The following is a 288358-nucleotide window of genomic DNA, read 5'->3' on the forward strand; positions in this document are numbered from 1 at the left end:
AGCATCTACTTCGGCTCACTCCCCCGTATGTGTGAGTTTCCTCTAGATGCTCTGGTTTCCTCCCAAAAGATGGGCCTTTTAGGTGGAATTAGACATTCTGAATTCTCCCTCAGCGTACCCAAACAGGTGGTAACTAGGGGATTTTCACAGTAACTTCATTGCAGTGTTAATGTAAGCCTACTTGTGACACTCATAAAGATATTATTATCCCCGTAACCTTTTCCAAGGGCCAGTGCAGACTTGATAGGCCTCCTTCTGCACTATAAATTCTTAATTGCACGAAGGGGTAATTTTAGCATGCCAATCCACATAACCCACACATCTTTAGACTGTGGGAGGAAACCGGAACACCTGGAGAAAACCCACACAGCACGGGGAGAACATGCAAACTCCACCCAGGCATCCAAGGCTGGAATTGAACCCTGTCAGGCAGCAGTGCTAACCACTGTGTCACTGGGGGGACAGGAGGATTTGGGAATAGGGACAGGAGAAATTGGCAATGGCAATTTGAGAAGCGGGACAGTGATTTGGGAAGAGATGCGGTGGCGATTGGGTGTTGGGGATTTGGGGTCAGGTTTTGGGGATTTGGGGTCAGGTTTTGGGGATTTGGGGTCAGGTTCTGGGGGTTTGGGGTCAGGTTTTGGGGCTGGTTCTGGGGGTCAGGGTTGGGGTAAGGTTTTGGGGGTTTAGGGCTGGGTTTGGGGGGTTTAGGGTCAGGTCTTGAGGTTGGTCCTGGGGGTTTGTGGCTGGTTTTGGGGGGTTTTGGGTCGTGGGATTAGGGAAGCGGGTCCAGGTTCCGCGACTTTCACCAAACTCAACATTTCACCGAAACTCAATCCCGTTTTTGAAAAAGAAATGAACCTGAGAACCAAATCTCACCCACTGCCGGCTCAGCGACACCCGGACTCACCCGCTTCAAAGTGCTTTTTATATATCTCGCCACCGTAAAAGGAGCAAAACGCCATCGTCCAGCTTCCTGACCGTTCAACTGAGCGCATGTGCCGGAGGCGGGCGCAGGGGACGGCGCGGGGAACGGCGCATCCGGGTACCTGGGTGAATTGCAGTTACAGGGGGAGACCTGATGAGGGCGGCATTGAGTAAGGAGCAGGCGGAGCGGATGATCAACTGCAAAACTGCAAAATCATTTTTGAAAGTTTTCCTTCCTCTTTCAAAACGTTTGTTTTTAAGACTTTGGCATTTGTTGCCCAGTCATCAACTTGCGTTAAAAATGTTCTGATGGAATCTGGAACCACAGATGGGCCTTTCTGCACTGTAGGAATTCTATGACAGTTTTTTTTTCATATTTTTATTCAGTGCTTTTTACAAAATATCAGGAACAACACATCAACCCAACAAACAACTACAGGTCTGCAAACACCCCCTGATACCAACACAACCCACCATCATTTTAACCCTCTTACCCTGCAAACCATCTCTCCCCCTTGCTAAACCCTCAATTCTCCTTGAAGAAACCTGCCAGGTCACGCACCCGTACACCTGCCCTCTGCGGCTCCAAGACCCACCAACACGTCAAAGTTCATCTGTGGACTATTATGGAGACAAAGGCCAATACATCGGCCTCTCTGCACCACTTAAAACTGAATGAGGCTTCACCTCGCACACGATGAGGGTGTGTTCACCCTCCGCAAAACCTCAGGCCACATCCCGTCCCTCACCTCCCCTCCCAGCTTCGCCTCCCACTTTGTGTTTCATCTTTGCCACCAGAGTGCCCTCCCTCTCCATCAATTCCATATAAAGGTACAACATCCTCCCCAATCCTATTTCATCCTCTGACAACAGCTTATCCTGCAGCCCGGGAAGGACAGCACCTCTCCTCACAAAATCCCAAACCTGCAGGTACCTAAAGTCATTCCCCTTGGGCAACTCACACAATTCCTCCAGCCCTGAGGATTTGCCCCCTGGAAACAAGTCCCTAAAATACCCAATCCCCACCTGCCTCCACGCCCAGAACCTAGCGTCAAGCCCCGCCGGCATATACCTATGGTTGTTGCAAATCGGCACCCACAGTGACATGCCCTCCAGCCCAAAATGTTGTCTGCACTGTCCCACAACAACAGAGCCCTCAAACCCATTCCCCTACACGACGCTGCCTCCAGCAGTTACCAGACCGACCTCTCCTCCACAGCCCGTTCCCTCACCACCCGTATTATTCGGCGCTCAATAATAATTCAGCAAATTCGGCAATGCCAACCTCCCCTACCGCACCCCTGTTCCAAAATACCCATCTCACCTGCGGGGCCATCTGCACCCTCACAAATCCCAAAATTATCCCAGTGACCTTCCTACAAAAAAACTTCAGGACAAAGATAGGGAGGTTCTGGAAGACGAACAGAAACCGTCATTTTCACTGTCTGCACCGTAGTGCCCAGCCAGCGAGGCGGCAACACATCCCACCTCTTAAAATCCGCCTTCATCCCTTCCAGCATATTGAGCTAAATTAAATCTATGTACCTGGGCCCAGCTCCACGCCACCTGGATGCCTAAGTATCCCACCTTAAACAGCAACTCCCCTAATCTCCTTTCTTGCCCTCTGGCACTGATTGGGAACCCCTCACTCTATGTTCAATTTATATCCCGAAAACCAGCCAAATTCCTCCCAAATCTCCATAATACCTCCAATGCTGTCCACCATGAGGGCTCTCTTTCCATCCCTTCCTCTCGCCCCCTTCCCCCTTACCCCCTATCCTGCACCCTGTTCCACTCTCCCAGGGTCTGTGTAACATCATTCCAGAGCAGTGGAACTATGGCAGCGGGTCACTGTCGAGGGCAGGGGTGCAGGGGGGTTGATAACCCACAGGCACTGGTGCTCCTCCATCTATGCCACAGTCTGACACCTGCCTGTCTGATCAGTGCTCGCTCACACCCATTATGGAGTGCCTGGGTAGGGGTGGGGAGGGGGGAGACATCCAGTGTAATGATATATATATAGTCAGGTTAGTGAAGGTTTAATTATTACATCCCTGTGTAATTCAAACACTAGAGGGCACCACCACTTCTCTGTATATAAATCAGACCCTAAGGGAATTCTGGGCATTAGTGTAAGGAGAAAGCACAGTGACAGCAATTCGGAGAAGATTAGATTAGACAGAGTTAACATGAGGTTAGATCATAGTGCAGTGACTATTTAGATTATTGAGCACTCCTAGTGTTATGGGCCAGGGTTTAGAGAACCCCAAAGTGTTTCATAGAGTTCACCTGACCCATAACTTTTACTAGATTGTGGTATGGAGAGCCCACGGCCCACTCTACAGGTGTGGTACAGCAAAAATGGAAACGTTTTTTTAAAAGCAAAACAATGTTTATTCTATGAACTCAAATTAACCGCTTTAAAACATACAGTAAACATCTTAGCAACCATTAATTCAAATTCAACCCCCAAAGACTACAACACTAAGTAATCCTTTAAGCTTTCCTTTTAACATCCATACAACTTAAAACACCTTTTACCAGAAGCACGTCAGGTTAAAGTCGCTACTGTAAACATTTATAATTCTGAATTCACCAAATAATCAAGAGATAGTCTTTTGATGGCAGAGAGAACAGCAGTACGCCTGCTTGGTCTGGCCTCAGCTCCAACACTGAAAACAAAACTAAAACACACCCTGCAGCCTGCTCAAAAACAAAAGAAAAAAGCTGGCAGACAGCCCAGCCCCACCCACTCTCTGACATCACTGCAGTAGTGAACACCAATTTCTTAAAGGTACTCTCACTACAGATATTTATATACACACCCATTTATAAACACCCATTTCTTAAAGGTACTCTCACATGACACTAGACAGATTCAATATTACTTAATTATTAACTGTAGCTCAGTAGAGTGTGTGAACTTCATTTAATCAATAGTTTTATAATAAATCAGTTTTCTTTAAATCTTTTGATTGGTGGATTCTTTGTCAACAACACATCGGATCATTCTGGAAGAGAAGATAAAGAACACAACATATTACCACAAAGGGTAATATAACATCCAGGACCTCCATCCCCAGGGGCTGGGGCAGGGGATTGGTGCTCAGCTTGCATTGCAGTGGAAAGTGTCAAAGGCATCCGGTTTCTCAAGTGCCGCTTTTTTTAATGTCCTACATATGTGACCCCAGCTGCCCCAATTCCTCCATGGTCCCACCCCACCTCCCCGACCCTTCCCACACCTCCCCCTTCGCACCACCCCCCCCCCCCCACACCATTTGAGCCCACCCCCTACCCGCCTCCCCTTTGTGCCTTGGGTGACTGTCTGTGTGGAGTTTGTACGTTCTCCCCGTGTCTGGGTGGGTTTCCTCCGGGTGCTCCGGTTTCCTCCCACCATCCAAAGATGTGCAGGTTAGGTGGATTGGCCGTGATAAATTGCGCCTTAGTGTCCAGGAATGTCTGGGTTAGGTGGGATTGCAGGGGATACGATGGGAGCCTTTGTAGGGTGCTCTATCAGAGGTAGACAGAGTGGATGTTGAACAAATGCATCCTCTTGTGAGGCAATCTAGAACGAGAGGTCATAGTTTTAGGATAAGGGGTAGCAGATTTAAAACATAAATGAGGAGAACTTACTTCTCTCAAAGGGTTGTGAATCTGTGTAATTCACTTCCCCAGGGTGAAGTGGATTCTGGGACATTGGATAAATTTAAATACAGATTTTTAATTAGTACTGGGTTGAGGGGTTATGGAGAACGGGCAGGAGGCCGAGAGCACAATTGTTCGAACAAAGAACAAAGGAAGTTACAGCACAGGAACAGGCCCTTCGGCCGTCCAAGCCCGTGCTGACCATGCTGCCCGTCTAAACTAAAATCTTCTACACTTCCTCCGTCCGTATCCATCTATTCCCATCCTATTCATGGATTTGTCAAGATGCCCCTTAAATGTCACTATCGTCCCTGCTTTCACCATCTCCTCCGGCAGAGAGTTTCAGGCACCCTCGACCGGCTGTGTAAAAAAACTTGCCTCGTACATCTCCTCTAAACCTTGCCCTTCGCACCTTAAATCTATGCCCCCTTGTCATTGACCCCTCTACCCTGGGAAAAAGCCTCTGACTATCTCTATATTTTTGTAGACCTCTATCAGGTCACCCCTCAACCTCTGTTATTCCAGTGAGAACAAACCGAGTTTCTTCAACCACTCCTCATAGCTAATGCCCTCCATACCAGGCAACATCCTGGTAAATCTCTTCTCACCCTCTCTAAAGCCTCCACATCCTTCTGGTAGTGTGGCGACCAGAATTGAACACTATATTCCAAGTGTGGCCTAACCAAGGTTCTATGCAGCAGAGAGGAAGTATTGAATGGCGGATCAGGCTTGAGGGGTTGAGAATATAATTCTGCTCCTAGTTCTTATGTTCATAGAATAGAATCATCGAATTTATAGTGCAGATGGAGACCATTCGACTCTTTGAGTCGGTACTGGCCCTTGGAAAGAGCACCTCACTTAAGCCCACACCTTTACCCCATCCCCGTAACCCAGTAACCCCACCTCACCTTTTTGGATACTAAAGGGCAATTTATCATGGCCAACCTAACCTGCACATCTTTGGACTGTGGGAGGAAACCAGAACATCCTGAGGAAACCCACGCAGACAGTGACGCAAGCTGGGAATTGAACCTGGGACCCTGGAGTTATGAAGCAACAGTGCTACCCATTGTGCTACGGTGCCGCCCACTGTGCTACCGAGCCGCCCACTGTGCGACCGTATTCTTATGTCCTTACAATGGTGGCGTCAAAGGCTGCAGACAGGTCGAGGTGGGAAAGTTTACCCTCGTCACAGTCACATGGGATGTCACTTGTGGCTTTGTTAAGAACTGTTTGGCCAGAATTGTAATTAAAGACACTACATGGAGATCAGGAAAAACAAACGTAGATAAGACGCAAGTGTTAAATGTACGTGTTACCTAGTATATATGAGTACTGATACACTGAAATATTCTTCAAATCACTGAGATTTTTGGCAGCAAGAGGAAAACAAACACAGAAAATGCTGGAAATATTATTTTTTATTTTTTATTTCCGATTTCGAGCATCTGCAGTGTTTTGGTTTTATTGCAAATTCGGAGATGTTGACTCAAGAACTCACAAATTAAATTTTTGCAATATCACAAAATTCACCACAAGAGGACTCCAATTTAACAGTCAGACTTTTCTCTGATGAGAATTTTCTTTAACCTTCCTCAGAGATTTGTATTTAACCAGTGACTGGGGAGAATGGCAAATCGGGTTGCCCTCTGGAGAGGATATGTTGCTCATCATTTTCTTTGAGTGTTCTTAGACTTAAGAAAGATTAACAACGTCAAACTGCAATTGGTTGAAGACTATCTGACCATTTACTTAGATGGCATCCAATTGCCCCTCACCCATTCCCTTTATTTTTAATTATTTTTTTATATTTTAAATATTTTAGCATACCCAATTAATTTTTTCCAATTAAGGTGGCCAATCCACCTACCCTGCACATCTTTGGGTTGTGCGGCTAAAACCCACGCAAACACGGGGAGAATGTGCAAACTCCACACGGTCAGTGACCCAGGGCCGGGATTGAACCTGGGAACTCGGCGCCGTGAGGCAGCAGTGCTAATCACTGCGCCACACTCTGCCCCATCCAACCCCTTCATGACAACACTCTCCAAGGACTAGGTCAGCAATCCCATGGGGAGACAATGGGTTATAACTTCCTCAGATTGACAGTCAGAGACAGATTACTACTCTGTCTGTACTGGCCCTTGGAAAGAGCACCCCACTTAAGCCCACACCTTCACCCCATCCCCGTAACTCAATAACCCCACCTCACCTTTTTGGATTCCAGCTTGAGGGGTTGAATTATATAATCCTGCTCCTAGTTCTTATGTTTATAGAATAAATTCATCAAATTTATAGTGCAGATAGCGACCATTCGACTCATCGAGTCTGTACTGGCCCTTGGAAAGTGCACCCCACTTAAGCCCACACCTTCACCCCATCCCCGTAACCCAATAACCCCACCTCACCTTTTTGAATACTAAGGGGCAATTTATCATGGCCAACCCACCTAACCTGCACATCATTGGACTGTGGGAGGAAACCAGAGCAGCCGGAGGAAACCCACACAGACACGGGGAGAACGTGCAGACTCCGCACAGACAGTGACGCAAGCTGGGAATCGAACCTGGGACCGTGGAGCTGTGAAGCAACAGTGATAATCATTGTGCTACGGTGCCGCCCACTGTGCTACCGTGTTCTTATGTTCTTATGTCCTTGCGATGGTGGCGTCAAAGGCTGCAGACAGGTCGAGGTGGGAAAGTTTACCCTCGTCACAGTCACATGGGTTGTCACTTGTGGCTTTGTTAAGAACTGTTTGGCCAGAATTGTGATTAAAGGGACTACATGGAGATCGGGAAAAATAAACGTAGCTAAGACACAAGTGTTAAATGTACATATTACATAGTATATATGTGTACTGATACACTGAAATATTCTTCAAATCACTGAGATTTTTGGCAGCAAGAGGAAAGCAAACACAAAAAATGCTGGAAATATTATTTTTTATTTTTTATTTCCGATTTCGAGCATCTGCATTGTTTCGGTTTTATTGCAAATTCGGAGATGTTGACTCAAGAACTCACAAATTAAATTTTTGCAATATCACAAAATTCACCACAAGAGGACTCCAATTTAACAGTCAGACTTTTCTCTGATGAGAATTTTCTTTAACCTTCCTCAGAGATTTGTATTTAACCAGTGACTGGGGAGAATGGCAAATCGGGTTGCCCTCTGGAGAGGATACGTTGCTCATCATTTTCTTTGAGTGTTCTTAGACCATTTACTTAGATGGCATCCAATTGCCCCTCACCATTCCCTTTATTTTTAATTTTTTTTTAATATTTTTAATTTTTTAGCGTACCCAATTAATTTTTTCCAATTAAGGTGGCCAATCCACCTAACCTGCACATCTTTGGGTTGTGGGGCTAAAACCCACACAAACACGGGGAGAATGTGCAAACTCCTCACGGTCAGTGACCCAGAGCTGGGATTGAACCTGGGACCTCGGCACTGTGAGGCAGCAGTGCTAATCACTGCGCCACCGTGCTGCCCCACCCAACCGCTTCATGACAACACTCTCCAAGGACTAGGTCAGCAATCCCATGGGGAGACAATGGGTTATAACTTCCTCAGATTGACAGTCAGAGACAGATTACCACTCTGTACCCACTTACCTGCATTAAACTTCTTAAACGCCTGTCCCGCCCGACCGTCCTGACCCAGGCTGTTGATATTCAGGCAGCGCAGCAGGTCCCTGGGTCCAGGGTCTAAAGGAATCGCAGTAAGGAGGACACGCTCCCCCCACCTTTCTTACAGCACTAGCTGCTGTACAGCAGGTGAATGTAAAAGTCCCGTTGAAAAGAATAGGCCAGGGAGCCAGGGAGAAGGTAATTGTGAAAGGTACATGGTTCGCATTTGTAGGATGGGGGTGGGGTCAGTCATTTGTGGGGTGGGGGGAGACATTGGACATGGGGGAGGTTGGACATAGGGGGGCCAGAATACAGGAGATGGTGGGGGGCGTGAGGGGGAATGGGAGGTGAATCAGACATGGTGGGGGTGGGGTCAGGTTTGCGGGGAGGGTGGGAGTCGGATGAAGATGTGGGGTGGGGACTTCTGGTAGCGGCCATGTCCGAATAGGTCTCGCACACGGCAGCTCCTGCCGGGATCGGAGTTTCAGGACTTTAAACGGGGCGGCCACGGCACTTGAACGGTGGTTACCAGCATGGGAAAGGACGCTGGAGCGGTTCCCCCCACTGCTGTATGGAGGGAACCAGGAGCGGGGCTGTTAAAAGAGCGATTGCAGGGCAGCACGGTGGCGCAGTGGGTTAGCCCTGTTGCCTCACGGTACCAAGGTCCCAGGTTCGATCCTGGCTCTGGATCACTGTCCGTGTGGAGTTTGCACATTCTCCCCGTGTTTGCGTGGGTTTCACCCCCACAGCCCAAAGATGTGCAGTGTGGGTGGGTTGGACACGCTAAATTGCCCCTTAATTAGAAAAAATTATTTGGGTACTCTAGATTTTTTTTTTTAAAGAGCGATTGCGGGGAAGCGAGTGGAGCGGGTCCGTGAGAACAAGATGGCGGCAGAAGCGGAACAAGCAGCGTGGGCCCAGTGCTCGAGAGAGCAGCAAGACTTTCTGAGGAGCTGCTTCGCAGAGCTGAAGACGGAAATGCTGGCCCCTATGAAGGCCTCCATGGAAAAGATGGTAGAGACTCAGAAGGTACAGGAGAAGGCAATCAAAGAGGTGGAGAGAAAGGTATCTGAGAGTGAGGATGAGATCCTGGGCCTGGCGGTCAGAGTGGAGGCGCACGAGGCCCGACACAAGAGATGGCAGGAGAGACTGGATGACCTTGAGTTCAGGTCCAGGAGTCACAACCTGAGAATCCTGGGCCTCCCTGAAGGTGTGGAGGGAGTGGACGCGAGCACGTATGTGACTACAATGCTGGTGACGCTGATGGGCGCGAGGACCTTCCCGCAGCGCTTGGAACTGGATGGGGCGCATAGAGTCCTCGCGAGGAAACCAAGGGCGAACGAACCACCGAGGGCGATGGTGATAAGGTTCCACCACTTCACAGACAGGGAGCATGTCCTGTGTTGGGCAAAGAAGGAGCGGAGCAGTAAGTGGGAGAACGGCGAGATCCGCATGTGCCAGGACTTGGTAGCTGAACTGGTGAGGAGGCGTGCGGAATTCAACCAGGCTAAGGCGACCCTCCACAGCAAAGGGGTGAAGTTTGGGCTCCTGCATCCGGCGCGACTTTGGGTAACTTATCAGGACAGGCACCATTACTTTGATATACCGGACGAGGCGTGGACATTCATTAAGCACGAAAAGCTGGACTTGAACTAAGGGGCAGATGCACATGGGTGAAACGCGCTGGCGGAGATGCGTAACCGGGTGTTGGCCTGGTGTAAGTTTGTTTGTTTTTCTTTTCCTGTTTTTGTTTCAGGGCGTGGGGGAACGCCCGGGTTGTGCGGTCCGTTGCACGGAAAGGATCCAAATGGCACTTGCCCTCTTATCCTGTGGGGGAGGCGGGTTGGGGGCCTGGAGGAGGAGACAATAGTAAGTTTGGAGATAGAGGCGGGAACGGCCGGGGTCAGCATGGGTCAGCTGACTTACGGAAGCGCAATGGAGGGGGGGGGGGGGGGGAATCAGTGCTAAGTGGGAAGAGGTGGCCATCTGCCTCGAACGCCGTGTAGTGGCGGTCCTCCGGGCGGATTGGGAGCTGGTGGTATGCAGATTTCAGATCCACCGTTGGAGAAGATGCGGTACTGTGCGATCTGGTTGACCATGTCTGCAATTTGGGGGCGGGGGTACACATCGAGGTGCGTGAACCGGTTAATGGTCTGGCTGTAATCAACCACCATCCGGAACTTTTCCCCGGTCTTGACGACCACCACCTGAGCTCTCCAGGGGCTATTACTGGCTTCTATGACTCCCTCACATAGGAGCCGCTGGACTTCGGCTCTGATAAATACCCTGTCCTGCAGGCTACCGCCTGCTGCGAGTGGCTACGGGTTTGCAGTTAGCAGTGAGATTAGCGAAGAGTGGAGGGGGGTTGATTTTTCAAGTCGTTAAGCTGCATATAGTGAGAGGGGGTAGGGGTCCACCGAAGCTGAGTGTGAGGCTTCTAAGATTGCATTGAAAATCGAGCCCGAGTAGGAGGGGGGCGCAGAGGTCTGGGAGTACGTACAACTGGAAGTTAGAGTAGTTGGCGCCCTGTGTTGTTAATGTCGCAACGGTGCGCCCTTGTATTTGAACTGAGTGCGAACCTGAGGCGAGGGAGATAGTTTGCCGTGCTGGAAAGATTGGGAGCGAACAGCGTCTTACCAGGTCTGGATGAACGAAGCTCTCAGTGCTCCCGGAGTCGAAGAGGCACGGTGTCTTGTATCCGTTGACCTGAATGGACATCATGGAGCTTCTGAGGTGCTTTGGCCGCGACTGGTCCAAAGTGACTGCGTTGAGTTGCGGGTAGTCGGTGGCTTGATCAGCAGTGCTGGAGCGGCCCCGTGATGACTGTCGTAGTCGTCGATATGAACATCGGGTGATGGCCAAGATGGTGGCCCCCATTGATCGCACGTGACGGGTGAGGAAGAAGATGGCATCCAAGATGGCCACCCCCGTGGATCGCACGTGGCGGGTGGCGAGGAAGATGGCGCCCAAGATGGCGGCCCCCATGACTCGCAAATGGCCGGCTGCGTGGGGGAGAATTGCCAAGATGGCGGCCCCCATGAGTCGCACACGTCGGGCGGAGTCGGCAGACACGCTGCAACATTGCGGGGTCTGCGGGCCTGCGAGTTGGGGGAGCAATTGCTCTGGATAGAGGGAGAGTTAGAGGTTTAGATTTAGACAGGCATACCTTAGCAAAATGTCCCTTTTTGACTGCAGCTGCTGCAGGTCACGTTGCGGGCCGGACAGTGCTGCCGTGGGTGTTGGGGCTGACCGCAGAAATGGCACGATGGCGCTCCATAGTGGGCGGGTGGTCGGGGGTCCATGATGGGGTCGCGTGGTCGGCGGGGAACAAGTTCAAACTTTGGAATGCGACCTCCAGCGAGGTTGCTAGCGTTACAGTGTCCTCCAAGTTCTGGGCCCCTTTTTCGAAGAGACGCTGGCGCACGTAGTTAGACCGGACCCCTGCAACATACACATCACGGACAGTGAGTTCCATATGCTGGGAGGCAGTTACAGCCTGAAAGTTACATTCCCATGTAAGAGCTTTTAGGTCGCGCAGGCAGTCCTCTAGCGACTCTGCGGGGCACTGGCGGCGGGTAGTGAAAATATGCCGCGCGTAAACTTCATTTACAGGCCGCACGTATAGGCGGTCGAGTATAGCGAGGGCCTCGGTGTACGAGTCGGTACTATCGAGTTGCGTAGAGATGCGATGGCTCACCCTTGCGTGTAGGAGACTGAGTTTCTGCTCTTCAGTAGTAGCGGAGGTAGTCGACGCAGCCAGGTAGGCCTTGAAGCACCGAAGCCAGTGTAGAAAGATTTCCTTCGCTTCTGCGGCCTGCGGGTCGAGTTCTAGTTAATCAGGTTTGAGGGCTGATTCCATGGTGGTTTTTTAAAGTCAATTAAATTGATGCGACCATCAATTCACTCAAGACACGAGAGGAAGTAAACTGTGGCTTTAATCGACTTACAACTGAGCCTGCCTGCGACCAGAAGAACTGACGGCAGACTCACAAGACCGCAGCACTTTATACTTCTGGTAGTGGGAGGAGCCATGGGCGGAGCCATGGGTACAGCCAAGGGTGGAGCCCTGTACAAGCTCCTCATCTCCCCCTGTGGGCAGAGCCACGCAATGGCTCAGAGACGGAGCCACAGGGACATAGTGATACACAGTGTGAATTATGCCTTATACATTCACCACAATACCATCTTGGATCTGCCGCTAGGCCGGTCTAAGTCCAGGACGGGAAAGAGACCGGCGACGGCCAGGGCCCTGTGGCAGTTCATGGATCAGATGGGGGGCGTGGACCCTTGGAGATTTGCACGGCCAAGGGCGAAGGAGTTCTCCTTTTTCTCCCATGTCCATAAAGTCTACTCGCGGATTGACTTTTTTGTGTTGAGCAGGGCGTTAATCCCGAGGGTGGAGGGGGTCGAGTATTCGGCCATTGCGGTCTCGGACCATGCCCCGCATTGGGTGGACCTGTGACTGGGGGCGGAGCGGGGGCAGCGCCCTCTCTGGAGACTGGATGTGGGGCTGCTGGTGGATGAAGAGGTGTGTCGGTGGATAAGGAGGAGCATTCAGAACTATGTGACAACGAATGACACAGGAGAAGTAACAGCAGCAGCGGTTTGGGAGGCTATGAAGGCGGTCATCAGAGGGGAGTTAATCTCTATTAGGTCCCACAGAGAGAAGAGGGAGAGGCTGGTGGGAAAGATGCTTAGGGTAGACAGGAAGTATGAGGAGGCCCCCAAGGGGGTCTGCTGAAGGAGCGCTGGAGACTGCAGGTGGAGTTCGATCTGCTGACCACAGGAAGGCGGAGGCACAGTTGAGGAAAGTGAAAGGGGCAGTCTACAAGTATTGGAAGAAAGCAAGTAGGATTCTGGCGCACCAACTTCGCAGGAGAGAGGCGGCCAGGGAGATAGGGGAAGCCCGGCGCTTAAAGAATTCTGGCAGGGCTTTGCGAGGGCTATGTCCAGGATATTAGACACGCGGGTGAAGCCGAGCCCAACAATAGTGATATTTGGGGTGTCGAAGGATCCGGGAGTGCAGGAAGCGAAAGAGGCCGAGGTGTTGGCCTTTGCCTCCCTGGTAGCCCGGAGACGGATCTTGTTAATCTGGAGGGACTCAAAACCCCCGAGCGTGGAGACCTGGGTTAGTGATATGACTGGGTTCCTCAGCCTGGAGCGAATAAAGTTTGGCCTGAGAGGGTCCTTGATGGGGTTCTCCAGGCGGTGGCAACCTTTCCTTGACTTTCTAGGGGAGCAGTAAAGTGTCAGCAGCAGCAGCAACTGGGGGGGGGGGGGGGGGGGGGGGGGGGCTCTGTTGGGGGGAATTGTCTATTTAATTTATATTTTATTTTTGTACAATGATAACAGCCACCAAGTTTTGTTAAATATTTTTCGTTTATTTTTCTGTTATGTAAAAATTCTAGTTGAAAAAGCTTTAATAAAAACAATTTTTAAAAAAAGATTGTGGGGTGGGGCTCGGGAGTTGGAATAGGGTTGGCGGGATGGAGTTCAGATTGAGTTAGGGTTGGGGGGGTCGGAGGTCAGGTCGAGGGACATGTCCAGGCGGGCTGGGTCGGGTTGGGTCCAGAGACGGGTCAGGGTGGGTCAGGTCAAAGATTGGAGGGTGGGGGAAGTGGATCCTGTGCGAGTAGGGGTGGTTGAGGGGTGGGATTACTAAGGGGGGGCTGTGTTAGTGGGAGTTGGGGTGGAGTCCCCTGTTGGGTCAGGAATGTGTGGGTGTCCTGGGTGGGACTCACTCTGGGTCTTTCGAATAGTTAGGCTTAAGTTAGAAGTCTTTTTATTTCTTCTAACTCTTTGAGAGTAACTATTAGTGTAAAATCGGCAGAACAATCCAAAGTTAGTGATTAAAATCACTTTATCCATAGAACCATAGAAATAATACAGCAAAGAAGAGGGCCATTCGGCCCATATTGTCCACGCTAACCCAAAGTCACCCAAGGTGCCCTTTCCAATCCCATCTTCCGGCAAACGGCACGATGGTTCCCAGGGCAGCATAACTGTCCAGCGGAAGATAGCGCTTCTGGACAATTGCTGTATCAACCCTTGCCTGGGAACTTCCCAGAGAGGGAGTTACACGCTAAAAACTTACAAATAATCATTGTTCCTTCACTGTTACTGGGGTAAGTATTCCGGAATATCCACCCTCACGCCATATAGAGGTCCCAGAAGGTCAAAACAGAGACTCACCACCACCTGAGGGCAATAAGCAGTGAGCAACAAAGGAGATTTTGTCATTATCACCCACATCCGAAGAATGAATTGTTACAAATTTCCTCAGTTTTGGGATTTCCCGTTGAATGCACCCCGGCCATTATGCAAATATAAGTGTTTCTTTCAGCAGTAATGTCAACTTAACTTACAAGGACAACACAGACCCAGCCTTTACAAACTTGGGTCTTAAATGTGTTTGTTTTAGTTGAATAGCCCATGATGGCTGAAGCCTCTTCTTTTAAGGGTTACCGAGTGTTAACAACCCAGATAAAAGAAATCTAAGAGAACTCTTTCTCTCTTCAGGTACCAGATCTTGTTGTTCGCAGACTTCCATTGAATTGGTCCATGATTCTACTTGGCAAAGCACTGCAGTGGTTTGCCATCGCCTTCTGCAGAATGGTTGACCAGGAAATTCTCCCACGCTTATCACCTGCCATAGGTGTATTGGAAGGATTGTTAGGCTAATAATCAAACTGTTTGGCCGTATTATGAAAACACCTTCCATGGCCTTCAACTATCAGGGAAGGGCTTAAACCCAGAGCTTCGAGATCTGAGATAGTGGTCACTGCGCCACAAGTCACCATGCCCGTACAAAACCAGGGGTTCGAAAGATAAATAATCACTAATAATATAATAATCTTTATTGTCACAAGCAGGCTTACATCAACACTGCATTGAAGTGACTGTGAAAAGCCCCGAGTCACCACATTCCGGCGCCTGTTCTGGTACACAGAGGGAGAATTCAGAATGTCCAAATTACCTAACAGCACGTCTTTCGGGACTTATGGGAGGAAACCGGAGCATCCGGAAGAAACCCAGGCAGACACAGGGAGAATGTGCAGACTCCGCACAGGCAGTGACCCAAGCCAGGACCCTGGCACTATGAAGCAACAGTGCTAACCACTGTGCTACTGTGCCGCCCATGAAATCCAACAGGGATTTCAAGAGAAACTTCTTTACCCATAGAGAGGAAAGTTCCGAACTTGCAACAAGAAGTAGTTCAAGTGAAGAGAATGATGGAAAGGTAGCAGCACAGAAGAAAGCTACTGTATTGAGCTTGTCTTGTCTCTGCCAGAAGAACAGAAATGCACTTAAGGGAAAACAAGATAAAAACAGGTGGGAAAAAGGAACTGACGTTTTCATTGATGGGGTTGATGAGAAAGGGTGGGAGGAAGCCTTTGTAGAGCATAAATAATCAAGGAAATATTGACCTGAATGGGGTCCCAGTGATGGTCAATGGTTCTCTGGTGTATGTTGCCAGCTGGGACTTGGTATCCTTCACGCCGAGGTGTTGCATCTCCAAACGGAGCTTATGGAATGTCTGTTGTCCAATAATTGAAACAGCAGCCCCTGTATCAATTTCTACATCCAAGGGTAACCAATGACTCAGAGGGTTATTCTTAATGGGGGCTACTTTGGGAGCCTTAATAAAGTTTAACTGTATGAAGTTGTTCTCTTCGGGTGGGGCAATGTGCAAAGCCCTGACTCGGGTGTTTGTGTCACCTGGCCAGGGTGACGCGCTCTGGTGGCCTCGACCACCATGGCTCCATTCCTGCAACTGAAAGTACAGCACGGATGTGGGTATTCCTCACTATCCTCTGGGGAGATGTCCCATCAGGCTGTGGCGGCCTTTGGCCAGTGGGCCTGACCACAGTGCTGCTTTCTAGGGGACTGGGTCATGTAGCCCGATCCTTGGGGAGACATTGCTCATTGGATTGGGGGAGGCCAACGCTGTGCACGTTGTAGTCCTTGGGACCCAAGTGTTCCTGAACTACCTTTTCATGTTCGCGCGGGAGAGCGACAATCCCATGACTGGTTTCAGATCCAAGGATGGTTCTGCAGCTTCCTCTAGGTTACCATATTGTTTATGCCGGACACCAACCAATCTCTCAACATCTCAGGGAGAGATGGGCTCTAGTCACAATGCCCGGCTAACCTGCGAAGGTATGATTCCCCAGGGTTTTACCCAGACGTGTTAAAGCAGTATCTCTGCCTGATTACTGACTGCTTGGGGTCATAATGATTTGCAACAAGTTCCACGAGTTTGTTAAAGACTTTTGAGTCCGGAACCATCGCGTAGGGGAGGCTCTTGATTAAACTAAATGTCAAGGCTTCACAGGCGGTCTGGAGTATTACCTTTTGTCAGTCATCTCGAGCAACACTATTTGCCTGAGGGAAATACTGCATCCGTTCGGTATACTGCGCCCAGTCTTCCACACCAACATAAAAGGCCACCAGCTTCCAAAAAGTACCATTTTTAAAGTTTCACCGGCATCGTCCTTGTGCTTGGGAATTCCGGTGTTCCCAGGAAATCAAGGATCACAGCCTCTGTTTTCCTTGTTGCCAGTATAAAAGTTCAGGAGACCCAAGAAAGTAAATTCAAAAGTGGTTTAATTCGACAAAGGCCGCAGCGTGGCTTAAACCTACAAGGTTCCAAACGGGACGACCGTTTATAGCTGGTCCCAGTCCAGGCAGCTTTTATAAATCAATTTCCACAAGTCCCGGCTGATGGGCCTCCGTCCACTAACGGGGGAATTTGTATTCCACAAGCCCCCGGAGAGATCCACTGGGGGCCCCCATGGGTATCATGAGGGTTATTACAGATCTGCTTGCATTCTTGCTTCTATTTTTGAATCTGATCCACTTTCTGTGCCTTAACATCAAATTAATTAGATGCTTGAGCACTGACCTATGTTAAATGACAAAATACACAAGAGGGAATTCTAACTCTTGAGCAGAAAGATGTCCAGGAGCTGCAGCATTTTATTAACTGGGCCTCATTAACATTTCATCAGTTGACTATGTTGTAGGGTGTTGCACACTGTCTGGTTCTTCATTGTGGTGTTAAGTATGTTAACTCTGTATTTATTGACTACAAGAACTATGCATAGAGTAAAGTATCGAGCGAGGAGCTGTCTTCATGCTTGTTTGTTCACACGGTTCAGTCCCAGTGTGGACTGAACCCTGTGTTCTCTTCCATCACTCAGTCCCATGTTAACCCTACAGAGCCAGACCCTTATACTACCCCCCCCCCCCCAGTCTTTATCAAATGTATTTCAAGTTATTCTAGTTTACTCCACATACCAGCTTACCCAAACAGGCGCCTGAATGTGGCAACTAAGGTCCTTTCACAGTAACTTCATACTTGTGACAATAAAATGTTATTATTATTATTATACATATACTTCAGTATAACAACCCATCCCCCCTTCAAGTCTTGAGTTCATAGATTCAGGGGCTCAGGAGGCCTTCCATAACTCATTCCCAGGACAATCCACGGAGTGACAGGAAAACTCTGCTGATTTGGAGGTTGTTCTGGCATCCAGGTATCTTTTTATTCTCTTTCTCCACTCCCTAGTATTGAACTCCTTTTTGTCGACTTCGCGGTTGTGGATAGATGGTTGTTGTTCAATCCTGTGTCTTGTGGGGTGGACGACGGTTATGCCCATCTCCATGTTGTTTATTTCCCTCTTCTTTTATCATGTGGGTCATCGTGATGTCCTCTGTGATGGGAGATGGCCTCCTCTGTTACGAGGATTTTTCTTTTAGTAAGCTCATCTTTCTGTTTGGCTGTGTGGTCTGCTGCCGGCAATGGACGGCAACTTCTTGTCTCCAGCATCATCTGTGACACTGCCATGCTGGCTGGGAGTTGCAGCATTTGCACTGTGGTCGCTGTGTTGTCCTCATCAGCAGCTGTTGGTGTCAAAGGCTTTTCTGGTTGTTCATTATTCTCCTGCTGTAGGAATCCTGATGATTCCCTTATTTCCCCTTTGTTTATTTTTGCCGTTAGCATTTTTGACCCGCGGATGCTTAATGGACATGACCTTTAAGTTAAGCAGCAGAGCGATTGAGGAATTCATGAAGTTGCAACATAATATATGGTGCTAGCTTTCGAACATAGAACAGTACAGCACAGAACAGGCCCTTCGGCCCTCGATGTTGTGCCGAGCAATGATCACCCTACTTAAACCCACGTAACCCGTATACCCGTAACCCAACAATCCCCCCATTAACCTTACACTACGGGCAATTTATCATGGCCAATCCACCTAACCCGCACATCTTTGGACTGTGGGAGGTAACCGGAGCACCCGGAGGAAACCCACGCACACACGGGGAGGACGTGCAGACTCCACACAGACAGTGACCCAGCCGGGAATCGAACCTGGGACCCTGGAGCTGTGAAGCATTGATGCTAACCACCATGCTACCGTGAGGCCCCTTTGGACAGCAGAACTCAGACTCTGCGGCACCGCACCCGAGAGATAGGGTGGAACTTAGTTTGATTGGTCGGCTGGTGACCAATGAATTGGCCAAAAGGCTCTGTTCTGACTGGTAAGAGGTGGTGATTTGGTCCTGCATGAGTGTATTGATTTTCAGACACCCAAGTTTGTATCCTGAACTCTGAGAGACAAAGACCCGCTCTCTCTTCTCTCTCTCTCTCTCCAGAAAGGCTGTGAGTGGTAGCATTTCTGCAGAGACCTGAATGAATCTACAGTGAAAACAATTACAAACTGGAAAGCAGAAATCTCGACCTGAAAACCATGTTTTAGGACAGTATGCTAAAGACAAACATCTGGAACAAAGACTCTTACCTTTTACTTTTACTTATCGTTTTTTATATCCCTCTCCTCCCTCTGTGTTTGTCTGTCTTGTGTGTGTGTTTATGTGTGTAGAGGTTGGGGGCAAGTTAAAGTGTGGGATTAGGAATTAGATAATAGTTAACCGGCTGTACTTGCTGCATATTTCATTATAGTTCTTATTGTAAATAAAAAATAATTGTGTTAAAAGTTACAAACCTGGTGACTGTAATTATTGGGCAGCCAAGGGCCAAAGTATTTTTCTGAGAATTATTGGTTAACTCAATTGTGTTGTGTCTCCGGGTCAAGTGGGGCTGGAATTGACCACGCCCTAGGCCAGGGTATCGTAAGACTAGCTATTCTCCACTGATAGTGTCATGGTAACCATCTGAGTGGTTGGCTTGATTGAAAGGAGTGTTGTTGCTCGTTTTACTGGAGTGTGATTAACACGCCTCCGTTTAAAGGCCGTGTGCTTAACACTACTATGGCTCTGTGTGTGTAATAATGCTCGGAGTCGCCAGGTGCCGTATCAGACACCGTCACAAGTATATCAAGGTCAGGTTCAAAGTAATAAATCCATACACCGATTAGTAAGTCCAAACGATTGGTGTTTATTATAACAAATATAATAAATACACATGCATACACTAAAGAGACTAACTTACTTCTAATACTAAACAACTAAATACTTATCTAGACAGGAATAGGCAAGGTCAGGGAGCAAGGCCTTCGTCCCGTTCTTGGTCTGTAACTTTCTGATTCGCAAAGTTGTCAAGGGCTAGTAACGTCTGGATCACGTAACGATCATTGTGTTGGCACTTACAGTTCGATGGCTGAGGCTCAACGGCCGGTGGTGAAACTGGAGTCAGGATGCGATGTAACAGGTCTGGGCAGGAGCAAAACAGCAGTCCTGTGCCGGAGCAAACAACAGACCGAACCATGTGCGGGACCTACTCTTATAGGTCCTAGAAGTCCGTGTCCCTTGGGGCGGTTCTTTCACCTGCCAGGTATCGATTGGGTCTTTCCCAATCGATATCTTTCAAACTCCCCAATCTTAGGGTCGTTCCTCGATGGGTGGGGCGATCCCTACGGCTCTTTGTGTTGGTTGCTTTGGCGCCATTCTGTCTGGGCCTCTATGGAAAAGTATCCATTGATACTTAAATGTTTCTATTGTCCGGGGTCTGGATCTGGATCACCTCATTACTATGCAGATCTGTTTCCCATTTGCACCTTTGGCTGGAACTCTGCACCTGGCCAGAAACTGGTTTCTGTACGTGCAGAATGCAAAACAGTCTTCTGCAAGCTGTTTGTTCTCACTGTGACTGTTTTTCCCTGCAGCCGTAGCAGTTCTCCATTTTGTAGCCCAGTGTCCATCTTAGATGGCTACAGTGTCCAGTACCCGTTTTCCCCTCCGCTGTTACCACATTGAAGGTGTTGGATACCATTCAGTCAGTTTTAATGAAGTCTTTGTCATATCAAGTAGGTTAAATCTGTGTATTCATTAACTACAAAATAGTCACAGATATTCAGTAAAGCAGGGGTTTTCAAACTCTGGGTCGCTACCCCTGGGTGGGTCACGTGTGGGTGGCAGGAGGGTACTGGAATGATTGGTCATGGTGTACCCAATCATGGGGGAAGCGCCCAATTTCCGCGACCGGCTTTTCAGAATGCCGGCCGCACCCGGTCTTTAAATACAAATACTGGAGTCTTCCGGCCAGGAACGGTGGCAGAGAGCAGGTCACGAGCCCAGCACGTACACCGACTTCACGCACCCTGGAGCTGTGCTTTGGGCGTGAAAGCATGGAGAAGAGATTCCTCCATTTTGTAGCTGCCAGCAAGCAAGCAACAGGACTGTGTGAAGAAATGTAGATAATCATTTTGTAGTAACAAAGAGAGTGCCAGAAACACAAACAGGCCAGGACCTCACAATTGAATCAGCTGGAGAGAACTTCACAGGAGAGTCCATGGTAGGACAAAGCAGTGCTGGTGTGAGCTGTACCCCGAGCTCCAGGTGAACAAATAATTAAGAAGAAACTGAAATTGGGAACAAAGCAGGTATAAAGATAATTATTTTGAGGTACAGCGTTGTTCATTTTGCCAATGCAAATCAGAATGCAAAGCTCGTGTGTGTTATATGCAGGGAAGTACTGGAAAATTAAAGTTTAAAACACTCAAACCTTCAATGGCATTTGAAGACCACGCACAGCGAGTTTGAGGACAAACTTCTTTATTTTTTTCAAAGGATCCAGCAAGAACTTAAATCGTCAGTTGAAGTCCTTAGCAGAAATGTAACATTGAATGACAAAGCAAGTGAGATTGTGAGGACCAAGCAGGCTCACCTGTCGCATTAAAGATAAGCAATAATAGTGGCTCGTGAAGGTCAGCTGGCATGGGTCATGAAGGTCAGCCGATGTGGGTTGCGAATGTCGGCTGGTTTGGAAAAGTGGGTCCCAGGAGAAAAAGTTTGAAAAATATGTAATAAAGGGTTCAAGCTAAGAGCTGTCTCCATGCCTATTTGTGCACATGTTTCTGTCGAAAATTAGACTGACTCCTCGGTGCGGAATATATGTTCTCAGTGGGCCCTAATGTGTAAAATTAACTGTTCAAAATAGGCTCTCAGCGGCAGCTCACTGGCTTTGGACTCAGTGACTGCCCTGAGGCCATCAGGTAAGCAAGCTGTGAGGTGGGTGGGTGATCAGATCAGGAGCGGGATACCTGGGCGGCTGTGTCTTTACATTTCTTTGTGGCACAGCAGCATTACTACTACACCTGAACAGAGTGTCCACAGCAGCAATTAAAGTTATGTACCAGTCCCCATGACACTATAAGCTCCCCGAGTCAGGCATCTTGGGCAGCCAAAAAAACAATGATGCTGAAATTTTTGCAAATATATTGGTACTTTAAAATGCTGCCGTAAAAAGTGTACTTTACTGTCAAACAACAAAATAAAGGGATGTTTTAATATAATGGAACCATGGCAGATGAAAGACAGACAGACAGACAGACAGGCCTGTTCTAAATTGTATTTTGCTGCTTAATGCATGGACTTAAGTTGTATGACAAACTGGTCAGGATTGATTATTGCCACAGAGAGAGGCTGGATAGGTCCAGAGGAGTAATTGAAATTGAATCTACGAGTGGAAAAGTAATCAGAATTGCAACATTCACTCATTGGCTACAAAAGTTGCTTCCAGAGGTTGTGAGAGGTGCTATAAAAAAATACGTGTCTCTCTTTGTTTTAGACTATTGCCTGCATCAGACTGAATGCTGAAGCGCTTCTTGGCACCGATAGTTATAGAACATAGAACATAGAACAGTACAGCACAGAACAGGCCCTTCGGCCCTCGATGTTGTGCCGAGCCACGATCACCCTACTCAAACCCACGTATCCACCCTATACCCGTAACCCAACAAGCCCCACCCCTTAACCTTACTTTTTAGGACACTACGGGCAATTTAGCATGGCCAATCCACCTAACCCGCACATCTTTGGACTGTGGGAGGAAACCGGAGCACCCGGAGGAAACCCACGCACACACGGGGAGGACGTGCAGACTCCGCACAGACAGTGACCCAGCCGGGAATCGAACCTGGGACCCTGGAGCTGTGAAGCATTTATGCTAACCACCACGCTACCGTGCTGCCCACAAATCTGTGGTATCTGTGGTTTAAGCCAAATGCTATGGATGGAATTGCTGTACAAGCCATCAAGCTGTTGTGTCAGTCTCACATGTCAAAACATGTCAAGGATCTTTTGATGTACCCGTTTAAGAAATAAAGGAAGGAGATCTGTTTCCAATGTCATTTTTTTGAGTATGTGATGCTTACTATTACAGTGAAATTGCGATGAGTTAAGCCCGGATGAAATGGAATTCTGGTCATGTCGAAGTCATCAACTATTCCTGCCAGCAGAAGAGCAAATCCCACAGAATGCCGACCGTGATCAGTTGGAATTCCGCACTGGTAACTCCGGATTAGCCAAACTCATTCAGGTTGGGCATAAGACTTTGCCAACCAATCAGAGTTGAGTTAGAACACACAAGGGCGCTGGGTCAGCCACCATTTCACATTGAGATTTCCCCGTGGAAGATTAGGCAAAACCTGCAAGTGTGGCTATACCAGGATGAAAGTTTAAAGTGTTGTTGATTGGAGAGAAGCTGAAGTTGATACAGCAAGTGGAAAACTGCAGCATGAAATGGAAAACAGTTGTCAGGAAGAAGTGGGAGATTCCACCATCGCATCTGTCCAGCCTTGTGAAGCACAACAAAAATATCTTGGAACTGTTAGACCAGCAGATATTCTCTCCAGCAAGGAAGAGGATTGGAGGCTGCCTATCCCAACGTTGAAGAAGCTCTGTTAACATCGTTCTAGGCAGCCCGAGCAGAGATCGCTCCCATTTCCATCCAATCCTGCTGGAAAGGGGGGGTTGTCCTGGCAAAGAAGATGGGTCACGAAGTGACAGATGGCTGGAACGATTCAAGACCAGACAAGGCATCATCACCGTGCAGTAAGGGGATATGACACATCTTGAATGAATAGGCACCAAGAGACATTTTTAATGCAGGTGAAACCGAACTGTTTTATCTTCTTTTGCCAAACTGCTCCTTAAAGCTGAAACATGTAATGGCGGAAAGCAGAGAAAGGAAGGTGTTACTCCTAATGTTTGCGCCAACATAGCTGGCACCAAAAAGATGCCACCTCTGATGATTGGATAGTCCAAGAAGCCATGGTGCTTCATGACCATCAAGGCGCAAACCCAAATAGTACGGGGTTAACAAAGCCGCCTGGATGATCACCATCATTTTTGATGCATGCACCAGGGAAGTGGACAAAATGTATCTGCAAAAGGAAGGGAAGATAATCATCATTACAGACAGCTACCCCTCCCAGCTCGACATCGCTGGCCTCAATGAGTAAAACTATTGTTCTTTCCTCCCAACGCCACAGCCAATGGATCAAGGAGCGATTAGGAATCTGAAGACCCACTACTGACGGTAGCTGATCTCTCAGGTTACAGAGGCCCACGATAAGAAGCAGGTGTTCAATTCAACTGTACCAGAGGCCGTGTTCACGAAGAAAAAGGTGTGGAAGATGCTGATGGAAGACACAGTTGCAACTGCCCAAGACGTTGAGAACAAGGAAGAGCAAGGTGAGACCACCTGAGCCAATGATGAGGCTCCTTTCACTTGCCTGTGGAGGCTTGGCATGGAAATTCCAGCAGGGACAACCATGGAATCATATATGTGATGGTGACAGTGCTGTATGTTGCATGACAGAACTGACAGAGGATTCTTCAACCAAGGAGCCGGTGAAGGTCAAGGTCCTTGAATACTCCGATGCATGCCATCACTCCCCCCTCCCCCATTCCGCCCGCATGTTTCCCTGGCCGATGCTGCAAAGGATGTAGATATACTCCGGAATTTCAAACGGCAGCATGAAAACACCAGAAACATGTTTGACTGCATTGACGACATGGAGGACTGCATTGCCCATGTCCCAAGGCAACAGGTTAAGTAGAGAAAGATTACAGAGATTTTCTGAACCTAACTCCCAATATTCGGCATTTGAGTCCGTTGTTTTTGACGTGAATCACATTTGTAGGCAGCCCGAGTTACACAGAGTTATTCATCTGGGAATGGGGGTCACAGCTCTCATGAAACTCCCCTTAATACAAAAATGTGGGCCGATCCCGACCTCGGATTCGTCTCTGCTTCCTTTTCTACAAGTTGTATATATATTTAATTTATATTTTGCATTTCCTTTCTTCAAGGTTATCTTTTCTCTTTTTTTGGTTTAAAAAAAGTTACAACCCCCACGAGACCCATGAAGACGGCCCGATTGATCTCCTCCTAGGCTTGAGAAGTACTAGCTCCCTCGCTGAGGGGCAGAGGCCTAACAGTGGGCTTGTTAGTTCACCGAGATGAAAGCCAACCCAGGAAGGAGCCGATATCTCAGGATGGTCCCGACTGGGACTTGAAGTGTTATATTGTTATTGTATTTCCTAGCAAGATTGGAAAATAAACTATTATTGACTTCATTTCAGGACTCTTAATTGACTACAATTTTAAAAAATGCATCTTCTTGTTCAATTCAGGGCATCACCCCTTCCAATAACCCTTCTTTGATTCAGCTGCCATTTTTTTCAATTCACCTCGGGTAGGGCATTGGACATTTTTCTACATTGACAGCGCTGTTATTCCATTGTTATCCCTAAAGATACAGAAGTGTGAAAAGATATTAAGAATGAGAGGCTTGTCACAGTTGACCCATTTTCCTTCAGCTCTTCGCCCAAATCTGGCTGAAAGCCTTGCAGAAACCATTTCACTTCAGTTAAATTGATAAGCATGCTATCATTGCGTCATCTCATGAGGCACTATCAGGCCTTGCTTTGACATTGTGTAACACGTTTTCTCATTCTTGGCCAGCCCAGCATAAATTGCGCAGTGCATGTTTGCTACATGCTCAACTTTCTGTACCAAAACAAAAATTAAGGTTTGCATTTATATAGTACTTTTCATGATTACCAGATGTCATAGAATCTTAGAATTCACAGTGCAGAAGGAGGCCATTCAGCCCATTGAGTCTGCACCAACCCTTGGAAAGAGCACTCTATTTAAGCCTACACCTGCACCATATCCCCGTAACCCAACCTAACCTTTTGGACACTAAGGGCAATTTAGCATTGCCAATCCACCTAACCTGCACATCTTTGGACAGTGGGAGGAAACTGGAGCACCCGGAGGAAACCCACACAGACACGAGGAATAACTGCAAATTCCACACAGACAGTGACCTGAGGCCGGAATTGAACCCGGGACCCTGGAGCTGTGAAGCAGCAGTTTGCACATTCTCCCCGTGTCTGCGTGGGCCTCACCCCCACAACCCAAAGATGTGCAGGGTAGGTGGATTGGCCACGCTAAATTGCCCCTTTTTAAAAAAAAAGTAATGACCTGATAATATGGCTTTGTAAAGGTGATGGAGGAGTAAATATTGGCCAAGAGACTAGGGATAACTCCCCCGTTCATAGAACATATAGTGCAGAAGGAGGCCATTCGGCCCATTGAGTCTGCACCGACCCACTTGCCATCACTTTCACCCTATCCCCATAACCCAATAGCCCCTTCTAACCTATTTTTTGGTCACTAAGGGCAACTTATCATGGCCAATCCACCTAGCCTGCACGTCTTTGGACTGTGGGAGGAAACCTGAGCACCCGGAGGAAACCCAAGCAGACACTGGGAGAACGTGCGGTCTCGGCACAGACAGTGACCCAGCGGGGAATCAAACCTGGGACCCGTTTGTGCTACCGTGCTGCCCAATAAAGAAATAGTGCCTCATCTTAGAAATAGTGTCTCAGGATCTTTCACATCCAAAGAGCAAGCAGATGAGGACTCGGTTTAACATCTTGTCTGAAAGATGGCATCTCCAATGGTGTAGCATGCCCTCAGTACTGCCCTGGAGTGTTGGACTTGATTGTTCTGTTCAAGTCCTGGAGTAGGTCTTGAACCTGGAACCTTATGACTCAGAGGCGAGAATGTTACCAACTGAGACGCTACCACAAGAATTGTCTGCTTCAGTAAAGCACGGCTGGCAGCTTTGATGACTGCACGGAACAGACTGGATCGCATCTTTTATCATAGATTATCATAGAATTTACAGTGCAGAAGGAGGCCAGTCGGCCCATCGAGTCTGCACCTGCTCTTGGAAAGAGCACCCTACCCAAGGTCAACACCTCCACCCTATCCCCATAACCCAGTAAGCTCACCCAACACTAAGGGCAATTTTGGACACTAAGGGCAATTTATCATGGCCAATCCTCCTAACCTGCACATCTTTGGACTGTGGGAGGAAACCGGAGCACCCGGAGGAAACCCACGCACACATGGGGAGGATGTGCAGACTCTGCACAGACAGTGACCCAAGCCGGAATCAAATCTGGGACCCTGGAGCTGTGAAGCAATTGTGCTATCCACAATGCTACCGTGCAACCCACTTTTCAGACCAGCCAAGACAATGACTGGTGAAAATACAAATCAGGAGTGTAGTGGAATGCTGACAGCTAGACCTGACCTGCAATTATTCCCATTTATCAAGATCATGGGCGGAATTTTCCGGTTCCTTCCCTGTGGCATGTTTCCCAGCAGCGGAGGGAGCTTGGCATTGGCCACAAACAGGATCATCTAGTCCTGCCGATATCTACTTTTGTTGGGTAAGGCTTGCCCGTTCTGCCGCTGGGAAAGCCATTTGACCCATCGAGTTCTGAAAGAGCACCCTACCTTGGCCCGCCACCCCCCCCCCCCCCATCCCCCCCCCCCCCACCCCCCCCCCCCCCCCCCCCCCCCCCCCCCCCCCCCGCGCGTAACCCCACCTAACCTGCACATCGTTGGACACTAACGGGGCAATTTCTTATGCATGGCCAATCCACCTAACCGGCACATGGGAGGAAACCGGAGAAAACCCACGCAGACACGGGGAGAACGTGCAAACTCCACACCGACAATTACCCAAGGCCTGAATGGAACCCGGGACCGTGGCTCTGTGAGGCAGCAATGCTAAGCTCTGTGACTACGTGCCGCCCATTACATTTCTGATTCATTAGAAATTGAAAGGCCAAGTCCTTCTTGAATCTTCAATACAGATAATTTAACAGGTGTGTTCAGAGACATAAACCCCAATGTTCGATCATGGTTCATATGCATATTAGTACCTAGGGTTCATAGGGTTCACTGTTTCTTTCCCTTTATTCTTTCAGAAGAAGCCAACACTTGTTGCCCATCCCTGTCTTTGAACTGAGGGTCAGTTAAGAGTCAACCACATTGCCGTGGGTCTGGAGTCACATGTAGGCCAGACCAGATAATGGCAGATTTCCTTCTCTGAAGGACATTAGTGAACCAGATGGGACATTTATCATGGTGGCTTGTAATGAGACTAGCTTTATATATTCTAAATTTTATTAATTGAGCTGCCATGGTGGATTTGATCCTGTGTCCCAGTAACTTTAGAATTGCGGGTTAGAATAATCTGCACGGGATACACGGGTCAGGATCGACTGCTTTCCCCATGTGTTTTGAGGAGATGAGCTCCCCCCCTAACTACGGGGCTGATAACCATGTTGTGGAAAAGATCGGCCAGAAAGGAACCAACTGACACAGAGGGAGGTTCTAGTGAGGTTTAACCGGGACTCATGTAGATATTTGCTTTTATAAATAAATGTCTTCTTTTGTTTACTCGTCTGACTCCCCTCGCCTTTATTAAACTAGTCCAGTGACATTTCCACTCTGCCACCACCCTGCCCTATAATTAGAACAGTGGTAAGCATTGTTGCTTCACAGCCCCAAGGACCTGGGTTCGATTCCCACTTTGGTCACTGTCTGTGCGGACTCTGCACGTTCTCCCCGTGTCTGCGTGAGTTTCCTCCGGCTGCTCCGGTTTCCTCCCACAAGTCCTGAAAGACGTGCTTGTTAGGTGAATTGGACATTCTGCGTACCCAAACATGCGCCAGAATGTGGCGACTAGGGGATTTCCACAGTAACTTTATTGCAGTGTTAATGTAAGCCTACTTGTGACACTAATAAAGATTATTATTATTAATTAAAATATTTTAAGAGTGAAAAGTTAAGCTGATTGGATTGGAACATCGCCTCTGTTTAACATTTGGACAAGCCAGTCGGGAATCTTAATCAAGGTGCCTTTTAGAATTCATTGGTGAAAGAGGCATGAAGAAATGGAGTAATCTGGTAGTAATTGAAAATAAGCGCAGATAATATGAGGCTCGATAAAGTGCTTGTTGAAGTGTGTGTTGACATTTTGAGGCCAGTACTTTGGACCTTATAGATTTTGCTATCTCATCAACTGAACTTTTTTCTTTATTGCATCATCTCAGTCAATAAACTAAAGAAATATTAGATTCCAATAAGTGGGTCTGCAGCTTTCAAAAATATAGACAAAACTGGCAACACACTGCAGCAATAGAAATCAGGAAATGAATGTTAGTGATTAGAGGCTAGCAATTACTGCTGGTGATTATAGCAGTCTGAATGAGTTTGCGTGCCATTGTGCTGTCTGCTACTTTAATGTTCATTACTGCAACTAATAAAATATCAGGCAAAAGAATCATCACATTGCGTGCTTTCTCTGGTTTTAATTCATTTTCAATCCATTACAGAAATGTGCCTCCTGTTCCATACCTCATGGACTAATCATTTGAGTGGAACAATGTCGAAAGTCTTGCTGACATCTAAATATACCAGAGTCACAGAATGTTGCAAATTCACAAAGTGGCCGAACTCCAGTAAATTTGGGAAGCAATTTCTAAAACCATGCTGACTCTCTTTTACCAAGCGCATCTATCTCAGTGTTTTAGTCATTGATCCAGGTTTTTCATTATCCCCTCTTTCCAATACTTCAACTATTAAAGAGGGGCAGCACGGTAGCATTGTGGATAGCACAATCGCTTCACAGCTCCAGGGTCCCAGGTTCGATTCCGGCTTGGGTCACTGTCTGTGTGGAGTCTGCACATCCTCCCCGTGTGTGCGTGGGTTTCCTCCGGGTGCTCCGGTTTCCTCCCACAGTCCAAAGATGTGCAGGTTAGGTGGATTGGCCATGATAAATTGCCCTTAGTGTCCAAAATTGCCCTTAGTGTTGAGTGGGGTTACTGGGTTATGGGGATAAGGTGGAGGTGTTCACCTTGGGTAGGGTGCTCTTTCCAGGAGCCGGTACAGACTCGATGGGCCGAATGGCCTCCTTCTGTACTGTAAATTCTATATTAAAAAAAAAATTATAGCCATGATGGGCATGGTGCAGTAGTCCCTGCGAAATTATTATGGCTACTTTTTAATCGCTCCAGACATTATTTTAAATTAATGAAACTTGCCAACTTTGGCCACCGTCCTTTAACATCCTCACCCGCATTCAACGCCTCCTCTTCTGGTACTTCCCTCTCACCAAACACAGAGCTGAATTTTACGCTTCACCACTGGAGGGTTTGTAGGCTGTAAAATTATCCTGATGGCCTTTGCAATGCCCTCCCACCCACTCCAACCTGTTCACAATTTTACATTGGGCCAGGCGTGGCCCGGGCTGGTCCTCCTGTTCCTGCCCTTGTCCCTATTGATATCCTTAAGTGGTCAATTAACGAAAATGAGAGTCTAAAGAGTGGGGTTAGTACTCTCCATGTCAGGGTCCATCTCAGGGTATTGGCTGGCAGTAGGAAAATGCACAGTTACAGGTGGGGTGGGGAACGTCGATTTGGCATGAAATTTGGTCCAGACTGAGGTTGGGAAAACCTTGGAGAGAGGTTGAAGGGTTCCAGAGGGAAGAAAGAAAGTGATGTTGGATGGTCAAGAGTGATGGAAACAAGAGTGAAGGTGACAAGCAGAGAGTGGAGGGGTAGTGCGCTCTATCACCAACCTTACAATGGCCGTCACTGACATGTTTCCAAAATCACATGTGGTTCCAGGATTGCAGATTGAAGTGGGAGGAGCCCAGCATATAGTGGGTAGAGATTTGGTTCAGGGTAGAGATTTTGTTGTGTTTAGAGATTTGGTTGTGAGTAGAGGTTTGGTTGTGAGTAGAGATTTGATTGTGAGTACAGATTTGGTTGTGAGTACAGATTTGAGTGTGAGACAGATTTGATTGCGAGTAGAGATTTGGTTGTGAGTAGAGATTTGGTTGTGAGTAGAGATTTTGTTGTGAGCAGAGATTTGTTTGTGATTAGAGATTTGATTGTGAGGAGAGATTTGATTGTGAGTATAGATTTGATTGTGAGTATAGATTTGGTTGTGAGTAGAGATTTGGTTGTGAGTAGAGATTTGATTGTGAGTAGAGATTTTGTTGTGAGTAGAGATTTGGTTGTGAGTAGAGATTTTATTGTGAGTAGAGATTTTATTGTGAGTAGAGATTTGGTTGTGAGTAGAGATTTGGTTGTGAGTAGAGATTTGATTGTGAGTAGAGATTTGGTTGTGGGTAGATATTTGATTGTGGGTAGATATTTGGTTGGGAGTAGAGATTATGTTATGAGTAGAGGTTTGATTGTGAGTAGAGATTTGATTGTGAGTGGAGGTTTGGTTGTGAGTAGATATTTGGTTGTGAGTAGAGATTTGGTTGTGAGTAGAGATTTGATTGTGAGTAGAGATTTGGTTGTGGGTAGACATTTGATTGTGGGTAGATATTTGATTGTGAGTAGAGATTTGGTTGTGAGTAGAGATTTTGTTGTGAGTAGAGATTTGGTTGTGAGTAGAGATTTGATTGTGAGTAGAGATTTGGCTGTGAGTACAGATTTGATTGTGAGTAGAGATTTGATTGTGAGTAGAGATTTGGATGTGAGTACAGATTTGACTGTGAGTAGAGATTTGAATGAAATGAAATGAAAATCGCTTATTGTCACAAATAGGCTTCAATGAAGTTACTGTGAAAAGCCCCTAGTCGCCACATTCCGGCGCCTGTTCGGGGAGGCTGGTATGGGAATTTAACCGTGCTGCTGACCTGCCTTGGTCTTCTTTCAAAGCCAGCGATTTAGCCCATTGTGCTAAACCAGCCCCAGGTGAAAATCGCTTAACGTCACAAGTAGGCTTCAAATGAAGTTACTGTGAAAAGCCCCGAGTCGCCACATTCCGGCGCCTGTTCGGGGAGGCTGGTATGGGAATTGAACCGTGCTGCTTGGTAAGCCAGTGATTTAGCCCTGTGCTAAACTGCCTCAATGGTGAGTAGAGATTTGATTGTGAGCAGAGATTTAGTTCTGGGTATAGATTTGGTTCTGGGTAGAGATTTGGATCTGGGTAATGGATGGAGCAGAAAATCTCACTATTCATCAGTTCTACCGGTGAAATCCGTGGACACACATGTTCTCATCTCACCTCCTGCCGTCATCACAAGGTTAAATTGCAGGAATGCTGATGGTCTCATACATCCAATATTGCTGCAAACATGGGACCAGGAGGAGAGGATGCCACAAAGGAGAACTCATGGCAGTTAACAACTGAAACCTCAACAACAGCAGCCGGCAGCACCAGAGGGGGCTGATTGCATGTACGATCCAGGGAAGGCATGGTGGAAGCCAGTCACTCAGAACAAGATCTAACTTCCTGCAAATGTCAGTGAGTCAATGCCAGGGGTGACTGAGGCTGTCCCAGAAAGAGGTTATTGAACGTGGGATTGTACAGCAAGCGCTGCACCATGCTGACTTGGCAGGAATCGGTGCTAGTGGCTCCCAAGGTAAATGCGACGGTCAGTTTTTTAAAAATCTTTTTATTGGCATTTCCCATATTTATATACAGTGTACATATACACATCACATTTTTCTCGCCTGCGCCAATTTTCTTTATTATACAGAGAGGTTTAGTTAGTCCTTCATTTAACTGACCCTACATGCATTTCATTGCCCTCTGGATCGGTCTATGGTTCCTCCCACTTCCCCCCCCCCCCCCCCCCCCCCCCCCCCCCCCCCCCCCCCCCCCCCCCCCCCCCTCCGGCATTGGCTGCGCTCTTCTTTTATTTTCTGGACAGAATGGAATAATCTCTAGTGGTTTCCCCGCCTTCCTTCCGCCTCTCTTCCCCCCCCCGCCACTGTCTCTTAAGAACATAAGAACATAAGAACTAGGAGCAGGAGTAGGTCATCTGGCCCATTGAGCCTGCTCCGCCATTCAATGAGATCATGGCTGATCTTTTGTGGACTCAGCTCCACTTTCCGGCCCGAACACCATAACCCTTAATCCCTTTATTCTTCAAAAAAACTATCTATCTTTACCTTAAAAACATTTAATGAAGGAGCCTCAACTGCTTCACTGGGCAAGGAATTCCATAGATTCACAACCCTTTGGGTGAAGAAGTTCCTCCTAAACTCAGTCCTAAATCTACTTCCCCTTATTTTGAGGGTATGTTCCCTAGCTCTGCTTTCACCCGCCAGTGGAAACAACCTGCCCGTATCTATCCTATCTATTCCCTTCATAATTTTAAATATTTCTATAAGATCCCCCCTCATCCTTCTAAATTCCAACGAGTACAGTCCCAGTCTACTCAACCTCTCCTCGTTATCCAACCCCTTCAGCTCTGGGATTAACCTAGTGAATCTCCTCTGCACACCCTCCAGTGCCAGTACGTTCTTTCTCAAGTAAGGAGACCAAAACTGAACACAATACTCCAGATGTGGCCTTACTAACAGCATATACAATTGCAGCATAACCTCCCTAGTCTTAAACTCCATCCCTCTAGCAATGAAGGACAAAATTCCATTTGCCTTCTTAATCACCTGTTGCACCTGTAAACCAACTTTCTGTGACTCATGCACCAGCACACCCAGGTCTCTCTGCACAGCAGCATGCTTTAATATTTTATCGTTTAAATAATAATCCCGTTTGCTGTTATTCCTCCCAAAATGGATAACCTCACATTTGTCAACATTGTATTCCATCTGCCAGACCCTAGCCCATTCACTTAATCTATCCAAATCCCTCTGCAGACTTCCAGTATCCTCTGCACTTTTCGCTTTACCACTCAACTTCGTGTCATCTGCAAACTTGGACACATTGCCCTTGGTCCCCAACTCCAAATCATCTATGTAAATTGTGAACAATTGTGGGCCCAACATGGATCCCTGAGGGACACCACTAGCTACTGATTGCCAACCAGAGAAACACCCATTAATCCCCACTCTTTGCTTTCTATTAATTAACCAATCCTCTATCCATGCTACTACTTTACACTTAATGCCATGCATCTTTATCTTATGCAGCAACCTTTTGTGTGGCACCTTGTCAAAGGATTTCTGGAAATCCAGATATACCACATCCATTGGCTCCCCGTTATCTACTGCACTGGTAATGTCCTCAAAAAATTCCACTAAATTAGTTAGGCACGACCTGCCCTTTATGAACCCATGCTGCGTCTGCCCAATGGTACAATTTCTATCCAGATGCCTCGTTATTTCTTCCTTGATGATAGATTCCAGCATCTTCCCTACTACTGAAGTTAAGCTCACTGGCCTATAATTTCCTGCTCTCTGCCTACCTCCTTTTTTAAACAGTGGTGTCACGTTTGCTAATTTCCAAGCCACCGGGACCACCCCAGAGTCTAGTGAATTTCGGTAAATTATCACTAGTGCATCTGCAATTTCCCTAGCCATCTCTTTTAGCACTCTGGGATGCATTCCATCAGGGCCAGGAGACTTGTCTACCTTTAGCCCCATTAGCTTGCCCATCACTACCTCCTTAGTGATAACAATCCTCTCAAGGTCCTCACCTGTCATAGTCTCATTTCTATCAGGAAGGAAGGAAGGAAGTGTTTTTTTTGGAGGTGTCTCATTTCCTGTCCTTCTGCTAGCCTCCACTTCCTCATCAGTTCGTCTAGTGTCGCCAGTCTGTGCCCTACGTAGAAGTCCCCGACCGTCAGTCGGTCAGTTTTTTTACCACTGGTGATTTCCAGGGATTCGCAGGCACCATGTGTGGTATATCTCAGGCTGCATCATACAGGTGCATGTGGTTGCTAATGTCCTCTGTCAGCATGCAAATTAATTCACCAGTTACTCCATAAATAATGACAATCAGATGACAAGAGCATTGGGCTTTGCAGCCATCACCCATTTTGCTGGAGTGCAAGTGGTCACCGACTGTATTCATGTGGCTATTAGCTCTCCCTGCGATCAGCCAGCAGCATTTGTGAATCACAGGGGCTTTCACTCGTGAATGTGCAACCAGTCTGTGACCACAGCAAAAGGATTATTCATACCTATGCTCGTTTCCAGGGAACGCTCATGGCTCCTACATTTTGCGCAATTCTCAGGTCCTAGAGCCATTTGAGACACCAGCCTAGGTTGGTGGCTGGATCCCAGGTGGCAAGAGCTATCCTATCCAGACCTGCTTGATGACATCAGTGAAGCTTCTCCACAGTGCAGATGAAGAGTTCTACAATGAAGCCCCACACCTCCAGCAGAGCCACTATCATAGACAAAGCATTGGCTCATTGAAAATGTGCTTCCACTGCCATGACCAGTCTGGAGGTACCCTACGGCATGCAGCACCAAGGGTATCACAGATAGTCGTGGCCTACTGTTCACTGCACAATGTGGCTTTGCCCTAAACTGTGAGCTTTTGGGTCTCCTTTTTCACCACCATGTCGGGGATTCAGGGGATTCAGCTGAAGCCATGCCTATTGATGACCATTTTTGGCGTGACGGGAGTGAAGGTGGACATCGTCGCTTTCACCTCGTTGATTGCCCAGAGGTGAGTTCAGCTCGGGCGGAGGTCCCCGGTACTGCCCAGTGCCTCGGCCTGGCTGAGTGATCTGATGGAATTTTGTATCCTGATTCCATATATTTATCATCTTTATTCAATCTAATTTAAATACAGCCATATATTTGTCTGAAATACATTTTATCAATTTTAGATCCTAACTGTTAAGTAAAAGGTTAACAACGAGGATATAGGATGATAATTCAGGAAAGATTTGAATTATGAATTGCTGATATATTTGCATCAGTACAAAATGCAGCTGAAAACCATGAATAATTAATTGGCTTACATTGCATTGCTATCCCCCATTGTTCTGTTTGCTGAATTGTTGATTCCTATGAGGCAACTGAGCAAACCATTGTTCTCAGGCTGATTGAAGTAACATTTCTCATACAGAAGATGATCTTGGAAATACAACACAAATGCTTTCACATTGGGGCGAGAGTGGCGTAGTGGTATTGTCACTGGACTAGTAATCCCGAGCCCAGGATAATGCTCTGATCTGGGTTCAAATCCCACCAGGGCAGTTGATGGAATTTGAATTCAATAAAAATCTGGTAGCTAAAGTCAAATGATGACCATGAAGCCATTGTCAATTGTCGTAAAAACCCATTTAGTTCACTAATGGAAATCTGCTTTCCTTCCTTGGCCTAGTATACATGTGACTCCAGATCCACTGCAATGTAGTTCTCTTAAGTGCCCTCAGGGATGGGCAATAAATGCTGGCCCAGCCAGCAACACCCACATCTCAAGAACAAATAGAATATCTTTTAAAAATAGCTGCTGAACTGAGCACCAAATTGGCCAACATGCCAGCAGGAAGCATGTGCTCATTATAAGTCTGATTTCCTGAAGTAATCAAGGGGCTGATTTAGCTCACTGGGCTAAATCGCTGGCTTTCAAAGCAGACCAAGCAGGCCAGCAGCATGGTTCGATCCCCGGACAGGCGCCGGAATGTGGCGACTAGGGGCTTTTCACAGTAACTTCATTGAAGCCTACTCGTGACAATAAGCGATTTTCATTTCATTTCATTTCATTTATTCAAAAATATGAAGGCAACAAGATAGACCGAAATTTAATTCAGCTGCGGACGTGGGATGGTAGGAGGGCAGGCTAGCAATTTACCACTGCCAGCCAGCAGGCCACCTTGCCAGCATGTTACCCTCAGATTGGACAGGCTGGGACGAGTGTGGTGGCGGGGGTTGTTCTACCCATTTACAGGCAATGGCTTAACGTTGTTGGGAGGTAAATTATATATTTCTTTACGGTCACTGGATCAAAATTCTGGAACTCCCTTCCTAACACAACTGCGAGTGCTCCGACAACACAGTTCAAGAAGGCAGCTCATCAACACCTTCTCATGTGCAATTAGGGATGGACAATAAATACTGGCCTAGACTGTAATGCCCACATGCCATGAATTAATGGAAAGAAGATTTTCAGCCAAAGACATTCACAATTAAAACTGCAGGAGCTATTAAATGTGGACGTTTTATTATTTCTTCCAAGCAGACTCCCTGTGCTGGTACATGTGTATATGGTGCCCACAAGTGGACATAATGAATAATGTAATTCTCAATACACTACAAATGGTTAGCCAATTAGGTCATAAGGCCAATAAGGCCACTCTGCTGACAGCTGTATTGGTTTTAAAATGCTAAACAGCATGATTCAATAGCTGAGCAGGCAAATCAGCAAGATATTAAACTGTAAAATTCCCAAAGTTTACTGGCCTCAGGGTTTTCACATTACAATACTTTAATCAATCAATTGTTTAAACAGCTTGTCAGCAGTCTGCTGCTGTTCAGCAAAGTTGCTGATAAGCATCCGAGCAAGACTGAGCAATGTTCAGCTGGGTTTGGGTAGACAGCTGTCCCTGTCATGTTCAGAATTATAATGGACTAACTTGTACTGATTTAACTGTAGTGAGTTGGGAAAGTACACCTTTGAATGTCATTCAACTCTAGAATATAAAAATTGATTGTTACATACAACAAGAACACTGGACTATATGACTGGTGCTAAAATAAATACACTACTCTGACCTATGATCCAGTTCTTAAATAAGAGTACTTACAGCTTTACCTCTCCCTTGATAATTTGGTGGCATTCTGTCTGCATGAAATAGAATGAAATAATATTGGGTTTATTACAAAGAAATACTGCAATCAATCACTCAATACTTTTGCTATCTTGCAGCATCCTATTCTGAAAACCACATTATGACTGACATTCAAGAGAGACAGTTACAAGTATTACAATCCCAGGCCAGACCCTAACAGTGGATAGGATACTGGACAGAAAGACCAATATTTTATTTTAATTTTGTAAGATTTTGAGGAAAGAATACCTCGCTCCAGGAATGATTTCAAAAGGAAATAAGGATATGGTACATTAAAACAAACTTTATTACTAAAGCAGTATTAAAATATCTTTAACATCACACCAGAAAATAGCTTACAATTACCCCTTAAACAATACTGCTCAATACAGTGAATACAATACCGTTAACTGCTATCTCTGTTCCCACTTAAACAACAAGAAAAAAAAAATCTGAGCTCTCAATACACTTTAGTTACCGATGACACGTAGGAATACTTACTTTACAGAGATGTCCTTTGAGAAGGAGCGATCTCTTGACACCGTTTTAAAGAAAAGACCTGACTCCTGTCAGACCCATGCAGAAACTTTGGTTGTAGTCATGTTTTAAAATAATCTTGGTTTGAAAGGTTGGTAGCCAGAGCTACAATTAAACCAGCACAAAACGTTTGGGCTAATGGAATGTTGTTTTGAATACTCCCTGTGGAGTTAATTAGATTTCAGCTTGGTAAAATGATGTCATTGTTGGGTGGAGCCAGCCCTAAACTCAAGGTCCTTTCTTCCCTCATACTCTCTCTGATCACACCTCATGCTTGAGACCCACTTCCTGTTACTCCCACTGAACTGCTGAAGACCCAACTTTAAGGGGCAGCACAGTAGCACAAGTGACTCGCACTGTGGCTCCACAGCACCAGGGACCCAGGTTCAATTCTCCACTGGGTCACTGTCTGTGCGGAATTTGCAGGGTCTCCCCGTGTCTGCGTGGGTTTCCTCTGGGTGCTCCGGTTTCATCCCAACCAAAGACATGCAGGTTAGGTGGATTGGCCATGCTAAATTGCCCTTAGTGTCCAAAAGATTAGGAGGGGTTATTGGGTTACAGGGATAGGGTTGGTGCAGACTCGATGGGCCGAATGGCATCCTTCTGCACTGTATGGTCTATGCTCTATGTTCTTGTTCTCCTCTTGATCCTAATGTTAGCTGATAGTGTTTGCAGTTCTCCCTCCTCCCCCTTTGAAACCTGCTATCGTCACACTTCTCTGCAAAAAGACAATGACCCTTGTGACGACTTCACAAGCTACTACCCCATCTCCAACTTCCCTTCCTTCTCCAAAGCCTCTTCAATGTATTGTCATCTCCCAAATCCACTTCCATCTTTCCCAGGACTCCATGTTTGAATCCCACTAATCATGTTTCTGCCCCTGACATCTGAATCAGCTCTTCTCAAAGTCGCAAATGACATCCTATCTGGCTGTGACAAAGCTGGACTTCCCCTCATCACCCTTCTTGCCTTGTGTGCTGCCTTTGACATGTTTGGACACAGCATCCTCCTCCAATGTCCCTCCACTGTCATCGAGCTGGGTAGGACTGCTCTCACCTGCATCCATTCTTATTCCATCTGTTCATAGCCAAAATATCTCTGGGAATGGCTTATCGTGCTGCTCCAATCCTGCTCCCTCTGGTGTCCCCCAAGGATCAATCCTCGGCCTACTCCTATTACTGAGTTAAATACTGCCCCCCCCCCCCCCCCCCCCCCGGTGACATCATCCAAATGCATAGCATTAACCTTCACCCGTATGTTACCCAGCTCTACCTCACCACCAACTCTCTCCACTCCTCCACTGTTGTTAAATTGTCAGACTGGAGGGCAGCACGTGGCGCAGTGGTTAACACTGGGACTGCAGCGCTGAGGGCCCAAGTTCGAATCCCAGCCCTGGGTCACTGTCCGTGTGGAGTTTGCACATTCTCCTCAGGTCTGCATGGGTTTCACCCCCACAACCCAAAGATGTGCAGGTTAGGTGGATTGGTCACGCTAAATTGCCCCTAAAATTGAAAAAAAAAAGTAATTGGGTACTCTAAATTTTAATAAAAAATAAAAAAAATTGTCGGACTGTTTATCCGATATCCAGCACCAGATGAGCAGAAATTTCCACCAATGAGATATTTGGAACTTTGAAGCCGTTATTTTCGGTCCCCACTCCAGATTCCATTTCCCAACTATCTAATCCACCCCTCTCCCTGGCAACAGCCTGTGATTAAGCCAGGCTGTTCGCAACAGTGGTGTCATGTTTGACTGTGAGATGGGTTTCTGGCTTCATATTGGCACCAGAACTCAGACTAGCTATTCCCACCTCCCTAACATTGCCCAATTTCGCTTCTGTCTCAACTAACCTGCTGCTGAAACCCTGATTCATGCTTTCGTTACACTTGGAGTTGACTATTCCAACGCAGTCCTGGCTGGTCTCCTACATGTTACCTTCCGTAAACCTGACATCATCCGACATTCTGCTGCCCGTGAATTAACTCGCATCAAGTCCCATCCCCCTATCTCCACTATCCTCGCCAAACTACACTGGCTCCCAGCACACCAATATCTTTATTTTTAAATTCTCGTCCTTGTTTACAAATCCTTCCATGACCTTGCCCCTCACTTTCTCTGTAACCTCCTCCAGCCCCAGAAACCTCTGAGCTATTAGTGCTCCTCTAATTCTGGCTTCTTGTGCAAACCTTTAGTCGCTCCGCCATTGGTGTTCTTATCTTCAGTTGTCTAGGCCCAAAGCTCCGGAATTCACTCCCTATACTCCTCCACGTCTCTACTTCAATTCCCTCCAATAAGAAACCCCTTCAAACCCACCTCTTTGAATAAGCTTTGGATAATCTGACCTATTACCAGACCAGGACCCCAACAGTGGTTAGGATATTGGACAGAAACGCTGGCCGGAATTCTCCTCACTGAAATCGCGCTCGGCACAGCGGCGGAGAATGGGGCGTTGGACTGGCGATCAAGTCCGACGCCGGGATACAAACCTCCGCCGACCAGAGAATCAGCGGCAGTCACGCGTGCGTGGTTGACCTGGCGCCGGGCGGGGGCTGTTGAAAGAGGCCCCCGCACTGATTCTCCGTGGTCGACTGGCCGAGTTCCCGCCGCCGTGGTTTACGTACGGTTCCACCCGGCGGGAGCTCGGCGCCACAGCTGCGGTGGCCGTATTGGTGGGGGGCGGGGGATCAGTCTCTGGGGAGGTGCCTCCACGGCGGCCAGGCCCGCCATCAGGGGCCACCGATCGGTGGGCGCAGACAATCTGGGGAGGGGGCTACCTTCTTCCGCGCCGGGCCCGCTGTGTGGGTCTGCCATTTTGCGCGGCACAGCGCAGAAGCAGTGCAGGGCTGCGTATCGGCAGCTGGAGCAGTGCAGAGCACTCCAGCGCCGTGCTGGCATCCTGTGGCCACGGAATCACTGGGCCAAGAGGCCCGTTGTCGCCGGCATGAAACACTCCGGTATTTACGCCGGCGACAATACTTAGCCGCGTTTTTGGAGATTTTGTAAGACTATGAGATATCTCGCTCCAGGACTGATTTCTCGAAGAAATAGGGATATGGTGCATTAAAACAAACTTAATTACTAACACAGTATTAAATATCTCGAACATCACACAAGAAAAATAGTTTACATTAACCCCTTAAAGGTAACGGTAAAGTCACCACAGTCCCAGATGACCATACGCTGCTTCCCCCTTGGAGGTGGAGAGCTGACTGGTGGTGATTTAACCTGAGGATCACCACACCTCAGGCGAGGGGCAAGGTTGAGAAGGCGAGGCCTTCATCAATAATCACAGCTAGTGCAGGAATTGAACCTGTGCTACTGGTCTTGCTCTGCATCATGAACAGGGGCTGGTTTGGCACAGGGCTAAAGAGCTGGCTTTTAAAGCAGACCAAGGCAGGCCAGCAGCACGGTTCAATTCCCGTAACAGCCTCCTCGAACAGGTGCCGGAATGTGGTGACTAGGGGCTTTTCACAGTAACTTCATTTGAAGCCTACTTGTGACAATAAGCGATTTTCATTTCATTTCATTTCACCAGCTGTCTAGCCAAGTACCCTTAAATAATGCTAGTCAATACAGTGACACAATAATCCTTAACTGTTATCTTTATTCCCCCTCAAAAAACAAAACCATCTCAGCTCTCAATCCACTTTTAAATACAGTTAGCAGATCCAGTTCTACTGAGATGTTCTTTGAGACTATTTTAAGAGATAGACCTGAATCCTGTCAGAACAATGCAGGATTTCAGCTGAAGTCTTCAGAAACTGTCTTCATCAGACTTCTGGTTGCGGCTATGCGAAGCTAAGTCTCACGTTCAGCAGCTCCCGCTAGCAACAGACTTTTGGGCTCTTTTCAAGGCCCGTAACGGCGCTTGTTCGACGTTTCCCAGTGTGGGAAGGGAATAGCAACATTCCCCTGATAGTGTATGGAGTGGACCAGGAGTGGGGCGATTTAAAAAGTGGCATTGAAGCAAAGAAAGGTGCGAGGGAGGAGGACCAAGATGGCGGTGGGCCAGGCAGTGTGGATGCAGTGGGCGCAGGAGCAGCAGGAGTTGCTCCAGTGTAGTTTTAAAGAACTGAAAGCAGAGCTGCTGGAGCCGATGAAGACTTCAATCGATAAGCTGCTGGAGACCCAGAGGGCCCAAGGGGCGGCGATCCGGGAGATCCGGCAAAAGGTCTCGGAGAACGAGGATGAGATCCTAGGCCTGGCGGTGAAGGTGGACACGCATGAGGTACTCCACAAGAAATGGCAGGCGAGGTTCGAGGAGATGGAGAACCGGTCGAGGCGGAAGAACCTGTGGATCCTGGGCCTCCCGGAGGGGCTGGAGGGATCGGACACAGGGGCCTACGTGGTCACCATGCTGAATTCGCTGGTGGGAGCGGGGGTCTTCCAGGGGCCCTTGGAGCTGGAGGGGGCCCACCGAGTGTTGGTGAGGAAACCCAAGCCGAGCGAGCCGCCAAGTGCGGTGCTGGGGCGGTTCCACCGGTTTGCTGACCAGGAGTGTGTGCTCAGGTGGGCCAAGAAGGAACGGAGCAGCAGGTGGGAGAACGCGGAGGTCCGGATCTACCAGGATTGGAGTGCGGAGGTGGCAAAGAAGAGGGGCGGCCACAATCGTGCGAAGGCAGTGCTGCACAGGAGGGGGGGGTGAAGTTCGGTGTGCTGCAGCCGGCACGTCTGTGGGTCAGCTATAAGGACCAACACCACTATTGTGAGTCCCCGGAGGAGGCATGGGCCTTTGTTCAGGCCGAAAAACTGCACTCGGACTAAGGGTTGGGGACGAGGGGTCGCAGTGGAGGGATGGTTGGGGATTGTTGTGTTGTGTTCCGAGGGGGGTTCTCTGTTTTCCGGGGGTGGATTGGGCACTGTTTCGATTAGGTCCGCTGGGTGGGCTCATCGTGGGGGGGGGGGGGGGGGGGGGGGGGGGGGGGGGGGTAAGTAAACAGCTTGGGGAGTTGATGGTTGGCGGGGGTGATGGGGCCCCGCTTGGGGGGGGGGGGGAGTGGCCTGAGTTGGGGGTAGTGGGACCAGGCCTGCCTGGAAAGGGAGCTGTGCCAGAGGAGGCGGGGCCGGGCGAATGGAAAGCGTGGGCTTTTTCCCGCGCTAAGGGTTGAAGGGGGCGGGGATGGAGCTGGAAAGCGCGGGCTTTTCTCCCGCGTTGGGCGGGGAATGAGGTGGATGAGAGCCTGCTGGTGGACGGGGGGGGGGGGGGGGGAAGGGGAAGTTCCACACTGGGGCGGGGGTCGATGGAGGGGCAGGAGTGGCCGGAGTCAGCAGGAGTCGGCTGACTTACGGGAGTACAATGGGGGGGGGGCAACGCAGCTAGGGGGGAGAGAAGGGGGGTGGAACCGGTTTGCTGCTGGAACGGCCAAGGGGGAGCTGGAGTTGGTAGAGGAGGTCGGGGCAGGGGTCTGCCGTTGTGGGGAACGGGTCGCGCGGGGGACGCGGGCACGTGGCTGGTCTAGGAAGGGCTATGGCTAGTCGGCGGGGGAGGGGGGCGAGTAGCCCCCTGATCCGGCTGATAACCTGGAATGTAAGGGACTGAATGGGCCAGTCAAGCGGGCCCGGGTGTTCGCACACCTGAAGGGGCTGAATGCGGATGTGGCCATTCTTCAGGAGATGTACCTGAGGGTGGCGGATCAGGTAAGGTTGAGAAACGGATAGGTAGGGCAGGTGTTTCATTCGGGTTTGGATGCAAGAAATCAGGGGGGTGGTGATTTTGGTTGGGAAGAGAGTATCGTTCGAAGCATCGAGCATTGTGGCAGAAAATGGCGGTAGGTATGTGATTGTAAGTGGCAAGCTGCAGGGGGAGCGGGTGGTGTTGGTCAATGTATACACCCCGAATTGGGATGATGCAGGGTTCATGTGGTGTATGCTGGGCCGGATTCCGGACCTGGAGTCAGGGGGCCTGATAATGGGGGGGGGATTTTAACACGGTGCTGGACCTGGCACTGGATCGCTCCAGGTCTAGGACGGGCAGGAGGCCGCCGGTGGCGGGCTAGGTGCTGAGGGGGTTCACGGACTAGATGGGAGGGGTGGACCCATGGAGGTTTGCGAGGCCGGGGGCCAGGGAATTTTCATTCTTCTCCCATGTCCACAAGGTCCACTCCCGGATTGACTTTTTTGTCATGAGCAGGGCGCTGATTCCGAGGGTAGAGGATACGGAGGATACGGATAGCCATCTATGATCATGCTCCGCATTGGATGGACCTCGAGTTTGGGGAGGAGAGGGACCAGCGCCCACTGTGGCGCTTAGAGGTGGGGTTGCTGGCGGACGAGGAGGTGAGCGGGCGGGTCCGGAGGTGTATAGAGAGGTACCTGGAGGCTAATGACAATGGGGAGGTGCAAGTAAGGGTAGTCTGGGAGGTGCTGAAGGCGGTGGTCAGAGGAGAGCTAATCTCCATTAGGGCACATGGGGAGAGGGGGGAGAGGAGAGAGAGGGAGAGGTTGGTGGGGGAGATGGTGAGGGTGGACAGGAGGTACGCGGAGGTCCCGGAGGAGGGATTGCTTAGGGAGCGGCGTCGCCTCTAGACTGAGTTTGATCTGTTGACCACCAGGAAGGCGGAGGCGCAGTGGGGGCAGGGGGCGGTATATGAATACGGAGAAAAGGTGAGCCGGATGCTGGCGCACCAGCTTCAGAAACGAGAGGCAGTTAGGGAGATCGGAGGAGTTAGGGATGGAAGAGGGAGCACGGTGAGAAGTGCGGTGGTTGTCAATGGAGTCTTCAGGGACTTCTACGAGGAACTGTACCGGTCTGAGCCCCCAAGGGAGGAGGGAGGGATGGGTCGCTTCCTGGACCGGCTGAGGTTTCCAAGGGTGGAGGAGGGGCAGGTGGCGGGGTTGGGGGCGCCGGTTGGATTGGAGGAGTTGGTCAAAGGGATAGGGAACATGCAGGCGGGGAAGGCACCGGGGCCGGATGGGTTCCTGGTTGAATTTTACATGGCCATGAGGATAGAGGACTGTATGCCGCAGGTCATACATGAGGAACAGACGGGGTTCGTGAAAGGGAGGCAGTTGAATACTAATATACGGAGGCTCTTGAATGTTATAATGATGCCGGCGGTGGAAGAGGAGGCGGAGATAGTGGCGGCGATGGATGCGGAGAAGGCCTTTGATAGGGTGGAATGGGGGTATCTGTGGGAGGTGCTGAAAAGGTTCGGGTTTGGGGAGGGGTTCGTCAGGTCGGTGAGTTTGCTATATGAGGCCCCGGTAGCGAGTGTGGCCACGAACAGAAGGAGGCCAGAGTATTTCCGGCTGCACCGGGAGACGAGGCAGGGATGTCCCCTGTCCCCCCTGCTCTTTGCACTGGCGATCAAACCCCTGGCCATGGCATTGACGGAGTTAGTGTAGGGTGGGGATGAGCATTGGGTGTCGCTTTATGCGGATGACCTGCTGCTATATGTGGCGGACCCGGTGGGGGGAATGCCGGAGGTGATGAGGATCCTTAGGGAGTTTGGAGATTTCTCAGGGTACAAGTTCAATATGGGGTAGAGCGAGCTCTTCGTAGTCCGCCCAGGGGACCAGGAGAGGGGGATTGGTGAGCTCCCGCTAAAATGGGCGGAGAGGAGTTTCAGGTACCTGGGGGTCCAGGCGGCTAGGAGCTGGGGGGGCCTTGCATAAGCTTAACCTCACGAGACTGGTGGAGCAGGTGGAGGAGACGTTTAAGAGGTGGGACCTGTTCCCTGGCGGGTAGAGTGCTGTCAGTTAAAATGACGGTGCTCCCGAGATTTTTGTTCCTGTTCCAATGCCGCCCCATCCTGATCCCTGAGGCCTTCTTCAGGCGGGTTAATAGGAGCATTACGGGGTTTGTGTGGGCGCAGAAGACCCCGAGGGTGAGAAGGGTGTTCCTGGAGTGGAGCAGGGATAGGGGGTGGTTGGCGTTGCCTAACCTCTGTGGGTATTATTGGGCCGCCAACGCGACAATGGTATGTAAGTGGGTGATGGGTGGGGAAGGGGCAGCATGGAAGAGGATGGAGATGGCATCCTGTGTGGGCACGAGCCTGGAGGCGCTGGTGATGGCGCCGCTGCCGCTCCCTCCGACGAGGTTTTCCCACGAGCCCGGTGGTGGTGACTACCCTCAAAATTTGGGGGCAATGGAGACGGCATAGGGGGGAGGTGGGGGCTTCGGTGTGGTCCCCGATACGGGGGAACCACCAGTTTGTCCCGGGGAGAATGGATGGAGGGTTCCTGAGTTGGCACAGGGCAGGTATTAGAAGAATGGGGGGCCTGTTTGTGGACGGGACGTTCGCGAGCCTGGGTGAGCTGAAGGGGAGGTTCGGCCTCCCCCCGGGGAACACCTTCAGATATATGCAGGTAAGGGCCTTTGTTAGGTGGCAGGTGGTGGAGTTCCCACTGTTGCTGCCACGGAGGGTCCACGACAGGGGGCTTTCGGGGTTGTGGGTTGGAGAGGGGAGGATCTCGGCAACGTATCAGATCTCGGCAACGTATCAGGAGGCCTCAGTGGAGGAGCTGAAGGGTAAGTGGAAGTAGGGGTTGGGTGAGGAGATCGACGAGGGGATATGGGCAGATGCCCTGGGGAGGGTGAATTTCTCCTCCTGTTGCGCGAGGCTCAGCTTAATACAATTCAAGGTGCTGCATAGGGCGCACATGACCGGGGCAAGGCTGAGCCGGTTCTTTGGGAGAGAGGACAGATGTGTTAGGTGCTTATGGAGCCCAGCAAACCACACTCACATGTTCTGGGCGTGCCCAGCGCTGGAGGACTTTTGGAGGGGCGTAGCAGAGACGCTGTCAAGGGTGGTTGGTTCCAGGGTTGAGCCGGGCTGGGGGCTCGCAATATTTGGGTTGGCAGAGGAGCCGGGAGTGCAGGAGGCGAAAGAGGCCGGTATTCTGGCCTTTGCGTCCCTGGTAGCCCGGCGCAGGATTCTTCTTCAGTGGAAGGATGTGAGGCCCCCGGGCGAGGAATCCTGGGTCAATGATATGGCTGGGTTTATTAAATTGGAGAGGGTCAAGTTTGCCTTAAGGGGATTGGTGCAAGGGTTCTTCAGGCGGTGGCAACCGTTCCTAGAGTTCTTGGTGGAGCGTTCAGTGATGGTCAGCAACAGCAGCAACCCGGGGGCGGAGGGGGGGAGGGGGGGGGGGGGGGGGGGGGGGAGTTCAGGGTGGGTGAGGGGCTTGTGTGAGGGTTTGTTTGTTTTTCTTGATTGGGTGTGTATATTTGCCTCTATGTTGATTTTTTCTGTTAATTTATTACTTGTGTATACGGAGGGGTGGGGTTTTGTTCTTATTTCTTTGTGCTTTTGTTGTTGATAATTTGTGAAAACTTGAATAAAAGTTATTTTTAAAATAAGAAACTGTCTTCATGGTTTGACTTCCCAACTGAAACTAAACTGCTTCAGGGGGAGTGGCATGGGGGGTAGTAGGGAAGAGGGAGTGGGGAAGGGGGGAGTGGGGAAGGGGGAGTGGGGAAGGGTGGACGTGGTTGGGGGGGAGGGGGGAGTGGGGAAGGGTGGACGTGGTTGGGGGAGGGGGGAGTGGGGAAGGGTGGACGTGGTTGGGGGGAGGGGGGGAGTGAGGAAGGGTGGACGTGGTTGGGGGAGGGGGGAGTGGGGAAGGGTGGACGTGGTTGGGGGGGAGGGGGGGAGTGGGGGAAAAGTGGACGTGGTTGGGGAGGGTAGGGGGAGAGAGGGGGGAAGGGTGGAAGCATTTGGAGGGTGGGGCAGTGGGGAAGGGTGGACGTGGTTGGGGGAGAGGAGGAAAGAGGGGGGAAGGGTGGATGTGGTTGGGGGGAAGGGGGAGAGTGGTGGGAAGGGTGCATGTGGTTTGGGGGGAGAGAGGGGGGAAGGGTGGACGTGGTTGGGGTTGGGAAGGGGTGTTTGGGATGGGTGATGTGAGGGCTAAGGAAGATGTGTAGTGTAAAGGGGTACAGGGAAGGGCGGATGGGTTAGGAGAAGGGTGCGGGGGTGAATGATTGAAAAGGGGGAAGGAGGAGGGGGTGGGGCAAAATATGTCACCATCCTGCCAGGTTGGGGGTGGGGCGGCCGTCCACGGTTGCCGGCGGGACCGTGACCCCCCAGCTGGAGTGCAGTGGCAGGAAGGTGACGAGGACACCTTTCCAAATTGAGGGCATGGTTAAGGGCTGTGTCGGCTGGCGTTGCGATGAGGAGGGACGGGTTGAACTGTGCGGCAAACGGATACTGTGGGCATGTGGCACGGTGCGCACCTGAATGAACAGTGACCAGGCTGCCTGGGCACCCATTCATCGAAAGGGCCCTGGCTGCCTACCTGCCAAAGCGCCCTCCTAACAAATGTCGTTGCCTCTCCCTCCCAACCCTTCAAGTTGATGATGTATTCGCAGCAGCCATCGATGTTCGCCGCCTTGGCGGCAGCGGCAGCCATGCAGGTGGCCAACACTAGGGGCCAAGCAAGGAGGCTCAGGGAGGGTGCTGCAGAGGGAGTGGCAGTGGTTGGCCCGTGCCAGCCGCTGCTGCTGCAGGCCATCACGCCCGACAAGTTCAAGAGGAGGCGGAGGGTGCAGATCGCCTCCACATCGTCGCCCAGGAAGAGGGTGACAAAACCGATCCTGATCGGTCACCAGGGGATGAGCAAGAGCAGGTGGTCGTGCCAAGGCGGCGGAGGCGTCCCATGCGTCACCGTGTGTACAGGGACCGCGTTTCATTCGAGGACCTAATGGAGGTGGCATGCAGGGGGAGACTCCGACTGAGCCGTGAGACGGTTGGCCATATACACCACCTGATGGCGCACCTGGAACCACATGGAACTGGGGGAGGACATGCCATCCCAGTGAGGGTGAAGGTGACAATCGCCCTCAACTTCTTCGCGACCGGCTCCTTCCAGGAGAGCGGAGATCTTGCGGCATAAGTCAGGCCTCGGTACATTGGTGTATTCAGGCAGTCATCGATGGCCTTAATGCAGTCGCGGCAAGATATCAATTTCCCGGAGGACCACGCACACCAGGCTGGCAGGGCATGGCAACTCGCCTCAGTGGCCGGCATCCGATGGTACAGGGCGTCGTGGATGGGGTGCACGTCAACCTGCGAGCACCAACGCGGGACAGGGATGGTCTTCATAAACTGGAAGGGCACATATTTCATGAACGTCCAGGTGTTGTGCGACCAGGGAATGCGAATAATGCACGTGTGCGCCCAGTACCCAGGAAGCGTGCATGACGCCTTCAAATTGGCGCATTCCTACATCCCCGCAGTTTCGAGGGACACCCACCACGGATGAGGGGCTGGTTGCTGGGCAACAGGGGTTTTCCGTTGCGGCCGTGGCTGATGACCCATACGGAGACCACAGACCAATGCGGAGAGCCAGTACAATGAGGCCCGTGCGGCAACCAGAGGTGTAGTGGAGAGGTGCTTCAGCCTCCTGAAAATGAGGTTCTGGTGCCTGGACCATTCAGGATGCGCTCTGCAATACACCCCCGACAGGGTCGGGAGGATCGTCGTCGCCTGTTGCGTGCTACACAACATCTCCCAACAGAACGGCGATGTGATGGAGGAGGAACAATCAGGTGAGCCCGAAGAGGGCAGCGACTCTGAACTGAAGGATGATGAGGAGGAGGCGGAGGAGGAGAGGAGGAGGAGGAGGGGAGGTTGGGAGGGCGGCGGGCAGAGACACGATCGGGGCGCGGGATATGGCCGGGAGGCCGAACAACGCCATTGTTTGGGGCAGCGGACACGCGATGTGTTGATCGCCACACGATACGCACACTAGGGGGAGGGCATCGTTGTTCAGGGCACTGGCACCATTGACCGTGCACACTGGCACCACTAGCACCCCCTCACCATCTCCCGCACAACCCTACCACACATGGCACCACCGTCAAGCTACACAATACCTGCGGCACCTCGTTACTGTCGTTAGACCTCGACTTCCATAAACGTGTATGAACAGTGCCATGTTGGATGATGACAACCCGCTCTGCGATGAGCTGTGAGCTACAAATTGTTACTGAATGTCTGACTCATGGCCATATCTGAACACCCCCCACCTTGGTGTCCCCTCTATGCATCACGGACACTCCATCACATGTCCATGTGGGGTAGCAGGCGTCGGAGCACTGAGGACGACGGCATGTTTGGTGCTGGGAGGGGGGGGGGTCGCACTCCCGGCCTCACTCTGCAATGACGTCGAGCACCACCGTCACCCTGCTTCCCTCACGCCCATCCTCCAACCCCCCCAGGGCACCGGAAATAGGACAGACGCATGAAGGTTTGGTGCAGCAACTTTAATGCGACATAGAGCGACACGTGCCCTTGCCCCTATAACTAATCCGGGCCCTGCACCGTGCCACTTACTACGTGTCTAACTTTTTGGCCTTACGGGCCTTACACTATGTTCTAGGTGCTTCCCCAGACGTACAGCAGGAGTGGAGGCGGATTGCTGAGAATCCTGCCCTTCGACGTGGCTCCCCGTCGGCCGCGCGCGTCCTTGAGCAGCCGGTCTGGATGGGCCAGGCTGCTCGGCGGGCGTGCTGGATGGTATGCTGCCACCTCCTCTGCCCGCTGCCACCAGATGCACCAGGGACAGGACGGGGGAGTGCGAGTGTTCCGGTCCCAACTTTGCTGTGGTTACAGGGACAGGCACCGGGACCTCCTCCACCCTCGGGCAGCCCATTGGCCCCCAGGGCCTCTCTAAGGGACGGTGGTGCGCGCGGAGGCATGCCACGTTGCACCACCGTCAACTGGTGCTGCCAGTCCTGGAGGCCCGCTGTGGAATCGACCAGGGTCTGAACGTTCCCGGCGATGGATCTGAGGGAGAGCGACATCCCTGTCAGGGTCAGCGCTACCTCCCGCTGGGACTGGACGACGCCGTCCATCACATGGACAAGGCCGCCGATGCTCTCAGCGATGGCCTGCTGAGACTGAGCTATGGCATGCTGGGACTGGGCCATGGCCTGCTGAGACTGGGCCATGGCCTGCTGAGACTGGGCCATGGCCTGCTGGGACTGGGCCATGGCCTGCTGAGACTGGGCCATGGCATGCTGGGACTGGGCCATGGCCTGCTGAGGACTGGGCCAGACACCAGAGCGCGGCGGCAATGTCCATGTGGCTCTGGAACATGGCTGCCTGTGAGTGGGCAGCCCTGTCATGGGCCACGAAGGACACGTGCACACTAAGCCCACGCCCTGAAGAACCTGACCCTATGGCCGAAACCCATTTCTCCCATTGCCTCCATCGCGGACGCCACCCCTGCGGTGTCGGCCTGGGTTGCAGCCTTGGCCGGCCCCACTCCCTGCTCGTGGACGCGGATGGACTCTCCAGCTGCGTCTGCAGTTGACGGAAGACAGCCGTCATTCCCGGCGTCTGGCCCCTGGGGTAGCGAATGCACCAGGTCTGTGGGTGGGCCTGGAATGCCCAGAACCCGGGAACTGTCTGGGCAGCAGCTGTTTGCTGGGACTGGTCTGCCCTCCGACTGTCCAGCCCCTCGGCTGCTCATCCCTCGCCTGCTGTACCGGTTTGGCTGTGTGGTGCGCAACAGTCTGTGAAGCCTCGTCACTCACTTGCCCAACCGAGGTGCGTGTATCTGCAATGTTGGATGGTGTGGGTGACAGCAGTGCCGCGGCCGCTAGGTCCTCGTCTGTCCCCCTGCTCTGGTGTCTGCTGTGTGGAACCTTGGCCCGGTGCATTGCGACCACGGCCGAAGACAGGTGCCGTGCCCCTGTGCCTCGAATATCGCGACATCCTCTGTGCGTCACTGTCCGGGCTCAATGTCCCCTCCTCGTCCGTCACACTGTCATAACAATCATTAATGGTCAGTCCTGACATCTCTGTCTGTCATCTGTGCGTCACACCCTCGACGGCCCGGCCTCAGAGGACGGCCCCTCCTGCCCTGTGATCCCTTGCCATCCTGCCCGTGCGTCCCTGTGGTCAGAAGACATTGAGGCTGTACGGCGGCGGGGGTGAACAGGGCAGTTCCACGGCTGTGCTCGCGTGGCACTGGATAACACAGTAAGGCACATTTCGTCAGACTCGCGTGGTCGTATGTGAAGGGGTGGAGGGGGCATTGTGGGGATGTGGACTGAGGAGGGTGGTGCAGTGTCAGGCGGTGGGGTGTGTGGGTGTGGACTGTGGGGGTGGGTTGCCGTGTCAGGCGGTGGTGTTTTGCGAGTGTGGACTGTGGGGCTGATTGCAGTGTCAGGCGGGTGGGGTGTGTGAATGTGGACTGTGGGGTGGTGCAGTGTCAGGCGGTGGGTATGTGGTGTGGAGTGTGGGCTGGTGCAGTGTACAGGCGGTGGGGTGTGGGGTGTGGGCTGTGGGGGTGGTGCAGTGTCAGGCGGTGGGGTGTGAGGGTGTGGAGTGTGGGGCTGGTGCAGTGTCAGGCGGTGGGGGTGTGTGGGTGTGGGGCTAGTGCAGTGTCAGGCGGTGGGTGTGTGGGTGTGGAGTGTGGGGCTGGTGCAGTGTCAGGCGTGGGGTGTGAGGGTTGTGAGTGTTGGGCTGGTGCAGTGTCAGGCGGTGGGTGTGTGAGTGTGGACTGTGGGCTGGTGCAGTGGTCAGGCGGTGGGGTCTGAGGGGTGGACTGTGGGGTGGTGCAGTGTCAGGCGGTGGGGTTGTGAGGGTGTGGACTGTGGGGGGTGGTGCAGTGTCAGGGCGGTGGGGTGTGTTGAGTGTGGACTGCGGTGGTGTTGCAGATTCACGGCGGTGGATTGATGGATGTGTGAGTGTGGACTGTGTGGGGTTGGTGCAGTGTCAGGCGGTAGGGGATGTGAGGATGTGGACTGTGGGGTGATGCAGTGTCGGCGGTGGGGTGTGAGGGTTGTGGAGTGTGGGTCTTAGTGCAGTGTTCAGGCGAGGGGGTGTGAGGGTGTGGATTGGGTAGTAGTGCAGTGTTCAGGCGGTGGGGTGTTAAGGGTGTGGAGTGTGGGCTGGTTGCAGTGTCAGGCAAGTGGGGTCTTCGTGGGGTGTGGAGTGTGGGGCTGAGTGCAGGTCAGGCAGTGGGGTGTGTGGGTGTGGAGTGTGGGGCTGGTGCAGTGTCAGGCGGTGTGGTAGTGAGGGTGGTGAGTGTGGTGCTGGTGCAGTGTCAGGTGGTGGGGTGTGAGGGGTGGAGTGTGGGGCTGGTGCTCCAGTGTCAGGCGATGGGGTGTGTGGTGTGGGGCTGGTGCAGTGTCAGGCGGTGGGGTGTGAGGATGTGGAGTATGGGGCTGGTGCAGTGTCAGGCGGTGGGGTGTGTGAGTGTGGAGTGTGGGGCTGGTGCAGTGTCAGGCGGTGGGGGTGTGTGGGTGTGGGGCTAGTGCAGTGGTCAGGCGGTTGGGTGTGTGGGTGTGGAGTGTGGGGGGTGGTGCAGTGTCAGGCGGTGGGGTGTGAGGGTGTGGAGTGTGGGGCTAGTGCAGTGTCAGGCGGTTGGGTGTGTAGGTGTGGATTGTGGTGCTGGTGCAGTGTCAGGCGGTGGGGTGTGTGGGTGTGGGGCTGGTGCAGTGTCAGGCGGTGGGTGTGTGGGTGTGGAGGGTGGGGCTGGTGCAGTGTCAGGCGGTGGGTGTTTGGACTGGGGGTGGTGCAGTGTCAGGCGGTGGGGTGTGTGGGTGTGGAGTGTGGGGCTAGTGCAGAGTCAGGCGGTGGGGTGTGAGGTGTGGAGTGTGGGGCTGGTGCAGTGTCAGGCGTGTGTGTTAGGGTGTGGAGTGTGGGGCTAGTGCAGTGTCAGGCGGTGGGGTGTGTGGGGTGGGGGGTGGTGCAGTGTCAGGCGGTGGGGCGTGAGGGTGTGGACTGTGGGGTGGTGCAGTGTCAGGCGGTGGGTGTGTGGGGTGTGGGGCTGGTGCAGTGTCAGGCGGTGGGGTGTGTGGGTGTGGGGCTGGTGCAGTGTCAGGCGGTGGGGTGTGAGGGTGTGGAGTGTGGGCTGGTGCAGTGTCAGGCGGTGGGTGTGTGTGGGTGTGGGGCTGGTGCAGTGTTAGGCGTGGGGCGTGAGTGTGTGGACTGTGGGTGGTGCAGTGTCAGCGGTGGGGTGTGGGGCTGGTGCAGTGTCAGGCGGTGGGGTGTGTGGGGTGTGGGCTGGTGCAGTGTCAGGCGGTGGGGTGTGTGGGTGTGGAGTGTGGGGCTAGTGCAGTGTCAGGTGGTGGCGTGTGTGGGGTGTGGGGCTGGTGCAGTGTCAGGCGGTGGGATATGTGGGTGTGGGGCTGGTGCAGTGTCAGGCGGTTGGGTGTGTGGGTGGGGGGCTGGTGCAGTGTCAGGCGTGTGGTGTGTGGGTGGGGCTGGTGCAGTGTCAGGCGGTGGGGTGTGTGGGTGTGGGGCTAGTGCAGTGTCAGGCGGTGTGGTGTTGGGTGTGGAGTGTGGGGTTGGTGCAGTGTCAGGCGGTGGGGTGTGTGGGTGTGGGCTGGTGCAGTGTCAGGCGGTGGGGTGTGTGGGTGTGGACTGTGGGCTGGTGCAGTGTCAGGCGGTGGGGTGTGTGGGTGTGGAGTGTGGGGCTAGTGCAGTGTCAGGCGGTGTGTGTGTGGGTGTGGGGTGTGGGGCTGGTGCAGTGTCAGGCGGTGGGGTGAGGGTGTGGAGTGTGGGGCTAGTGCAGTGTGAGGCGGTGGGGTGTGTGGGGGTGGGCTGGTGCAGTGTCAGGCGGTGGGTGTGAGGGTGTGGACTGTGGGGTGGTGCAGTGTCAGGCGGTGGCGTGTGTGGGGTGTGGGGCTGGTGCAGTGTCAGGCGGTGGGGTGTGAGGGTGTGGACTGTGGGGTGGTGCAGTGTCAGGCGGTGGGGTGTGTGGGGTGTGGGGCTGGTGCAGTGTCAGGCGGGGTGGGGTGTGTGGGTGTGGGGCTGGTGCAGTGTTAGGCGGTGGGGCGTGAGGGTGTGGACTGTGGGGTGGTGCAGTGTCAGGCGGTGGGTGTGTGGGTGTGGGGCTGGTGCAGTGTCAGGCGGTGGGGTGTGTGGGTGTGGAGTGTGGGGCTAGTGCAGTGTCAGGCGGTGGGGTGTGAGGGGGTGTGGGGGTTCTGGTGGGATGAAGGACTGCATGCATACAGTCGATTCTCACTTGGAGCTTCGCCTCCGACCAAGCATGGCGCTACCTCCCTGGCGGCTCACCCGGCAAGGTCCAGTGCCCTTTGCTCATAGACGTTCAGGGGGTACAGCTCTGTGACTCCCCTCAGGCTCTTGCACGCTCCCTGTAATTGTGCGCTGTCTTGCACTGGGGGGGGGGGAGTAGAAGGACCTCAGGGTTAGGCGGAAATCGGCAGGACGCACACATTAATGCAACATTGTGACAAGGTGGGGACACTACGACCCACGCCATGGCACCTGCCCACTGGGCGGGGTGGGGGGTTCCACATGTGTCCCGGGAGCAACGTTGGGCACAGCCGCCCCACCATACACCCCCCTCCCCCGCCCCGCAGGGGTGGGGGGCATTGCCCAGGGGGGCGGGGTTAGTGGCAGGGTACTTACCCTCGAGGTCGAGCAGTTTCTTCCTGCACTGGCCTCCTGTGCGGGAGATGTGCCCCACAGCGCTGACTGCCGCCCCGACCTTTCGCCATCCACGCCTCACGGTGCTGCTTGGCTGCCGGTGCCGGCGTCTGGGGAAGAGGATGGCCCGCCGCCCCTCCACTGCCTCCAGAAGTGCCTCCAAGTCGCTGTCCCGGAAGCGGGGAGAGGTGCGACGGGGCTCTTCCATTTCGGGCCCCGGTGTGTGTGTGCGCCCCGATCCGCGTACTTCCTTATACGTCGCGCGACATCATCGTGGCGCCGTGCGATGACACTGCCAGTCCTGCGCAACGCCCACCGCGTTTCTCGTGGTGCCGCTGCTGGCCCCTTTACTGCCCCTGAATCAGTCGCGGCGGGGGCCCGTTCGCGCCGTCGTGAAACGCGACGGCGTTCACGAAGATGCGGGCACATGGTCCGCGGATCGGAGAATCGCCCCCATTGTCTTTGTTGCTAACTACCACCAACTTCCCAGCTTCATTTGGTGTCAGATGACTGGCACATTGGCCGATTTGCATCAGTCTCAGGGCAGCAGAGTTTGTTTCCAAGCAGAAGTGGCTGTTAAAGAACGTTTAAAAACAGCAAGGGCTGTCTCCATGATCATTTCCAATAAGCATACCCTCACTTTGTTTTGCTCTCTGAAGTTTGCAAGCTGTCTGCAAATAAGTCACCAGTTGGCACGGGTATGGCACCGGTTTGACATCATTCCCTAGCATCACACAGCAGGATATGCTCTCACTGGAGAGCTTGCCAAACGGGGCAGGCTTAACAACGTGAACACTTGGAATCTGGATAGCAGCTCAGATTCAGAATACATGCTGGCTAAGCAGGGCTCAGGCAAAGGATAATCACATGTGTGCAGTGTCCAGCTGCAGCTGCTACTGATCCGCAAGACAGAGAGGACAACATTGGTGAGGTGGGAGTGGCCAGATTTCTTTTGTGGTGTATTATGAGTTTGGTCTATTCCCCCGCCCCCCTCAGCTAGACATTATGGTATTTCACATTACAGAAAGGCTTAAACAAAGAGAGAAAAAAAACAAAGGAAGTAAAGAACATGCCACCGATCGTTGGGGATAGGATAAGAACCTCTTCACGCAGAGAGGAATAAGGTGCCAAAGCTGACTTGTGAGCAGGAAATTTACAGTGGAACACTTGGTGAAAGTCAAACAATGCAGCAGGAGAATTGTGCAGCTCTGCGAAATTTTTTATGTGTGAAAGAATGGGTCCCAGTGTTGCTGTTTCCTTAATAAACTGGTAAGCTCCATTTTTCTTTTATTAATGCTAGCTTTTTCTGTGCAGCATACGTAGCCAGTACAACATAATTAAGAATTAACTGTGGGAAACTGGTTGAGCTTTTGCACTGTGTGATCAGAAAGTCAACTGTTTAACAGAGTGACATTTTTTAAAAAAGGGCCTGGGACAACAGGACGGTTTTAAATCTCAGTTCAGTGATTTCCTTGTTCCCTTGCACTGAAAACCAACAGGCAATGTTGTCAGAACCTGACATTGAATGACTCCTTGTACACCGCTGTTGTTGGCACACAGATTTGAGGAACAAAACCTGCTTCATCCACCTCACAGGTCAATCACTTTCCATTTGATGGTCAATTGCTTTGATAATTACTCCTCCTGTGATTTAGATCCTCCACTCGCTGCTGATTTTGTCTCACAACCGTGGAACACTGTTAACCCTACATTTACTGAAAGGCTCCTTCAGATTGTGAATGTAAGAGTGGCCTGTTGTTGACACGGATGTGATCTTTTAAATACTGAATCGAAGTAGGGAGACACATTCCTTTATTCACAGCATGCGGCGGAACGGTGGCTCAGTGGTTAGCACTGCTGCCTCACAGCGCCAGGGACCCGGGTTCAAATCTGCCATTGGTGACTGTGGGGAGTTTGCGTGTTTCCCTCGCGTCTGCGTGGGTTTCCTCCGGGTGCTCCGGTTTCTTCCCACAGTCCAAAGATGTGCAGGTTAGGGCGATTGGTCATGCTAAATTGCCCCTTAGTGTCCAAAGGAGTTGTGTAAGTTAGGTGGGGTTAAGGACAAGGGTCCAGGTGGGGACTTTTTCAGAGGGTTGCTGCAGACTTGATGGACCGAATGGCCACCTTCTGACTGGAGGGATTCTATATTTTAGAACAAGATAAAAGAATTCGAACTATAATTCATTTGATTTTAGCAGAGAAAGGATAGTGCAGTTTTGATAGTTAAATCAACAAGGGATTTGAAATGTAACTTCCCTCACTGAAGTTTGCCATCCAGTTTTTATGAAGGAAAACTCACATTTCCAGACAGACAGCAGATCTGTTCGCAAGTGCCAAACAAAAAAGTAGCGTTTGTTTGGAAATTGTGATTTATTCCACGCATGGTAATTATTCTGAGCATCAAGATGGCCCGAATTAAAAATTACAGCAGGTTGGGTATCTGCTGGCGCAGTTTGTGATTTATCAGATTGGATAATAAGCATGTTTAAAATACAGATTCCTCTTTGTTAAGTCACATGGATTTGCAAAATACAACAGCAAAAATCTGCAGATGTTGGAAATCCGAAATAAAAACAGAAAATGCTGGAAATACTCATAAAGTCTATCCACATCTGTGGGAGAGAAGTAGAGTCAACGTTTCTTTCATCAACGTGCTCTGTGGCCACACATATGCATCTGCAAACTGAGGCAACAGACCTTAATTGCTTTAATACAGTAGATGGTTCATGCTGATGGAGAGACCCCGAATGTCGAAGAAATTATAAGTCAGCACTTCGAGTTTTCACCAAACGTCCTTTAATTAAACATGAGGTTCGTGGGGGGGGGGGGGGGGGTTGGAGAGACCACAGTCATTCCAATTGCTCCCACTTTACAAACGTAAGGCAAGCAATTTATATGATACAGTAAGCAATATCTAGGACAAAAAGCATTCTTTAGATTAGAAAAAAGACAGAAAAGCGAGCAGGCCAGAGTTAGAGTTTAATAACAGGCCTTGAGTTCCTCGCATAAGAAAAATAATAATTGTCTGCTGTCAGCAAAACAGTGTGCAGCTATACACTTATTTACATTGTATGACCTTCTGATTGTTTCATACAGAACTTCTTGACTAAAAATAAGGCTAAATATCCATCATGCTTTGCCAAATGCCTACTTCCATGAAATATAGTCAAGCAGCTGGTTAAAATGAATACAGGGTATTAGGCCACTAATCCGCCAACTAAAGTCCCTTCTACACCGATTCATGCAAAGATTTGAATAGTTATTCTGCCGGGTGATTCTTCAGAATCACAGAATTGTTATGGTGCAGAAGGAGGCCATTTGGCCATTGTGTCAGTACCATCTCCAAATGAGCATTATAATTTAGTACCTTTCCCCTGCCTTTTTCCCCATTCCCCTGCATTCCCCTTATTCAAATAGTCATCCAGTGCCCTCTTGAATGCCTCGATTGAATGTTCCTCCACCATAATTCCAGGCAGTGCATTCCAGACCCCAACCACTTGCTGTGTGGAAAAGTTTTTTCTCACATCACGTTTGCTTCTTTTGCAAATCACTTTAAATCTGTGCCTTCTTGTTCTTGATCCTTTTACGAGCAGGAACAGTTTCTCCCCATCTACTTTGTCCAGCCCCCTCATGATTTTGAATATCTCTATCTAATCTCCTCATAAATTTCTTCTCTCCAAGGAGAACAGTCCCAACCTCTCCAATTTATCCTCATAACTGAAGTTTCTCATCCCTGGCACCATTCTTGTAAACCTCTTCTGCACTCTCTCCATGGTTTTCACATCCTTCGTGATCTGACAAGCCTATCTTGCATCCTATATAAATTCAGCATAATCTCCTTGCTCTTGTCTTCTATGCCCCATTAATAAAGCCCAGGATACTGTATGTTTTATTAATTAGACTCTCCACCTGTCCAGCCACCTTCAATGATCTATCCACATATATGCCCAGTTCCCTCTGCTCCTGCAGCTCTTTAAGAATTGTACCCCTGATTGTATATTGCCTCTCCTATCAAAATGAAGCACCTCACATTTCTCCACATTGAACTTCATCTGCCACCTATCTGCCCACTCCACCAACTTGTTCATGTTGTTTCGAAGTTCTACACTGTCCTCCTCACGATTTACAATACTTCCAGGTTCTGTGTCACATTTTCTATGGCACTGCACAGCAGTTACGTCCTGCTGGATACCAACCATAAAGCCTGGCTTGTCTTGCTGACCAAGAGCCTGCCATTCATATTACAACGACCTGAGAAAATACTGTGTGGCTGTCTCCTCACCAGGTCTGAGTCAGCAGAGAGCCCAATCCCGAGATCTGCACCTTCTGTAAGGATACCTGCTGCTAAGGTTCACCCTCAGGTTACCTTCGGTTCAGAGGGATCTTTTCCCTTGAGCCACAATGTTTTGCGTTCAAGAATATTCCGCACATAATCCAGGCTGGCACTTTGGTGTGGCACTGTTGAGGGTGTTGTTCATTGGAAGAACTGTTAAATCAAGGTCCTCAAGTGGATACAAAATATCCTCTGGAACAATCCAAGGAAGCAGAAGGTTTCAACTGGTGTTCTGGCCAATATTTATCCCTCAACCAATATCACTCGACCAGATTATCTGAACCATTAGACCAATGATTGTTTTCAGGATCTTGCTGTGTGCAGTTTGGCATTTCCCTTTATTCCAACAATGGCTACACTTCAGGAAGGAGTATATTTGCTGTGGAACCTTTCGAATGTTGTGACAGTCACTATTTAACTACGTGTTCCTTATTTCCTCTTATAGGGTTGGCACAGGACTAGATAGCTGTGGCCTCAAGCCTACAGAGGGAAGGGTAGTGGGGATGTGGTGGTGGTTCCATTAATTGCCAGCCCTTTTGGGTGATTTGCGCTCAGTCACTCTCTTCTTCTGAGTAAAACAATGTATTTATCCAATGATCAAATCAATGGGGTCATTCGAGACCTTTCCTTGTTCTCAAAGTAAATCAACAAAAATATTGCCATTAGATATGGTTTAAAACAGTCATTCTGAAATTTGGGGTCGTGTCCCGCAGGTGGGTCATAGGCGGGTGTCGGGAGGGATGCAGCGCGATCGGTCGCGGTGTTCCCGATCGCGGGAAGAAGTGCCAAGGGCCGCAACCGGCTTTCAAGAATGCCGGCACATCAGCCGAATGTAGCAGTGCACAAGCCCGGAGCCAAGCAGGTCTCAGACTGCCTCCTCCGTCCGTAAGCAGGCTGTTGCAGGAGCAGATTTTTTTTGAAAATCGATTCATCTTACCGCCAGAGGCAGTGGCAGAGAGCAGGTCATGCGCCCAGTACACTGACGTCACATACTCTGGCTGCAAAATTACTGAGCAGAGCTTCCTCCGTTTTGTAGCTGCCAGCAAGCAAGCAACAGAACTGTGTGAAGAACTGAAGATGGATCTTTTTGGACTAAGGGAGAGAGGGCCACAGACACAAACAGGCCAGGTTCTCACAACTGAATCTGCTGGAGAGAGCTTTGCAGGAGAGTCCACAACAGGACAAAGCAGTGCTGGTGTGAGGACCCCTGATGAACAACCTATACAGAAATGACAAAGCACGTGAGATCATGATGACCAAGCAGGCTGACCTACCGCATTAAAGGTAAGTGAGAAATGGTGGGTCACAAAGGTCAGCCGACCTTCACGACTCATGTTGGCCGATGTGGTTTGCCACGTTCGGCCGCCATGGGACCCGAAGGTTGGCCGGCGTGGATCGCTAAGGTCAGCCGCCGTGGATCCCGAAGATCAGGGGCCGTGGTTCGCTAAGATCAGCCACCGTGGATCCCGAAGCTCAGGGGCCGTGGTTCGCTAAGGTCAGCCGCCGTGGATCCCGAAGCTCAGTCGCTGTAGATCGCTAAGGCCAGCCGCCGTGGATCCCGAAGCTCAGGGGCCGTGGTTCGCTAAGGTTGGCCGCCGTGGATCCCGAAGCTCAGGGGCCGTGGTTCGCTAAGGTTGGCTGAACACTGGTTTAAAAGGTTCAGGGCACGATTCTCCGCTCCCCACGCCGGGTGGGAGAATCGCGAGAGGGCCCCCCAACAAATTTCACGCCCCCCTGGCACCCCCCGCGATTCTCCCCCCCCCCCCCCCCAATTCGGAAGAATCGCCGCTCATCGTTTTTCACGGCGAACGGCGATTCTCCAACCCGGATGGGCCTAGCGGTCTGCCATTCACGGCCGTTTCACAACGGCGGCAAACACACCTGGTCGCTGCCATCGTGAAACGGGAGTGAGAAGCCCTTTGGGGCTTGTAGGGGGCCTGGTGGGGAATGAGCACCACGTCTGTGCTCGGGAGGGGACAGGCCCGCGATCGCTGCTCACCGATCTTCGGGCCGGCGTCCAAATCGGACGCACTATTTCCCCCCCCGCCGCCCCGCAAGATCAAGCCGCCCCGTCTTGCGGGTTGGAGCCGGCCAACCTGCGCATGCGCGGCTGATGTCATTAGGCGTCCCGGCTGCGTCATTCTTGGCGCAACGCCCCCGCGGCCGGGATTTACGGAGCGCCGCTCCTAGCCCCGCCAGGAGGGGAGAATAGGGGGCGAGGTGCGGCCTCTTGAGGCCAACGTGAAACTCGACCGAGTTCACGACGGCCCTCTCAATTTTTCCCGGGAGCGGAGAATTCCACCCTCAAAGTAAAGCAATGATGACCTTTTAAAATTAATTATATTACAATAATTCTTTTCACAGTGCGGAATTAGTGCATAATTTGGCTTTTCATTATCTACATTTTACCACGGTGGCACAGTGGCACAATAGTTAGCACCGCTGCCCCACAATGCCAGGGACCCGGATTCAATACCGGCCTTGGGTGACTGTCTGTGTGGAGTTTTCACGTTCTCCCAGCGATTCTCCCCGCACGATGGGCCGAGTGCATGTCAAGTTAGGCCGAGTCCCCCCGGCGTCGTTCTCGTGTGGTCCTTCCCAGCGGGACCTCGTAGTTCATGTTGCGGGGGACGGCCTGATGGGGGGGAGAGGGGGGATCCGATTCCGGGGTAAGCCTCCACAGTGGCCTGGCCCATAATCGGGCCCTACCAATCGACAGGCGGGCTTATCCCATGTCCTCCACGTGAGCCCCTGTAGGCCTCCGCCATGTTGCATCAGGACTTGCACAGAGACAACAATCCACGCGCTGCGCGAACTCACGCCGGCTGTGATGCGCATGCGCAAACTCACGCCGGCCATGGTGCGCATGCGCGGACCCACGGCACCCGTCCTGATGCCAGTATTGGCAGCTGGAGCAACGCAAGGCTCTCCAGTGCCGTGCTGGCTGCCTGTGCGGCGCAGGATCACTGATCCTAAGGGCCTGATGACGTCATCGTAAAATGCTCCGCCGTTTACGATGGCGTCAACACTTAGCCCCAGGATCGGAGAATCCTGCCCAGAGTCTGTTTAAATTGAACTTGGACATTTCCAAATGCAAATGCCAATCATTAAAACCAATGAAATTATATTTCATTAAAGAGTTCAAAAGGGGCAGCATGGTGGCGCAGTGGTTAACACTTCTGCCTCACAGTGCCGAGATCCCAGGTTCAATCCTGGCTCTGGATCACTGTCCGTGCGGAGTTTGCACATTCTTCCCCTGGTGCTTGGGTATCGCCCCCACATCCCAAACATGTGCAGGTGAGGTGGATTGGCCATGGCAAATTGCCCCTTAATTGGAAAAAATGAATTGGTTAGTCTAAATTTATTTAAAAAAAGAAAAAGTTCAAAAGGAAACCATGACATTTTAAACATAACTTGACTGTTCGCTAGCGCCACACAATCAAAACCATCTCATCATCATACCAATCCGAACACCATCACTACTAGATTTTATCATGCATTGAAGTCAAGCCTTATGTCAAAGGATAACAAAGTTTAAATAAAGAGATGTCCTTTTAAGGGGCAGTGAGTGATATATCTGTTTTTAAAGATCCTAGCAACTCATGCCGAAAACGTAGTCTCCAATTGTAACTCTGGGTCAGGTTTGGTCTGTGAGTTGACTCCTGGACCACAATATGTATCTCCAATCAATAAGTCAAAGTGGCATAAATGTCTTCAACCAGTCACTTGTCTAGAACCTGACATCCTTAGTTCCTGGTTTAAACTGCCGCTACAGTGAAGGAAATACTTCCTTTCGCTGAAAGCTACTTTGACTGCTTTTGAAATTGCAAAATCATGATGTGTGCTATGTCAGAGATAATGCAGCTACAACGCAGAACTAAAAGCCACTATGAGAAAGATGTTGTCCTGAATGATACATGACAGCCTCTGACTATTACACCCATCTTGCAAGTGTTGGCTGTGAGTATACAGTATCTGCTACATTGGATTGTTCAATACAAAATATAGTTTGTGCATTTGTTAACATTTGTAATTGTGAGCAGGAGGAAGGAATAGGAGGATGTTCTGATTTGGTTAAAGGGAAGCGGAGGCTTGTGTGGAACATGAGCACCAACTGAGGGGCTGGTTTAGCACAGTGGGCTAAACAGCTGGCTTGTGAAGCAGAACATTGCCAGCAGTGCGGGTTCAATTCCCGTACAAGCCTCCCCGAACAGGCGCCGGGGCAACTAGGGGCTTTTCACAGTAACTTCATTTGAAGTTGACGTGTGACAATAAGCGATTTTCATTTCATTTCAGTTGGGCTGAATGTCCTGTTCGTCGGTTGTAAATTCTATGGGTGGAATTTTCGACTTTGTGTGGTGGGATGAGCCTTTAAATTTGGTGTGATGGGAAAAGTCAGTCACCCGCCTGCCAGTTTACGTCGGCGGGAAATTAGTTTGGAATTTTGCACTCCGAACTTGAGGCTTAAAGCCGGGTCTAGTTTCCCGCTGAACAATGTCGCGGCCCACATTCGCAAGTATTGACTGCTCATTAAAAGGCCATCTCACTGGAATGACTTGATTCTCATTCGTTCATGGGATGTGGATGTCGCTGGCTCAGCCAACATTTGTTGCACATTCCTAATTGCCCTCGAGAAGGTGGTGGTGAGCCGCCTTCTTCAACCACTGCAGTTCATGTGACGTGGGTACATCCACAGTGCTGTTAGGGAAGGAGTTCTAGGATTTTGACCCCAGCGACAGTGAAGGAACAGCGGTATATTTACAAGTCAGGATGGTGAGTGGCTTAGAGAGCAACTCCAGATGGTGGTGTTCCCATGTACCTGCTGCTCTTGACCTTCTAGATGGTAGTGTGGGTGGGTTTGGAAAGTGCTGCTGAAGGAGCCTTGGTGAGTTCTTGTAGTGCATCCTGTAGATGGTATACACGGCTGCCATTGTTTGTCAATGATGGAGGGGGTGAATGTTTGTAGAAGGGGTGCCAATCAAGCAGGCTGTTTTTTCCCAGACGGTGTCGAGCTTCTTGAGTGTTGATGGAGCTGCACTCATCCAGGCGAGTAGAGAGTATTCCATTACACTCCTGTCTTTACCTTGTTGATGCTGGACAGGCTTTGGGGAGTCAGGAGATGAGTTACTCATCGTAACATTCCCAGCCTCTGACCTGCTCTTGTAATTTATATGGCTAGTTCACTTCAATGTCTGGTCAATGTCTGGTCAATGGCAATCTCCAGAATGTTGATAGTGGGGGGGGTTCAGTGGTGGTAATGCCATTGAATGTAAAGGGACAATGGTTAGAACCTGTATTGTTGGAGATGGTCATTGCCTGGCACTTGCGTGGCAAGAATTTTGCTACCTGCCACAAATCAGCCCAAGCCTGGTTCCTACTCCAAAATAGGTTTCCCGCTAGCAGGTAATTAGAATGGTCTATTTTCCGACTGTTCAGAAGTAGTGTACACCTGGCGAGCTTCATTTCCTCAACAACTTTGAGGTGCATAGACACTGCCTTTGCCTACCTTTAAGAGCCTTACTGCAAGATTTTGGGTGCTGGTATCACAAGCTGGAGCAGGCTAGGCAGGGGAGACAGACTCCTTCTACACTGTAGTGACTCTATGATCTAACCAGGGGTGCACCATTGGCAAAGTTCCTTTATAGAGATGAACAAAAGGTAATGCCGGAAGCACCCTTGTATGTCCCGGGACGTGGTTGCTCACGTTTGCTAAATTCTCCAGTATGAGCTGTGGCCACAGAGATCCTGGTGGAGTAATGAGGAGCAACTGGCCTGTGCTGAGTGAATGTCTGTCTGGGTGCTGTTTAAATATGGCGCCTGAACCTCGGCCCCCGTGTAGCAACAGCGGGATGGCTGTCTTCCTGCCCATCTCGCAATAAGCTTCTCAAGGATGCATAATTATTGAGCTGAAGAACTGAAGATAGCACCTTGCTGCCCAGTCGGAAACACGCCACCTTTCTCACCTGCCACCAGAATGGACAATTTTGCCCTATGTAAGTCTTCTATGCAACATTATGCAACATTCTATGCAACATTAGCTTTCATATCCATTTGAAAAGATAATCCTCAATATCCCGTAGATTTTCAAGAGCCTCCTTGACTCTCCATTTGGCATCAGATCAGAAAATACTCACAAAGAACCAGTAAATGCACACCTCTTACATCATATACAGCATACATATGTACAGCACATTTAACAACCTTTTGATATCAAATAATTAATGTTAAACAGATGATTAATAAAAGGTTAAAGTGAATCACTGATTATCTTTGGATAATTTAGTCAGTCTTAATGGAATCATTTTAAGATGCTATTATTATTGAAGGAATGGGTTGTAATCAGCAGTCGGTGCTTTGTATTACTCATTTACACAATGTGATAAAAGCACAGGCGTCATTGTAGAAAAGTCAGGACTAAATGCAAAGCTGCAAATACTGGTATTGAGCTTTTAAACCATCTGCTTGAAAAGGAAAGTGACTTTACAACCCTTCCTTACTTCAACATCTCCTTCAACATCAAAGCTCTGACAAATTGGTATTCTTCTTGCTGAACTTGTCCATTTCAAAATGTCTTCTAACCTGTTGGGTTTGTTTGTAAAATTGGACATCAGTTATTGGATAAGAACTGAAATCAAGGTGACTGGATGCTGTACCAGACAATCCAGAAAAATAAAGTGCTTGAAGGCCGGCGCCGACACGATGGGCCGAAGGGTGGCTTGCTGTGTTGTAAAACCCTATCTAAAGTGCTGCTTGACCGCACCGTTGAAAATTTCTACTGACAACAGCAAAATGTACATTCAAAACCCTGACATCGCCTTCTTTCCTACTGTATTCTGCCAAGGATTCCCTAAATTAATAATGAACTATCCTCCACAGCTCTGCCCACAACCCAGTCGGTCAACTAAAGTGAATACGTGTGGGAAGGGGAAACATCAAGGGCTGAATAACTAAACAAAAAGGGAATTTTTTACCATTGTTTCTTCAGGCATTCATCAAAGTTACAAGAGTACAAAGAGGAATTGAGGTATGAGTGAATGTTTCATATACATTACATTACACCACACTGTTTAGACTCTAAGTAAGGAAAAATCTGCCACAAATCCCATGACAACGCAAAGCACTTCAATGCAAATGCGTTTTTCAGATGTTGTAATGTAGAGAAAGCCAGCATCCAAATTGCACACAGATAGATCCTACAGGCAAGAATTAGATCATCTGTTTCAGTGGTGTTGACTGTGGAATAAATGCTAACGAGGACAACAAACGAAATCCCTTGAGCATCTTTCAATACCACCATGGAATCTTCCGAGACTTTCCAGGTGGGGTCCTCATCGAAATCTTGGACGCCGATTCAGCGATTGCGTTGCGTCCAGTGGGCTACGAGCCGGGCCATTCGGGAGTCACCTGACTCACTCTGCCCAGCGCAATCTGGACCTGCCCTCACTGGGTAAGTTCCAGATCTGCATATTTAAATGAGCCATTGGGCCAGATTCACCCGGTGCCCGGGATTCAATGGCCATGCCTTTAGGATCTTGCCAGGGCACTGATTTAGTATTGGTCCATGCAAGTGTGGGCTAGGCGCAAAGTCACCTTGGCGTGTCTCTCGGGGAATTAAAAACCCCTGGGTGGTCAGGGACGGGCAGGGTATTCCCCTGGCATTCGCCCTGGCACCCGGGCACCTTGGCACAGCCAGCCTGGCACCCTGGCGGTGCCACCCTGGCAGTCTCAGGGTGCCAGATTGGCACTGCCAGGGGTCAGGTCCGGCGGGGGGGGAGGCGATTGGATGGGGCGATTCCAGGGACCTTGAAAAAGTTGGGGGTGGGGAGGGGGGCCAGCTGAAATCAGCTCTCCAGCAGGAAATCTCTGTAAATGTGGCCTCAGCTGGGAGAAACACCCGGAGGCCAAAAAAAGGCAAAGTGCTGTTGAATAGCCGGATGTTTCTTAGCACTGCAACTGCCAAGAAACATCCCGCCAAACATGTCCAAAAGCGGGCTAAAACCTTCATCCACTGAATTGTGCCCCTCATCTAAAATGCAACCTACCTGGCAATGGAGCATTCCCTCAATACTGTACTGAAGTATCAGTCTTGTAATATGCTTAAGCTCAAAGAGTGAGGTTTAAATCTGTAACATGTGTCAGAACCATCAGAGCTACAGCTGAGACAGCTGTGTTTTCAAAAACTCTAAATTGGGATTTTCCAGCCCTTCCCGCTGGTGGGATCTGCAAATCCCAGCAAAGTAGACCTTTACCTCAGGCTCCTCGGAATCGGTATTGGGTGAGCCATGCAAATTGCCTTCGACTTTGGCAGGCCTGGAGAATCTCACCGGCAGCCAATGGCGAACCACCTCTGCCGCGAGAGAACCCGCCGTGAGGGGGCTGGAAAATTCCGGCCCATAAAAATACTTCAGAATTTTGAAATGTTTGGAGCCCTCAATTCAATTCCTTACTTTAAATGTTGCTCGTTTTACTGGAGTGTGATTAACATGCCTCCGTTTAAAGGCCGTGTGCTTAACACTACTATGGCTCTGTATGTGTAATTATGCTCGGAGTCGCCAGGTGTCGTATTGAGATACCGTCACAAGTATATCATGGTCAGGTTCAAAGTAATAAATCCATACGCCGATTAGTAAGTCCAAACGATTGGTGTTTATTATAACAAATATAATAAATACTCATGCATACGCTAAAGAGACTAACTTACTTCTAATACTAAACAACTAAATACTTATCTAGACAGGAACAGGCAAGGTCAGGGAGCAAGGCCTTCGTCCCGTTCTTGGTCTGTAACTTTCTGATTGGCAAAGTTGTCAAGAGCTAGCAAGGTCTGGATCACGTAGCGATCGTTGTGTTGGCACTTACAGTTCGATGGCTGATGCTCAACGGCCGGTGATGAAACTGGAGTCAGGATGCGATGCAACAGATCTGGGCCGGAGTCTGGAAGCAACAGACCGAATCATGTGCTTGACCTTCTCTTTATAGGTCCTAGAGGTCCGTGCCCCTTGGGGCAGGCTCTTTCACCTGCTAGGTATCGATTGGGTCTTTCCCAATCGATATCATTCGAATTCCCCTATCCTGGAGTCGTTCCTCGATGGCGGGGGCGGTTCCTAGGGGTCATTGACCTGGGTTCTCTGGCGCCATTCTGTCTGGGTGGCTATTGAAAAGTATCCATCAATACTTAAATGTTTCTATTGTACCTGGGCCTGGGCCGGGATCACCTCATTAATATGCAGATCTGTTTCCCATTTGCACCTTTGGCTGAAACTCTGCAACTCTTTGGAAACTGGTTTCTGTACGTGCAAAATGCAAAACAGTCTTTTGCAAGCTGTGTGTCCTCACTATGACTGTTTTTCCCTGCAGTCTTAGCAGTTCTCCATTTTGTAGACCGGTGTCCATTTTAGAGGGCTACATTCCCTCCTTGTGATCCTCACGAGAAATTGTGAAGGATCACCTATGTACGGTTCTTCTATGTTACTTCGTGTTCCTCTTTGGGTTCCCTGACCTTAGCAAGTTCCTGGGCGTCTATCCTGTCCTTAACTATGGCAAGAAAATTTTAACTCACATTTTCTATTTGGCGCTATGTCAAAGGGGACATGCATTACCAATATTCGGGAACCTCTACCTATCACAATTCCTATTCTCATCTTACTTTAAACATTTCATCACATTCTAAAGTCTTATCCATTCACACCACATTACATGTCGCCTTCTGACTCGGCAATCGAGTTCAGAACCATATAATACATCAGTGTCTCATTTTTATTTACATATCGCTATCAATACATTTCCTATGCATCAAGGGGTTGGGGGGATTGGTGAAAACCGAAAATAGGGGATTAAACTCCGTAAATGGTTGAGGGGCAGGAATGGGAGGCTCTCCTTTTCCATTTCCTCAACCTGAGAGTCTGTACTATGATGCAGAGAATTGCAATCACCAACAGTGATTCAATCACATACGACATTGAGTACCAGGTCATGAATTTCGTGCACCAGGTCTGAACCTCACTGATCAGTGCTGAGCACGGAGAAGTCGGTGTGTGGGAAACATTAACACAGTTTAATATCTGTACTGTTAGTGTATCTGTCCTCTCATTCCAATTGACCCTTAAATGACTGGCCAAGTCACACCCTGTGACTCCCCTCATTTTCTTTTTTCCAAATGCGAATTTAGGAGCAGATATACACCTAACAACTTTACCTCTGCGAGCCGTCTCGCAGGCTTTGCGATTTACCATCCAAATGTTCCTGGATGCAAATAGCATGTGGGATGGCTGCCGAAGGGCTACCTAAAGAAAATTAAACCAAATTTTGAACGAAAAGGTCGAATGAGTTGCGTATGGGCCGCTACGGGTAAGATTTGAATGGGATCCCCGGGTAAGGCGTGCTGTGCCGTACCCGAGCTTGGCTGACCAAAGGGGGTTCTCAGACAGGGCGGGTCCTCAATGCCGTTTCTCCACTGCCTGAGCAACCTGAGATGAACGGGTGGGAATGTATTCATCGTGGGATTGCAGCCTCTATTCACAGAATAGAGGGGCACCTGAAACACAAGGGTGGAGACAAGATGCTCCAACATCTGAAAACAGGAGACAAGTCGTGAACTTTGTTGGTTCACCAGAGGATACCTAACAGAAGTTCTCAGAGGTATCTGCGGACAAGCTAACGTGCGTGCGAGGCGGTCACAAGCTTTTCAGCTGAAAAGAAGATGGCCAACCTCCAATCAAACCTTTAACAAACAACAAAGTGATCTGATCTCCAATCAAACCCTTAATATTATCAAAAAACAAACAACACAAACAAACAAAACATACGTGCAGGTTCCATCAGAAAGGATATCGCTTCCCTCAAGCGGTTCCTCTTTTACATCATCTGGACACCTCACTTCTCCTCTTTCTCTGTGAACAGGGTCACAAAGGGGTTGCCGTATCGGGAGTCAGACATCACGTCTTCCTCTTCTCCCGGATCCCACACTCTTGTGTGGATCAGGCATGCGATCTGTGCGTTATGTGACCGGGGGTCACTCTCATCATTACGGACAAGTCTGCATGAATTGTCCCTGTGCCAAAGTGTGGTATCTAAGTTTGAAGGGGCATTGTCGGTGTCGTCGGGGTCGGGTGGTGGGTCTGGGTATTTAACGTGGGTGACCTCCATGGTGTCACTGGAGTCGGGGCCGTAGTCGCTAAAGTGTGGGCTGTAGGGTTGAGTGCTGTGGCTGTCCTCATTGTCAGAGTCAGTGTCGCTGTCTCTGCTGTGGCAGCTTGTGGGCGTTTCGGGGCGTGGTCTGAAGTCAGTGGGCGGAGTCGTGGGCGAGTCCGATGAGGAACTGGTCTGTGAGGGGGATGGTGGAAATGTGTCTCTAGTGGGCAGGGCGAGATGTTCTGCTGCGTCTAGCAGGACATGGTGTGCGTGGTTAGACTGTGTTCCATATGCCTTCAGTTGGTTAATATGAAACCACGCAGTCTTACCGTTGGGGTATTTTATTCTGTAAACGGAGGGGCTAATTTTGTCCGAAATTGAATACGGGCCGGAAAATTTAGGTGCCAAAAAGCTGCTGGGGTTATAAACAGATAACATTACCTGTTGTCCAACCTGAAATTCTGTGGGGTGTACGTTCTTATTAAAGCAAGCTGTGCTTTGTTTTCGTCTTTTTCCCAATTTTACTGCGGCTGCTAACTGTGCAGACCTCACAGTCTCAATTAGGTCTTTGACTGCCTTCTCATGTGTGAGTGCCGTCACTTCAGGGCTAGTCATGTCCAGTCCTAAAAGGAATTCTGTACCTTTCATAGGGCGTCCGGTCATGAGTGTGTGTGGGGTGAATCCTGTGGATGATGAAACCGTGTTGCGGATGAACATTAGTGCAAATGAGAGTACTGAATCCCATGTTGAATTGTTCTCCTGAACCATTTTTCTGAGGGTCGATTTTAGGGTCCGATTCATGCGTTCAACTATCCCGCTTGACTGGGGGTGATACGCATGTGGAAATTTGATTTAATGCCAAATATTGTCAGGACGTTCTTCATGACCCGTCCTGTGAAGTGAGATCCCTGATCTGACTCAATACTTTTCGGTAGACCCCATCTCGTGAAGATGTGGTGGGTCAGGATCTTTGCAGCTGTCTTAGCTGTATTCGTTCGTGAGGGGAATGCCTCTACCCATTTGGTAAAGGTGTCTATAACGACCAGAACATATTTATAGCCATTCCTACAAGGGGGCAATGGTCCTATAAAATCGATCTGGAGGTTAGTCCAGGGGCCATTAACTGGTCGAGTATGTCTAAGTTGTGCCTTTTTCGAGTACCTCTCCGGGTTATTTTGTGCACAAATTAGGCAATTCTCGATGTAATGGGTCACATCGTTTCTTAAATTTGGCCACCAACAGAGTTGCCTGAGGTGCCTCGTGGTCGGGTCGATCCCTTGGTGTCCATGACTGTCATGGAACAAGGCAATCATCTGATTCCTATCCTGTTCTGGAACTACATAAAGTTTATCCTTAATGATCACACCCTCATATGTGGTCAAAGCGTGTCTGAACTTATCGTATTGGTGCACAAAATTTCCTTTAAAAATCTCCCTGAGATCTGTATCCTGTTTCTGTGCCTCAACTAAATCTTTAATTTCCGTCTGTGAGACCTGAACTGCACTCACAGGGGCGCTAGCTGATGCGCTAGCTGGGGGTGTCCAAAAGTGTCCTCGCCTGGAACCTGCTTTTGCCAATGCATCGGCTTTTACATTTCCAGGGGTGGATGACCTATGGTGACTTCTAACTTTGATTATGCCATACGTCCTATCCTTTGCCTTGTCTAAGATATGGCGGAGTAATGGGGCTGATGGAAGAGGTTTCCCGTCTGCGGAGACAAAACCTCGTGTCCTCCACAGGGGTAGAAAATCTGTTAAACTGTTACAGACATACAAACTGTCCGAATATATGTCTGCCGGGCTGGGGAAAGAATCGGGGTGGTCCACTATGTAAGCTATGGCCGCGAGCTCTGCTGCCTGCGCGCCTAAGTGACCTGGCAATTTTAATGCAATCTCCTCTAAAGCGCGACCCTGCGCATCCTCCACATAGATTCCGCATCCAGTGATGCGTTCTCCATCTAAAACTGTGGATGAACCGTCCACATATATTTTCAGTGGGGCACACGTGTCTGTGTGCTGGGGGCTCTGGCTTGAATTCCCTATCTTTCTGGGAGGTGTCTTTGCTATGAAGGGTCCTGTGTTGTGTAGGGGTGCTACAATTTCGCATTCATGGGGCTGTCCTGGATATTGGAGGTTGTCGGCTAAAAACGTGTGTGTCCTGGTCCGTTTAACTGTGATGTCCCGTCCTTGTAAAAGTAACGTCCACCTAGCTGCCCTAATCTGGCTAACTGAACCGTCCTTCAGTCGACCGTCTAGAAGTAACTGTGTGGGGGTGTGCTCGGTCAAAATGGTGATGGGATTGAGTCCGGTGATGTACGCAAAGTACTGTACTGCCCAAAAAACTGCTAGGAGGTGCCTCTCGCAGGCTGAAAATCCTTGCTCTACGGGGTCTAAAAGTCTGGAGGCATAAGCCACTGGTCTTAGCTGCTCGTGCCATTCCTGGAGTAACACGGCCGAGAGGGTCAGATCTGTGCTCGCAACTCTATTGCATAGGGGGAGAGTTGGTCTGGGACTTGTAGCGCGGGTGCTGCGCTAAGGGCTTTCTTTAAATCTTCCACAGCCTCTGTATGCTGCGGAAGCCATTCCCATGGGGCTCCTTTCTTAAGGAGGTCTGAAAGTGGGGCTGCCTTTGTCGCGAAGCCATCGATATGGTTCCGACAGTAACCAACCAGTCCTAAAAACGACCGGAGGGCTGAAACATTCTGGGGAAGGGGCAATTTGACAATCGAATCAATCCTTTTGAATTCGATCTCGCGTTTGCCGTGCGTGATGACTACCCAAATACATCACTTTATTTTCCAATATCTGGGCCTTTCTGGGGTTAACTTTACATCCAATCGAGGTTAAAAGTTCCAGGAGCTCGGCCAGAAGCGTAATGTGCTCTGCCTTTGTGTCTGTCTGCAGTAATAGGTCGTCCACATACTGTACCAGACATTCGGGGCGGGAAAATTTTACTAAACCATTTGCCAGCTGTCGGTGGAAAATGGAGGGGGAATTGTGGAATCCTTGTGGGAGGCATGTCCACGTATACTGCTGTCCTTTGAATGTGAAGGCAAATTTGTACTGGCACGCCTTTGCCAATGGGATTGACCAGAAGCCATTGCTAATGTCCAATACCGTGAAATATTTGGAGTGGAGTCCCTGTTTGAGCATGGTCTCGGGACTTGTTGCTACCGTGGGGGCTACTGCTGGGGTTACTTTGTTGAGCTCCCGATAATCAATGGTCAGACATCATGATCCGTCGGGCTTTCTCACTGGCCAAATAGGAGCATTATTGGTCGAGGCTACTGTCCTAAGTACACCTTTCTCCAATAAGCTATCTATTACTTTTCCTATTTCTCCCTCTGCTTCTAGGGGAAATCGGTACTGTTTCTGTGGTCTGGGGTCAGGTCCGGTAACGTGAACTTGTCCAGTCATTCTGCCGCAGTCATGCCGGTGACTGGCAAATGCTGTCCTGTGTTTATTTAAAACTACTCTCACTTGTCTGTCCGTACTAAGCGTGGTCGGGTCGAAACAAAAGTCGCCTACTGCGCTAATCCTATTCGCATACTCTCCTACTGTGAGAGTAGCGGGTGCTCTGTCTGATTTTGCCATTCGCCAGACACACTGGTTCACTGGATCGAACAACAGGCTATGGCCATTCATAAAATCTATTCCCAGTATGTGTTCTGCTGTACGGGGAAGATTTACTAAAACGACGGGGTGTTTGGTAGAGATGTTCCCTAGCTGGATTGCTACGGGGGCTGTAATGTGTCCCTGCTGTGAATGTCCTGTAAAACCGCTGAGTGTGATGGTGGAGGTGGTCGGCCACGTGTCTGCCTGTGCCGTGGTGGTGGAATTAATTGTGGTGCGGGACCCTCCTGTGTCCCAAAGTAACTCTATGGGCTTCCCTCTAACCTTTGCTGTGACTACCGGCCTTCCGGATTGATCCCAAAGAGTGTCACAGACCCAAGTGGGGGAGCCCGAACACCGTCAGTCCGTTCCATCCACATTGGTCTGTCCTGACTTTATTCCTATACTGTGAATAGGCTTCGCTCTATTTCTGTTCAGAGTGCCTGTCTGCTGGCCTCTCTGTGATCTTTGGGGTGCATTGCATTCCTTAGCCCAATGTCCTAACTGGCCACAGTTGTAGCATTCCTGCGACTTCTGTGGTGGGCTGGTCTTCCCTTCATTTACCAATGCGGGGCTTTGGTGTGCTTTTACTGCTTGAATGTCCGCTGCAGCCTGAGCTTCCTCTGGGGTCTTTATTTTAATTTTGCCCTGAACCGATTGTTCCCAAGCGCGGGACAATCTTTTCAGAACCCATTTCTCGTTATGGGCCTCCTCTGAGGGGTCGTAACTATTGCAAGCACTCTGTCCTGCATCTGTGGCATGGGAGATTATGGTGCGCGTCCATTTAACCATGTTGTCACGATTCAAATGCGCTCGGTTTAATTCGCCGAAAACTGCCGTGAAATGGATCCACAGCCTTCCTGCAAATGCTGTGGGATGCTCTGTTCTCTTTTGTCTGCATTTATTTAGTCCTTCAACTGGGTCTCCTCTGTTATACCCTATTGCATCTAAAATGGAGGTGTGTATTTCCTCTAGTGTGCTTCCTCCAACGTTCTGTGGGTCGGGGAGGGCTGCTACTACGGATGGGTCTAAGCTCAGAACCGTGAGCTTAACCTGCTCTCTATCGTCCGGGCCGTACATGGTAGCCTGCTGTTTAACATTTGCGAAAAATTGGTGGGGGTCTGCGGTGGGGAGAAACGGAGTGATTTTCTCACACGTGTCCCTGAGTTGGGTTACAGTTAAGGGGGTGGTGTAGGTGATATCGGGTGCGCCTACTGTGGTTGCCTTTCTTTGGGTGGTGACTGGATTCATGGGTGCAGGTGCTATCTGATCTGTGGAGGGTTGGGGTGCTTTCCTTTTCTGCTGCGCTGCTGGCGCACATGTTCCTTGAACATAGCGATGCGCTGTCTCACTCAGTTCCTGCCAGTCTGGGGCATTCTCCTCATCTAACTGCATTCCAAAGGTGCTTTGGAACCCATTCTGCACTGAAAGCAGCGATTGCAGCTCCGCAATCTGCTTCCTACGTTTTACATGGTCCACTGTGCTTTGTCTTTGTTCTGTGGTGGCAGCATGGAGTGCTCTTAACGCTGCCTTAAGGTCAGAGCATTGCCTCTGCAATGCCTCTACCTGCTTTTCCGATTCCTCTCTTATCAGGACTGCACGTTGTACACCCTGATAGGCCTTTTCATACTGGGTCTGGGAACTGCTCAGATGGGCTAGACATGACTGATGTGCCCTCTTGGCATCATCCACCTCTCTACCCTTCTCTGCCAGCTTCCCTCTTAGTTCCATGTTTTCCTTTTCTATGTCCCTGACATCAACTTTGCTCATCCTATTTCTCTCTTCTAACTCTGCTCGGAGCATCTGAACGACCTCCTCAGTGCCTCGCAACTGTGCCAAACAGGACACGATTGCCATCGGCTTGCGTGATTTACTAAGATTTTTCTTATGAATTTGAGAGAGGTTCTCCCACCAAGTATGTCCTATATTTCAGGGACCTGTCTCCTCATTCATACAGAACTCATTCCAAAGGGGCCATCCCTTTCCTTTCAGATACTTGCGGAGTTCCAGCTCCCACACGGGACACTGACCAACTCGGCTACTGCTGGTCGCTGCGACCACAAACCGTTCTGGGTTCATGAGGCGTTCCATTGCCTGCATGGCCATTTTCTCTTTCTCTCTTAATTTAGGACAGGGGGTGTTGAGGTAATGTTTTACAAGACGGGTAAGGCTTTCGCTATGTTCCGCTCACAAAACTTCCGACAGTTCGTCGCAACAAAAAGCTCTCAGGTTAACCTTACAACCCTGTTAGTACGCATGCACAATACACACTTCCGAATTATCTTTATTGGTTTGAACACCTTGATTACTTGTGATTTTTTCTTTTTCTCAATTGGATTTCTAAATTAAATTTCTGGGTCCTCGACGGAGTGGGGGTGCCACTTGTAACCGTGTCCCGGCGGAGTCGCCACTAAATGTTGCTCGTTTTACTGGAGTGTGATTAACACGCCTCCGTTTAAAGGCCGTGTGCTTAACACTACTATGGCTCTGTATGTGTAATTATGCTCGGAGTCGCCAGGTGTCGTATTGAAACAAGTCACAAGTATATCAAGGTCAGGTTCAAAGTAATAAATCCATACGCCGATTAGTAAGTCCAAACGATTGGTGTTTATTATAACAAATATAATAAATACTCATGCATACGCTAAAGAGACTAGCTTACTTCTAATACTAAACAACTAAATACTTATCTAGACAGGAACAGGCAAGGTCAGGGAGCAAGGCCTTCGTCCCGTTCTTGGTCTGTAACTTTCTGATTGGCAAAGTTGTCAAGAGTTAGTAAGGTCTGAATCACGTAGTGATCGTTGTGTTGGCACTTACAGTTCGATGGCTGATGCTCAACGGCCAGTGATGAAACTGGAGTCAGGATGCGATGCAACAGATCTGGGCCGGAGTCTGGAAGCAACAGACCGAATCATGTGCTTGACCTTCTCTTTATAGGTCCTAGAGGTCCGTGCCCCTTGGGGCGGGCTCTTTCACCTGCTAGGTATCGATTGGGTCTTTCCCAATCGATATCATTCGAATTCCCCTATCCTGGAGTCGTTCCTCGATGGTGGGGGCGATTCCTAGGGGTCATTGACCTGGGTTCTCTGGCGCCATTCTGTCTGGGTGGCTATTGAAAAGTATCCATCGATACTTAAATGTTTCTATTGTACCTGGGCCTGGGCCGGGATCACCTCATTAATATGCGGATCTGTTTCCCATTTGCACCTTTGGCTGAAACTCTGCAACTCTTTGGAAACTGGTTTCTGTACATGCAAAATGCAAAACAGTCTTTTGCAAGCTGTGTGTCCTCACTATGACTGTATTTCCCTGCAGTCTTAGCAGTTCTCCATTTTGTAGACTGGTGTCCATTTTAGAGGGCTACACCATTCTTGTTTTCTGTCGATTACACAAACTCTGTCTCATGGCTGTGTCCCAGCTATTGACCATTTGCCACCACAGAATGTACTCTGACTGGAAAATGGGGTTGTGAACAAGGCAGGGCAGCACCCTGGAACTCCCCCTGGCACCTGCACACCTTGGCATGGACAGCCCTGGCACCCTGGCACTGCCAGGATGCACGGGTGGTACTTCCAGGGTGACAGGGGCACTGCCAAGGTGCCCGGGGGCCAGGTTGGTACTGCCAGGGGTCAAGCCTGGGGGGGGGGGGGGGGGGTGCGCCTTGCCAATTGGAGGGGGGATTCCAGGGACCTTGACAAGGTTGGGGGGTGCGGGGGCCAGATAGCTTTTCTGGCAAACATCAGTGTTGATCTATGATTGGCCAAAGTAACAATATTTACCCCTTCTGGTTCACCTGGCCCAATGAGAAAGGTGAATGAGCAACTCCATGCCCTTCCTAAAGAATAGTCTGATTCCACTGTGTTTAGGTTGGCCAACATAATCAACATAGTAAAGTTACCACACAGTTGTCAGTTAAATCTATTCACAAATGAAAGCTTGTTTTGCACAGTCGGTGTTAGCTGGGGCTTTTGCTGGTAATATTCTCAATTCTGAGTCCGAAAGTGCTACTGTCGGATGTGCCGTCTCTCATCAAGTTGAGGTCACACCTACTCTCTTCGGTGGAGGTAAAAGGCCCCAGAGATTAACCTGAAGTAGAGCCTGAGTGTTCTCTCTGGTGTGCGGACCAATGTTTATCCTGCAAACCAAATCACTAAAAATCAGATTATGGATTCTCCGGCCTCCGAGCCACTTGTTTCTTGGTGGCGTGAGGTGGCGCACCGTTCGCTGGTGGTAGGATTCTCTGCTCCTGCCGCTATCAATGGGAATTGCCATGGAAGCCACCCGCACTGCTGGAAAACCTGGGCCAGAGAATCCTGCCGGCCTGAATGGCCGGAGAATTCCGGTGATAATCTGGGCACTGATCACTTAGAACTTAGACTTAGAACAGTACAGCACAGAACAGGCCCTTCGGCCCTCGATGTTGTGCCGAGCAATGATCACCCTACTCAAGCCAACGTATCCACCCTATACCAGTAACCCAGCAACCCCCCCATTAACCTTATTTTTAGGACACTAAGGGCAATTTTGCATGGCCAATCCACCTAACCCGCACATCTTTGGACTGTGGGAGGAAACCGGAGCACCCGGGGGAAACCCACGCACACACGGGGAGGACGTGCAGACTCCGCACAGACAGTGACCCAGCCGGGAATCGAACCTGGGACCCTGGAGCTGTGAAGCATTTATGCTAACCACCATGCTCCCATGCTGTTGTTTGTGGGATCTTGCTGTGTCTAATTGGCTGATATTACTCTCCTGTAAATATATATGTATACATTTTATATATATTTTCTATGCAATGGAATGAAAGTCGCCATCGTCTTAAAGGACCATAAGCTGCTTTAAGCCCTTTTCATGAGAGCTGACTGGTGCTAATTTAACCTGAGAGTCACCACACCTCAGGCAAGGGCAAGGTTGAGAAGATAACCTCATGGATAATCTCAGCCAGTACAGGAATTGAACCCATGATGACAGTGTCTCTGCATCATCAACGAGCCGTCCAGCCAACTGAGCTAAACCGACACCCATCTCAAAGGCAATTAGGGATGGATATCAAATCCTGGCCTTTTCAGCAATGCTCACATTCCATTAAAGAAAGTCTATATTACCGCAGTAAATACACTTCAGTGGCTGTAAAACACGATGGGATCTGATGAAATTTTGTATAGCGCTATGCAAGTCTATAAGAAATCACACATAGATTACCTATGTATATCTAGGAACCTCTACGTCTCTGTACTTGCTATTTCCAAGCTTCATTGAGTATAACATACTATTCAGTTTCTGCAAGTTCAGCTGTGCATTAATTTTATTGCACCTCGTAGCTTCAAGCAGCTTGTTGAGACTCAGTGCTCAACCGTCTGGTCAGGCCATGCACTCTAACTAACAAGCAAAATGTGTAGCAAATATTGAATATCTCTTTTAATATCATATTGCCAACAGAATTCTGCCACTGACCTTTCTATGGCAGTAATACTCATATACAGAATAATCGGGTCTTCTGTGCCAGTGCTCACAGCATGTCAGATGATATACTATTTATTAATAACAATAGTATCATATATAATACACAATGAATGATTCAGTTGTTAAGTTGGAACTGTGATAAAGCTCCACTGTCTCTTTAAGGCTTCAAAGACTAATTGCTGCAAGTCAGCATCACTTCAGGTCAGCCAGAGATTAATTGTTTTTTTGTGGGGTCAGTTTACAAATTAGAGAGTGTTTGTGGAATTACTGGCTCTGGTTCACAGAAAGAAACGACACAAACAACACTGCTGGTCTTTTTGCTGTACTTTGGGAGTTTCGATCATTGCAACTTCGGAAGTGCGGCAGATGTTCTCAAAGCTTTTATACATATCAGTCTACTGAATCAGAAAACACTGAAAATGTCTTATTCCTAATCTGTTCATTGAGGCAATTTATGACAATAGTCCACTAAATATCTATTCCAACCAGTACAGGCCTCCAATTCAGATACCAAAACCAAAGCAAAAAGCTGAGGAGGACGGAAATTAGAATAGAAAATGTGAGAAAAACTTTGCGGGTCAGGCAACGTGTGGCAGAGTTACTGTGCCAGGTCAAAGACCTTTAATCTGAACCCAGTTCAAACCAAATAAAGGTTCCTTCAATTCTTCTTTTCATCAGCCTCTACTCCTAGAAGGACAAGGGCAATATGTATCTGTGAACACCACCACTTGAAGGCTCCCCTGCAAGTGATGCACATTGCTGACAATTAAGGGCAGTAGCTACATGGGAACACCATCACCTACACACTTCCCTTCAGGTCACTCACCCTCCTGACTTGGAACTGTAATCGCCATTCCTTCGCTGTCACTAGGTCAAAATCCTGGAACTCCTTTCCTAACAGCGCTGTGGGTGTACCTGCATGGACTGCAGTTATTCCATATAACAGCTCACTACCACCATTGCAAGGGCTATTAGGGATGGACAGCAAACTCTGACCATGGGCGAAATTCTCCGACCCCCAGCAGGGTCGGAGAATCGCCTGGGGCCGCCGAACATCCCGCCCCCGCCGTGGCAGAGATTCTCCGCCACCCGGGAAATGGCGGGGGTGGGAATCACGCCACTCCGATCGGCGAGGCCCCTGCGTCGATTCTCCGGCCCGCGATGGGCCGAAGTCCCGCCGCTGGGAGGCCTCTCCCGCCGCCGAGGTTTGAACCACCTCTGGTGGCGGCGGGATCTGCGGCGCGACCGGGCCCCCGGGTTCCTGGGGGGGGGGGCGCGGGGCAATCGGACCCCGGGGGTGCCCCCCACGGTGGCCCGGCCCGCGATCGGGGCCCCCCGATCAGGGAACGAGCCAGTGCCCTGGGGGCACACTTTCTCCTCCGCTGCCGCCACAGCCTCCGCCATGGCGGAAGCGGAAGAGAAACCCACAGCATGCATGCGCCGGTGGTGACGTCAGCGGCAGCTGGCCACTGTCATCACCGCCGGCGCATACGCGAACCAGCGAAAGCCTTTCGGCCAGCCCCGCTGCCGGGCGGCGGGCCTGAAAGGCCGCTGGCGCCGGTTTTTGCGGCGGTCGGCGTGGTGCCAACCGCTCCGGCGCGGGGCTAGCCCCCAAAGGTGCGGAGAATACCGCACCTTTGGGGAGGCCCGACTCCGGAGTGGTTGGCGCCACTCCCCTACGCCGGGACCCCCCCATCCCGCCGGGTAGGGGAGAATCCCGCCCCTTGTCAGCGATGCACACATTCCATTAAAACAAATACCTGTGTTCATCGCTTGTAGCGCTGCGTTGCTTTGTCGACACAGTTAGCCTTAATACAATCTGGGAAGTGAGACTCTGCCTGTATTAAAGCTGAATAGATAGCTTGCACCAGTAGCACAAACAATTAAATTAGGGCCTTCTGGCAGCTTCTATAGGGAGAGAAAGTGCTTACGTTTCGAGTCCAGGTGACCCTTTGTCAAAGCTAAAAGGCACAGAAAGTGGGAGATATTTATACTGTGGGGTGAGGGGATGAAAGATAAGTCATAGCCACAGAAACCAAGGGAAAAGAGTGTCAATGGCAGTCCCCAGAGAGAATAAAAGGTGTGAAAGGGCAAACAGCAGAGAAACTAACATCAGAGGGTAAACTGTGACAGATGTAGGGGGGATGGGGGAAGCAAAGGGGAGAAAAGGTAACGAGAGGGGAGATAAGATGGGGGATATATATATAAAAAATAAAACAAGAAAGAAATAAAAGGTAAAACTCAGTTAAAATGAAATGGAATGAAAACAAAGAGGTCAAGGCAGAAAAACCTAACTCAAGCACCCCCCCCCCCCCCCCCCCCCATGCGCCGTCTTCATCACAGTGCATTATATTAGGGCTCTACATGTAAACACAGCAAAAGTGCAACTGTTTAAGCTTCTAATCAATGGTCAGATTCATTCCTCCCAACCTATTATGATCCCTTCTAGTCTATTGAGAAGCATTCAATTATTCATGCATGATTATAGCCCTGCAGAGCTAAGTGCTTCTGATAATGATATAAAACTGGCAAAAACACATCATAATTAGTTGACTGCTTACTTCTTCGGGATGAGATAGCAAATGCTGTCAACATTCTAAAATATTGCTCTTTTCTTTCTCTTTCCGAAAGGATGGTTTTAGTTTTAATCTTAATTGACGCTTTATTGAAGAGCTGATTCTCGGTCTTCATTCTCGTCTTTCTCCCCTCCTCCACTGCTCATTGTTCTGGATGGCACACATCCTGGTAATAACCCATGTCAACAGAGCTGTCGACCTGACCCGTGGCCTTCACAATTACAGATGAGTGTTGTATTCAAACACAATTGCTGAATTTACCTGCACCATAGCTTGGCTTCACTGGTTTCAGTATACAAACATGGGATTAAGCTCAGAGTTGCTCATCGTGAAGCAAGGCTAATGTTTGCAGAGGTGGTTAGATGGATTTGGCCCAGGTTTGGTAATTGTGTACAGGAAACAGTGACATAATTATTTAGTCTGCAGGAAATTATAACGACTGCTGTTAATTCAGCAATTATCTTCTCATACTGCACCACAGCAAGTCAATTGGAATTAAAATTGTGAGAGAGATAAACAGGCTGCTCTCATACCATCATCTTTTTAAAAATTATTTGATGCATTGCTGGAAAGACCAACATATAATGTCCATCCCTAATCGCCCCTTGAGAAGGTGGTGGGAGAGGTCACGGGTTTGGAAGACGCTATCAAAAGAGCTTTGATGAGTTGCTGCAGTGCTTCCTGTAGATGGTACACAATGCTGCCATTGAGCAGCAGTGATGGAAGGGCTGAATATTTAAGCTGCTGGATGGACAAGTTCCGTTCAAGTGGGCCGATTTTTCCTGTGTTGTGTTGAGCTCCTTGAGTATTGTTGGAGCTGCACTCATCGAGGCCAGTGGAGAATATTCCATCACACTCCTGGCTTTTTCCTTATAGATGGAGGACAGGCTTTGGGGAGTCAGGAGGTAAGTTACTCACTGCAGAATTCCTAACCTCAGACCAGTATTTATGTGGCTAGTCCAGTCCAGTTTCTTGTCAATGGTAACCCTCAGGATTTTGGTGGTGGGAGAGTCAGCAATGGTAATGCCATTGACTGTCAAGAGGAGATGGCTGGTGTTGTAATATTGGATCCGTTGCTGCAGTGATTCGTTGCTCATAGTGATGAGGAGCTTGAGACTTGTACATTTAGTCTTTAACTAGTTACAGCTCCGAGATATTGGGCTGAATTCTCTGAATCTGAGGCTATGTCCCCACGCCAGCGTGGGAACGGTAGCGTTTTACGACCGGATATTTGGCGTAAAACGGCCACCGATCCTCCGTTTGGCTAGGGCTAGCAGCCGAGCAGCGTAGAGCACCCAACTTTAGCTGTCGATACTGCCTGAAGAATTGGCCAGTCCGTGGCCGCGCATGCGCATGGCATCGGCCTGCAGCAGCCGCACCGTGCAACATGGCGCCTGCCGCAAACGGACCCAGCCTGCAAAATAGTGTCCCCCCTTGGGCCGGCTTGCGCGCCTCAGACCAGCTCCCAACAGTGTCCCCAGCCCCTGACAACTCTCCCCTGCCCGTGGATCAGCCCTCCCCCAACTGTGGCGGCGCTGGACTGAGTCCACAGCCGCCATGCCGAGATTCCGACGGATGATACCACACGCGATCGATGTCGTCGGGAACTCGGCCGGTCGGGGGTGGAGCATCGTGGGGTGGGCCTCAGGCAATGTCGACATGACTTGTGGCGTACTCTGCAAGTACGCCGCTTTGGAGGGGGTGGAGCATCGCAAAAGCCCCCGTTTTGGTCAGAAACGGATGTTCTCCGGCCGATCGCCGAACGCAATTTTGACATCGGTGAACGGAGAATCCCACCCATGGTGTTGCAAGATGTGGTTTCTGCATGCTGGTAGGGTGCCAGAGAATTTTCTCTGAGTCTATTACCATGTGACTCCTTGCATCATACAGTGGACAGTGCCACTCTCCAGTCCCACATTAACAATTGTTCTGCCAAGCACTTTTACATTATAATGGCATGCAAGCACAAACTGTTAGATTCTCTTTTATTGGAGGTTGACATTGCCTGGCACTTGTGTGGCATGAATGTTACATGAAGCCTGTCAGCCCAATCCTGAATATTGTCCAGATCTTGCTGTGCTTGGGCGCGAACTGCTTCAGTATCTGAGGATTCATGAATGGTGCTGTGGAATCATCAGCAATCTTCCCCACTTCTGACCTTATGGTGGAGGGATGGTCCTCGATGAAGCAGCTGAAGATGGATGTGTTGTGTTATGCTGCTTTGGATAACACAGGCTGCTACTTGATGCAGTCTTAACCAAAGGATGCTCCAGATTCTGAAATGAGTTCAACGTGTTTATTGAATTATTAACACAGTTCTCAAATGAGTTTGACTCTCTGCTAATCTAACTGTAGTAACTCAGTCTAACTGTACCAGCTTGCTCTAAGCCACATGCTGGGGTGTGATGCTGCTGATCAACCCTGTCTAACTCTCTAGATGCCTGTCTGTGGAAAGAGGCAGGGTGTGAGTGCCTCATCCCTTTTATAGTGTTTATGTCATGCCCCCTTGTGCTGATGCCATCTCTGAGTGCCCTGACTGCCCATTGGTTGTGTCCTATTCTGAGTGCTCATTGGTTGCATGTTTGCATATCATGACATCTCCCCCTTTTTTTTTTAGATGTATATACATGTGAATGTGTCTGTCTAATGTGACTGACTGAGGAATACAGGACAGAACAAACAAAACAAATGCTCATAAGTCCAGTCTCTGAGGCTTGCGTCTGATCCTTGTGGACCGCCGGAGTGGTGGTGGAGGGGATGACGGTGTCTTGACAGGCGAGTGGGAGGCACGACTGGTGGCCACGTGGTTCGAGGTGTCTGGAGGTAGCAATTCGACGTGGAAACAGAGGGGAAAGTGGTTGTGGGCAAGCAACTTTTTGCAGTGCCCTTCGATTCCTTCTCACAATGGAGCCATCAGCCATACGTATGACATAGGATCTGGGCACGGCCTGTCGAACAATGACAGCCGGAGCAGACCACCCACCATCCGGTATCTTGACCCAGACCGTGTCTGCTGGGAATAGCACGTCCAGATCGGTGGCATGTGCGTCATAGCCCTGCTTCTGGTTGCTGCATCTTCTGCAGCACCGGGAGGTGATCAAGGTTAGGTAGGTGTATGGCTGGAAGCGTTGTCCGCAGGTCCCTGTTCATCAGCAGTTGAGCTGGCGACATGCCAGTGGACAAGGGAGTCGCCCGGTACCCAAGTAGTGCAAGGTGTATGTCGGACGCGGAGTCCGAGGCCTTGCGGATGAGCTGCTTAACAATGTGCACCCCTTTTTCGACTTTGCCATTGGACTGCGGATAGTGCGGTCTGGAGGTAACATGCCTGAAATTGTAGCTCTTGGCTGAAACATGGACCATTCTCGACTGTGGAAGCACGGGCCATTGTCTCTCATGATGGTGTTTGGGATGCCATGCTGCGAGAATGTCTCTTCATACGCTTTGATGACAGTCCGTGAGGTGAGGTCTGGCAGCTTCAGCACCTCAGGATAGTTCGAAAAGTAATCGATGATTAGGATATAGTTGCGACCATTTGTGTGGAATAGGTCAATGCCAATCTTGGACCACGGAGAGGTCTCTAGGTCATGTGGTTGGAGTGCCTCCTTGCTCTGCGCTGGTTGGAACCTCTGACAGGTTTCGCAGTTCAGGAGCATGTCCGTGATGTCCTGGTTGATGCCGGGCCAGTAGACAGCTTGCCGGGCCCTGCGTCTGCACTTTTCTACGCCCAGGTGTCCCTCATGAATCTACCGCAGCACCATGCTCTGGAGACGTAGCGGGATGACTATCCTGTCCAGCTTGAGCAGGATGCCGGCGATCAGCGTCAGGTCGTCCTTGACGTTGTAGAATTGAGGGCATTGCCGTTTCTGCCAGCAATTGCTGAGATTGTGGATGACTCGCTGCAACAGGGGGTCTTTGGCTGTCTCTTCTCGGTTGAGAGCGATCTTCTCATCTGTTGCCGGGAGAGTGTTTGCACACAGTTGTACCTGCAATTCAATGTGTTGGATGATCTCCAGTGGTTCACTGGGTGAGTTGACGGAGCGGGACAATGCATCGGCAATGATGAGCTCCTTGCCAGGCGTGTACACCAGATTGAAATCATACCTCCGGAGTTTGAGCAGAATTCTCTGCAGACGAGTCGTCATGTCGTTCAGGTCCTTTTGGATGATGTGGACCAGAGGCCTATGATCTGTCTCGACAGTAAATGTTGGCAAGCCATAGACATAATCATGAAATTTGAGGATGCCGGTGAGAAGACCTAAACACTCCTTCTCAATCTGCTCATATCTGGTCTCAGTGGGTGTCATTGCCCATGACGCGTATGCTACTGGTACCCAGGATGCTGTGTCGTCTCTTTGAAGCAACACCGCCCCAATGCCGCCCTGTCCCGCATCTGTGGATATCTTGGTCTCTCGGTCTGGGGCAAAGAATGCAAGGACGGGTGCAGTGGTGAGCTTGGCTTTCAGCTCCAGCCACTCCATTCGGTGCTCCGCCTTCCACTCAAAGGTGGTTGATTTTTTCACCAGTTTGCGTAGGGCCGTTGTGTGTGTGGCCAAATTCGGGATGAACTTGCCAAGGAAATTGACCATTCCCAGGAAGCGCAGTACTGCCTTCTTGTCCTCGGGGACTTTCATTGCCTTGATGGCTTTAATTTTGTCTGTGTCTGGGCGCACACCGTGTTGCGAAATCTGATTGCCCAGGAACTTCGGCGTGGATGTCCCAAAACAGCACTTGGATCTGTTTAGCTTGAGGCCATGTTCATGTATGCGTCGGAATACTTTCTTGAGTCGCGACACATGTTCCTCTGGGGTTGTGGACCAGATTATGATATCGTCAACATAGACAAAAGCTCCTTCTATTCTCTCCCTCGTCTGTTCCATGATGCGATGAAAAATCTCTGATGCCGAGATGATGCCAAATGGCATTCGGTTGTAGCAGAACCTGCCAAAAGGCGTGTTGAAGGTGCAGAGCCTCCTGCTGGATTCTTCAAGTTGGATTTGCCAAAATCCTTGGGATGCGTCCAATTTTGTTAAGAGGTGCGCGTGTGCCATCTCACTCATGATTTCTTCCCTCTTCGGGATGGGGTAATGTTCCCGCATAATGTTTTTGTTTAGATCCGTGGGGTCAATGCAGATGCGTAGGTCCCCCCAAGGCTTCTTTACGCACATCATCATCGGTTCAGTGACCTTGGAGATTATGCCTTTTTGTTGTAGACTCGTGAGCTCTGCCTTCAGGCGCTCTCTCAGTGGAGCAGGGACTCGTCGTGGTGCGTGGACCACTGGCTTGGCATCAGGCCGCAGTGGAATCTTGTACTCATATGGCAGCGTGCCATCCACTAAATACATCTGTGTACTGGGTTAGGCTGTCATCGATGCTGGCCTGAAGATCCGAATGGGACGGCGTCGTGGAGTAGACCCTTTGAATGAGGTTCAGCTGCTTGCAGGCACCTAGCAGGGACACCCTGTCTGGTTTAACAATCTCGAAGTGTAAGCTTGCTTGTGTGTGTCGGCTGGACACCTGCAGATGGCAGGACCCCTGGGAGTGGACTCCAAAAACTGGGTATCGCTCAAACCATTGAAGAGATTTCCTTTTGATTCCTATTGGTTTCAATTTTACATAAGCACACAAAGTTCGATATTTAGCCCTCTGAGTCTAAATATAAACTTTGTTTGTTTGCTGGTGTCATTTTTATCCCAGAGACTTGACTGCCATAGATCTCTACCTCTACCTGTCCTGTGCTGCACATTCCACTCAGGTCATTCTAGTCCATTATATCGCTATCTCCTCCTCTTCTCTCTCCGACATTTTCCATTGATTTTTCTTTGAACAAGTGTTGCTGACTCCGAATGCTCTAATGATGTGATCATAATATTGCATCTTTCTCTCTTTGACACTACGCACTAATTTCTTCATTTCTCCAGTCAGTTACAGCATTTCCTCATTAGACTTCCTGTCTCTGTAGTATATCCGGTATATCCTCCAATACAACAGCTATAATTTTCTATATTTTCATGTGTTCACGGGGTGTGGGCATTGTTGGCTCAGCCAGCATGGATTGCCCATTCTTAATTGCCCTTGAGGTGGTGGTGTGCCATCTTCTTGAACTGCTGCAGTCCATGTGTTGTAGGTACACACCCAGTGCTGTTGGAGAGGATTTTAACCCAGCAACAGCAAAGGAACGTCGATAACATAAGGAAGGAAGGAGAGACTGCAGAATATAATGTTACAGTTATAGCAAGGTGTAGAGAAAAGATCAACTTAATACGAGGTAGGTCCATTCAAAAGTCTGATAGTAGTAGGGAAGAAGCTGTTCTTGAGTCGGTTGGTACGTGACCTCAAACTTTGGTATGTTTTCCCTGACGGAAGAAGGTGGAAGAGATTATGTCCGGGGGGCGTGGGGTCCTTAATTATGCTGGCTGCCTTTCTGAGGCAGCGGGAATTATAGAGTCAATGGATGGGACGCTAGTTTGCGTGATGGACTGGGCTACATTCATGACCTTTTGTAGTTTCCTGCGGTCTTGGGTAGAGCAGGCTCCATACCAAGCTGTGATGCAACCAGAAAGAATGCTTTAACATAGAACATAGAACAGTACAGCACAGAACAGGCCCTTCGGCCCTCAATGTTGTGCCGAGCCATGATCACCCTACTCAAACCCACGTATCCACCCTATACCCGTAACCCAACAACCCCCCCCTTAACCTTACTTTTATTAGGACACTACGGGCAATTTAGCATGGCCAATCCACCTAACCCGCACATCTTTGGACTGTGGGAGGAAACCGGAGCACCCGGAGGAAACCCACGCACACAGGGGGAGGATGTGCAGACTCCACACAGACAGTGGCACAGCCGGGAATCGAACCTGGGACCCTGGAGCTGTGAAGCATTTATGCTAACCACCATGCTACCCTGCTGCCCCTACTACCCTGCTGCTTTCTATGGTGCATCTGTAGAAGTTGGTGAGGGTCATAGCTGACATGCCAAATTTCCTGCCTTCTGAGAAAGTAGTCGTTGGTGGGCTTTCTTAACTATAGTGTCGGCATGGGGGGACCAAGACAGGCTGTTGGTGATCTGTACACCTAAAAACTTGAAGCTCTCGACCCTTTCTACTTTGTTCCCATTGATGTAGACAGGGGCATGTTCTCCACTACACTTCCTGAAGTCGATGATAATCTCCTTCGTTTTGTTGACATTGAGGGAGAGATTATTGTCGTCGCACCAGTTCACCAGATTCTCTATCTCATTCCTATACTCTGTCTCGTCATTGTTTGAAATCCGACCCACTACGGTGGTGTCATCAGCAAATTTGAAAATCGAGTTGGAGGGGAATTTGTCCACACAGCCATAGGTGTATAAGGAGTATAGTAGGGGGCTGAGGACACAGCCTTGTGGGGCACCGGTGTTGAGGATGATCGTGGAGGAGATGTTGCCTATCTTTACTGATTGTGGTCTGTGGGTTAGAAATTTCAGGATCCAGTCACAGAGGGAGGAGCCAAGGCCAAGGAGTCTGGAGATGAGTTTCGTAGGAATGATGGTGTTGAAGGCTGAGCTGTAGTCGATAAATAAGAGTCTGACATCTTGTTGATGGTACACATGGCTGCTATGGCTGCTACTGTACGTCAGTGGTGGAGGGAGTGAATGTTTGTGAAAGGGGTGCCAATTAAGTGGGCTGCTTTGTCCTGGATGGTGCTGAGCCTCTTGAGTGTTGTTGGAGCTGCAAGCATACAAGCAAATGGAGAGTATTCCATCATACTCCTGACTTGTGCCATGTAGATGGTGGACAGACTTTGGGGAGTCAGGAAGAATCTAATATTGATTCATATTGTTATATCTGCAATGTTGAAATATTCAAACAGAATTTTTTCGAGTAATTTGTTAGCAGCCACTTATTGTTTTTATCATTAAAAACGCTTGATACCATCGGTATCAGAGCTTGATTAAAGTATTAACACACTAATGGGTTTGTGTCAATGTGAAGCAGTTTCTCCATTGATTCAAAGCAATCCCGATGCATATTGATGAGAAAGAATCATAGATAGAGTCATAGATGTTTACAGCATGGCAACAGGCCCTTCGGCCCAGCTTGTCCATGCCGCCCAGTTTCTATCACTAACCTTGGGTGGCATTCTCCCCTACCCGGCGGGGCGGGGGGGTCCCGGCGTAGGGGAGTGGCGCCAACCACTCCGGCGTCGGGCCTCCCCAAGGTGCGGAATTCTCTACACCTTTGGGGGCTAGGCCCGCGCTGGAGCAGTTGGCACCACGTCGACTGGCGCGGAAACCAGCACCAGCGGCCTTTCAGGCCCGGCGCCGGGGCTGGCTGAAAGGCCTTCGCCGGTTCGCGCATGCGCCGGTGGTGACGTCAGCTGACGTCACCACCAGCGCATGCGCGCTGGGGGATTCTCTTCTGCCTCCGCCATGGCGGAGACCATGGCGGTGGCGGAAGAGAAAGAGTGCCCCCACGGCACTGGCCCGCCCACCGATCGGTGGGCCCTGATCGCGGGCCTGGCCACCGTGGGGGCACCCAGGACCCTGGGGGCCTGCTCGCTCCGCCGATCCCGCCGCCACCAGAGGTGGTTCGAACCTCGGCGGCAGGAGTGGCCTCCCAGCGGCGGGACTTCGGCCCATCGCGGGCCGGAGAATCGCCGCAGGGGCCTCGCCGCTCGTCGTGGCGCGATTCCCGCCCCCAATTCCCGGGTGGCGGAGAATTCCTGCCACGGCGGGGGCGGGATTTTCGGCGGCCCCGGGCGATTCTCCGACCCTGCGTGGGGTCGGAGAATTTCGCCCCTAGTCCCACTTGCCCGTATTTAGCCCATATCCCTATGTACCCACCCTGCCCATATAACTGTCTAACTGCTTTTTAAAAGACAAAATCGCACCCGCCTCTACCACTGCCTCTGGCAGCCCGTTCCAGATACTCATCACCCTCTGTGCAAAGAAATTTCCCCTCTGCAGTGCAATACAAGAACCAGAAATTAAGTTTACCTCAAGAGGACATGAAAGTCAGAAGATACAAAACCTACAGGGAACTCAATAAATCTTTGTTATTTATTTATTTTTTATTCGTTCCTGGGATGTGGGCGTCGCTGGTTGTGTCAGAATTTGTTGCCCATACCTAACTGCCCTTGAACTGATTGGCTTGTTAGGCCATTTCAGAAGGGAGCAGGTAAACGTCAACCACATAATTGTGTGGGCCTGGAGTCACATTGTAGGCCAGACTGGGAAAGGACGGCAGATTTCCTTTCGTGAAGGTTATCATTGAGCCAGATGGGTTTTTACGACTATCAGCAATAGTTGCATGGTCATCATTAGACTTTTAATTCTAGATTTTTATTGAATTCAAATTTCACCATCTGCCATAGTTGGATTCGAGCCCTTATTCCAAAGCATTACCCTGGGTCTCTGGATTACTGGTTGAATGACAATACCACTGGTCAAGTGACAATATCGCTATGCCACGCCTCACCCGGTGGTGCCCATGGATGACAGAATGACTCAAGCTGGCACCATTTAGGGAATACAAACACTTATATTCATACTCCTCAACATTTAAATGTATCTGTCTACTCCATTGGGTGGAGTGCAAGGCAAAGTGAATTTGGTTTGGGTCTGTCTGCAGTCCAGTATAACAGTATTCCAAATAATGCAGAATAAGCTGTTATTAGCTGTCCCAACAAGTGCCTTAACTCAGCCTCAAAGGAGACCTTCTTACTGCCCTCTAATAACCCCCAGGAGGCCACCGGGAGACCCTGATTGATCTCCCCATGGGACTCTTGGAACATGAACTTTCCCGCAGGCGGGCGGACTCCCACCCAGCTGGCACTCATAAGAACGCAGTACAGAGGCCGGCCCGGACAGGGATCGGCATGGTCGTTGTCCCAACAGGACTTTACTCTGTGTATATATTTGCTGCTTTAGGCAGGCTTTTCATGACCGTAAATAAGTCGACATTCGCCTGCCCGTTCAGCACACAAACACTTACACACACACACTCGCACACACACTCACACACAAATACTCACACACACAAACATTCACACAAACTCACACGCACACACACAAAATCGCACACAAATACTCACACACTTGCAAACACTCACACACATACACACACTTGCACACAAATACTCACATACACACAGACTCACACTCACACATAGTCACATACACAAACACGCAAACACACAATTACTTACACACACACTCACACAAATACACACACACACTCACACAAATACACACACACACTTCCACATACACACAGACTAACTCACACACAGACACACACACAGACACAAACATGCACACATGCACACACACACAGAATTGCATGTGATGTGTTGGGTAAGCTGGGTCTGCGAGGACTGTGTTTACTGCAGCAGTGAGAGAGACAGGCTTCCAACACAAAGAAATGCAACTCGACTTTATTGAACTCTTAACTATCATACATACTTTAACTGTGGGTTGACACTATGCTGAGTTGACTGGAGACCTGAGGCTAACCTGACCAGAGTATCTTACTACCACATGGTGTATGTTCTAGTTGTTGTTCACGGGCTCTGACTGTCTCAGAGGCTGGATCCCAAGAGAGCGGGAAAACTAATGCCCTCTGGCTTTATAGTGTTCGTGTCCTGTCTGGTGATTGGCTGCGATGTTCTGTGTGTTCATTGGTTATCCTGTGTGTCAATCAATGCCTGTCTGTGCACCATTGTATACTTGTGTGTATATTATGACAGCGTGCACACACACAAACACAGAAACCTAACTCCTTTGCTTGCATTAAAATGCCACTAAAAAGAGTTTATTGTTCAACTAGCATTTTTTAACATCATATGGACTCTCATATTTGAAAATCAATGCTCCTTTCATTAAGCCAAAACCCAAGCTTGGGAGGTTTAAATCTCTGTGACTAAGTGGGTTTTTTGGCTGATAAGATTGAATCTAATACAATCCATTGCAAAAGCTTGCTGGTAATCACTTTGCATATGGCCAAGTGGGATTACATAATTTAAAATAAAAGGGACGAGCATTTGATAGAATCTTAGTGAGGAGTAAAATATAGTATTCTAATTATTTTAAATGTCTTTGGATCTTATGAATTTATAATGCTACCTTTGACAGTCTTTGCAAAATAAATAACAAATGTATTTCTAGATTAGAGCCAGGAAGGCCCAGAAACAGGCACGGACATCGTGATGTGCAATGAACGCGCCCATTGCTTATGAGGCAAGCAGCATGCAAACTTCATGCTGCCTCCTCATTGACATGATTACAGCATGCAGCCAGTGCTGAGCACAGTGTTGACAGGTTGCATGCCCGAATAGGTGACACAAAGTCGTTGAGAACTGGCATGAGTTCAAGCTTGCCTGCACTGCTTAAAGCCAGCATACGCCTCTTAAAGGGGAGCTGCATTTTGACTGGAGGGTACGCCTGAAGTCATACCTGAAAGGAGTGTTGCTTGGTAAAGATACCAGAGTGGCGCAATATGGCACAGAGTTGGGCTCCAAAGTCCGCCAATGTAGCACTGGAAGCCTTGATGCAGACGGCAGGCAGACATGAGAGAAATTGTTTATTAACAAGGGACCAGGAGGCTAACCAGACAGACAGTATGAAAGTGAGTGGGAGCTGACGTGTAGGAGTGCAGTACCTAGGACCAGGATGCATCGCTGCAAGATGCTCAATCACCTCATAAGAGTGGTCAATGTCTGTGAGTACATCGTTACACACAATATCCCATCAAGTGCACCATTATCTAGACAGTCACCTCAATGCATCACATACACAGCACTCATCTACAAGCAGTCTCTTAAAAATCACAATTCATTTCAGCCTCTCTCACTGATCATTGTTGTGAGCCTCACACCCACATCCGCTTGTACATACTGTCAGCTTGTCAACTGCAACATCCACATCACCCAAAAATATAGCACCGAACTCAGTGAAACACTTCCCTCTCTCTCGTTCTCTCTCTCGCTCTGCCACCTAGCCAGGAACTGAAGCAGGAGCAAGAAATGGACGGGGAAGAAGAAATTAATAATAAAGCTGAAACACGGTCAGCCAAACTTGCATTTGCTGCCACCAGTTCAGATGCTGCCCTGGTACGTACTTTAGAGGGCAACACACAAGCGAGTTCCGCATGTGGTGAAATGTAGAGCAGGAATGGGCTGCAGCCAGACTGAGGGGAAGAGGGTGACACGTATGCCAACTCCCCGAAGGCAAGGTCACAGTTCTGCTCCAGACGGCTCAGCTTAGGACTGTTATGGAGCACCATAAGGAAACTCACAGTTGGGTATGCACAAAGTGTTGCTTGATGCATTGGCAGGTCTGCCAAAAAGCATGGAGGAGTCTGGCAGTAAACCCTCACATGGCTTTGCACTGAGATCTGGGCAAATGTAGAAATGGTGGCCAACACCACATGGCAACTTGTGAACTACCCATCATGCAGCATCCGATGGCTGATGTTTCAGCCTCCATTCAGCAGAACGTCCTCCTCAGTGCCTGGGTGCTGCAGTGGAAGTTCTAATGTGGATACGCTACAGGCTGAGAATGCTGCCACCGTGATGACACGGTGGAACAATGGTTAGCACTGCTGTCTCACAGTCCGAGGGACCCGGGTTCGAATCCGACCTCGGGTAACTGCCTGTGTGGAGTTTGCACTTTCTCCCCGTACCTGCAAGGGTTTCCTCCGGTTCCCTCCCAAAGTCCAAAGACGTGCAGGTTAGGTGGATTGCCATGCTAAATTGTCCCTCAGTATCCAAAGGTTTGGTTAAGTGGGGTTACAGGGTTATAAGGACTGAGTGGGGGATTGGGCCTAGGTAGGGTCTTCCTTCGGAAGGTTGGTGCAGATTCAATGGACTGAATGGCCTCCTTCTGCACTGTAGGGATTCAATGATCCTGTGACTGCAGACACCAGTGTCCAAAGGAACTTGTAGGCTCTCATTGAAGTAGCGCAACCCGTGCTTCCTTAGACTACCTGCATGACTGAGGCACTGCCCCCGGGGAGTGAGATTGATTCAAGGTGGCACCAACCTGTTTTCATCTTGGCTTGGCAGCGTTTGTGCTATTACCGCTGCCACTCTGACACTGCCCTTACTGTTGCCCATCAGACCCAACCAATATGGAACATTGCGCCCCCCCCCCCAAACTGAATTGGTGCCAGAGCTGCTCGTGATCGTCATGCAGGGATATGTACAGCTTCCTCCAATGTTAGTCAGCAGTCTCCTCCTCACATGCTGCAACAAGTGGGTCACACTGTGTGAGAGCAGGAGGACAGGCAAAGTTATGCAACTTCCCATAAGGGAATGCACAAGGGTATTAACTCACATTGATATGCAAAACGTGATTCACTTCTGAATTTGGTTTGGAAAGTTTATTTGTGTTGGCTTTTATTTTTCATTGTGACCAAGGGAACAATGTGATAGTCAGTGCCTGAGGGAAGGTCAGGGGTGTAGAACTGCTGGTGAATGGGGGATTGAGGTTGCAGTTCCTAGAATCGCACCTGAAGGTATTTTCAATGTACAACCTGGGCAGAAAAGGAGCTACGTAGGTTGCTGCCTCCTTTCCCCTATTCCGTCCTCTTCCAGTGGCTTGTCCTGCTCTGTGTGGCCTCTGTTCATTCTCCCAGCCATGCTCAATTCCAAGGGGAATACCTACGAGTGCATCCACATTTGTGAGCAGGAGGTTGTTTTTTTTTTTATTCATGCATGCGATGTTGGCATCGCTGGCTGGGCCAGCATTTATTGCCCATCTCTAATTGCCCGTGAGAGGGCGGTGAAGATCTGCCTTATTGAACCGCTGCAGTCCATGTAGTGGTACACTCGCTCTTACGGAGGGAGTTCCAGAAACTTTGAAGTCAGCAAAATGTCCATTAGCATCTGGTGAACCACGTCCTGTAGATCCTTGTCATAGAAAGTACCAAACACTTATAGAATTATATGTAGAAATCAACCAGCAACTTAGCAGCAAGTAGGTGATGATTCCTTTAATTAGCATTGGACAGGGTAGAGGGGGAAGATCTTTCCTGCTGCTTGATATATCTTCAACCATGCAATGGTAAGAGATAGAACTAATTGGAGGATTGCCAAAATGGCAAGGCTGGCATCAAATGGGTATTGTGCATTGCTTGCCAAGATGATCTGCCTGCACTAAACATTCCAGCAGACATTAGCTCTGTACGCCAACACTTCCATCACCTTTCTGCTTTTCTGAATTCACAGATGAATATGCATGCATTTAAATAGAACACAATGATTATTAATTAAAGAGATGCTGCAGTGGAAGTTCTAATGTGGATACGCTACAGGCTGAGAATGCTGCCACCGTGATGACACGGTGGAACAATGGTTAGCACTGCTGTCTCACAGTCCGAGGGACCCGGGTTCGAATCTGACCTCGGGTAACTGCCTGTGTGGAGTTTGCACTTTCTCCCCGTACCTGCAAGGGTTTCTCCGGTTCCCTCCCAAAGTCCAAAGACGTGCAGGTTAGGTGGATTGCCATGCTAAATTGTCCCTCAGTATCCAAAGGTTTGATTAAGTGGGGTTACAGGGTTACAAGGAGTGAGTGGGGGATTGGGTTTAGGTAGGGTCTTCCTTCGGAAGGTTGGTGCAGATTCAATGGACTGAATGGCCTCCTTCTGCACTGTAGGGATTCAATGATCCTGTGACTGCAGACACCAGTGTCCAAAGGAACTTGTAGGCTCTCATTGAAGTAGCGCATGATTAGAATATTGTTACACTAATATTACCAACATACTAAGAGGGGATTTGATAGTGATATTCAAACTTGTGAGATGGCTGGATAGAGTACATAGGGAGAAACCATTCCTGCTCGAAAAAGGATCAAGTACAGGAGGGCACAGATTTAAGGTGATTTGTAAAAGAAGCAAATGCAATGTGAGAAAATACTTTTTCGCTTAACAATCAGTTCGAGTCTGGAATGCACTGCATGGAATTGTGGTGGAGGCAGATTCAATCGAGGCATTCAAGAGGACATTAGATGATTATTGGAAATTAAACAATATGCAGGGGTTTGGAAGGATTGCCGGTTGACACTGCAAAGCACCTTTCTTGGCCAGCAGTCCTAAGGTGGGACTCAAACCCAGGGCTTCTAGCTTAGAGGCAGGGGCACCACCCTCTGTGCCACAAGGCCACCGCTACCTAGGTGCAGGCCACTTTACTAAATAATTTATTTAAAAGCATACTGGGTACGGTTTAACCAACAAAAAAAAGAGTGCGTTCTGGCAGGATTGGAGGGGTCATTCCCGGGCTTGTAGCACCGCGGGCCACCCTGCTATCTAAAAGCACTCTGGGGATTTGTCAGACCTCAAAGGGGAATGCACCGCCGAGGCCGGACTCAGCCACATTTCCTGCATTGAGGAGCTCCGAGTGGAGTTCCTCAGTGTAGGAAGAGATTGGGGTACCATTTTTAAATGGCGCCCCAATCACTTGACCCCCGGGACCCCCCATGCCCTAACTCACCTGTTGGGGAGTCCTCAAACCCCCCGCATCCCACCTCACATGGGCAGGGCACCATTGGGCCTGATCCCTGGCACAGACAAAATGCCACCTGGGCACCTTGGCAATGCCACCTGGGCAAGCTGGCAGTGCCAGGCTGGCATCCAGGTTGTACTGCCACTGTGCCTGGTTGGCAGTGCCACGGTTGGCAGTGTCTAGGTGGCATCTGTAGTGCCAGGGTACCAGCCACCTGGGGGCATCCAATTGCCCAAGTACCATTCCACCTGGTCCCTGTTTGTGGGGACCAGTGCTCTCTTGACCCCGGGTCCGGCTGGGGTCTCCTCGGTGAGGCTGGTAGATCCCGGGAGCCTGTTCCATAGAACGTTGGCAGATTAAGTAAGCTATTAAACTCACTTAACTCTACAAATCTAGGTCCCGTGCATTATGGGTGGGATCCAGATGGCAACATCTCACGAGATTGCATCAGATCATAGAATCATAGAATACTTACAGTCCGAAGGAGGCCATTTGGCCCATCAAGTCTGCACCAGCCCGACTTACGCCGATGCCTCCGTCCTATCCTCATAATATAGTAACGCCACCTAATCTTTTGGACACTAGAAAGGCCTCTCCCAGGAGCTACAAGCCATATCCCACCCCGATTCCAGTGGGATGCATCCGGTAAATGGCGCCCACTATTTAAATGCGTAATGTCACCTCAGTGATAAAGTTAAAGTGTTATCCTTTCAGACTTCTAGCACCTCCAGTTTGCTTTATTTTAGTATGTATCATTTCCAATCATATCTTCCAACACTTGTGCAGAGGAGAACTCGGATTAATGAGAGTGCAAAACCCATAGATTATATCTTACTAATGAAACGGTAGTTGTTGTGTAACAGTAGTTTACATAGTTAGATCCTATTATCTCTGCAATCCTCTAATTCTGGCTCCAAAAGTCTTGGTAAAAGAGATAGATTTTAATGAACAAGTTGAAGAGGGACATGCAGAAAGGCTTAGGAAGGGAATTCCAGAGTTGGAAGCCCAGACACAACACCCAATGGTGGAATGATCAACATAGGAACATTGAATCAGGAATCGGCCATTCAACCCCTTCAGTCTGCTCTGCCATTCAATTGGATCATGGTTGAACTTCTACCTCACCATAATTTTCCCACATTACTCCCCAAACTCCTCAATGTCTTCAGTATCTAGAAATCTATCTATCTCTGTCCTGACTATATTTAAGACTGAGACTCCATCGGTCTCTGATGCACTGAATTCTAAAGACTCATGACCTTCTGAGTGGAGAAATTTCTCCTCGTCTCAGACGGAAATGGTCTACCCCTTATTCTGTCTATGTTAATGGTGACTATAGGTAACTCCTGATTCTTTTTTGTTTATGTTAACATGTGGGCTGTTGTTTGGGGGTTTGGTGGGAGGATGGGATTGTTGTTGTTGATAAGGGGATTGACATTGTATTGGTTACTGTGTTCCTTGTGTCTTAATAAAGCTCGTAGTCTCAAAGTTGGAGTAGATGCTTTATTGTGAGTTTGTTCTGTCTTCAGTGCTAAACTTACAGCTACCTCAATGCTGCTTGCCTGTGTCCTGTTGCCAGTTCCCCCTTCTGTGAAGTGTGTCCTCACTTCCTGTTCCTCTGTATTTATAGCTCTCCCGTGCTCCCTCTAGTGCTTGCTCAGTTGTATTGCATCTACACTGATATACAATCACCACAGTTACTGCTATTGTTTGTTGGTGGATGTAAATTTGGAAGAAAATATGAAAAAGGAGGAGAATAAAAATATATTTTTTTTAAAAAGTGGGTCAGATTTGACACTGTTCTTGTTTTATTTCAATTTCTCCAGTAAATGTCTCTTCGACTTTATAAAAACCGTGGTTTTATTGTCTTCGATGTCAAATCTTAGGAGGGCTGGAACCGATCTGATTGACTCCCGATGTATATTTGCCGTTTGCGAGGTTCTATGGGACCATAACCTACACGGTGGCACGGTGGCAAGGTGTAGCCACCTAAAATGGATGCTGAGCTACAAAATAGGTCAAGCGCTAAGACTGCTGGGAAACAGACAGTTTAGCCAGAACAGCAGTCTGCAAAGAGCAGTTTGCATTCTGCAGCAGCAGAAACCAGTTTGGGCTCAGGTGAGAAGACCTTAGCTAGGTGCAAATGGCAAAACGCTTTGCATGCTAATGAGGCAATCAGACTTGAACACCCACACAATAGATACATTTGATTCTGAATGGACACATTTTAATCAAGGCCCAGACATCGAGGCACCAGAAACCTCCAAACAAAAGGACATAAGAAACGCCCCCTCCATCACGGAGACCCCCTCGCATTGGGGAATTAATCCAGTATCGATAAGAAATTGATCCAATAGGTAGAGCCCGCCCAAGAAGAGGGAAGGACAATGGAACCCCTATAAAAGATAGGGACCTCGTGTTGTCCGGTCTGTTTTTCCGTGCTCCGGCTCTGACCACGACTTTGAAGATCCACTGACTCCAGCCGTTGAGCACCAGCCGCCGAACCGTAAGTGCCAGTACGACGCTCGCTACGCGAACTAAGCCCGCTAGAACCCCCAGTGACCAGAACGCTTGCTGAAGGTTGCAGCCCAAGACCAGGACGAAGGCCTCGCTCCCTGACCTTGCCTGTTCCTGTTAGATAAGTATTCTGATTACTTTAGTTTAGTCATAGCTTAGTCTCTTAGTGTGTGCATGAATATTTATTATTACTGTATAATAAATATTATCGTTTGGACCTTACTAATCGGTGTATCGTCTTTATTACTTTGAACTTGACCTTGGAATACTAGTGACGTTGTCTATACGGCAACTGGCGACTCCTAAAGCTGAATAAATACATACGACAGAACCTAGTGGTGTTAAGCACTTGGAAGTTAATACACCCCAATAAACGCGTTTTACGCCCATAGTAAAACGTGCAACAAAGGGCAGCATGCTGGCAAGTGTGGCATGGTGGAAAAGGCGGCACAGTGGCACAGTGATTAGCACTGCTGCCGCACAGCCCCTTGGTGTCCAAAGATGTGCAGGTTAGATGGGGTTGTGGAGAGGAGACCTAGGTTGCGTGCTCTTACTCGACGGGCCGAATGGCCTCCTTCTGCACTGTTGGGATTCTATGAATTATATTCTATATCTTTACTGCCCTGGTATTGACTCACAGGGAAATGGCAGAATGACGATCCAAAAGGCACAGGAGTGAGATGAGAAATGGTGATTCAATGTGACAAGCGGAAATGGGCCTTTGGAAACAAATATAAGTGCCTGCCTGAACTTCCCAGCAGCACATTATACATAAAATACAAAAGAGCCACAACCAAGCACTTCAGCTTAATCATCAGCCCAGCAACAGTCAGAGCTGAATAGAAATTTCAGAGATAAAGCCAAAGGGATTGCCCCAGATTTATTGAAGTTTGCTGGCACAAAACATGAAGAAAGAACAGAATTCTCAACTAAAATGGATATAAGACAATGGCAGAGAGGCAACGGGGGAAAAAATGCACAACTCAAACCAATAATAGATAGAAAAATATGCAGAAATTTATGCTTGTCCAGGGAGTAGAAACCTTTTCAATCCTGTTGGAATTAAATGTTACATAAAACAGTTTTTCCAGTCAGAAAAATTACTTTTACTAAGAAAATAAAATGCTTCATATATTGTGAATTATGCTACCCTCCATTCGCTAACTTCAGTAAAAAGGAAACATAGGCGATTATAAAGTCTGCTTTCACAACTCTTTCAGGCAGCATCGAGGGACCCGGGTTCAATTCCGGCCTCAGGTGACTGTCTGTGCGGAGTCCGCATGCTCCTCATGTCTGCGTGGTTTCCCCCCGGGTGCTCCGGTTTACTCCCACAGTCCAAAGGTGGGCATGTTAAGTGTGTTGGCCATGTTAGATTGCCTTTTAGTGTCCAAAGATGTGTAGGTTAGGTAGGGGTTACAGGTATAGGGTGGGGAATGGGCCTAGCTAGGGCGTTCTTTCAAGGGGCCAGCGCAGTCTCAATGGGCCGAATGACTCCCTTCTGCACTGTAGGGATTTTAGAATTATCCCAGATCATGACAACCCACTGCGTAAAACAAATTCTCCTCAACTCTCCACTGGTTCCTTTGCTAAATATGTGTTCTCTGGTTACCCGACCCTTCTGCAAGTTTTAGAATTTTTTAGAACAGTACAGCACAGAACAGGCCCTTCGGCCCTCGATGTTGTGCCGAGCAATGATCACCCTACTCAAACTCACATATCCACCATATACCCGTAACCCAACAACTCCCCCTTAACCTTACTTTTTAGGACACTACGGGCAATTTAGCATGGCCAATCCACCTAACCCGCACATCTTTGGACTGTGGGAGGAAACCGGAGCACCTGGAGGAAACCCACGCACACACGGGGAGGACGTGCAGACTCCGCACAGACAGTGACCCAGCCGGGAACCGAACCTGGGACCCTGGAGCTGTGAAGCATTGATGCTAACCACTATGCTACCGTGCTGCCCACGGTACCCTCCATTATGCTACCCTCTGTTGAAACAGTTTTTTCCTATCTACTCTAACAAACCTCTTCAGTAATTTCCCCTTGCATTACTCATGTACGGGGAGGCAAACACATTCATTTCAATCTGCATTGTTCAACAAATAATAAATGCTGAAGCAAGAAAATTCGCAAATGTTGGTTTGAGGTAATTCAATGATTTTTAAGGATTATTAAAATTAAAAACTATTTTCTAATTTACGGCAGATATTTAGACATATTGTACAGGATGCACCATCCCGCAATTCTGTTGATGTGCAGGAGCAGACAGCACCTAAGTATGAGGCATTTGCTTTTGCATGGAGGCCACTGGCAACAGAGGGGCATGGGCTTCTGATACAGCAAAGACAAGTGTGCAATGGATCACTGGCCGAGATCTTGACGGACCCACAGATTCAAAGATCCAGAGAAGACAATGGACCAGTAATGGCAAGAGTTTTGGGGAGGGTTATTCGGGAGGCACAACAGAAATTCATCCCAAGGAGGACGAAACATGCTAAGGGGAGGACAAGGCATCCATGGCTGATGAGGGAAGTCAAGGACAGTATGAAAGCAAAAGAAAAAGCATTCAAAGTGGCGAGGATTAGTGGAAAGCCAGAGGATTGGGAAGCCGTTAAAAGCGAGCAGTGAACAACTAAAAGAAGCAGTAAGGAGGGAGAAGATGAAATATGAGTGTATGCTAGCTAGCATTATAAAAGAAGATAGGAAGCATTTTTTTCAATATATAAAAGGCAAGAGCGAGGCTAAATAGACATTGGACCACTGAAAAATGAGGTTGAAGAAGTAATAATTGGAAACAAAGAAATGGTAGAGGAATGGAATAATTACTTTGCATCAGTCTTCACTTTGGAAGACGGCAGTGGGATGCCAGAGCTCCAGGAGAATCAGAGGGCACAGGTGAGTATAGTGGCCATCACTAAGAAGAAGTTTCTGGGGAAACTGATAGGTCTGAAGATGGGTAAATCACCTGGACTGGATGGACTACACCCCAGGATTCTAACAGAGATAGCTGAGGAGATTGTGGAGGCATTGGTGGTGATCTTTCAGGAATCACTGGAGGCAGAGATGGTCCCAGAGGATTGGAAAGTGGCTAATGTAACACTGCTATTTAAGAAGGGAGGGAGATAGAAGACCAGGAATTATAGGCCAGTTAGCCTGACTTCGGTCAATGGTAGGATTATTAAAGACAAGATCATAGAGTACTTGGGAGTGCATGATAAAATAGGACTGAGTCAGCACGGCTTTATGGGAGGTCACGTCTGACAAATCTGTTAGAGTTGTTTGAGGAGGTAACAAGGAAGTTAGATAAAGGAGAACCAGTGGACATAATTTATTTAGATTTCCAGAAGGCCTTTGACAAGGTGCTGTTTCGGGGACTGTTAAATAAGTTAAGAGCCCATGGTGTTAAGTGTAAGATCCTGGCATGGATAGAGGATTGGTAGATTGGCAGAATGCAGAGAGTGGGGTTCAAATTTTTTTTTCAGGATGGCAGCCGGTGACTAGTGGTGTGCTTCAGGGGTCAGTGCTGGGACCACAACTTTTCACAATTTGCATGAATGATCTGGAAGATGGAACTGAAGGCACTGTTCCTAAGTTTGCAGATGATACAAAGATCTGTAGAGGGGCAGGTAGCATTGAGGAAACAGAGGGACTGCAGAAGGACTTGGACAGGCTAGGAGAGTGGGCAAAGAAATGGCAGATGGAATACAATGTGGAACAATGTGAGGTTATGCACTTTGGAAGGAGGAATGGAAGCATAGACTATGTTCTAAATGGGGAAATGCTTCGGAAATCAGAAGCACAGAGGGCGAAATTCTCCCAAAACGGGAGAAATCGTCAAACCGCCGTAAAACCCGGGCGGGTTTTACGGCATCGCGCCCCTTCCCGACGGGGGACCGATTCTGGTCCCCCGTCGGGGCTAGCAGCCCGACGTCGGAGGCTCCGACAAGTCGGGCTTAACGAAAATCGTTAAGCCCGCTTGTCGGATTTAGCGCCGGCTGACGCGTCATATGACGTCAGCCGCGCATGCGCAGGTGGGAAGACTCCACCCGCGCGTGCGCGGGTGACGTCATCGCGTTTTTGCGCGAAACCCGCGCATGCGCGGTCCGGGTTGCCCCTCAGCCGCCCCGCGTATTGATACTGCGGGGCGGCGGAAGGACAAATAGTGCGCGGGCATCGGGCCCGCTGCCCGCGATCGGTGGGCACCGATCGCGGGCCCATGGCACCCTTGGCACGGCCGTGGTACTGCCGTGCCAATCGGTGCCATGGTTATTTTTTTCCAGGTAGTCACGACGTTTTTACGAACGGCAGGACCAGGTGTGTTTGCCGTTCGTAAAAAGGTCGTAAAGGGCTGGGACTTCGGCCCTTCTAACAGCTGTGAATCGCTGCCGGCCGTAAAAAAACGGCGGCAGCGATTCGTGTCGGGATTTCGGCGGGGGGGTGGGAGAATAGCGGGAGGGCGTCAAAAAAGTCGGGAAGGCCCTCCCGCTATTCTCCCACCCGTCGTGGGGGGGCGGAGAATTTCGCCCAAAGGGACTTGGGAGTCCTTGTTCAAGATTCTCTTAAGGTTAACAGGTAGGTTCAGTCGGCGGTTAAGAAGGCAACTGCATTGTTAGCATTCATGTCGAGAGGGCTAGAATACAAGAGCATTGATGTAGAGGCTGGATAAGGCTATGGTCAGACCCCATTTTGAGTATTGTGAGCAGTCTTGGGCCCCATATCTAAGGAAGGATGTGCTGGCCTTGGAAAGAGTCCAGAGGAGTTCACAAGAATGATCCCTGGAATGAAGAGCTTGTCGTATGAGGAACGGTTGAGGACTCTGGATCTGCACTTGTTGGGAATTTAAAAGGTGAGGGGGGATCTTATTGAAACTTACTGGATACTGCAAGGCCTGGATAGAGTGGACATGGAGAGGATGTTTCCACTTGTAGGAAAAGCTAGAACCGGAGGGCACAGCCTCAGACTGAAGGGGCGATCCTTTAAAACTGAGATGAGGAGGAATTTCTTCAGCCAGAGGGTGGTGAATCTGTGGAACTCTTTGCTGCAGAAGGCTGCGGAGGCCAAATCACTGAGTGCTTTTCACACAGAGATAGATAGGCTCTTGATCAATAAGAGGATCAGGGGTTATGGGGATTAGGCAGGAGAATGGTGATGAGAAAAATATCAGCCATGATTGAAGGCGGAACAGACTCGATGGGGCGAGTGGCCAAATTCTGCTCCTATGTCTTCTGGTCTTCTGGCTGTATGCACCCGGAAATTGAATATTACAATAATGTCAGCTGCAGCGGGCTGGGAGAATTTCGCACTGTTTGGCGGCAGACGCTGAACATATTTCGGGCCTCTCCCGCTTTTCTCCTGACAGGGTGTGATTTGAGCCGGACGCAATGCCAGGGTAACAGAAGACCTTGATAGACTATGCACATTCTTGCACTTTGGCATCTCAATATTAAATCTACAAATCAGCAGTTCGCAATACAGTGTCCCTTTAAGTCTGAACGTGCCTTACTTAAAGTCACCCCATGCCGCCGAGGAGCCCACAGGCAGGCTGTGCACTGCCAGCGGAACCAGAGAATCCCATTGCCAGTGAACGACCACAGAATTCTGGCCTGAATTTATCTAGCTGCCTGGTAAGAAACAATTCGGCTGAAGAGAATCATGAAGGTGGAAGAAAAAAACCAATTCAGATAAACAAATATATAGAAAGCTAATAAGTGAGCTAAGAAGGGAGACATGGGACATTGGATAGAAGAACAAGGTAGTGATTTTCAATTTGTGCAAGACGTTTGTTGGACCATAGCTTATATACAGTTCTGGGCTCTCTACCATAGGGAGCATATTAAAACCAAGTAAAACAGAAAATAGGAGCAGAAATAGGCCATTCGGCTCTTCGAGCCTTCTCTGCCATTCAATATGATCATGGCTGATCATCTATCTGAACATCATACTCCCACGTTATTCCCATACCCATTGACACCTGTGAATAAAGAATGTTTATGAGCGCAATACTTGGGATGAAAGTTTATGTGAATCAAAGCTCAAATATTGTAGGCCTTTTGACTAAAGTAATAATAATAATAGAGAGATTAATGATAAAATAGGACAGGGTTATTCAACTCCTTAATCTTGTTCTACCATCAGCCCCGGCCACATCTGATCCATTTATAAAGGTTTTCAAAATTATGTCAAGGTTTGAGATGGTAAATAATGAAAGGCCTAGTTCCTAGTAGTTAGTTGAGGGAACAATTCTGGATTATTTCAAGAAGCACAAAGGCGAGGTGGATAAATGTTACTTTCTTCACATTAGAGGTGATTGGAATGCTGAATGTTTCTCTCAATAATGGTTGGTATATTAATTTATTTCCTAAGAAGAAATAGCTTAGGAATTCTCTGTCGCCAGGATTCTCCGATCCGCCAGCAGCGCACCCACGCAAGCGGTTTTCCTGACGGCATGTGTTGGCCACAATGGGAAACCATTCCCACAGCCGGCGGGGTCACGCCACGCAGGAAAACGCGGCTGGCGGGCTTTTCATTCTCTGAAACAATATATAGCAATGCTCTTTCCATCAGTATTCTCAAATGGGGCATTAACTGGTTGTTAGAAATGCTGTTTACAAGTGTTGACGTGGAACTGTTGAACTTCGCTGACAGCAGGCATTGGATGAGCACAGTGTGTGGCCAATGACTGCAGATGCCATTTGGTTTCTCTTTGTGCCTGCTGATGGGAGGCATTTTACATCTTAGCCCATCCCCAATGAATTCTACTGCTTTTTATACAAACCAATGTCAATCCACAGCAGGGGTGGATATTAGAATAAAATAGTTGCTCTTGATTAGTGTGCATGGAGCTGAAGTACAGAACTCAATAGCAGCACTTCATGTAGATGCATGACAAATGTAATCACAATAAAGTTACCTGTATCTCTTTACTCAGTCTCCCGCATTAGAATCATAGAATCTCTGCAGTGCAGAAGGAGGCCTTTTGGCCCATTGAGTCTGCACCAACCAGACTTGATGAGCCATCACGTCTGCACCGACCAGATTGTGCACCTCATTCAGGTCCACTTCCCTTCCCCGCCCCATCCCCGTGACCCCATAACCTACTTGACCTGCAGATTTTTAGACACTAAGAGGCAATTTAGAATGGCTAATCCACCTAATCTTTACATCTTTGGACTGTGGGAGGAAACCGGAGCACCCATGGGAAACCCAAGCAGACACGGGGAGAACGTACAAAATCCACGCAATCACCCAAGGCCCGAATTGAATCAGGGTCCCTGGCGCTGTGATTGGCATTGTGCCACCCTCTGTGCCACATTCCGTGATGTAGCCCCTTTACTGGTGACGTATTTCAATATACTTCCTTTCCACTGTTCCCTTTCAATAGAAGCAAGTGGAACATTCCAATTATCCAAATCTGCCTGGGGGAATAATTGATTGAAATTTTTATTGGATACTCGGATTGGGTAATTAACTGGAAAACAGCATTGGTTCAGGCAGAGCATCAGGTTTAGGGAGGCGATGGCATACTGGTGTTGCCACTGAACTGATAAATCCAGAGACCCAAGGTGATGCTTTGCTGACCCAGGTTCAAATCCCACCGTTGAAAAAGCCAGTGCATTGCGTCTTTGAGTCAGAGGTCTCTGAGTTTGGCTTGTTTCTGTGGCTGTTAATTTCTGATGCCAAACCTTGCCTTGTGATTCTTCTTATCTTCACTACCGCAATTCAAAAATATTGGCCCTCAGCCTGATCCGACATTCCTGAAAACTGTCCTGTGGTTAGTGTTGAAACAAAAGGGTTTTTAGCAATAACTTCCTTGTGACTCTGGCCTGAGTGGATTCAAACCATAAGCTTTGATGCATTCTGAGTAATAACACTATGGTTGTTATATAACTGTTCGGCCTGATTATATTAAACGGCAAACAAGGACATATGAACATTTGGATTAGGTGCAGGATCAGGCTTCTTGGTTCCTTCAGCCTGTTCCACAAAAGAAAAGTACATGCAAAGAACCAAACCTGCTTCTTTGACTCTGGGGTGATCCGATTCCGACTCTTTGGGCTGCCAGTTTGGCTGTGAACTTCTGAGCTGGCCTGAGAAAACTCACTTATCTCTATATTATTTGAACTATTTTAAGAGTTCAACCAATTAAAGTAAAATAAACAAACTGAGAGACAAATTAAAAGGGCCTCTCCTTCAAGGGGAACTGCGCTAAACAAAAACTAAGAGCAAATGAAACTTAAAAACTTAAACTTAAAGTTGATTAAAAGGGCCAATAAAACACCTCAGACCTTGTAGTGCTCAACGGGCACGAATGGCCTCGATGGTGCCCATGGACACCATCGGCACACCCAGCAGCGAATGAAGCCACGGAAGAGGGACAGGCAGTAAGGTTGGATGATCCCCTCAGTCGCCCGCTGCCTGGACCTGTTAATGGCGAGTTCGCCTGGCCCAGGAGCAGGTTCATGAGATGGCCCTCCTCCTTCCATGCCCCTCTCCGTACCGGGTGTCTATATTAATTGACTACCTTAGGCTGTCCATTCATATGCCCGTTCTGAACTGCTAACCTTAAACTGCCTCATCATTCGAACTCTCTAATTGGCTGCTGATGTCAAGGCCCCAACTCTAATGTAAATTGGAAGGCAGCTTTTGTATCTCTGAGGAATGTGTCATCAGAAAAAAAACATTTGTTATTTTGTGACTTTCAAATCCGACAACAGGTTCTCCAGGCAACCAGCCGTCTTGTCTAGGAAAGGAGTATCACCTTAACCCAGGAGTTACAGCTGAAAGAACTTCATGATTGAGCTTCCTTTGTTGATTACAGCAACAGAGACGACATTCAAACACCACCCTCTGCCTTCATATCCCCAGGCGAAAACATTGATGCAAAGTCATCAGGTTTATTTGACCATTTTAAATCATTCTATGGGCGGAATGTAATCCAGTCTGTGGTGGCAGGAACCATGGATGGAGAGGTCTCGCGAGTGTCACAGCAGTGGTAAAACCTCCCTCAATTAAGTCAAAGAGTGGGATCCCATAATGAGCCAATTGAAACCCACCTCTAATTGGTCAGCAGCTCAAGGTGGACAGGATGTGCACCTGAAACGCAGAAGCAACCCAATGGTGGTCATTTAAGTGCGCAGCATGGATGCATAACACTGTCAGGACATCACCATTGAACTGATGTGGGTTTCCTGCTGATTCTCCAACCAGTGGGCAAGACCTCTATTGTTTTTATTATTACCATGGGATATGGACGTCGCTGGCTGGGCCAGTATTTATTGCCTTTCCCTGAAGGCATTTTAGAGTCAACCACATTGCTGTGGATCTGGAGCCTCTCCTATTGGGCTGATTAAACCCCCCTCTTAAATATTCTAAATATTCTATACAGGGAGCTGTGGTGTAATGGTAATGTTGATGGATTAGTAATCCAGGGCACGGCTAATGCTCTGGGAGCACGAGTTCAAAGGCAATCATGGCAGCTGGTGAAATTTAAATTCAATTAATAAAATATGGAATTGAAAGCTAGTCTCAGTAATGACGACCATGAATCTATCATCAATTGTTGCAAAACCCACCGAGTTCACTAATGTCCTTTCGGGAAGGAAATCAGCCATCCTTGCCTGGTCTGGCTTACATGGGACTCCAGACCCACAGCAATGTGGTTGCTTCTTAACTGCCCTCTGAAATGGTCTCATGAGCCACTCAGTTAAAGGGAAATTAAGAATGGGCACCAAGGCCAGCACGGTGGCACAGTGGATAGCACTACGGTCTCACGGCGCCGAGGTCCCAGGTTCGATCCCGGCTCTGCGTCACTGTCTTTGTGGAGTTTGCACATTCTCCCCGTTTTTGCGTGGGTTTCGCCCCACAACCCAAAGATGTGCAGAGTAGGTGGATTGGCCACGCTAAATTGCCCCTTAATTGGAAAAAATTAATTGGATACTCGAAATTTATTTAAAAAACAGGAGTAAAAAAAAAGAATGGGCACCAAATGCTGGCCTTCCCAACGAAGCCCATCATACAAAAGATTTTTTTTTTAAATTTCCGATTAAACGTGTAGCTCAAAGAGGTTTCTACATATCAAAATTCCCAATAACATTCCCTTGGGACACAGCTATCTTTAGCTCCAAATTACTAATATGAGACATGAAATTATTCCATACATGCTTTTTTCCGACTGAGCTTCTAGGCAGCTTAACCAGGTGCTTCTGCAGTAGCACAGTTGTATAAATAGGAGCTGTTTCTAAAAGCTACAAGACCATTTGAATTGCACTCACACAGTCAGAATGAAACGGCAGAGCAATCGAAATGGAGGACTCATTTTATGCTGCATTCATGCCAATCTCTGATTTGGTGGGGTTGAATTTGGCGGTAAATGAGACATCCATTGAATTCCTACCTGAATGCTAATTGGGGGCCTTATTTTTATTATTGATATCAATAGGATCCTGATGCTATTTTACCTGGAATTTGAGTGGGCAAGGGGCTATGGCATTTCCACAAGGATGAAGTAAGGAACCCTTAATTCTTAAGTGTAAAAGTGACCTTAATTGAGCCAGAAGAAGCAGGAGTGATTATAGAATTTACAGTGCAGAAGGAGGCCATTCGGCCCATCGAGTCTGCACTGGCTCTTGGAAAGAGCACCCTACCCAAGATCAACATCTCCACCCCATCTCCATAACCCAGCAGCCCCACCCAACACTAAGGGCAATTTTGAACACTAAGGGCAATTTATCATGGCCAATCCACCTAACATGCACATCTTTGGACTGTGGGAGAAAACCGGAGCACCCGGAGGAAACCTACGCACACACGGGGAGGATGTGCAGACTCCGCACAGACAGTGACCCAAGCCAGAATCAAACCTGGGACCCTGGAGCTGTGAAGCGATTGTGCTATCCACAATGCTACCGTGCTACTGCGATACCCCAGGCCTCACAAGTGGAAGTGTAGCCCCTCCCATGAGACCCACCCCAAACCCACTCCCCCCTCCTCCATCAACACCATCTTAATCGCAAGCTGACTGGGGTCTAGAGAATGCCTTCCTTCCCTACTGGTAAATTCCCTTTCCCTGGAATGAGCTGGATTAAATTATACCCTGAAGTTAAAATGCCCCAGGGTTGCAGGTGATGTGAGCATTCACCTCTTTTCAGATGTTTCTGAGCGTGCCCAGTGAGACTGAGAGTGAATTTGGAAAAGTGAGAAAGAAATAAGCTTTAAATCATCCAAATTGTTCAAGGTGTAAATCATGCAGACCACAATTTTACAGAAGTCAATTTTGAGATTGGCAAGTCAGCGCAAAAGCGCTACATTCTTTACAATTCTGTTACTTTTTATAAATCCAATGTTTCAGTCTCATTATTGAAGCCCCTGAAACAAAAGCATCACACTAACATGCATTTGGAGAATTCACCATACATAGAACAAATAGTGCAGAAGGAGGCCACTCGGTCCATCGAGTCTTCACCGACCCATTTAAGCCCTCACTTCCACCCTATCCCCGTAACCCATCCTAATCTTTTTTGGTCACTAAGGGCAATTTATCATGGCCAATCCACCTAACCTGCACATCTTTGGACTATGAGAGGAAACCGGTGCACCCGGAGAAAACCCACGCAGACACGGGGAGAACATGCAGACTCTGCACAGTGACCCAACAGGGAATCGAACCGGGGACCCTAGCGCTGTGAAGCCACAGCGCTATCCACTTGTGCTACCGTGCTACACGCCGTCATGGGAATCATCATCAAGATGTAGGCAAGGGACACAAAAATCTGCCATCAATGACAGATTCTGCAGACTGAAGAGAGCGATTCTAATACTTGTTCCATTTTCTTTTTGCAGAAACATCGATCAGTCTTCAGGTTGTAAGTGATGGCAGATTTCAGAAGCGAGGAGCAGGGTCATGAAATGGTGTCAGCCCCTTCCAGCTCTTCGCCAACACCCAAAGCCTCAGGAAAGATGCACAAACAGAACCAGCAGTCTGTAGTCTCCCAGGGTAAAGGGATAGTCATCCACTTAACCTCTCCACCAAGAAGTGGGGACTGGGAGAGTTCAGAGAGGAGTAAACAGACCGGTTCGATGGCCAGGGAGGATGATGGAATGACTGCGACAGTGGGCGAGGAAGAGAACCTGCCCTATTCTGAGGAATGCTTAAACTTGCCAGCCTCATCCCTACCTTCCTCCCCTTCTATTTCAGGATTTTTAGGTGAATTATTTTTCCCAACAGTGTCCTCCCCTTCACCATCTTCAGTAGACTCCTGCACTTCCTCAGAAACTATGCCTTTGATTAGCCTGGTTAAATCTCTGTCCACAGAAATTGAATCCAGAGAGACATCTTCCCTGAGGCCAAAACCCTTGCTCAGCCTGGTCAAGTCCCTCTCCACTGAAATTTCCCGCCACGAGCCAGAAGTCACTCAGTCAAAGTCAGATTCCAAGCTAAACTTGTACCTTTGGCGGCAGCTTACACAGCCCAAGGGACGAAATGGAGATTCCAAAACCGCTCCACCGTCGCCACTGTTCTCGCCCACGGAGAGCAAAATTAGTTTCTTCAATGTTCCTGAGGTAGAAGCCAAGCTGGAAGACACGAAAAGGAAGTTCTCCGAGGCGATACAAGAACCACTAAATATGCTCAGCAAGATAATTGGAGATGAAAGCAGTGGAAGCCCCAAATCTAAAGCATCGCAATCAAATACTTGGAGCACTGACTCCTACTGTGCCCCTGGCTCTGAAGACTGCAGCAGTGATCTATGTACTAAGAACAGAAGGTCTGGGTTTGATAGGTTCAGAATGGAAAAACTCAAATCAGGAAAGAGAGAGAATGATAGATCATCTAATACGGAGGCATCTCCTGGACGGCATACAAAAGGAAAGCAGAAGAAACAATGTCTGTCCTTAACGCAGGCTTATGGAGACAACAACAACCCAAGGTATGAGATCTGTTCGGATGGAGATGTGCTGCAGATTGTGGAAACACAGCCCAGTGAAGACAGCACATTGTGCGGACAAGGTGCCATGTACTCCTACTCCAGTCGAGCACTGACTCCGCTACAACCTCCCCCAGAAGTGCCAAGTAAAACTTTAATGTGTTTTGTCACTCTTGCCTATAGCTATTTCGTATTACCATTGCCACCGTTCTTCTCTGGCCTCTGCCTTGGACTTGCCTGTGGATTTCTGATGGGCTTGCTAATCATCTCACTGCAGACACCGAGGTTCTCACAACCTGGCCACTTAATCCACCTGGCTAATGAAAATCTGCAAATGGCTAACATCATTAGGGAACCCAAGGATCCTGAAGGTGTGAAGGTAAAAGTGTTGCAATTCTTTTTTAGATTGGGGACTTGATACTTTGCAAGTGGTCCTCCAAAGTTTTTCGATTGAATTTTATTTATTATCTTTGTTGGGTAAACACCGTTCAATTACTGGGCATGACAATCACGATATCGAGAGCATTTATTTCATTCTATGACAGTAATTAAGTGTGCTTCTCCCCCCTCACAATTGATATATTGTAATGGGGTTGGTTAGCTCAGTAGGCTAGAGTGTGGTGCAGAATAGTATCGGAATCAATTCCTGTACCGGGTGAGATGGTTCTTGGCATCTACCTCCTCAACTAGCCCCATTGTCATATCATGGCTTGGATCATGGTTAATGATCTTTGGATAATGTGCATCACTGACAGAGTTACTATAAATAATCTGGAAGCTAATGCCAAAGGAGAGAAATGTTCTGCTATTGACATTTTATTAAGGTAGACTTTTTCTTATATAAAGTTATACAGTTTTTTTTTATTTTTCAGAATTAATTACTGGTCAGTGAAGCGTGAAATGTTTAAGCTATGAAGTGACTGTCAGTACAAAAAGTTACTGATGTGCAGTAAGTTGCAATCAAAAGGCTAGTAATTGACTGCTTTATTGACAGAGTTTATAGTTGATTCAGACTTTTTGTTTTGCCTTTTTCTTGCAATTGTAGACCTGACACACTCAGGTACAAGTCCAACTTACTGCAAATGAGGTGAGTTTCATAAGCCAAACGTGATCCCTTTGCTGTTCTGTTAATCCGGATGGAGTGTTTTTAGTCATGGTTAGTGAGAATGGCACAAGAGGGCGTCACAGTGGCACAGTGGTTAGCACTGTTGCCTCACAGCGCCAGGGATCTGGGTTCAATTCCAGCCTTCGGTGACTGTGTGGAGTTTTCACTTTCTTCCTGTGTCTGCGTGGGTTTCCTCAGGGTGCACCAGTTTTGTCCCACAGTCCAAAGATGTACAGGTTACGTGGATGGGCCTTGCTAAAATTGCCCCTTAGTGTCCAGGGATGTGCAGGTTAGTTGGGATTGCAGGGATAGGGTGGGGCTGTGGGTCTAGGTAGGGTGTTCTTTCAGTGGTGTAGACTCGATGGGCCAAATGGCCTCCTTCTGCACTGTAGAGATTCTGTGATCTATGAGACTTCTATGATCTCTGAGGGTTCAATGGAGAGAGGGATGAGCTGCTCAGCGGCCAAAATAATTCCTTCTTAGTACAATTCAGTTATTTTACTTTTGAGCAAAGAGTTGAGGTTGTTGCATCAAGCCACAAGGAAACGGCTGTTCAATGTACTCTGGGTATCCCTCTCACTGTATAATCCAAGAACAATAGGCTGAGTATAGAAAGTATTAGCACGCTGCAAGAGTCACTAGAAGAAGGTCATTCAGCCCATCATATATATGTTAGACCTAGAGTTATTGGGACTTGTGGGAGGAAAGCGGAGCACCCGGAGGAAACCCACGCAGACACAGGGAGAACATGCAGACTCCGCACAGGCCAGGAATCGAACCTGGAGCTGTGAAGCAACAATGCTACCCTAGCTCCCAGCATTGGAAAACCCACACACCAAGAAATGTAGGGAACCTGTGTTTCAAATATCTGCCATGATTGTTCGCTTTCAGCTGAACACACAGAGCTTCCTTTTTGCATAGTTTCAACTGACATGCAAAGGGCTCTGGTTACTGGTAATTATAGTTCTGGATCCCCCAGTTCATCATTCCATTGTAACCCTGTGCTAGCTGCCACTGTCAGAATGAGGTGGATCCAGTTTGGGTGAACCTTGGTGTAAATGGGTTCCCTCCTTGCTGCTATTCAGCCAGGAGAGCTGGGCAGCCTTCAGTGAACCTAGTCACTGTCAGTGGCAAAGGTGTCAACAATGAAGAAATATGAGGAGTGAGATTTCTGATTAGAGTGACACAGATTGCAAATCCTCTTTCCAGAATTGTAGCTGGAGACAGCTTGAGATGCCTGAGGGTGGCTGAAGAGCCAGGACGGGGAATTGGGACGTAGGTCAGTCTGACTGGCAGCATCCCTGAATCTGAGAAGCCTCATGGGGAGAGAGGGAGACAGAACTGCAGCCTGGCGCTGGACAGCAGGGCAAGCCCGGACACACTTGATGATGCCCTGAGAAGCCAAGGCCCCGACTTGGGCGGAGATCTGGAGCATCAGTGGTGTATATTCTCGATGAATAGTTGTTTCTTGGAGTAATGCTTTCCTTTGGCAGGTTATACAATTCTGATGCCAGTGGAATAAAGATACCTCAATTTGTTTTTTTAAACCTTTGTGCAGCCCATGTGCCTAAATCGCATATAACATAATATCGAGATGCACGAGTGAGGTGTTTGGGCATATTTTAATTAACCACGAGGCGGCCCAGTAGCACAGTGGTTGGCACTGTTGTTTTGCAGCGCCAGGGGCCTGGGTTCGATTCCCAGCTTGGGACACTGTCTGTGCGACGTCTGCACGTTCTCCCCGTGTCTGCGTGGGTTTCCTCCAGATGCTCTGGTTTGCTCCAACAGTCCAAAGATGCGAAAGTTAGGTGGATTGGCCATGCTAAATTGCCGTCAGTGTCTAAAACGTTTGGGTGGGGTTACTGAGTTACGGGGTTAGGGTGGAGGTGTGGGCTTAAGTAAAGTGCTCTTTCCAAGGTCCGGGGCAGACCCGATGGGCCAAATGGCCTCCTTCTGCACCGTAAATTCTATAATCCATAAACCAAATTTCCCACCTCAGCCAAGCTGTCAAAGGGTGCTGGTGGATGAGGTTTGAGCTCTTTTCAATAGTGAGAGTTGGAAAATTGGAATGTGCATTGTGGTGAGATAACCACTGTAGTGATGTGTACTTGCAGTAGGGGGATGTATGCCTGTACCTGTAATACAGGTTCCTCCGGTAAGCCCCTGCCGGCTAGCTCCGCCCACAGGGAGCTTGTGTATAAATATGCATGAGAGCCACTCAGACCCTTAGTCTACAGTTGCAGATGGAGGGACAACATCGTACAACAATAAAGCCTCTATTGAACCAGTCTCTCGGCTTTGAGTATAATTGTTAGCGCTACAATTTATTGTTGTACGATTTCCCAGTCACCATGGACATCAGAATCAAGCCTGACCGTCTGCAGCTGGATCCGCAGTCGCCTCACGCCAGAAAAGACTTTGTTCACTGGCTCGCAGTCTTCGAGGCCTACATCTCTTCAGCGGACCCTCCCCCGACAGAGGCTCAGAAAAAGCAACTCCTGTACTCCAGACTTAGCTCCAGTGTCTTTCCGCTAATTCGAGATGCGACTGACTACACCACAGCTATGGAACTGCTCAAGGAGAACTATGCACCATCGGCGAACACCCTGTTTGCGAGGCATCAACTTTCTACTCGCGTCCAGCAGCCGGGTGAGTCGATTGAGGACTTCTGGAGGGCCCTTATACCTCTGGTACGAGACTGCGACTGCCGGGCCCTCACAGCCACGGAACACTCTGATTTACTCATGCGCGATGCCTTTGTTACAGGCATTGCATCGGACCCCATCCGGCAACGACTGCTGGAAGGGGCCGCCCCCGACCTCGCGGCCGCAAAGGCCCTGGCGCTTTCCATGACGGCCGCCTCCCGTAGTGCGCAAACTTACTCCGCTAGCCACTCGGCCCACCCGTCCTACCCCTCGTGGACCCCGCAAACGGCCCCCCAGGCCCATCCGTCCTACCCCACGTGGACCCCGCAAACGGCCCCCCCAGCAGCCGCCCCCGCGCACTATGCCTGCGCTGCCCGCCGCACCGCACCGCAGTCAGCAGAAGCACCCTCGCCAACGCTGCCCTGCCCGGACAGCAACCTGCAAAGCTTGTGGCAAGAAAGGCCACTTTGCAGCGGTGTGTCAGTCCTGGACGGTCGCCGCTATCGCGCCGCCGGTCCCCTCGCCTCAGCCGCTCCATCAATGGGCCCCGCCGTCCGCTTCCCCTGACCCCACGTGCAATCAGTGGGCGCCGCCATCTTTTGCCGCCCCCGCCATGTGCGCTCCATGGGCGCCGCCATCTTCATCCACCACTGCCATGTGCGTTCCATGGGCGCCGCCATTTTGTTCTGACCCCACAACGTGCGCTCCATGGACGCCGCCATTTTATCCACAGGTACTGCAGATGCCGCCATCTTGTCTCCAGGTGCCGCCATTTTGTCCTCTCCCCGGGACGGGGCCACGGAACACGGGTCGCTACCACTCCTCGTCGGACTCATCTGACTCAACCGCCGATCAACCACTGCTCCCTCCGTTACGCTCGACCAGTTCCGTCCTCGCAACCTGGCACCCTCTTCCACATCGGTGCTGGTCAACGGCCACGTGACCTCCTGCCTCATCGACTCCGGGAGCACCGAGAGCTTCGTCCACCCGGACATGGTAAGACGCTATTCCCTTGCGGTCCATCCCGCCAACCGGCAGATCTCTCTCGCCTCCGGCTCCCACTCTGTCCCGATCCAGGGTTCCTGCCTGGTTAAACTCACTGTACAGGGTGTGGAATTCGACCGTTTCCGTCTGTACATTCTCCCCGACCTCTGCACTTCACTCTTACTAGGCCTGGATTTCCAATGCAATCTCCAGAGCCTCACCCTCAAATTCGGCGGACCCCTACCTCCCCTCACCGTTTGCGGCCTCGCGACCCTCAAGGTCGAGCCTCCCTCACTCTTTGCCAATCTGACCACAGATTGCAAGCCCGTCGCCACCAGGAGCAGACGGTACAGCACACAGGACAAGGCCTTCATCAGGTCTGAAGTCCAGCGGCTGCTTCGGGAGGGTATCATCGAGGCCAGCAACAGCCCTTGGAGAGCCCAGGTGGTTGTGGTTAAGACCGGGGAGAAGCACAGGATGGTCGTGGACTACAGCCAGACCATCAACCGGTACACGCAGCTCGACGTGTACCCCCTCCCCCGCATTTCTGATATGGTCAATCAGATTGCACAGTACCAGGTCTTCTCTACTATTGACCTGAAATCCGCCTACCACCAGCTCCCTATCCGTAAATCGGACCGTCCCTACACTGCCTTCGAGGCAGACGGTCGTCCGTACCAATTTCTTAGGGTTCCCTTCGGCGTCACGAATGGAGTCTCGGTATTTCAGCGAGAAATGGACCGAATGGTTGACCGGTACGGACTGCAGGCCACCTTCCCGTACCTCGACAATGTCACCATCTGCGGCCATGACCAGCAGGACCATGATGCCAACCTTTATAAATTCCTCCACACCGCATCACTCCTTAATCTCACGTACAACAAGGAGAAATGCGTGTTCCGCACAGACCGCTTAGCCATACTGGGGCCCGATCCCGACAGCATGCGCCCCCTCATGGAGCTCCCAATCGCCCACTGCCCCAAGGCCCTCAAACGCTGCCTTGGGTTTTTTTCTTATTACGCCCAGTGGGTCTCACAATACGCGGGCAAGGCCCGGCCACTTATCCAGTCCACACATTTTCCCCTCTCGGCCGAGGCACAACAGGCCTTCGCCCGCATTCAATCTGACATAGCCAGGGCGGGGATGCACGCGGTAGACGAGACACTGCCTTTCCAAGTAGAAAGCGACGCTTCAGATGTCGCCCTTGCCGCCACGCTGAATCAGGCAGGCAGACCCGTGGCATTCTTTTCACGCACCCTCCACGCCTCCGAAATTCGGCATTCCTCTGTTGAAAAGGAGGCCCAGGCAATCGTTAAAGCGGTGCGGCACTGGAGGCATTACCTGGCCGGCAGGAGATTCACTCTCCTCACTGACCAACGGTCGGTAGCCTTCATGTTCAACAACACGCAGCGGGGCAAGATCAAGAATGACAAAATCTTGCGGTGGAGAATCGAGCTCTCCACCTTTAACTACGAGATCTTGTATCGCCCCGGCAAGCTCAACGAGCCCCCAGACGCCCTCTCCCGAGGTACATGTGCCAGTGCACAAGTGAACCAGCTCCGTGCCTTGCACGGGAGCCTTTGCCATCCGGGGGTCACTCGCTTGTACCATCTGATCAAAGCCCGCAATCTGCCCTACTCCGTCGAGGAAGTACGGACAGTCACCAGAGACTGCCAGATCTGTGCGGAGTGCAAGCCGCACTTCTACCGGCCAGATCGCGCGAACCTGGTGAAAGCATCCCGCCCCTTTGAACGCCTCAGCGTGGACTTCAAAGGGCCCCTCCCCTCCACCGACCGCAACACCTACATCCTTAGTGTGGTCGATTAATTTTCTAGGTTCCCATTCACCATCCCATGCCCGGATATGACGTCTGCCACCGTCATCAAGGCCCTGGATTCCATTTTCGCCCTGTTCGGTTTCCCCGACTACATCCACAGCGACAGGGGATCCTCGTTCATGAGCGATGAGCTGCGTCAATTCCTGCTCAGCAGGGGTATCGCCTCCAGCAGGACGACCAGCTACAACCCCCGGGGTAACGGGCAGGTAGAGAGGGAGAACGGGACGGTATGGAGGGCCATCCAGCTGGCCCTACGGTCCAGGAACCTCCCAGCCGCTCGCTGGCAGCAGGTCCTCCCTGATGCGTTCCATTCCATTCGGTCGCTACTGTGCACCGCAACTAACAGTACACCCCATGAACGTGTTTTTGCCTTCCCTAGGAAGTCTACATTAGGGTGTCGCTCCCGACGTGGCTCACGACTCTGGGCCCAGTCCTTCTCCGTAGGCATGTACGGCACCACAAGGCGGAACCCCTGGTGGACAAAGTACGCCTTCTCCACGCCAACCCTCAGTATGCCTACGTGGAGTTCCCCGACGGCCGCCAGGACACAGTCTCGCTCCGGGACCTGGCTCCCTCAGGTGCCGATCCCATGCCCACACCCCTTTCTCTTCCCGCGCCAACCCCGGCGTCCCCTATTCGTCCCCACCAGGTCCATCCCTCATCCCCTGCCCATCCTGAAGGACACGGAAGATTTCGGCTTGCTCTCGGAGTCATCCCGCCAGCAGCCAGTACCAACACCGCCAACACCTGCACCATCGTTGCCATCACCGCCTATGCCGACGTCACCACCACAGCTACGCTGATCACAGCGGAACGTTCGACCACCGATTCGGCTCAACCTGTAACCTGCTAACCGGATGGACTCTTGATTTTCCTTGTTGGACTCTCTTGTAAATAGCATCCTTTGTATTAGAGTTACATGTCACCCCCGCCGGACTCATTTTTTTACAGGGGGTGAATGTGGTGAGATAACCACTGTAGTTATGCGTACTGCAGTAGGGGGATGTATGCCTGTATCTGTAATACAGGTTCCTCCGGTAAGCCCCTGCCGGCTAGCTCCGCCCACAGGGAGCTTGTGTATAAATATGCATGAGAGCCACTCAGACCCTTAGTCTACAGTTGCAGATGGAGGGACAACATCGTACAACAATAAAGCCTCTATTGAACCAGTCTCTCGGCTTTGAGTATAATTGTTAGCGCTACATGCATCAACCTTGGCCAATCTTATTGAACTGAAATAATGGAGGCTAGGCCATGCCACCTGGAGATGCCTGGGCAACATGACAAAAAAGGGAATTAAAAACTGATTTGCTTGGAACCCCTGACTGAAGCTGAGGAAACTGATCCCAACAGTGGCGAACAGGCCTGGGATTCAGGGACACGATTAACTGGAAGAATAATATGGGAAGCAGAAGATTTAATGATGAAAGAAAATAACCAAAGTTAAAAAAATTGAAAATAGGGCTATATACAGAGAAGCATTGGAGGCTGTCATCCAAGCATGCTATTTTATCCCTGCCTACTGTCTGTTGGATCACAGGCTGGAGGCTGCTAAAATGTGAGATTAATTGCAAAGCTTGCAACATCACTGCAAGAATTATTTTCTGATTCCATTGAACTCAGTAGCTGGAGCAGACTAAATGTCAAATATCAGAAGGAGACTGAAACCAAATAGATGGGGGCTCTCTGTCTCAGTGCAATTTAAAAAAAAATCAATTTTCACAATTATAAGGTGTCGAATATCTGAAGCTTTCCTTCTTCTGAGTTTTCTTAAATGTGTGTTTGTGTGTCTATAAATGAGGCTGAACAGTTAAAACAATTGAATTATTAATAATGTTCTTTCTCACGCACCAGAAGAGCAAGGGTACAGGGCTGGATTTGCATCCTTAGGGCGGATAGCAAAACTCGGGGAAATTCCTGGCTTGGTTCACCCTGCCCCCGGGGGGGGGGGGCAAGTGCGCACAAGGATAAGGGGCGGGATTCTCCGACCCCCCGCCGGGTCGGAGAATTGACGGGGGGGCAGCGTGAATCCCACCCTGCCGCTCCGACGCCAGCTGCCGAATTCTCCGCCGCCGGTTTTTTGGCGGGCGTGGGGATCGTGCAACTCCGGTTGGGGGCCGTTGGCAGTGGTCCCCCCTGGCGATTCTCCGGTCCCCGATGGGCCGAGCAGCCATACATTTTCGGCCAGTCCCGCCGGCGTGAATTACACATGGTTTGTACCGGCGGGACCTGGCTCTGAGGGCGGCCTGCGGAGTCCTCGGAGGGGGCACAGGGGGATCCGGCCCTGGGGGGGGCCCCCACCGTGGCCTGGCCCGCGAACGGGGCCCACGAATCTGTGGGCGGGCCTGTTCCGTGGGGGCACTCTTTCCCTCCGCGCTGGCCTGTGTAAAGCTCTGCCATGGCAGGCGCGGAGAAGAAACCCCCTGCGCATGCGCAGGAATCATGGCAGCGTTTCTGCGAACTCGCTAGCGCTCCTGCGCATGCGCCAACTCACGCCGGTCGGCAGAGGCCCTTTGGCGCCGGTTAGCATGGCGCCAATCACTCCAGTGCCAGCCTAGCCCCCGAAGGTGCTGAGGATTCCACACCTTCTGGCCGACCCGGCGCCACAGTGGTTCATGCCACTCTTTGGAGTCGGTACGGCCCACCCGCCGGATACCGGAGAATCCCGTCCAAAGTATTCATTGTGGGAGGGCGGGTGTGGGCTGCAGTCGGGCATGCCATCCAGGAAAAAGTTTGGAGGCAACCATAGGGGCTTCCAGGTGTGGAGTCGAGCTAAAAGTGCCTCGGTGCGGGGTTGTAATCCCCTGATGTGACCATCAATTCACTCAAGTCACGATAGGAAGTAAACTGTGGTTTTAATAGACTTACAACTGAGCCTGCCTGCGACCAGAAGAACTGAGGGCATGCTCACAAAACTGCAGCACTTTATATTTCCGGTAGTGGGAGGGGCCATGGGCGGAGCCGAGGGTGGAACCCTGTACAAGCTCCTCATCTCCCCGTGGGCAGAGCCACGCAACGGCTCACAGACAGAGCCCACAAGGACATAATACTATACAGTGTGAATTACATGAAGTATATTCACCACATTCACCCCCTGTAAAAAAATCAAGTCCGGCGGGGGTGACTGGTCTACAGGTTGAGCCGGTCCGGTGGCCGAGTCGTCCTTTGGGATCGGCGGAGCACTGGGGTTGCAGCCTCTTCAGCTGGCTGGGTGGTGACGGTCGGTGTGGATATGAGGGTGGACTTCGGGGGTGTTTCGGTCCGAGCTCCGTTCCGGACCGGTGCGACGGGCGAAGGGGGGCGCAGGAAACCTATAGGCGTGGGGGTGCAGGGCGTGGGCAGGGAACCTATAGGCGTGGGGGCGTAGGGCGTGGGGGGGTTGGGTGGGGTGTAGTGAGAGGGGTACCTCGGCGGAGGTGGTGGTGGTGGTGGATCCTGCAGGCGCTAGGTCCCGGAGGGAAACGGTGTCCTGATGGCCGTCGGGGTATTCAATAAAGGCCTAGTGTGGGTTCGAGTGTAGCAGTAGTACCCTCTCTACTAGTGGGTCCGTTTTGTGGGTCCGGACGTGCTTCCGGAGGAGAACCGGGCCCGGTGTCCTCAACCAAGATGGGAGCTAAGCCTCCGTGGTAGTGCCCCTAGGGAAAACAAATAGTCGTTCGTGAGGGGTCTGGTTGGTGGCAGTGCACAGGAGGGACCTAATTGCATGGAGCACGTCGGGGAGGACCTCCTGCCAATGGGAGGTCGGGAGATTCCTGGACCGGAGTGGTTCACTTGACCATATCAGAGGGTAGTTGATTTCTGTGGGTCAACAGTCACATTTAGGCCAAACCAGCTAAGGATGGCAGATATCCTTCAATAAAGGGCATCAATGAATCAGAAACATCTTTACGACAATGAATGTTTCATGGTCAGCATTACGGAGATTATCTTTCAATTGTAGATTTATTTGTTGAATTTAAACTCCACCAGCTGCCATGGTGGGATTTCAACCCATGGCCCCCAGAGCATTAGCCTGGACCTCTGGATGACTATACCAGTGACAGAACTATTATGCCACCATCTACCCCAGATCAGTAAGAAGTCTTACAACACCAGGTTCAAGTCCAACAGCTTTGTTTTGAATCACGAGCTTTCGGGCGCTCTGAAAGCTAGTGATTCGAAACAAACCTGTTGGACTTTAACCTGATGTTGTAAGACTTCTTACTGTGCTCATCCCAGTCCAACACTGACATCTCCACATCATGGATATTCCAGATCAATCAAGCAATGTTTTCCTTTGGGCTCAGGTGCTTCAACAGGCTGAAGGATTTCTGGTTGACAGCCAAAAATACATAATGAGGTCATAAGGGATGTCGGGGCTCACCTTGCATGGGGACATCAGGGGCCATAGAGAGTGGGAGGGGGTCATACTATAGCATGGGGACATAAGAAATAGCTTTTGAACTTACCTTTCAATGGTTTTCTTGTACAGATTATGGTTCATGGCACCTCTGAGATGCTGTGAACCATGACACATTGAAAAGTTGGCCCGACTCCATGAAAATGACTGAGGACTTGGACATGCCTATCCCTGCAATGGAGCTGGTCAGGTCAGGAATGCAGTGTGTGGCTTCACGACCTGAACCGGCCCACGCCTTTAAAAGACACCCCTGAAGATACGAAACCCATGGAATGGAATTGGGAATCCCAGAATCAGGACTCACCTAGTCTGGAGAATGCAGTTAACTTCACAAAAATAAAATTCACATTCCTCAAGGGAGGGCCTGAATCATTGGCAAATGCAGACTGGTTGACGGTAGCCTCTGAAAATTCAGGTATTAACTCCCAAAGTACTAGGATTTTACACTCTTCTCGTTTTTTCCACAGGGATCATTAGCCTGTCAAAAAAAATAATAGATACAGTTGTATGAATGAGCAACTGAAAGATGCTCAACCTTCTCTCTGGGATCCTGTGCATTCCAAGGAGATCCCTCCTCTGCCGCATTCAGGTACCAGGCACCAAAAAGGGCATATTGAGTTGGTCCATGATGCTGCTTGGCAAGGTTCTGTCATGGTTTGCTGTTGCCTCCTGCAGTATAGGTATCCAGGAAACCCTCTCGCTCTTACCGTCTGCCCTCAGGTGTATTGGAAGGATTACAGGCTGATAATCAACCTGTTTGGCCACATTGCGAACTGACCTTCCATGGCCATCGAGTCTTGAAGTGAGATTTGAACCCTGTGTTCTAGCTGGCCCAGAGATAGGCATGCTACCAATCTGCCAGAAGACTTGCTCCCGGGGTATTATACATTTAAAACAAATAGCAAAGAAACAACATTTTACAATAAAGGGTGATTTAAGTATCTTTATTGAATTGTCACCTTCAAAGTCATTTTGACTGTTTTATCTCCATATTATTCAAATCTGCAATCAAGGCTGAAAATTATTCCGGACAGAAGATTAATCCTTTCGAGCAATGCAGTAAAGTGAATTGCTTGCCTCATACAATAGGCCGGTATTAATAATGACTAAGTATTTGGAGAATGAGTGCTTTATTAAAGAGCATTTAATGAATCTGTGAATAGTGCAGAGTATTTTCAGCATTTCAATTTATATTTCCAATTTCCAACATCTGTGGTATTCTTCCTTTTGAAGGAATATCTAAATACTTTTACATTAGCTTAATTAGGGTTTTAAAGTTAGATTCAGATACTGTTATATTAATTACTTGTCAATATTTGTCAGGATAAAGTTACCTTTGACTTAAGTGTACTTAAATTGGGTAACCTATGAATATGGGCGCGGGGATCTTGGTATAATTGCCCTTGAACTGAATGGCCCATGAGATAATTTCAGCAGACAGTTCAAAGTCAACCACATTGCTGTCAGTCTGGAGTCACATGTAGACCAGACCAGGTAATGTTAGCAGATTTCCTTCCCGAAAGGACATTTCCCTGAAGGACATTAGTGAACTAGATGGTTTTTACAATGAATGATGATAGTTTCATGGTCACCATTACTGAGGCTAACTTTTATATTCCAGATTTATCAAACTGAATACAGTGCCGTTCATTCGCTGCATACGTCAGCAAGCATCCCGGTATCTGGTGGCTGGTACTACTTAAAGGCAACATGCATTGTTTAAAGGGGAGATGCTTTGTGGCTCCTAGAGTTGATGGGAGTGATTTGAAGGATAATCTTTGTTGTTTGATCATTTGAGACTTGGCTGAAGATACGAGAGAACGCATCAGAATTTTCTGACAACACATGTGAGGCCTTGACACAAGACGGAGAGAGATGGCGAAACATCCTGACCAGGATTTTCCTGGCCTACGGAAAGTCCAACATGAATGAATGAAAATGAAAATCATTTATTGTCACAAGTAGGCTTCAATGGATTTACTGTGAAAAGCCCCTAGTCGCCACATTCCAGCGCCTGTTCGGGGAGGCTGGTATGGGAATTGAACCATGCTGCTGACCTGCCTTGGTCTGCTTTAAAAGCCAGCTATTTAGCCCAGTGTGCTAAACCAGCCCCTTTGGAACATGGAACATGGAACCAAACATGGGCTGCTGACCCACATAAGTGGGCAACAAGATCGGGGACAAGGAGTGACCCCTCCTTGGGCTTTGAAGCCTCCAGATATAAAACATCCCCCTCTCCATGCAGCTGCCCACTCCCCATGGGGCAGTAGGACCACTATGTGGGAAAATGGCCATCAATTGGCCTCTTAATTACTTAAATTGGTTACCCGCCTCCAGTTGGTGGGTGGCCGAACCACTGACGCCTTCCCAATTGGAAAAAAGCCTGTCACCTGGACTCCATAAGGGACCCCTTGTGACAAGGCCAATCCTCCAAGCTCACTGGTAAAATCCCACCCATTGTATCTGCAGAGGGGAGGGAGACTCTCACATGCTGAGGAAACAGGAGTGAGGAATAAATGCAGCGGCAGCAGCTCTAAGAACATGGATGCAGTGCAGGAATAAATAAAAGATCTGACATGAGTTGTTAAGGTGTGTGCGTTTAATCTTCAAATGGCGTATCCTACTAACTGTACTACAGCCTCACCCACTGCTCAATTCATCACACCATATTACCCACCTGTCACCAATATCCATCAATTAATATGAAAAAATGAAATGAAATGAAAATCGCTTATTGTCACGAGTAGGCTTCAATGAAGTTACTGTGAAAAGCCCCTAGTCGCCACATTCCGGCGCCTGTCCGGGGAGGCTGGTACGGGAATCGAACCGTGCTGCTGGCCTGCCTTGGTCTGCTTTCAAAGCCAGCGATTTAGCCCAGTGAGCTAAACCAATGATAACTCATCAAATATCTCATATATGATGTACCTCACGCCCAGACACTTAGCACTGTTCCAAGCCTCACAACTATAGCTCAGTGCTTGCACTCAGTGACAGCTATTTAACCATGACAGCCATATTACCCAAACACATTGCATGGTACTCACTGACGTACATCCCACTTTCCTGTAGCTGGTGATGCCCAACAACAGGCAGCAACAATGATCGGGAGAAGGACAAGATAGTGAGGATATCTGTTTACCTAATCGTCCTCCTCTCATCGCACTTATCCCTCAACCCGAACCCACAATCTCCTTTGAATCTCAAGCTGCCAATGGTGTGGCATTTTCACTCCTCCCCTCATCACAACCCAACACTTGTCCATTTTTTTCTTCAGATACCCAAGAACTGGAACCTTGCCAGTTGGTGCAGGCAGCGCCGGCCCTAGGGTTGCTGGCGCCCCGGGCAAGCTGAACTTCGGCGCCCTTGGGGGGGGGGGGGGGGGGGGGGGAGAGGGGAGGGGGGGAATAGGGGAAAGGAGCGGCCACCAATGCCATCGTGAACCTCTCCGGGTTTCATGACGGCGTCAGGCCTTGCAGAGAATTCCGCCCAACATCTCTAATCCAGATATGTAGTTAACATCACTCATCATAGGTTATTATAGAAGTTACAGTGCAGAAGGAGGCCATTCGGCCCATCGAGTCTGCACCGGCTCTTGGAGAGAGCACCCTACCCAAGATCAACACATCCACCCTATCCCCATAACCCAGTAACCCCACCCAACACTAAGGGCAATTTTGGACACTAAGGGCAATTTATCATGGCCAATCCACCTAACCTGCACATCTTTGGACTGTGGGAGGAAATCGGAGCACCCGGAGGAAATCCACGCACACACAAGGAGGATGTGCAGACTCCGCAGAGAAAGTGACCCAAGCCAGAATCGAACCTGGGACCCTGGAACTGTGAAGCAATTCTGCTATCCACAATGCTACCGTGCTGCCTACCGTGCATCCCTAGAAACATTCTGGTAAATCACCTCTACACCCTCTCAAAGATCCTGATATCCTTCCTCAAAGTATGCTGACCGGAACTCGATGCAATGTTCTAGTTGTTTCCCAACCAGAACTTTATAAAGTTTCAGTTTAGCAGTACTCAATACATTGTGCTCAATACCGCCAGCTGTCTTGGCCAACTACTCTCTCAATATGCCCACCACCTTCAAAAATTCATACACATGCATTCCCTGGTCCGTCAGATCCTGCACATTCTTTAGAACCATGTCATTTAGTCCACATTGCCACAACCCATCCCTTCTTCCAAATGCATTATCTCACACGTCTCTTTGTCAAATTACTCTTTGATACTTTTACTATTTGCATACCTGTAGAAGATTTTGGGGTTACCATTTTGTAAATTGCCAACCTCTTCTCACGTTGTATCTTTGCCAATCTTATATTCTTTTTCATTTCTCACTCAATTTACTGCACTTTGACCTGGTGCGCAGTTGAAAAATGTAACTGGCAGGTATCGTACACCACTTTTTTCCCTTCCTCGAGTCTGCACCGGCCCTCGGAAAGGGCACCCTACCTAAGCCACCCTATCCCCATAACCCAGTAACTCTATCAACCCTTTATGGACACTAAGGGCAATTTATCATGGCCAATCCACCTAACCTGCACATCTTTGGACTGTGGGAGGAAACCGGAGCACCCAGAGGAAACCCACGCACACACGGGTAGAACATGGAGACTCTGCACAGACAGTGACCCAAGCCGGGAATAGAACCTGGGACCCTGGAGCTGTGAAGCAATTGTGCTAACCGCCCCCGAATGCCCTACAGACGAAAAGCCCCTCACCACCCTGGCCCAGGGGTGACCGCCAAACTAGAATGCATCAGCCCAACCCCTCTGACGGGTCTGGTGTTCATGAGCTGCATGCTGGAAAATGGAAAGGGCTACTCGCCTCCTCACTTCCCCTCAGCTGCCATTGTTTAAAAAGGAGTACAAAACGCCACCTGCGTGATTTTTCACTTGGGAGTCGGTTAATTCCCAGGAGGCCACTGCATTCGACTTCAATCTCGCCAATGAGATTGTAATGACTGTAAATGAGGATTAATGATATGCTCATCATTTTGGGCAAGATCCAGAACTCAACATCAGGAGTGGGCTGTGTCAACTGCAAACTGGTTTGTACGAATCTCAATCTTGGTCTTTCCCACTGGTTACCTGACACACCCAGATTCGCACCGGGTGCAACATGGTAGTTAAATCCCACCCCTAAATTCCAATCTATTTTCACACATCAAAGCAAACAAGCCCATTTAAAAGTTATATGCAAGTTAATGAAATTGATTCTAGTAAGGCTAAGCTTGGTGATGTCACTGTAGAGGGTGTACATCCTGCATATGCAGCTGCAATTCCTGTGACATCAAAGCCCACAATGTCCAGGCAGATGCCTGAATCAAAGATAGCACAGATCTGAGAAGAAAGGAAGCAATGGGCCTGTGAGAGCAAGGTATTGAATCCTGGTGGGGGTACAGTGAATGCATGTGTTTCTTATTTGAACTCAAGCAGAAACACTGATTATCTTTGCAACCAATGCTTGTTTCATAATTTGATGACTGGGTCATAGCGGGGAAAGATAACCCTGGAATTGGAAACTACAAACAATGCGACATTCGTTCTCAACTACAGGAAATTTAGCAATAATATTGATTTATTAGAACTGCTATTGATGGAGTGTTATGACCTGGATGGGAGGAGTGCCTATATTATCCAGCATTATCTAAGCTTTAGGAGTTTAATTTTCTCACCAAAATGGCCAATCGTTTACCTTCAATACTGCTGACCAACTAAAAGAGACTTTATCCAGGCTTCTTTCAATCAAAGAACAAACTTACGAGTTTATTATACAACTTCTTTTTCACAATTTGCAAGCACTTGTTAAAACACAATTTTAGTCTGGTCTTCTGGAAGTATAATTATCTACCTATTCCGAGAAACACCCTCAGCGCACAAACACGCACAGAGGCAAACAGAAGAGTCTCTCTGCAGAGATGGGTTTTAGAGGATAGGCATTATAAAATAAAGAATAAAGTTTGCAGTGTCTCAATGCTGTTGATCTGGAGTTCCCTCGTATGAGGATGAACCGCTGGCCATAGGTTTCCATTCAGTCACGAGCCTTTGCCTTTCAGTTTTTCCCCTACAATTAAAGTGATTGCAGTTCAAAACAAACAAACAAACAGATCCTCAAGTACTATGCAGGTTGGGTGAGTTCTTAGAAGAAGATAGGCTTACTCCAGTCCAAGGTGAATATAGGGACTGCTACCCAGAGCTCGAGGAATGGTTAAGTGAGTAATGTCCGCGCGAACGCTAATGCTGTCAACATTGGGCGAAACCACACATGCGCAGTTGGCCATAGCGTGAGCCGAATGCACGTGCACAACTGTGTCTGGTATCTGGCCGATCAACAACAGAAGTTACAATTTTATAGCAAGAAAAAAAATTAAGCCTGTCATTTATTCTACTTGTATAAACATTGAGTGAGGTGAGAGAAAAGATAATAAATATGCCCAATATCCTATCTAAAAATGTAAAGGTAAATAAGTGCTAACATGCAAATAATTCAAAATGTGAAAACTGGTCGGTATTCATAATTTGCCCCCCTACCCTTTCCAGTACAAGTACCTTTAACATCCACTTGTCAGTGCAAACGCGCACATACTAATAGCTTCTGAAACTGGCCTCTGACACAGCATGCTTGTCTGTCTGTCGGGGGGGGCGCCCTGGGGGAGTGCGGCCACCGCGCATGCGCTGGTTGGCACCGGCCCACCTGCGCATGCGCGGGACCCGAGTCTCTGGCGCCCCCTAGCACATGGCGCCCCGGGCGACTGCCCGAGTTGCCGGTGCCTTGAGCCGGCCCTGGGTGCAGGAGGAGGAAGATGAAGAGACACCATTACTCTATCTTAAATTCACAACCATCGGCTCCGGAGCTAACACTGCATGTATTTCAGAGGCTGGATAGGGGAGGGAACTACACGTGGTGAGACATCAGACACACGTGCACAGGAACTAGATCGGTGGGGAGTGAGGGAGGAGGGTAAAGATCATGATGTGGAAATGCCGGCGTTGGACTGGGGTGAGCACAGTAAGAAGTCTTACAACACCAGGTTAAAGTCCAACAGGTTTGATTCAAACACTGTTGGACTTTAACCTGGTGTTGTGAGATTTATTACGGTAAAGATCATGACAGTGGCAGTTCGCCAGACGGTGAGTTAATACACTAGTTATGCTGTAAAGAGTCAGATGAGGACTTTGATGGGTCAAACTATACAACAAAGCTGATGGGTGCATACAACAAAATGTGAGATGCATTGGAAAGTCTGCCAAAAACACTGTTCACCACGTCAAGGAGCATGGAGTAATCCAGCAAGAGTTGGCACAGGGCTTTGCGTGAAGTTTTGAATCCATCCTTTTCATCAAGAGGAGGTGGCCACCTCCATCTGCATATAATGATGCAGTGTCTGATGGTCAATGTCACAGCTTCCATTGAAGCTCAGACCACTGCCTTTGCGGCTCTGGATTCCTCCGATTGATGGGGACTGACGGCATCATTTGTACTTTGTCAACCTGTTCAACTGGATTACAGGGATGATGCTCGGGAGACTGGTAGTGGCTGCATGATCCAGAGACTTGCTGTTCTCTCTCCGTATTCCTTCCTCCTGCAATATACACTGTCACTATCAATGCTGATGCCTGCCAGACAGCCAACCCAGATGGTTGGAGCCCAGGCTGAGATGGTGCAGTCTGAACCTGGACACTCTCTGCTTCCAGAGATGCTTGAGGTTGCCTTCCAAGGTTATCTGTAGTTACCTCAATCGAGGGTCAACTGCGTTCACCCCCAAAGCTGCAGATACTGAGCCAGGCCCATGAAGGTTAAGAGCCTCAGTCACCTCCCCACACGCAATGCTGCCCTTACTCTGCTCTGAGGTTGCAGCTGACAGATTTCAGGCATTTTTTTAAAGTAAATTTAGAGTTCCCAATTCATTTTTCCCAATTAAGGGGCAATTTAGTGTGGCCAATCCACCTACCCTGAATATCTTTAGGTTGTCGAGGTGAAGCCCACGCAAACCCGGGGAGAATGTGCAAACTCCACACGGACAGTGACCCAGAGCCGGGATCGAATCTGGCACCGTGACAACAATGCTAACCACTGTGCCACCATGCTGCCCACCGACAGATTTCAGACATAACGGGCATGATTCTCCGTCCCGTTGCACCCGTTTTCTGTTGCGCCGCGCTCCTGCCTGCAGCGGGATTCTCCATCCCGGCAGCCGGCCAATGAGGTTTCCCATTGTGGGCACCCTTGCGCCGTCAGTAAATCTGCTGGCGTGAGTGTGTTGCCGGCGAAGCGGAGGATCCCACCGATGGAGTATCCAGCCCAACCTTTTTTGGGAAGCAAAAATTTCTTGAGCATTTATCCTTTCTGAAGCTACGGTAAAAGTATTGTTTCCTGAAGACTGTGGGCAGACATAGAGTTTCCAACTATGATGAATCTATTCCTGGCAGTTTCATCACATGACCTGCCCCCACAATCCAGCCATTATTCGGCCAACACATCCATCCTTGTGATGCACGGCCTTCCTGCTCCAATTGGAAAGCAAAAAGATAATTATCCAAGTGGATGATGGTCAACTAGCAGCCAAACAGCCTCTTTTTCCATTTTCAATATTTTTATATCTGGTAAAGCCAAATGTTCAAAGGAAATTATAAAAAAAACTCCAATGTCTCGATGACCTTTCTCCAGGATTGCACACAGCAGTGTCCTGGAGGTTGATCTTCAATTACTGGAGAATTCAGGTCAATCCTAGAGGGTTGTCAACCCTATGTGGCTATAATCACTTGTTCAGAGTCTTTTTCCTCATTTTTCCTCTTCTTCAAGTTCATGATTCTTCATGAAGTTCCCCATGACTTCTCTTCGTTCTGCCAGCCATGCCAAATGTCTAACGGAACCCCTACCAGACAAATATTGACTTGTTACAGCCCAGGATAAAACACTTCAAGGCCAACCAGACCACTCCCTGTAGAATATCCAATCTTTAGATAACAATGGGAAAGGTCTAAAAAGCATGGATTATTGCACAATGTGAAATAATCCAGCACATAACCAGGAAGTGGTCCATGGTGAAGGGGGAAGGTAGGGTGGTTGGGGAGGTGGAGAATGGAGGGGAAAGGAGATGAGTGGGATTGCTGTCCTTTATGCTGTTTAATATCACCTTCAACTGTGTGAGGTTAAAACGAGGCATTGACTGGAATTTGCAGTTTGTAAATGGCAGTGCTGGCATCAAATCAGAACTGCACACTTAACGATGTCATAACCTACCTGTTCTGGATGCCACCAACAGTCGGCAAGTTTGTTCACGCAAACCACCTTTACCAAGATGGCATCTGGCATGTCGGAAGTGTGTGCTTGCATCTCAGAGCCTATGTGTGCTTATTCGATGGCCATGTAGCACCTAAAACATGGTCCAATTTAGCACTAAGTGGGGGCCATTTTATGCCCGAGTTCACCATGAGCGTAAAATGCCACGGACATCGGAAAATTAGATTGTTGCTGGTGAGATCCCGTTTTCCACTTGCCAGTGATGTCACCTCATTTCAATGCATTTTAATCAATTATTAATATAATTAAAGGGCTTCTCCGCCATATGTTACCCCCATATTTAGAATTCCTGTCATATCGACAAAGTTTACAACAGATATTTTCAAATGTGAAACAGTCTAAGGGAACCCGCCAAGGCCGCAACGGTGAGTATAGTCACCCCCCCCCCCACCCTCCCACCCCCACCCCGGGGTGGGGGGGAGAGGGGGGGGACACTGCCCCAGACCCCCTGGCTCTGCCCCCTGGCTCAAATGGGGGGGAGGATTGTGGGAATGGAGATTACCCCAGTGATTGTGTGGGGGAGGAGGTTCTCCTAACTCGTGGGCGGGGGGGGGGGGGGGGGGGGGGGGGGGGGGGTTCTCCTGGTGCTTGTTGGGGGGGGTGGGAGGAGAAGGTTTTGTTAAACACAGACCAGGCCCATTTTCTCACCAGAGCCAGCCCTTGGAGAAAAAAAATCAAAATATTTTGCATAAGTTTTCAAAACCTAAGGGTAACGGAGTAATGTGTCACCAATGGTGTTTTCAAGCTTTTTTGTTGTAAATGCTCACTGACATCCTTCAGCGAAGTCAATCTGCTACCTCTACTTGATCTGAACTGCATTTTACTCCGGTCCCAGGCTATGTAGGTTTCAACCTGATAACCTAGCAGAGCGAACCTTCACCCCTTCTCTCGGACCAATGTCATTTTTGCTTCATTGAAATGGGCAAATCTGCACTGGGTAGAGAGCAATCAGCTACATCATGTTACTACCCACCCAGGTAGAGTTGAAGACGTTTGTCCATTGTCACTAAACCCACTCCGGCACGATATTGCAAGTTTGTGAACATAATCCTTGATATTATTTCTTCCAAGTTACTTGTAACAGTAAACTGTAGTTCTTGTGGAATCGATCATTGATGTAGCACTGCACTGGGAACTGTCACTCTGTGGAGTCTCCAGTGACAAATACCTCAACAGATGGTCATTCCTCATGACCCAGACTTGGCTGACTGGCTAATTCCAGCAGTAACATCTGCAGTCAGCAGCGAGATACCTCACAAACAACTCTTTTTGACCCTCATAACAAACATCAGCATCTTCTCCCCTCTAATAACACAAAAATATTCAACCCGCACACTATTCATTCAGAATTTTAATTTAACAGTTTGCAGAAACAACATTATTTTCTCCTGCTATTGAAATCTCAAAGTTGTAAAACTTCTATCTGGCTGTTGCTTGTCATCACGCTTTCCAGGCACTCTTTTGTTCCACAGAAGGTGTGTGAAAGACAAAACTTCCTTTAGGAACCTCTCACATGCACAGGATTTGCTCACGGTCACTGGGAATTTGCCCATGAAACTCGAAAGAAATGTGCAAATCAAACCAGCGCAGGCGGAACTTATTTCAGGCATTTCTTTTCTTTGAAGATCAACTATAAGTGTGTGTTTTGGTGATTATCTTTCAGAACAACGTAATTATTTTATTGTCAGTGTCATGTGAGAATACCTTTATGAAATGGGTGTTTAAGAAATGTACCTTTAACAAATGGGTGTTTATCAGTGATGTCAGAGTGTGGGTGGAGCTGAGCTGTCTGTCAGCTTTTTACTTTCGTTTTAGGCTGTTTGCTGCAGGGTGCGTTCTAGTTTCGTTTTCAGTGTTGGAGCTGAAGCCAGACAGAGCAGGTGTACTGTTGATCTCTCTGCCATGAAAAGACTATCTCTCGATCATTTGGTGAATTCAGAATTATAAATGTTCTCAGTAGTGAATGTAAACCTAATGTGCTTCTGTTAAAAGGTGTTTCTTCTGTCTTCTAGATGTTGTTTGGGAAGTCGTTAAGGATTACTTAGTGTTGTATTCTTTGGGGGTTGTATTTGAATTAATGGTTGCTAAGATGTTCACTATGTTTCAAAAAGGTTAACTTGAGTTCATAGAATAAACATTGTTTTGCTTCAAAAATTACTTTTCCATTTCTGCTGTACCTCACCTGTAGAGTGGGCCGTGTGCTCCCCATACCACAATCTATTAAAAGTTGTGGGTCAGGTGAACTCCATGATACACTTTGGGGTTCTCTAAACCCTGGCCCATAACATCAGAAATATTATTCCTAGCTGTAATCTGAGTGAAGAAGTTCAATGGCAACCAAACAAAATACAAAGTACCCCAGGAGCAGACCGTTGTGGGTTCAAGCACAAAAATCTAGGTTTCCCCTCCAGTAAAATACTCAGGGAGTGCTGCACTATTGATGGTACCATTTTCAAATTAGCTAGCAGACCCTGTCGTTCTCCCAAGTTAGCTATTATGCTAAGACCCTGTCTGTTCTCTCAGGTAGATGAAAGAGATCCCAGGATGCCATTTTGAAGAAGACCATAGGGGAATTATTCCCATTGTACTTCTGGCATATTATAATACTTCAACCAACAGAACTAAAAACAGATGGACTGATCGTTGTCACATTGCTGTTTGTGGAAGGTTACTATACAGATATTTGATGCAGAAATTACAACATTACAACGGAAACCATCCATCCATATTTAGCCATTGTGTGGGAGGATCCATCGGCATCACTTTCAGTTCACTGCATTTCGCAGCCATTCCTCCTTCCATCCAGTTTCTGATGTTGTCCACCATCCAGTTTCTCCGACCTGGTCTGTTCTTTCCTGGTGTTTCACCTTTTATTGTTACCAACACTGACCCCGCCTCTTCCAATGATCAGGTTTTCTTCATTTCCATTTCTTCACTCCAGCCAAAAGCGTGAGATTGAAAATTCCCAATTTTTCTGCGTGCAAATTCATTGGCACTTCGCTCTGCCTGGCTGATTCGAAGGGACTTTCCAGCTCTCACACCATACAGTGCAATTCTCCACACCAGACAGGGGCTGGTTTAGCTCACTCGGCTAAATTGCTGGCTTTTAAAGCAGACCAAGCAGGCCAGCAGCACGGTTTGATTCCTGTACCAGCCTCCCCGGACAGGCGCCGGAATGTGGCGACTAGGGGTTTTTCACAGTAACTTCATTGAAGCCTACTCGTGACAATAAGTGATTTTCATTTTCAAATTGTTTTTTTCAAGTGCAGGCCAATGTTAGATTCCCTCCATGGTTCATTCAACTAATGAGTGACATCAGCATTTCTGATGTTCCAGAATTTGTGACCACCAACACTGGCACCAAAATGTTTTCGGAGTGTGGAGCTGACTTCTCCCATGACCTTATCTCCTATGACATTGGAAAGCTCTGCTGAAAGCAGACATCCTTTTCTGACTCCTTTGCCTACGTGGCTCTGTCTTGTCTCCACGTATGCGCACCACAGTTTGTAAAGTCTTTGAATATATCAATTAGCATAATGATCTTATTGAAACATATCCTGAGGGGACTTGACAGGGTGGATGCTAAAAGGATGTTTCTCCCTTGTGGGGCAGTCTAGAATGAGGGGACACAGTTTAAAACTGAGGGGTCTCCCACTACTTAATGTTGAGATGAGAGAATTTTATTCTTTCAGAGAGTTGTTGGTCTGTGGAATTCTCTTCCCCAGAGAACAATGGAGCCTGGGTCATCAGATATGTTCCAGGCTGTGTTAGACCGATTTTTGATCGACAAGCAATTCAAGGGTTATTGGGGCAGGGGGAGCGGTGCGGAGAGCAGGAAAGTAGCGTTGAGGCCACAATCAGCCACGATCTTATCAATGGCAGGGCAGTTTCAAGATGTCGAATGGCCCAGTCATGCTCTTAATTCTTGTATTATTGTTCTTGGGAATGTCCCAGATTGAGTGATGTGGTACTCCAAATCTGCTGAGGGTTTTCCATAGCTCTGCCTGGAGAACCGAGTTGATGGGTTTTATATAGTCTACAAAGAGTACTCACAATTCCTTTACACTTTGCTTTCTGGCAAACTTCTCAATTATGTTGCACAGCACTGGAATTATATCCCATGTCCCTTTTCTTGAGATCAAGTACGTCCGAACAAGGAGCAGGAGTGGGCAATTCAGCCCCTCAAGCCTGCTACGTTATTCAATACAATTATGGCTGATCTCATCTGCTTGCTCCTTCTCACCCTCCATCCCACTAATTAAAAACCTATTTATCCCCTCCTTAAATCTGTTTAGCGTGCCGGCATCCACTGCACTCTGGCATACACAATTCCACAGATTCTCAACTCCTTGAGTGAAGAAATTCCTCCACATTTCTGTTTTAAATCTGCCGTAAACTCATTCCACAATGTCCAACAATGGGAAACATCCGCTCCATGTCTACTCTGTCAATCCGCTTTAGCATCTTATATATCTCAATTAAATCTCCTTTCATTCTTCTAAACTCTAACAACTATAGACCTAAACTGTTAATAATTAAACCAAACTGTTCCTCACATATTCCCGATGTGATGAAGTATGAGAGTCTTTGGCTGGTTTGTCAGGCTAATGACTCTATGCTTTGAGCAGTTTCGGGTATCATAACCTTTGTCAATGTCACAGCTATGTAACTAGCCAGACATCTGGGCAAACTCCTTCTCCAGAAGATCTCAATGATTTCTTTCATATCTTTGACGGCTATTGTTCCTCCAACCTTCGGAGCTTCGGCATGCATGTCATCTAGGCTTGTTCCTTTGCCTTCCTGCAGTTACTTGATTGCATGTTCAATATCATTAATCAACACTTCTCATTCCTTCTCCTCCCTAACAACAGCATGTGTACTTACTGCATTCCGATCTGGTCCGTACAGCTGGGCGCAGTATTGTTGCTACCATTCTGTTGACTGATCAAAATCATATTCCTGTACATCTGCCACTTTCATACCAATACCAAATGTTATACTTGACCGACCTATGCCAACCTTGTATGCTTCTTTAGACTGCCCTTTACAACCTGCATCATCTGCTGCCTGTGTATTTTGTTTCAACTGCTCTGCAACTATTTTTCACTTTCTTGCAGAGATTTTTGTAATCCACTCCTTGATGATCCATCTGCTTTGCTCATCAGCACTCTTCTATCAGTTTCAGACACTTGGCTGTTCTCCCGGGCAGCTTGCCAGTCTCAGCCTTTGGGCACGCATTTCATTCAGTGCAGTTTTTACAGCAGATGCCAACCTTTCCAAATTTGGTTCCACTTCTCTGTTTGAAACCATCTCCCGCTGTAAAACTTATTCAAATACACTGGAGTCCTCGTGTGAACAACCTACCTGCCATTTGGGAGAGCTTCTATTTACATGTTTCTGTCTCTGCCACATTCCCTTAACCTTGGCCTGTGCACGCTGATGGTCAAAGCTACAATGCGCGCTAGTCAGGACTCTGGAATCAATATATCCCACCCTGTTGTGTGTCCTCATCAAAGTATAATTAATCATATTTCTTTATGGTCCATTGAATGATACCCATATATAGTCCTCTTTTTTATAGTGCTGAAAACACGTGCAACAGTTTGCAATGAATTCGCCAATCCATCAGATTTTCTCCCCTATATCATTTCGTTCAGGCTGAATTTTCTGTGGCACCAATGCGTTGCCTTCCTTTCCCTATTTTCATGTTAAAGTCTCCCGTCAATCTCTCATGTTGAAGGTGGCTAATCTTCGGCGGGGTTTTCTGGCCCTTCCCATCAGTGGGAACTGCCAGTCCCACCGAAGAGACCCCCACAGCAGGTTCCCTGATGGCCGGACAGGCGAGCCACTTGAAACTCCATACACCATGGCGGGAGTGGAAGATCCCGCCAGCAGCCAATGGTGAGACACCTCTGCCATCGGAAAACACGCCATGGTCGGGGCTGGAAAATTCTGCAAACACCTGATCAACATCTTCTTCAGGAGATTCTGCAGTTGGAATATATATTTGGATCAGATTCGCCGCTCTTGGTTTAACCTTCATTTGTATCATGATCTCTCACTTGTTAACGGGTTCCACATGCACGATAACTTTCCACAGCTTTGGGATCACCAGAAATCCCAAACCATATTGCCGATTCTCCCCAGTAGAATAGTACAGATTCCAACCTCACCACGACATTCAGTTGCCCTGAACCTGGCCATCTAGTCTCAGCATTACCCCAGCACAGCTATGTTGAATCTTTCACTTCCACCTGGATTTCTCAAACTTGGTCCTTTGTTTTAAAGTGTCACAATCCTATGTTCGGAGGTCTGCTGCTGCTCCGGTTGATTTGACATCTGTCAGAGTCTGGCCTACCTTGAGGGTTTGGTCAACCTCATCATTTATACATCCACTCTTCATTCCAGCTTGGCCCATTCCTCAGTCACAGTTAGAGATCCACCATCCCTGGGGGGGTATGAGATCTTGTGGTGCACTAGATAGAGTCAGAAGCTCTGAGTCAGAAGCTCTGGGTTTGGGTCCCATCTCAGGACTTGATGGCCAAGGAAGGTGCATTCATAATGCGGCCAAACAGGTTGAGTGTCAACCTGCAAATCCTTCCAAACGTGCCAGTGGCTGGCGGTAAGAGCGGGAGAGACTCTTGGTCAGCCATGTTTGATGTGGAGTAGCGCCCCTCAAGATGTAAGCTCCTGGGACCTTACTAGCAGCCTGTTTCGGGAATTACAAGCTATGGAAACAGACAGAAATCTGCCTTAGTGAACCATGAGGTGCAGGAAGAAAATTGAAATGCAAAAGTCCCTTGGGGGCCCTAGTCAATGGCAACCCACTCTTGTCTTTTTGACTTTGCACTTCCATTTCACTGGGAGAGACAAATGACTACAGCTTGAAGGACATCACTCCACATCATATCTGCCTGACCACAGACCTCTAAAGTGCCACCGTACTGCTATACCCTCACCATAGGCATGGACTCCTGCATTTCCACTACCATCAGAGTTTCAGTTGCCGGCATTTGTACAGTAGGCATCCCCATGAGCACTAGTGTACTCTCGTATAGCTTGGGTCAATGTTATTGCCCAGGAAGTGACCACTGCCATGTCCTGGCAATTAATTGGAATGTATGTGAGAACTAAGTGGTGGTCATGGGTCCGTGTCAGTACCAGGCACCCCAACAAAAACCTAAGTGCAACCAATTGATCTGCCAAAGATGTTTACATGATTTGGTCTAAATCTGTCCTGCGTTTATGAAAGGTGTAATATGAATGCCTGTTGCCAATTTGGAAATGTTGTTACCTTCAAGAGGGAACTGGTTTCCAATAATTTTGCACTTATTCAATAGGATATGAGTGGTTGCCCGAGCAAATGGCGGTTACTTGAGGCAGTTATGGTTTTTCTGCTTTACTGAGATGTGGACTGGATTCCTTGCCAACAGAGAATTGGGACTGGTTTCCGCTGGCAATAGGAGTGGCACCCAGATACGAGTCTCACTCCTCAACCATGCAAATGTATTCATAGCGGAGATCCAGCCAGATTCCATCGGGATCCTGGTATTGGGCCGTCTATTTGAGCAGGCGGCCTGAATGGTGTATAGCCCCCTGGCAACATGGCACATATACCCTGGCAGTGAAATCCGCCCAAGGCGCGGTGGACCTTGAGGGTGGAGGGGGGGGGGAGGCTTGAAGGGGATTAGTCCATAGGTCCTGTGCCCCTCTGCTGCTGCCAGGTAGGGGGTGGGGGGTCCCTCAAGGGTCCTGGGAGCTGGGTGAGGGGATGACCCCAGGATTCCGTTCCCCCCAAAGCCAACATGGGGTCCCATGTCTGATCTGCCCTTTCAGCCATGGACAACCTGACAATCACCCTTGGCATGGTGACCTCAGGCAGCCCTCTGCTGATCAGCATTCTCCTGGTCTGACTTTGTGAATTCTGAGGTGGCCTCCTCAGCCTGAACCGCTCCATCTGACAGCTGAAGAGCAGTCCAGTGAAGAATCGGATTCCCACTAGACCGGAGAATGGCATCGGGTCTGGTGCCCGGTGCTGATCCCATTTTTGGCAACCCGCCATTCTTTGCCCAGTCGGCAATCCTGATACCGGCGTCAGGCAATGCACATTGTTGTATTTTTGAGCTGTAGCACGTTCATAAACTCTGGACATGTGCTAGATGTCAGAAAGTTGATGACACGAATTATGTTGTGAAGCTCGTGCACAAGAATCATGCCTCATGAGCAAAGAAATAACTTCCATTTCGAGACAACAAACACGCCCCCAGGATGGCTCAAGGTGCTTTGAAAACAATGCAATACATTTGATTGGAGCTGCATATGTAAATAAAGGTGGAGACCAATTTGTAACCATCCAATTCATCTATTTTTGATGGTGTGTGATAGAGAAGAACTTTGGCCAAGGCTCTGAGAAAACCGTTCAGGCCACATGGAGAATGCTTTGCTGTTCTTCAAATCCATCCAACCTTTCACATCCATTGGAGTAGGTAACAAGACCTTAGTTCAACATATCATTCAAAAAATCATTTTTATTTATTCTTTCAGGGGATGGCGGCGCCACTGGCGAGGCGGCATTTATTTTCCTTGAGAACATGGTGGTGAGCTGCCTTCTTGAACCGCTGCAGTCCATGTGGTATAGGTACACCCACAGTGCTGTTAAGGGAGAGAGTTCCAGGATATTGACCCAGTGACAGTGAAGGAATGGCAATATATTTCCAAGTGATTTGTGGTTTGGAGGAGAACATGCAGATAGTGGTGTTCCCTGGAATCTGCTGCCCTTGTCCTTCTAGGTGGTGGAGATCACAGATATAGAAGCTGCTGGTCCTACATTCCCACCCTTGCCCCATATCTCTGCAATAATTTCGATCCAATTTTTTTGTGAAAGCCACAATTGAATGTTCTCCCACCACATTCTCCGGCAGTGCATTATGGTTCGTAGCCATTCGCTGCATAAAAGAGATTTTCTTCATGGCGCATTGGTTCTTTTGCCAACCATGTTAAATGTGTTTCCTGTGATTCTCGACTCCTCGGTGGGAACAGCTTCACTTTATCTATTCTGTCCAAACCCCTTATCATCTCTTTCACATCTTCTCTCAACCTTCCCTCCTTTAAGGAGAACAGCAGCAACTTTCCTAACCTATCCATGTAGTCACCCTCATCCATCCCTCAACACCTGGGACCATTCTCATAAGTATTTTCTGCAGCCTCTCCAAAGATATCCTTTCTAAAGTGCACTACCCAGAATAGGCACAGTACTCCAGATGAGGCTGAACCAGTGGTTTATTAAAAAATCACCATAACTTCCTTTTGTTTGTTCTCAATGCCTCTATATGTAAAAAGCAGGAGGTTGTAGGCCTCTTTAAGCACTTTCCCACCTGCCCTGCCAATTCCAGTGAAATGTGTACCCAAATACCCCCAGGTCCCTGTGCTCCTCACCTCCTTTAGAATTAGGCCCTTTACTTTGCATTGCTTCTTCTTGTTCTGCCCTCCAAAATGTACCACTTCAGACTTCTCTGCATCAAATTACATCTGCCCCGTTCTGCCAATCCCACCAGCCTGTCTCTATCTGTTTGAAGTCTTTTGCTGCCCTCCTCAAGTATTGTATCATCTTCAAATTTTGAAATTGTAACCTGTGAACCTGAGACTAGGTCGGTAATATATGTTAAGAAAATCTGTGGTTTTTGTGCCAACCCCCTGGGGAAACCATATTATATATCTTCTTCCAGCCTAAAAAACGTCCAATCACTTATACTATCGTTTTTAATATCACTCTGCTAGCTTCGACAAAGAGTCATCCAGACTCGAAACGTTAGCTCCCTCACTCTCCACAGATGCTGTCAGACCTGCTCAGTTTGTCCTGTATTTTCTGTTCCAGATTCCAGCATCTTGCTTATTATTTTGCTTATCATAGAATCCCTACATTCAGCCCATCGAATCTGCACCAACCCTTTGAACGATTTCACTGTCTAGGCCCAAACCCCTATCCTACCCCTCAACCCTGGCCTAAGGGGCAATTTAGCAAGGCAAATCCACCTAAACCGTACATCTTTAGACTGTGGTGCACCAGAGGAAACCCACGCAGACAGGGAGAGAACATTCAAACTCTGTAGACAGTCACCCGGGTCCCTGGCGCTGTGAGGCAGCAGTGCTAACTACTATGCACCGTGCCGCCCACTTAAAATCCAGCAGCTGCCATGGTGGGATTTGAACCTGTTCCCTCAGAGTATTAGCCTAGGCCTCTGGATTACTAATCCAGTAACATTGCCACTATGCCACCATTTCCCCACATTTGAAAATCACTTCTACTCAAGTGTTCCCTGTCACTTAGCCAACTTCCTATCCATGCTGCCGCTGTCCCTTTTATTACATGAACTTTTACTGTGTTAAGCCTGTTACGTGGCATTTTATCAAATGTCTTCCAGAAATCCCCATACACCACATCAACCATATTACCCTCATCAACCCTCTGTTATTTGACCACAAAACTCAATCAAGTTGGCTAAACCAAATTTGCCTTTACCAAATCATTGCTGGCTTTCAATAATTAATCCACTTGTATCCAAGTGACTGTTAGTTTTGTCCCTGATGGTCATTTCTGAATGATTCTGCACCGCTGAGGTTAACCTGACTGGCCTGTAGTTGCTGGGTTTATCTGTACATCCTTAGTTTGAACAGGGTTGTAACATTTGCAATTCTGGCCATCCTATTTGTTGAAGAATGTGCATCGGGCACAGTGCCAGCTTGCACTATTTTCTGAACGATTTAGTGTCATTTTAACACATAAAACCAGAATGTTTCAAGTTGGTAAACAAAAGGTTGAACTATAAGATTTTCTAATCATCAGGTTATGTCTGGTTCAGCGTTTCTTAGCTCCATCTAGGAGCTAAATAGTTCACCCCAATGTCAGATGCTGTCTGGAGAATTGTGCAGGTTAATCAATCAGCTGATGAATCTGAAGCAGATCTCAAACCGCACTCCATTCTACAGCATGATATCAACCCAAGTCTCTCCTTCAAGACATTCAGCACATTCCGAGAAGGACAGCCTGTGCAGGCAACATCAACGCAGAATGCAATTACTTGGAAAGTAGCTGAAGAATGATATAAGTTTAATGAACCATGGGTTCCCATTCCAATGTTTTACCTTTCGTTCTCCTTTAACTTTTTACGAAGCAAAGAGTTTAATTCATAAGGATAAATTTCAGCCATCGCGCATTCGCCGTAAGCCATGCCACCGGGAAGATGTTTAATTTGTGACATTGCAGTTTGCGGGGAAGCAGCAGCAGGATATTGGAACAGCTGCTCCAGTGGTATAAAATAAGCCGCCCCAACGCCGGGACGCAATTCTCCGCGGTGCGGAAAATCGGTGCCATTGGCGCTGGCGTGGTTGGCGCCGGATGGGGTATGCGCCGACTCTCCAGCCGGGCTGGCACGGGCCAGCGCGCCGATTCTCCAGGCCGGATGGGCCGAGCAGCCGTCAACAAAAAGCCGAGTCCCGTTTGCGCCGATCTAACATCCTCTGAGCCGGCTGGACCTCAGCGTTGAAGGGTCTGGGGGCGGCCTGTGGGGGAGAGGGGGGTCCGACCCCAGGGGGGGCCTCCGTAGTGACCTGGCCCGCGATCGAGGCCCACCGATCAGCGGGCCGGCCTTTCTGCCCCCCAGCCTCCTTTCCTCCGTGCCGGCTCCTGTAGCCCTGCGCGAGTTGACGCCAGCCCAACTGCGCTTGCGCAGCCCCTTGGCGCAGTGTTCAGGCTGGGATCAGCAGCTGGAGCCCCCTGTGGGCCGCAGAATGGGGTCCCAGTAAATACTCCGAGGCCCCAACCGTAGAGCTCCTGGCGGAGAGAAAAGAATTACAAAGGAACTTTGACCTGCTCTCCACCAGGAAAGCAGTACACCAACTCCGCCAGGCACGCGGGGCCCTGTACGAACACGGAGACAAAGCCAGCCGCCTGTTGGCACACCAGCTGAGAAAGCAGGCATCCAGCAGGGAAATTGCGCAAATCAGAGGTACCAGAGGCACGTGGGAAACAGAACCAGAGAGGATTAACAAAACCTTCAAGGCCTTCTACCAAGAGCTGTACACCTCAGAGCCCCCAACGGGGAAGGCTGGGATGAACCAGTTTCTTGATGGACTGGACATACCAGTCGTGGGAGAGGGCAGAAAACGGGATCTGGAAGCACCACTAGCACTGGGAGAGATCATGGAGAGCATTAGCTCCATGCAGACGGGGAAGGCGCCGGGACCGGACGGATTCCCAGCGGACTTCTACAAAAAATTTGCGACAGCGCTGGCCCCGCACCTGCGGGAGATGTTTACAGACTCGCTAGCTAGGGGCACACTGCCACCCACGTTAGCACAGGCCTCAATCTCGCTGATACCTAAGAAAGACAAAGACCCAACGGAATGTGGGTCATACAGACCCATATCTCTGCTGAACGCAGACGCCAAAATACTGGCCAAAATCCTAGCCAAAAGGCTAGAAGACTGTGTACCTGAGGTGGTCACAGAGGACCAGACGGGCTTCGTCAAAGGTAGACAGCTTACCGCGAACATCAGGCGCCTGCTGAACGTGATAATGACCCCCTCCGGGGAGAGAACACAAGAGGTGATCGTCTCCCTGGACGCAGAAAAGGCCTTCGACAGAGTCGAATGGAAATACCTCATAGAGGTACTGGAGCGGTTCGGGCTTGGAACAGGGTTCACCGCTTGGGTAAAGCTCCTATACAACGCTCCCATGGCGAGTGAACGGACCAACAATACCAACTCCCAATACTTCCAGCTGCACAGGGGCACTAGACAAGGATGCCCACTGTCCCCGCTGCTGTTCGCATTAGCAATCGAACCGCTAGCAATCGCGCTCAGGGCAGCAAAAAATTGGAGGGGGATCCGAAGGGGAGGTAGAGAGCACAGAGTCTCACTCTATGCGGATGATCTGCTCCTCTATATCTCGGACCCACAAAGCAGCATGGACGGAATCATAGCGCTTCTGAAAGAGTTTGGAGCCTTCTCGGGCTACAAACTCAACATGAGCAAAAGTGAGATCTTCCCAGTACACCCGCAAGGGGGGGGGGGGGGGGGGGGCAGCACTAAAGGGGCTGCCGTTCAAACAAGCCCGAAATAAATTCCGCTACCTGGGGATCCAAATAGCCCATGACTGGAAAGGGATCCACAAATGGAACCTCACCAGCCTGACGGAGGAAGTTAAAAAGGACCTGCAAAGATGGAACACATTCCCGCTCTCCCTCGCGGGGAGAGTCCAGATGATCAAAATGAACGTACTGCCCAGGTTCCTTTTCCTGTTTAGATCCATTCCGATCTACATCCCCAAGGCCTTTTTCAAAGCGCTGGACAAACATATCATGGCGTTCGTATGGGGGGGGGGTAAAAATGCTAGGATCCCAAAGAAGGTCATACAAAAAACAAAATCCAGGGGGGGGCTAGCCCTCCCGAATCTACAATTCTACCACTGGGCGGCAACAGCCGAGCGAGTAAGGGGATGGATCCAGGAGCCAGAAGCCGAGTGGGTGCGTGCGGAGGAGGCCTCCTGCATGGGAACCTCCCTCCGGGCCCTCGCCACGGCAGCACTCCCATCCCCACCCAAAAAACACTCCACCAGCCCAGTGGTGACAGCCACCCTCCAATCCTGGAACCAACTGCGGCAGCAATTTGGCCTGTACAAAATGTCGGACAAGGCTCCCATCTGCAACAACCATAGGTTCAAACCAGCACTGACTGACGCCACCTTCAAAAGGTGGAGGCAGGACGGGGGGACACTAACAGTCAGGGACCTATACACGGACGACAGGATCGCAACACTGGACGAACTGGGGGGAACAAGCTACGGTACCTGCAGCTCAAAAACTTCCTACGAAAGGAGACAAGGACGTACCCACAACCGCCACGACAGACACTACTGGAAGACCTACTGGACGCAAGTATCCTAGAGAAAGGGAACTGTAGTGACATGTATGACCGACTGGTAGATAGGGACGACACCGTACTGGACGCAACAAGAAGGAAATGGGAGGACGACCTGGGGATGGAGATAGGGTGGGGACTCTGGAGCGAAGCACTGCATAGGGTCAACTCCACCTCCACGTGCGCAAGGCTCAGCCTGACGCAACTAAAAGTGGTACATAGAGCCCACTTAACGAGAAACCGCAAGAGTAGGTTCTTCCCGGAGGTGGAGGACAAATGTGAGCGGTGCCAAAGAGGCCCGGCCAACCACGCCCACATGTTCTGGTCTTGCCCCAGACTTGTGGAGTACTGGACAGCCTTCTTCGAGGCTATGTCCAAAGTGGTGGGGGTGAGGATGGAGCCATGCCCGATAGTGGCGGTCTTCGGGGTTTCAGACCAGCCAGATCTATTCCTGGGGAGGAGGGCGGACGCCCTTGCCTTTGCCTCCCTGATTGCCCGCCGTAGAATCCTGTTTGGCTGGCGGTCAGCAGCACCACCCAGAGCTGCAGACTGGCTGTCCGACCTCTCGGAATCTCTCCAAATGGAGAAAATCAAATTCGCCATCCGAGGGTCGGACGACGGCTTCCACAGAACGTGAGAGCCATTCATGCAACTGTTCCGGGACCTGTTTGTGGCCAACGTACATGAGGAAGAATAGTCGGGTGGCCAAGAACCAGGGGAAAATGGACGGGAATCGGGGGAAGGTAGCCGGGGGGAGGGGGGAGGGGGCTAAGGGCTCGGTATGGGGGTTTGATGGCAAGCCAAGGCCCAAAACCAAACTATAAATAAATGCCTATAAACATGTGCCTCGGCCATATTGGGGAATGTAAAATATGTATGCTGGCTAAAGGGGGCGGCCACAATTATTGTTATGAAGATGCTTACCTGTAAATATTCATGTTAAATTTTTGTGTTTTCCTTTTTTTTTTCTCTCTCTCTAATAACTTGTAATTTGTCATATATAAAATATGAAAACTCAATAAAAAAACATTTATAAAAAAAAAAATATATATAAGTGTGACTTTTCACATAGAAGTTGATCTGATTATGCCAATGGGGTATATATACCAATAAAAAATCGCCATGCTTCATCCGGCTCCGGGCCAACTTTGTGTAGCATAGGAATGGACAACCTCCTACAGATTTCAGACTATTGTATGGGTTTTGTCTGATACAATGATGGACGAGTGTGGTGTTATGTTTTCCCACTTTTCTCTCTTCTGTTTTACAGGGCTGGATGAATGAAATCTATAACTATGATCCTGAAACCTACCTTCCATCACTGACCTTTTCGGTCTACGTGACACTGGATGGTACTGCGCTGAAACTCTCGTACCCACGGAGCAACATCTCACGGCGTGCAACCTTCGATGAAGGCAAACATGATGTGGAATTCATCAGCCATCGATCCTGTGACCTAGCTGACAGCAAGGTGGGTGGGAATATTCTATTGAAAGTTGAGCTTTCCTTGATCTTATCCCATTGGAATGACCACGTCCATGTTCCGAAAAGTCTGGCGTTTACCAGATTTCTCTCTTGTAGCCTATCTTCAACACTTGCTGAAGGACACAAAATATCTTATCATCTACATTTATAGAGGCTAAAAATGGAAGTGTTACATAGGATGCACATCTTTAACCTGTCCCAACTCCACTCCGAGGTCCCCACCTGCTTCAAGAAGACCACCATCATACCGGTATCAAAGAAGAACCAGGCAACGTGCCTCAATGACTATCGTCCGGTGGCCCTGACTTCAGTCGTAATGAAGTGCTTCGAGAGGTTGGTCATGAAGTGCATCACCTCCATACTCCCGGAACGCCTTGATCCACTGCAATTCGCATACCACCGCAACCGGTCCACATCAGACGCCATTTCCCTGGCTTTACACTCATCCCTAGAGCATCTCAAAAACAAGGACTCCTACATCAGACTCCTATTTATTGACTCCACCTCCGCCTTCAACACCAAGCTCATATCAAAGCTCCAAAACCTAGGGCTTTTCTCCCCACTCTGCAACTGGATCCTCGATTTTCTGACCAACAGACCACAGTCAGTAAGAATGAACAACAACACCTCCTCCACAATAGTCCTCAACACCGGGGCCCCACAAGGCTGCGTACTTAGCCCCCTACTCTATTCCCTGTACACACACGACTGCGTGGCAAAACCTTGGTTCCAACTCCATCTACAGGTTTGCTGACGATACGACCACAGTGGGCCTAATCTCGAATAACGATGAGTCAGAATAGAGGAGGGAGATAGGAGAACCGAGTGGAGTGGTGTAGCGACAACAATCTCTCCCTCAATGCCAGCAAAACTAAAGAGCTGGTCATTGACTTCAGGGAGCAAAGTACTGTACACACCCCTGTCAGCACCAACAGGGCTCAGGTGGAGATGGTTAGCAGTTTAAAATTCCTAGGGTTGCACATCTCCAAAAATCTGTCCTGGTCCATCCACGTCGACGCTACCACCAAGTAAGCACAACAGTGCCTATACTTCCTCAGGAAACTAAGGAAATTCGGCATGTCCACATTAACCCTTACCAACTTTTACAGATGCACCATAGAAAGCATCCTATCTGGCTGCATCAGAGCCTGGTAAGGCAACTGCTCGGCCCTGGACCGCAAGAAACTTCAGAGATTCGTGAACACAGCCCAGTCCATCACACAAACCTGCCTCCCATCCATTGACTCCATCTACTCCTCCCGCTGCCTGGGGAAAGCGGGCAGCATAATGAAAGACCCCTCCCACCCGGCTATCTCACTTTTCCAACTTCTTCCATCGGGCAGGAGATTCAGAAGTCTGAGAACACGCACAAACAGACTCAAAAACAACTTCCTCCCCGCTGTTACCAGACTCTGAAATGACCCTCTTATGGACTGACCTCATTAACACTACACCCTGTGTGCTTCACAGTGCCAGTGCTTATGATGTCACATTGTATATGTTGTGTTGCCCTATTATGTATTTTCTTTTATTCCCTTTTCTTCCCATGTACTTAATGATCTACTGAGTTGCTTGCAGAAAAATACTTTTCACTGTACCTCGGTACACGTGACAATAAACAAATCCAATCCAATCCAATCCAATCTACAAGAGCAGGCTGCTCAGCCTTACTGGCCATGCCACTGTTTATCGCCTGCGTGTACTACTTCCTACACCTCTTCTTCCAACCGTATCAACAAAACGTTTCATCCCTTTCTCCCTCATGCATTTATCTCCCTAAACCTCTCCACATTTCCGCCTCTCCCTTATCCTTTAAGATGCTTCTTTAACCCTACCTCTCTGACTAGGTGTCTGGTCATCTGCCTGGATGCCTCCTGTGTGACTCGGTTCTGATGTTAAAGGCGATATACCTGCTGTGGGTTATTGTGATCAGGAATGCAATGTCTGAAAGGGCAAAGGAAGGAGGTTCAATCGTAACTCAAAGGATGTTGGACACGCACTTCAAGAGGAATTATTTCTGAGCTATGGAGTGAGAGTAGTGGAGGGGCACTGCTGTGATTTATTTCAAAGGGCATGATAGTGTAAACATGGAGAATCTATTTTAATTTGTGAGGGTGATGAATACTAGAGGTCAGAAAGAGAAGTTAAATTCAGGAGAAACATAGCTTTCGGAGCACTGCTCCTTCCTCAGATGAATGATGAAGGAGCAGTGCTCCGAAAGCTTGTGTTTAAAATAAACATGTTGGACTTTAACCTGGTGTTGTAAGACTTCTTACTGTGCTTCTTTTGAAAATCTCTTTAAACCTGTGCCTTCACGTTCTTGAATCCTTTACGAGCAGGAACAGTTTCTCCCTGTCTCCTCTGTCCAGCCCCCTCATGATTTTGAACATCTCTATCAAATCTCCTCTGAACTTTCTCTTCTCCAAGGAGAACAGTCCCAACCTCTCCAATTTATCCTGAAGTTTCTCTGAAGTTCCTCATCCCTGGAACCATTTCTGTAAACCTCTTCATCACTCTCTCCAGTGCATTCACACCATCCTAAAGACTGGTTCCCGGAACTGTACGCAATAATTCAGCTGAGACCTAACTAGTGTCTTGTATAAATTCAGCATAGTCTCATTGCTCTTGTACTCTGTGCACCCATTAATAAAACCCAGGATCCTGCATGCTTTATTAACTGCTCCCTCCACGTGTCCGACCACCTTCAATGACCTATGCACATTTACACCCGGTCCCTCTGCTCTTGCACCCTTTTTAGAATTTTACCCCGATTTTAACATTGTCTCTCCATGTTCTTCCCTCCAAAATGAATCGCTTCACATTTCTGTGCATTGAACTTCATCTGCCACCTATCTGCCCACTCCACCAGCTTGTCCATGTCCTTTTGAAGTTTTACAATGTCCTCTTCACAATTTACAATTCTTCCAGGTTTTGTATCATCAGCAAACTTTGAAACTGTTCCCTGCACACCAATATCATTAACATAAATCAGTGTTGAAACCTGTTGGATCTTGGCGCACAGCACTATACTGGAGAGTCCATCATTACCCCAACCATTTATTCCACATCTTGGGGGAGGTCTCATAGAATCTCCAGATGTTTCGCTCACTTCCTTCCACTCGTTGCAGGACCCCTCAGATCATCATCTGATTGTTCTGTAAACAAGGGCTGACACTGTGCATCAGTCCAGCCACATGAGGCGCCATGTCTATTTCTAGTGTCCTGGTGTTTTGTGTCTCATTGTGTGCCAGTGCCACATCTTATACTATCTGTACCCACCTGAGAAAATGCCACTGGGTTGCTGAATGGAAGAGAGAATAATGAGGTAGTGTGCGCCCATCAGTACTCCCAGAGGCAGAGGGGGCTGCAGAGTCTATTTTGTCCTTCATCCGAATAGTGTCCTGGGGTAACAGTTAATCTGGGTGGCCTTGGGAAACATCCTGTCCATATTAGCAACTTAATGGACGGCATATGAGGAATCTGGTGGAGAATACATAGAAATGTTAACTAAGAAAAGGTATATGTTCTCACCAACCGATTACAGATAGAGAACTGGCAAATCTCCTGTACTAGCTGCCAGGCTAAACATGTTGCTAATTTTTTGTCTTTATCTTCTCTTCATATTGTGCTAAATGGACTTTACACGTCCTCCCTGGTGGTCTGGCATTGACCAACATCATGAGGTGTCTGGTGGAATTCACATCATTAATTGGTCTGCAGCTCCTGTAGTCACAAGGGAACCTTAGAGTTTAGCATTTCCACTCCCAGCCACAGCCAATCCCTTCCCCATGGCCTAAGCTGGTACTTGTGCTGGCTGAAACCCCGGCTATTGCAGCCCCAGCACTCATTCATTTGGAACAGCAGCACTTCTGCATCCGCCTCAGAGACGTTAGAGGTTACACCGACCATTTCAGTGCCCACTCCAAAAATTGTCGCAGCCTTTTAACAGCATTCAACCGTTCAAATGTAGAGTTTGCGTCCTGCCCGCTTCCCTTCCACAGAGAATATGCTAAGTTTATTTTTGTGCTGCCACTGGCAGTGTACGAACTGTGGGATGACCAGCTGGATGAGTGCGGCTCCAACACTCAAGAAGCTGGACACTATCCAGAACAATCTGCCTGCTTGATTGGCATCCCATCCACCACCTTCAACATTCACTCCCTTCACCACCAGCTCATGGTGGCAGCAGTGTACTTCATCTACAAGGCGCACCGCAGCAACTGACCAAGGCTCCTTCGACAGCAATCTCCTTCCTAATCTGTGACCTCTAGATAAGTGCATTAGATGCATGGGGGCATCACCTCCTGCATGTCCCCCACCAAGCCACATGCCATCCTGACTTAGAAATATATCGCCGTTCTTTCATTGCCACTGGGGCAAAATCCTGGCACTCCCTCCTTAACAGCACTGTGGGAGTACCTACACTTCATGGACTGCAACGCTTCAGGAAGGCAACTCACCACCACCTTCCCATGGGCAATTAGGGATGGGCAATAAATGCTGTCCTAGTTAGCGATGCCCACATCCCATGAATTAATAAAAAAGCTGGTGCACGAGCACAACATTAACTGTGATGTAAGAGCAATGTAGAGCAGATGAGCACAGACGTTATTCACCTCAAGTAAAGCTAGGAAAGACTGCTTTACTTACTCAGTGTGATAGATATATAGAATCAATGTCTGCTGCCCATCCCCAGCAAAAGCAAATCGTGCGATGTAGATCAATCCTTGTAACAAAGAATTGGCTAAATGTGTCCTTTGAACCTCAGAAGGACATTGACAGCCACAAGGAAACATTCAGATAGAGATGGGAACAATTAGGAGAAAGGAGCAGAAAGAGATTAACATAGACCAAGAGGAGGTTCTGTGTGGTCCGGCAGGCTGAAAAGTAGACAAATATCAAAGGCCCAAATGGAATGCATTCCAGGCTGCCGAGTGAGGCAAGGAAGAAATAGCAGGGACGTTAGCAGCAATTTTCAATTCCTCTTTGGCACAGGAGAGGTGCTGGAGGACTGGAGGATAACCAATGTGGTACCATTTAAGAAGAGAGGAAGGGATAAACCAAGAATCTACAGGCCAGTCAGTGTAACTTCAGTGGTAGGGAAGCAATTCTGAGAGTCAGAATTAATCTGCATTTGGAGAGGCAGGGTTTAATCAAGAAAAGTCAACATGGTTTTGTTAAGGGGAGATCATGTCTGACCAACTTGATTGAATTTTCTGAAGAGGTGACCAGATGTGTAGATGAGGGTAATGCATTTGACGTAGTCTACTTGGACTTCAGCAAGGTCTTTGATAAAGTCCCACATGGGAGACTGATAGCGAAGGTAAGAGCTCATGGGATCCAAGGAAATTTGGCAAATTGGATCCAAAATTGGCTGAGTGACAGGAAGCAGAGTGTGTTGGTCAAGGTGTGTTTTACTGACTGGAAACCTGTGTCCAGGGGCGTCCCGCAGGGATCAGTGTTGGGGCCCTTGCTGTTTGTGGTTTATATAAATGATTCAGATATAAATGTAGGAGGGTTGATCAGTAAGTTTGCAAATGATACGAAAATTGGTGGGGTGGTAAATAGTGAGGAGGTTGGTCTTCGATTACAGGAGAATATAGATGGGCTGGTCAGTGGCAAATGGAATTCAATCCAGATAAGTGTGAGGTCATGCACTTGGGCAAGACAAATAAGGCAAAGGAATGCATGATAAACAGCAGGATCCTGGGAAGCACCAAGGATCAGCAGAATCTTGGGTGTGCATGTACACCCATCCCTTAAAGTAGCAGAGTAAGTGGATACAGTGATTCAGAAGACACATGGTATATTTGCCTTTATTAACAGAGGAATAGAATTTAGGAGCAGGGAAGTTATGCTGGAACTGTATAAAATGTTGGTTAGGCCACAGCTAGAGTATTGTTATAAAGGTAATTCATGAAGGCCCACCCTCTCAACCTTATCCCTCGCCTGAGGTGTAGTGATGCTCAGGTTAAATCACCAACAGTCAGCTCTCCCCCTCAAAGGGGAAAGCAGCCTGTGGTCATCAGGGACAATGGCGACTTTACCATTTACTTTAGTATATTGTGTGAAGTTGTGGAATCCACATTGCAGGAGGGATGTGATATTACTTGAAAGGGTGCAGAGAAGATATACCAGGATGTTGCCTGGGCTGGAGAGTTTTAGTTATGAGATTGGATAGACTTGGATTATTTTCCTTGGAGCAGAGGCGATTGAGGGGGGCATGATTGTGATGTATAAAATTATGTGGGGCATAGATAAAGTAGACAGGAAAAAACTTTTCCCCTTGGTGAGGGGTCAATGACCAGGGGGCATAGATTTAAGGTAAGGACAGGAGGTTTAGAGGAGTTGTGAGGAAAAATATTTACCCAGAGGGTGGTGGGTTTGGAACTCATTGCCTGAAGGGGTGGTGGAGACAGCGACCCTCATAACATTTAAGAAGTATTTAGATGTACACTTGCAATCCCAGGGCATACGGTTATGCACCAAGTGCTGGAAAATGGGATTAGAATGGTTGTGTTTGACCAGCACATATGCGATGGGCCAAAGGGTCTTTTCTGTGCTGTGTGATTCTATGACTCTTTGAGAAGATAAGGTGAGATGAAGTAGGGGGGAAGCTCCTTTGAAGCATTAATGTAAGCGTGGAGTAGTTGGGCCAATTGGCTTGTTTCTATGCTCTATATTCATAGAATGCAATGAAGAAGGAGGCCATTCAGCCCATTGAGTCTGCACCAACCCTCCAAAAGGGCACCATACTTAGAACCAATCCAGCGCCCAAACACCGTAACCCCATCTACCCTTTGGACACTCAGGAGCAATTTATCATGGCCAATTCACCTTACATGCACACCTTTGGACTGTGGAAGGAAACTGACGTACCCAGAGGAAGTCCACACAGACACCCAAGGCCGGAATTGAATCCGGGTCCCAGGCACTGTGAGGCAGCAGTGCCATGTCTTTTCTATGTAAAATGAGAGTTCTTGAATAATTGGCATGTTTTTGAAGTTTTTTTTGATTTAACTTGAAGGGTTGAGGGAAAGATTGCCAAATTTTTCTTCAGGAAATGGAACAATGTGAGCAGAGGGAATGGTAGAGCACGTGACAGACGGAATGGGCTTGATGAACTAAATGGTCCTTTGCCTTCGCGTTGTGTTTTTTAAAATGTCTTTTTTATTTTCTGCAGGTTTTTCTTGTCCCGCCAGGCCTGGCAAAGAAAAGGATGTGGAATAAGAAGTATCCCATCTGTATTTTCCTCAGAGAGGCTGAGCCGTACAAATTCAAGCGTTCTGGAGACAGAGAGTTGAAGACGGACATGGACACTGAGGAGCAACGGGCGAGGCCGGAAATCATGAGACAAGTATCAACACCGGAGGTCCTCCTGAGACATCCTGTGGAAGGCGGGGAAAATGCTCTCTTCCTTTTTGGAAGAACAGGAAGAGAAAAAGAAGAATGGTTTAGATATTTCCTGCTGGCTTCCAGAATGCAGTCAGAGGATGGGCAGAACCTCAGCAGGGATGGTGGGAAACCAGGTAATAAAATCTGTTTGTTTTAAATAAATTTAGAGTGCCCAATTCTTTTTTTTCCAATTAAGGGGCAAGTTATTATGGCCAATCCACATACCCCGCACATCTTTCGGTTGTGAGGGTGAGACCCATGCAGATAGGAGGAGAATGTGCAAACTCCACACGGACAGTGACCCGGGGCTGGGATCGAACCCTGGTCTTTGGTGCCGTGAGGCCCATTAAATCTATTTTAATGCTGATTTCAGCAGTAACAGGAGTTCCTGATTAGACCAAACCTGAAGTAACCGTAAGCATCTGGGCACCACGTGTTATGAAGGATATATTACTTTTGGAAGGACCTCCATGTAGATTTGAATTAGCCATCATTATAATTACGATGAAATCCAGTGTACAGGTTGCACTGATGCATAGATCACCCCCATAATTTGATACTTGCCCCATCCTTAAAGATCTTTCAGACTTGTTGCAATTATGAGGTTAATAAGATTGTCATGTTTTGAAACTGTGTCTTTAATTTAAGGTAAAATGGAAAAGGCAATATGACCTGTACTGAAGTCTGCTTGACATCAGACCTGGGCCAGTTAAAGATCAAAGGAAGCACCAGATGGTGTAAGGTGTTTATGGTTGGAGTCAATGGTAGCAGTCTCTGAATTCACATTGAGTAGATTCTGGGTCTCCCAAAGTCCCAAAAAGGTATCGAAAGTATCAGGTCATAAACAAGCGTACTGTAAATTGTCCATTTACTTCTAAGATGAAAGAAAGTTGGGAGTCATGAATATCTAATCAGTATTTCTACCTGGATACAAGGTTAATTTGTTTCATGTTCCCATGGGAAAGAGTGTAGTCATTTTTGAGATCAGGTTGCAGGGTTCCCTACAAATCAATGAATATCACAAACAGGGAGCAGTTTTGTGCGTCCAGCAAAGGGAAGAGACTGCTTGGCTTTGCAAACTACCAAAACCAGATACAGGAGGGAGATAGTCTCTGTCAGACATAAAACTAAAAGACTTCGGAGCAGAAGTTGGCTATTTGGCCCATCGAGTCTGCTCCGCCATCCAATGAGACCATGGCTGAACTGATATGATAATCCTCAATCCACTTTCCTGCCTTATCCCCATCACCCTTTGTTTCCTTACTGATTAGAAATCGGTCTCGTTGAAGAGATCTATCTGCCAGCCTTCTACAGATTCCAGGAGATTGTCCTGGTGTGGTCAAAGGGTAAGAATCATCGGGATAGGCTTCAGTTCAGGTATTGGATTTAGGAAACTATGGGAAACATCCGGAGGTAGTAACTTGAAGTTAATACTCAGCAAAAGAGGGAATTGCGAACCCTTTGGAATCTGAGAGCAACTGTGGACTGTTTGCTGTAAAGACTGTAATTCTGTGGAGTGAGACAGCACAGTGGGCTCAATAGCTGGGTTTTAAAGCAGACCAAGCAGCGCGGGTTCAATTCCCATACCAGCCTCCCCGAACAGGCGCCAGAATGTTGCAACTAGGGGCTTTTCACAGTAACTTCATTTGAAGCCTACTTGTGACAATAAGCAATTTTCATGTGATAAATATAAAAAGGAAATGTTCCTTTCTGTTTTTAAAGGTTAAATTGTCTCCAAAAACATGGTGCTTATGCAATAGTGCTTTAGTCATTTTTGAAAAAGTAGCTTTAAAGTAGTTTCAAAAAACTACTTTAAAATATGGAATTGGATGAGTGGGACAAGCTAAGCTGCTCATGCAGAGAGCCAGCATGGACTCAATAGCATAAGTAGTCTCCTTCTGTGCTGTAATCATTTGATGATTCTATGATTCAATGTTTTTTTTTTTCTTTTTTTTAATAAATTTAGAGTACCCAATTCTTTTTTTCCAATTAAGGGGCAATTTAGCGTGGCCAATTAACCTACCCTGCACATCTTTGGGTTGTGGGGGTGAAACCCACGCAAACACGGGGAGAATGTGCAAACTCTACACGGACAGCGACCCAGAGCCGGGATCGAACCTGGGACCTCGGCGCCATGCGGTAGCAATGCTAACCACTCCGCCACCCTACTGCCCAGCTATGATTCAATGTTATTCTTTCAGCAGTTAACTGTTGGTTCGAATTTCTTTTTAAATTGTTACGACACCCTGGGCTAGCACATGATCAATTTTAGCCCCACTCATCCTGGAGTCGCAACAGAAATGAACTAACCAATAATTCTTATCAAAATACCCAAAGTCTTTGGCCCTTGGCTGCCCAATAATTATAGTCACTGAGTTTAGAAGTTTAAACACGATTGCTGTTTATTTATTCCAAGAACTATCATGAAATATGCAAAATAGTACAACTGGATAACAACAAGCTATTACCTACTACCATCTTTAACTGTCCAACCTTCTACCCACACACAGAAGACAGGCAAATACAGAGGGGTGGAAAGGGGTGAAAATAATAAGGATGAAGGTCAAACGATAAGAATCTTTGCTTCAAATGGTGGTTCTTCAGAACACTTTCCTCACAGCAAGCTGGTTGATCAAAGTCTCTGGTTTACAGCTGGTAATGGCCTTATTTGCAGAATTATTCATTCAGAGTGCCTGCAGGTTAGAAACATCCGTGCTCACATGGATTCCTATGAAGAATCAGGCTTATGTGGAATTTGCTAGAGAATGGTCTTTGATCGATGGTACAGGGCCATGAAAGATTGCGTAGGGCAGCACGGTGGCCTAGTGGTTAGGACAGCTGCCTCATGGCGCTGAGGTCCCAGGTTCGATCCCGGCTCTGGGTCACTGTCCGTGTGGAGTTTGCACATTCTCCCCGTGTCTGCGTGGGTTTCACCCCCACAACCCAAAAATGTGCAGAGTAGGTGGATTGGCCACGCTAAATTGCCCCTTAATTGGAGAAAATAATTGGGTAATCTAAATTTTTTTTAAAAAATGAAAGATTGAGTAAGATTTTGAAAACCTTTGTAAAAAGCAAGATTTTAAAAATAAAACCTTGCAGAATGAGGCCATTCTACACTGAACCCCGAAAGAGCACTCTTCCTTGTCCCACTCCCCTGGCCCTATCGCTGCAACAACGCACATTGATCACAGGCGATCCACCTAACCTGCACACCTTTGGGCTGTGGGAGGAAATCGGAGCATCCCGAAGAAACCCACACAGACAACGTGTAAACTCTACACAGGCAGTCACCCAAGGCTGGAATTGAACCCGGGTCCATGGCGCTGTGAGGCAATAATGCTACCAGTGTGCCACTGTGCCACCCTGTTACTGGAATCAAGTCCCCCTAGGAGACCGTCCAGTTTCTAAAATAAGGGGCACTGCCATTTTAGTTGATATGAACTACCTCATAAATACATAGGTGGCAACAAAGTAACATTCACAAATGATCACAGAAACTGGAGAGATAAGGGGCGGGATTCTCCAATAATTGGGCTTTGGCCCCACGCCCACGGAGAAACTCAGGTAAATCACTCTGGACTTTCCCGAAGAACGTCCGGAGCGATTCACTTACCTGGAGGGGGTAGCAGGGCCCCGGGGTACTCCTCGCAGCTCCGGCTGCCGATACCGGGCCCTTCATTTCCGGTTGGGGGTCCGCGCATGTCGGCCGCCCCACACAACATGGCGGACCCACACCGCGGACCGGCACTGAAAATATAGGCCTCCCCCAGATCGCACGCGCCTGCAGGTCGATGGCATCCGATCGGTAGCCTGGCTTTTTTGGAGGCCCCCCCCACGGTGAAGGATCCCCCCGCCCCCACCAGGACGGCCACAGACTGAGTCATCAGCCACCATGCCCAATTCCAGATGGGTGGGACCAAGAGAGCACCACGCTTTCGGCAACTCGGCCAGCTGCACTCGGTGAATCGCTATGGGATGAGGGCCGCTTTCAATGGCCCCCGTCCGGCGCCAGGTTGACTGCGCACACGCAATTGCCGATGATTCTCCGGAATACCGGAGAATCGAGGGAGCCGCGTCGGACTCGATCTCGGGTTTGACGCCCATTCTTTGCCCCCATGCCAATCGCGATTTTGGCGCGGAGACGTGGAGAATCCCGCCGAAGAGAAGTAATAGTGAACCGAATACTAATTACCATGGGGGAAACAATCTCTTGTTGAAGTTTGGAATCCCACAGCCATGTGAAGACTCTGGGAGATTTGTTTCGGCATGGCCAGAGGGGAGAAATCGTTGGGACAAGTTTTGCTTCTGGTACTGGATTTAGGAAATTCTTCATAAACTAAGGGAAACCACCTGAAGGCGGTCGTTCAAAGATACTTCAATGAAACAGGGAAATGGGAACCCAATTGGAACTGGGAGCAAATGTGAACTGTTTCCTTTAAGGCCTGTAATTCTGTAGAGAATAAGTCTGATAAGTGTGAAAGGTAACTGTTCCTCACTGCAGTTTAAAATATAAGTTACTTACAAAAATAGTCATTAGTGTTTTTAGTCATTTGTTACAGACGTTTTAAAATGTGAAATCTTGAATGTGAATGTGTAATTCTTTCAGCTGTTAACTGGAGTGAATTTCATTTTATTGGTTTCCATGGGGATCATAGCACAACTAAATGATTAGCAGATAGACAAACATGCACTGAGCTGCAGATTGAATAGTAGGGTCTACAGTACTTAAAACTGTTCGAAATTAAATATCTGATGCATTTTGAGCATGCTAAAGTGTAAAGTATTCTGAAATAAAATGTAATTGAAGTATAAATGGCAGCGATGGATTGGACAATCCCTGAAGGAGAGCTGGTATCTGGAGCCATGGCAACAGCCTGTGGCCTAGTGAAAAAAAGCTGCAAACTGAAGCAGCAAGGTAAATACAAGTTAAACTGATGAGGAAAAGGGGAACAAGAAGACAATGCCTTAATACCAAAAGACTCAGAAATGCATATTTTGTGAGGGCAGTTAGTCATAATCACTAGAGAAGAATGTTTCCAATGCCTTGCACAAATATAGTTTTTGCTTGGTTGATAATGTATCTCTTAAGTATTTTATTTATCATAAGGAAAGTGTGAGGTTACAAGCAGTCAGTACATCCAGGGGACATCTTCCTTTTTGGCACGCCTCATACACACCAGGCAGGCAGTTTTAACTTAGTCAATGTTCTGTTGACTTCAATATAAATGAATATCAGGACAGGTGGTTTACATCCAAAACTAAAATGACACCACAGGACTGCAATTTGTAGAACTGGGCAACTTGTAGCTTCTGTTTTTTTTCCCCCACTGTGGTAGTCACCACTGTTGTAACTGCATACAAGGGTATTATGGTAAGGCCCCTGTACTACAGGTGCGGGGGTAGATCCCTGCCTGCTAGCTCCGCCCAGTAGGCGGAGTATAAATGTGTGGGCTCTCCGAGCTGCAGCCATTTCGGCAGCAGCTGCGGGAGGCTCCACATCTCTGCGTAATAAAGCCTCGATTACTCTCTACTCTCGTCTCGCCGTAATTGATAGCGCATCACCCACTTCAGCATTTCAATTTATCTTACAGATCCTACTCAGAATCTTGCCTCTAGCCCTTTGGGGAGATTGGTTCACAGCAACGGTAGCAGCAGAGACAGCACCGAGGACCTCCCTCCTCTTTTTAAAACCAAGGACTTGGCTGGAAACATCAGGCAAAAGATACAGCTGGACTACAGCACCTACATGTCGAAGTTGACCCTCTCTGACAGTCCCAGCCCTATGCTGAGCCCCGAGCATAGCACGACCAGCAGTCCCACCAAAAACCAGGTAAGACCAATTAAGCTGCTGGACACATGGGTTTGTGAAGCTAGGCCATCAACATCTTTAATAACATTTACACAACTGGCCCATTAAGCTGTGTAGGCCAGGAGAAAATGCAAAGTACCTTTTAACCTCACTGCTGTGCCAGTCAGATCCTGTCACAATGGTCTTTGCCATGAGATAGAAAACAAATCAAAATTTTGATCAGAAATGTCACTCACCTCTATTTGAAGGGAGTTAAAACAATAATTTGCAGTGATAGTTTAAAATCTTCTCAAGCATGTTCCTCTCATTTACATTCATCCGTACATTTTGTTGCCCACAAACACCAGGAAATTTTTACACTGTGGCTTTAGCCTTAATTTCTTTGTAAATTAACCTTAAGACATGTTTAAAATATGTGTAAGAGATGCATTCATGTGCACAGTTTTGGGAGGGTATGCACCCATTTGTGCATTTCAGTTATTAATCTCTTCCCCCTTGCATGGATCTTCCCAGGTCTCATATCAGCTGCAGGAGTGAAGGTATTAATGGGGGGAACCTGCTTTTGGCTCTCCACTGATCATCTTCTTAAGCTGAGACTGGAAGAATGTTTTAGAGTTAACTCACAATTCTATTTTGCCTTCCCCAATGGAGAAATTCCATGTTTCCATGGAGATTCACCCAAGACAATGGGGTGAACTTTAACTCCCTCTCCACTCTCCCCATTCCCCAAAAGCAGTGGGTTTGGGGGCCAGGTGAGGTGAGGTGGATATGAGCACATGTCGCTCCACTTTTTAAGAAGGTGAAAGGAGGAAACCAGGGAATTACAGACCGCTGGCCTAACATCTATGGTGAGGATATTGCTGGAGTCTGTAATCAGGGATGAGGTCATTGAACACCTCGAAACATATTGGGCGGGTCTCTCCAATAATGGGGCTATGTCCCCATGGCGGAGTGAAAACCGGCGCTAACAACTCCGTCATCAACGGCCCCCGAAAGTGAGGAATTTTCCCCTTTCTAGAGGGCTAGGTTGCCGCCGGAGTGGTCCCCGCAGCTCCAGCCAGCGCGGAACGGCCGGCGCATTTCTGCACATGCGCGGGGCTTCCCTTCTCCGTGGCGGCCCCCGGGCAATATGACGGAGCTCTACAGGGGCCCGGCGCAGAGTAAAGTAAGCCCCCACGGATCCAGCCTGCCCACCGATTGGTAGGCCCCAATCGCGGGCCAGGCCACTGTGCCCTCCCCCCCCCCCCGCCCCCCCTAGGGACTGGTCCCCCCACCCCGCCCTCTGGGCCGACCCCCCCCCCCCCCCCCCCCCCCCCCAGGGATTCTCTGACCCATCGCCAGGTCAGAGAATCTCGGCTACTAACAGGGAACTGAACACGTCGATCAGGAAGAGCCAACATGGTTTCGTGAAGAGAAGGTCATGCCTGACCAATCTTATTGAATGTTTTGAAGAGGTGACTAAGGCAGTGGACAGGGGAATGTCTATGGATGTTATTTATTTGGACTTCCAGAAGGCATTTGACAAAGTTCCACATAAAAGACTGTTAACTAAGATGGAACGCCATAGAGTTGAGGGCAAATTATTGACATGGTAGGAAATCGGTTGAATAGCAGGTGTTAGAGATCGGGGATAATGGGTAATTACTCCAATTGGTGCTCTACAGGAATCTGTGTTAGGTCCTCAATTATTCATATTATTCATTAATGACTTGAATGATGGCATAGAAAGTCATATATCCAAATTTGCTGAAAGATACAAAATTTTTGTAGACAGCCTAGATGATAGCATAAAATTGCAAGGATATATTGACAGATGAGATGAATGAGCAAAATTGTGGCAGATGGAATTCAATGTAAGCAAGTGTGAGGTTCTACATTTTGGATAAAAAATGGATAGAACAGAGTGCTTTCTAAATGGAAAGAGGTTAGGTACAGTGGATGTCCTAAGAAACTTGCGGGTTCAGGTGCATAGATCCTTAAAATGCCAGCAACAAGGGCAGAAAATGATCAAAAAGGCTAATGAAATGCTAGCCTTTATATTTAGAGGATTGGAGTATAAAGTCACAAAGGTTATGCTGCAGTTATACAAAACCTGGTTAGACATCACTTGGAATACTGTAAACAGCTCTGGGCACCACACCATAGGACAGATATTTTGGCCTCAGAGGGAGTGCCACGTAGGTTTACAAAAATGATACCTGGACTACAGGGGCTAAGTTATGAGGAGGGATTACACAAATTAGGCCTGTTTTCACTAGAATTTAGAAGGTTAAGGGGTGATCTGATCGAAGTAGTCACGAGGGAAAGACAGGATAGATAAAGATAAACTATTACAACCATCGATTCGCTCCTGGGAGCCTAGATGGGGGATTTCGGGTATGGCAAAGGGCGGGAATTGAGAAGATGGGGGACCTGTTTCTGGAAGGGAGCTTCCCCAGCTTGAGGGCGCTGGAGCAGAGGTTCGGGTTGGCAGCAGGGAATGATTTTAGATATCTACAGGTGCGGGACTTTCTGCGCAGGCAGGTACCATCCTTCCCACTCCTGCCACTAAGAGGGATTCAAGATAGGGTAGTGTCTAGGGGATGGGCGGGGGAGGGAGCGTCTCGGACATCTACAAAGAATTAATGGGGGCGGAGGAGACGCATATAGAAGAGCTGAAGTGTAAGTGGGAGGAGGGACTGGGGGGTGAGATGGAAGACGGTCTATGGGTGGAGGCGCTGAACAGGGTCAACGCGACTGCTACATGCGCAAGGCTCAGCTTGATCCAGTTTAAGGTGGTGCACCGGGCACACATGACAGTGGCCCGGATGAGTAGATGTTTTGGGGAGGAAGACAAGTGTGTCAGGTATGCGGGTGGACCAGCATGTCCACATGTTCTGGGCATGCCCAAAAATTAGGGGATAATGGCAGGGATTCGCGGATATCATGTCCAGGGTATTGAAGACAAGGGTGGAAATTAGTCCAGGGTACTGATCTTTGGGGTGTTGGAAGACCCGGGTGTTCAGGAGGAGAGAGAGGCAGATGTTCTGGCCTTTTCCTCCTTGGTAGCCTGGCGATGGATGTTACTGGCTTGGAGGGAGCCTCGGCCTCCGAAGTCAGAGGCCTGGTTAACCGACACGGCGAGCTTTCTCGGCCTGGAAAAGTTCAAGTTCGCCTTGAGAGGGTCAGTGTCAGGGTTCGGCCAGAGGTGGAAACCATTCATTGACTTCTTTGCAGAGAATTAATTGTCAGCGGGGGATGGTTAGGGTAGTGTAGAGTAGGGGGTTAAATAGGCAGGCCTTGGAGGGATGGATGTCGGCTGTTGCTTTTTCATTACTGTTCTTTGTACTCTATTGTTTTTGTACTGTGTTTGTTCGTTATGCCAAAAATATTTCATCAAAAATTGTTTGTTAAAATCAACCTCCTTTCACCAAATCTCCATTAACCCCCTCCGCCCCCCAAGCCAAACATGGGTCAACGTCTTGAGTAGGCATCATTGTCTATGCCCTAATCTCTGGAGTTCCCTCCATAAACCTTTCCACCTCTCTATCTCTCTCTATCCTTTGAGTTATTTTTTTAAAAACACCTCTTTGACTAAGCTTTCAATCACCAGCTTTCCTTCTTTGACTTAATGCCAACTATTTGTCTGCTTACGCTCTTATAAAGCACGTTGGGATGCATTTATTGGATGCTCAATATAAATAAAACTTGTTGCTGTTGTTGTTGAAGGACTCAAAGACTATTATGACCTGCCACAATATAAATGCTGCTTCCATGGCCTTTTAGTAACTTTATACAAGTCAATGAGTGGCTAATCTTTATGCCAGGAGGGTCAGGGAGTTATTACAGGTTATCATAATCTATACAATGAGAGGAAGCCACTTAAATTCAACAGTCCTGGGAATCCCATTGGATGTGAGTTCCAGTCTCCAGCCTCCAACGACTGGTACTGTCTGCAGTGGGATCAAACCCTGAATCTTCTTATCACTAAGAAAGAATAGCAGAGTTCAAACATCAAGAATAATGCAATTTAACATTGGACCCTTTATGAAAGCTAATTATGACATTATGAGTCCCTTTTTTCTAGGGAAGGTGCAGGTTGCTAGGTTTTTGGGTTATTGCCTAGCAACCACTAGAACATAATAATAAAGCAATCTAAAGTAAGCTCAAGTGAAGTAATTGTAGTAAACCAGTAATGAGAAGCAAATTTAGCTTGAGGCAAACATGAGTTAGGAATCTACTATAATGCAAACACAGTTCTTTATTGAGACAGACCTATTAATATGGTGCACAGATAGGAATGAGAAAAACCGGCCTCCATATACCTGAATGTCTTTGGTTAACTGAAATTTACCAATCTCAGGTTTAAAATTAACAATTGAACAAACATCAAACTTCCAACACCCTTTGTGTGTCGAAGCAGTTAGTTTTCTAACTTCACTTCTGAAAGGTTCATCTCTACTTTTTAAGCCATGTCCCTGGTCTTAGATTCTCCCACAAGCAAATATAGGTCTGAACGTTTCAGATGGCGGGGTTTCGCTTCCGATCATCCGAATAGTCGGTGGGGAACTCACCCCTGCTGACCCAGACAGCCACGTAGCCAGTGTACATTCCAGTGAGTGCTGATTGGCTGCAGCCAGTGTACATTCCAGTGAGTGTTGATTGGTGCAGCCAGTGTACACTCCAGTGAGCGTTGATTGGTGCAGCCAGTGTACATTCCAGTGAGTGCTGATTGGTTGCAACCAGTGTACATTCCAGTGAGTGTTGATTGGTTGCAGCAAGTGTACACTCCAGTGAGTGTTGATTGGCTGCAGCCAGTGTACACTCCAGTGAGTGTTGATTGGTTGCAGCCAGTATACATTCCAGTGAGTGTTGATTGGTTGCAGCCAGTGTACATTCCAGTGAGTGTTGATTGGTTGCAGCCAGTATACATTCCAGTGAGTGTTGATTGGTTGCAGCCAGTGTACATTCCAGTGAGTGTTGATTGGTCCAGCCAGTGTACACTCCAGTGAGTGTTGATTGGCTGCAGCCAGTGTACATTCCAGTGAGTGTTGATTGGTTGCAGCCAGTATACATTCCAGTGAGTGTTGATTGGTTGCAGCCAGTGTACATTCCAGTGAGTGTTGATTGGTCCAGCCAGTGTACACTCCAGTGAGTGTTGATTGGTTGCAGCCAGTGTACATTCCAGTGAGTGTTGATTGGTCCAGCCAGTGTACATTCCAGTGAGTGTTGATTGGCTGCAGCCAGTGTACATTCCAGTGAGCATTGATTGGTCCAGCCAGTGTACATTCCAGTGAGTGCTGATTGGTCCAGCCAGTGTACATTCCAGTGAGCGTTGATTGGTTGCAGGCGGACTTGCACCCTTCACTCAGGAGGAAGCCCAGCCTTAGAGATCTGCTGGTCAATCAGGATCAAGCATCAGCTGAAAACCAGTTTTGTGACTCGCTATGTCATTAGTCATTAATAAATACAGTGATCAATTGAGTCCCCAACACCGATAGATTCAGTGGGAAACCATTAATCACATCCTGTCAATTGGAGAGCCTGATCTTTGTTCCTGATCCTGGAATGGAGTGTCCAGTCCCCCAGCCCCATGTTTCTAGGCAGAGGGAGACGGTGCGCCGTTCGCTGCCAGCGGGGTTCCCTATTCCTGCCTCTGTCAATGGGATTCCTCATTGAGGAAACCCACGGGCAGCAGTGCCCTCCCAGCAGGAACAGACAATCCCGCCTCCTGCGGATGGCTGGAGAATTCCGGCCCTTGGGCACGATTAAACAGCCACTTTGCGCTTGAGCGAGAATGCAACAAGGCCATTAGATCAGGGGAGAGGCCAAAAACAAGAACCATGTCAGCGCTGATCGGTTTGCAATCTAACCGGCCCGCCCATTCCTGTTGGCGAAATCTGGATCCCACCGTGGTGTGGCGAGAAATAATTAATCACCAGTTAAGGCCAACCTCCATACTAACAACAGGAACGGCTCCCTATCTAATGGCCTCACTTGATCAAATCAACTCCCGGGCAAGTGGTCACGCAGACACCAATTAGTACATCTTTTCAAAAACGGGAGGCTGACGGAATAACTGTTTAGGTTACATTGTGTGGGGTCCGGTAACCAGGGGCCGCCGCTGCAGCCGGGAGTAAGTGGGCTGGGCATGCCGGATGGCAGGGAATGTGTGTGTGTGTGTGTGGGGGGGGGGGGGGGGGGGAGGAGGATGTGGGAGGGTCCCGGAGTAGATGCCACCACTGGTCACCAGCCTCACACACTCTCCAATTCGTTACAGCATCGCAGGTCTTTCAAATGGATGTCGGACAGTACAGCACCTGTGCCATGTCCTTGTGGACTTGGCATCACGTAGCCATCAAGGTCACCGCAGTTCTGAACATCTACCTCAGGATCATTCCACGGCTCGAGCGGTAACTTATGTGGCATTTCACAAAACAGATCCAGAGGGATACCATTAGTCACATCCTGTCATATGCATCCATGAGGTCACGGATGCCCTGTTTTCCTGGGAGCTAACAGTATAAACTTTGACATGGACCAGGCCCTACAAGATCCCTGGGCAGCAGGTCTCTGCCATAGCCGGGATGACCCAGGTCTAGGGGGTATAGATGGCACGTATGTCGGCCTGCGCGCACCAGGCCATCAGGGAGTACCCTACATCAACAGGAAGGGGTTCCAATCCCTGAAAGTCCAGCTCGTGTGCGACCACCACATGAAGATCATGCATATGTGTGCTCGCTTCCCGAGGAGTTTGCACGACAGCTACATCCTAGGGCAGTCGCAGGTCCCCAGCATCATTGAAGACCACCCCAGGGTGGCCAGTTGGCTCTTGGGGATATGGGGTGCCCCCTGAGGACCTAGCTAATGCTGCTGCAGCTTCCTCCTGCTCGGGCAGCTCCAGTTCGTACAGCTGCAGGGCATCCCTCAAAGCTGCAACAACTAGAAGGAAGGCCACCACTGCTGGTTGAATTCCGATATCCATTGTCTGCAGGGGTGAAATGCTGACATGTTAGCATGGTGCGAACCCCCATGCCCAAACAGGTCCACCGTCTACACGCTGGCCCCGGTTAGCACTGCCCCCCCCATGTTCATCCCCGCACTCCTGGACCTGTCGGTGCCAGGCACCGTGGGGGTCTTTGGCCCTGGCGCCCATCCCGATGCCAGGGGTACCGTTGGCTGGCAGTACCGTTGCCAGCGGTACGCTCCATGGCCCCCGCCCGGCACCTCCATAGGGCCTGCTGTAGGCATTGCCTAGGTGGGCCACAGGGAGCTGGCGGCCGGGTTGGGGGGGGGGGGGGGGTATTTTGAGGTGGGGGGATGAGGGCACTCTGCAGAACCAGGGGAGTGTGCAGAAAGATGGCTGCCTTGCAGGCTGTGGTAATGGCGGTCCGTGACTGGATACCGCCCTAGTCCCGTGGGGGGTCACCCCGGCCACTCGGCCCTTTTCCTCCTTTCCCCCAGCAGGGTCCCCCACCCTAGCTAGCCTAGCCAGTGTCCGACCCGGCAGCCCACAGTCGTGCCTCTTTGTGTCATACCTTTACTCTCTCTCTCATCAGCCATGATGCCAGTTTCATAATTGTTAAAAGCACAAGTGAACCTCGCCGTCGAAAACTCGGCCCATCGGAGGTGGAGCATTGCGGAGGCCCATGAGAATACTGGGTCGGACCCACTAATGACATGCAAATGATGTTTACTCTATGTGCGTTCCGGAACGCATCGAAGCCGCTGTCGAGGTGATGGAGAATTGTGATTTGGCGTGCCGCGATTTTGGCTTTGGAACCAATTCTTGGCCCAATGGCGTTTCACAAATTCGCCGTCGGCCAATGAGGTTACCCGACCCGGATGTGCTTTATTTAGCTTCTGAGTTTATTTTATCCATATGTGTCCTTATTGTCAAATTTAAAAATTGCAATATTGTTTCATCAATTCTTATCGACGACTGATACGTTTACATCAAAGAAAAAGAAATAATACCTGGCAGGTTTAACAGACGAGGAAGAAACAAGGATCTTCCCGGTGCAGGCCTGGGGTTAACATTGCAGTCGGTTCCCAGTTACGTAATCCGGAACTGATTTGCATATTGAAACAAGGGTCCTGCTGCTTTGTGTGGGTGCCCTTGGTGCACGCAATCTAAAATGGCGGTTAGCAAAATCAAAATGGAGACCAGTGGGTAAGTCTCCCACTCCAGTTCACCTGAGCCCCATGCCCAGTTTCTGCTGGGTCAACGAGTTAATATCCTCCCAGTTCCCCACCTCCCTACCTCAGTTTTAAGCTACTCTTTGCCAACTGTCCTTTAGTGATAAACCAGACTGCTGTACATAATGGTCAATTCACTCACAAACAAGCCATTCTGTTTGTACTGTCCTCAGAATTCTTCTGCTTGTATGGTCTGGTTAATCCTATTTGACAAGTTCCTGTTTGACGTCTGTACTTTCTCCCTGTCTTCCAGATGCCTGGTGATGACCGAGTCAGTACGGAAACTGAAGTGTCCTGGATAAATGCAGTGGTTGGCCGGATCTTCTGGGACTTCTTGCGGGAAAAGTACTGGGCGGATCAAGTTGCCTGCAAAGTTCAGAAGAAGCTGAGTAAAATCAAGGTGACCTGAACAAATGTTCAGAATTGTTCCATTCAGGAAAGATGATACAAACATATGGGCAATAATGTTCAGGGGTGGGCAGCATGGTGGCCTAGTGGTTAGCCTCACGGCACTGAGGTCCCAGGTTCGATCCCGGCTCTGGGTCTCTGTCCGTGTGGAGTTTGCACATTCTCCCCCTGTCTGCGTGGGTTTCGCCCCCACAACCCAAAAATGTGCAGAGTAGGTGGATTGGCCACTCTAAATTGCCCCTTAATAGAAAAAATAATTGGGTAATCTAAATTTATATTAAAAAAAAAATTTTTTTTTAAATAATGTTCAGGGGAAAACCCCATCTCATCCAGCAGCAGAACCTTGTGCAGCGCAGTGCAAAGAGTTCCCGTCCCATCTAACAACCATCTTCTGGGGAGGTAAAGAAAACAGATAATAACCCAGGATAACAGAGTGGATAGTCAAAGACTTTTTCCCAGGGTAGAGGGGTCAATTACTGGGGGGCATAGGTTTAAGGTGCAAGGGGCAAGGTTTAGAGGAGATGTACGAGGTAAGTTTTTTACACAGAGGGTAGTGGGTGCCTGGAACCCGCTGCTGGAGGAGGTGGTGGCAGCAGGGCCAATAGGGACGTTTAAGGGGCATCTTGACAAATACATGAATAGGATGGGAATAGAGGAATATGGACCCCGGAAGTGTAGAAGATTTTAGTTTAGACGGGCAGCATGGTCGGTGCAGGCTTGGAGGGCCGAAGGGCCTGTTCCTGTGCTGTACTTTTCTTTGTTCTTTGTTCTTTAATATTGAGGAGGGGGTAAATCCCTCGTTAATCCAAAGTAGACACTCAAAACAAATCCAGGAGACCTCCCGAACCCTGGTTGATATTATTCTAATTCTCTAACTGGGGCAGCTCAGTGGCACAGTGGTTAGTACTGTTACTTCACAACACCAAGGACCCGGGTTTGATTCCCGACTTCAGGTGACTTTGTAGAGTTTGCACATTCTCCCTGTGTCTGCGTGGGTTTCCTCCAGGTGCTCCGGTTTCGTCCCACAGTCCAAAGATGTGCAGGTTAGGTGGATTGGCCATGCTACATTACCCCTTAGTGTCCAAAGGTTGAATGGGGTTACAGGGATAGGGCGGGGATTGGGCCTAGATAGGGTGCACTTTTGGAGGGCTGTGCAGACACAATGGGCCGAATGGCCTCCTTCTGCAGTGTCGGGATTCTATGATTCTTCCCCCATCTGGTGGTGCACTGAGGCAGCCTTTTGCCTTTTTCCATAGCTAGTTTTGCCTGGAACAGTTTGCTAGTCTGTCACCAGAGGCTTATAGCTTGATGGTAAACATATATGTACAGAGGATAGAGTGGGCTTAAGAGTAATGCTGCTCATGGTCAAATAGTTTAGCAGTGCTCACCGTCAAGGTTAGTAGATGTACAATGGCTAGTGAAACACTGCCCCTGAGGTGACGCCTCGTTATACTCTTGGAAAAGTATCCCAGGGGGTAGCATGGCAACGCAGTGGTTAGCACTGCTGCCTACGGCGCCGAGGACCCGCATTCGATCTCGGCTCTGGGTCACTGTCCATGTTGAATTTGTACATTCTCCCCGTGTCTGTGTGGGTTTCACCCCCACAACCCAAAGATGTGCAGGTTAGGTGGATTGGCCACGCTAAATTGCCCCTTAATTGGAAAAAAAAATGAATTGGGTACTTTAAATGTATATTTTTTAAAAAGGAAAAGTATCCCAATGAGGAATAAACGCCTTCAGAAAAAGATGACGAGGAAGAGTTAAGGAAACCATATAAATTTGGAATGCTTCATCCTGTGATTGGCACTTCCGAATGCTATACAACTTTGTAAATCAGACATACAGCATATTATTTTCCACACAATAAGCTCGCTGTGATTCTCTCACATTCATTAATCCATTATTGAAGATGTTGTCCTACTTCATCCATGTTAAATGCAAGAGTTTTTTTACTGTCGTGACACTTGTAACTCTCGAAAAGATATATATAAATAACAGAAGCATGGGAGTAATTTTAAAGGTGTGATTTTGCTTGAGGTTCAGACTCAAGTTAAAAACTGCTGAAGTCTCACTTTGCAATTTATTGCTTCATTTGCATTCTTCAATCAGTCCGCTGTCTCATAATTGCTCCTCGGTTACTCAGTGTTCTGAGTTCAGTACAGCCTTTATCGCCAGCCCAACCATGCAAACAAACTGCAAGAAATATTCTTCCAGTGCAAAATGTCCACTCTCCTGAGCATGTTCAAAGACTCTATTGTCCCAGTCTAATCCAACACTTTGAACTCGGACAGAAGAAAGGTGATATTTATTGTTCACTCCCAGTGCACCATGCCATGATGAAGTGGTGTATATGACTGCAATTGTCATTTCTATTCCTGTGTTCATTCAGTTCCCTTGTCCCAGCACTGCCATGAATTAAAAATTCTCATTCCATTTTTTCAAATCTCCCCATGGCCTCACACCAGCCCCCCTACCCGATCTCCAAAATCTCTTCCAACCTGACCATCTTCCAAGATATCTGGGATCCTGAAATTCTGTTCACTTGTACATTCCGCACTTCCTTTTATCCCACCCTTGGCTGCCATCCTTCAGCTGCCTCAGCTCTAGGCTCCGGGATTCCTTTGTCAACCTCATCACCTCTCTCGCCTTCTTTACGATATTCTTTAAAACCTACCTCTTTGGCCAAGTTTTAAGTCACTTACCCTGATATCTATATGTAGCTGAGTGTCAACGTCTGTCTGACAATGGGCAGGATTATCCCAACACCAGTGGGCATTGTGGCGGACGGGGTGGGGAACATTTATCCCGACCCACCTGTGACGATGCCCACCAGTGGTGGGACCTGGAAATCCCGGCGAATGTCCCTGTGTAGCGGCTTGGTGCATTTAACCCTCCATAAAAATGCAAATTGTTGTTGATGATAAATTAAAAATTTATGGGATCTGGGGCTATGGCATATCAATTATGTCTAATGTTATTGAAAGAAGGCATAAGAGCTAATAAGCATCTGTATCTCAGCTTTCTGTCTTGTTTTAGCTGCCATACTTTATGAACGAGCTCACCCTCACAGAGTTGGACATGGGGACATTGCTACCTGTGGTCGTCCGTGCTTCCAGCCCATCTGTCAATCAAAAAGGTGTGTGCTTCAAGCTACTCACAATTTGCAGTGGGCAGCATGTTTCTCATCACTGCTCGATCATGTGAGGGAACAGAACTGGAGTGCTGAATATTTCAATGTTTTGCTTATGAACCAAATCAAAAATTGAACTCATTTCCTCCATGTTGCAGCCAACTGCAGGAAATAATTGTTATTATTCTGTCAGGGCAGGAACCTGACGTTTGCAGCACTGGTATATTCGGTGACTTACCATCTGGGTTCTCCAACTTTGTGTCTCTGCGTAGCTCATGTGCTCCTGTACTTTTGGCTGTTCTTTCATGATTGTGAAGGATCTGATGAATACGTTTGAAGATTAGTGAGAGGAATTTGTATTAACATAGCTGAGCTTGTAGGATTCCAAGGAGACCTGTGGCCCCTCCTGGCACACACACACACACACACACAACACACAACACACAACACACACACACAACACACAACACACAACACACACACACACACACACACAGAGGGGTGGGCACACACTACCCTGCCGTATGAGCCATGTCAACTTCCAGCTGTCGCTCAGCTTAGAATGTCACCGGCGGGATTCTCCGTCGGCTAACACCGAAATCGGGGAGGCGATTGGGCGGAGAATCGGTCTTGACGCCGAAATCGTGGCCAGTGCCGGGTTCACGCCAAATCGCAATTCTCCGGTGCCTCGACAGCGGCATCAATACGTTCCACCTCGCACTGTAAACGCACACTACATCCATTTCCATGTGGACCGAGCCATCGTCGGAATGCCCCGGGTCCAGGAAGTGATCAATGGAATGCATGTCGCCCTATCAGCACCGGATGATGACAGGCCGCTCGTCGCAAACCGAAAGGGGGGGGGGGGGCATGCTGGAGGAAGAGGATGAACGCCAGCCCTCGTCCGACGAGGAGAATGCAGGGGAGGGTGAGGATGGGCAGGACATGGCGCCCAGGCAGGCACTTCACTACAGCAGAACAGAGGGTACTGGACGTCGTTGGAGGGTCCGAGGAAAGGGCAGTCGCCAAGGTGGAGGTTGGTATCGGATGAGGAAGTGAGACCCCGCTGATTTGCAGTTCCCCATGGCACGTGTGTTTCCCCTCCTGCCCTCCCCCTCCCCCCCCACCACCACCCCTACCCACCCCCACCCCACAACCGGCCCCACACCATCCCCTCCACCACCCCCACACCCACACTTTAGTGAAGAGGCTCCTGGGGCACTATCTGGTAAGCACCATATAGGCCTCCGCACAACATGTGCACCTGAGCCAATGCACACAGGATACTGTAATCGCCTCCAGATTCACCGACTAGGTCGGGCTAAGGGTGGGGACTATTCGGGGCATGATCACCACATCCCACCGCACCCTGCCCCCAAAGCCTCCTCCGCGGACACCATCCGTGCGGTGTTGGCCTGTGCGGCACACGTGGTCAGCACCACCTCCTGCTTCTGCATGTGGTTCGACTCCTCCAATTGCACCTGCAGGTGCTGGATGCTCACCGACAACCCCTCATGGTAGTCCCTGGCTCTGCAACTGCATCTCCACAGTCGATGGGACCATCTGTTCCAGAAGCTGGAGACCTATCTGGATGGCAGCAAGTCCCTGGGGTCAGCCTGTCCTCCAACTTTCCACCCCCTCTGGAGTTCCTACCTCCACCTGCTGTACTGAAGCATGTGTATGGTGCGCACCAGATAGTGCCCCAGGAGCCTCTTCACTAAAGTGTGGGGGTGGGGGTGGTGATGCCGATGGTATGCGGCGGTTGTGGGGTGGGGGTGGGTGGAAGGGTGGTGGCAGTGGTGGTGGGGGGGGGGGGGGGCAGGAGGGGTGACACACGTGCCAAGGAGAACCGCAACTCAGCGGGGTCTCACTTCCTCACCCGATACCAACCTCCACCCCAGTGACTGCCCTTTCCTCGGACCCTCCAACGACATCCAGTACCCTCTGTTCTGCTGTAGTGAAGGGCCGCAGGTCTGGTGGTCCCCCTCCACTGTTCTCCCGCTCTCGGCGGTGGTGTACGGCCTTCACCTGGTGGTGGGGGTGGGGGGGGGGGGAGAAATGGAAAACACACAGTATTAGACAGTCAGGCACATGCAGCCCAGGGAGTGAGTAGCTGGTGGCTTCAGTGGCCAAGGCACCCAGCCATGGCAGTCGGGATGGGAGCCGGCATGTGGTGCAGGATGGGGATTATGCCGCCCTCCAGGTTGGGGGGGAGAGGGGATTATGGTGTGTGGGATGGGATTGGTGTCAGGGGACAGTGCTGCCCACTCACCCTGGCCTCCCTGAGGAGGTCGTGCAGTTTCTTTCAGCACTGCAGGCCGGTCCAGATGGTAATGTGCACGGTGCTGATGACCTCTGCCACCTGCGCCCAGGCCTGGTGAATGGTGGCAGCTGGCAATCCCCTTCCCAGGCCGGGATACAGGGTCGCCCGCTCCCCTGCACAGTGTCCAGCAAGGTCTCCAATTCCACATCGGAAAATCTCGGTGCTGCGCGCCTTGCTGCCAACTTGTTGGCTGGGATGGGTGTGTGTGGGGAGTGAAGTCAGCCTCTGAGTCTCAATCCCGAATCCGGCAAAAACCATTTCTCATTGGAATCACTTGTGTTAAAAGTGGCGCCGGTGCTAGCCCCTTAACCCTGCAATTCTGTATGTATCAATTGAAAGTATCCTGAATTGGTCAAGTGCGGCGCCAGCTTTGCTGAGGTAGAACTCCACTAATCTTGCTCCAGATCCACAGCCTTGACCTGTACACATCTCCTGTTTAGCTGATCTCAGCCGAGACACTGACGATGCCCCTTAATTTAGCCTCTATATGACTGGGGAATAAGAAAGTGGAAATAGATCTGCTTGGGATTCCCAAATCCAGATTGAAGACAGTAACCCCTGCTTGAAAGAGCACATGTGTAGGTGTTGAGTGAATGCAGGGTCAGACTGAGCTGGGACAGTTTCCCTACCGGCTTGGTCGCTTTTTAGTCTCTCAAATGGCCAAAAACAAAAAAGGAGTTCCACCTTCCGCATAAATAATTGACGAGGAAGAGAGAAAGAAAAAGAAATGTAATTGTGGAATGTGCCCGTCCAGTAGGATTCAAATGCTATACAATGGTTTTAAGTGTAGCAATGTCCCCCCCTTAAATGCTCTCAATTTGGAAGATTTATTTATATTTTACCATTAAAGAATATTTCATTCGTAGATACCACTTAGTAAATTTTCTAAAATTTTATTCAGTCCATTGAGAAGCTGTGAGAATGGGACTCAAACAAGCCATTCACCTGTAATTGAGCTGTGTTAGTCGAATAGAAAGTGAAGGCCGAACTGAACATTTCGGAATCAATGCAAAATGTTCAGGTTTGTTTAATGTGCAGATCTTGGGCGGAATTCTCCGCTCCCGCGTAAAATCGGGAAGGCCGTTGTGACCTCGTCCGAGTTTCACAACGGCCTCGGAGGCCGCTCCTCTCACCTTATTCACCCCCACCCGGGGGGCTAGGAGCGGCGCTCCGTAACTTTCGGCCGCCGGGCCATGACGCTTGCGTCAAAGCGGCGCGCCGAGAATGACGCGACGGCGGCGCCTAAGTGACGTCAGCCGCGGATGCGCAGGTTGGTCCGGCCCCAACCCGCACATGCGCGGTTGCCGTCTTCCCCTCCGCTGCCCCGCAAGACGTGGCGGTTTGATCTTGCGGGGCGGCGGAGGAGAAAGAGTGCGTCGCTTTGAGACGCCGGCCCGACGATCGGTGGGCACCGATTGCGGGCCAGTCCCCTCCCGAGCACGGCCGTGGTGCTCACTCCCCTCTCCGCCCCCCACAAGCTTCAAACGAGCATTTGGCGCCCATGTTCACGACGGCAGCGACTAGGTGTGGTTGCCGCCGTCGTGAACCGGTCGCGGACGGCAGGCCACTCGGCCCATCCGGGCCAGAGAATCGCCGGTCGCCGTGAAAAACGGCGAGCGGCGATTCTTCCGAGCGGGGGGTGGGAGAATCGCGGAGGGCGCTAGGGGGGGGCGTGTCATGAGTCACCCGGCGCTCCCGCGATTCTCCCACCTGGCATGGGGAGCGGAGAATTCCGCCCCTTGACCTTGAAGACCATTAAAACAAGAATGTTTAAGAAGAATCGATAGAATCCCTACAGTGCTGGATAGCACTGCTGCCTCACAGCACCGAGGACCCGGGTTCAATCCCGGCTCCAGGTCACTATCCGTGTGGAGTCTGCACGTTCTCCCCATGCCTGTGTGGGTTTCCTCCAAGCACTCCGGTTTTCTCCCACAAATCCTGAAAGGTATGCTTGTTTGGTGAATTGGGCAGTCACCTGCCCCCTCACCCACTATCACCCAACTCCTCCTGCCCCCTCACCCACTATCACCCAACTCCCCCTGCCCCCTCGCCCACCACCACCCAACTCCCCCTGCCCCCTCGCCCACCACCACCCAACTCCCCCTGCCCCCTCGCCCACCACCACCCAACTCCCCCTGCTCCCTCACCCACTATCACCCAACTCCTCCTGCCCCCTCGCCCACCACCACCCAACTCCCCCTGCCCCCTCGCCCACCACCACCCAACTCCCCCTGCCCCCTCGCCCGCCACCACCCAACTCCCCCTGCCCCCTCGCCCACTACCATCCATCTCCCCTGCCCTCTCACCCACTATTGCCCAACTCCCCCTTCGCCCTCGCCACTACTGCCCAACTCTCCTGCCCTCTTGCCACTACCGCTCAAAGCCCCCTGCCCCATCTCCCACTACCGCCCAACTTTCCCCCTGTCCCCTCGCCACGACCGCCAACTCCTACCTGCCCCCTCGCCACTACCACCCAACTCCCCCACCCCTCTCCCACTACCGCCTAGCCCTCCCTATCTTCTCACCCACTCCAGCCCAACTCCCCCTGCCCCATCTCCCATTACCACCAAACTCTTCTGCCCTCTCGCCACTACCTCTCAAAGCCCCCTCTCCCACTACTGCCCAAGTCCCCCTGTCCCCTCACCCACTACCGTCCATCTCCCCCTGCCCTCTCACCCACTACCACCCAACTCCCCCTTCCCCTTTGCCACTACCGCTCAAAGCCCCCTGCCCCATCTCCCACTACCGCCCAACTTTACCCCTGTCCCCTCACCCACTACCGTCCATCTCCCCCTGCCCTCTCACTGTTTTGTTATGCTCTTGAAGTAGCATAAGCTGCTTCCTTGATGTGCACTCTGACAAAGGAAGGTTCAGCCTTGGAGATAGCTTCAACACATTTATTAAGTTGTTAACAATTCTCCTACTTAGATTCTACTCTCCTGTTAATCCTCCTATAGCTACTCAGGCTGATGAACCAGTCTGCTACAATCCACGTGGTGGGTGTGATGTGTTTCAAATCAACCCTGTGTACTCACTGAGTGTCTATCTAGTCTAAGTGTATTTACATTAACCCCTTGTGTACTTACAGTGATGCATATCACCACACTACCCACTACCACCCAACTACCCCTTGCCCCCTCACCATTACCACCCAACCCCCTGCCCCTCTCCCACTACCGCCTAGCCCTCCCTACCTTCTCACCCACTACTGCCCAACTCCCCCTGCTCCCTCACACACTACCACCTAGCTTCCCCTCTCCCATTACCACCCAACCCCCCTGCCCCTCACCCACTACCGCCTAACTCCCCCTGCCTCCTTGCCGCCACCACCTAACTCCATCTGCCCCATCTCCCACTTCCATCCAACTCCCTCTGCCCACTAGCCACTACTGCCCAAAGCCTCCTGGCTCACTACCACCCAGCACCACGCCCTCTCGCCCACTACTGCCCAACTCCTCCTGCCTCCTCTCCCACATCCCCCTGCCCCATCTGCCACTTCCACCCAACTTCCCCTGCCCACATGCCACTACAGCCTAAAGCCTCTGGGCCCACTACCACCCAGCTCCCCTGCCCTCTTGCCCATTACTGCCCAACTCCCCCTGCCCCTTCTCTCACCTCCCCCTGACTCCTCTCCACTACCACCCAATCCCCCCTGTCCCATTTCCACCTCCCCCAGCCCCCTCACCCACTTCAGATTCAGAAGCTTTGGTTCCAGGTCTGCGTTAAAAGAGGAAACATATTGCATGTGCAGTGTTGGCAAGAAACGCATGCTTTCCAGTATCGATACCGCCATGCAAATGTGCGTTCTCACAGGTTAGTTTCCCCTTACTCCTATGCCAGCCTGAGAAATGTGGCTGCCTCGCCTGAAGTGTTCGATTTAAATATGCAACATTTCCAAATCTGCATCAAATATCAGATTATTTTCATTGAGGAGATTTCAGTTTGGTTCAGTGTAATCTATGATGAAAATGGACTGCTTTTATCCACAGTTCCCACATATACATTTATTTGTACTTATCTGGATTAGACAAAAGATTAATCTGCCTCTACAGATCAGCCACAGGTTCCTTTCATCTGTGATCCAGTTGCACTGTAGAAGCAGAATCGCCCTGGTTTTGTCTCAGTTTATTTCATCATATTATGAATGAATTTATTGATGGAAGAATGGAGAGGGAGAAAATCACTGGCCAGGGAGTGGTAAATCCAGGTCACTATGTATTTTTAAATATGTTCTTTCAGAGGATGTGGGTGTCGCTGGCTAAACCAGCATTTGTTGCCCATCCCTAATTGTCCTTGAGAAGGTGGTGGTGATGTTGTATTTTATATTTTCCCCGCGTCTTGACTGTGATAGAGAAATTCAAACAGCATTCATTAGATAAGCAAAACTGAACTTTATTCACTAATTAGAACTGCTAGCAGAAATTGGCTGATACTTGGAAAGTCGGAAGGCAGTCAATTACAAACTGCGGAGTCCGTCCCAAGTCTGCGATAGTACAGAAAAGAAGGCGATTCTTATACATTATAGGATCAAGATAACATGAATACAGCTTGGTCAGGAATTTGATTGAAAGTAAAACATAAGTAATAATCGTTACAATGGCGTCACCTTGCGGACCTTTAGGGGACTTGAGTTTCATATCATTATCTTGTCTTTGTTTTAAGAAAGGGAAGAAGTTGTTTACATACAGAAAGAGACAGTTGTTCAGCTTGTTATGTATAAAGACTACTTCTAGCTCCAAGCCTTATCTAGACTCTCAGAGTCACCCAGTTCCCAAGACATGCTGACCTCGGCTGTCTCTGTATTCTGGGCCTTAGGTTATATGAAAATCAGTTTAAATTCACTTGTACCAAGAAGACTTGACTAGTTTTCCCATCATGCCATTATTTGCTTCACACAATACTACAGTGAGCTATCTTCTTTAACCATTGCAGTCCATGTGGTGTAGGTACACCCACTGTGCTGTTAGGGAGGAAGCTCTAATTCGACCCAGTGACAGTGAAGGAACAGCAATATAGTTCCAAGTCAGGATGGTGTGTGGCTTGGAGTGAAATTTGCAGGTGGTGGATTTCCCATGTGTCTGCTGCCCTTGTCCTTCTAGGTGATAGAGGATATAGGTTTTGAAGGTGCTGTTGAAGGAGCCTTGGTGTCAGGAAGTGAGGTTACTCACTCCAGAGTCTGACTTAATCTTGTAGCCACATTATTTATATGTCTAGTTCAGTTCAATTTCTGGTCAATGGTAATCCCCAGGATGTGGTAGTGTGGGATTCAGCGATGGTAATGCCATTGAATGTCATGGGGAGATGGTTAGATTATCTATTGTATGAGGTGCCTGGAGATACGTGAGCTCAATGGTTGGATACTCACGGTTAACCTCTTTCATGTTACAGCAAAGTTAGTGGCGATAACTCTGTGAGCGGTTTAGGTATTCCGGATCCGAAGGGACTATCTTACAAGTCTATATCAGGCTAAGCCACCAAAAGAGGGAAATGTGTTTCTCTGTTAAGACTCTGAATAGCTTTCACGAGGGGAAGGTTACGTTTCTGTGTCTCAAACAGTTGAACAGGATTTCAGTAACTTTTTAATGGGCAATGTTCAAATACGTCACTCATGAATAAACCCTCTACCTCTCAGTCATGGATCCTTGTCATTTAAGACTTCCTAAATGAGCATCCAGGATCTAAAACTTATAGAGAGTAAGACTGCACATTTAATTTCTAATAGTATTTTATTATAAGATACTCTCAATTGATACATACAGAATTGCAGAGTTAAAAATATGAATTAACAGTCCTTTGTTATCTGTTAAAAATATAAATCAGTTAAAAATTGTTTGTTATCTGCAGACAAACTAATTTCTCTAAGAGAAGGATATATCTAAACATGGAAAATTCTAAAGTATCTCATATCAATTTCTAATACATTTCCAAGAAGTTTAATGAAACATAGTTACAAAAACCACAAAGGTCTTTGTTTGACGAAGCAGGCAGAGGAACAGAATTTTGACTGCACTCTTAGCAGGAGAGAGAGAGAGTGAGTGATGATTTTGCCAATCTGCCTATCTTTTATACATATTTCTCTCTATTTAGTGTATGGCCTTTCCTGTGCCTTATCTCCCCTACTGGGCAATTTCCTGCAGCCACATGGCCAGGTTTGTGGTTTATCAACAAAATGTGATTTCATGATCTTAGTGGCTGCTTGAATGTCGGTCGGACATGAGTTGTTTGAGACACATTTCTATTTTTGTCTATTTTCAATGTGTCAAGATTCTTAAGTATATAGATGTCAAGATAGCCAATATTCCAAATGGCATTATCTTAAGTGTCAAGGTTTATGGGCGGGATTTTCTGACCCCCCGCCGGGTCGGAGAATCTCTGGGGGGGCGGCGCGAATCCCATCCCGACGCCGGCTGCCGTATTCTCTGGCACCGTTTTTCAGGCGGGGGCAGGGTTCACACTGGCGCCTCCCCCGACAATTCACCAGGCCCTGATGGGTCAAGCAGCCGTCCGTTTTTGGCCAGTGCCACCGGTGTGACTCACTCAACTCACGTACCAGCGGGACCTGGCAGGTAATTCGGCGAGGGCAGTCCTCGGGGGTCGCAGGGGGATCCGACCCCCACGGTGGCCTGGCTGGCGATCGGGGCCCACCGATCTGCGGGCGGGCCTGTTCCGTGGGGGCATTTCTTCCTTCCACTCTGGCCCCTGTAGAGCTCCGCCATGGCCGGCGTGGAGAAGAGAACCCCCCGCGCATGCACCAAAATACGCCGGCCGGTCTGTGTATGCACGAACTCGCATACTCCAGCCGCCGGCTGGAGCGGAGACAACCCCTCCACCGTCCACCTAGCCCCCGAAAGTGCGGAGAATTTCGGGGGCTGTTTTGACACTGGAGTGGTTGGCGCCGGTTCTCCCGCCGCCGTGAATCCCCAGCAGGGAGAACCCCGGCCTATATGTCTAAGAAGGAAGTTTGTTTAATTATCTCTAATATACCTTCCCACCCTCTAGCTTGTGGTTATAATTGCAGGAAGGTAATTTGAAGAATTTATGGGCTGTCATTTCATGGATCTTCCGGATCCCTGCATTTGTCTCGGGTGGCTTAACGGTCCTCACGGTCAGCTAAAGTTTTGCACCTGGTACTGACTTTTGAAAGACCTTTCTGCTGAAGTGGTTTTATTCCACTTTGAATTAAAATACTTGGGGCGCGATTCTCCGCACTCACGACGGGTCGGAGAATAGCGGGCGTCGCAAATTTTTACGGCGACGCTGGTCCGACGCCCTCCCGCTATTCTCCGAACCCCGCAAAATCTCGGAGTCGCCATTCCCGCCAAACGCCTCCATCACGCCCCCGACACGACCAGAATCGCTACAAATTGGCCCCCCCGCTATTCACCGGCCCGGATGGGCCGAAGTCCCAACGTCATCGCGCACTGTTTACACGGCGTCAAACACACCTGCTTTTCAAGTTCGTCAACCAGTCGTGTTGGCTGACGACAGCTTCGAGGAGGTTAGCGCACAGCTCAGCGCACCGCTCAGCGCACCGCTCAACGCACCGCTCAGCGCACCGCTCAACGCACCGCTCGAGTCTGGCCACAACGGGGAAAGCATCCCTGAGACCGGGAGGGGGTCCAGAGCGGGGGGAGTGGGGGAGACGGAGGGGGAGTGGGGGGAGACGGAGGGGGGAGTGGGGGAGACGGAGGGGGGAGTGGGGGAGAGGGGGGGGGGAGTGGGAGAGATGGAGGGGGGAGTGGGAGAGATGGAGGGGGAGTGGGGGAGATGGAGGGGGGAGTGGGGGAGATGGAGGGGGAGTGGGGGGAGACGGAGGGGGCAGGGGTGGGGGAGATGGGGGGGGGAGTGGGGGAGACGGAGGGGGCAGTGGGGGAGATGGAGGGGGGGGGGTGGGGGAGATGGAGGGGGCAGGGAGGGGGAGAGGAGGGAGGCAGTATTGGGGGGGGGAGATGGAGGGGGCAGTGGGGGAGATGGAGGGGGGGTGGGGGAGATGGAGGGGGGTGGGGGAGATGAAGGGGGGGAGTGGGAGTGGGAGTGGGGGGTAGGGAGAGAGTGAGCGAGTGAGCCGTCCAACCCCGGTTACAAAATGTCTGCCACCATGCCATGGTGTGCCGGTCACGAGGACACGGCCGCTGGTTGCCCTGTGGCTTACGGCCACAGGCCACTGACGCACCCGTGAGCAGGACATAGTTTACTGCCTGTTGGATGCAGAAAGTGACCAGGGGTTAGGCTGCCCGCGTGTCAGCAGCACGACCAGGCCACCGGGACACACAGCTATCCCGTGGCAGGCGGCTGCCGAAGTGTAGACTAACCTCCGTCTAACATGTCCCGTTTCTCTGCCCCACCACCCTTTTGTAGGTTAGCACAATGTCTGTGAACAGAACGGCCTATGTTCTGCGCAGTGGTTGGGCCGCTGCACTGCATTTGGCGATGCAGCAGCATCCACAGCCACAATCCGCAGTGGATGCAGGGCCAGCTGCAGCAGCAGAGGGAAGGGCCGAGGAGTTGCCAGTCGTCGAGCAGCATGGGGAGGAGGAGGAGGAAGAGGAAGAGGAGAGAGTGAGGGTGCAGCCACGGTGCCAGAGGCGACGACCAAGGCCGAGGGTGTACCGTGTCCGGGTCTCTTTCCTAACAATGACGGACATCATCTGCAGGAGGAGACTCCGGCTGAGTAGGCAGATGGTGATACATATCTGTCACCTCGTGGCGCACCTCGCCCCACGTGGAACGGGGGGAGGACACGCGATCCCGGTTGCCATCAAGGTGACGGTCGCTCTTAACTTCTATGCTACCGGCCCCTTCCAGTCTCCGAGCGGGGACCTCTCCGGGATCTCCCAGTCATCGGTGCACAGGTGCATCCGGGATGTGACTGACGCCCTCTATGCCATCGCTGACATCTACATCACCTTTCCCGAGGACCAAGCAAGTCAAGACTCACGAGCTCGTGGATTTGCCAGCGTGGCCGGGATACCGAGGGTGCAGGGGGCAATCGATTGTGTTCACGTCCCCATGCGCCCGCCTGCAGGGGACAGGGAGTTGTTCACAAACAGAAGGGGGACATACTCCATGAATATCCAGGTGGTATGCGACCCCCACATGAGGATCATGAATGTCTCTGCAAGGTTCCCAAGGAGTGTGCATGACTCCTACATACTGGCGCAGTCGTTCATCCCTGCGATGTTTGAGGGACGTCCCCCCCCGGCTGAGGGGCTGGTTGCTAGGCGACAGGGGTTATCCGCTGAGGGTCTTGGCTGATGACGCCTATACGGAGGGCCTCAGACCAATGCGGAAACACGATACAACGAGGCCCATGCAGCAACCAGGGGTGTGGTGGAGCGCTGCCTTGGCCTCCTGAAGATGAGATTCAGGTGCCTGGACCGCTCCGGAGGGGCCCTGCAGTACCAGGCCGACAGGGTCGCTCGCATTGTAGTGGTCTGCTGTGCGCTGCACAACATCGCGATGCAGAGGGGAGATGACCTGCTGCAGGAGGCGGAGGGAGAAGCCAGTGGCAGTGGTGCCAGCACAGAGGAGGAGGAGGAGGAGGAGGAGGAGGAGGAGAGGGAGGAGGAGGAGGCTGGTGGAGTGGCGGGCGCAGCACGCAGACACGACCCAGGTGCTGGTGATATTCAGGAGGCGGCACGACAGACCCGGCAAGGACGACGGGCACGCGACGCCTTGGTGGCAGCACGGTTCACGCATCGGATGTGACGTCCCCGCTGAACACCAAACCACCACCTGCATTGCTAGTCGTGCAGAGGGTCAACACACAACTTCCACCACCATAACCCCCCCCCACCCCCTCTCAGTGTACCCTGCTCCACTTCGACATCACCCTTACCACTGGGTTCAGACGGTATGGCACAACATTGATGGCTGTGTCAGCGTGTGTGATCAGTGCCATGTGGAATGATGACAGCCCGCTCTGCGATGAGCTGTGAGCTCAGAATCGTTAGAGAGAGTCTGACCCATGGCAATAGCTGAACCATCCACCTTGGTGGCCGCTGAGATCGTCACTGACACTCCATCACATGCCCGCGTGGGCTAGCTGTGGGAGGGGTTGGGGGGGGGGGGGGAGGGGCAGGGACTGCACACCCGGCACCGAAGTTTCACCACTCGTCAACCCCAGCGACACTCGGTCACCATCACAAATCCTGTGGCTGTGGAACAATCACACGGTATTACAAGTAAGGTGGAACAGTGCGTTTAATGTTAACAATTATTGGACCCAGTGGTAAGGGTGATGTCGAAGTGGAGCAGGATACACTGAGAGGGGGTGGGGGGGGTTGTGGGGGTGGAGGCCCGGGGGCCACCGGGCTCCCCGAAATCTCCTCGTCCCTCGGGGAGCCCGGTGGCCCCGGGCCTCACTTTGGGACAGAGGTGCGAGCGGGGAGGTGCCCCGTCGCACCACCGACACCTGGCGCTGCCAGTCCTGGAGGCCTGCAACGGTATCCACCAGGATCCGAAGGTTTGCAGAGACGGAGTCCAGGGAGTTAGACATTCCCGCCAGGGACTGTGCACTCTCAACCTGTGAGTGCACGACGCCATCCAGCACATGTGTCAGGCGGTTGATGCTCTCGGCGACTGACTGCTGTGACTGTGCCATCAACTGCTGTGACTGTGCCATGGCGTGCTGCGACTGGCCAATGACCTGTTGAGATTGGGCCAAGGCCTGCAGGGCGCCGGCAATGTCGTTTTGGCTCTGGCACATTGCTGCCTGTGAGAGGGCAACCCTGTCCAGGGCCGAGGATGACGCGTGCATATTAACCCCAATGCCTTGCATCACCTGACCCATTGCCTCCACCGCGGATGCCATCCGTGCGGTGTCGGACTGGGTCTCTGCCATGAGCGGCACCACTCCCTGCTCGTGGACGCGGTTCGACTCCTCTAACAGCGTCTGCAGAGTCTGGAAGGAAGCCCTCATCCCGTCGTTGTTTCCCTGGGTTTCTTGCGGCTTCGGCTGTGCGGGTGGGTTGAGAAACTCCAGGAACTCCAAAAACGTCTGGGAGCCAGCTGCATCCTGGGCCTGGTCTGGCCTCTGCGAGTCCGGGCTCTCGGTTGCTCCGACCTCCACCTGCTGTACCTGCTCAGCTGTGATGTGCAAACCAGACTGTGACCCAGGAGACTCATCACTAAATAGGCCCGCCGGGGTGTGTGTCTCTGGGATGATGGATGTTGTGGGAGATAGCAGTGCCGCAAGCCCGATGTTGTCGCAATTTAGCGCCTCCTCAATGGTGTGGGGCCGCTCAGAGTCCGGAGGGTTATCGCTGGCCATTTCCGGGGGTTGTGTTCTCGCCACCCTCTGGGCGCCCTGATCCGCAGATTGGGTTGGGGAGGATGGGACTCCCCGCTGATCGGGCACCCTCTGTCGTGCGGCCCCGGGTGAGGTGGCGGCAGATGCCTGTGTCCGTCTGCAGCCAGACGGCCCTGGTCGATCGGCATCACGTCCTAGGGAAGAGAATAAGACGGGTTATTTAGATTTGCTCGGCAGGCCGCTGGACGGTCCCAGTGGGCAGCGTGTGAAGGGACAGAGGATGGGGGAGGTATCCCAGTGGGCAGGGTGTGTGAAGGGACAGAGGATGGGGGAGGTATCCCAGTGGCAGGGTGTGTGAAGGGACAGAGGATGGGGGAGGTATCCCAGTGGGCAGGGTGTGTGAAGGGACAGAGGATGGGGGAGGTATCCCAGTGGGCAGGGTGTGTGAAGGGACAGAGGATGGGGGAGGGGTGGGTGTTTGTCAAGGAGGGTTGTCTCACTTGCTGCAGATCCGTCAACCTCGCATAGCACGACATCCCGGGTGGCAGACCCCCCAACAAGGTCCAGTGCCCTCTGCTCAAAGGTGGTGAGGGGGTGCAGGTTGGGCGAACCCCCTCCAGTCTTGTGCCGCTCACGGTTGTTGTGAGCGGACTTGGCCTGTTGGGGGAGGGTACATAGGTAGATCATTACAATACGGCAGGTATCAGCAGTCCGTTCAGATACTGGCACAGTTTTGGGGGTCAGGTTGTCATAAGAAGATTGCATCTCTCCACGGGGCCAGAGCGCTGGGTCTGTGACAACTTTGTGAACCATCCTCAAATAACTCTGCCCCAATATCCCTCCACCCCCCCCCCCCCCCCCCCCGTGCCAGGGGGGGAGGTGGGTGATTAAGTAAAGTGGGGGGGGGAGGGATGGTTGTGACCAGGGGGCACCTTCTTGGCACTTACCCTGGCAGCCCTGGTGAGGTCATGAAGCTTTTTCCGGCACTGCTCTGCAGAGCGAGGGGTCTGCCCCACAGCACTGACGGCAGCAGCCACCTCACGCCAGGCCTGGCGTACCGTGCTGGCAGGTTGGCGATGCCCTCTTGGATGATACCCCTCCTCTGCTTGACAGCATCGAGCAGCGTCTCGACATCGGCCTCCACAAAACGAGGTGCAGCTCTCCTGGGCTCCGACATCATGGCCTACAGATTCTGTGCTCGCCTGCGCCTTTTTACGGCGTTGGGCGGTGTCACGTGGGCGTGATCGTGTCGTCACCATGTTCCGTCGTCATCGCGCACGTGATTGACGCCGCCGCGTTATTAGCCCATTTCCCGGAAGTGAATACGTCGGGAAATGGACCCTTCCCGACCGTCGTAAAACGCGTCCGTTTTTTACGACAATTTCGCGATTTTCCACGGGTGCGGAGAATCGCACCCTTGATGTATAAATTTCTGTTGCTTATACATGTCCTTATTCAGGGCGGCATGTGGCGCAGTGGATAGCACTGGGACTGCGGCGCTGAGGACCTGGGTTCGAATCCCGGCCCTGGGTCACTGTCCGTGTGGAATTTGCACATTCTGCCCGTGTCTGCGTGGGCTTTGCCCCCACAACCCAAAGATGTGCAGGTTAGGTGGATTGGCCACACTAAATTGCCCCGTAATTGGGAAAAAAAATAATTGGGTACTCTAAATTTATTTTTTAAAATACTGGCCTTATTCTAAACCGAATTCTGCGGACAGTGTGTTCTCCATCACAACACCCAGCACTATTTGGAGTTGGCAGATAGTGAGCCTGGTCTTACCCATGGAGCACAGACACAGGTCGGTATAAAAGAAACGTTACATTAAAGTAAACGTACTGTTACAAAGGCAAAAGTTTTTCAATTTCTTTGCTTGTGTGTCATTCAACACATCCAATTTTAATTTATTGAAATCAATGGCTTACAAATTGAGTGGAACTCACATGTGAACAGAAATCTCGCAAACAAGCCAAACTACCTATCAGCCCAGTAATGAGTATGATCTGCAAAGTGGTGAATATAAGGATGTTCCTAATTATTGACTAAGAAACAATGGAAACATTAACAGGCTGGGTAATAAGGTGACATCTCACGTGGCAACATTTTAGGATTGCCAAATCCTCAGGGTTGTCCTGGAGACTCTAGGAATTAAAGATGAATCTCCAGGGCATTAATGTTAGGAATCCATGAGAGAGAAAAAATCAAACGGGCTTACAAAAAATCTTTTTAGATTTTGTTTGAACATTCTTGTTTTGCTAGTGGTAAACATTTTGGGAAAGATTGACAGTTAAAACTCTCCAATCCAATGAATATGGGAGGTTGGTACCCTGTCGATGAGGATGGACCCATCAGCCAACCAACAGTAGGGATGAGGCCATTGAAGGAGGAAAGTCAAGTGATGAAACGTCCAGAAATACATCCAGCCAGAGTTGGCAACTCTAATTTGGGAGGATATTTGGAGGGTGCATCATGAAGGTTCTGCTATAATAGAAGAAACTCAGGGACTCGGGGGTCCTGAGGGAAGGAATGACTGTGCATGTCATTGGCTCTGTACTTTCACAGGGCTGTGGGTGGATTTGGAGATTGTATACAACGGGGCTTTGCAGATGACACTGGAGACCAAAATGAACCTTGGCAAGTTGGGAAAGGAATCGGTGCCAGAGGGGCTCAGACTGGCTGGCACAAGGACGGAGGGGTAAGCAGACTTTACATTTTATACTTTCCTGGGTGGAAAACCCAAGGACTTCAAAGTTGCTATGTTGATGACTTAAATCATGCGATTTAAAACCCTTATTCGATTTACAAAATGTGATGTTTGAAAATAGGGTGGGATTTTCTGAGTAACCCGCCACATGTCTTGTTGCGGCAGAGGCAGTCCGCCATTGGCCAGCTGTGGGATCTTCCGGTCCTATCACTGCCAATGGGGTTTCCATTGCCAGGTGTGCCGTCAGTGGGGTCGGAAGGTCCTGCCGCTGTGAACGGCCAGAATATTCTGGCCACAGTCTGTGAAGAGAGAAACGGAGTTAATGGATGAGATTTTCCAGTCCCACAGTGGGCAGGACCAGAAGTTCCTGCCCAAAGTCAATGGACCTTTGGCTGCTTGGCCAAATTTTCCGTCCCCATCCATCCCGGGGATGATTCCAGTGACGGGTGGATCCACAAAGCCGCACTCAAATGTTTCAGGTCATTAGAGGTTCTGATGAAAAAGCATGCATCTGAGAATTGAACTCGGTTTCTCTCAGGGCTTCTTATATAATCTCCCACTAGGTTGGGTGAAGTGCCCCCATCCCCTGCACCCATTTCATGTGTACGCCATCGGGCAGTCTTGACCGATACGAAAATATAAGTACTTTTGTGTGTTTTATTCATTGGTTAGAGAGCATTTCTTGTGTCACCAAGCCATTTGATAGTAACATGAGCAGACTGTCAGTGTATCTAACCAGTATGCACATTTCTAATAACTGCACCCTATCTTCTGGCAGGAACCTGCCATGTTCCATCCTGAGAACCATTCAGATTGCTTGTTTCTCCAACTGTTTCCAAAATCTGTTCCACAAGTACCATCCTCCCAGTAATAGTGTTATTTCCTATTCTCCCTCTGTGGCTTTCAGTTGAAAATATGATCCCGCGTTCTTGGGTTATGCACACAGCAGAACAGCTAACTTGGATCCAATTGATCCAAATCTTTTCCACAATCTTAAATTTACTTGTCACATCCCCTCCCACATTTCCCTTTTCAAGGAAGAAAAGACCCAGGGTAAATAACCTTTCCCAGGGTCGCCAACCCTCCAGGATTGGCCTGGAGTTGCCAGGAATTTAAGATCAATCTCCAGGAGACCGCTGTGTGTGACCCTGGAGAAAAATTTATGTCAGGACATTAAAAAGATTGTTTTATTTTTTTTAATTTTCATATTCTTTGAACATTTCTCTTCTCCAGATATAGTGTTCCCCTCTGAAATAGCCGAACAAGGGATTCGGTTCTAGGGCAATTAGGGATGGGTAACAAATGCTGCCCCTGCCAGTGATGTCCACATCCTGTGAAAAACCTATTTGCACTCCTAGTGGCATGGGGCATGTGCAGAGTACTGAGGAAAGTTCCCTCATGGACCCAGATTTGAATTAGTTAGTAAAGGAAGCAAAAGTGATAGCGGAAAAAAACATTGCCACACAGTGAATGGTTATGGTTTGGAATGCACTGTCTATTGGAGATAGGTTCAATCAAAGCTTTCAAAAGAGAATTAGACTTATCTGAAAAGGGAGAATGTGGTGGGTTGCAGGACGAAGGTGGGGACTAGCGCTAAGTGTATTGCTCATTTGGAGAGCTGGTACAGACACGATGGGTCAAATGGCCTCCTTCTGCACCTTAACAATTCTACGATGTGTCTCTGGGAAGTCCAACAGAGCTGGTGGCGGAGGTTCCCACATGCCAACACTTAGAGTGAAATCCAGACTTGAGAATTTAGGGTCAAGATCCTTGTGTTATTCTAGTCCAAATGTAAAGCTGTAAACACTAATATGAGCTCTTGCATCTGGTAAGCACCCAGAAGGCTGTTTAAACTGCCTACAAAATCAATTCTGAGATGGGGAAATTCTTGTCTTTTTACACTGCATGTTCTAAGAGTTCTTCCTATTTTTAAATGTAAAATAATGGTTGCATTGGGCAGAAGTACATGTGTCATTGCTAAATTATTTTGGGAACAGTAGCACAGTGATTAGCACTGTTGCTTCACAGCACCAGGGACCCGGTTCGATTCCCAGCTTGGGCCGCTGTCTGTGCGGAGTCTGCACATTCTCCCCATGTCTGCATGGGTTTCCTCCGGGTGCTCCGGTTTCCTCCCACAAATCCAGAAAGACGTGCTGTTAGGTAATTTGGACATTCTGAATTCTCCCTCTATGTACCTGAACAGGCGCTGGAATGTGGCGACTAGGGGCTTTTCACTGTAACTTCATTGCAGTGTTAATATAAGCCTACTTGTGACACTAATAAAGATTATTATGATTCACTGCGGCACAGCAATGTAGAAGCTTTTCCCCAATCCTTGTACATTTCTATCCAACACAATCCATTTGTTTCATCTGAATGTCAAGCTGCGGTAATGTTGTGGTATGATTAAAACTGGGCAGGCTCGCTTTGAATCACTGGTCATTTACCTCGATCCATGCTGAAAGCTGAATGTCACTGGGTCCCTTCTCCAATCTCCCCTTTATTACCGTGACAGAGCTGTTTGGAAAGTCTGCTCAGCTGACTCGACAACTCTTTTGACCTTTATGAGAGATTTCTCAGTTAGCAGAAGTAAATCAGCATTGTCCAAGTCTGGTTTTTAGATATTGCTTTTCTCTTTTCCATGACGGCATCTTAATTCTCTAATTACATCCTCTTTGTGAAGTTGGATGAAGAGATTTAATGGAATCAAGGCGATTTATTTTCAGAACATTATTGTGTTTAAGATGCGAAATCAGGTCAGCTATAGAAACCGATGTGAATTAATCTGCACGTTTATTCCAGCATCACAAATCCAGAGCTTGCCTTTTTGCAAAGATGGTCTTTCTACTCTCCTCCCACTACCCTCCCCGATTGCTACCAACCATTACTCTCTCTCTCTCCCTACGCACTAATGCTCCCAATCACACCCTTCTCCAGTTTCTCCTTTTTTGGTCTAATTTAAGAACCTACATGAGGCTCGTTGCCTGAGTTGCAGAGGCTCGGGTGCTCTCCTCATCTCCAGCAATCTGCCTGGGGCTGTCCGTCTGCAGTGTCACTGAGGCTCGAGGTCCAATATTGCTGAAACTGAGTCCTATGCAGGTTCAGGGATTGATTCCCCCACCACCTTCCCCTCCAGCACAAACCAATTTCTAAGCCAATGAGCCTTCTTACTCCCTATTTCCTGATGAATTGAATTTGAAAATGAGGCATCAGTGGCTGACAGCGACCTTTTTAACTTCCACTTCTGAGGATCAATTTTCTGACTATACATTACTAGCAGGAAGACTGTCACATTGATCATCATGGGTGTAACTTTATAGGGAGGGTAGTCTCCTGCCATGTGTGAGGCCTGTAGAAAAAGGTTCTGCCGGGCGATTATGAAGGTGGAAAACCAATGTTATGACATTATCAAGAGACAAGTGGGGGGGCGGGGGGAATTGGATAACGGATCACAATGAGTGATCATTCATGAAGATTCAAGCAGCGTGAAAACTTTGTCCTGTCCACCAAATTGGGCAGCATGGTAGCATTGTGGATAGCACAATGGCTTCACAGCTCCAGGGTCCCAGGTTCGATTCCGGCTTGGGTCACTGTCTGTGCGGAGTCTGCACATCCTCCCCGTGTGTGCGTGGGTTTCCTCCGGGTGCTCCATTTTCCTCCCACAGTCCAAAGATGTGCAGGTTAGGTGGATTGGCCGTGATAAATTGCCCTTGGTGTCCAAAATTGCCCTTAGTGTTGGGTGGGGTTACTGGGTTATTGGGATAGGGGGAGGTGTTGACCTTGGGTAGGGTGCTCTTTCCAAGAGCCGGTGCAGACTCGATGGGCCAAATGGCCTCCTTCTGCACTGTAAATTCTATCTATGTAAATTGAGGTGATGGTGCCATGTTGCCCAGTGGTAAGCACGCTGCAGAGTGCCAGCACACTCCGGCAGGGGCCCATGTTTGTGCAAGGCCCACAGCTCTCAGAGCCAACCTGTGCTACATAAACTCAGCCTGTGTCTCTTAGAGACAAGGAGGATTCTGGCTGCAGCAGCTGCTGGAAGTGGTTGAGGAAGCATTTGTCAGCTGTCATTTGTCAGTGGGGAGATACTGCACAATGTTGGGAATTAAGCAGTGCTGGAGAGGAAGTTCATTCCTGTTCTTCTCGCCCACGGTCCTCCGAAGGAGCTCTTTAAAAACAGCCACATTCTCGAAGTTCAGCTCTTCCGACCATTGTTCCTTGTGTCTTTGTGATTTCAAGAAGCCCCTCAAGGTCTGATTAGCATATTTAGGGCAAGTGAAGGTTCTGAAGAGTCACTTCAGGAGCATTGTTGACACGGTGAAAACTCATTATTACAATCTCTGGCAGCCATCCTGTTACTAGTTCAGTTTATCTGATGACTGCAACAATGCTTCCAGCAGGAAATAAGGGATGAAACTGAGGGCGAGAAAAGCTAATAAATATCATGCAGAAGGATTTGATCCCCAGAGGGTGAAAATTGCATTTTTACTGACTGGTTGAGCTGCTAATGCTTCCCGCTTCCTTCCTGCAGCTTGAAGCCCCGGACATTCGTGCTGGCAGACAGCGATGAGGAATCTTCAAGTGCTGGATCTTCAGATGAAGAGGAAATGCCTTCAGCAGAACCACAGCAAGGAACGATTGGGGAGAAACTCGGTCCGACTGGTGCAGAGGGGTAAATGGGAATTATTTTCAGTACCCGCTGTTGAAGGACATCCGCTAATGTGTCACAATGAGCTGCCAGGTAGTCTTCACCCAGCTCGGCTACAGTTCGGCTACTTATCTTTTGTTTCAACACAAAAGGTACAAATGCTAACTTTAAAAGACCAGGTTGGTTATATTTTGAAAGAGCTATTTTATGTAGGTTCAGACCTTTATGAAGGAGGGGGAAATGGTGTAGTGGTATTATCGCTGGACTAGTGGTCCAGAGACCCAGAGTCATGCTCTGGGGACCTGGGTTTGAATCCCTCCATGGCAGGTGGTAAAATTTGAATTCAATGAAAAACTGGTTAAAAGCCTAAAATGTGATCGGCTGTGCTGTTCTATGTTCTATGAAACCATTGTCAATTGTCATAAAAACCCACCTACTTCATCCTTACCTGGTCTGGCCTACAGGTGACTCCAGATCCACAGCAATGCGGTTGTCCCCATATCCCCTGAAATAATTTTTTTAAAGGCCAATATGACCACAAACCCCTTTGTGGTAGATTGTGTTTATATTTTCCAATGTTCTAATCCCAGACACTTAAGACACTGTCATTATAGTACATGGAAAAAAGCCAACTGACCGAATAGAAACAGAAACTGTACAGTCTTATAAATAACAACATATATTTATTAACTATGCACATTGTTAATGAGAACATATCCGCAACCAGAATAAGGTGATTATGTAAACAGCGCCAGCCTCACCCCTGTGAACTTCTCAATTGTGTTACTGCTCAGTAATCGTTCCTTCCCTCTCCAGTATTCTTATCTTTATGAGCCGTGAAAGTACAGAGAGCTCTGGAGTGTATAGGCACTATATTAGCTGGAACATTCTGTGATTGAACAGAATATGCTTCACAATGGCTTATCAGCCTTCTCGCTCAATGGCTCCTTCATTTGCCATACATTATTGTTGCTGGGCAGGGATATCACACCGAGCAGGCCACAACTTGATTTGACCTGAAGAAGCTTTAGGGGAAGGGGGAGGGGGACGGGGAGGGGGACACAGCTCCTGGGAGATTAAATGAGATCAAATAAAATCTTGTGACATCTTTCAAACATAAGCCCCCTTGTTTTTCCAGGCATACTGCAGGAGGCAGCACCAGCAGAAAGATTCTTCGCTTTGTGGATAAGATTGCCAAATCGAAATACTTTCAAAAAGCCACAGAGAATGAGTTCATCAAGAAGAAAATAGAGGAAGTGTCGAACACTCCACTATTACTGACTGTAGAGGTTCAGGAGCTAGCGGGAATTTTGGCTGTCAACATTCCACCTCCTCCAACTGACCGAATATGGTACGTCCCATACTATTGCTTGAAGGTGAACCGTTTCAACACTAACTGGTCTGGGTGGGGGAGGGGCGAGGGGGAGAATAATAACAGCCTGTTATGTGGCATTTGGAAACTGGCTGAGCGTATTAGGGCCAATCAGGAACCACGCCTGCCACTCAGCTGCTGCCATTGCTGATACCTGTTGGTCAGCCAGCCTATCCAGTCTGCTGTCAGCCTTGTATATTTGTTTTTGGTGAGCTGAGTGTCTGACAGGCCGAGAAAGGCATCTCCATGTTCCAGCCTATCCAAGCCAAACTAGCTGCAGAATTTACACATTTGCTTGCTGCATATGTCCACTTTCCCCATAGGGACTTGCTGGGGTTTCCTGAAGAGAGCTCAGGAGGTTTGGCAGAGCCCAGGTTTTAGGACTCTAGGATGTGTACAGGGATACCGGTTGTGGTATTAACATAACTGTCAGAACTGCAAGGGTTAATTAAATGTCTAGAGTAGCCACTAGAGGGAGCTACAGATCCAAGTATATAAGGCATTGATGCTAAGCCTTGTGTGGGGAGAGTAGTCCAAGAATTAGCTAGAGACAGACAGAAGCATTGATACTGTGAGTAAGAGCAGATCATAGTTAATAACAGTATTAAGATTAGTTGCAGATTTTAAATGTTAACAATCAACTGATGTATTGTTTAGAAGTACGTGTCAAATCCAAATTAATTATGTTAATACATTTATAGCTCTGTTTAAGTTCAAACTATTTTGTGGTCTTTGTGAACACTACGCCAACCATCCTGAATTAAGCAGCACAAAGAACACACCGGTTGGGATCTATCAGCCAAAACTAGCCAACTAATCAGTCTTGTGTATTGTTGCATTTCCCTCTACATAGGCAGCAAAATGAACCCTATCCATTGTCAGCTTATCTAAATATCTGGGACCAACTGGGAAGAACCTCAGCTCCAGTGACAGATAAACCCCAGCAGATACCAGTTACAAACTATAGTTTGGCCGGTTAATTGCCAACAATCCCCTGGTTTACTGTGAACCTACATGGTGGGGATAATGAATGCTGAGGTGCAGCACTGGGGGGTGACCTGGTTTCATGGCCAAGTGTGTCATCTTGGAATCACCTCAACCTCCAAAGCACCCACTGAGTTGTTGTCACAGGCCAAGCAGGTTTGTTAGTTTGCTTGTTATTTACAGCACAGAAGGATGCCATTCAGCCCATCGCGTCTGCACCGGCCCCCAAAAGAGCAACCAAGCTAGTCTCATTCTTCAGCCCTCTCTCCGTGGCCCTCTAAGTTAATCACTTTCAAATATATATCCAGCTCTCTTTCGAAACCTCCTATGGAATCCAACTCCACCAGTCTCCCAGGCAGCGTATTCCAAATGCCAGCAACTCTCTGAGTAAAGAAGGTGCTCCTCCTCTCACTCCTAGCCCTCTTTCTGACCAATTTGAGTCCTCACCAGTTATAAAGCAGGTAAGAGGAAGCCCTTAGCAGGTGTTGAACAGAAGAGCTCACCACATCTGAAACTACATAAATGATATATTCCAACCACTCAGAAGTAACATTGGATGCGGCTGGTGCCAAGTGAATGAGAAAATCATGCTTGCATCCCTGTTGTGCTTTATGTCCTCCATTTTACTGGGCTTGTGGATGTAAATCGTTAAGTACCTTTAATAGGAAGTGAATGTGACTGGGTACCAGCTGTAACTCACTTTGTATTACCAGTCGATATGCCTCCAGCTACTGTGTGCAGCCAAATGGAATGCGTGAAACAAATTGAAATGTACTGACCTTGCTAATGAAAAAAGCACCAAAGAGACTTCAAAGTGTAGTGCCCATATTTATCAAGTCATGGATACCGCTTAAAAAGCAGCCATCAGACTTGTATGTGGAGGGATGGTCAGCTTCAGAAAGGAAAACAATCAGTAAAATTAAATAAACACGTCATTAAAAATTGGAGGAATTAGATTTAAGAAAATTATTCCAGTTCCAATTCTCTTCCATACTCAGTGATGCACTAAGGCAGAATTTCTGTGTCCATAGCTAGTAATTCCTGGAACAGGTCACTAGTGTGTCACCAGAGGCTTATAGCTGGAGGGGCATGCGTGGGCTGGGCAGGAGTCTCTCATGATCTTACCGTCAGCCATTGACGTGCTTGAAAGGGTTTTACAGGTTGATACTCAACCTGTTTGTTTATGTTATGAACGCATCTTCCGGAGGCACGGTGGCGCAGTGCGTAGCAATGCTGCCTCACGGCGCTGAGGACTCGGGTTCGAACCCAGCCCTGGGTCACTGTCCGTGTGGAGTTTGCACATTCTCTCCGTGTCTGCATGGGTCTTATCCCCACAACCCCAAAGAACAGCAGCGTAGGTGGATTGGCAATGCTAAATTGCCCTTAATTGGAAAAAAGAAAGAATTGTGTACTTTAAATTTATATTTTTAAAAATGAACGCACCTTCCTTGGCCATGAAGTCCTGGCATGGGACTCAAACTCCAGAGCTTGCCGCTCAGAGGCAGGGACACTACCCACTAAACCACACAAGATCCTACAAAAATGATAAGGAGTTTCAATTTAGTTAGTCTGAATTTGTGAACCCTGCTTAATTATTAAAGTCAAAAATGTATATTTCTGTTTATGTACGAATATAGTATAGCCATTCACAGAATGGGAAATAGCTGGCAAAACTATTTGCTGTCGTCCAAAATACTCTCTCCTGGTTCATGCTAGCATATAGTGGGCCGAATTGTCCAACCGCCCGCTGGGTGGGAGAATCGCCGGGGGTCGGCGTGAATCCCGCCCCCGCTGTCCTCCCAATTCTCTCCCCCCCCCCCCAAAACCAGCCCGGCGTGAGTTGCGCTGCCCGCCTCGGAGAATGGCGGGGTCCGGCGCGATTCAATGGGTGCCGGGGGCTGCCTGAATTCTCCGGCCCGCGATGGGCCGAAGTCCCGCCCGTCTGTAGCCAGTCCCGCCGGCGTAAATCAGAGTAGGCCCCTTACCGGCGGGACCTGGCGGCGCGGGTGGGCTCCGGGGTTCCTGTGGGGTTGCGGGAGGATCTGGCCCCAGGAGGTGCCACACGGTGGCCTACCCCGCGGTCAGGGCCCGCTGATCCACGGGTGGGCCTGTGCCGTAGGGGCACTCTATTGTCCCGCATCGGCTGCTGTGATCCACCGCGATAGCCGATGCGGAGACGAACCCTCCCGCGCATGCGCGGGGATGACACCAGCATATGCTGGCACTCCCACGCGTGCGCCGACTTGCGCCAGCTGGCAGAGGCCCTTCGGTGCCGGTTGGTGTGGCACCAAGCCCCTATCCCGCCAGCCGGCGGGGCATCAACCACGGAGGGTTCCGCACCTTTGGGGCGGCCCGATGCCGGAGTGGTTTACGCCACTCCGTCCCGCCGGGACCCCCGCCCTGCCGGGTATGGGAGAATCCAGCCCAGTATCTTTAACACCAACCCACTGTTACAATCCAAGATTGTTCTCAATGTTTCTTTTTTAAATTCAAAGCAAAATATCAAATTTCCTACGAATCATACTTTAATCTTCTGTTAATAAATGAGATAGCTTGTCACCAGGTAGCCAATTAGCACATTCTTCTTTAATATTCATCTTAGGGTTATAGGCCCTTCTGGTAAGGATGCGTCCATTTCCCATCTATTTCTACCTGCCCGAAACAAGGTGAGCCTCCTTTACAGGCTTCAGTAGTTCATGACGTAAGGCACACCACCACCTTTGCAAGGGCAGCTAGACATGGCCAATAAATGCAGACTTTGTTAGAATCAAAGAACCATAGAATCCCTACAGTGCATCGGGTCTGCACTGACCCTCCGAAAGAGAACCCTACCTAGCACATCCTGCACTATCCCATAACCCACCTAACCTTTGGACACTAAGGGGAAATTTAACATGGCCAATCCACCTAACCTGCACATCTTTGGACTGTGGGAAGAACCAGAGCACTTGGAGGAACCACACAAATGGAAGACTGTGTGCAAACTCCACACGGTCACCCAAGGTCGGAATCAAACCCGGGTATCACGCGCTGTGAGGCAGTAATGCTAACTGTTGAAGTGTAGATGAGAGATCACACAGCCACTAGCCCTTATCTGGGTTTCTCCAAAGGAAACCATGCCTCGAACTGACCTTATGGAATCTATTAATTGGATTAATCAAAACAAGTACAATTATACAGAAGCGGTAATGAACTAGTTAAGAACACAAGAAGAATTGTATTTATATATATTTGCTTCAAAATGATATGGGACGGGATTCTCCGAGCCCCCTGCCGGGTGGGAGAATCGCCGGGGATCGGCATGAATCCCGTCCCCACTGTCCTCCCAATTCTCCCGCCCCCCAAAAACCGGCCCGGCGTGAGTTGCACTGCCCGCCTTGGAGAATGGCGGGGTCCGGCGCGACTGAATGGGCCCCGGGGCCGCCCGAATTCTCAGACCCGTGATGGGCCGAAGTCCCGCCCGTGCTATGCCGGTCCCGCCGGCGTAAATTAGAGTCGGTCCCTTACCAGCGGGACCTGCCGGCACGGGCGGGCTCCGGGGTTCTTGGGGGGTCGCGGGGGGTTCTGGCCCCGGGAGGTGCCCTCACGGTGGCCTGGCCCGCGGTCTGGGCCCACTGATCCGCAGGCGGGCCTGTGCCGTGGTGGCACATTATTCCTTCCGCACCGGAGGCCATGGTCATCTGCCATTCCCAGTGCGGGGGGATGACACCAGCACGCACTGGTGCTCCTGCGCATGTGCCAATTCGCGCCAACTGGCGGAGACCCTTCGGCGCCGGTTGGCGTGGCGCCAAGCCCCTTACCCCTCCAGCCGGCGGGGCGCCAACCACTCCGAGGCGGGCCTAGCCCCTGAAGGTGCGGAGGATTCTGCCCCTTTGGGGCGGCCCAACACCAGAGTGGTTCACACCACTCCGTCCAGCCATGACCCTCCGGGTAGGGGAGAGTCCTGCCCCCAGTCTCTGGGTGACACAGCTAAACCAGCATTTGTTGCCCATAAATCGAGTGGCTTGTTCAGCCATTTCAGAGAGAAATTAAGGGTCAACCACATTGCTGTGAAGCCTGGAGTCACATGTAGGCCAGACCGGATAAGGATAGGAGATTTCCTTCCCTGAGGCAGCATGGCGGCACAGTGGTTAGCACTGCTATGTCACAGCACCAGTGGCCTGAGTTAAATGCTGACCTTGGATGACTGTCTGTGTGGAGTTTGCACTTTCTCCGTGTCTGAGTGAGTTTCCTCCGGGTGCTCCAGTTTCCTTCCACAGTCGAAAGATGTGGGGCGGTATTCTCTGCTAAGGCCAAAAATCGCGGAGGCCGTCGCGAACTCGGCCATGGTTCACGACGGCCTCGGGGCCCGCTCCCCGCACCTAATTCACCCCTACCCGGGGGGCTAGGAGCGGGCCCTCGTCGTTCCCGGCCACGACCTCGGCCGCCAGAAATGACGCGCGAACGCCGCTTTTCATGATGTCATCCGCGCATGCGCGGGTTGCCGGTTCCAACCCGTGCATGCGCGGATGACATCACCGCGCAGACGCCATGAACCCGCGCATGCGTGGTGCCGTCTTTCTCCACCGCCGCCCGGCAAGACGTGGCGGCTTGATCTTGCCGGGCGGCGGAGGGGAAAGAGTGCGTCCGTTTTGGACGCTGGCCCGACGATCGGTGGGCACCAATCGCGGGCCTGTCCCTTCCGGAGCACAGTCGCGGTGCTCCCATCCAAATCGGGCCCCTAGATGCCCCAAACGGGCATCTGCCGCCCATTTCGCAAATGCAGCTACCAGGTGTGGTTGCTGCCGTGGTGAAACGGGCGTGAAGGGCTGGCCGCTCGGCCCATCTGACTCGGAGAATCGCTGTTCGTCGTGAAAAATGGCGAGCGCCGATTTTTCCGAGAGGGGGGGAGAATCGCGGGGGTGCCAGGGGGGTGTAAAAAATGTCGGGAGGCCCTCCCGCGATTCTCCCAGGCCGCGTGGGGAGCGGAGAATTCTGCCGGTGAAATTTAGGCGGATTGGCCATGCTAAATTGCACCTTAGTAACCAAGGATGTACAGGTTAGGTTACAGGGATAAGGCGGGAGAGTGGACCTGGCTAGGATGCCCTTTCAGAGGGTCGTTGCAGACTCAGTGGGCCGAATGGCCTCCTTCTGCACTGTCGGAATTCTGTGATTAAACGATTCTAATGAACCAGATTTTTTTACAGCAGCTGGTAATATCTTCAGGGTCACCGTTACAGATGACTAGCTTTATATTACAATTTGTTTTTATTAATTGAACTTAAATTTCACCAGATTCCTCAGTGGACTTTGAGCCCCAGAGCCTTTAACCTGGCTTTCAGGAATTACTAATCTAGTGAGAGTGCCACTATGCCAGCATCTTCTTAGCAATTGAATCTGTGACGATAAACTTTAATGAGAAGCAGCCTTCATAGACTTGTAATCAGCTTTTAACGCAGTTGGTGGCATGCCAATGTAGGGAAGTTGAAGAACAGGGGACAATGTTTCTCATATAGCTGCTCAAGCTTGAATAAAGGAAGATTTTTTAGAAACGTTCTTCCCAATTAATCAGAACTGACCTACCTAAACTACTTCCTGCAGTGATAGATTAGAACCACAACATCCATCAGCATTCAGTCTTGTTAAATAAAATTTGTCGCAACTAGATTCAAATCCAAGGCAGTGTATTTGTCGAACCACCTCTTATTATTCCGAATTTAATCACATCTTTTCAACAATACAGCTAATGCAATTTAAATACATCATTAAAATAAGCAAAACACTGCGGATGCTGGAATCTGAAACAAGAACAGAGGACACTGGAAAAACTCAGCAGGTCTGCCAGCATCTATTAGGAGAGAAACTGAGTTAATGTTTCAAGTCCTTTGACTCGCCATTTCCCTCCCTTCAGTTCTGAGGTAGCTTTTCACTGTAAGCCATTTGAGAGACAGGCACTCTGTACCTGATGCTGTCTAATTCTAAGATTGGGGTGGGGGGGGGGAGTGGGGCAGTAATGACTAACTGATCGACATGATGCAAATCACCACAACAATGAAATTTAACTGGATGTTAATGCCTCTTCCTGTTACAATCCCAGCTGACGTTACTACTGGACAGCCAGGCCTCAGAATGGAACCCTGGCTCAATAGACTTGGCAGAATTCTCCGTTAGCCGACACCAAAATTGGGAAAGGCGAATGGGCAGAGAATCAGTTCCGATGCCAAAATTGCGGCAGGCGCCAATTTGACGCCAAATCACAATGCTCCAGCACCTCGACGGTGGCTTCAATGCGTTCCGGAACGCACGTACAGTAGACACTGTTTGCAAATCATTAGCGGGCCCGACCCGATATCCTCAGAGGCCTCCCTGATGCTCCGCCTCTGATGGGCCAAGTTCTTTTAAAAATCGTGAAACCGGTGTGGCGGCTGCTTTGGAGAGGGAGGTGGTCAGGAAAGTGTCCAACATCACCATAGCTTGCTGACAGTTGTGCCGCTGGCCAAGGGGGCTTCTGCCAGGGCCGGGTGTAGTAGTGGGGGGTGGCCAGGAGGTGGGCTGTGGGGTCGGCGTGGACGGGCATGGAGTACCATTGCCGCAGCTGGCAAGGCAGTCATGCAGCTGCGCACGCTGCTAACAGCCCACTTTGAACCTAGTGCCACGGGCCATATACGCGTCTCCCCCAGGGCACCCCTGGATGCCCTCTGGCCCCAGCCAACCCATTAGCTGTATGGGCGTGCTCTAGCGCAACCAGTGCCATCTTTTTGGCTGGGATAAGTGTGTGTGGGGAGTGCAATGTGTATGTGTGACTGCAGCTTGTCAGCCTCCTGAGTGTGAATCACGGACCTGGCGACATCCACATGGTTTTTCATTGGAATTGAGTGTTTTCCACGCGGCACTGGTGCTAGCCCCTTAATAGTAGTAGAATTGGTCCAGGTGTGGCGCCAGTTTTTCTGTCATGAAAGTCCATGAATTCTGCATTGGCATCAACACTTATCATAGAATCATAGACTTTACAGTGCAGCAGGAGGCCATTCGGCCCATCGAGTCTCCAGCCTTTGGAAAGGGCACCCTACCCATCCCCGTATCCCACCTAACTTTTTTTGGACACAAAGGGCAATTCAGCATGACCAATCCACCTAACCTACACATCTTTGAATTGTGGAAGGAAACTAGAGGACCCGGAGGAAACCCACGCAGGCACGGGGAGAAAGTGCAAACTCCACACTGTTATGGGTCAGGATTTAGAGAATCCCAAAGTGTATCATGGAGTTCACCTGACCCACAACTTTTAATAGACTGCGGTATGGGGAACACATGGCTCACTCTACAGGCATGGTACAGCAGAAATGGATGAGTATTTTTTAAAACAAAACAATGTTTATTCTATGAACTCAAGTTAACCTTTTTAAAACAAACAGTGAATATCTTAGCAACCATTAATTTAAATACACCCTCCAAAGAATACAACACTAAGTAATCTGTATGCTGTTCTTTTAACATTCAAAAGACTTAACAAACCTCTAAACAGAAGCACATCAGGGTTTACATTTAATACTGAAATCATTTATAATTCTGAATTCACCAAATAATTAAGATAGTCTTTGGATGGCAGACTTCAGATGCAGCTCCCTGAAAAACACAGACACACCCCAAGCTTTTACTCAAACTGAAACTAAAAAGCAGAAGTAGCTCAGCTCCACTCACACTCTGACATCACTCCAGTAACATGAGCAGCTCCATTTCTTAAAGGTACATTTCTTAAACACCCATTCTTAAAGGGTGCTCTCACATGACAATGCAGACAGTCACCCAAGGCCAGAATTGAACCCGGGTCCCTGGAGCTGAACCACTGTGCCACCTTGCCGCCCCAAAAATTCTTTCATAGATTGCTGGAAAATCGTTGCCCATCCTAACTGCCCTTGAGCTGAGTGCTCCTTCCCTAAAGGACATTAGTGAACCAGATGTGTTTTTATGACAATTGACAATGTTTTCATCATTCGAGCTGTAATTGCAGGTTTTTACCAAATTCAAATTTCTCCATCTGGAGTGGCGGTATTGAAACCTGGGTGCCCAGAGCATTACCCTGTGTCTCTGGATTGCTAGTCCAGCCACAATACCAGTAAGCCACCTGCCCTTAGTCTCAGAAACAGAGAATCCTGCCCAGCAACTTTTATTTCTTGTTTAGAGATAGGAATGAACTGAGTAGAAGGGCTTCCAATTAGCTTTTAACAAAAGAAGAAAACATTTATTAAACATAAAAAGATTGACTATAATACAATACTCCTTCACCCGACCTGAATCTTCAGAGATGTATACATCTTAAGGCAACACAAGTCACAAAATATATCTTGTACTACAATGTTCTCAGTAAGTACACAGTCCATGTAAACCAACAGACAAAATGTGATCACACCACACTCTGAAACCAAGTAGCAGATGCCACCCAATACAAATTCTGTGGATTTCTCACTTTCCTTCACCAAGGATCCACTTCCAGGATTTTAATCTCTCCTTTCAATATTCCCCTGCCTTGGATTGCCACATATATTCAAGCTTCCACACAATCTTTCAGGTACTCAGACACACCAGCAGAACACTGCTGCTTCATAGGCTGTACTAAGGTGTTACCAACTTCTCTCGAAAGAACTTCACCAGGTCTGTACCTTTCAGTTCTGTCTTTAACTGGGAGCCTCTCTCTCTGCCCCTTTCTTAAACTGCAGTGAACAATACCTTGTTCAATTTCCAGTTCCTGTGTCCCTTTGACTTCAGCCTTCCTGGGACTTCTCTTTTCATTCCCTGATTCTTAGAATGATCTGTTCTTTAGCTTCTAGGACTTTATTTCTGCCCCTTACTCCACTGTCCTCCCTCTCTGCTGGCAGTTTCTGTGAGAGCTGCTTCCTCTCAGGTACCTGGGGCGCAATTCTCCGCTCTCACGAAAATTCGGAGAATAGCGGGCGGCGTAAATTTTTACAGACACGCTGGTCCGACGCCCTCCCGCTATTCTCCCCCCCCCCCCCCACGGCCGCCCCCCGACACAAATCGCTGCTCGCCGTTTTTTTACGGCGAGCAGCTATTCACCCCTGGCCGATGGGCCGATTTCCAAGGCCTTTACGGCCGTTTTTATGAACGTAAAACTCACCTGGTCTGACCGTTCGTAAAAACGGCCGTAAAGTCCCGATCTGGGGAACCATGGCACCGATTGGCACGGCAGTACCACGGCCGTGCCAAGGGTGCCATGGGCCCGCGATCGGTGCCCACCGATCGCGGGCAGCGGGTACTTAACCCGTGCACTCTTTCTCCCTCCGCCGCCCCGCTGGATCCATTCGCGCGGCGGCTGAGGGGCATACCGGCACGCGCATGCGCGGGTTTCACACATATGCGTGATGACGTCATCCGCGCATACGCGGGTTGGAGTCGTCCAATCTGCGCATGCGCGGCTGATGTCATCTGACGCGTCAGCCGTCGCTAACTCTGGCTAGCGGCCTTAACGAAATTCGTTAAGCCCGCGATGCCGGAGTTCACGGCCGCGCGATGCTAGCCCCGACCGGGGAGCTGAATCGGTTCCCGGTCGGGGGGGCGGAGGCTGGCGTCAAACGCGCCCGTTTTTGACGCCAGCTTCCCGAGTTTTCGTAACTCGGGAGAATCGCGCCCCTAGTTCCAACTGCTTCTGGGTCCAGCTTAAAACTAAATTAAAGTATTCTTTCTAAACTAAAGCTGCCCCTGGTTGCTAAACAGAAACAGAAAATGCTGGACAATCGCAGCAGGTCTGACAGCATCTACAGAGAGAGGAGGGAACTAACATTTTCAGTCTGGATGACTCTTTGTCAAAGTAATTCTTTAACACTTGTTTGTTTTCATGTAATAAACTTTCTAATTACAACACAGGCATAGTTTTAAACAAAACCAAAATTCCCAAACATGAAAGCAGTTTTGCTTAACATGAATCTACCTGAAGTGTTAACCCTTTCTCAGACCACAACTACAGAAACACAAATTAAGCTTAAATTTATACCTTATTTTTAGTGCCTAAAAATACAAATATAGATGATTTAAAAATACATATTTCTGAAAGCTGCTACTTTTTGTCGCAGCTTCTTTTGCTCTAATATTCTCCCTCCTTTCAATTCCATGGAGAGACCAGACTCGAAACAAGAGCGACACGATGGCACAGTGGTTAGCACTACTGCCTCACTTTTTCAGGGACCCTGGTTCGATTCCTGCCTTGGATGACTGTCTGTATGTAGTTTGAGCATTCTCCCCGTGTCTGCGTGGGTTTCCTTCGGGTGCTCCGGTTTCCTCCCACAGTCCAAAGATGTGCTGGTTACAGGGATAGGGTGGGGTGGATGGGGGATTGGACCTGAGTGGAATGCTCTTGTGGAGGGTTAGTGCGGACACGATGGGCCAAATTTCTTCCTTATGCACTGTAGGGATTCTATGATTTTACGATAACTCTGTTTCCATTATAAACGTTGCGCAGGTGCCCTTCCTGTGATGTCGATATGGATAGAATAGACCAGCCACTTTGACACAATACACTGCGAACAGTGGACAATAGGGTCAGTGAACTGGACACAACATTCTCTGTTCCTCTGCTCAGTTTGAGCCAGGGCCCACACTCCAATTTTACAAATTTTGACTTTTAGTTTAGTTGTGAAGTTCTGAAAGCATTCTTTTACTACAAGTGATTTTGCTTATTCTTTAAACAGTGAAATCCTTTTATCCAAGGGACTGCAACAGTGATGTACTGAGACAACCTAGTCGTATAATTCATTTTACCACATGGGATCGGAGTGAAAGATCCACTCCACTCCTTTCATAATAAGACTTTGTCTTCCTGAGAAAGTACATGAGAAAGTCCTGGGTTAAGAGCTATAGCAAAATGCAAGGGTTTGAGAATTAGTGTTTATCTGTCTGCAAGTTATGAAGGATGCTTCACTTTTGGAGAACAAACATGTTTCCATACCTCTGATTAGTAATGAAATTTCACTACAATTTGCGTAGGCAATGTAGCTGCATTTGAGAAAAAATAGCGGAATCTTACCACCCATCATGGCGGCTGGGGGGGGGGAGGCAGAAAATGCGGCGAGTTATTCAAAAGTCCATTGACTTCGGCGGGACTGAATACTCCCACTCGCGGGAGAGGCTGTAAAACTCCACCCTAGAAAGCCAGGACAGACTGAGTAATGTAATGGGAGAGAAGGCTGGGAATAACTGGGTGTGTTTTCTGTAATTAGGTACAGCTTCCGGACTCCTCCCCGACTCGAATTTAAGGTGCGGCCCAAGCTGGGTGATCGGGAAGTAACCTTCACGCACGTTACTGAGTGGATCGAGAAGAAATTACAGCATGAGTTCCAGGTGGGAAGGACTCACAAGGCATTTCCGTGTGCAATGTGTAGCAAGCTGATACACATTCTCCCCAAGTCTGCTTGGTCTCACCCCTACAACCCAAAGATGTGCAGGGGTAGGCAGATTGGCCATGTTAAATTGCCCCTTAATTGGGATAAAAAATAATTGGGTACTCTAAATCTATTTTTAAGAAACAGCAAGCTGGCATTTTAACAACCTGTGGGGCTGAGGTGACATTTAAAATCATATCATCATTAGAATTTGGCAGCAGGAAAGAGGCACGATTCAGCTCATAACATTAATGCCAATTCGCTGTAAAGGTAATCAATTTAGTTCTGTTTCTCTGCTTGTAACGAACTCCAATTGGCTTTATTGGTTGGCCAATTGGAGTATGAGCTCCCTCAATGATAGGTCATTGAGGGGGCCCATATAATCACCTGTGTAGGCTTTGTGAGCAGTCTTAAGTTGACTGGACTGCTAGCAGCACTGTTTGTAGCTGCTCCTGTAATATCGTTATTGTAAATAAATATTGGTGTGGTGACGGAACTCCTGCCTCCCGTGGATTACTACAGTGGTGACGAGGTAAACTAAGAATTTTGCGGAGACCAGCTGCCGCACTCGGAGGGTAAGACTTGCCATTTTAAAAATGCCGTTTTTTGGGAGGTTAGAGGCATTCGACCTGGCTATTGAGGACTGGTCCCAGTATGTGGAGAGAATGTGTTACTTCTTCCGGACAAATGATATACTGACGGAGGAAAGGAGACGGCTTATCCTGCTGTCGGCGTGCGGACCCTCTGCTTTCGCCATTATACGTAGTCTGACTTATCCCGATGCACCGGACACGAAAACTTTCCAAGAAGTAACGGAATTGGTGAAAGAGCACTACGACCCAAAACCACCCCTCATTTTGCGTAGGTACAGATTCTACACAGCGAAGCGGGAAGACAGGGAGTCAGTCACAAATTTCTTGACCCGCCTGAGAAGGCTGGCGGAAAAATGTGAGTTCGGCCCGGCGCTAAATGAAATGCTTCGGGACCGGTTAGTGTGTGGTATAAACAACCTCACAATACAGAAACGCCTGTTGGCGGAAACGGAGCTAGACTGAAGGCAGGCGTTACAGCTCGCATTATCCCTAGAAAAGGCAGCAAGTGGGGCGCAGGAACTACAGGGCACGCCAATGGAGGTAGATACCTGCGTGAGGGACTACCACAATGGGTCCTGCTACCAGATAGCCGCTCTCAGGAAAAACCTGAGGAATAGAGGGAAAAAGGAAAACCCCAGAACTGCCCCCAAGTCTGCCAGGACTAACTGGAGACAGAGGTAAGTACCGGCTGAGGCTCCCCAACAGAGAAGGACCATTTCTGGCACCAGACAGAGTGGGGTAACAACGACAGAAACCCTAGAAGGAGGTGGCAAAAGAGGAATAGCAGGTGGGGATGCAGGGAAGTACACAACCTAGATGCCCCATCCTCCTCCGAAGGGGAACAATTATATAATATTACAACGAAGAAAGCAGAACCCATTAGGATTACCCCACGGGTGAACGGGCGGCCGACAATAATGGAAACAGACCGGGAACTCGAGTAGCACATGCAGATGCTTTGAGCAGACTTCCCCTCCCGGACACTCCGCCGCAAATACCAAAAGTAGAGGAGACAGTAATGACTCTAAATTTTTTGGACGCCCTACCAGTAGACGCACAACATATTCGGTTGTGGACGCAAAAATACCAAGTTTTAGCCAAGATGAAGCATTTACTGCTAACAGGGGAACTGGAAAGACCAGTGGAGCCCCAGATGCACCCATACTGGAGCAGAAGGGACCAAATAACCGTAGAAGACGGTATCCTATTATGGGGAGCCCGGGTAATCGTCCCAGCTCAGGGCCGTCAGGCAATCTTAACTGAGTTACATCACGGACACCCAGGGGTGTCTAAAATGAAGATGCTAGCTCGAAGCTACGTTTGGTGGCCAGGTTTGGACACATAGCAGCCTTGGTACGTCGGTGCCAGGAGTGCCAACGGGCAAAGAGTGCCACCAGCGGCGCCATTGCACCCATGGGAATGGCCAGGCAGACCGTGGACCCGCCTGCATATTGACCACGCCGGCCCTTTCATGGGCTCAATGTTTTTGGTGATAGTGGACGCCCACTCCAAATGGTTGGACGTCCACCGGGTAAACACGGCAAGCACAGCATCGACAATTGAAAAGCTCAGGGCCTCGTTTGCAACACATGGACTTCCGGAGGTATTGGTGTCAGACAACGGAACGGCATTCACAAGTGGGGAATTTGGAAAATTCCTGAAGGATAACGGAGTCCGTCACATCAAAACGGCCCCTTACCATCCAGCGACCAATGGCCTGGCAGAGAGAGCGGCCCAGACACTTAAAGCGGGACTCAAGAAGCAGCCGGCAGTGTCAATGGACACAAAGCTATTGACGGTAGCTTTGGTGGTTAGCGTAAATGCTTCACAGCTCCAGGGCCCAGGTTCGGTTCCCGGCTGGGTCACTGTCTGTGCGGAGTCTGCACGTCCTCCCAATGTGTGCGTGGGTTTCCTCCGGGTGCTCCGGTTTCCTCCCACAGTCCAAAGATGTGCGGGTTAGGTGGATTGGCCATGCTAAATTGCCCGTAGTGTCCTAAAAAGTAAGGTTAAGGGGGGGTTGTTGGGTTACGGGTATAGGGTGGATACGTAGGTTTGAGTAGAGTGATCATTGCTCGGCACAACATCGAGGGCCGAAGGGCCTGTTCTGTGCTGTACTGTTCTATGTTCTATGTTCTAAAGCTCTCCCGCTGGCTGTTTGATTACAGGACCACGCCGCATTCCACAACGGGCATACCGCCAGCTGAACTCTTAATGGGAAGGCGGCTGCGAACGAGGCTGAGTCTCCTTTTCCCAAATTTAACGGGGAAAGTGGAGAAACAACAGGAGGCCCAACGCAGGGGGCATGATAATAGTCGGCAGCAGAGACATTTCCAGGTGGGGGCACCGGTTTGGGTCAAGAATTATGGGAATGGACCAACGTGGGTCAAAGGCACGGTAGAGTCCCAAACAGGGCCCATATCCTATGAGGTTTCAATAGGAGGTAAGGTGCTGAAGAAACACCTAGACCAAATAAGGGCAGCGGAACCACACCTGGAGGCAGGCGAAGCAGGACCGCCTCAAGCTGGGATAGCCCAGACGGAGAGGATACCCACACCCCAGCCCCGAGCAATTTCTCCAGACCCCGTCATCCCGTCATCAGAGTCGGAGATGGACACACTCGACGAGGCCGCCGCGACACCTCTCCCCGAGGAGGAGGAAGAACAACTTCCAAGGAGGTCGTCAAGGAAAAGACGGGCACCTATAAGATACACCCCGCCCACTTCGGAGAACGACCCGGCGGACAACACAGAGGTGACAGACCCAGACATGAGGAGCAGGAAGAAGCTCAGAGGAATGCCAGCTGGCAGGAATTCCTCGGACCTTGGGGGGGAGGGGTGTAACGAACTCCAATTGGCTTTATTGGTTGGCCAATTGGAGTATGAGCTCCCTCAATGATAGCTCATTGAGGGGGCCCATATAATCACCTGTGTAGGCTTTGTGAGCCAGTCTTAAGTTGACTGGACTGCTAGCAGCACTGTTTGTAGCAGCTCCTGTAATATCGTTATTGTAAATAAATATTGGTGTGGTGACGGAACTCCTGCCTCCCGTGGATTACTACACTGCTCTTTCTTCAAACTCTATTAATTACCTATTCTTTTTCAGACAATTATCTACTTCCCTTTCAAATCCATTCTCCTGCTTCCAGTACAATTTGGTAATTGTTCAATCCCTGTTCCAACAATCCCCAATGAGAGCGCGATCCTCCGGCCTCCCAGCTGCATATTTCTCAGCGGTGGGAGAAGCTACGCCGTTCACCGTTCGCCCTCCCACTGTCAATGGGATTTCCCATTGAAGACACCCCATGCTGCCGAGAAAGTGGCGGGCCGGGATTCGCTGCCAGCAGGACGAGAGAATCCCGTCCCCGGCGAACGGCCGGAGAATTTCACTCGTACTCCTAACTGCTTACCTTTGCTCTTTTGATGATGAAGTTTTGCCCTTTCTATTGGTTGATATGAACATACTGAAAGTCATTGTTGGTTTCCCCTCAATTCGGGGATGGTGATTACTCGGGATTGCAGGTTTCTACTGTGGGGTGAGGAGGGAGATTCCGCGCCCCCTCCCCCCTCCCCACATGGCATGGTGCACAGCAGCACACACGGCCCACCATTGGCCGGCGGTAGGCGGGCGGGAAATGTGGCGGGAAAAGTGACGTTGAAGCTGCTGATGGCAATGGCGGCTTTCTCCACGATATAGTCCAGGACTTGAAAACAACTTCAAGTGACCGGTCCCCCAACGTATCACTGACGGGATGGCCTCTCATTCGCCCACCCTGCCAGCAACGTAGAAATGCAATGATCAGGGCACCATTTTTAAAAGTCGCTTCAACGCACAGCAACCAAACCAGTTAATCCTTCCCTCCCCCAACACGGTCTGTACATCCCCTCTCTGAATCCCCACCAGTTCCTGGGGGTGCCTGGGCAGTAGCAAGACAGTAGTCAGTCATGCCCCTCTGCCTTCTGAATGCTGCACTCATTTGAGCTCCGCTGGTAGATCTGATTGCCAGGTGCATATCTTGGGAGACCAATCGGGATTCATGCTGTTCTACCCTAATGCCAACATGGATGGACTTTTTGGACAGGTGGGGGGGTGATAATTCTCACAAAATTATACAGTAATGTAGTCAAATGAGGTTCTTGATATTGAACATAGGGTAAGATGCCCCATCACTGATGGGAGGAGGGGGTCAATCTCGTCATGCGTTTACGCCGATGTAAAATGTGATTTTGCACGTCCGAATCTGCCCGATGTGAACGGGCACAAAAAACACCAGCCAGAGACTATGATGTATCAAAGATCTTCTCCTGCCTGAGATACTTTATCATGATGTTATGTGCTAATTGGTGCACACCGTGAATTAACGTTTATTTTCTGTAATTCTAATCCGGTGAATGTTTTTAATTACAGAAAGTATTTGTGATGCCCAACATGGACGATATCTATATTCCTATCATGCACTCTGGCCTCGATAAACCGGACCAGCCTAAGCAATCTCTGGGGGAAGCCACGACAGATGCCTCCTTCGATTCTACAGACAGATTCTAAGAGCTGGTTTTTGGAAATAACAGGAAGGTTTCGGGGAAAGGTGATTTTATTTTTCTACTGAAGTCTGCCAAGGAAAACATTTTTTCCCTCCCGCTGCTTTCAAAGTGCAAATGGAGGACCAAATCTGACTGAACTGGCTCCTTTTTGAATTTCTGCCGCCTTTGGTATCTATTCTTTGATAGTTCTTTATGTGTGAGTGGTTTTCCCCATAGGTAACATCCAGGGTGTATCGTGAGGCACTAAATATAGATTTAGTACTTAATTCCAGAGGACTTCCACTGTGTATTTTCCGACCTGAAATGTCTCCCCTTCCTCCCCTGCTCCTGACAGTGGTGATTTACGCAGGGTATTGGGTGCCATGACTACCAGTAACCCTATGCCACTTATCTCAGGTGTCCGTTTTTCATGTCATGTCGAGTATAGATACAAAAGTAAAAAACTGCAGATGCTGGAAATCTGAAATAAAGAGAGACATTCAGCCGGTCAGGCAGCATTGAACATTATTGGTTCTTTTTAAGGTTAACTCCCACACTGCTTATATTACAACAGTCATGATGCTTCAAAGTACTTAATTTGCTATGAAGGGTTTTGGGACATCACAAGTGTGTGGAAGGTAATTGTTTCCTTTGAATTTAACTATGACGAGTTTCATGTCTTCTATGTTCATCCAACACCCATCCCCACTCAACACCCATACGCACCCAACACCCACACACCCACACACACCCACACCCACCCAAAACCCACACACCCGCCCAATACCCACATACCCACTCAACACCCACCAAACTTCACACACCCATCCACCACCCACACACCCGCCCACCACCCACATACCCACCCAACACCCAAACACACATCCACACCCATCCAACACCCACACCCACCCAACACCCATACGCACCCACACCCAAACACCCACCCACACACACCCACACCCATCCAAAACCCACACACCCGCCCAATACCCACATACCCACTCAACACCCACCAAACTTCACACACCCATCCACCACCCACACACCCGCCCACCACCCACATACCGACCCAACACCCAAACACACACGCACACCCATCCAACACCCACACCCACACAACACCCACCCAACACCCATACGCACCCACACCCACCTACACTCACCCAACACCCACCCCCACTCAACACCCATACGCACCCAACACCCACACAACACCTACACACCCACACCCACCCAACACCCACACACCCACTCAACACCCACACCCACCCAACACCCACACCCACACACCCACCAACATTCACATATCCATCCAACACCCACCCAACGCCCACATACCCACCCAACACCCACACACCCGCCCAACACCCACATACCCATACGCACCCAATACGCACATACCCACGCAACACCTACACACCCACACCCACCCATACGCACCCATGCAACACCTACCCACCCACACCCACCCACACACCCATACACACCCACACACCCACGTAACACCTAGACACACACCCACCCAAAACCCATACGCACCCACATCCACACAACACCCACACACCCACCAACACCCAAACACCCACCCAACACCCACACACCTGCCGAACACCCACACACCCACCCAACACCAATACCCACCCAAACACCCATCCAACACCCATATACCCACCCAACACCTACCCAACACCCACCCATCACCTACACACCTACCCAAACACCCACCCAACAGCCATACACCCACCCATCACCCACACACACCCAACACCCACTCAACATCCACCCCCACAGGCACACACACCCAGCACCCCGCACCCACCTAAAACCCACACCCACCCAGCACCCCACACCCAGCAACACCCACACTCACCCAACACCCACCCCTACCAAACACCCACACTGGCCAGGAGAGGTGACATACAGGTAGAGGGTATTAATTGATTAAGTACCTGGAGCAGATATAAAGAGAGACTTGGCCTTACTGGACATTGCGGGGACTGAGGTGCATCATCACCCTCGGGAATGATATTCCGGTGTGATTAGTTAAGTTTCCTTTGACGTGTTCTTTTAGGTACATTGTCCCACATGGGGTTTTCGCCCCTGTAATTGTGGTTTAACTTATTGATTATTGTTTTCTCAAAAGTACATTAAGAGACACTTGACTTCTGCGAGCAGTGGGCTTCATGGGGGACTGGGATGCATCATCACTGCCAGGAATAATATTTTGGTTAGCTTCTTTTGATATTTTGTTTAGTTACAGTGCAGTACTGGGGACTGTCACCCCTATCATTTCTGTTTAATTTATTGGTATTTTTGTTCTGTTTAAAAGAATATAAAGAGAGACTTAGCCTGACGTGGCCAGTGGGCACCATAGGGGTTGGAGTGCACTCTGGATATGATATTTTGATGTGATTTTATTAGTTTCCTTTCAAAATTGATTTTTGTTTGTTACAGTGCCTCACCAGGGTCTCATTAATTTGATTTATTGATTATTGTTTTATTGAAATAAACATACTGGAAAGAGATACTTATCTTCGGTCCCGAAACATTTACATTTAAATTATTGAAGTTTACTTTAAAGTTGTGTCTTTTGTTACAGTGTCCCTTTAAGCGGCTGTTAAATTGTTAACTATTTTATTAGTATACTCAAAAGGGTATAAAGAGAGACTTGTGCATGTTCCCACACCAGAGCGGACTCCCTGCATGGGGCGATTCATTAGTTACTAGGGTTAATTGTTTGTCATTTGCCCAGAAGAGAAGTTTCTGGGACACTTGAGCGCGCGATCCTCTGGGATCTACCTGGCTCGCAACACCTTGCGAGATTTAACCACAATGGGTGGGATCGCGTTTTGGCAAATCTGCATATTAGAGCGAGGTAGTAACACTTTCTTTAATGTGCAGATACCCGAATACCTGAGGCTTTATGATTCAATCCCTTTGCCTCAGAGGTCTTGGGTGAGTGACATTTGGTACTGGTGCCCACTAATGGGGACCAGACGAATGGCACTCGTAGGTGTCTCCAAGTGGATCGGAGACCCCCAGCTGCATGCCCTTTGGGAAGGGTGGTCCCAGTCTGGCAGTCTGGTGCCAGTCCAGGTGGCACTGGCAGGGAACTGCCAGGGTGCCAAGCTAGCATTTGCGTGCGCGATCGGCCCGGGGTTGCCCAGTGTGTGTATTGGGTGGGGGTGGGGGGACCCTCCCATAGTGCGCTGGTGGGGGGGGGGGGGGGGGGGGGTGTTGGGCATTCTTTTGGAGGCCTTGGAGATCGGACGCCATTTAAAAATGCATCCCGAGCTCTTTCTACAACGGGAAGTTCTGGCGAGCGGAGCTCCGCATTGTAAAAAAAACTGGGCTATGCGCGGCCTTGGCCACACAGTCCCCTTTCAGGCTCCTTATTCAACTCGAGTCGCAAACAAACTTATTCAAGCTGCAGAGAATTTCAGGATGGGTTGAGAAGAGACAAGGTTGAAAGAACCTCAAGGTTTCGTGTGCATTCTGATGGAGCTTAAGCAAACTAAATCCCACAGCTTACCAGTACGAAAGATTATCTTGCAGAATTATCTGCAGCCAAGTGATCTGAACCCTCCCCACCAGGATCTATAGATTGCAGGCGTGCTAGGGAAGAGTCTCTCGTCAAATCTTATCAAATTCAACTGCAAACGTTATTCTGCATCCCCTCCTCACTAACCCACCCTCTGTGGACTGAAAGATCTTCTTGGTAGCACACATTTCCATTTCCCTGCAGAAACAAAAAGGCACTGGCAGCAGGAATTTACCAGAGCGCAGACTTAGTAAAGCAGTTTACGCTTTGTTGAAATGGAAAAGCTCAAGTTCAGATGAGCTTATAGGTGGATTTGTATTCATTCTAAGCCACTGTACATATTCATCATGAATGCCTGCATGAAAAATGACCTAGCGGGAGCTATTTTTAAAATGATTGTCTACGCAGAATATTCATGTAACTATTTATACCACTTTATTGGACAGCTTCTTCTGTTACAGAAGATAGAAATGTGACATTGTAAACCCTTTGCATTTTTGGCACAAACTGAAAACATTTTTCCTCTTTTGTTGATGGATGTCACAGTATTTGTACAAAGAAATGTTTTGCCTCTTTATCATGTCTTATTATTGAAATTTGAGAATAACGTGCCACCTTGATAAGTGCAATAATCTTGACTATAAGTCACTGGTACAGTAATCATGTTTTTTAAAGAATTCTCATCGTATTTGTAGTCTATCGCCAGAGGACATTTGTGAAAGGAAAGATGGCTGCTAGGCATGCATGTTTATAAACAAAAATAAAACAAAGATCTATAGTTATTCGTGCAAACTACATATTTCAAAAGATTCATTGCGTGATATGGAAGGAAACTTAATTACTGGTGCTACTGATGCCTAGGAGATCTCCTATGCGGTTTCGCCCTATGTGAATCTGGTGATCATATAACACTGGCAATGTTTCATCCTGGGTTTATTTCTATCTACCTTTTCTTTTTATAGAGGCAGTGTTTTCATAAGTGGAAAAAAAACTGGTATCAGATGTAAATGTTAATGAATTGCTAGGGAATTTATTGTAAATGCTTAATTGATCAGATTAATTTCATAGGAGTATAGGATCTGACAAAATAAAAAGATCAAGGTTCATTTTCTTCTACCAGCCTGGTAGTTGCCTGGTGCCACCGCTGTCAATGGAATTTCACATTGAATTGACACACACCACAGCACCCCACCCCCCCCCCCCCCCCCACCACCACCACCACCCCGCCCCGCTCCACGTTCACAGTTGGCGGGACAGCCGGAATGTTACCCCCCCCCCCCCCCCCCCCCGCCCCCACCCAACAATAAGTGAGTTGCTCACTGATCATAGTGATCAAAATGTGTCAATTAAGCTCCAGATGACCCAAGCATGATACAGGGAAACATGTTCATTGCTCTGAACAATGCTACCAAACGTGTCATGACACAAATTTACACATATGATGTATCCTAAAATGTTCTTGGAGGTGGAGTTGAGAACATAAACTGCTGGTTTATGGATCCGTTTCACTCAAATTGAGCAATTATGTGAGAGCTTAATTTTCACAGATGTGGGTAGAAGTTTAAGGATGGTGAGCGCCGAAGGGCCGGCGCGAGTTTCAGCATGCGCGGACCGACCGCCGTATTTCTGCGTATGACCGGGGTTTCCCGTATCCGCGCCAGCCCCCAGGGAATATGGCTAAGCGCCACAGGAGCCCGGGGTGGAGGAAGAAGGCCCCCAGAGAACCAGCCCGCCCGCAGATCGGTAGGCCCCGATCGCAGACCAGGCCACTGTGGGGGGCCCACCCCCCCACCCCCAGGACCACCTCCGCACACGTATCTGGCTGGTCCCGCCATGTGTGAGGTGAGTAATTCACGCTGGCGGGACTGGGCAAAACTTGACCATCGGGACCCGGAGAATCACCAGAGGGGCCGCTGTCAATGGCCCTCGACCGACGTGGCGGGAATCCCGCCGGCCCCCGATAAACGGCGGCGGTGAAGAGTGAAGCCGGCAGCGGGGTGGGATTCACGCCACCACCTGGGGATTCTCCGCCCAGGATGCTGTTGTTGTACAAAGTCAGAGAAAACATTTAGAGCCTGAGTGGGAAACAAAGACACAATGAAGGAGTACACCCTGGGCTATGGAAGACTGACAGACTTGGAGAAACTGGAGTTCTATGCGCCACCTCTCCACATTACAGGCCAACCTTATCACGAAGATTGGGAAAAGAAAATGGATCATAACATCCATACGCCCAAGGGGCTGGCAATTGGCCCAACCTGGCTGATGCTCCACTGGTACCATCCCTGTGTAATGCCAAAACCAAACTTTGCCCGGGATATTTTGATTTCTGCAGGTTTTGATTGGCTTTGGCATCATCTAAAAGTTTCTGGTGTTTTTTGAAAATTGCTCTCAAAACATCCAGAAGCGTGAAAATGGACAGGCCTTACTGGAGATGCCATATTGGCAAATTTGAGTAGTTTGCAGTTGCTTCGTATGGCCATTGCGCCCTTTAAGTATATAAATGTGGAATCTAAGGGATGTTTTAAGCACTTTTGTAAAAAATAGGTTTTGATTAAAACGAGCAAGATTTGGTGGACAAGCAGTGAATGCCACCCAAAGGTACATTGCATAAAGTTTTAAGGAAGTTCTTACCAAGCCAAGAACAACAAGTGTGTTGTCCTGTCTCTATGGACAGGTTCTACCAGTCATGCTGCATCCGAAAAGCAGCACAACAGTGGCGCAACGTGGCCGGTAAATACTGGGAGATCCTGCTCCCAGGATCTGCCTGGCTCATCACGTTTCATGAATCTAACGCAATTTTGCGAGACATCGTGATGTGAAGCCCGCCCTTGTGGGTAGGATCACTTTTAGGTAAATCTGCATATTAGAGCAAGACAGCTAGTCTCACTGTAATATGCAGTTCCCCCAGGTAACCAAGGCATAGGGACCTGCCCTCTTTGCCTTGGAGAGCTTGGGCGACACCATTCAATACTGCTCACCACAATGGAGACCAGATGGAATGGAACTTATGGTGGTCCCAGGGGATCGGAGGCCCCAGGTGCTTGCCTTCTGAGCAGGGTGGCACCTGGGCACGGCCAGCTGACAGTGCAGTGCCAGGGTGTCAGTGCCAAGCTGTCATTATTGAGTGGCAGTGATTGGGCCTGGGGGTGCCGTGTGCATGTAAGGTGGTGGAGCAGGGGGGTGAGTTTGGGCTTTAGGGGATTCAGGAGTCACATCCAGAGGTTACGAGGTGTCCCAATCTCTTCCTGCACTGAGATGTTTTGCAAGCAGGGCTCCTCAATGCAGGAAATGGAAATAAGCGTGGCCTCAACCCCACGTTCCGCGCTGTGGCCTCATATCTAACCGGTGTTGTGTTAGATAGCATTGTGTTTCTTAGCACTGCGAGCACTGGTAAACATGCGGCTAAATGCACTCGCTATGGGACAGGGTTCCTATTTGGTTTGATCGCACCCTACAATCCTTACATTTGCCTGTGTTGTTGCTCTGAACTCTGTCCTGTACCTTGCCACCAGACACTTTTGCTGCAACCTAATATTGTACTTAATAAGCTGCCAGTGGAGGCACTAGCAAAGCATGTTAATGAGGCCTGAGAATCAATTTAGGGATGACGCTGGGCCTCCCAGTTGGTGTTACCCAATGATCGTGGACTTGCAAAGGGACCATATCCAATTTCCACTTAACTATCTCTCTCTGTCCATCTCATATCCCCACACATTATCAGCTGTCCTACTCCATAAATCCTGAGATGTCGCCTACGTCATGATAGCTACATGCTGCTGTTGTGATGAAGTGTAGGACTCCTAAGGATATGCGTGTACTTGAAGTCAAGTTGCAACATTAATGCATCTTCAGCTGTGTGTGATTCTACTTATTGTGGGACTCACTTTACATTTTGAGGATATTGTGCGGGAAGATCTAATGGCCCCACATTTCAGTGCAGTGTTAAACTACTCAACTGTCTGAATTCTGAAAAGTACCGAGCCTGCCTCGCTTTACCCTGGAAAGGGCAAAATATTTCAAAAATTTTAACACGTAAAGCAAGCTGTTTCACACTGCTACTGTGCAGTGACAAAGCAAGTGTTATTTCCCACTATCAGAATGCTGCTGTCAGTCCCAGTAGACATTCTGCCTACCACACAATTGAGCAATGTTTAATATGAATTTCCGTGCCGGTGCAATGCCAGGTATGTAGGAGATACGTCCTAATGACTGGTTGACCGGATCAAACAACATGTTCCTCCATCTGTCCAAAAGAGGCAGAGTGTAGCGTGTACTCGACCAACCCACATTTGCAAATCCAAAAACAAAATGTCTATTATTCGATGCAATTCTATAATTGGGCAGCACTTGCTGAACAATCCTGAGTGAGCTCATAGCTGCATTACAAACCGATTTAAGATAATCAGTTGAGCTCTTAATGTAGGTCATTTACACTTGCTAGAGGCAACTTGTATTAATAAACCCATTCTCGCCAAGTGACTTAACTTCATAAGCAGGGATAGACCTCTGCAGACAAAAGGAATATGTTCGAGCCTTGCACCTATTGTGAATTACCTAAGAGTTTGGGGAGCCTATAGTTCCCCGTTCCTTTCTCCATGACAATGCCTCAGCCAATCAGAGTCGACTGGCCACCCAATCAGCACCCTTTTTTCCTTTGTATAAATAGTTGCGATCATTTGAAATTTGACATTCTTGTGTTTGTCCTGATGAGTGCAAAAGGAAAAGATTCAGCAACATGTTTCTCTCTTTTCAGCAACATTTAAAGCTCTGCTGCCCAAAGTTTCTTTGAACTTCAAAATTGCTCATTTATGTCACATGCTAATAACTGTTACAGAAAGTAGAACTATATGGGCTACTGAATAGTTCATCATTGACATTATTGGCTGAATAAAGTGTAATTTAGTTTAATTCTCATGTAAACAGCCTACAGTCACATCTGAATTAGTAAAGACAGAAATAAGTCACTCAAAAAAAATAAAGTTGGGCATCAAATAATTCTTTATTAATAGCTCGATAAACAACTCAGCAACAGATACAGTCCTTCATATCTGTAGGTATTACAAATCAATCGGGACACTGGCCTTCACTTGTATTAAATCTTTCTTGAGTGGGCCCTGAAGAAAGAGAATGATAGAACTTAAAATTATTTTTGTCCTATTCTGACCTCCAATGTACACCATTTTTAAAAAAATATTTTTATTCAAGGCTTTTCAAAACAATATAAATATACAGAATGTCAAAAGAACCACCAAAGAACATCGGAAGAACATTACATCAACCCAACAAACAGCCCCCTTATAATGCCCCCCCCCCCCCCCCCAGAGGACATCAGAATCACATTAATAATAAATTGATTAAGGAACAAAACTGTGGTAAATGAATTCCTACGCAGATAAATATGAGGTTGTCCATTTTGGACCTGAAGAGAATAGAACCAAATACTTTCTAAATGGTGAAAAACCAGAAACAGTGAAAGCCCAAAGAGACTTGGGGAGTCGAGATGCATGAACCATTAAAATGTTATGAACAGGTACAGAAAATAATTAAATGAAATGCTAGCTATTTTAACTAGAGGACAAGAACTCCGGGGGTAAAAGCCAACGATACAAAGCCCTGGTTAGATCACATCGAGAACACCGTGAATAGAGTTCTGAATATCACACCTTTGGAAGGACATTTGACCTTGGAGGGTGTGGTGATGTGCATCACTGTAAATACACAAGGGGTTAATGTAAATACATGTAGACCAGCTAGACACTAGAGGGAGCACCAGAGACATCACACACACACACTCAACCAATACATCAGTTAGATAGGACACAACCAATGGGCATTTACGATACACACAAGAGGTGACACGACCACAGGAGGGCATTACACCAACTCATATATAAAGGACACTACACACATGATCTGCCTCTTTCCAGTGGAGACAGTCAGTGAGTAGAGACACAGGGTTGATTTGATATCACTCCTACCACGTGGATTGTAGCAGTCTGGTTAGTCAGTTTGAGTAGCTATAGTAGGATTAGCAGTAGTATCGAACCCAAGTTATAGAAGTGTATATAGTTTAATAAACGTGTTGAAGTTATCTCCACGTCTGATCCTTCCTTTGTCAAGTGCACCACAAGGAAGCCGCTTATGCTACACCCAGAGCATAACAAGACAGAGGGAGTGTAGTGTTGAATTATCAAAATTATATCTGGACTCCACTGATCGGGCAGGTGATGCAAAAGTCTGAGAACACGCACTAACAGATTTTAAAACAGCTTCTTCCCCGCTGTTACCAGGCTCCTGAATGACCATCTTATGGACTGAACTGATCCTTCCACACATCTTCTCTACTGAGTTGTTCTACACTCCATATGCTTCACCTGATGGCCATGTATTCACATTGTGTATTTATCGTATGTTCTACGTTTTTCATGTATGGAGCGATCTGCCTGGACTGTACGCAGAACAATACTTTTCACTGTACCTCGGTACACATGACAATAAACCCAAATGTAAATCTAACTTACGTTAGGAAAAATTATTCCCTGGAATTCAGAAGGTTAAAATGTGATTTGATTGAAATTTTCCAGATACTAAGATGGGGTAGACAGAGACAGACTATTCTGCTGGTTGGAGAATCCAGGACTAGGGAGCCTAATAAATAATTAGAGCCTAGAATCTTTCAGGAAACACCTCTATGTGCACAGGGTGGTGTCAATTTGGAACTCTGACAAATGGCAACTAATGCTAGATCAATTCTTAATACCAGTCTGATATTGATAGATTTTTGTTAACCAAAGGTATTGAGGGATATTGACTCTGTCTACACCTCCCGCTGCCTTTGGAAAGGGGGCAGCATAATCAAAGGCCCCTCCCATCCGTGTTATTCATTCTGCCAACCTCTTCCATCGGGCAAGAGATACAAAAGTCGAAGAACACACACTATCAGTTTCAAAAACAGCTTCTTCCCCGCTGTTACCAGACTCCTGAATGACCATCTTATGGACTTAACTGATCTCTCCATGCATCTCTACTGAGTAGTACTACACTCGGTATGCTTCACCCGATGTTTATGTCTATGTATTTATATTGTGTATTTATGGGATGTCCTATGTTTTTTCACGTATGGAACGATCTGTCTGGACCTTACGCAGAACAATACTTTTCACTGTACCTCGGCACACGTGACAATAAACCCAAATCCAAATATGGAACAAAATCCGATCTGTGGAGTCAGATAACAGATCAGGCATGATTTAATTGAATGGAGGAAGAAGCTCAAGGAGCAAAACAGCCTATTTCTGTTCCTATATTCCTAAGTCCAGTGAGATCAGACCAATTGAATTTTGATTTTGATATGTACACAGCACCAGTTAGGAACATGAATTAAAAATATATTAAATATAAATGCACTTGAAATCTATATTTCTGTTCTTACTAAGGCACGCCACCACCCTGTCTCATCCAGTCACCTCTACAGTCACTCACACATACTGGGTAGGCTTTGTCAGACAGTGTAAAACGGGAAACAGCAGATTGACAGCTCCTTTTACATCTCTCCTGACCTCAATGGAAAATCAAGAGCGGGGTGTAAAATGAGCCAACTCACTGTCAGCTGCTTTACACAATCACAGAGCGTCAAAATCTACCCCACGGAGTCCAAGCAACATTTTTAGTGTGACCCTACCATGAAAGCTCTCTTCTCTTCAGGTGTCTGGAAATGTCCGTAGCCAAATTTGGAAGTCGTATCAATGAATTTGAGCTCAATTGGTTCAATAGCCTGTCGCTTAGTGTGAACCAGTAGGGACTGTAAAAGAAGAGCAGATGGCAACTCTGAATGTGCGTTTTCAGCTGCACCAGAATTATTATCTAACATGGCAGAATCTTGATCATAGTTAACTGAAAATAATATGCAATCAGCCAAACCACAAACTACAATTTTCAGTGAACTTTTATCCACTCCTGTGCTAGAAACAGATTTCCAGCCATTTAGTTTCTGGGCTATTTTACCCGTTCTTGTGATGTTGATTAAGAGATTTCCATATTGCCACCTCTAACGTTTCCATGGCAACCTCAAAATTTGATCCCGAATATAAATGTGCTAATTTAAATGCAGTGTCTTGCTTTACACCTTGTGGTGGTATGAATAGGAGCACTGCTGGTGCAGAGCACTGGTTTCCCATTGGCTCTGGCTGGTCATGTGCCTCTTGGCTGATTGACTGGGACTAGTCATGTGACTGCTCACCAATTGGTCGAGAGGCAAGTAGACCCCGCCTCCGAGGCAGGGTATAAGTACCCAGAGTTCCCGGCGGTCGGCCTTTCACTGTAGTCGACCACCGGGCTAACATCTAGCTGATTAAAGCCTAAGTTTGGACCTTCATCGTGACTCGCGTCCAATTGATGGTACATCACACCTGTAAAGACAACGCCCGAAGGTCAAACATGACAGGCGCTCATTCCAGGCGAGAAGTGCACAACCTGCCGTTGATTACAGCTCCTTAATTCTACCCGGGAACATTGAAACTTTCACATTTGCAAATGTGCCATTGCCCTTCCGCAGGCCTCATTCGTTGCCTGCACTGTAAGTGGCAAAAGAACCTTGTCCCAATTCAGGTGCAATCCAATTCACGATCACCCTTACACAAGTGTCAGGAAAGGAGTTATTTTGGAAAGGATTATTCGATGCTTCAAGATGAACAGAAAAAGTGATCTCATGCAAAGTATTTCAAATAAGCCAACAAAGTTAGAAATGATGACACCACCACCACCCCCCCCCCCCCACCCCCCCCCCCCCCCCCCCCCCCCCCCGCTCCCTGACACATTGCCAGCACGTGGAGGTGGATGCAGTACCTTTCTGAGGGCAAGAACACGCTTCCTTGTTCCAGCGACACAACCTTTTACCATAACATAGTCATTGTTTACTTCACCATAATGTGGAAATCCACCCTACAACAGAAAAAAGATCAACTGTACCAACATCCTTTTCACACCATAACACAAGGACAATCAAGTAACTTAGCCAAAATATTTGAACATAATTGGATTGTGTAAGTGTTTCTAAACAGTACGACCCATAAAATCTAAATTGCAAATGGCCATTGATTGAATTACATGTACAGTTAATGAACTTGTCACTCAGCTAAGCATAAGGCAACACTGGCTGAGGATATTCACCGCCTTCTAAACCTTGCCCCTCGCCTGAGGTGTGGTGATCCTCAGGTTAAATCGCCATCAGTCAGCTCTCCCCCTAAAAGGGGAGCCTATGGTCATCTGGGACTAAAAAGGTAACATTGTTAGACACTTGCAAACATGATTCACATAATAACAATTTTTATTGTCACCAGTAGGCTTATACCAACACTGCAATGAAGCCACTGGGTCGCCACATTCCGGCGCCTGCTCGGGTACACAGAGGGAGAACCTAGAACATCCAAATCACCCAATAGCACGTCTTTCGGAACTTGTGGGAGGAAACCGGAGCACCCGAAGGAAACTCATGCAGACACAGGAAGAGCATGCAAATTCCGCACAGACAGTGACCCGAGCCGGGAATCGAACCTGGGACCCTGCGCTGTGAAGCCATAGTGCAACCCTCTATGCTACCATGCTGATATACAAAGGAATCAGCATTGCATCTAATTTAGAATTAATGAGGCTTTCAGTTAGTTGAACAATTAAAAATATGTCTAAAATATTCACTCCTATTAAACATTATTTCAGTTGTATTTCATTAAGAAAACTTAAAGATGGAATATTGAATCAGTGGGGCAGATTTTTGTCTTTATTCCCCTCCCCCCACTTGTTCTTTCAGTTTGGTACCAGGATGTAGGCAAGCCAATATTTATTATCCGTACCTAACTTGTGCCAAAGATTTTAAGTGCCGCCAACAACAAAGTCTGGAATTTGAGTCACATGAAGGCCAGATTAAGTCAGTGTGGCAAGTTGCCACTTCCCTCAGGAACCTGAGTCAACCAGGCGGTGAGTTCCTAATTTTAGCAATCTTGGAAAACAGAGGATCTGCTAAACAGAGATGATGGTTCTCCTTTGCAGGGAGGTGCTCAAGTGTGGTACAGAAAGAGAGATGGAAGCAGAAAATTGAAAAACATCAGACTTCCAATATCTGTCCAACTGCCAACTTTGCAGCTATATGTGAAAATATATTTTTGATTCTTTCATGGGATATGAGCATTGCTGGCAAAGCTGGCATTTGTTGCCCATCCCTAATTACCCTTTAGCCGTCTTATTGAATCACTGCAGTCCATGTGGTGTAACAGTGCTGTTAGGGAGGGAGTTCCAGGAATTTGACCCAGCAACACCTTTCTAGATACTGTAGTAGAGTTCACTGCTGAAGGAGCCTTGGTGAGGTACTGCAGTGCATCTTGTAGATGGTGCACACTGCTGCCACTGTCAGTGGTGGAGGGAGTGAATGTCCAAGGTGATGGATGGGGTGCCGATCAAGCGGGTTCCTTTACTTGGATGGTGTTGAGCTTCTTGAGTGTTGTTGGGAGCTGCCCTCATCCAGGCAAGTGGAGATTCCAGCATCCGCAGTAATTTGCTTTTATCCAGGCAAGTGGAATCTTCCATCAAACTCCTGACAAGTGTCTTGTAGATGTTTGACAGAATCAGGGGAATCAGGAGGTGAGTTACTATCCGCAAAATACCCTCCTCTGACCTGCTCTTGTAGCCACAGTCTTTATATGGCTAGTCAAGTTCAGTTTCTGGTCAATGGTAATGCACAGGATGGTGATGTTGGAAATTCAGCGATGATAATGCCATTGAAAGTCAAGGGGAGATGGTTAGACCTGAGTGTGCTTCATATTGTCACTGGTGCAAACAACAGAATCATTGTTTAGCAGCACTGACATCTCCAACTGGAGAAAAACAAAACCCAGATTCACTACTGACAGTGATTAACAGTTGGTACCCATCATTTTAATGCAGACCACGTGTTTTATTGTTGAAAATGGTAAATATTATTTGAGTATGCTTTTAGATTATTGTAATAACTTCACATTCAGTATATATACTGTTGATAACACACGCCTGTACATTGAAAAAATTGCATTGCCAGTGTCTCGGAACATGGGGCGGGATTCTCCATTCCTGACACTAAGCATGGATGCCAGGGCAGGATTCGTGGATTCCACGAAAGCAAAACTGGCACCGCACCTGGACTGATACAGCGACCATTAAGAGGCTAGCACCAGCCCACGTGGAACACAATCGATTCCAATGAGAAATGGTGCGGGATTTGCCGGGTCCGTTATTGATACTTGGGAGGCTGACAAAACACAGCCGCATATACACATTTCACACCCCAAACACTGATCCCCGCCAACAAGATGGCACTGGTTATGCTGGAGCACAAGTGAACTTTGCTGGCAGGAATTTTCCTCAGGGGTGGTGGAGCATCACAGAGGCCCGGAGAATACTGGGTCAGGCTCGCTAATGATATGGCAACAGGGATTATTGTACGTGCAGAGTGGAATGAATTGACGTCGCTGATGAGGCACCGGAAAATTGTAATTTAGCGTGAAACTGGCACCCGCCACGATTTTAGCGTCAAAAACAATTCTCCGCCCAATCGCGTTTCCGATTCCGGTGTCAGCTGGCGGAGAGTAGCGCCCGTGGTATCCAATTGTTTAACTGGAATCCCCACTGTAACTTGTTTTGTGAAATGTGATAACACTAAGCGAAGTAGTTACATCAGCACAAAGCGAGGACAAGCACTGATGGAACCATTCATGGCAAGTGACATTCTCTAGCTCCATGGGATCACTGCATCACTGATCATTTACAGATACTATCCTGTTGAGAAACAGTGACTCATGCGAAAGAGCTCATAATTATGTAAAGTCATTCCCGGTGGCGGCATGTAGGAGGAAGTCGCACTTTGGATGGCTTCTGCTCGAGGCTTTATTTTTTAGAACTTAATGCCTGGTCCCAGGAGCAATATTTTGTTAAATAAGTGCAGGAAGTCATAAGGAAGAAGGATGTCCAAAACCTAAAGGAAAGCTGTCGTAAAGAAGGGGGCAAGTGAAGGTTCGCCGTTGAGTGGAAGGGTCGGCTCGGCAACTGGAAGGAAGGCGGAGGCTGGGTCGCTGGGCGGGGCCGCACTGTTCACGGCAGAAAAGATGACGGTTGTGGGACTTGAAAAACAGTTTGCAAAGCACATGGAGGTGATGACGAAGGAGATGATGGCAACATTGAAGGTGCTGGTGGAGGAGGCGATTGCCCCGGTGAAGGTGGTGGTGTCCAGGACATCAGCCAAGGAGCAGGAGCAGGGTGAGAGGCTGAAGGGAGTGGAAGAGGCCTTGTTGCAACACAGTGATCGAATCTCCTTGATGGGTGAGGAGCTGCTGAGGGTAGTGGAGGCCAACAAGGGTTTGCGAGCCAAAGTGGAGGACCTGGAAAACAGATCTAGGCGGCAAAATCTGAGAATCGTGGGCTTGCCCGTAGGGGGGGAGGGCACAAGGCCGACGGAGTATTTTGCCAAGATGTTGGCGAAGCTTTTGGGGGGAGGGGGAAGATCTCTCTTGGTACGAACAGGATCGGGCTCATAGGGCGTGGAGGCCTAAACCAAAGGTGAATGAGCCGCCAAGAGAAGTTATTATTTGTTTCTGTAGGTACCGCGTGAAAGAGAGGGTCCTGAGTTGGGCAAAGCAGAAGCAGGATGTGCAATGGGCTGGAGCTGGTACACATATATACAGGACTTTGTTGTGGAGTTGGTGAGGAGGCTGGCAGTCTTCGGCCGAGTGAAGACGGCACTGTATAACAGCAGTGTGCTGTTCGGCATAGTGTACCCAGCTAAGTTGAGGGCGACCTACAACTCCAAAGACTTGTATTTTGAGACGGTGGAAGCGATGGAGGCATTTAGAAAGGCAGAAGGACTGGGGCAGAAGTGAGGAATGGGACTGAGGATTGGCCTTGGACTGAGGATAGGGGGGGGAGGGGTGGAGGATTGTATGTAGCTCTATTTTTTATCACATGTTGATATATGTGCTAAATGAGTTGAAGTTGCCTTTCTGGACAAGGTAAAAGTTAGGATTTTCCTTTGCAATAATGGTTCTTTGGGGTTTGTGTGTTTATACTGGGGTTGCCATGATGTGGAGATGCCGGCATTGGACTGGGGTGAGCACAGTAAGAAGTCTTACAACACCAGGTTAAAGTCCAACAGGTTTGTTTCAAACACGAGCTTTCGGAGCACGGCTCCCTCCTCAGGTGAAGGAGCTGCGCTCCGAAAGTTTGTGTTTGACACAAACCTGTTGGACTTTAACCTGGTGTTGTAAGACTTCTTACTATACTGGGGTTGTGTGTTGAAGGGGATTTCTTTGTTTTCCTGGGACCAGGCAGGGGGGAGGGGGTTGGAGGGGAGTGAGGCCTGGGCAGGGGCCTGCACACCGGCTAGCTCAAGCTGGCCAGTGAACGGGAGTGTGATGGGGGGAGGGGCTGCGGCCATCAGAGCCTGGTAGAACAGATTTCGATGTGTCTAGGAGGTGTGAAAATCGGGGGAGGGGACCGATACTGGGTGAGGTGTTTTCGAGAGGAAGTGGATGGGAGGATTCTGGGAGGGCAGGAGGAACTCCATGGTAACAATGGGCAGGCCAACCCAGTGGGCAGGGCCTGGAGTTATGAGGATGGTGGATAGGAGGGGCGGGGTGGGTGAGAGACCCCTGGGTTAGGATAATTACGTGGAGTGTGAGGGGTTTGTTGGAGGGTCGTTTTCAGGATCATCTTGGGGATAGTGCTCGTGAACTTGAAACCATGGCCCCTAGAAGCCTTTTTCGGGGGGAGTTGGAACAGCTCGGGTGTCAGGTGGGCGGGGGGCAGATGTTAGCCTTTGCCTCGCTGATTGCCCGGAGGCGGCTCCTGTTGGGGTGGAGGTTAGCTTCTCCATCCTGTGACACGGCTTGGCGGGAGGGGACCTCGCTGAATTTCTTTGACTCTCGGGAAAGTGAAGTCTCAGCTGAAGGGGATGAAGGAAGATTTCACAATTCATGTGGGCTGTTTATTATGCACTTCCGAGAATTGGTTGCCATTGAACATTAGGGGGGAGGGGGGGTGGCGGTATTGTTGTCTTTGGTTACACTGTTTACGGATTGATTGTTAATTTGTTATTTTACCTGGAACGTACGGGTCGATATTTTGGTCTATTGAGCGGGGGGGCGGTTTGTGTGCGGGGGATTGTTACTGTATTTGTTTTCGTCTGTTTTTTCTTTGGTTGTTTATTGATGAAAATGTTGAAAATGAGAATTAAAATTTTTTTTTTTAAGTCTCATGTAAAGAATTATGTAAAGTCGCCAGAGTCCCAGATGACCATAAGGTGCATTCCCCTTTGAAGGGCAGAGCTGACTGGTAATAATTTAACCTGAGGAGCCGAAGGGTATGGTTGGGGAGGCCGGGCCTCCATGGCTAACCTCAGTCGGTACAGGAATTGAACCCACCATGTTGGCCTCTCTCTGCATCGTGAACCAGCTGTCCAGGCAACTGAGCTAATAATGGAGGGCAGCGATCGTTTTACTAAACCGCTGAATAGTTTTGCAATTATCTGCCATATTCCAAGTGAGATTGTTCAAACTGACTCACCATCGGAGTGATGCTCTTATTAGTCATGTCATAATGAGTGGAAGCGTTATTTTTCACTAATTTGCCATCCTCGATGTGGATACCTTGTCCAATGCGATATATCTAATCAGGACCAGGAAAAAACATTCAGGCACATAATCAGATGAACATTCAGCAGAATGAAAGATCGTTGCAAACACTGGGGTGAATTCTCTGCCGGCAGGATTCTCTGTTCTGCCAGCAGCGCGCCCCAGCCTGTGGGTTTCCCAGCGGCATGGGGTGGCTACAGTGGGAAATCCCAATGGCCAGCGGCAGAACGGAGAATCCCGCTGCCAGCAATGGCATGTCACCGAGAAACAGGCGGCTGGGAGGCAGAGAATTCACCCCTGTCTTTGGAAGGAGGTAGTCAACCATCTCTAACTATTTCCACCCGCCCATAATTTGTCCACAGGGGGATTGTATGTACCACTCTCTGTTTCAGAGAGGGACAAGTGCTTGAGGAGCATCACTCCACATCAAGAATGACTGACCAGGAATCTTTTCCTACTCTTTCTGCCTGCCATGTGCATGTTGAAAGGATTAACAGGTTGATTATCAAATGGCTGCATTATGAACACTCCTTCTGTGTCTAACACATCCTGGAGTGGGTACTTGAACCCAGAGTTTCTGGCTCAGTGGCAGGGATGCTACCCACTAAGCTACAAGACCTCCATTCACCCTACTCTTTATATGACATTGAAGAGAGCCCCTGGCACGTTTCAAAGAAGAGTAAGATGGTCTCACCATATTCAGGCCAGCTCTCCTCCCTTAATAACACTACCAAAAACAACTCAACTGTCTAACTTGCTGTTTCTGGATTTTGCTGTGTACAAAATCAGCTGTCCTGTTTGTCTATAGATCAGCACTGTAAGTACTATTATTCACAATATTATAAATGCATGAGAATTCTGAATTTGGTTTCACACTTCTAGTGGTAACTATGGATGGACATTCATAGAACCATAGAATCTCTACAGAGGCCATTCAGCCTATCTAGTCTGCACCAACCTTTTGAAAGAAGATCCTGCCTCAGCCCAAATCCCTCCCTATCGCTGTAACGCCACCTAACCTTTTGGACACTAAGGGCAATTTAGCATGGCCAATCCATTTAACCTGCACATTTTTGGACTGTGGGAGGAAACCGGAGCACCCGGAGGAAACCCACGCAGACATGGGGAGAACGTGCAGACTCCACAGAGACAGTAACCCGAGGCTGGAATTGAACCCAGGTCCCTGCCGCTGTGAGGCAATAACGCTAAGTGCTGTGCCACGAGCTGCCCAAATGAATCTTTAAATGAATTTTATGTTTCACTTCAATTTTGTTTTTAAGTCTTTGAGGGAAAACTAGCATGTCCGGTAATAATTAGCACGAGAGGTAAGTTTGGCATCAGAAAATACATCGGTCTGAACTGCAGTCCAAACTTCACCTGGATCAGCTGGGGCACTGCAGGACTTACGTTTTTCAAAAACAAGGCAGTAAAGAGACCATTTTAAACAGTTAGCCGAACAAAATGTTTGAAAATAAAACAACCAGAGGGTTTGTCAAATGTGCCTGTGGCCAGATCCTGTGGAGGATTCAATGATTTTACTACTGCTTCCTACTCCTTTTGGCAATGAAGTGAGAGACACACTACAACACCACTGGATTCTGCTTTCTTAAAGTGACAGGCTCTGTTTGCGTGGTAGAGTTATTGCCTCACAAGGCCTAAAACTCCTAAATCCAATTACTGTTAGTCTGTGGGAGCTGCTTAATTTGGTAATATGCTGCTCTGACATATGATAGGAGTCAAAAGTAAACATGACATGTCCCAGCCTAATAAACAAAACATGAACAAATCCAATTGAAGCTATTGTATGATTTCCGAAGCAACAGTGTTTGACTATGATTGTTTGGATCGTTGCACTAATGGAAAGGAATAGTCAGACGTCTTGAGTGAACAAGCCCAGGGCCAAATTATTTGATCAGAGGTCAGTCCTCATGTAGAAACTGTACGTCAGCCCAACTCAATTAATGCTCTGCTTTTGCAGGATAGATTACATATCCATACATACCTCTACATTCAAACTGAGCCTTTTGTTACGAGGAACAACAAAATATTATGGTAACTCTCACAACTTAACATAGCAAAAGAGTTGGAATAAATCTCTAACACACACCTTGCCAGTGCATTTGAACTATACCTTCTTATTGATCTCTGTACGGTGGAAATAACCTTTCTGTCCTGCACGGGCTATCGTGAATCCAACACGAGCTGGGTGCCAAGCCCCAATGCAAGCGACCTTTCGCAGACCTTTGTGGGTCTTCCGTGGCAGTTTTTTTGTATGCCAGCGGGAAGTGACGCCTGAAAATTAACAAGAAAAAGTGTGGGTGCTGGAGTTACGTTTCATTCACTTGTTACAATTGGAATATTTTACACCAAATTTCCTAACTGTGCATCTGCTATTGAGTAAACTTAATAACTTACAATAATCTCCTAAGTGCTGCATACAATAATTCTGCATCCAATCTACCCACTGCTTAAAAAACTTAGACCATGTTTTTTCTACGGTCCATACTAAGTCCACCACTTACCATGTAAAATAAGACTCATAGATGGAAACAGGGCTTTTGGCCCAGCTTGACCATGCATAGAATCTGGAACCTTCCATGAATGCAATCTACTTCCTTGGTGTTTTACTTAAGTATGGGAGTGGGAAGATACTCGCGTAGAGCATGAACACCAGCATTGTCCAGTTGAATTGAATGGCCTGTTTCTGAGCTGCAAATTCTCTGTCCATTTGGAAACCAGCTTCAGACACTGTGTCATCCCAACCAAGACCACTACTTGGCGAACCAGGCATGGGGACCGCCATGGCCAGTTTACATCATGTGATTAGAGTAACAAGCAACACACACAGACACAGAGGCCGGGTGAGCATGCTTAAGTGGGTTTTAAACCTATTTAGGCGTGCAAGGCTTGGTCCCTCCCATTGTGGGTGGGATCATGATTGTGCTGCCTTGCGAGGTCTGGGTACATCTCTCAAGGTGTACCGACTGTCGGGAAGTCCAGTGGAGGCCTCTCCCGTCATCTACCGGCTGTGTCATGCTTCCGTTTAGGCGCAATGCCCACAATTCAGAAAGTGTGCCAGGTGACCTGAGGACCTGCCTGTTTAAATGGGTGTTTATATTGAATGAGACTCCACCAAGCATGGAGTCAAAGGACTTAAGAGCAAGAGTAGGCTGTTGAGCCCTTCGGGCCTGCTCTGCCATTCAATATGATCAGGCTGATCTGGCTGTGGTCTCAACTTCACTTTCTTGTCTGCCCCTCATGACTCCCTTGTTTATCGAAAATCCATCTAACTCTGCCTTGGTCGTGATGCGGAGCGTCGCCAACAGCGTGGGTTCAATTCCTGTACTGGCTGAGATTATCCATGATCAACCTTCTCACTTGCCTGAGGTGTGGCATTCCTCAGGTTAAATCACCACCAATCGGCTCTCTCTCAAAAGGGGAAAGCAGCCTATGGTCCTCGGGGTCTATGGTGACTTTCATTCCATTTCAAAGTTAATGACCCGCAGTCTTCACTGTTTCTGGGAAACAGAATTCTTCTTTGCAGGACACAAAAGATGAGAACAATCTTAAAACTGAATTGCCTATAATTCTGACTTATGACTTTTGAAAACAAAACATATGACGCAGGTGGAAGGTTTGTTCCACACTATCTTTCCTCGTGCCTTGTCTTGGGTCACACGGTGGCGTCGTTAGCTTTGGCCGCAGTGTGTATGTCCTTGGACTTCCAGCAAGCGCACCTGCAATCTTCATAGTCCTTCAAATAACACTGACCCCATTTCTCTGTACATTGCAAGCAATTAGAAGCTGCTGGAATAATGGCTGCTCTCACACAAGTTTGCTCTGGCCTCAGACCAACTAGACATTCATGGGACGGTTGTGTTCATGAGCGGAGTGTGATGAATGTAGGAGATTTATACAGAGATTATAGGGTGGGATTCACCGCAATCGGTGAATTGGCCTGACGCTGGCGACTAGAACGCTGCAAACAACTCCGGCGTCGGGCCAACCGGAAGTTGCGGAATTTGTCGCACTTCCGGGGGCCAGGCCGGCGCTGGAGGGGTTGGCGCTGCGCCAACGGCGCCAAAGGGACTGCGCGAGTTAGTGCATGCGCAGACTGCTGGCATATTCTGCTGCATGCGCAGGGGGGTGTCTTCTCCGCGCCGGTCACGCCGGAGCCCTGCAGGGGCTGGTGGGGAAGGAAGGAGTGCCCCCATGGCACAGGCCCGCCCGCAGATCGGTGGACCCCGATTGTGGGCCAGGCCACCAAGGCCCCCCCCCCCCCCCCCCCCCCCCCCCCGCCCCTCCGAGGACCGCACCAGCCGGCCTATCAGCCAGGTCCCTCCGTGTGGGACCATGTCCAATCCACACCGGACCGACTGGCCAGAAACCGACAGCCGCTCGGCCCATCGGGGCCCGGAGAATTGCTTGGGAGGGGGGGGGGGGGGGGGGGGGCGCTGCCAATGGCCCCCAACTGGTGTGGTGTGATCCCCGCCTCTGCCCGAAAACCGGTGCTGGAGAATACGGCAGCCGGCGCCGGAGCAGCAGGGCGGGATTCACGCCGCCCCCCCGGGATTCTCCGACCCGGCAGCGGGTCAGAGAATCCTGCCCATGTTGTATTATATGTCTGTTACAGTAATGTTATTAATAGAACTTGGGTTAAGGTATCCAGATTGTGGGCTGGATTCTCCAGACCCCCAGCCATGTGTCTCTCGGCGACGTGCTGTTTGCTGGTGGTGTGATTCTCTACTCCCGCCACTTATCAATGGGATTTCCCATTGAAGCCACCCCACACCACCGGGAAACCTATAGGCAGGGGTGCACTGCCAGCAGGAACAGAGAATCACAAGAGCCGGAGTATTCCAGGCTATTTGTCTGCCAAAGTTGGGATTAAGGGGTTAACAGCTAGGCCAGCTGTGATGTCAATCCTGTGAGCGGTTATGTCTGTTTTAGCTTCATTTTAGAATTCTGTTCTGGGGCAGCACGGTGGCCTAGTGGTTAGCACAACCGCCTCACGGCGCTGAGGTCCCAGGTTCGATCCCGGCTCTGGGTCACTGTCCGTGTGGAGTTTGCACATTCTCCCCGTGTCTGCGTGGGTTTCGCCCCCACAACCCAAAAAATGTACAGAGTAGGTGGATTGGCCACGCTAAATTGCCCCTTAATTGGAAAAAATAATTGGGTAATCTAAATTTATTTAAAAAAAAGAATTCTGTTCTGAGTTCTGAGGAAACAAGGGGTGTTTCTCAGACTGTCGTTGAAAGCTTCTCTTCCAAGGACTTTGTGAATAAATCTGTAAGCCATTGTGTTAACTTTATTAATAAGTGGCATTTGACCTATGTGTGTGCTGAATTGAAAGTTTAGAAGTAGATGGGAAAGTAAGCTCAAAGATCTTTCATTGTTTTTTGTAAGAACTGTCTAACTGTGCATTGAAAAGCTGTTTTTCGATGGATGTTAATGGAGTTATTCCTGTGTTAATAATAAAGTTTGCTTTAACACAAAAAATTAATTTCGTCAGTGGAATCACTTCTGAGGGCGAAGTATCTTTTCCTCACAAAGTGTCAAGCTGGCATTTTGTGCACATGCACAATTGGGCCGGGGGTGCCCTGCGTGGGTGTTGTTGAGGGGAGGGCCTGAGACCCTCACATATTGTGTTTACGCTGGGGGTGGGGGGGGGGGGGCAGATGTCACTTCAGGGACCTCAGAGATCAGATGCCATTTAAAAAATGGTGTCTCGATCTCTCGCTACACTGGAGAGTTTCAGCGAGCGGAGCTCCCCAGTATACAAAACGGGGCTATGTGCGGCCTCAGCTGTGGATTTCCCGCTGTGGCCCCTTATACAACGCGAGTCACCGAGAAACACGCAGCAAAACGCGCTCGTTCTGGAACTTTGTTCCCAATTAGTTGAATCAAGCCCATTATTTGAATTAATGGTTCCTTCGCCTTATTAATGTTAGGACATCACTTTTGCAGCTAGAATATCAAAAAATATAGGTGGCCCTGAATCCTGTCCTCCGAGGGATCATGGGTAGAGGATATTGTAGAATTCCAGCTAACCTGTGCCAACCCTTTGAGCTTGGCTCCACTGGGATTGTGGGGTTGGTGAATAATGCTTTCTGCCACTAATCTTTAAGCATTTGAAAAATAAAGGGCGCGATTCTCCGCTCCCCACGCCGGGTGGGAGAATCTCGCGGGAGGGCCCCCCAACAAATTTCACGCCCCCCTGGCACCTCCCGCGACTCTTCCCCCCCCCCCCCGGGCTCGGAAGAATCGGCCCTCGCCATTTTTCGCGGCGAACGGCGATTCTCCGACCCGGATGGGCCGAACGGCCTGCCATTCACGGCTGTTTCACGATGGTGGCAAACACACCTGGTCGCTGCCGTTGTGAAACGGGAGTGAGAAGCCTGTTTGGGGCTTGTAGGTGGCCTAGCAAGGAAAGAGCACCACGACTGTGCTTGGGAGGGGACAGGCCCGCGATCGGTGCCCACCGATCATCGGGCCGGCGTCCAAATCGGACGACTATTTCCCCTCCGCCGCCCCGCAAGATCAAGCCGCCACGTCTTGCGGGGCGACTGAGGGGAAAGACGGCCACCGCGCATGCACGGGTTCGTGCCGTCGGCGTCATGATGCCAGCTGCACATGCGCGGGTTGGAGCCGGCCAACCTGCGCATGCGCAGCTGACGTCATTAGGCACGCCGGCCGCGTCATTCTTGGCGTGACGCCCCCGCGGGCGAGAGTTACGGAGCGCCGCTCCTAGCCCCGCCGGGAGGGGAGAATAGGGGGCAAGGAGCGGCCTCCGAGGCCGTCGTGAAACTCGGCCGAGTTCACGACGGCCCTCCCGATTTTTCCCAGGAGCGGAGAATTCTGCCCAAAAAGCTTTTGAAATGGAATGGGGGCAATTGTTTTTCAGTTTATATCTAACGTTCGCAGAAGGAATCCTGGAGAATCACCAAGTATCTGAGTTACCTTTGAATCCCTTTCCTTTGGTGACACCAATGACATCTATCATTTCGTTTGTATGAAAGATGGTGCTCACTGGGATCTGTTTCTCCAGTTTCTCATGTGCCCAGTCCACTTTCTCTGCTATTGTTCCTCCATTCAACTGGATCTCCATGATGTGGGCTTTCTTCTGTCGCAGTGGCAGCAGCCTCATCTAATGGGGAAGTAAAACTATTAAAATATTAAATGACAACAGCACCATGACCAGAGTATTTAATTTGAGTGAGTTTGTTCCTCACCCCCTCTAATTTGTCCCTCCATGCTCAGCCCTTCATTCCGTTGAGCCTGGATATTCCAGTTGACTAGACTGCAACGTAAGGCCCACAGTCACCCCCTTGATCGCTCCAACCTACAGAATCTACATCCAGAATACAAATGATCCTGTTCGGAAGGAAGAAGTTGCATTTGTGTAGCGCCTTTCACATCCTCAGGATACCCACAAGTGTTGCCCAGCCAATTAGGTACAGACAAGCAAAGTTAAATGAATGTTGAAGGATCTGAGGTGGATCTTCAAACAGAACGCCCCTCCAAAACCCAAACAAATGAAAGTCGGTAATTCAAAATCCCGGAACTCCCTCCCTAACAGCACTGTAGGGGCACCTTAACCACATGGACTGTGGTGGTTCCAAAATGGCAGCTACCCAGACTTCTATTCGGGATGGACAATAAGTGCTGGTCGAGCCAGCAAAGCCAACATCCCATTAATTAATTTTTTTTAAAGTTCAGGAGCAGATTTGTGGAATGAGATTCAATGAAGATTCCATTCCAGACAGCACAAGTTTTTGGACTGGACTTTTTCATTACCCCGTACTTCCCGGAAGATACCACGTTTAATCCAACCGCCAGGAAAATAAATAAGAACTCCATATGGAGCTTCCTTATGAATCTTAGTAACCTGGATGATGAATGATAAATTGAAAATATTCCGTGTATTGCATATAGTGGAGGTGGTGGTAAGTCCATAAGTTCTGGATTCAAATTTCACCATCATGTGGTGAATGTCACGTAATAATTCACACTGTATTTATCAATACTATTGTAAGCGCAGTAGCATTATCCGACCACTAGGGGGAGTAGCTCTGGGAATGCTCAGGAGTTTGTACAGGGCTCCACCCTTGGCTCCGCCCATGACTCCTCCCCTAGACTGCTGTATAAATAACCGTGTCCAGAGCCAGCCTGAGTTCATCGAGAGTTCAACGGGTAACAGGCTGGCTCTGAAGTAAGTAGATTAAAACCACTGTTCATATCTGAAAGCACGTGTCTCGTGAATTGATGGTTCCATCAGATCACATTTCAAAAGAATAAATGGTGACAAAAGACATCCAATGAGGTCAACAAGTAAAGGTAAGATTCCACAGCTTGGGCGCACAAAAGCAGAAATGCGCAGCTGGTGTGAGATCGGACCCAGTCTGTAGCAAGGAAAAGACCTTTCCGCCCCACCCACAACCCACTAACATCTTCCATCAGTGCATATTCAATCTGACGGTGATTGACTCCAAGAAACTGTATCAATAAAGAATTACGGGAGGCCAAGGCATAGATTGCCAGGCCTGCGACATAGGTGCAAATGGGTCATTAAGACCCATTTGAATTTATTTACATTCCCCACCGGCACACATCGTGGACCTTCTTCCACACCATCAGGGGGAGGTCGGAGCATTGTGTCCAGGTCGGCATCGATCCCGATTTACACCCGACGCCTGATTCTCCATCCAATCAGGGAATGCATTTGGGCGTCTTGAGACTGAGAATCGCGCCCAAAGTGTGCCTCAGCAGTCTCATAATTAAGCTGCTTGCTTCACAACCTTTTAACTATAAGCAGGAACCAAAAATGCTGGAAATACTCAGCAGGCCAGCCAGCATCTGTTGGGGGGGAAGCAGAGGTAATGGCTGGAATTCTATCAGCCCCTCCAAATGTCCTGCCATTTTGCCACTGGCGAAAAGTTGCCAGATTGGCCACTTTATGGCACCCGAGAAATCGGAGTGATTTGGTTTGATTGGTTGGCTGGTGGCAATGGATTGGCCATAGACATTATCCTGCCCAGCAACAGACAACGATTGGACCTTGCCAGGTGGGGTTTTCAGTCAACTCATGAGAAAGCTCCTAGACGCTGGTAGGAGAGGTTGTGTGTTGCTCTCTCTTTCTCCCGCTCTGGAATATTTCCTGTCTGCTAGTTCTGAATCTTCAGAGATATCTCAGGATCCTGATGCATTTACAGTAAAAACCATTACAGACTGAAAGCAAAGACACCCAACTAGATGCCTAGAGTGAAGAAAAGTCTAACTCGAAGACATCCATCTGAATCAGAGACTTTCATCCTTTTAACTTTAGTATTTTTTACACCCCTCTTTCCCCTTTGTGTTTGTCTGTCTTGTGTATTTGTGGACAGCGGGGTGAGTTAAAGAGGGTTAGAAATTATATAATAGTTAACCAGTTGTAGTAGCTGCCTATTTATTTATACTAATAAAACTTTCAACAAAAGTTGATTGTGTTTAAATTTAAAACCTGGTTACTATAGTTATTGGGCAACCAAAGGCCAAAGACTTCAGGTATTTTTAAAATGAATAGTAAATTTCAATTGTGTTGTGACTCCAGATCAAGTGGGGCTAGAATTTGCCTTACACTAGCCCAGGGTATCAAAACATAATTTGGGAGCTCGCCTGGGATATTTGGAACAATTGACAATGACATTTGGGGTACAGGTATGTATTATGAGACACCAGATTTATAATAGCGCTGGAAGCTGATAAGGCTTTTCTTCAGGTGGAGGACCCGCCTTTGGTTTATTTACAAGGGCTTCGAAAAGACAAGCTAATTGAATTGCCAAATGAAGTAAAAATAGAAGAGCCAGCTAAAACGAAAAAGGCAGAGATATAAAATATATTGGTTGAGTGCTTGAGTCTGTTAGAAACACCGAGAGCCCACAAGCAAGCAGTCCAAGTTGTGGAGCATCAAAGAAATTTTATGATGGAGCAATTGAGCTGTAGAGAACTCGATTGCAGTTCGAGCATGAGTGGGAATTTTTAAAAATGGAAAAAGAAATGGGGATGCAGCAAAATGAAAGACAATTGATAATACGGCAAAAAGAAAGAGATAGAGCTTTTTGCATGGAAATTCAAAGGAGGAAGTTGGATTAGAGAGAGAGGAAAAAACAAAAGAGAGAGAGTTCCAGCTTAAGGCACTGGAAATTAAAAGGGAGCTGGCAGGAACTCGAGGGGAGCTTAACCCTACAACAGGACCCAGTTGCGATAGTCTTGTATTCTTAGCGATATTCTGCCTTACAAAGTTTGAAGACAAGGATGTAGAGGCATTTTTCATGGCATTTGAGAAAATAGCAACATAAATGGGATAGCCAAAAGAAAAGTTGACTTTGCCCACGCAAAGTAAATTGATAAGTTTATGCTTCCCTGTCAGATGGGGTCTCTAAGGATGATGACAAGGTAAAAATGGCTATTCTGGATGCATATGAATTAGTTCCCAAGACATATAGGCAAAAGTTTTGGAATTTAAGGAAACAACTGGGACATACTTTTGCTGAATTTGAAAGGATTATGCAGATAATAAGTAGATACCAGCATTGGAATTGGAAACTATCTATGAGGCTCTGAGAGAACTCATTCTCTTAGAAGAATTTAAGAATTTGCTACGCTCTGTGATAAGAATCTATGTTGAAGACCAAAGGGTTATGGCCGCTCGACAGGCAACAATAATCACTGATGATTATGAGCTGATCCATAAATTTAAACCTTTGATCCATCACTTCCATAATTTTGAAAAGGATAGGAAGTGGGAGAGTGAAAGGATAGAAGGTAGCTAAGGTAAGGAATGGATAGCTGGGAATGCTCCAAGATTTCCTCCTCAGACCGGGAATGAAGGTACTGATAGTGGAAGTCAGAATTGAAGCCTTAGGTGTTACCATTGCAATAAAGTGCAACACTTCATTCAGCATGTTGGCAGTTGTGAGGAAATCCCATGGAAGTTTTCGGGGTTTGTAAGGAGGATTCTGAAAAGGGAATGAAAGTGGAGAATACTACAGGGCAGACTGTACCTTTAACTGGACTTAGGACCTGGGCACCCTTTTACTGCTAGCCTAATACCCTGGCAGTGCCACCTGGGTGCCAGCCTGGCACTGCCAAGGTGCCAAGGTGTCACTGTCAATTGGCAGGGGCTCATCCAGACTGGTGGTGCCAAGCTAGCATTTTTACTGTACTGCAGGTTGGGTACCTTGCACAGATGCGGGGTGGGGGAGAAGAGGACCTCCTTCTAAGTGAGTTGGGGCTTGGGGGTCGTTCGGGGATCGCATCAGGGGATTCAGAGATCAGGATGCCATTTTTAGATGCCACAGAGGAGTGGCAGCAAGTGGAGCTCCTTAGAGCAAAAAACTGGACTAAGTGCAGCCTCAGCCAACCGTTCCCACTGAGGCCCCAATCTACCCGAGTGACTGTTCGATAGTGTGGTATTTCTTGGCGCTCCAAGCACCGGGAAATACCCGCCTAATTGGGCGCATTACAGGACACTGTTCCCATTTTGGTACATTGCGCCCATAGAGGTTTGAAATATTAGTGAGAGGCTGATGTTCTCAGCCACGCTATTAATTTAAACTTCCATCGTTCATGTTTAACATGCAATTGGAAGAGACTAGAGTGAAAGGACACAGTTTAAGAATAATAGCTGTTTTAGGACTGATATGAGGAAAAAATAAATTCTCTCAGAGGCTCGTTGGTCTGTAGAATTCTCTTCCCCAGAGAGCAGTGGAGACTGGGTCATTGAATATATTTAAGGCCGAGTTAGACAGAGTTTTGAATCAATGATTATGGGGGGGCAGACAGGGTGGTGGGGTTGAGACCACAACCAGAACAACCATGATTTTGTTGAATGGTGGAACAGGCTCAAAGGGCCGAAAGGCCTACTCCTGCTCTAAGTGCTATGAGCCTATGCGGACAGTCAACTGAGCAACTCTGCATGAGAGTCATGTTGGTCCATACCCTGATCCCTGTTGTAGAACATCCATATAAATATGAGTAACTGGACGTGGGAAAGGTAAATATGGAAAATGGAGAAAGAGAACAGTTCCCACCTGCGTATGAACAATGGCTCTGATGATCGTGCAATACTTCTTCATGGCTTCAAAATCTTTCTCGAGCTGCTTTTTCCCCGCTTCATCCTGCCATTTCTTGTTGTATTTAGTAAAGGCCTTCTTCTTACTCTTACACCTAGTGGTGAATGAATGTATGAGACACGCTGTGGCATATACAATACTGAATATAAACTGATCATTCAGTTCAAAGCCAAAAGACAACAAAGGTCCCACCACAAGCCTAGCTTTTCCAATTGGATTTTCTCAATTTATGGGCAAACGCCCATCACATGGGAAACCGAACGCAGTTTCTGTGAAGTCCATTTTTGTCTCTGGCCCAATTTTTAAAGTCCCATCTTGCTGACTATTAGACCTCTCGCCATTTAAAATGGATGCCCACAATTCGTGTTCGGAAAAATGCAACAAATAATTTAATTATAAGTCAGAATCAGGATTTAATTGATTTATGAGAGACAACTGCCGACCTGCAGTAAACCATTATGGACCAGGCTGAGGACCTCATGCCTGATCTATTCTCTGTAAAGTTTCTGATTCATGCTGGATAGAATTTCAGAGCTGCCAGCTGCTCTCTGGTCTCCTGCTGAAGTGGCCATTCTTCATATAGGAGCGTGGCCGATTCAATTAATTCCAGGTCATGCGCAGGTTTAACACAGGCTAGGGGCTACACATGGAATCTTCCTGTTCTGCATAGCTCTGTTTGTAAAGCTGCACAGTAAATTCATCAACACAAGATCTTACACTAGGGATTGTTCACTTTGGGCTTTCACAGAGGTGATTGAAGTTTTTAAATTTATTATAGGACTGGACGTTAGTGATAATAATGGCTTGCATGTTTTAAAACCGCAAATGTGGTAAGTAAGGGTTCATCATGGGCGGGAGAGGGGCGGGGGCTTATTTTTCATTTCCATTTCCTGATATTTTTTTAAAATTCATTTTAGAGGATGTGGGCATCGCAGGTTCGGCCAGTATTTATTGCCCATCTTTAGTTGCCCTTCAGAAGGTGGTGGTGATTTGCCTCCTTGAATCGCTGCAGTCCTTGAGGTGTAGGTATACCCATGGTGCTGTTAGGGAGCGAGTTCCAGGATAGATGTTGCCCCAGCGACAGTGAAGGAACGGCGATATATTTCCAAGTCAGGGTGGTGAGTGACTTGGAAGGGAACCTCCAGGTGGTGGGGTTCCCAGGTATCTGCTGCTCTTGTCCTTCTAGACGGTAGTGGTCGTGGGTTTGGAAGGTGTTGTCTAAGGAACCTTGGTGAGTTATTGCAGTGCATCTTGTAGATTGTACACACGCTGCCACTGTTCATCGGGGATGGAGAGTTTGAATGTTTCTGGAAAGAATGGTAATGGCTACAAAATCGGGTTAGTAGCTTAACCTTCAAGAAAGAGTCTGACAACATTCACTGAATTCCCCCCAACCCCGCTTTCCCTCGCCCCCCCCCCTTCCCCCGCTTTCTGTCCATCATAGGCTCTATTTTAGGTGGATTGGTCAGAGCATGTGCTGTGTACACCACAACCACTTCCCCCGGTGAATGAGCTGGAGAACCAGCCACGGTTGCGTTTGGCATTATTTTAGTGTGTCCCAGGGTTGCAGGAGAATCACATCCACACTTGACTTACTGGCAGTCGGAACAACACAATATTGGGTGAGGCCGATCCAGTGAGCTGCATTGGGAAACCTGTTTGATGATCTCCTTCCCCTCCCCATCCCGACTCACCAGCCCCATGTTAATGAGATCCGCTCTCAAAAATCATAGCTGCAGCACGTTGGCCATCACTGCAGGCAAAAGGCCACAGGTTGAGGTGACACATGGATCAGGCACATGTACGGGTGGCATGCAATCAACAATGGGTATGGGCTACAGGCAGTCAGCCAGTAGTAGAGGGGGCACATGAAATTGGCTGCAGGTACAGGCAGGCAATCGATCAAGTTTAGAAACGGTCAGTGGTTTTCCAAAAGTCAAATTCGACCCCTAGAAGAGATGCTGCATGTCTGTGAGGAAGGCGATACAATTTCCTGGAGCGGAATGCTTGAACGCTTCCTGCTGGCGGGATTTCCCAGTCCCATCGAAGTCAATGGAGCTTTGAACAGCTTGCCTCATTCTCCTGCCCCATTCCTACCAAGACGGGGCTGTAAAATTGCACCCCCACAATCTGTACATCCCACAATTGCCCTGCCTAACTGTAAATGTGCAATAAAGTCAAGTCTCGATCAGCCATGATCTATTTGAATGGTGGAATAGATTTGAGGGGCTGAATGGCCTACCCTATTGCAACGCTATTAGTCAACCCAATGAGGGTATAGGCCTTCTTACTTTGGGTAGTCAGAACTAGGAAAAAATGTTTGCATGAGGAAGTATTAACCCCTCAGTCTAGAAAGAAAAAACAGATTAAGGCTGTGGGGATGGGGGGAGGGGGGGGGGGGGGAAGCTCCCAAGTTCTGTAGATGCTAGATAGAAAGGCCTTAAGGCTCTTTATTCAAAGGTTGGCAAACACCTGGAATAGTCAGAAGTGAGATGTGTTAAATACACAAGGGAAAATTCAAAATGCAATTGGATGCTGAGTTGGGAGAGTAACTAATGTTTGATGGGCCGAATGTTCTTTCCTGATCCTTCACTATTGTATGTTTCCCATGGAGTGTCTGTCCAAATGGGCTGCATCCCCAATGAGATACCAGACACCAAACCAACACAGGCCAGAAACTTTGCAGGCTGTCTTCTTTTGACCATCCATTCATCCACTCACATTTATCTGTACACGCGAAGCAAGAAGGGGGATGATAAATATAATTGAAAAATTCTTATTACCAGTTCTTGTAGAAACGTCGCTTGCATTCGTCACTTATGTGTTCAGCAAAGATTGTCTTAAACGTCCGCAGTCCCTTCGGAGTCTCCACATACCCAACAATCCCAACGACTATCAGTGGTGGAGTATCAATTATAGTAACTGCCTCCACTGTTTCTCGTTTTGAAATCTCTGTAATGTTATAAAATCAGGTTTAAAACATGCTCTGCACCTCAAAACAGCTCAAAGCACATAGAAAGGGTGCCACTCCGCAAAATAATTTCTCAAATCAATTTTGGTTTGTTTGCAAATGCTTTTCATTAAGCGATACAGTGAGTAAATTACAGATGAGGGAAGGTTATTCCCTCGATTATACCAGGCTATTTGTGGGGCACTGCACTACACAAAATGGCTGCTGCATTTGACCGCATGATGCAGTGTCCCTGAAAGTAAGCAAACTTCTCAGTACTTTTAAAGGATAGGCTTGCAGATCACAAATGTACAAGCAGCAAACAAGAGCTTTATTGGGAAGGTGTTTACTCAACAGGCTGCTGAGATAGCCTGACTGTTAGCATGCCCAAACTGGAGATGATGTCATCAATACATCACATGACCAAACTCTTAATGTGACCTTCAAACATGAATACACAACACTTTCCTCCCCTTTACATCAGAGTGCAATGACACACAATATAATGTTAATGATGAAAATTTATAATATGAACAATTAAGCAACACAACAGTCAATAGGTTAGACGTTTTGGAGGATGTTGATTCCTATAAGGCTGTAGAACCTCATGTGTCTGCTTTTTTGTGTTTTCACGTCAGAAGCTAGCCTCTTCTTCTTCTCTACTCCCAGTTGTATTTCCTTTATAGTTCATTTTATTTCGAACTTTCATTTGCACTGCTGAGCATGGTACACTCAGGATAGATCTTAGTTGGAGTGAGGTGGAGCTGGCGTTCTGCGGGTGTTGGAGTTCTTTGACCGCTCAAGCTCTATTTCCATCCTCTTTAGTTCTTGCCCCATGCTGTAGATCTGTTTTTTCATTGCCAACCACTGCAACCTCCTGGCTGTATACCAGGGCCTCACTTACCTGTATCCCATGGCACAGACCTCTGTGGTGCCACCTCCAGTTTGTGACTTGACTCCATCAGACCCTGAGTCTCTCCCCTCGAGTTTGATTCTCGCTATATTCACCCTCGCATTTTCGGTCTTGTTTCTGGAATGAAAGTTCTAACCTCTCTAGTTGAAGCTGTTGCTCTTGAAGATTTCCAAAAGGGTTTGTGCCCTTTTCGGGCTACCGTGGTTTACGAAAAGCAATCTTTTTATTCTTGTTGACCCTTGATACATGATGGGAGTCAGCAGCTCATTTTCCAAATTGAATGTTCTTTCCAATGAACTCAAGAGTTCCTTATGATCAGGAGCAGAGTTGTCCCTCAATTTCTTGTTCCTCTGTGGTTCAGAATTTACAAAGGGATCACATAACTGCATTCTGGACATCCTCACCGACTTTTTCAGTATATCTTTGATCTTCATTTTTGTCAAAATATTCATAGACATCTTCCATAAGCTCTTCATCCTTTGTTTCTTGATCCTGAGCCACACGTGTTACCGTATGCTGAGCCTTTGTCGTCTCAGCTTCTTTAGGCTTTTACTTAGACCTACTTTGGACTCCAACATGAGATTGATGTGCAGGGACAAGTCTGCATTCTGTCCTTTTCGTTGCACATTTACATCGATATGGTCCCTCAACGGCACTACTTCCCCAGAGTAGGTTTCAAGTGTTATCTTTGAGGGTTTTAAGATGATAAGTCTTAGTTGGTAACACCAGTGTTCACCTCCATTTTTACCCAGTAACGGTTTGTTGCATCCGCAATGACCAGTTTGTTAAATGACAATTCGTCATCTGACTGTGACTCTGGTCCTTTTTCATGCCCTTTTTGTATCATGTAGCTACTTTTCACCTCTATTCGATGTTTCATTTGTGATGGGGGGGGGGGGGGGGGTCTTGAGATGAGACCCCTTAAAACTGGATAGCTAGGATAACTCTAGAACACCTCTACATACGTTAGTTTATTGAGGATGAAATGAGAATGAAAATCGCTTATTGTCACGAGTAGGCTTCAATGAAGTTACTGTGAAAAGCCCCTGGTCGCCATATTCCGGCGCCTGTTCGGGGAGGCTGGTACGGGAATTGAACTGTGCTGCTGGCCTGCCTTGGTCTGCTTTCAAAGCCAGTGATTTAGCCCTGTTCTAAACCAGCCCCTATCGAAACTAATCATATAAAGTATTCCCAGTAATCTTTATTAACCATTATTAACCATGTATTCTTAGAACATAGCAATAACAAGCATGCTCTAAAGATGTGATTTAAGCTAACTTTTTTGTCTTTTTCAATTTAGACTACTCAGTTAATTTTTTCCAATGAAGGGCAATTTAGCGTGGCCAATCCACCTACCCTGCACATCTTTAGGTTGTGGGGGCAAAACCCATGCAAACACAGGGAGAATGTGCAAGCTCCACACGGACAGTGACCCAGAGCCGGGATCGAACCTGGGACCTCAGCGCCATGAGGCAGCAGTGCTAACAACTGCGCCACCGTGCTGCCCTTGATTTCAGCTAACTTGACCACATCCCTAAGACAGGATCAGACAAATAATGTGGTCAGCAATAATACAGCCAGCTCAATAAGCAGTTCTTATCAGTAGCTACAGCATCCTGTGCTCAGACGGACCATAGCACGGGCAGGAACCAACTGAGATAAGAGAAATGGGAGTAGGGGAGAGCAAGAGACAGTGGATACAGGGTCTTGAAAAATAACGAATGGCCAGAGGACAGGATGGGGCCAAATCACGAGCTAATCACACAGCCACCATGCTGCCTGACGTAAACTCCATTGGTCAAGGTACAATTAATAGCTACAAGGATTGGATCAAGTCCAACTGGGGTGGGCTATTAATTTTTGGAAATTGTATAACTGTTGAACATAAAGCAATGTAAAGCAGAGTGGTTTTGCCGTTTATCCTGATACGGGTGCAGTCGATGTGGTGCAGTAGGAAAAGGATTGATGATGGTGGACAATTGAGGGTCGTGTGACATGGGCCGGGGCTGGCCCAAAAAGGGATATAGCCAATCGCAGGGGAGAGGGCTGGGGAGCCCCCCAGACCAGGCTGATCACATGGAATGTGATGGGGCTGAATGGGCCAGTCAAACGGTCATGTGTGCTCGCGCACTTGAGGAGTTTGAAGACGGACATGGCGTTTTTGCAGGAGACGCATTTGAAGATAGGGGACCAGACAAGATTGAGGAAAGGATGGGTGAGGCATGTGTTCCACTCGGGTATGGACACAAAAATGAGGGTGGTGGCAGCGCTGGTGAATAAGTGGGTGGCGTTTAAGGTGGGGAACATTGTGGCGGATTCGGGGAGGAGGTTCCTGATGGTTAATGGAAAGCTGGAGGGGATGCCAGTGGTTTTGGTAAAGGTTTATGCCCCAAATTGGGATGATGTAGACTTTATGAGGCGGGTGTTAGGGAAGATTCCTGACTTGGATTTGCATCTGTTGATTATGGGGGGGATTTTAATCCGGTCATAGAGCCGAGTTTGGATCGGTTGAGTCCGAAGTCGGTGAAGGTTTCTGCAGTGGTGGGAAAGCTGAAGGGTTCATGGAGCACATGGGGGGGCATGGACCCGTGGAGGTTTGGTAGGCCAAGGGCGAAGGAATTTTCATACTTCTCCCACGTGCACTGGGTGTACTCCTGGATTGGTTTTTTTTGTGTTAGACAAGGAATTGCTGGCGGGGGTGGTCAACTCGGAGTATTCAGCGATTGTGGTTTCCATCCACGCTCTGCACTGAGTGGAATTGCGCGTGGCGCAGAGGGTAGGGGGGGCAGCCCCACCCGCAGTGGAGACTGGATGTTGGGTTGTTGGCGGATAGGGAGGCGTGCAAGCGAGTGCGGGCTGCCATTCTGGGGTACATGGAGCTAAATGACACGGGGGAGGTCGTGGCCTCCACGCTGTGGGAGGTACTCAAGGTGGTGGTCAGGGGAGTTTATCTCAATTCGGGCACATAGGGAAAAAGAAGAGCGGGCGGAGATAGCAAGGTTGGTCGACGTGATTTTTAGGGTAGACAGGAGGTAGACAGAGTTCCGTGAGCCCAATGGTGATGTAGGCCGTAAGGGTGTGGGGGTAATGGATGCAGCACTTGGGGCTGGAGGGTGCCTCGGTGTGGCACCAATCTGCGATAACCATAGGTTGGCACCAAGGGGTTGGATGCAAGTTTTCGGGGGTTGTTGCAAGCAGGGGTTGACCAATTTGGTGACCTGTTCTTAGGAGGCAAAGGATCCCCTTATACTAAACTGGACCAGCCACATTAATACTGTGGTTACAAGAGCAGGTCAGAGGCTAGGAATCCTGTGGCGAGTAACTCACCTCCTTACTCCCCAAAGCCTGTCCAACATCTACAAGGCATAAGTCAGGAGTGTGATGGAACACTCTCCATTTGCCTGGAAAAGTGCAGCTCCAACAACACTCAAGAAACTCAACACCAAGCAGGCCCTTGATTGTTCCCCCTTCCACAAACATTCACTCCCTTCACCACCAATGATCAGTGGCAGCCGTGTGTACCATCTACAAGATGCACTGCAGTAACTCACCAAGGTTCCTTCTGCAGCGCTGTCCAAACCCATAACCACTACCATCTAAAAGGACAGGAGCAGCAGATACATGGGAATGCCACCACCTAGAGATTCCCCTTCAATTCACTCACCACCCTGGCTTGGAAATATATCGCCGTTCCTTCACTGTCACTGAGTCAAAATCCTGGAACTTCCTCCCTAACAGCACGGTGGGTGTATCTACACCTCAGGGACTGCAGCAATTCAATAAGACAGCTCATCACCACCTTCTCAAGGGCAATTAGGGATGGGCAACAAATGCTGTCCTGGCCAGCGACGCCCTCATTCCATAAAAATGATTTATTTTTAAAATCGCTGCATGGGAAGATTGGCATCATTTCACCATGGTTTCATGGCCTATCCTCGTTCTCCCTTGTTCTCTGGTTGGGCTTATAGAGACATCAAGTCATATCGAATGATTGTGTCGAGCTAATTATATTGTTGTTCTCCTGGTCCCCTCTCTATTCATATATGTTGAGCCATTGTTTTTCTTGCTGAGCTGTATCATTCTTGTGGTTTTGTTACGTTGTTTGTCAAAACGTAAAACCTTAAAAAACATAATTTCAAAAAGAAATTCAGTTGCAAACAATTATTAACAGCAAAATATAATGCAACAGATGGTGAAACCCAAGCCACACTAATAAAGATCAAAATGAACACTAGAAGGACATCAGACAGCTGCTTGGCATTAATAACTGACATGAAAAAGAGAGAAAGTACTTCAACAGCAATAACTTGTATTTATATAGTGCCTTTAACTTCATAAAATGTCCAAAGATGCTTCGCAGGGGCATTTATGAAACAAAGCCTGACAGCCCGAGCTACATAAGGCAATCTTATGGCAGATTGTCAAATGCCATGAAGTAGGCCGAGGGAAAAAAACGAGGTATAGGGGTAGGGAGGTTTAGGGAGCGAATTCCAGAGCTTCGAGCCCCTGTTGCATTTCAAATAATGCCACAGGATTATCGTTTGTGCTCACCTGAGATGGGAAATGGGGCCTTGCATGGTTTTAAAGTCCCATCTGAAAAACAGAAACTCTGGCAGTGCAGCACTCCTTCAGTACTGGAGTGTCAGCCTAGATGTTATGTTCACTCCTCTAGAGTGGGGCTTGAGCAGCAACTGTTATAACCCTACAGGAGGCCCAGGGATTTGCAACCTCAGAGACCCTGTGGCCTCACAGTTCCTAGAACTGCTGGGACATAAATACCCCAGCCCGGGTGTGGGCCAGGACACGAGAGACCCTTCTGGGAGTAAGGGGTGAAAATAGTAAGGAGACTAAACCAAAACATTTCTACAGTCGTTGCTTCCGAGTGGTCGCTTGCCTGAGACTTTACAGTAACATTCAACTATGGTTGACTCTCTCAGCTTGGAGTCATAACATTGAACAAACATAGAACATACAGTGCAGAAGGAGGCCATTCGGTCCATCGAGTCAGCACCGACAAGCCCTCACTTCCATCCTATCCCTGCAACCCAATAACCCCACCTAACCGTTTTGGACAAATCCACCTAACCTGCACATCTTTGGAATGTGGGAGGAAACTGGAGCACCCGGAGGAAACCCATGCAGACACAGTGCCCCCTCGGGGAATCGAACCTGGGACACTGGCGCTGTGAAGCCACAGTGCTAGCCACTTGTGCTACCGTGCTGCCCTAACAAATTTATAATTCCCACGTCCTCCAGTGCTTTAAGCAATCTGACACCCCACTGCTGTACTAACCGAGCACTACACCGTCAGAGCTGCGGACGTTCAAACCGCGGGACACTAAAATAATCCAAATCCTTACTCTGTGCGGGCCGGTGTATTTCCCGCAGGATATGAGTCATGCCGGCTTTGTAGCCCAGGAAAGCTGTCAAATGAACAGGCTTGCTGGGATCGTCCTTCGGCCAGCTTTTCACTTTCCCTCTGTGTCTGGAACTTCGCTTACGAGGAAGAAAACCCAGGTGCCCATGTCGGGGAGCCGAGAACTTGCGATGTGACTGAAAACAGAAGCACAGCTTAATTTTTTTTAACAACATGTCCACCCACACATGCATCGACGATTGAAAATCCAAAGTGGGAGCATACATTTAAAATTATCTGGAAAAACGTTCGCTAAAGATTACAGCACCTGCTAAAAACAATAAAATATAAAATATATATTCGGGTCCATTTTCCTGAAGATCCAAGAATTAAATGCTGTATTTCACCATATAACTAATGGAGAAAGTATACGTACCATGGTGTGGACTGTGTACTAGCGAGCAGCTGAAAGAGGCAGTTTCCAAGTGCTGAAATCAGCTCATCCTTAAGATGTTACTTAATATAAAGTCACAAATTTAGCTCATGGCTCCATTACCCCACGTATTAATTTTAGGAGCAGGGTGGTTGCCCAGGTTTGACATCATAACAATTGCAGACACTGAAAAGCCAGGTGTCACCGAAGCTGCTTGCAACATTACAAATGGTCACTGGCAACTTTTCAAGATGCTTATTTTTCCCCTCATGAGATTCATCAAAGCCTGAAAAAAATAAAGCAAATAATAATAGCCAAATGCCATGTGTGCTGTCTCTCTAAATATCATTTGGCTTTCGGCCTGTCAAATAGTACACAACCACACACATGCATTTTTAATAAATTATTATAATTTTTACTAATGGCACAGCTCAAATGTAACCATTGCATTTATAAAGCTTCTGTCACATGGTTCAATGTTCCAAAACACTTTACAAGACCATTATCACACACAATTTGACACCAAGCCACATAAAGTAATATCCAGAAAGATGACTAAAAGCTTCACTACAGATGTATATCCAACGCTGTGCAGGTTAGATGGATTGGCCATGCTAATTTGCCCCTTAGTTCCCAGGGGTGTGCAGGTGGGGTTACGGGGATAGGGCAGGCTAGACGGGGGGGGTGCTCATGGGGAGGGTGCTCTTTCGAAGGGTCGGTGCAGACTCGATGGGCTGCATGGCCTCCTTCTGAATTGTCGGGATTCTATGATTCGAAGGAGAGTCTTAAACGAGAAGAGAGATTTGGAGAACTGGAGAGATTTAGTGAGGAAATTCCAGATCTTAGGGTCTAGACAGCTGAAAGGCACAGCCTCCCAATGATCAAATGAGTAAAAATGAGGATGTATAAGCAGTCAGCATTGGAGTGTTGCGGGGCTGGAGGTGATTACAGAGATGGGGAGCTGTCGGATCACGGAGTTTGTGAAAAGAAGGAATGTTAAAATCCCAGCAAAGTCGAACAATGACATTACCCCCTCTCAACTACCCCCCACCTCCCCACCTACCCCCCAACCCCCACCCCCACTGACCCTGACCATCCCACACAACCCACCCCACAAACATAAATCTCACTGACGGCAAAAAGAAGAATCATAGAATCCCTATGGTACAGAAGGGGGCCATTCGGCCTATCGAGTCTGCACTGGCCCTCCGAAAGAGCATCCCATCGAGGCCCACTCCTCCACCCTATCCCCGTAACACCAACTAGCCTTTGGACACTAAGGGGCAATTTATCATGGCCAATCCACCTAACCCGCACATCTTTGGATTGTGGGAGGAAACAAGAGCACCTGAAGGAAACGCACACAGACACAGGGAGAACATACAAACTCCACACAGGCAGTCACCCAAGGTGGGAATCGAACCCAGATCCCTGGCGCTGTGAGGCAGTGGTGCTAACCACTGTGCCACCATGCCGCCCAAACAATAAGGGAAAACAATACATTCTAAAATTCCTCCCCAACAACCTCAGGCAATGGAAACAATTCTGGGAAATTACACAGACTGGGAGTTAGCTGTAAAAAGACTTACCCACTGCTCATCAGTGCTATACACCAGCTCTGCCTTACCATTTGTCACTTAACCTTCCTACCTAACTTGTCTGAACAGACACATGCACATCCTATGTTGTTGCTGCCCTTGCGATTAGCACTGGTCAGCATTAATGGCCATTCATCCAACCCAGAATTTCCATTGACAGCGGCGGGAGCAGAGACTCTCACCACCAGCAAACGGCACGCCATCTCCCACTGCCAGAAACAAGCGGCTGGGAGGCCGGAGAATCCGGCCGACTATTTACTGGATCATGATTGCAGCTTCAGTTTTTTTTAAAGATATTTTTATTAAGGCATATAAAATTTTAACAGTTTTCAAAAGGAAAAAGCAACAAAGCAAATAACATCCACCCAACCAACAACCAAAGCGAGCCAACATGGCTTACATACACAATTCTCCAATCCCCCTCTCCCACTAACTATTTCCCACCTCAAACAGCCCCCCATGTCTCTCTCGTTCCCTTAACCCCCCCCCCCCCCCTCCCCTTTTCTGCTGACAGCTTAATTTTTCCCAAAGAAGTCGATAAGCGACTGCCACCTCCGGGAGAACCTTAGCATCGATCCTCTCAGAGGGAACTTGATCTTCTCAAGCCTGAGAAACCCGGCCATGTCACATCGTAGCACAAGTGGATAGCACTGTGGCTTCACAGCGCCAGGGTCCAAGGTTCGATTCCCAGTTGTGTCACTGTCTGTGCGGAGTCTGCACGTTCTCCCTATGTCTGTGTGGATTTCCTCCGGGTGCTCTGGTTTCCACCCACAAGTCCTGAAAGACGTGCTTGTAGTAGTCACCACTGTTATATTGTGTATACCGCATACTAGGGTATTATGGTAAGCCCCCTGTACTACAGGTACGGGGGTAGATCCCTGCCTGCTGGCTCCGCCCAGTGGGCGGAGTATAAATGTGTGGGCTCTCCGAGCTGAAATGAAATGAAAATCGCTTATTGTCACAAGTACGCTTCAAATGAAGTTACTGTGAAAAGTCCCTAGTCGCCACATTCCAGCGCCTGTTCGGGGAGGCTGCAGCCATTTCGGCAGCAGCTGCAGGAGGCTCCACATCTCTGCGTAATAAAGCCTCGATTACTCTCTACTCTCGTCTCGTCGTAATTAATAGTGCATCAATTTATTACACAGAGATTTTAAAATGATGGATCTCCGCATCAAGCCTGATTGCTTGCAGCTGCACCATTGATGCACGATCAATCACTACTGAAGCGAGATTGTAGTCCAATTGAAGGCTTTAATGAACAAGTAGTTACCCCAGCAGCTCCGGTACAGAATGACTGCTGTGGGTGAAACACAGACTACAGTATAAGGTACATCCCGCCTAGGTACCGCAGTACCCCTAATACAGTAGTCCCCCTTTATAACGCGGGTGTTGGGGTCCAAGACCCCCACCCGCGTTGTAACCGAGCCGCGGATATCCACGATGGGGGTTTTAAATTTATTTTAAAATCTATGCTAGCGCTTCCCATTGTGAGTCTACGGGGGGCGGGGGGAGAGGTCAGACCCCCGTAGACTCACAATGGGAAGCGCTAGCATAGATTTTAAAATAAATTTAAAACCCCCATCGTGGATCCAATTAAAATTTCAGCGGCCGGCTCACTTTGATCCGGAGAGAAGCTGTTCTCAGTGAAATAATCAGCCGGCCGCTGAAATTGACACTGCCGGCTGCTCTCTCCCTCCAATCCAACTTTAAGTTTTAATGTTTCTGATTGGAGGGAGAGAGCAGCCGGCAGTGTCAATTTCTTTTTTTTTCCTCCGGCTTGCCCCCTCTCCCCCCACATCCTCCAACTAGACCCCTCTCCCCCCACACCCTCCGGCTCGCCCCCTCTCCCCCCCCAACACCCTCCGGCTCGCCCCCTCTCCCCCCACACCCTCCGGTTCGCCCCCACATCCTCCAACTAGACCCCTCTCCCCCCCACACCCTCCGGCTCGCCCCCTCTACCCAACACCCACTGGGCTCTGTCTCCTCCTCTCCCCCAACACCCACTGGGCTCTGTCTCCTCCTCTCCCCCCCCCCCCCACCCCACCCACCTCACCCCCTCCGGCTCGCCCCCTCCCCCCCCTCTCCTCCCCCGTCCCCCAACACCCGCGGGGCCCTCCTCTCTCCCCCAACCCCCGCAGGGGGGTCTCCCCCACACCCGCAGGGGGGTCTCCCCACACCCGCAGGGGGGTCCCCCCCACACCCGCAGGGGGGTCCCCCCCACACCCGCAGGGGGGGTCCCCCCACACCCCCCCCAACACCCGCCCCCCTCCTCTCCCCCCCAACACCCGCCCCCCCTCCTCTCCCCCCCAACACCCGCCCCCCTCCTCTCCCCCCAACACCCGCCCCCCCTCTTCTCCCCCCCAACACCCGCCCCCCCTCTTCTCCCCCCCCAACACCCGCCCCCCTCTTCTCCCCCCCCACCCCCCACCCCCCCTCTCCTCCCCCCCCCAACCCCCGCCCCCCCTCTTCTCCCCCCCCCCAACACCCGCCCCCCCTCTTCTCCCCCCCAACACCCGCCCCCCCTCTTCGCCCCCCCAACACCCGCCCCCCCCTCGGCAGTGTCAATTTCAGCGGCCAGCTGATTGTTTCAGTGAGAGAGCAGCTTCCCTCTCTGGATCAAAGTGAGCCGGCCGCTGAAATTGACGCTGCCTGCTGCTCTCTCCCTCCAATCCAACTTTTAAGTTTTAATGTTTCTGATTGGAGGGAGAGAGCAGTGGGCACTGTCAATTTCAGCGGCCGGCTCACTTTGATCCGGAGAGGGAAGCTGCTCTCTCACTGAAGCAATCAGCCGGCCGCTGAAATTGACACTGCCCGCTGCTCTCTCCCTCCAATCAGAAACATTAAAACTTAAAAGTTGGATTGGAGGGAGAGAGCAGCGGGCAGTGTCAATTTCAGCGGCCGGCTGATTATTTCAGTGAGAGAGCAGCTTCCCTCTCCGGAGCCGGCCGCTGAAATTGACACAACTGACAGTTGGGGTCCATCAGCCCCCCCGCGGTATATCGCGGTATATTGCGGAGCGCGGTATAACGGGGGACTACTGTATAGCCTACCACAACCCTCAAGCAGACAACGCCAAGTCGGCCTTCACACATTGGCTAGCCTGCTTCGAGGCATACATAGGATCTGCAACTGAACCACCCTCAGAGGCACAGAAGCTCCAGATCCTCTACACGCAGCTGAGCTCAGACATCTTCCCTCTCATCCGGGACGCGCCAACATACGCTGAGGCCATGGCACTACTGAAGGAGAATTACGCTCAGCAGACCAACAAAATCTATGCCAGGCACCTCCTCCCACGCGGCATCAACTCCCCGATGAGTCTGTGGAAGATTTCTGGCGTGCCCTGCAACTCCTAGTGAGAGACTGCGATTGCCAGGCCGTTTCGGCCGCTGAACATTCAGATCTGCTACTTAGGGGCGCGTTCGTTACAGGCATAGAGTCGGCCTACATCCGCCAGCGACTCTTAGAAGGGGCTACCTTCGACCTCGCGGCGACCAAGAAACTAGCGCTCTCACTCACGGTCGCCTCGCGCAATATTCAAGCGTATGCCCCCGACCATGCGGCCCACCCCTCCTGGACATCATGGACTCCGCCAGCGAACACCCTACAGTGCACCCCATCAGCGACCTCCCCCAGCCAAACCCAGGCTTGCGCCACATGGCAGCCACACAACCCCGGGGATCCCAAGTGCTACTTCTGCAGACAGTTAAAACACCCCCGACAACGCTGCCCATTCTGCAAGGCCTGCGGTAAGAAAGTACATTTTGCTGCTGTGTGCCAGGCCCGCTCAGTCGCCACTGTTGCCCTGGCACCCCCTATGTACGACCCGCGGGCATCGCCATCTTCCTCGCCTCAGACCATGTGTTGCCCGTGGGCGCCGCCATCTTGCTCCCCTCACAACACATGTGGCCCGTGGGCGCTGCCATCTTGCTCGCCTCACACGTGTGGCCCGTGGGCGCCGCCATCTTGCCCGCCTCAGGACATGTGCAGCCCGTGGGCACCGCCACCTTCCCCTCCTCAGGATCCCTGCCTCGGACACCTCATCAGGCCGCTCATCGCCTGCAACCGCCACCGACCATCCACGCCTGGCCTCCGTTACGATTGACCAGACACGACCGCACAACCTCGCGACCGCATCGACGACAGTGAAGGTCGATGGGCACAAGGTTTCCTGCCTTCTGTACTCCGGGAGCACAGAGAGCTTCATCCACCCTGATACGGTAAGGCGCTGCTCCCTCACGGTCCACCTCACCAACCAGAGAATCTCCCTGGCCTCCGGATCCCACTCCGTGGTGATCCGGGGGAACTTCACCGACACCCTCACCATCCAGGGCGTAGAGTTCAGCGGCTTCCGCCTCTACGTCCTCCCGAACCTCTGCGCTGCCCTGCTACTCGGCCTGGACTTCCAGTGCAACCTCCAGAGCCTAACCTTGAAATTTGGCGGGCTTCTACCACCCTTTACTGTATGTGGCCTCATGACCCTTAAGGTCAACATACCTTCCCTGTTTGCGAACCTCACCCCGGATTACAAACCCATCGCCACCAGGAGCAGATGGTACAAGGCCCAGAACAGGACCTTCATCACGTCTGAGGTCCAGCAGCTGCTATGGGAAGGTATTATCGAGGCCAGCAACAGCCCCTGGGGAGCCCAAGTGGTACTGGTGAAAACTGGGGAGAAAAACAGGATGGTCGTTGACTACATTCAGACCATCAATCGGTTATCGCAGCTCGACGCATACCCCCTCCCACGCATATCTGATATGGTCAATCAGATTGCACAGGACCGGGTCTTCTCCACAGTGGACCTGAAATCTTCCGACCACCAGCTCCCCATTCACAAAGCGGACTGCCAGTACACTGCATTTGAAGCGGACGGCCGCCTTTACCATTTCCGTAGGATCCCCTTCGGCGTCACTAACGGGGTCTCAGTCTTCCAACGGGACATGGACCGAATGGTTGACCAGTACGGGCTGCGGCCACTTTCCCGTAACTGGACAACGATACCATCTGCGGCCACGACCAGCAGGACCACGACGCTAACCTTTCCAAATTCCTCCACACCGCCAAACTCCTTAACCTAACCTACAACAAGGAGAAGTTTGTGTTCAGCACAGACCGATTAGCCATCCTCGGCTATGTGGTCCAGAACGGAGTTCTAGGGCCCGACCCCGACCGCATACGCCCCCTCATGGAACTCCCCCTCCCCACTGCCCCAAGGCCCTTAAACGATGCCTGGGGTTCTTCTCGTACTACACCCAGTGGGTCCCAAACTATGCAGACAAAGCCCGCCCACACATTCACTCCACGTTTTCCCACTAACGGCTGAGGCTCACCAGGCCTTCAACTGTATCAAGCCCGACATCGCCAAGGCCACGATGCACGCGGTCGACGAGACACTCCCCTTCCAAGTCAAGAGCGATGCATCAGACGTCACTCTGGCTGCCACCCTCAACCAGGCAGGCAGGCTCATGGCATTCTTTTCCACACGCTCCATGCCTCCGAAATTCGGCACTCCTCTGTCGAAAAGGAGTCCCAAGTCATCATAGAAACTGTGTGGCACTCGAGGCATTACCTGGCCGGCAGGAGATTCACTCTCCTCACTGACCAATGATCGGTTGCCTTCATGTTCAACAACACACTGCGGGGTAAGTTCAAAAATGATAAAATCTTGAGGTGGAGGATCAAGCTCTCCACCTACAATTACGAGATTTTGTATCGCCCCGGTAAGCTCAACGAGCTCGTCGATGCCTGTCCCGAGGTACATGTGCCAGCGCACAAGTGGACTGACTCCGCACCCTGCACGACGATCTCTGTCACCCAGGGGTCACCCGCTTTTATCACTTCATGAAGGCCTGCAACCTGCCCTACTCCATCGAGGAAGTCAGGGCTATCACCAGAGACTGCCAGGTCTGCGCGGAGTGTAAACCGCACTTCTACCAGCCAGACCGTGCGCACCTGGTGAAGGCCTCTCGCCCCTTTGAGTGCCTCAACGTGGACTTCAAAGGGCCCCTCCCCTCCACCGACCGCAACACGTACTTTCTCAATGTGGTCGACGAGTACTCGAGATTCCCCTTCGCCATCCCATGCCACAACATGATGTCTGCCACCGTCATCAAAGCCCTCAACACCAGCTTCACTCTGTTTGGTTTCCCCACCTACGTCCACAGCGACCGGGGACCCTCATTTATGAGCGATGAGCTGCGCCGGTACCTGCTCAACAGGGGCATTGCCTCGAGCAGGACGACCAGCTACAACGCCCGGGGTAACGGGCAGGTGGAGCTGGAGAATGGGATGGTCTGGAGGGCCGTCCAGCTGTCCCTATGGTCCAGACATCTCCCGGCCTCCCGCTGGCAGGAGGTCCTCCCCGACGCCCTTCACTCCATTCGGTCGTTCCTGTGCACTGCGACTAACCAAACTCCCCATGAACGTCTCTTTGTCCTCGCCAGGAAGTCCACCGCTGGGGTTTCACTCCCAACATGGCTGGCAGCTCCAGGACCAGTTCTCCTCCGCAAGCACGTGCGGTTACACAAGGCGGACCTGTTGGTTGAGAGGGTACAGCTCCTCCACGCGAACCCGCAGTACACCTACGTAGCGTACCCCGACGGCCACCAAGACACAGTCTCCCTCAGGGACCTGGCACCAGCTGGGTCCCCGCACACCACCCCCCCCCTGCCCCGGCACCACCCTGCCTCCCCCCGGTGCACCCCACCACAGCCCCCACTCCAGGACGATCCGCCCTCCCCATGGATGAAGATGAGGCCGACACGCTCCCGGAGTCACTGACGACCGAACCGCTGCCTGAATCAACACCACACCTGCGACGCTCGCAACAATGGATCAAGGCACCCGTGTAAATTTGTAGACTCTTAAGTTTTAAACAACCTGTAAATTTTTTAGCAACCTGTATGTAAATAGTTTCCACCACCCCCACTGAACTCTTTTTTAACAGGGGTTGAATGTGGTAGTCACCACTCTTGTATTGTGTGTACTGCATACGAGGGTATTACGGTAAGGCCCCTGTACTACAGGTATGGGGGTAGATCCCTGCCTGCTGGCTCCGCCCAGTAGGCGGAGTATAAATGTGTGTGCTCGCCGAGCTGCAGCCATTTCGGCAGCAGCTGCAGGAGGCAACACATCTCTGCGTAATAAAGCCTCGATTACTCTCTACTCGCGTCTCGTCGTAATTGATAGTGCATCAGTGCTGTCAGGTGAATTGGACATTCTGAATTCTCCCTCTGTGTACCCAAGCTACGTGGTCGGAATGTGGCGACAAGGGGTTTTTCACGGTAACTTCATTTGGATGTTAATGTAAGCCTACTTGTGACAATAAAGATTGTTGTACGGTTACGTTGTTTTTGCATTGGCTATCCTTACTCCAGCAATCAGCTTCTGAATGGCCCCCCGATTTCAGGGATTCCGAGTCCCTCCACACCAGTAAGATCCGTCTCCGGGCTTCCAGGGAGGCAAAGGCTCTCTCACTCCTGGACATCCGGCTCTTCTGACACACCACAAACCCCCACCTCTGGACTCGGAACCACCCATACCTTCAATACTTTTGACATGACACGGCAAATTCCTGCCAAAATCCCCTAAGACTCGGACATGCCCAAGATGGCAACTTTAGTTACCAACTCCAGTTTCCAACTTTTCACTGGAAATTTTGAGTAGTTCATACTGGTCAATCAAGTATGTATGAACAGATAAATGGTTTGTTCAACCAATTACAAATTTTAGTCACTAAAAAGGGACAAATGAATCTATTTATACAATCCATGGAGTACCCTTTGTCAGACCAAGGCACGCTTGTTCTGCAGAAAGGTAGGCACTCAAAGCGTTAATAATCTCATCTGCAATTGTCTGTCACATGCTGAGAGTCATTACATCTGTGATGAAGGAAACACGGTAGCCAATTTGTGAACAGCAAGCTCCCATAAAACACAATGTGATAATACCAGATGACCTGTTTTTAAAGCATTGGTTCAGTGATAAATAATGATCAGGGTAGCAGAGATAACTACTCTGCTCTTCAAAATAGTGCAGTAGAATCTTTTACGTGCACCCAAGAGTGTTTATAGATGAGGTCCTGTTTTACATGTTTTCAAGTGCGGTATTTGCCAAGTGTGAAACGAATGCACTGCTTTCCATAACAGAAACTTTGAGCTCAAATTCTAAGTTAACAGTTTAATGCAGTACTGATGAGCACTGTACTGTCAGAGGTGCTGCCTTTCTGATGAGATGTAAACCGAGAGCCCGTCTCTCTTGGATGGGCATGAAAGACTCGAAGGGCCAATGTTTTGAAGAGCAAGTGAGATTTTTTTTTAATTCTTTCATGCGATGTGTGTGTCACTGGTAAAGCCAGCATTTATTGCCCATCCCTAATTGCCCTTGAACTGAGTGGCTTGCTCGGCCATTTCACAGGGCAGTTAAGGGGGGCAGTTAACATTACTGTGGGACAGAGTCATCAAATTATAGAATCCCTACAGTGTGGAAGAAGGCCATTTGCCCTATTGAGTCTCTACTGACCTTCCGAAAGAGCACCCTAACTAGGCCCACTGGCTTGCCCCATGCCCATAACCCCACTTAACCAGCACCTCCCTGGACACTAAGGGGCAATTTTATCATGGCCAATCCAACTAACCTGCACACCTTTGGACTCAGTAAGAAGCTGGAGAACACCAGGTGAAAGTCCAACAGATTTGTTTGGAATCACCAGCTTTCGGAGCGCACCTCCTTCCTCAGGTGAGTCAGACCAGGAGGGCGCCAGTCCAGGAGGAGGGTCAGTACGGGATGGGGATCAGCCCGGGGGAGGGGTCAGTCTGGAAGAGGAGTCAGCCCAGCTGGGGCTTAGCACTGGAGTGGGTTCAGGCTGGATGGGGCTCAGACCTGGAGGGGGGTCAGTCCAGATGGGGCACAGTCCTGGGGGGGGGGGGGGGGGGGGGGGTGAGTCTGGATGGGACTCAGACCTGGAGGGGGGGTCAGTCTGGATGGGGCTCAGCCCTGGAGGGGGGGTCAGTCTGGATGGGGCTCAGCCCTGGAGGGGGGGTCAGTCTGGATGGGGTTCAGTCCTGGTGGGGTCAGTCCGGATGGGGCTCAGACCTGGAGGGGGGTCAGTCCGGATGGGGCACAGTCCTAGGGGGGGGTGAGTCCGGATGGGACTCAGACCTGGAGGGGGGTCAGTCCGGATGGGACTCAGACATGGAGGGGGGTCAGTCCGGATGGGACTCAGACCTGGAGGGGGGGGTGAGTCCGGATGGGGCTCAGCCCTGGAGGGGGGTGAGTCCGGATGGGGCTCAGCCCTGGAGGGGGGGTGAGTCCGGAAGGGGCTCAGTCCTGGGAGGGGGGTCAGTCCGGATGGAGCTCAGTGCTGGGGAGGGGGGGGGTCAGTGCGGATGGGACTCAGCCCTGGAGGGGGGTGAGTCCGGATGGGCATAGTCCTGGGGGGGTGAGTCCGGATGGGGCTCAGTCCTGGGAGGTGGGTCACTCTGGATGGGGCTCAGTGCTGGGGGGGGGGGGTGAGTCCGGATGGGGCACAGCCCTGGAGGGGGGTCAGTCCGGATGGGGCACAGCCCTGGAGGGGGGTGAGTCCGGATGGGGCACAGCCCTGGAGGGGGGTGAGTCCGGATGGGGCACAGCCCTGGAGGGGGGTGAGTCCGGATGGGGCACAGCCCTGGAGGGGGGTGAGTCCGGATGGGGCACAGTGCTGGGGGGGGGGGGTGAGTCCGGATGGGGCTCAGCCCTGGAGGGGGGTCAGTCTGGATGGGGCTCAGTGCTGGGGGGGGGGTCAGTCCGGATGGGGCACAGCCCTGGAGGGGGGTCAGTCCGGATGGGGCACAGCCCTGGAGGGGGGTGAGTCCGGATGGGCACAGTCCTGGGGGGGGTGAGTCCGGATGGGGCTCAGTCCTGGGAGGTGGGTCACTCTGGATGGGGCTCAGTGCTGGGGGGGGGGGGGGGAGTCCGGATGGGGCACAGCCCTGGAGGGGGGTCAGTCCGGATGGGGCACAGCCCTGGAGGGGGGTGAGTCCGGATGGGGCACAGCCCTGGAGGGGGGGGAGTCCGGATGGGGCACAGCCCTGGAGGGGGGTGAGTCCGGATGGGGCACAGCCCTGGAGGGGGGTGAGTCCGGATGGGGCTCAGTGCTGGGGGGGGGGGGTGAGTCCGGATGGGGCTCAGCCCTGGAGGGGGGTCAGTCTGGATGGGGCTCAGTGCTGGGGGGGGGGTCAGTCCGGATGGGGCACAGCCCTGGAGGGGGGTCAGTCCGGATGGGGCACAGCCCTGGAGGGGGGTCAGTCCGGATGGGGCACAGCCCTGGAGGGGGTCAGTCCGGATGGGGCACAGCCCTGGAGGGGGGTGAGTCCGGATGGGGCTCAGCCCTGGAGGGGGGTGAGTCCGGATGGGGCTCAGTGCTGGGGGGGGGGGGTGAGTCCGGATGGGGCTCAGCCCTGGAGGGGGGGTCAGTCCGGATGGGGCACAGCCCTGGAGGGGGGTCAGTCCGGATGGGGCACAGCCCTGGAGGGGGTCAGTCCGGATGGGGCACAGCCCTGGAGGGGGGTGAGTCCGGATGGGGCTCAGCCCTGGAGGGAGGTGAGTCCGGATGGGGCTCAGTGCTGGGGGGGGGGGGGGGTGAGTCCGGATGGGGCTCAGCCCTGGAGGGGGGTCAGTCTGGATGGGGCTCAGTGCTGGAGGGGGTCCAATCAGGGAAGAGCGGGTCATTCCAGGAGGGGGAGGGTCAGTCTTGGAGGGGGATCAGTCCATGAGCGTGTTAGTCCAGGAGGGGGTTCATCTGGGAGGAGGGAGTCAGTCTGGGAGAGGAGTCAGTCTGGGAGGGGGGTCAGTCTGGGAGGAGGGTCAGTCTGGGAGGAGGGTCAGTCTGGGAGGGGAGTCAGTCTGGGAGGAGGGTCAGTCTGGGAGGAGGGTCTGTCTGGGAGGAGGGTCAGTCTGGGAGGAGGCTCAGTCTGGGAGGGAGTCAGCCTGGGAGGAGGGTCAGTCTGGGAGGAAGGTCTGTCTGGGAGGGGAGTCAGTCTGGGAGGGAGTCAGTCTGGGAGGGAGTCAGTCTGGGAGGGGGGTCAGTCTGGGAGGGGGTCAGTCAGGGAGGGGAGTCAGTCTGGGAGGTGGTCAGTCTGGGAGGGGGGTCAGTCTGGGAGGAGGGTCAGTCTGGGTGGAGGGTCTGTCTGGGAGGGGAGTCTGTCTGGGAGGAGGGTCAGTCTGGGAGGTGGTCAGTCTGGGAGGGAGTCAGTCTGGGAGGGGAGTCAGACTGGGAGGGAGTCTGTCTGGGAGGAGGGTCAGTCTGGGAGGTGGTCAGTCTGGGAGGGGGTCTGTCTGGGAGGGGAGTCTGTCTGGGAGGAGCGTCAGTCTGGGAGGAGGGTCAGTCTGGGAGGAGGGTCAGTCTGGGAGGGGAGTCTGTCTGGGAGGAGGGTCAGTCTGGGAGGGGAGTCAGTCTGGGAGGAGGGTCAGTCTGGGAGGGGAGTCAGTCTGGGAGGAGGGTCAGTCTGGGAGGAGGGTCTGTCTGGGAGGGGAGTCAGTCTGGGAGGAGGGTCAGTCTGGGAGGAGGGTCTGTCTGGGAGGAGGGTCAGTCTGGGAGGGGGTTCAGTCTGGGAGGAGGGTCAGTCTGGGAGGGAGTCTGTCTGGGAGGGGAGTCTGTCTGGGAGGAGGGTCAGTCTGGGAGGGGGTCTGTCTGGGAGGGGAGTATGTCTGGGAGGAGGGTCAGTCTGGGAGGAGGGTCAGTCTGGGAAGAGGGTCAGTCTGGAAGGGGGGTCAGTCTGGGAGGAGGGTCAGTCTGGGAGGGGAGTCAGCCTGGGAGGAGGGTCAGTCTGGGAGGGAGTCAGCCTGGGAGGAGGGTCAGTCTGGGAGGAGGGTCTGTCTGGGAGGGGGGTCCGTCTGGGAGGGAGTCAGTCTGGGAGGAGAGTCAGTCTGGGAGGGGCGTCAGTCTGGGACGGGGGTCGGTCTGGGAGGGGGTCAGTCAGGGAGGGGAGTCAGTCTGGGAGGTGGTCAGTCTGGGAGGGGGGTCAGTCTGGGAGGAGGGTCAGTCTGGGTGGAGGGTCTGTCTGGGAGGGGAGTCTGTCTGGGAGGAGGGTCAGTCTGGGAGGTGGTCAGTCTGGGAGGGAGTCAGTCTGGGAGGGGAGTCTGTCTGGGAGGGGAGTCAGTCTGGGAGGTGGTCAGTCTGGGAGGGGGGTCAGTCTGGGAGGAGGGTCAGTCTGGGTGGAGGGTCTGTCTGGGAGGGGAGTCTGTCTGGGAGGAGGGTCAGTCTGGGAGGTGGTCAGTCTGGGAGGGAGTCAGTCTGGGAGGGGAGTCAGACTGGGAGGGAGTCTGTCTGGGAGGAGGGTCAGTCTGGGAGGTGGTCAGTCTGGGAGGGGGTCTGTCTGGGAGGGGAGTCTGTCTGGGAGGAGCGTCAGTCTGGGAGGAGGGTCAGTCTGGGAGGAGGGTCAGTCTGGGAGGGGAGTCTGTCTGGGAGGAGGGTCAGTCTGGGAGGAGGGTCTGTCTGGGAGGAGGGTCAGTCTGGGAGGGGGTTCAGTCTGGGAGGAGGGTCAGTCTGGGAGGGAGTCTGTCTGGGAGGGGAGTCTGTCTGGGAGGAGGGTCAGTCTGGGAGGGGGTCTGTCTGGGAGGGGAGTATGTCTGGGAGGAGGGTCAGTCTGGGAGGAGGGTCAGTCTGGGAAGAGGGTCAGTCTGGAAGGGGGGTCAGTCTGGGAGGAGGGTCAGTCTGGGAGGGGAGTCAGCCTGGGAGGAGGGTCAGTCTGGGAGGGGAGTCAGCCTGGGAGGAGGGTCAGTCTGGGAGGGAGTCAGCCTGGGAGGAGGGTCAGTCTGGGAGGAGGGTCTGTCTGGGAGGGGGGTCAGTCTGGGAGGGAGTCAGTCTGGGAGGGGAGTCAGTCTGGGAGGGGCGTCAGTCTGGGACGGGGGTCGGTCTGGGAGGGGGTCAGTCAGGGAGGGGAGTCAGTCTGGGAGGTGGTCAGTCTGGGAGGGGGGTCAGTCTGGGAGGAGGGTCAGTCTGGGTGGAGGGTCTGTCTGGGAGGGGAGTCTGTCTGGGAGGAGGGTCAGTCTGGGAGGTGGTCAGTCTGGGAGGGAGTCAGTCTGGGAGGGGAGTCTGTCTGGGAGGGGGGTCAGTCTGGGAGGGGGGGTCAGTCTGGGAGGAGGGTCAGTCTGGGAGGAGGGTCAGTATGGGAGGGGAGGTCAGTCTGGGAGGAGGGTCAGTCTGGGAGGAGGGTCAGTCTAGGAGGAGGGTCTGTCTGGAAGGAGGGTCAGTCTGGGAGGGGAGTCTGTCTGGGAGGAGGGTCAGTCTGGGAGGGGGGGTCAGTCTGGGAGGAGGGTCAGTCTGGGTGGAGGGTCAGTCTGGGAGGGAGTCAGTCTGGGAGGGGGGTCAGTCTGGGAGGAGGGTCAGTCTGGGAGGAGGGTCAGTCTGGGAGGAGGGTCTGTCTGGGAGGAGGGTCAGTCTGGGTGGAGGGTCTGACTGGGAGGAGGGTCAGTCTGGGAGGGGCGTCAGTCTGGGAGGGGGGTCAGTCTGGGTGGAGTGTCAGTCTGGGAGGGAGTCAGTCTGGGAGGGGGGTCAGTCTGGGAGGAGGGTCAGTCTGGGAGGAGGGTCAGTCTGGGTGGAGGGTCAGTCTGGGAGGAGGGTCAGTCTGGGAGGGAGTCAGTCTGGGAGGGGGTCAGTCAGGGAGGGGAGTCAGTCTGGGAGGTGGTCAGTCTGGGAGGTGGTCAGTCTGGGAGGGGGGTCAGTCTGGGTGGAGGGTCAGTCTGGGAGGGAGTCAGTCTGGGAGGGGGGTCAGTCTGGGAGGAGGGTCAGTCTGGGAGGAGGGTCAGTCTGGGAGGAGGGTCAGTCTGGGTGGAGGGTCAGTCTGGGAGGAGGGTCAGTCTGGGAGGGAGTCCGTCTGGAAGGGGGTCAGTCAGGGAGGGGAGTCAGTCTGGGAGGTGGTCAGTCTGGGAGGTGGTGAGTCTGGGAGGGGGTCTGTCTGGGAGGGGAGTCTGTCTGGGAGGAGGGTCAGTCTGGGAGGAGGGTCAGTCTGGGAGTGGAGTCTGTCTGGGAGGAGGGTCAGTCTGGGAGGAGGGTCAGTCTGGGAGTGGACTCTGTCTGGGAGGGGGGTCAGTCTGGGAGGGGGGGTCAGTCTGGGAGGAGGGTCAGTCTGGGAGGAGGGTCAGTATGGGAGGGGAGGTCAGTCTGGGAGGGGAGTCAGTCTGGGAGGGGAGTCAGTCTGAGAGGGGAGTCAGTATGGGAGGAGGGTCAGTCTGGGAGGGGGGTCTGTCTGGGAGGAGGGTCAGTCTGGGAGGGGGGTCTGTCTGGGAGGAGGGTCAGTCAGGGAGGGGAGTCAGTCTGGGAGGATGGTCAGTCTGGGAGGGGGGTCAGTCTGGGAGCAGGGTCAGTCTGGGAGGGGGTCAGTCAGGGAGGGGAGTCAGTCTGGGAGGGGGGTCAGTCTGGGAGGGGGTCAGTCAGGGAGGGGAGTCAGTCTGGGAGGGGGTCAGTCTGGGGGGGGGGTCAGTCTGGGAGCGGGTCAATCAGGGAGGGGAGTCAGTCTGGGAGGGGGTCAGTCTGGGAGGGGGTCTGTCTGGGAGGGAAGTCAGTCTGGGAGGGAGTCAGTCTGGGAGGTGGGTCAGTCTGGGAGGGGGTCAGTCAGGGAGGGGAGTCAGTCTGGGAGGGGGTCAGTCTGGGAGGGGGTCTGTCTGGGAGGGAGTCTGCCTGGGAGGGGGGTCAGTCTGGGAGGTGGTCAGTCAGGGAGGGGAGTCAGTCAGGGAGGGGAGTCAGTCTGGGAGGAGGGTCAGTCTGGGAGCTGGTCAGTCTGGGAGGAGGGTCAGTCTGGGAGGGGAGTCTGTCTGGGAGGAGGGTCAGTCTGGGAGGAGGGTCAGTCTAGGAGGAGGGTCTGTCTGGAAGGAGGGTCAGTCTGGGAGGGGAGTCTGTCTGGGAGGAGGGTCAGTCTGGGAGGGGGGGTCAGTCTGGGAGGAGGGTCAGTCTGGGTGGAGGGTCAGTCTGGGAGGGAGTCAGTCTGGGAGGGGGGTCAGTCTGGGAGGAGGGTCAGTCTGGGAGGAGGGTCAGTCTGGGAGGAGGGTCTGTCTGGGAGGAGGGTCAGTCTGGGTGGAGGGTCTGACTGGGAGGAGGGTCAGTCTGGGAGGGGCGTCAGTCTGGGAGGGGGGTCAGTCTGGGTGGAGTGTCAGTCTGGGAGGGAGTCAGTCTGGGAGGGGGGTCAGTCTGGGAGGAGGGTCAGTCTGGGAGGAGGGTCAGTCTGGGTGGAGGGTCAGTCTGGGAGGAGGGTCAGTCTGGGAGGGAGTCAGTCTGGGAGGGGGTCAGTCAGGGAGGGGAGTCAGTCTGGGAGGTGGTCAGTCTGGGAGGTGGTCAGTCTGGGAGGGGGGTCAGTCTGGGTGGAGGGTCTGTCTGGGAGGGGAGTCTGTCTGGGAGGAGGGTCAGTCTGGGAGGTGGTCAGTCTGGGAGGGAGTCAGTCTGGGAGGGGAGTCTGTCTGGGAGGGGGGTCAGTCTGGGAGGGGGGGTCAGTCTGGGAGGAGGGTCAGTCTGGGAGGAGGGTCAGTCTGGGAGGGGAGGTCAGTCTGGGAGGAGGGTCAGTCTGGGAGGAGGGTCAGTCTAGGAGGAGGGTCTGTCTGGAAGGAGGGTCAGTCTGGGAGGGGAGTCTGTCTGGGAGGAGGGTCAGTCTGGGAGGGGGGGTCAGTCTGGGAGGAGGGTCAGTCTGGGTGGAGGGTCAGTCTGGGAGGGAGTCAGTCTGGGAGGGGGGTCAGTCTGGGAGGAGGGTCAGTCTGGGAGGAGGGTCAGTCTGGGAGGAGGGTCTGTCTGGGAGGAGGGTCAGTCTGGGTGGAGGGTCTGACTGGGAGGAGGGTCAGTCTGGGAGGGGCGTCAGTCTGGGAGGGGGGTCAGTCTGGGTGGAGTGTCAGTCTGGGAGGGAGTCAGTCTGGGAGGGGGGTCAGTCTGGGAGGGAGTCAGTCTGGGAGGGGAGTCTGTCTGGGAGGGGGGTCAGTCTGGGAGGGGGGGTCAGTCTGGGAGGAGGGTCAGTCTGGGAGGAGGGTCAGTCTGGGTGGAGGGTCAGTCTGGGAGGAGGATCAGTCTGGGAGGGAGTCAGTCTGGGAGGGGGTCAGTCAGGGAGGGGAGTCAGTCTGGGAGGTGGTCAGTCTGGGAGGTGGTCAGTCTGGGAGGGGGGTCAGTCTGGGTGGAGGGTCAGTCTGGGAGGGAGTCAGTCTGGGAGGGGGGTCAGTCTGGGAGGAGGGTCAGTCTGGGAGGAGGGTCAGTCTGGGAGGAGGGTCAGTCTGGGTGGAGGGTCAGTCTGGGAGGAGGGTCAGTCTGGGAGGGAGTCCGTCTGGAAGGGGTCAGTCAGGGAGGGGAGTCAGTCTGGGAGGTGGTCAGTCTGGGAGGTGGTGAGTCTGGGAGGGGGTCTGTCTGGGAGGGGAGTCTGTCTGGGAGGAGGGTCAGTCTGGGAGGAGGGTCAGTCTGGGAGTGGAGTCTGTCTGGGAGGAGGGTCAGTCTGGGAGGAGGGTCAGTCTGGGAGTGGACTCTGTCTGGGAGGGGGGTCAGTCTGGGAGGGGGGGTCAGTCTGGGAGGAGGGTCAGTCTGGGAGGAGGGTCAGTATGGGAGGGGAGGTCAGTCTGGGAGGGGAGTCAGTCTGGGAGGGGAGTCAGTCTGAGAGGGGAGTCAGTATGGGAGGAGGGTCAGTCTGGGAGGAAGGTCTGTCTGGGAGGGGGTTCAGTCTGGGAGGGGGGTCAGTCTGGGAGGAGGGTCAGTCTGGGAGGGGGGTCTGTCTGGGAGGAGGGTCAGTCAGGGAGGGGAGTCAGTCTGGGAGGAGGGTCAGTCTGGGAGTGGGGTCAGTCTGGGAGCAGGGTCAGTCTGGGAGGGGGTCAGTCAGGGAGGGGAGTCAGTCTGGGAGGGGGGTCAGTCTGGGAGGGGGTCAGTCAGGGAGGGGAGTCAGTCTGGGAGGGGGTCAGTCTGGGAGGGGGGTCAGTCTGGGAGCGGGTCAATCAGGGAGGGGAGTCAGTCTGGGAGGGGGTCAGTCTGGGAGGGGGTCTGTCTGGGAGGGACGTCAGTCTGGGAGGGAGTCAGTCTGGGAGGTGGGTCAGTCTGGGAGGGGGTCAGTCAGGGAGGGGAGTCAGTCTGGGAGGGGGTCAGTCTGGGAGGGGGTCTGTCTGGGAGGGAGTCTGCCTGGGAGGAGGGTCAGTCTGGGAGGGGAGTCTGTCTGGGAGGAGGGTCAGTCTGGGAGGGGAGTCTGTCTGGGAGGAGGGTCAGTCTGGGAGGAGGGTCAGTCTGGGAGGTGGTCAGTCTGGGAGGTGGTCAGTCAGGGAGGGGAGTCAGTCAGGGAGGGGAGTCAGTCTGGGAGGAGGGTCAGTCTGGGAGCTGGTCAGTCTGGGAGGAGGGTCAGTCTGGGAGGGGAGTCTGTCTGGGAGGAGGGTCAGTCTGGGAGGAGGGTCAGTCTGAGAGGGGAGTCTGTCTGGGAGGAGGGTCAGTCTGGGAGGAGGGTCAGTCTGGGAGGTGGTCAGTCTGGGAGGAGGGTCAGTCTGGGAGGGGTGTCTGTCTGGGAGGAGGATCAGTCTGGGAGGTGGTCAGTCTGGGTGGAGGGTCAGTCTGGGAGGTGGTCAGTCTGGGAGGAGGGTCAGTCTGGGAGGTGGTCAGTCTGGGAGGAGGGTCAGTCTGGGAGGGGTGTCTGTCTGGGAGGAGGGCCAGTCCAGGAGGGGAGTCAGTCCGGGAGGAGGGTCAGTTTTGGATGGGGGTCAGTCTGGGAAGAGGGTCAGTCTGGGAGGGGGGTCTGTCTGGGAGGAGGGTCTGTCTGGGAGGGGGGGTCAGTCTGGGAGGAGGGTCTGTCTGGGAGGAGGGTCAGTCTGGAGGAGGGTCTGTCTGGGAGGAGGGTCAGCCTGGGAGGAGAGTCAGTCTGGGAGGGGGGGTCAGTCTGGGAGGGGGGTCAGTCTGGGAGGGGGGTCAGTCTGGGAGGGGGGTCAGTCTGGAAGGTGGTCAGTCTGGGAGGAGGGTCAGTCTGGGAGGGGGGTCAGTCTGGGAGGGGGGTCAGTCTGGGAGGGGGGTCAGTCTGGGAGGGGGGGTCAGTCTGGGAGGGGGGTCAGTCTGGAAGGTGGTCAGTCTGGGAGGGGGGTCAGTCTGGGAGGGGAGTCTGTCTGGGAGGGGGGTCAGTCTGGGAGGGGAGTCAGTCTGGGAGGGGGGTCAGTCTGGGAGGGGGGGTCAGTCTGGGAGGGGGGTCAGTCTGGAAGGTGGTCAGTCTGGGAGGAGGGTCAGTCTGGGAGGGGAGTCTGTCTGGGAGGAGGGCCAGTCTGGGAGGAGGGTCTGTCTGGGAGGAGGGTCTGTCTGGGAGGAGGGTCAGTCTGGGAGTGGAGTCAGTCTGGGAGGAGGGTCAGTCTGGGAGGAGGGTCAGTCTGGGAGGGGGTAAGTCTGGGAGGGGAGACAGTCTGGGAGGAGGGTCTGTCTGGGAGGAGGGTCTGTCTGGGAGGAGGGTCAGTCTGGGAGTGGATTCAGTCTGGGAGGAGGGTCAGTCTGGGAGGAGGGTCAGTCTGGGAGGGGGTCAGTATGAGAGGAGGGTCAGTCTGGGAGTGGATTCAGTCTGGGAGGAGGGTCTGTCTGGGAGGAGGGTCTGCCTGGGAGGAGGGTCTGTATGGGAGGAGGGTCTGTCTGGGAGGAGGGTCAGTCTGGGAGGAGTGTCAGTCTGGGAGGGGAGTCAGTCTGGGAGGGGTGTCAGTCTGGGAGGAGGATCAGTCTGGGATGGGGTCAGTCTGGGAGGAGGGTCAGAGGGAGGATCAGTTCTGGAGAGGGCTTGGTTTAGCCGGGTGGGGGTATCAGGTCAGGTCGGGGTGGGGAGGTGTGTCAGTTTGAGTCAGGTGTGGGGTGAAGTGGTGGCTCCCCTGGGGAGGTCAGTTTGTGCAGGGTGTCCAATGAAAGGCTGGATCAGGGTTTTTTGAAGTTACTCTGGAGTTAGACGTGATTTTTTTCCCCTCTAACTCTGCCAGTGTAACGATCAGAGTAAAACTGGCAGAACCATCCATAGTTAGCGATTTGAATTACTTTGGATAGATGGTTCCCAACCCAGAGCAATTACCCAGAGGACGCTAGCATCTGGGCAATTGTTGGGTAAACCCTTACGTGGGAAGCTACAAGAGGGGTTCCTGGCACATCATGGGGGTACACCTGAATGTGACGCTGGGGAGTCCAGATGTTATGGGTCAATAATCCTGTTGTTCTAATGCAGAAGCTATGAACAGAATTGTAAAGCTACAGATTTTTCAGACGTTTGTGGTGATGTGGTGCCACCTGCCAGAGAAAGAGGCAAGTGTTTTTCCTCACAAACAAAATGCACAAAGCACAGAATCACAGAAATGACATGGCATTCGCTTCATCGTGTCTGCACCCGCTCTCCAAACGAGCATTAGGATTTAGTACCACTGCCCAACTTTCTTCCCCGTACCCCTGCACATTGTTTCTATTCAAATAATCTTCTAAAATTGACTTGAATGCCTCGATTGAACCTGACTCCACCACACTTCCAGGCTGCACATTCCAGACCTGAGCCACTCGTTGTGTGAAAAAGTTTTTTCTCACATCACATTTTCTTCTTTTGCAAATCACCTTAAATCTGTGTCATCTCATTCCTGATCCTGTTCTGAGCGAGAACGATTTCTCCCTATCTACTCTGTCCAGCCCCCTCATAATTTTGAACATCTCTATCAAATCTCCTCTTCTTTCTCCTCTCCCAGAACAGCCCCAGCCTTCCCAATCTATCTTCATAACCGAAGTTTCTCATCTCTGGAACCCTTTGTTAACCTCTTCTTCACTCTCTCCAATGCACTCACATCCTTCTTATAGTGTGACATCCAGGACTGTACACAATATTTAAGCTGAGGTCTAACTAGTGTCTTGTATAAGTTCAACATAACCTCTTTGCTCTATGCTGCTATTAATAAAGCCCAGGATACTCTCTGCTTTATTAACGGCTCTCCACTTGGCAGTTCTTTTCCAGCTAGACCCATTCTCCAGCCCTATCTCTGTAGCCCTCTAAAATTAATCACTTTCAAATATGTATCCAGCTCTCTTTTGAAACCTCCTCTGGAATCAACCTCCACCACTTTCCCAGGCAGCACATTCCAAACCTCAACAACCCGGAGTGAAGAAGTTTCTCCTCATCTGACTCCTGCCTTTTGTTATGGGCCAGAGTTTAGAGAACCCCAAAGTCAGGGGCAGCAGGGTAGCATGGTGGTTAGCATAAATGCTTCACAGCTCCAGGGTCCCAGGTTCGATTCCCGGCTGGGTCACTGTCTGTGTGGAGTCTGCACGTCCTCCCCCTGTGTGCGTGGGTTTCCTCCGGGTGCTCCGGTTTCCTCCCACAGTCCAAAGATGTGCGGGTTAGGTGGATTGGCCATGCTAAATTGCCCGTAGTGTCCTAATAAAAATAAGGTTAAGGTTACGGGTATAGGGTGGATACGTGGGTTTGAGTAGGGTGATCATGGCTCGGCACAACATTGAGGGCCGAAGGGCCTGTTCTGTGCTGTACTGTTCTATGTTCTATGTATCATGGAGTTCACGCGACCCACAACTTTAACTAGATTGTGGTATGGGGAGCACACGGCTCACTCTACAGGTATGGTGCAGCAGACAATCTAAAGTAATTTTTAAAACAAAACAATGCTTATTCAATGAACTCAGTTAACCTTTTTAAAACTTACAGTGAACATCTTAGCAACCATCAATTCAAATACAGCCCTCAAAGAATACAACATTCTAATGAATCCTTAAACTTTCCTTTTAACATCCATAAGACAAAAATCCTTTTTACAGAAGCACATCAGGGACGGGATTCTCCAATCCTACGGCAGAGTGTCCATGTCATCGTAAATGCTGCCGCGTTTTACGACGGCGTGAACGGGCCGCTCCCACAGCTAATTCTGGCCCCTATAGGGGTCAGCATGGCACTGGAGCGGTTCGCGCCGATCCAGCTGCAGATACTGGCGCGAACTGTGCGCCATGGGATCGCGCATGCGCAGTTGCACCGGCGCCAATGAGGACATGTGAAGTGGTGCCGGCACCAATGCACGCATACGCAGTGGCCTCCTTCAGTGCGCCAGCCCTGACGCAACATGGGGCAGGGCTACAGGGGCTGGTGCGTTGGAAAGGAGGCCCCCAGCCACAGAGGCCGGCCCGCCGATCGGTGGGTCCCCCTGGGTTTGGACCCCCCCTTGTCCCCCACAGGCCGCCACCCAACCCTTACACGCCGCAGTCCCGCCGGACCAGAGCAGCTTAGAATGGCACTGGCGGGACTCGGCTCCTTTCCTACGGCCGCTCAGTGGCGAATCTGTGGGCTAGCCGCATAGAACAGCCCATGACGGCGCCGCGCCCACCACGCCGGCGCCAATGCGTTGATTCTCTGCACTGCTGAGGATCGCGTGCCGGCGTCGGGGCGGCGTGGCCCGTTCACGGGGATTCTCTGGCCCGGCGCGAGGCTGGGAGAATCCCGCCCCAGATTTAAATTATCTACTGAGAGCAGCTATCACTCTGAATTCACCAAATGATCGAGAGATAGTCTTTAGATGGCAGAGAGATCGAAATTACACCTTCTTTGGCTGGCTTCAGCTCCAACACTAAAACGAAACCAGAAAACACAGACACACCCAAGCTTTTCCTCAAAGCGAAACTAAAAAGCAGAGCCAGAGCTCAGCTCCACCCACACTCTGACATCACTGCAGCCACTTGAGCTGACAAACATTTCTTAAAGTGACAATCCCATGACACTCTCTTGCTGACCATCTTGAAATCGTGACTCCTACTCACTGACATACTGTAGCCACCTAAAATGGACGCTGAGCTACAAAGTAAGCCAAGCGCTAAGACTGCAGGGAAACAGGCAGTTTAGCCAAAACAGCAGTCTGCAAAGACAGCATTTTGCATTCTGCAAGTAGCAGAAACCAGTTTGGGCTCAGGTGAGAAGACCTTAGTTAGGTGCAAATGGCAAAACGCTTTGCATGCTAATGAGGCAATCAGACCTGAACACCCACACAATAGAAACATTTGATTCTGAATGGACACATTTGAACCCAGGCCCAGACATCGAGGCACCAGAAACCTCCAAACAAAAGGGCATAAGAAACGCCCCCCCCCCATCACGGAGACCCCCTCGCATTGGGGAATGCAAACAGTATCGATGAGGAATTGACCCAATAGATAACCAAATGTTAAAGCCCGCCCAAGAAGAGGGAAGGACATTGGGATCCCTATAAAAGACAGGGACCTCGTGTTGTCCGGTCTGTTGTTCCGTGCTCCGGCCCTGACCAAGACCTTGAAGCTACATCCTGACTCCAGCCGTTGAGAACCAGCCGCCGAACCGTAAGTGGCAGTACGACGCTCGCTACGCGAACTAAGCCCGCTAAACCCCCCAGTGACCAGAACGCTTGCTGAAGGTTGCAGCCCAAGACCGGGACGAAGGCCTCGCTCCCTGACCTTGCCTGTTCCTGTTAGATAAGTATTCTGATTACTTTAGTTTAATCATAGCTTAGTCTCTTAGTGTGTGCATGAGTATTTATTATAACTGTATAATAAATATTGATCGTTTGGACCTTACTAATCGGTGTATCGTCTTTATTACTTTGAACTTGACCTTGGAATACTCGTGACGGTGTCTATACGGCACCTGGCGACTCCTGAGCTGAATAAATACATAGAACAGAGCCTAGTGGTGTTAAGCACTTGGAAGTTAATACACCTCAATAAACGCGTTTTGCACTCATACCAAAACGTGCAACAATACCAACTAGCGGGAACGATATCCTTCTTATCCTTCTTTACCCTGACAAAATTGTTCATAAATTGTGGAGGAAATGTTTGTGGAGGAAAAAGACCAAGCAATATTTTAGATGTAATCAATATTTTGGATGTAAACCCCATCATCAGAACTGAAAATAATTCAAAATAATCAACATTTAAAATGGTGCAGAGAGGAGAAATATGTATGAGAGTAGAATGACCTGTAAAGTGTCAAAGTAGGCAAATAAAAATGAGTTAAATAGTTGCGGTGATATTAAATATATTAGGATGGAGGATAACAAAATAAATGGAAGACATCTAACTGTTATAGAGAGCATGAAAATGGATAATTTCATCGCACAATACAACAGAATCCTCACCTCACAGTCCAACATATCTGTCCCCTGTCCTCAGAAATCCCGACACATCCAACCTCACATCGCCTTCTGCCATAAAGAACACACAAGCAAACCTTAAGGTCTGCAAGTGATTAAAGTTAATGTATTTCCTGAAAGCTTCAAAGGCCTCTGGAAGATGCTGCTCCTCACCTTCGGTTGAAATTGGTTGGCACAGTGCAAAAGGCAGAATTAGAGGAGCACATGGGACATGGAATTCTGAGGGAAATAGCAGGGCGCATAAGACTCCATTTGAAATTCAGTCGGAATTTGCCGGCTGTTCCCGCCGCCAGGATCTTCCGGTTCCACTGACAGCAAACCCTTTCTGGCAGCAGAGGGTGCAAAACAACAGGCGGGACAGGAAGAGCCCACCGCTGGCTAATGGCTGGCCTCCTTCACTACCGCAAAACACCCACCCAGACATCGAGAATCTGGTGAAGCTGTGCTCCTTGTGCCAGGAGAACCAGAGACTCCCACCTTCGGCCTCATTGCACCCATGGGAATGGCCAGGAAGCCGATGGGTACGGGTGCAGGTGGACTTCGCTGCCCGTTCTTGGGATCGGTGTTCCTTATTATCATCAACGTTCACTCAAAATGGTTAAAAGTACATCCTATGTCCTCCATGACTTCTGTTGCAACAATAGAAAAACTCCAGCAAAGTTTCTGCAGCCATAGCAGACCAGAGGTCCTCGTATCCGTTACTGGTACCCGCTTTACAGATGGAGAATTTCAGGCATGCATGAAGTCGAACAGCAATAACCACATCTGAACGGTGATGTACTATCTGTAGCGCTAACAATTATACTCAAAGCCGAGAGACTAGTACAATAGAGGCTTTATTGTTGTACGATGCTGTCCCTCCATCTGCAACTGTAGACTAGAGGTCTGAGTGACTCACACGCATATTTAGACACAAGCTCCCTGTGGGCGGAGCTAGCCGGCAGGGGCTTACCGGTGGAACCTGTATTACAGGTACAGGCATACATCCCCCTACTGCAAGTACGCATAACTACAGTGGTTATATCACCACACTATCCATTGTCTAATGGCCTGGCTGAATGGGTAATTCAAACATTCAAAACTAGAATGAAGATACATCCTGCTGGTTCCCTGGCTAGGAAATTTGCCCAATTCCACTTTGATTACAGAACCACGCCGCACTCGATGACGGTAAACAACGATGAAGGTTCAGAGTCCGAAATGGCGACTGAGGAGATTGATCCCCCGCTGGAAGTCAGCATCACAGACGAGTCTGTAGCCCTTCAGCGCCCAACAAGGAATCCCCAGTTTGCTTCACACACCCCAATCCAGCTCCACCTGCCGCCGACTTGAAGCTTTAAGCGAATTAAAGAAGCCTCATCGGCACGGGAGTCAGGGGTTGATTCATGCTTGAGGGGGGAGGGGTGTGATAAACCTCACGGGGACCATGGGGATTGCTGATTGATCTCCCCCTGGGCTTCGTAGAATACGAGTTCCCGTGGTGAGTGGGTGGAGGCCCAACCAGCTGGAGCTCGTTAGCTCCCAGACCCGGACCGGTAGTTCCTGATAGTCCTGATCAGGGGCATTTGCCGAGGTGGATGCTTTATTTTCAGTTTGAAATAAACTAGTTTGACCTTTCACTCCGCACCTCCTGGAATTGGAACATGAAGTTTAATCTGAAACAATGACAACTCAACTCAACAGGGTCATCGCTGAGCTCAATTAAAAGATTCATGTGCTCAAAAAAAAACAACTGAGAAACTTGTGAAACAAGTGGGAACAAGGGTTCCATTTAAAGCGGCAATATCCAGCCAGAGGAAGGCAATGTCTACAGTGTGGAAAGCCTGGGCATTACGCAGCCTTATGCAGGTCTGCTCCACCGACCAACAGCCAGCTGCAGCGCAGACATGTCCGCTGCGTACAACAAGGCATGCAGGATTCGGATCCCGACAGCCCAACGGACCCCGATGCTGACTGCCTCGAGTCTCCATACCAGGTGGGCATAATCACCACGCGCAAGCTGGCTTCCACCGTGCCTGCAAACCACCTTTCAATCCTCACCACTCCTGACGACGAGTGGTGTGCTGTCGTCACGGTTAACCAGTCTCGCATCCGATTTAAATTGGACACTGGCGCATCTGCAAACCTCATATCACAGTCGGACCTCGACAGCATCCGAGACCAACCTAGCATTCTTCCACCAGCCTGCCAGCTCCTTGACTATAATGGCAATGCCATAGCTGCCAGTGGATTGTGTCAGCTAGGTGTATCTTACAAGGCAATCAAGGTGACATTACGATTCAAGATCGTCCGGCCTGACAAGGCATCCCTGCTCGGTGCTCGCGCATGCAAATTCCTAAATCTGGTCCAGTGTGTCCATGCCATGTCCTCGACACCGGCGACTGCCTCGCCCAATGTAAATCTCCAGGCTGAGACAGACGGGATTCTCATGTCTATACCACAACGTGTTTGATGGAATGGGCACGCTCCCATATCGTTACAAGATATTGCTCAAACCGAATGCCATCCTAGTCATCCATGCACCACGCCGGGTGCCGGCTCCTCGCAAGGATTGTCTGAAAATGCAGCTACGAGAGCTCCAAGTCCAAGGTATCTCTCAAAGGTCACGGAACCAACAGACTGGGTCAGCTCTATGTTCTGCGTCAAGAAGCCCACGGTAGCATTGTGGATAGCACAATCACTTCACAGCTCCAGGGTCCCAGGTTCGATTCCGGCTTGGGTCACTGTCTGTGCGGAGTCTGCACATCCTCCCCGTGTGTGCGTGGGTTTCCTCCGGGTGCTCCGGTTTCCTCCCACAGTCCAAAGATGTACAGGTTAGGTGGATTGGCCATGAAAAATTGCCCTTAGTGTCCTAAATTGCCCTTAGTGTTGGGTGGGGTTACTGGGTTATGGGGATAGGTTGGAGGTGTTAACCTTGGGTAGGGTGCTCCTTCCAGGAGCTGGTGCAGACTCGATGGGCCGAATGGCCTCCTTCTGCACTGTAAATTCTATGTAATTCTATGTAAACTCCGCGTTTGCATTGATCCCAAAGACCTGAAGCGCAACATCATGCACGAGCACTACCCGATCCCAAAGCGTGAAAAACATGGTGCTCAGACAGATCCATGAGGGTCACTTGGGGGTCGAGAAATATCGGGTCACCTGGGGGTCGTAAACTGCTCGGCAGGTAGTTTACTGGCCTGGCATTAGCCAGGACATTGCCAACACAGTCCTCACCTGCACAACATGCCAGAAGTTTCAACCAGCTCAGCCCAAGGAAACGCTGCAACAGCACGAGATCGTGGCCTCTCCGTGGTCCAAGGTGGGGATAGACCTCTTTCGCACCAATGGGCGTGATTACGTGCTCCTGGTCGACTACTTCTCCAGCTACCTGGAAGTGGTGAAACTGTCGGACCTCACGTCCAAGTCCGTCATCAAAGCCTGCAAGGAGACGTTTGCCAGGCATGGGATACCACTCACGGTAATGAGTGACAACGGTCCATGGTTCTACAGCCAAGAGTGGTCCGACTTTGCACGATCCTACCACTTTAGTCACATCTCATTCAGTCCCCATTACCCTCAATCAAACGGGAAGGCCGAGAAAGGGGTCCATATTGTCAAGTGGTTGTTGTGCAAGGCTGCAGATCCAGCCTCAGATTTCAACCTGGCGCTATTGGCATACAGGACAACCCCTCTGTCGACTGGTTTGTCTCCGGCGCAGTTGCTCATGAACCGCAACCTGAGGATGACTATTCCAGCCATCCATGTTCCAGACCTTGACGACCTCACGGTGCTGCAGAAGATGCAGCGATCCAGGGATCAGCAAAAGATCACCTATGATGCTCATGCCACGGATCTGCCTGGGTTTGCTCCTGACGATGTTGTTCGTGTTCAGCTGCCTGAGGGAGGTTGGTCAGCCCCAGCTGTTGTCATCAGACAGGCTGCTTCTGGGTCTTTCATTGTCCAAATAGCTGATGGCTCCATTTTACGACGCAACAGGAGGGCGCTGCGTAAAGTTTCCTGCCCATCACCCGACCACACTTCTCCGCACGCCATCATGCCTCCTCCGGACGTCTTGTTCCACGAGGCCACCGATCTAGCAGCGATCCCACCTGTCCCCAAGGCCACCGAGATGGCAGCCACCCCGCCTGTCCAGGTGCCAGCGTCCCCCCCTTCACCTCTGCGGCGATCGACGAGAATTTGTTGCCCACCATAAAGACTGAATCTATAGACTTAAATCTTGTAAATTTTGTTCAGTTTGCTCTGTATCTGCACGATAGACACCTTCACATGTACATATGTTCATTCCCCACTTGTACATAGTTATGCATGCATATTCAGCCACATTCCAAAATTTATTTTAAAAGGGGGAGATGTCATAATATCCACTCTTTTCATTTTCATTTTCATTTTCATTTCATTTTCATGTATATCATGAGATGCAGACAGGCAGTGATTGACACACAGGATAACCAATTAACACACACGACACAGAACAACCAATCACCAGACAGGACAGCACCACTATAAAGCCCACAGGGCATTAAGGCTCTCCCTCTCACACAGGACACGGCAAGGGAGATAGTCGCAGTGCACAGGCCAATGAACATCATCACCATGCGATAGAGAGCTAGTCTTGGTCAAGCCAGTAGGTGGTTATCAGTTAGGTTAATAGAGTGTGAACCCACAGCAGATTATGTAGAGCAATCAACAGGTTCATTAAAACAGTGTTGGATCATCTCCTGTGTCGGAAGCCTGTTTCTCGTTTTACTGCATCCAGTTGCAGTCAATGTTAGACCAACACAGATAATACATCAGCCACAACCTTTCATCAATCTGAAATTTTTAATTTTTTTCCAATTAAGGGGCAATTTAGCGTGGCCAAGCCACCTAGCGTGCCCATCTTTGGGTTGTGGGGACGAAACCCACGCAAACATGGGGAGAATGTGCAAACTCCACACAGATAGTGATCACAATTCGGTTATGTTTACTTTAGCGATGGGCAGGGATAGGTATATACCGCAAGGCAAGAATTATAGCTGGGGGAAAGGCAATTATGATGCTATTCGGCAAGGTTTAGGATGTATAGGATGGGGAAGGAAACTGCAGGGGATGGGTACAATCGAAATGTGGAGCTTTTTCAAGGAAAAGCTACTGCGTGTTCTTGATAAGTATGTACCTGTCAGGCAGGGAGGAAGTTGTCGAGCAAGGGAACTGTGGTTTACTCAGGAAGTTGAAGCACTTGTCAAGAGGAAGAAGAAGGCTTATGTTAGGATGAGACATGAAAGTCCAGTTAGGGCAGGTTAGCCAGGAAGGACCTAAAGGGAGAGTTAAGAAGAGCGAGGAGAGGACACGAAAAGTCGTTGGCGGATAGGATCAAGGAAAACCCTAAGGCTTTCTATAGGTATATCAGGAACAAAAGAATGACTCGAGTAAGATTAGGGCCAATCAAGGATAGTAGTGGAAAGTTGTGTGTGGAATCAGAGGAGATAGGGGAAGCGTTAAAAAAATATTTTTCGTCAGTGTTTACACTGGAGAAAGACAATGTTGTCGAGGAGAATACTCAGGTACAGTCGACCAGGCTAGATGGAATTGAGGTTCACAAGGAGGAGGTGTTAGCAATTTTGGAAAGTGTAAAAATAGATAAGTCCCCTGGGCCAGATGGGATTTATCCTAGGATTCTCTGGGAAGCCAGGGAGGAGATTGCAGAGCCTTTGTCCTTGATCTTTATGTCGTCTTTGTCGACAGGAATAGTGCCGGAAGACTGGAGGATAGCAAATGTTGTCCCCCTTGTTCAAGAAGGGGAGTAGAGACAACCCTGGTAATTATAGACCTGTGAGCCTTACTTCTGTTGTGGGTAAAATGTTGGAAAAGGTTATAAGAGATAGGGTTTATAATCATCTTGAAAAGAACAAGTTGATTAGCGATACTCAACACGGTTTTGTGAAGGGTAGGTCATGCCTCACAAACCTTATTGAGTTTTTTGAGAAGGTGACCAAACAGGTGGATGAGGGTAAAGTGATTGATGTGGTGTATATGGATTTCAGTAAGGCGTTTGATAAGGTTCCCCACGGTAGGCTATTGCAGAAAATACGGAAGTATGTGATTGAAGGTGATTTAGCAGTTTGGATCAGTAATTGCCTAGCTGAAAGAAGACAGAGGGTGGTGGTTGATGACAAATGTTCATCCTGGAGTTCAGTTACTAGTGGTGTACCGCAAGGATCTGTTTTGGGGCCACTGCTGTTTGTCATTTTTATAAATGACCTGGAAGAGGGTGTAGAAGGAGGGGTTAGTAAATTTGCAGATGACACGAAGGTCGGTGGAGTTGTGGATAGTGCGGAAGGATGTTATAGGTTACAGAGGGACATAGATAAGCTGCAGAGCTGGGCTGAGAGGTGGCAGATGGAGTTTAATGTGGAAAAGTGTGAGGTGGTTCACTTTGGAAGGAGTAACAGGAATGCAGAGTACTGGGCTAATGGCAAGATTCTTGGTAGTGTAGATGAACAGAGAGATCTCGGCATCCAGGTACATAAATCCCTGAAAATTGCCACCCAGGTTAATAGGGCTGTTAAGAAGGCATATGGTGTGCTAGCCTTTATCAGTAGGGGGATTGAGTTTCGGAGCCACAAGGTCATGCTGCAGCTGTACAAAACTCTGGTGCGGCCGCACCTGGTGTACTGCGTGCAGTTCTGGTCACCACATTATAGGAAGGATGTGGAAGCTTTGGAAAGGGGTCAGAGGAGATTTACTAGGATGTTGCCTGGTATGGAGGGAAGGTCTTACGAGGAAAGGCTCAGGGACTTGAGGTTGTTTTCGTTAGAGAGGAGAAGGCTGCAAGGTGACTTAATAGAGACATATAAGATAGTCAGAGGGTTAGATAGGGTGGACAGTGAGAGTCTTTTTCCTCGGATGGTGATGACCAACACGAAGGGACATAGCTTTAAATTGAGGGGTGGTAGATATAGTACAGATATCAGAGGCAGTTTCTTTACTCAGAGAGTAGTAGGGGTATGGAACGCCCTGCCTGCAACAGTAGTAGACTCGCCAAATTTAAGGGCATTTAAGTGGTCACTGGATAGACATATGGATGAAAATGGAATAGTGTAGGTCAGATAGGCTTCAGATGGTTTCACAGGTCGGCGCAACATCGAGGGCCGAAGGGCCCGTACTGCGCTGTAATGTTCTAGTTTCTATGTTCTAGACAGTGACCCAGAGCCGGATTGAACCTGGGGCCTCGGTGCCATGAGGCAATAGGGCAACTGTGCCACCGTGCTGCCCATGAATCTGAAATTTTAACCCTGTTCCAAGATGCTGCCTGGAGCTCCGGGTGATTGTTTTCACTGGGACAGTACCAATTTTTCACTAAATATACCAGTTTTCAGCTCCCCTGAGTCCACCCGTTGCATTCCATTTACCATCTGCAGACCCAAATACGCCATCATTGCACTGCACCATGGGGAATTGGAAAGTGCCCACTTGCTGACCTTTCAGTGACTGCGCCAGGATACTCCCACCTGCGAAGAAATACTTCTCAATAGCATCCGGACCTGGGAGGGAATCAACCTCTGGGTGACTACAGGAGATTGACAGGAATGTCCGCCTTCCACAAGCTGCACCTGATGAGGTAGCTGGATGCCCCCCATCGGCAAACCACCAATCAGTGCTGAGCACATTCAGCCTAACTGCTTATTGAAAAATCATGGGCTGGATTCTCCGTTTGGGAGAGTATTTGCTGACGCCGGTGTGGGAACAGTGGCTCTTTAGGGGCTTTAGGTTTTTAGGGGCTGTTTAGCACAACGCTAAATTGCTGGCTTTGAAAGCAGACCAAGCAAGCCAGCAGCACGGTTCGATTCCCGTAACAGCCTCCCCGAACAGGTGCCGGAATGTGGCGACTAGGGGCTTTTCACAGTAACTTCATTTGAAGCCTACTCGTGGCAATAAGCGATTTTCATTTCATTTATGCCTAACAAAATGGCGCAAAAGCTTCACTGATGCTCCGCCTGGTAGGGGGCAAGAAGGCACGCAGAGTAGAACCCCGGCTCTAGCTGTAGATACGGCCAGAGAATTGCTGGGTCCGTGGCCGCGTATGCGAACGTCAGCAGCCGCGCAGTGCAACATGGCGCCGGCCGCGCGTGGACCCAACCTGCCAAATAGTGCTTCCCTTTGGTGAGGCTCTCCACCCCTGGACAACTCCCACCAGTGCCCCCAACCCCGCCAAAGCCCCCCCTGCCTGCGGATCGGCTCCCCCCACCCCCAATGACTGTGGCGGCGCTGGACGCTGTCCGCAGCCGCCACGCCGAATTCCTGAAAAAAATAACACACGCGCCCCACACCGTCAGGAACACGGCCCATCGGGGAAGGGTAACGTCCTGAGGCCGTCCCGACAGCATGCGGCGTACTGTTTTGGAGGGGGGGTAGAGCATCACAAAAGAAGCACCACCCCCGATTTCAGCGCCAATGGGGATTCTCCGGCCGATCACCGAATGTGATTTTGGCGTCGGAGACTGGAGAATCCCGCCCCATGTACTTTCCTGCTATAATAATAATCTTTATTGTCACAAGTAGGCATACATTAACACCATAAGACCATAAGACATAGGAGCAGAATTAGGCCATTCAGCCCATCGAGTCTGCTCCGCCATTCAATCATAGCTGATATTTTCTCATCCCCATTCTCCTGCCTTCTCCCCATAACTCCTGATGCCTTTATTAATCAACAACCTATCTAAATCTGTCTTAAAGACACTCAATGATTTGGCCTCCACAGCCTTCTGCGGCAAAGAGTTCCACAAATTTGCCACCCTCTGGCTGAAGAAATTCCTCCTCATCTCAGTTTTAAAGGATCATCCCTTTAGTCTGAGATGGTGTCCTCTGGTTCTAGTTTTTCCTACAAGTGGAAACATCCATTCCACGTCCACTCTATCCAGGCCTCACAGTATCCTGTAAATTTCAATAAGATCCCCCCTTCATCCTTCTAAACTCCAACGAGTACAGACCCAGCGTCCTCAACCGTTCCTCATACGACAAGTTCTTCATTCGGGATCATTCTTGTGAACCTCCTCTGGACCCTTTCCAAGGCCAGCACATCCTTCCTTAGATACGGGGCCCAAAACTGCTCACAATATTCCAATTGGGGCCTTAAACAGCCTCAGAAATACATCCCTGGTCTTGTATTCTAGCCCTCTTGACATGAATGCTAACATTGCATTTGCCTTCTTAACTGCCAACTGAATTTGCACATTAACCATAAGAGAATCGTGAACGACTTCTGGTGGCAGCCGTGGAGGAGTAGGTTGCACCTTTGATAGCTTCCGCCTGTGACAGACTTCTGGACCTTTTTCTCCCGATTTTTCCCCGGATTTTATTGGATAAATCGGTGAAGAGTGAGACAGTGGGGAGAAATTCCCTTCCTGTGTATGGAGAATTGGACCAGAAGTGGCCGTGTGAGAAGACAAAGTTCTACAAGGAAGATGCGAGCAGAGCTGGCAATGGGGGAAAGCATGGCGGAGAAGCAGAGCCGCGGGGAGATAGCACAGTGGTCGACGGAGCAGCTGATGAAGTTTTTTGAAGATTGCTTCACCAAGCTTATGAAGGACACGCTGGACCTGATCAAGGCTTTGATTGATCAGGTGGTGCAGAATCAAGAAATCCACGTCGTGCGATCCAGGAGATGGAGAAAAAGGTGTCCAAGCACGAGGAATACCTAACCGTGCTGGAGACCAAGGTGGAGATGATGACCGCCAGAAAAGAATGCAGGAGAAGCTGGAGGACCTGGCCAATAGGTCCAGGAGGCAGAATCTCATAATTGTCGGCCTCCCTGAAGGCAGTGAGGGATCGGATGCGAGGACTTATGTGGCGGACATGTTGGAGAAGTTGATGGGGGCTGAGACGTTCCCTTGACCCCTGGAAGTGGATAGAGCGCACAGAGCTCTCGCGAAGGAGCTCCGAGCGAACGGGCCACCGAGGGCGATGGTGGTACGCTTTCACTGATTCCTGGACAAGGAACACGTTCTGCGGTGAGGCAAGAAAGAACGGAGCAGCAAGTGGGAGAATTGTGAGCTGCGCATTTATCAAGACCTGGGCGCGGATTTGGCCA

General features: G+C 49.6%; 3 protein-coding genes across 8 annotated transcripts in view; 1 reads left to right on the forward strand and 2 right to left on the reverse strand.

Moving 5' to 3' along the window:
• LOC119978441 (methionine-R-sulfoxide reductase B1-A-like) overlaps positions 1–1054 on the reverse strand; it is a 20069-nt gene extending 19015 nt beyond the window's left edge. Inside the window, exon 1 of the mRNA XM_038820082.1 lies at positions 911–1054. Within this exon, the coding sequence (XP_038676010.1) occupies positions 911–998 (88 nt within the window). The 5' untranslated portion in view covers positions 999–1054. The remainder of the gene's footprint in view (positions 1–910) is intronic.
• Positions 1055–55979: 54925 nt separating this feature from the next.
• On the forward strand, positions 55980–214445 carry tex2l (testis expressed 2, like). Of its 5 annotated transcripts, none has more exons than XM_038820283.1 (13): positions 55984–56475; positions 56706–56802; positions 112173–113633; positions 148733–148933; positions 156131–156476; positions 161934–162172; positions 170583–170729; positions 173774–173873; positions 190004–190136; positions 194677–194817; positions 195932–196144; positions 208360–208480; positions 213519–214445. In XM_038820283.1, the coding sequence occupies exons 3-13, from the start codon at positions 112203–112205 to the stop codon at positions 213654–213656; spliced, it is 3210 nt and encodes a 1069-aa protein (XP_038676211.1). In that variant the 5' UTR covers positions 55984–56475; positions 56706–56802; positions 112173–112202; the 3' UTR covers positions 213657–214445. The 5 variants fall into 5 exon arrangements, 4 of the variants coding, with proteins under 4 accessions (XP_038676213.1, XP_038676211.1, XP_038676212.1 ...); XM_038820284.1 differs by lacking the exon at positions 56706–56802 and having other exon boundaries at positions 112173–113257; positions 113438–113633; XR_005463485.1 differs by lacking the exon at positions 56706–56802 and having other exon boundaries at positions 55982–56475; positions 195932–196169.
• Positions 214446–222158: 7713 nt separating this feature from the next.
• LOC119978701 (60S ribosomal protein L3-like) lies at positions 222159–253704 on the reverse strand. Of its 2 annotated transcripts, none has more exons than XM_038820513.1 (10): positions 253595–253704; positions 253163–253355; positions 246723–246891; positions 243898–244033; positions 238787–238973; positions 233958–234118; positions 231759–231860; positions 226023–226118; positions 224868–224979; positions 222159–222298 (listed from the first exon to the last, which is right to left on the reverse strand). In XM_038820513.1, exons 1-10 carry the CDS (start codon positions 253595–253597, stop codon positions 222243–222245), a joined length of 1215 nt encoding a protein of 404 aa, XP_038676441.1. In that variant the 5' UTR covers positions 253598–253704; the 3' UTR covers positions 222159–222242. The 2 variants fall into 2 exon arrangements, with proteins under 2 accessions (XP_038676441.1, XP_038676440.1); XM_038820512.1 differs by having other exon boundaries at positions 222159–222292; positions 224860–224979.
• Between the last annotated feature and the right edge of the window lie 34654 nt (positions 253705–288358).

Source organism: Scyliorhinus canicula, chromosome 15 (assembly GCF_902713615.1).
Source record: "Scyliorhinus canicula chromosome 15, sScyCan1.1, whole genome shotgun sequence".
NCBI classification, from domain to species: domain Eukaryota; kingdom Metazoa; phylum Chordata; class Chondrichthyes; order Carcharhiniformes; family Scyliorhinidae; genus Scyliorhinus; species Scyliorhinus canicula.

Coding starts and splice junctions, on each gene's coding strand:
- tex2l (XM_038820283.1), top strand. CDS start 112,203: ATGGCAGATTTCAGAAGCGAGGAGCAGGGTCATGAAATGGTGTCAGCC. Junction 170,730..173,773: donor AGAAGCTGAGTAAAATCAAG/GTGACCTGAACA, acceptor GTCTTGTTTTAG/CTGCCATACTTTATGAACGA. Junction 194,818..195,931: donor GGTCCGACTGGTGCAGAGGG/GTAAATGGGAAT, acceptor TTGTTTTTCCAG/GCATACTGCAGGAGGCAGCA.
- LOC119978701 (XM_038820512.1), bottom strand. Junction 231,861..233,957: donor GTACAGAGATCAATAAGAAG/GTATAGTTCAAA, acceptor GGTCCTGATTAG/ATATATCGCATTGGACAAGG. Junction 226,119..231,758: donor ATAAGAGCATCACTCCGATG/GTGAGTCAGTTT, acceptor TTTCTGTTGTAG/GGTGGATTTCCACATTATGG.